Source organism: Zootoca vivipara, chromosome 6 (assembly GCF_963506605.1).
Source record: "Zootoca vivipara chromosome 6, rZooViv1.1, whole genome shotgun sequence".
Classification (NCBI taxonomy): domain Eukaryota; kingdom Metazoa; phylum Chordata; class Lepidosauria; order Squamata; family Lacertidae; genus Zootoca; species Zootoca vivipara.
The window spans coordinates 40,939,690-41,228,047 of NC_083281.1; the positions used below are offsets into that span (position 1 = coordinate 40,939,690).

The window sequence follows — 288,358 nt, forward strand, 5'->3', positions numbered from 1 at the left end:
GGCATTGCAGGGGATTGGACTAGTTACCCTGTGATGCCCCTTACAACTCTACAATTTCATGATTCTGTGACATTGTACAAAACATTTGGCTGGTGTAAGAGGGCTTGCAGAGAGCAGCCCACTCTGCTTACTTCCATCAGATGGGAGAGCAGCAGCAAGTCTGGGAGTTCAAATCAGGAACAGGAAGGGTTAAGACGGGTCCAGGGCTCTGCAGAGTCCTGGTGGCTCAGCTCCAGGTTGGTAGCAGGGAAGCAGGGGAGGAGCTAGCTTCAGCAGGGGCTGGAAAGGAGGGAGGAGAGAGAATGGCACCTCAGGAGCCTGGTTTGGGACCACGGAGGACCCATAGAGCAAGGAGGAGGGGCGTTTGGATGCCCAGTCTTAAAAGGGGGGTCAGAGCCCACGAGACGCCATTGTGGGCTTCTGCCCCATGCAGAGCAGACATGATTTGAGACATCTCACCACTGTATATAGCATGCACAATAAAACTATGAAAATCCAGAGGATGTGTGGAGTGCTTACTCGGGAGTAGCCAACACCCCATCTGTGACAGCAAGCCCACAATCTTTGATGGCTGCCCCGAGGAGAGAGAGCTGCAAACGTGGCAGCAGGCATGGAATTGGCAGCATCTGAAACGGAAAGGAGAGATGCCAAGGAAGGATTGGCATGCATGAGGGGAGGAGCAGAGAGCAAGCTGCAGCCAGCACCCTGCAACTATGGAACAGCTCAAAGACAAGGTAGGTGCCCAATCACAGGGGAAGCCAGGCTTAGTGAACCGAGCAGCTCTGAACACAGCCAGGCCAGAGGAGCGGAGGCTGGACAAGCAGAGAGGACACTCGGGAGGGCTGATGAGCAGGGTGCCATCACGGGCCAGCACTTTGAAGGGCGACCCCCAGCACGAGCTGGCTCTGAGGCTGAGAGACATGGTGCCATGAAAGCGCAGGAGGGAGTGCAAGGCGATTCCGGACAGGAGGGACAGACAGAGGGGAAAGGCGGCCACCCCAAGTCCCCACACAGTCCTGGTGAGGCAGCTGCAGCCCAGCACAGACCCCTCCCACCAGACGTGATGCAGAGGGATAAAGCCCACGCGCGGGTGCTTTCAAACGCTGACGCGGGAAAACAGAAAGAAGAGAAAGGCGGGGGATGGCTCCTTTGCAATGCGTCCAGCCACTGGGTGGAACACTGCCCCCAGAGGAAGGAATGGCGAGAGCAGGCAGGCACAAAGATGGAAGAGCTCAGCATGCAAACTGGAGCGTGGGGAAACGAGCCAGCCTGGCTGCCAGATCAGGAGGGGAGTGGCCAGGCGGAGGAAGAGCAACAGAGCCCTCCTGGAACACCCCACAGCACGGCAAAGTGATGGAAGTAAGTCTGCAGCTGCCAAGAGGCCAGACCCAGGAGACAGTCGGGCTTCTCTGCAGGGGCAGCAGCAATGATTTCCTATCGGTGGACTTTGCTAGGCAGAATCAGATTCCCCTTTTCCCAAGGAAGCTTCCCATGAGCGTCTCGGCCATAGACGGCAGGGAATTGCGGGAGGGTGAGGTCACGCAACAGACCCCCTCTCTGAAGAGGACAGTGAATAGGCACTCAGAAGTGCTAGATTTTGACTTAATTTACCATGACCCTGTGGGCAGCCAGTGCCAGGGAGATCTCACCTTCGGAGATGCAGATGGCAGGGAAGGAGGAGAACACCGGGAGCACTGCAGGAAAGAAGGAGAATCCTCAGGATCGCACCACATCAGCTCCCCAGGCGGATGGAACGACGCAGAGGCGGGGATGCAGGAAGAGAAACTGAGCCAACTCACCAAAGAGGACACTTTTACCCAGAACATACGGAGGGACTTGAGGGAGGGAGAGGGGGCAGGGGAAGGGCTTGCAGAGAAAGAGGGGTTACTCTTTAGCAATGATGCCCGGTATATGCCCCAGGACTCCCTCAGAGGGAAGATTCTCAGGCAATATCATGACAACCCCACGGAGGGGCATGCAGTACATGTCTTCACGAGGCTCACACCCAGTAAGGCCAGTCTTGGGCGAAACCCCAGAGCCTTCCCAGAGCAGGGGGAGGGGGAGATTGGGGGACCACCTATTGAGGCATGGGGTGAGAGGAGGGAGACAGTACACCAACAACTGGATGGAGACGTGGCAAGGGGCAATGAGGCTTACAAGGAGGGGGCAGACCATCACAGGGGACTGGAGAAGGTCTTCCACGGAGGGGACAGGGTCTGGCTGTGGTCAGAAGGCCTTCCCATGGGGGGAAGGGGGAAGAAGCTGGCACCCAGAAGGCTGGGGCCCTTCAAGGTTCTGACACAGATCAACCCTGTCACCTTCAGGGGGGAAGTACCTACAGCGAGAAAGGTCCATCCCGTGGGTCACAGGTCTTTGCTCTCACACTTTAGGGAAAGCCCAAGGTTCAGAGGACGTGACACACATCCAACACAAGACGCTGACAGGAGGGAGGGGGAGGAAATCACACAAAAGACACTAGACAGAAGGGTGGAGGGAGAAGGCAGCCAAGAGGTTCCAGAAAGAAAGGAAGAGGAGGAGGTCTACAGTGCCACAGCGAGCCCGGGCTCCCGGTGGGGGGAGGGGGGGTTAAAATGTCTGATGGCCAGGCAGGGCACTCCTGCTTCCCAAAACGCGGAGGCAACCACGCACACCATGCAAGGGGAGGACCGCACACTGGAACTGCACGCTCCTTTCTCCCACAGACCCAAACCACCACACGTCAGTAGCACAGGGAACACAGAGGGGGAGGGCGATCCCAGGTGGGGAGCAGGGGAGACGCAGACCCAAGGAGCCCTCCGGGAATCGGAAGCAATTTTCCAGAGGGAGGAGGAGGATGACAACGGAAGGAACTACACGGACCAGCCACCCAGCACCGACTGGGAACAGGATTTTACACACACTACAGAGGAGGAAGACCTGTCAGGCTTCCAGCCCTCTTTACAGACATCAGACCAGGCAAACCAGGCCTCAGAAAGGGGGGGGAGCCTGGAGGGGGGGTGGATGTAAGAGAGAGGGCTTGCAGAGAGCAGCCCACTCTGCTTACTTCCATCAGATGGGAGAGCAGCAGCAAGTCTGGGAGTTCAAATCAGGAACAGGAAGGGTTAAGACGGGTCCAGGGCTCTGCAGAGTCCTGGTGGCTCAGCTCCAGGTTGGTAGCAGGGAAGCAGGGGAGGAGCTAGCTTCAGCAGGGGCTGGAAAGGAGGGAGGAGAGAGAACGGCACCTCAGGAGCCTGGTTTGGGACCACGGAGGACCCATAGAGCAAGGAGGAGGGGCGTTTGGATGCCCAGTCTTAAAAGGGGGGTCAGAGCCCACGAGACGCCATTGTGGGCTTCTGCCCCATGCAGAGCAGACATGATTTGAGACATTTCACCACTGTATATAGCATGCACAATAAAACTATGAAAATCCAGAGGATGTGTGGAGTGCTTACTCGGGAGTAGCCAACACCCCATCTGTGACAGCTGGAGAACTGCATTGCAAAATTCAGACAAATGTGAATTGGAGAGGACAGCTGTGTTTCGGTTCATGTATTGTTCAGGCAAGTTCAAATTAGGAAGGTTCACCTTTAAATATGGATGGAATGGAATTTCTTCCCCATCTCTTCTCCAATCCCTTGAATAATTTCACCCTCCTTTTTAAACCTCTTAACGAGCTCCCTACTGCTTTCTGTATTGATTTCAGACTCCAAAGACCTAATGTTGTTACGGAGCTGGGTGATATTGTGACCCCAAGAAACTCTGCTAGATATTGAAATTCTGGTAGCGTTTCCTCAAAATCTTGCTCCAGAGTCACACTGAGATTTTGCCGTGGGCACAATCTGGCAATATCCTACGGCTGTGCAAAGTCTCCCTTGGAGTGTTGTTAATCTCATCAAAATTTATCCGCCCGTGGCATTCCTCAGCTGTTTTGCCTGAGGAGGGTGCCCAGCCCACACCCACAAAAAAACTCACGTTGAATTTGACATCAGGTGAAATGTTGGCATTAACTCCAATTAGGATGATTCAAGCTCTCAAATAAAACACCCCCAATCTAAAACAACAATAACAATGTAGTAAAGGAAAATTACGTTTAAGATGCTAGTGGGAAAAGAACAGAAATGAAAAGTGGGACACAACTAAGCATCTTGGACTGCTATTCCATTGGGCTTTCTGAAGTGCTTGTGGGATAATAATAATAATAATAATAATAATAATAATAATAATAATAATATTTTTATTTATACCCTGTCCATCTGGCTAGGTTTCCCCAGCCACTCTGGGCGGATTCCAATAGAAATATTTAAATACACTAATTTCTTAAAGATTAAAAGCTTCCCTAAACAGGGCTGCCTTCAGATGTCCTCTAAAAGTCTGGTAGTTATTTTTCTTTTTGACATCTGTTGGGAGGGAGTTCCACAGGGCGGGGGCCACTACCAAGAAGGCCCTCTGCCTGGTTCCCTGTAACTTGGCTTCTTGCAGCGAGGGAACTGCCAGAAGGCCTTCGGCACTGGACCTCAGTATCCGGGCAGAGCAATGGAGGTGGAGATGCTCCTTCAGGTTGCATACAATGTTAGTCATACTAAGAGTAGACCCACTGAAATTAATGGGGACAACTGACTTATGCCCATTGATTTGAATGGGTCTACTCTGGGCAAAGCTTAACTGGATACAACCCTGTGTCATGTTTCTTTGGAAATGAGTGCCAATGTATTCCATATGGCTTGCTGCCAGGTAAGTGCACAGAGCAGGCTTCCTCAACCTCAGCCCTCCAGATGTTTTTGGCCTACAACTCCCATGATCCCTAGCTGTTGTTGTTTAGTCGTTTAGTCGTGTCCGACTCTTCATGACCCCACGGACCATAGCACGCCAGGCACTCCTGTCTTGCACTGCCTCCCGCAGTTTGGTCAAACTCATGTTCGTAGCTTCGAGAACACTGTCCAACCATCTTGTCCTCTGTCGTCCCCTTCTCCTAGTGCCCTCACTCTTTCCCAACATCAGGGTCTTTCCCAAGGATTATTCTCTTCTCATGAGGTGGCCAAAGTATTGGAGCCTCAGCTTCACGATCCCTAGCTAGCAGGACCAGTTGTCAGGGATGATGGGAATTGTAGTCTCAAAACATCTGGAGGGCTGAGTTTGAGGAAGCCTGGCACAGAGGGTTCCTACCTTATTCATCCTCTTAAAAGCCCAATGTAAGAATATTCAGAGTCACTCATAGATCTTTCAGTAGTGTTATTGAACAAACAATCTTGAGGCACCTTAAGGACTAGCAGCATAGTTTTGTGGCTGGTGCTTTGGGGGACCCACTTCATGCACTTGCTAAAATTTTATACTATGATTGCCTTTAAGTGCCACAAGATTCTGTCTTACTTTTGGTGGAAAATACTAATATACAACTATCCTTCCTCTCCCCACTGCCACCCACATCTGTTAGGTTTTGGGCTTTTGTTTTGCTTCTGTAGAAATTCCACAGCAATTCCTTGAAATTCCTAGGCAAAATTTATGTGTGGAGTGTGGGCCTGACTGAGGCTACCATCATCAAAGAAGGCCCTATTCCATGTACACACCAACTTAAAAAATGCAGATTGGCATGGTAGTCAGAGCAGGGATTCATCAGCAAACAAACATACAAATACCTGTGTGTGTGTGTGTGTGTGTGTGTGTGTGTGTGTGTGTGTGTGTGAGAGAGAGAGAGAGAGAGAGAGAGAGAGAGAGAGAGAGAGAGAGAGAAATGGGGGGGTACAGAGGGAAATACAAAGACAGATGCACAAATGAATGACAAAGAACAATGGTGCAAGTGAAAGAGCTAGGAATATATGTAGCTCCATTTCCACACACCCCACTGCATTCTGCTACCTGTTTGGAGATGGGGTCCTAGGTAGAGATGGCTTGCCAGGAGCACTGAGGTGTAACAGGGAGGCTTTCAGATCAACAGCGGCTGCACCCCTGCAGAGTCCTCTTGTAATTAAAAAGCTCCCTTCGGCGATGTGGTGCTACTAAGGCGCTCATCAATCAAACCTATCCAAAACCCAGCTTAGCTGATGCTCCAGCCCAGCTGCACAGCTGGTTAACAGTGGGTCCAGCAACACGTAGAAATGGAATGGCAGCTCTCTGATTTACAGGTGGAGCCAACAATGGATCTGTTTTAACTTTTGGATTTGCAAAATACATACACAATGCAATCTTCAATCATTTTCTGTCTGGGGTTGTTTGAATTTTAATATTGAATTCTAGTATTTAGCATTTAGAGGAAAAACAACCTAGAGGTGATATGATAGAAGTTTATAAAATGATGCATCAGATGGAGAGTGTGGATAGAGAAAAGCTTTTCTCCTTCACCCAAACTACTAAAATTCCTTGACATCCAGTGAAGCTGAATGTTGGAAGATTCAGGACAGATAGAAGAAACTATGGAACTCGGTCCCACAGGAGGCGGTGATGGCCACCAACTTCAATGGTATTCAACAAGGACTGGATAAAGTCATTGTGGAGATCTGTGGCTACTATCCATGACAGCTATGTTCTACCTCCACAGCCAGAGGCAGTAATGCTTCTGAATCCCAGTTCCTGGAAACCTCAGGAAGACAGAGTGCCCTTGTGCTCAGATCCTATTGTGTGTTTCCCTTTAGGGCAGGCATCCCCAAACTTTGGCCCTCCAGATGTTTTGGACTACATTTCCCATCATCCCTGACCACTGGTCCTCTTAGCGAGGGATCATGGGAGTTGTAGGCCAAAGCATCTGGAGGGCCGCAGTTTGGGGATGCCTGCTTTAGGGCATCTGGGCAGCCATTGTGAAACTAAGATGGGTCATTGGCCTGATCCAGTAGGCTCTTCTTTTGTCCTTAGATGGGGCCAACCAATTCTAGTTTTGCCCCCATTGCTGTCTTATACAGGGGCAAAGCAGAGAGTGGGGAGGAGGAATTGCACAACCAGGGCCTTCCCATGAACTGCTGGTAATTGAGAAGCCAGGCAGGTAATTGAGAAGGGGAGGGCAGTGCACCAGTCCCCCAGTAGACCAGCCTCCCCTGATGGCATGCACAAGACCCCAGGGTCAATCTATGGCAACCAGAGGCCAATTAGTGCTAGGAAAGGCCCCGTTAGATATGCCGAAGAGTCGCTGCAAGCCAGCAAGGACCAAGAGTGGGCAGACATCAAGTTTGCATAGGCTCAGCCCAGAGATTTGTTCTTAGTGCCAGAGCTGAGCTCACAGACCTCTCAGAGAAAACTCCATCCGTGATTTTCTCATAAGCTTTAGTAGTTCAAGCAGTATATTTATCTCATCTCCTATCCCTGCCATTGCTTTGATGTACCAAGAGGGCAAGGGGCAAAATGGAAGTGAGGTCCATGCAGTGCAAATGTGCCATCTGACCCCTGCCAGTGCAATTGCACTGTTCTGACCAGGTGGTTTGGTAAGTAGCCCCACCAGCTGCTACTGGTTTTTGCAATTGTTAAACAATTGGGAAGTGGAAATCCTTGCAGATGAAATGCAAATCATCTGGAAACCTACCTGTAGATTCTTATCTACCTCTTGCCCACCTCTTTGTAGACAAGACTTAGCTAGATGGAGCCACAGGGTCTCTGGGTATAAGGTAGCTTCCTGGATCCCTATGCCATCTCAAAGTCCAATCTTTGCATTTGCAGAAGAATTCGGGAAGCATTTTCAAGATCACACATTGACAACCATTCCTGAATATACTGAATATACTCCTACTTTCCAAGTGTAATCTCCGAGTCAGGAAACGCTCACTTTACAGCTCATCCAGCAGCTTACTCATTGGCCTTAAGGAATCTCCTACCTCTCAGCCTCAGTGCCCCTATCTTCAATATGAGGATAACATAGGTATACCCCACAGGACTGCTATAGGGATTTTGGCTCAAATGCCTGTGAAGCATTTAGAATCCTTCAAATGCAGTTTCTAAATCATACATATTTAGATTGTAACCCTGTTACTTCTAATTACTGCTTTGCAGCCTCTAGTACCTGTAAGCCTCCCTTTAAAAAATAAACAAAACCAAAAATGTTGATTTATTTAGCACGTCCCCACTAACACACACTGTACAAAAGGGCAATGCAGAGGGCCCGGAAAACAAGCACTAATCCTTCCTAAGATTTACGTGCATGCATGATGAATGATGCAGTTCCCAAGTATTTGTATTTCAAAGTTTTGCCTGGTTAAGGTACAGATGATCTGGCAGAGCTGGAGGATGTGAACCTTTCTGCAAGCAATAAGGCTGCACTTTCCTCCAAATCAAATCCCCCTGTGGAAGGAACATGGAGCAGTGGGGGGTGGGTGCGGACGGGCAGACAGCATGCTTGGGAACTCTCCTACCCACAGAGAAAGCCCTGCTCACATATGCACAGGTAGGCGAATTCCCTCCGGATGGCCATACATTATTTAACTGGTTACATTCTAATTACGCAGGCCCTCCAAGTGAAAGCGTGAGCTGGGAAATAAACAGCATTTCTCACCCTCGTTAGCACCTCCTCCACTCCCTCAGCAGAGATGCACGTACACCAATATACAACTTATATATATATATAAAAATTCACTTTCGCTAAAATAAGCTATCCATTTATTCTTGTACTTGGCCTCCTTTGAGGTTCAGGGATTTCTTCCCCCGACTTCCTGAACTGCTGATGGTTGCAAACTAAATATTTCTGTTGCAAAGCGTTGGCAAAGAGAGCCATCAGGAAAGGCAAGGAAGGAAAAGATGGATGGCTTCGTCAGAAGAAATTAGCCAGGCAGCTGGGCCCATCAGGGGCCGCTCTAGACGTCCTCTTTATGGTGTATTTATAATGACTTGGGCCCATGATGTTTCCAGGGTGGTCATAGATGACCTCGGTCTCAGTACTCAATACAGAAGACATCTGAAGGCAGCCCTGTTTAGGGAAGTTTTTAATGACTGATGTTTTAATGTATTTTTAATATTTTGTTGGAAGCCGCTCAGAGTGGCTGGGGTATAAATAATAAATTTATTATTATTATTATTATTAATATTATTATTGCCTGCAAAACTTTCAGGGCAGACTTACTGCTTTACTTCCAACTAGTGCATGTCCTACCTATCATTTCCTGGAGAGAAGGGCTATTAGCCGTGAAGAAAACGCAGCAAGGGAGAACGCATTTGTGCTCAAATCCTGGTTGTGGGTTTCCCACAGGCATCTGGTTGGCCACTGTGAGAACAGGATGCTGGACTAGATGGGCCACTGGCCTGATCCAGCGGCAGGGCTCTTATTACGTTCCTGCTTAAATCCTGCCCCTCTAGATGGCAATCATGTAAATTGGGGAATAATCGCAGAACAACTAATAAAGCCAAAAGATGAGTAGACAGGTCAGTATAAACCCACCACTAATGCATTACTCTTATGTTGATGCTATGTTGTTGCTGCTGTTGCTGCTGCTGCTGCTGCAGTATTCTACAACAGCAACAGTCTGGAGAGGCCACTGACACAGCCGATCCACCATGCTCCTGGCATCTCCCTTCTGGCCAATTAGCTGGTATCTTCAGAGAAAGGCTGTAGCTCAGTGGTGGAGCATCTGCTCTGCACACAAAGGTCTCAGGTTCTATCCCCAGAAAGAGCTGGGAATACCCCTTGTCTGAAACCCTGAGTACCATTGCCACTTAGTGGCCACTATCCCATGTGCTGAGCCACTCAACTGCTGACAGTTGCCTTCTTCGGAAAGCAAGTCAGTCTGCCCATGCAGACTGACACTGGCTTTCTCTCAGCAGGCAAGCATATAACCTTTTGCAGCTGAGTCATGCATGAACAATAAGGTGTCCCGATCCCCTGGCCTACCTGACAGCAAGTCCATATATCACGTCCCCAGCCCCAATTCAGTCCAAAAACCAAACCAAAGCATAGTCCCACAAAGATCCTAGAACATCCAAGCTGAGATCCATCAACATGGGCAGTTGAGCAGACACAGATCTGCTGCCCTTCTATACTTGGCATGCTGATTGCAGCACCTGGGCTTGATGAGGCATGGGACCCTCACCTGTTCCTACTCTAGCTGAGGAATCAGAGCTAGTGAGCCCCACCTGGCCAGCTAAGGAGCTGGGCTGTGGGCCCTTGCCTGCCTCAGCCTCTTGGAGCACCCCTCCTCCTGCTGCTCATGCCTTAGAGCCAACCATGTCCACAGAGACAGGGGTCCCTTTGGCTCTGGTGATGGGTCCTGCTACTGTGGTTCCTGGGCACTGACGCCCATCCCTTCATCTTTCATCACCCTGTGAGTACTTACTTCCCCATCCCCTGCTTGCCCCGGTGTGTCCCAGCCCCACCCCTCACTGGGATCCTCTTCCTCCTACCCATTGTCCTGCCAGTTCATGGCATCAGGTCTCCCTAAGCTCTGGTTTGCTCCTGCGCCCTGGGTTGTTCTTTGGCCCTCCTTTTAAGGAAGGGGCATAGCTGCCTTGCATGCAGAAGACCCAAGCTTCAATCCCCAGTAGCATCTGCAGGTAGGGCTGCCTAAGTGCTGCTGCCACTCAGTAGAGACAATACTGAGGCAGATGAACCAAGGGTCTGCCTATAAGACTGTTCCCTTCCTTTGGGTATTCAGTGCTAATCCTACTCAGAGGAAGCCCATTGGCATCAATAGGCACAGCTAGTTTAGGTTTCAATGGGTCTAACTCTGAGTAGGACTGAATGCAACCCTGTATTCCTACACCCCTTGCTTTTTGGTCCTGACTCCTGGCTTGCTCTTGCCCTCTAGTCTGTTATCTAGTCATAAAAACTGTGGAACTGTGCAGTTGGAAGGGATCTCAAGGGTCATCTAGTTGAACCCCCTACAAAGCAGAATCACAGTTAAAGAATCCCTGGCAGATGGCTCTCCGACCTCTGTTTAGAAACCTCCACACCCTGGCTCATTGATTCCAACCACTGACTAGTCATGCCTGACTCCTGGCTCAAAACTCATGCCCCACAACCCAACTCTGAGGCCCAAGTCACCCCCCAGAAACTTCATTGTCACCCCCGCAGCACAACAGATACCCAGCAGGTAGGGCTGATTGGGCGGAGGGCTACTGAGAACAGCTAGAGACGTGAAGGACCAGCCGTGGCTTAAGGATGATGGATTGGGGAACTAAGCCCACCTGACAACTTAATTAATGCTGCTCAAACCACTACACAGCACTGTCTTGCTGTCATTGGGTTTAGAGGGATGATTTAGCAGGATGTTCTTACGAAAAGAATCATTCTCTATCAATCCTATTTCCTTGTGGAGTTAGCAATCTGCAGCCTTTCGGCCTCTGATCCATTAGTGTTTGTTTCTTGGGAGTTTATTTGAGGGATAAATCTTATAAGCAGGGGGTGGCAGCTCTTTGGCAGCGCTTCTTCCTGCCCCCACACTTGTACACACAGTTCACTATGTGTTGCTGTGAATGGTAACAATGCACCAGCTTCAGAGAGTCACCTCTCCAAAGACAGTGAGCGCCAACTGGCCCTGACCTCTGGATGGTCATTAAAGAAAGCCACAGCAACATTCATAAATGTTAAAAGGCAGCAGGCTCTGCAGCCTGGCCAAGCGCCAAAGAGGGTAATTGACTTCAGCAGCATCCCTAGATCTACCGGCAGCCTCAGCCGGAGACAGGATCCATAAAACTTCCCATGTTGTATGAGAAGCAGCAAGGCGTTGAGAGCCTTGAACTGTTTCTTAGCAAACCCCTGGGTATCGGCATCATACAAGTGGCAGACAATCTCTGTTTCTGACCTCCAGGCTCAGAGGCTCCACTGGGGACCACTAAGGTACTGTTGCACAGCATCAGGTGAAGAATTGCAGTGCAGCTCAGGGATCAGCCAGTAGCTTGGTTAGAGAGCTGGTGCCAGCTGTATTTAGATAGATTGGTTTCTGTAATCCAGTAAAGAGTAGTCATGCATTCTGCATGGGGCTGCCCTTGAAGACAGCGGAGCAGAATTCTGCTCGTGCATGCACAACAATTGGAGCATATGGCCCCTGTCAAAGGGGCCCAACTCAAAGTGTTGGCTTTGACTTTTAAATCAGGGGTGGGGAATCTTTGACACTTGAGATGTCCCCGTTGGGGGGAACCCCACTGCCCTGCCCTTTTACTGCAATATTTCTGTTCTTGTGTGGCAAAAAGAAGAGCACTGGCCTTTTGCCCTCCCCACTATCATGTCAGCCAGATGAAATAGGTGAACAACAATGCAGCAGCAGCAGCAGCAGGAGACATAATTTAGAGGGATTGGTTTTCCCCCAGAGCACCAGCTCCCTGGCCCAATGAGGGATGAGAGGAGCTGTAATGGGAAGGTAATGAACCTGCAGAAGATGAAGGGGCTTTTCATTCACAACACAAAGGCAACAGAGGGCAGGGTGATCTCTGCAATCCAACCCCCATCCACAAACCAGCACATTCTGCTTAGGGGATCATTTAGAGGGCTTCACAAAGCTCTGTCCCAGAACCTGTTGGGTCAGTCCCAGAATGCACTTGCAGGGCTTTTCGGTCACTTTCCGACAAATGCCGATCAAATTGATGCATAATAATAATAATAATAATAATAATAATAATAATAATAATGGCAAAGCTGGTAGCTCCAGGTACAAGGAGGCCAGTGGCAAATTGCCCTCCGTCGGCCCCTCACAGTACTGGCAGCCCCTCCTCAAGTTGCCTTGTAAGCAGATCCCATAATCTGTGAACCACCTACTGTTTTGATGTTCCCACAACCCTCTGGTGTAGCATCACTCCAGAATGTAGTTGGAAAGCAAAAATGTCAGCAGTTCCAACATCTGCTGCTTCCATTTGGCAAAATGGAGGAGGGAATGTGGGCAGGGTGAGAAGGGGCCCACACAGGACAGGCACTGTCATCGGTCATGGAAAACTCTTGGCAATGAATAGAGGCAATTAGTTATAACTAAAAGTAGGTGAGATCACCAAGACTGTCGGAATGTTAGGGATGTGGATTAGGATATATTATTAGATAGAGCCTATCCAAGCTTGTGTTGTCAAGCTTCCAATTTTAGCAGAGTGACATTCCCCTTTTGTGCGCAGCAAAGCGTGAGCGAGCGTTAGGTTTGTTAGAACCTCTATAACAATATTATACTTCCTGGCAAATCCCCTTTGTCCCTCCTAAAAGAAATACACAACACAGTGTTCATAAAATAAGATAGAGTTTACTTACAGGTTCATCCTGAGTTAACAGCATAATCTCAGAAAGGCAGGCTTACGTAGAAAAGTTACAAATATATACATCTGGAGCCTACTTAGTAGAGTAAGGCTCCATCTGATCTCTCTCTTGGCAGCAGGCCGAGAGGGAGAACCATCCTAACTGTAGATTCTCTGGAGATGTGTTCCCATTGAAGAAGAGATGGCTAAGAGAGAGAATGGCTGCTGGCTAGGGGCTTTTATCTGCCAGCTAATCCATCGCATGTCTGGAGGAACAGGAAACTGAACTTAGTCAGGTGTTCCTCCAGGTGAGTTCCTCTTAGTGGACACTCTAGGAACTGTTGTGACTTGTCTGCCCCAGTATTCCATCCCACAAAGACGATGATGACGACAACAACAACATCAACAACAACAGGGACAAGCTCATCATCCTGTGGCTCCTTTTATCTCCCTGTATGCTAATTCGTGACCATTGGCCCTGGCAGTGCACATGAAATCATTTAAAGTGAATTATATTTAGTTTAAGAGCACTGAACTTGTTGAAGGCCATTGCATAGTGATTTCCCCAGTTTTCCATAAGAAAAACTACTGCTTTGCATAGCATGAATCACAGAAACACTATGGTTAAAGAGGTGGGGATAGTGGAATGTTGTAGCAAGTAGAGCACATAGTGAGTCTGGCCTTGTTTTTTGTTTGTTTGCTCTTGAAGAAACCAGCTTGGCTGTAATACTTGAAGTATAACAGTAAAAATTGGCAATCTATACTGCCCAAAAGCTAAATTTGAGATGTATGTGAAGAATTATGCCCAGGCAAAACAACTCTAGGATTATTAGTTTTTTCAGGGTAGGAATGGAATTTCAATAAAATTGGCCGTGTGAGTTCCACACAGCTTGAGGTTGTGAAATTTGAGGTGCATTTAGATGGTCTAGTGCAGGCAAGAAATCCACGGGAATTATGTTAAGACTGTGGATGAGATAAGCAAAACTTTTTTAAGGGAGTTTTGAATATCTCTAGAATGCTGGTCTTCATCTAGTGGGTCGGGATCCACTGGTGGGTCATGACCTGATCCAAGGTGGATCACAACAGGAGCACTACCACCATGCAAACATGTGGTAAAAGATTACAAAATGGTTTGCCAAATGCATGTTTGGGTTAGAAGTGGGGCCTGGGTCTGAAAAGGTTGAAATTACCAGCTCTAGAAGATGTAAGACAATTGTCACCAAATAGTCTACTCTAGATGGAACTACAGTAGATAAATAGGTACCACTCTGGTGGGAAGGTAAATGGCGTTTCCGTGCACTACTCTGGTTCGCCAGAAGTGGCTTAGTCATGCTGGCAAAATGACTCCCTCAGGCAATAAAGTGAGATGAGCGCTTCAACCCCAGAGTCGTCCGTAACTGGACCTAATGGTCAGGGATCCCTTTACCTTTACCTTGCATTGGGGGTGGGGTGGGAAGAGAAAGAGACCCCCACAATTCTGTTCTCAGAAATGGCTCCAAAGGAGATTTGATCTGATTGTGGAGCTCCCCCCCCCCCTCCACGGTTCCCTTCTCCTGCATTCCAAACACATCTCTTTCTGCATCCGAGAGCAATTAGACCAGCATCTCTCTCCTTTAAAAGAATGAGTCCATTTGCAGTCGGGTGGTGTTTCCTGTTTTTTGCTTTTCAGTTCCCTAATGGGGCTGAAATGAATAAACTGGCACTGGAGGAGAATAACAGAGAAGACAGCAGAGGGAGAAAGAAGGAGGGAGCCTCCATAATGAGGAGGGAAGGCAAGTGGAAGAGGGGAGGCACCCCCGGTGTTCATAGTGTGCAGGACTGGTCCTGCCATGAGGCACAGTAAGGCAACCATATGCCAGGGAACAGGAAGGTGCTGGTGGTAGCCTCCCCTCGCCCACCTCCAGCCAGTCTTCCTGGGCTTGGACTACTGCAATGCACTCTAAGTGGGGCTACCTTTGAAGGTGACCCGGAAACTACAACTAATCCAGAATGTGACAGCTAGACTGGTGACTGGGAGTGGCTGCTGCTGAGACCACATAACACTGGTCTTGAAGGACCTACATTGGCTCCCAGTACGTTCCCGAGCACAATTCAAAGTGTTGGTGCTGACATTTAAAGCCCTAAATGGCCTCAGTCCTGTATACCTGAAGGAGCATCTCCACCCCCATCGTTCTGCCCAGACACTGAGGTCCAGCACCGAGGGCCTTCTGGCGATTCCCTCGTTGTGAGAAGCCAAGTTGCAGGGAACCAGGTAGAGGGCCTTCTCGGTAGTGGCGCCCGCCCTGTGGAACGCCGTCCCATTCAGATGTCAAAGAGAAAAACAACTACCAGATTTTTATAAGACATCTGAAGGCAGCGCTGTTCAGGGAGGCTTTTAATGTTTAATAGATTACTGTATTTTATTTTTCTGTTAGAAGCCGCCCAGAGTGGCTGGGGAAACCCAGCCAGATGGGCGGGGTATAAATAATAAATTATTATTATTATTATTAGTAGTAGTAGTAGTAGTAGTAGTACCCTAGTGATAGGGATGCTTCTTATTGGTCCATACTTACTTATTGCTTCTTACTGGTCTGGCTGGATATCTCACCTGGAATGGGAAATATTAGACTCAGGGGCCAAATGTAGCTATCCACTCCTGTCTACCTGGCCCTCAGGACTCTCCCCAAACACATCCAAAATGTTCTCTGAGTTGGGGAGCAGAGGGGGAGAATTATATGGTTAGTTTATATGGGTAGATGAAGGAAACACTGAGCTAAGAGAGGAGACTGGAATGAACAGGGGGATCAAGCAGCCCATTACTTTTTGTAAAAGAATAATATTAAAACTGGATCCATGATTATGTCCAAGAATCTTATTTAGGGATGCTGATATTGAGGAGTCATGTGTTTGTGTGGGTGTGGGTGTGGGAGTGTTTAAATTCTACAACAGTTCTGGGGGGGGGTGTTGTGTGCTGAAAAAATGAAATTTTGAGAGATCATCTCTTGTGCTATGACAATTCAATCCGTTTCCCATTTCTTCGCCGGTCCTCTCTTGACATATCTATCTTCGTTTAAAACTGTGACACTGCAGTGGACTTGTATTATTCTAGTTCAGGGTGGGGAGCCTGAGGCCGCGTACCCTCATCGGGAGCCTTCGGGGGGGGGGGCGCATGCCAGGGGTGGGTGTGACAAATGGCAAAGGAGGCAGAACAATGGATGAGATTTTTCTACAGTTGTGCCCCATTCCAGCCATGCAGCAGTGGGATATTTCTGCACACCTCTCAGCTTCCCTTCCCCCCAGAAAACCCTTTCAGTCCAGGCAAGGAAGACGTTGTACACAGATCAAGGACACATTCCAAGCAGGCAAAAGATGCCAGTGCACACAAACCTCCCCTAGTCGGCCCACTAGAAGGAGTGCCCATTTCCTTGCCCAGTCATGGAATTACAGCTGTTAAATGTCTGTGCCAACCCTCTCTTTCAGAGAAAGGTACAGGGGCCATGTCACTGGCTGGCTCATCATCTGAGCTTGTGCCTTTGACCCCACGTGCAATCACCCAGCCTTGCAACCTAGAATCATAGAATCATTGAGTTGGAAGAGACCACAAGGGCCATCCAGTCCAACCCCCTGCCAAGCAGGAAACACCATCAAAGCATTCTTGACATATGCCTGTCAAGCCTCTGCTTAAAGACCTCCAAAGAAGGAGACTCCACCACACTCCTTGGTAGCAAATTCCACTGCCGAACAGCTCTTACTGTCAGGAAGTTCTTCCTAATGTTTAGGTGGAATCTTCTTTCTTGTAGTTTGAATCCATTGCTCCGTGTCCTCTTCTCTGGAGCAGCAGAAAACAACCTTGCTCCCTCCTCTATATGGGACTTGCCTTATGTCCTATTCTAATCCGAAAATGGATGGGGTTTTGTTTTGTTTTGTTTTCCTTTCTTTTTGTTTGCAAAACTGCTGTCATGAGTTCCAGTTCATCAGATGGGGAGAGGCAGGATAGGTGGTCCTGTTCCAAAAAGACAGGTGTCCAAGGGGCAGGGAAGGGAGACCTTCTTATCTGTCTCTATATGCTTAGCAGCCAGAGTTGCACCAACCAAATAGCCAAGCCTCATTCAACAGTTAGGCTGGGCCGTTTGCCATTGGCTCTTCAGATCACCTGGTCTGGCTGGGCGGATAAGATGCAGTACCCCTCCGGGGATGCTGTAGTGGGCTATTCTCTCCTTCAGCCTACAGACTGCCCCAGTGGAGCAGGGAGTTAAATCACCTGCCCCCTGTTTCCAGGTTCTCTATTTCAAGCTCCCTGGTGCATTAAGCTAGAGCAGGGGTTCCCAACAAAATTTTCTCGAGGGCCCCTCATCGAGCCGCTATTGTGACAAGGACCCCCATTAATTCCTAATCCTAAAATTAAAAAGTGAGAGCCAAATTAAGAGTCTTTTTATATTTTATATTTATACGTTTTTTACAGTTACAACAGAGTACTCCATCAGTATACAGTTAGTTTTAATTTAGGTTCAATGGACACTGACAAGATCGGTTCGAGAGTCACTTACTTACTTGCTTGAACATCAAATGCATTATCTTCCTCTTCATCTGTAGGCCTATGTCGTTTTAACGAACCACTTTTCAACCAACGGTCCATTTTTAACTACGCGAACTGTAGCTTCCGCGAAAAACAACGCTTTGTTTACAAACACTACTGTTTTGCAAAGAGGCAGTGCGTGCCAGGGAGGAGGGAGGGGAATGGAGAAGACAGGGTACATGCGCAGTAGCGCACAAATGAAGCCAGCGCGCGCAAAGCATCTTGGGGAGGTGAGTGTTAGTAGAATGCGCGCGCTGCCTCTTTGCAAAACAGTAGTGTTTGTAAAGCGCCACCTAACGGCATACAGCAGAACTACTGCCTCTATCTAATTCTAGTTTTGCGCTAGACTCTGCTCATGCAGGAAGCGGCCAAAACAAAAAATCTGTTACCATACGAAATATATTTAATATATTTTTTATTCTAATAGCATCTTGCGGACCCCTCTGGCATAGCTCGCGGACCCCTGGGGGTCCCCGGACCACCTGTTGGGAACCACTGAGCTAGAGGATGGGTAGGGCATTAGGCAAGTTCTTTTCATCAGGTGCCCCCTCCCTGAGTAAGTTTGCCGCCTCTGCTTCACTGCTGTTACTGCTGCCTAGCTGGCCTCCTCTTTCTCTGAGCCCATCACCTACTCAAGGGAGAAGATGAGGTGTGAATGGCTGCTTCTTTTCATACTCCAGGAAGTGGGTCCCTCAGGACCAGAGGCCAATTACAGCCCTCTGGGTCTCTCCATCTAGCCTTTGAGACTCTCTGCAGGCTGCACCCCCTAATGGACTTACTTTGCAAATGCCTTGAGTGTGTTTGCCTGACTGGGAGGCGTCCTGGAACTCCGACCATGCTTCTTGCTTGCCTGGACGGAGGATATGTGAGTGCATGTCGAAACTAGCCCATTGTACCAAGAGAACAGTTACATCCATTGCTTAGATTGCAGATGCGTTTGTTTTTAGAAGCCTTTGGCCCACCAAGTTGAATGCATCCCATGTCTCCCATTTTGTGGCCTGCTGGGTACTCGGAAACCCCACATTTTAGGTTTATTCATTCCTTTCTGCAGACCCAGGCCAGCAGCAACCAGCAGTTTTATCTGAGCAGTTGTTCTAGCAGACCCAGGTGGGCTCATTGAGCCTCGGGTGGACCACTGTGCACAGCTGTTGTGCTGCATCCAGCCTGGTGGGCTGTTTGTTGTGGGGGACAGCTTCGTGTGCCCTGGGACTCTGGCAGAAGAGTGAGCATCGGGCAGCATCATGTTAAGCACCACAAACCCCCAACCATGAAGATGGAGTTCAAGGTACAAAGGTGGTTCCAACAGCACACAAACACACACATTCACTCCTGTCTTCATGTTCAAGGGCAGTCCTGTTATTCAAAAGAAATAAAAAGTCACGACTGACTGTGTGGGTGATTTGTTCCATTCTATTCCTGAGCCATCTGAAATATTAAAAAAATTGAATTGTAACTCAAGGCACAAAGCACACTTACGCGTGCCTGCATGTGCGTGCTCTCAATTAAGAGCCAAGACTGGTCTCTGGCCCTAGAGCCAAGCCATCCATTATGTGGCTGAGTGATGGGAGCCTCACACCCTCCTTTCCTCTCTCCCTTCTGAAAAAGGGGTCAGCTCCCTCCCTAGGTAATGGCCCGCCTTTTCGTTTTCCAGGAGGAAAATGAAAATGCATTTGCCCGAATCCGCGGGGGCAACTGCCTGACTCCCTGCCAAGTGAATGGAAGAACCGACATGCAACCTTTGTGCCATGCCAGCTCAATCTCTTGGTGCTTGTGACGAGAGGAGAAAGGCAGGAGGGAGGAAGTGGCAAGGCGAATGAACGCAAGAAGACATGGGAGAAAAGAGGGTTACTAAGAGGGTCACCCACTCCAGAGGAGTTGGGAGCCAGGAGCTCTTTCTCACATAAATATGCATTGCTTGGTGATTTGCTTAATCCGTTATACCCAGATCTTCCACCAAGGAATTGGTGAGTGTGTGATCCTTGCCTCTTCTCCTGCTCCAATTTATCCCAACAACAACCCGTCAGGGTAGGCTAGGCTAGGCTAAGAAACAGTGCTGAGTCCAGTGAACTTTGTGGCTGAGCAGAGATTTCAACCCAACTCTCCACCAGTCCAAATTCAGAGTCCCTTCCATGTTAGCTGCCTACCATCATAGTTGATTGTGTCAAAGGAAAGACGTTGCAAATAATTGCTTGTGAGGCAGTGCAATGATGTACAGGAGTTTGATCCTGAATCACCTATTCAAGGGCATCTGTCAGATGAAGACTCTGTTTGTAGGAATGTCTCAAACCTATCTAAGAAAAACTCACGAGTTGTATTGAAATGCTTTTTTTGGCTTCCCTCAGGGTGCATTAGATTAGCCTTCCACAACCTGTGTGTCCTCTGGATGTTTTGAACTACAATTCTGAATACTGGTGGATATTGTAGTCCATAGCATCTAGAGGGCACCAGGCTGGAGAAGACTGCTTTAGATTTGGGAATGTTCAAATTCACCTGGAAATTTCACATTGGACATACCTGGTGGCAACTTCTGCCCTTGGCCTTATCAACTTCAGTCCCTGGGTGGGGGTCTTTTTCTCCAGCCCCCGTCTCCCAAGGGTTTGATGGTCAGAGGCAGTGGTGCCACCAACTGCCTCCATCACCATTTGCCTCAATCTACATTCATGTCCTCTCTGCATCTTAGGCAGGGTTGTATGACAGCATGCCTGAGAAATTTCATTCTTATCAACATTCTTTTTGCCCCACTCAAAATTCCTTGCATGGTTTAACTGAGGAAATTCTGCTTTGGTCAAAATTTAGTGGCACCTCTACATGCCCATGGGTGAACCAATCTTAAATGGAGGCTGAAAACGAGGAGGCTTTCCTTTCAGCCTTGCAACTTGAGAGGCAATGATAACAATAGTAAACAAGAGCATTCCCCTAACACCCACCCAACCACCCACATCTCTCTCTCTCTCTCTCTCTCTCTCTCTCTCTCTCACACACACACACACAGAGAGAGAGAGAGAGAGAGAGAGAGAGAGAGAGAGAGAGAGAGAGAGAGAGAGAGAGAGAGATGCAGCTAGCTTCCGGGCTTTTCGCTGAAAGAGTGACAAATAACTATGGTAGAGCAGACCAGCAGACCAGTAGGTGGCCCACAGCAGTACAGAGGGGGAGCTTGAGACATACCTCTGCAACCAGTTGCCCTGACTGAGCACAGGAACCCTATGCACTTTAGAACAGGGGTGGGGAACCTCAGGCCTAGGGGTCAAATGTGGCCTTCTGACCTCCCTCTTTGGCCCTTGAGACTCTCCTTGGGCTACACCTCCTCCTCAACCACACCCCTCACAATGGCTCTGCTTCATTCCCTCCCGATATTTTGGTGTTTGGCTTCAAATGTGTCCTTGAACTCTGAATATGTTTCTTGCTTGCCTGGATGGGTGACAGAGACGGGTGTGTGTAAAAACAAAAGTCACATTTTCATCTTTTGCTCTGACCCATGGGTAGGCAAACTAAGGCCTGGGGCCCGGATCAGGCCCAATTGCCTTCTAAATCCGGCCCATGGATGATCTGGGAATCAGCTTGTTTTTATATGAGTAGAATGTGTCCTTTTATTTAAAATGCATCTCTGGGTTATTTGTGGGGCATAGGAATTCTCCCCCCCCTTCAAAATATAGTCCAGCCCTCCACAAGGTCTGAGGGACAGTGGACTGGCCCCCTGCTGAAAAAGTTTGCTGACCCCTGCTAACCATTTCCCCTTCTGGCCCTGACCACCCCTGGCATGTGTCCCCAGAAGGTTCCCCAGAAAGGAATGTGGCCCTTGGGCAGAAAAGCAACCCTCCCCCACTGCTTTATAGCAAGGCTTTTCTTGGATAGGCTTCTTCTTCTCTCTTTGCCTAGTCAACTGTGGGACATTGTTTCAGCCAAGCCAACAATTCATGTTTTGCCAGATAGGCACATGAAGGAGCTGAGGCTCACTGAGATTTCCTGAAAAATTTGCTAGAGAGAACTCTGTGAGATCACTTGCTTTGTCTGTCTTGACAGGGAGCTGTAACCCTATATACTTCCTGCTTGCCTGGGCATCTTTCTCTTTCTTTATCATCTTCTTCTTCCATGCTGTCCACTTGTACATGTCTGAGTTCCGCAGCTCAGACACCATTTTTAAACTTACATTTTGTACTTCTGTAACATAGTAGTTATAAACCTGCCTTCATTTTGCTACTGTAGCTGATGCTTCAAGACCTAGATTATGTAAGTAAATACTACTTTTATTTCTTCACAAAACAATATGTTTGTGGTTGATGTTTTTAAGGAGGCAAAATGGGGTAATACCTATTTGGGTTTTCCTTAAAAATAAAATAAAAAAATCAACCCTAGTAATACCAGAAAAATCCAAATTTCCTGAAAGCATCCTGGATTATTGTTTCTAGAAGGTTAAATCAACCTTGTTTTAGCTTCTAAATTTAAGCTGCAAAGAGTGGTACTCTACTAATCTCACTCACGTGAGCAAGGATAATAACTTTACAATATATCCTCTCCTTGTGCTTAAATCCATTCCTACATCAACAGCTGCCCCAATCACACCTGCCCTACAATCTCTCCATCTTCCATTCAGGTGAGCCAGAGGCATCACTACAGAACACATTTGAGGACACATTTCAGCCTGGCTCAGACACTCCAGGAGCCGGAGTCACTGAGAAGCCTGGCCTGGTCAGAGTCCTGAAGACTGCATTTATCCCCTGGCCTGAGCAGGAACTTCATAATGAAGGAACAGAGGGAGGGTAACAAGAATCCGAACACTCCCTTTGTATAAAGTTCTGGTATCTCTGCTTTTGGCAGTGTGGTCCCTTATTACTAACCTGTCTGCCCATTATAGACTTGGATTAAATCTTACTCCCACACATCAAACCTGCTTTTAAAAGTCTGCAGTTCTCAGGAATTGTCTGGGGGTCAGTCTCATTAGAAACCCAGCCAGATGCTTCAGTGCCACATGGACAACTATTACAGGAGGCAGCAAATAAGCAGTGTCCAAGGAAAGCCAAGAGGCACACAGTGGATTGGGGGATGCAGACAAAACTGGTGGGACTGGTGTTAATGGGTGAGTGTGCTGTGTTTAGGACTTTTTCTTGTCCGTGGCCTCATAGAGCAGGGAATCATCAACTCCAGAGCTCTGTTCCAGGACAGAATCCTCCAAACATAAACTTCCCACGGTCCTGGTTCCAGCAACTCAGAATTATTATTTTTCTTTGGCCCCTGCCCTTTTAAAATTCCATTCTTTTAATGGAAGGGCATGAAGAGGCAACCCTTTTGTGGAACTAGAGAATTACACCCTGCCTTTCTATGGCCTTTTAAACGCCTTTCTGTTTTAAACATGTGTTTGTGTGTGTGGTGGCCTTCACTGCTGGCAGCTTTCAAAACAAGGGAGCTGCCACTCCCACAATCTCTGATCACTAGACAATGGTGACTGGGGTGAATGGGAGTTGGGATCTCACAATGGGGCACCCTGTTGGGCAACTCATAATCTCCTGCACTGAATGAGCTGTCTTGGTTGCCAATCAGCAAACAAGCTAGGTTTAAGGTGTTAGTCTTGTTAGCTGAGAGACTGTTCTCTGGTCTGTGGTTGGGGTCCTCCTGGCCATACAATAACCTTCAGACACCCTTCTGGTAGGGGCACAGGGGAGGGGCTTCTCCATGGTAGCACTTACCATGAGGAATACTCTTCCTTATCAAGATCTGGTGAACACCAACCATGTCTCGCCAGAATAGTACATGGTCTGGTTATCTTCCGCTTGAACTACTGCAATGTGCTCTACATGGGGCTACCTTTGAAAGTGACTCAGAAACTACAACTAATCCAGAATGCGGCAGCTAGACTGGTGACTGGGAGCAGCTGCTGGGACCACATAACACCGGTCTTGAAAGATCTATGTTGTCTCGTGGTATGTTTCTGAGCACAATTCAAAGTGTTGGTGTTGACCTTTAAATCCCTAAATGGCTTTGGCCCTATGTACCTGAAGGAGCGCCTCCACCCTCATTGTTCAGCCTGGACACTGATGCCCAGTTCAGAGGGCCTTCTGGCAGTTTCCCCATTGCGAGAAGCGAAATTACAAGGAACCAAGCAGAGGGCCTTCTCAGTAGTGGTGCCCACCCTGTGGAACATCTTCACAGCAGATGTCAAAAAGTTAACAACTATATACCTGTAACTTTTCATAGACATCTGAAGGAAGCCCTCTTTAGGGAAGCTTTTAAGGCTTGGTAGTTATGTTGTTATGTTATGTTATGTTATGTTATGTTATGTTATGTTATGTTATGTTATGTTATGTTATCGTTATCCTTATCCTTATCCTTATCCTTATCCTTATCCTTATCCTTATCCTTTCCCTCTGCATTTTTGTTGAAAGCTGCCTAGAGTGGTTGGGGCAGCCCAGTCAGATGGGCGGGGTATAATAATTTTGTTGCTGTTGTTAAAGACATACCTGTTCACTTGGGCCGCAGGTAGCCAGCACATGCCCCTTCAGAACTCACATCAGCCCCAGTCATCATGGCCAGTGGGAGAGGAGGATGGGAGCTGCTATTCAGAACCCTGAGCCAGGCTTTCCCTGATCTGTAATATTGTTAATAACCACTTACCTTGGTTATTGTGTTAACTTTATTGATTATTTTTTTATTGGATAGTCTTACATTTTATTATTGTCTGAACTGCTTCAGAATTTCTTTTGTAAATGAAAACCAAGATATAAATCTTTTGATAAATTGCAAACACCTGAAGGTCGATAAAAAGAAATGGGGGGGGGAGCCACTACCACCAATAAGATCCCCCAAACCCAGACAAACCAGTTCAAAGGCAGCCCCCACCAAATAATAATGGGAAAAAACCTTCTAGATTCACCAGTTGCAATTGTGAGGCGTGTGAGTTGTTTCACTTCAGCCCCAGCCTGAAGGCCTTGGTGGAGGGCAGGGCGGTGGTGTGGACAGATGGGGCATGGGGCACATGTCACAGATGGTGTTTGGTGCCTCCCCTCATTTCAGAAAACATCATTTCCCAATCAAACCTGCAAACTCTGAACTGCAGCTGGGTTGGAAATCTCCAGCAGTCCTAGACTCCTCCTCCTCCTCTTTGTGGGCAAGGAAGGATCAATAATCGCCACTCTTCCCTTCTTCCTTTTGTGTTGCGCTGAAACAGCTGCCAAGCAGAGCCTGCACTTGGCAGCAGAGCCCTCCCAAGGAACCAGTCCAATGTGGCTGCTTCCCATCTGTTCTAACAAGGTGACTCAGGCTGAAGGTGTTCTCCAAACTCCCCGCTGGCTGTATTTATTGCCAAACAGTTTTTGCCTTCCCTGCTGGCTCTGCAAACATGCAGAGCCGCTGAAGATGCACAGTCATTTTGTCATTTTCCTTTCAGGGTACTCTGGAGCCCAGCAGAAATAAACAGCGCCAGCCCAGGGGTGTGCAAAGCCTCACTCAGATACATTGTCACTGTGATATATATGGCCTAAGCAGTGTGTAGCCAGAGTTACCCTGGGTTCAAGGAATCCTGGTTCTTTGACGTGCAAAAATCCTGAGACTTGCATCCACCGCAAGTTTGATCCCTCGCATCTCTAAATAGGGCTGGGAATGTCCCCTGTCTGAAACACTAGAGAGCCACAACCAACAGTGTATATCAGGCATCCCCAAACTGCAGCCCTCCAGATGTTTTGGCCTACAACTCCCATGATCCCTAGCTAACAGGACCAGTGGTCAGGGATGATGGGGATTGTAGTCCAAAACATCTGAAGGGCCAAAGTTTGGGGATACCTGGTGTATACAGATCACGGAAAGTAATTTCACCACTCTGTTCTGTCTTGGTCAGAGCATACCTGGAGTCCTGTGCCCAGTTCTGAGCACCACAATTTAAGAAATAATAATAATAATAATAATAATAATAATAATAATAATATATTATTTATACCCCACCCATCTGGCTGAGTCTCCCCAGCCACTCTGGGCGGCTCCCAATTGAATATTAAAACAATACAGCATTAAATATTAAAAGCTTCCCTAAACAGGGCTGCCTTCAGATGTCTTTTAAAATTTGGATAACTGCTTATTTCCTTGACATCTGATGGAAGGGCGTTCCACAGGGCGGGTGCTGCTACCGAGAAGGCCCTCTGTCTGGTTCCCTGTAAAGATATTGACAAGCTTCTGGAATGTGTGCAGAGGAGGGTGATCGAGATGGTCAAGGGCTGGAAACCAAGCTTTATGAGGACAGTTCGGGGTTGTGGGTTCAAGTCCCAAATTGGGCAAAAGATTCTTGTATTGCAAGGGGTTGGAACAGATGACCCTCAGTTAATGTTTTGGTTTTACTGTCTGGTCAGAAGCCTGCATTTCAAGCATCTGAAAGGACCTTAGCGCACGCTGGTGGGCTACATTTGGCTTAGCAGGTCACAAACTGGGGAAGTCAGATCAAAATTGCACACAATATTACCTTCCCCCTTTTAAGGGAGAACAAGCCTACCCAACCTGTGTTACCTTCCAGGCTGAAGACAGCCCAATAATATCCATTATGGAGGCTTGTTAGGGGTTCAGTAAGCGTTCAGATTTTGCTACTTTGCTGTCAATGCAAAAACAAGGACAGCGGCTCAAGCATGAGCCAGCTCTGCTCTCTTTGAAAAGAGTGCCTTCTCAAAGCTGGAGTTCACCTATTTGGTTGAGCATTGAATTGCCATTGCATAGTTCCATTTCGGGCACACCAGAAGAAGATTTATGAAACAGAGATTGATATTAAGTTATCTTGTTGCCAGAGTTCCATCGGAATCGCATCAGCAACAAATATAGAAATAGAGAGTTATTTTCTTGGACTGAGTGCTTTTTTTCTTTAAAAAAATGTTTAGGGGTACTCTCATTTTCCTACTCACATTGAAAGACTGCCCTTCAATGAGGCCAAACTTAGATTCACAAAATGTTTAGGGGTATGTGTCCCCCTGCGCTCCCCCCCCCCCAAAAAAGCACTGCAAGAATTATTGCAAGAATATTGGACTGCTTGGTTTTGAAATATTGAGTTGTGTATGTTATTTTGGCATTGTAATTACCATTTAAGACTCTTAAGTATTAGAAGGTGTTGGATTTGGTACATTACTGTTAATGAATTTTTGTAAGTCGTATACTGACTTGGTATAAGGCAGTGCATCCTGTGCTTGTTCTTACATCATCAGTCAAAGAGCAGTAAAACCAAGAACGAAACAGCAGCAAAAGTTCCACAGAGTGAATGTTTTATTTCCAACAAACATAGCGCCCGCCCGGCCTGGGATAGAGCAGGTGAGGATGGGGAAGGAAGACGTGGGGAGGGTGTTCCAGGTAGGGAGGGAGACTCAGATTCAACCTGGGGCAGAATGGGGCAGAGAAAGAGCCAGGTCTTCTCCCCCGCTGCCCAGGCAGGGAGATCTGGTGTTGGAGGGAGGACGGTGCAAGGAGCCGAGTCTCAAATGGGGAGACGCAGGGCAGTGGCGGTATCTATCCCAGATTGCTGGCCGTGCACACAGTGCATGGCGTGAGGAAAGGTCCAGATAGAAAAGAGTTAAGGTTGGTTCTCTTGCCCCCAAGTGGGGGAAAACCTGCCCCTGCCCCTCCAAGTCCTGAGGCCGGAACAGCCGCTGGCGTGATTGTGTGAGCGCTTTTGGATCCTGGCGGTGAATCACTGCACGGGAAAAAAGAGGGACTGGCAGAAGGTGTGTGTCTTTCTCTCTGTGTGTGAATGCCTCCCCGCCTCATGACCTCCAAGTGGAGCAAGTGCTTATGTGGGGTGTGTGCATGGCTGTGCCTTTGTGACACTTGGGGAGGGTGCAGCTCCTGCTATCCCGCCCCCTCTCCTCCTCCTCCTCTCCAGGACCATCTAAAGAGGTGGCCGCTGTTTCCAAAACTGCCCCCCTCCTCAGTAAAACCACCGGAAGGGGATGGAGCTGTCTTTTCCTTTTTGTCTTCTTTTTTCCAAAGTGTCAGTGTGAAAATATATATATATATATTTATATATATTTATAGATCGATAAATCCCAGAGTTCACGAGGCTCACACTTCTGTCTGGAAGTCCCCCTCGGATAGATCCAGGCTCATGCAATGCTTCTCCCAGTCAGCAGAGTGCAGCTCTAGTTTCTCCCGGTGCCTGGAGGGCAGGGAGCTCAGCGTCATGGCCTTGAAGGTGCTCCAAGACTTCTGCTTCTGCTGCCGGCTCTCTGGGCTGGTGACTTCCTGCTGGGGAAAGAAGAGAGAGCGAGGGGTGTGGGTGTGTGCTGTTAGGCTACAGAGTGAAAAATAAACTACACAAGATACACAGAGCAGCTTCCGCTGAAAATGGCTGGCCCAGAAATAACTGTAGCAGAGCACATACAAGGATGCCTGCCAAAGGTTCAATCTCTGGTATCTCTAGGTGGGACTGGAATCCTGTCCAAAACTCTTCATAGCATGACTGTGGTATTCTCTACATATAGCAGTTGCCTTTGCCAAGGCTCTCTGGTGTCCTGTGGACTCAGCAATAGCTTTAGAAGCTACAGATGCTCTTCTTGATGGCTCTGGCCTGTTTCCTACTTTGTATATTAGGTGACCAGCACCAGCAAATCCTCTCCCATAATGCACCTCTCTTCTTCCTTCCTCTCTCCCGTTATCAAAGGGTAACAAAAACTTACGCCAGGCATATTCTTTTCCCCACTCCCTGAAGAGACGCTCCACCGCTTTTCTCTCTGTGTGAGAACAAGAAGAAGAATTAAGCCCATAGATTATCCCTCCCCTCCCACTCTGTGATCCAACTCAACCTGGGACCAAACTGTGGTATTTCTTGGTGTGGAATTCAGCAGAGTTTACACTAAGGATGGGTGAATCGGAGAATTCCTAGTCTATGTCACTTTGTAGTGTGTTTTCTTCTTGTCTCCACATTTAATATGCATTTTAAACATCCCCAGTTGCAGGCACAGCTTAGCTATGCACATGTTGTAACAGGGGTGAAATTGTAAGCAGTGTGGATGGTTTGGGTTGGTCAGGTGGAAACAACAGAAAAAGTACATATAGTGACAATTCAGTTAGAGCCAGAATACATGTAAGATAAGCACAGTGACCCTTTTCCAATAGCAGTGATAAGTGACAATCAATTTGGCAATGCTGGGTTAATTATTTATTGTTTTATTTATTAAAATCCATTCAAGGACCCCAAAGTAGTTTACATAACAAAATTCATCACTCAAGTGTAAGGAGCATAAAATCTAAATAAAATCAACAGCAAACTCTAAACAATGATGGGCATATGTACACTATCTAAAATTGGCAAATAATGTAGTTGCAGAAAAGCCCAAGCAAACAAATGGGTTGGATGCAATGCTAGACCTGTTTGGAGTTAATGGACATGACTAACTTAAGTTCTTTAACTTCAGCAGGTCAACTCTGTGTAAAACCTAGTTGGATACAACCCAATGTCCTCTTAGCTGCTTTCAGAAACACCCTACTGTGGATGCCTCCTATATAGCAGGTGAGTATAGTATTGGGAGAGAAAACCATTGTTTCTATTCAGACCCAAAGAAATTCAATTCTGTTAATCAAGAAGTTGACTCTATTGGTCCATAATAAGATTCCTAGTTTTTAAGGTGTCATGAGACTCTTTTAAAAAAAATCTTTCATGTTTTAATGGAACTTTCTTTAAAAAACACATCAGTGGTCATCCTGTCCAAACAGACCCGAAATGTGAAATCTGTGTTGCACCAATTAAATTATTTCATCTGCCCTGACTTCTGCATATGCTCAGGAGCATTATGATGTCACATGTTCCAGAGACATTCAAAACAGGTGCTGAGTTTGAGCCACACACCCCACCCCCGCCAATCAGATTAATCCCTGCTCAATACTATTGCCAGATGCTCTCCGAGCCTTAATGAGGAAGGATTATGTTCCTTTGCTTTCCTCCCATTCTTACCTTTGCTGCGTTGGTAGCTGGAGCCCGATACCGGTCCAGTGTGTGGAACTTTTGATTCAGCTCGTGGTAAAGTTCTGAGTGGCGCTTTCTTGTATGCATGACTTTCTGCAGATTTTTAAATCAACGAGTCCCGAGCGGGGAGGGAGGGAAGAGCAGAGAAAGAGCAGAGAAGTCAGTGGGCACAGGAGCTCATCTCCCCAAAGCAACTCTGATGGTTCAAAGCACATGAAATGTGAGGAGCCCCTTTCCCATCCCAGCCTGAGCCTTGGACTCCCTTGGCAGCCTTAAGCCAGCACTTGCTTGTGCAGCAGCAGTGGAGAACCTCATGTGGACTTCTGCAGATTCCTCCTCTGTCCACATCCCTCCTGCACACCCTCCTCCCCAAGCACTTGGTCCTTCTAGCTCAGCATCCTCTGAACTGTGATAATGCCTTTTGGGTATGTGTGTGTAAGCTCTGACATTTGCATGGCTGGAATGTACCTTAATGCTAAAAAGAAGAAGAAGAAGAAGAAGAAGAAGAAGAAGAAGAAGAAGAAGAAGAAGAAGAAGAAGAAGAAGAAGAAGAAGAAGAAGAAGAGTCACCTCCATTACTCCACCCACTTTTTTGCCTTTCACCCTGGCAGGTTCCCCTCACCCCGAAAGGTTGTGCAGAAGGGAATGTGGCCCTCAGGCTGAAAAATGCCCCGCATCCTTGTTGCAGAAGATGAGAATAGTCAGTACTGGACAACATTGCAGGGCTGTTCTGAAGATTTTTGAATGTGAAGAGTTTTGTGCTCTTAAGGGAAAATCTCTTTATTTCGCCATATCAGCTGAGCTGGGATGACCAATAATACACTAATAATAAATATATTATCCTGATTAGTGTGGCACAAGGAGTAGCCACTTAGATAACAAGCATGAAGCAAACTCCATCATAGAACTGTAAAGTTGGAAGGGACCCAGGGGGTCATCTACTCTAACCAGTGTGGTGTAGTGGTTAAGAGTGGTAGACTCGTAATCTGGTGAACCGGATTTGCATCTCCGCTCCTCCACATGCAGCTGCTGGGTGACCTTGGGCTAGGCACACTTCTTTGAAGTCTCTCAGCCCCACTCACCGCACAGAGTGTTTGTTGTGGGGGAGGAAGGGAAAGGAGAATGTTGAGACTCCTTCGGGTAGTGATAAATTGGGATGTCAAATCCAAACTCCTTCTTCTAACCTTTTAGTTTTTGAAGGGGAAATTCAAAAACATTGTTGAATTTCCACTCACAAAGAACCGGGGCTGGCTGGAGGCAGGCAGTAGTTTTTAAGAGAGCTCTAGGCGGTCTGAAAGAGGCATTGTTCCCTGTGGTTTTCTCATTCCTTGTGTCCTGTTGTGGTCTCAGGCTGTTGCAGGTTCCTGAAGCACTACAAGCCCAGCAAATTCTGTTCACAGGATGAGGTGGGCGCAGCCTGGAAGATCCTTATCATACCCTGTGTCAATGCTCTGGAAAGCTATTGCCTCTCCCCTGCTGGATGTTAAGTGGCTGGCGGGATGGCCCAGAGTGTTGTTTTTCTTTTCCTCAGATCAACGACCAGAGAGTCTGTCAGGTCAACGTTTATGGGCAGAAATCAGTTGATGATGAGCCTTTAAGGCTGGCTGAAGCTGCACCCCACTATCAAACCTTTTGCAGTAAGTGGAAGGATATTACCTCTTCCCCCATAAACTCAGCTAAAATACTCGTCTCTGGCTCCAGCATTTTAATCAACTGCTAACACTCTTTATTGCCTGTTATAAAACTTGGGGGCCTATTTCATCAGATTATGCTTAAATCAGAACCAGGAAAAGAGGCTTGAGAGAGGAAATAAACAAAATGGGTATTGCGGTGCCTACTCCCTTTCTCATGCATGACATATGAGACTCTCCAGAAACTGACTGGGCTTCTGAGAAGAGAGAGCCTTAAGTAAAGGGGTGGGGTGGGGGTTCTCTCCCCAATCCTGTTTTGTCTCCTTACATACCCGCACACCAGCCAGCCAAAACCTTCTCTAACTTGTCACATGATGAATTGTGCTCATGATTGTATTGGGGTGAACACACATTCAATACTGTTTGCGAAGTTTAGGGATGGAGATACTGCTTTGTTTCCCATCAATGCGTGACCCAAAAATTCCTGCCAAAATCCTGTAACTTGCTATGACACACACATTCCATTTTGCTTGTTTTGCCCTGCTTTTCTGGCACTATAGTGCAAGAGATCCCCCTCCAGACTAGCAACAATGCAATAACATTAGGGAAGCATTGCAGAACAGCAAATAAAGTGGAATGACGTGTGGATGGTCCAGTATAAATCCACCACTAACAAACTGTTGCTTTATTAAAGACAGTTTGCAAAATATACCCAACAACAACAAGAGTCCGGAGGGGCACGCCATATATCCAGACTACAAACCTAATTGGTTTGAGACCAGCACAACCTTCCTCCAAAGAATCTTGGGAACCCTTGCTTGACATGAATAGCTAGAAATTCATAGGCCTCCTAGGCTCAGAACTACACTTCTGAGGTTCTGCGGGGCGAGTGTTGGAGAGGGAATTATTCTTAAACCAGTTTAAGTCTGTAACAAACTGAAACTGATAAGAGATCTGTATCATATATAGACGTCTGCTGTGCAGAGCACAAGAATAATCTTATTGGGGCAAAGGAGGTCTCTTTGCGACATCAGGAAGAAGAGAAGACTGGGCAGACACTTACCTCGAAATCCAGGTCAGAGTACCGCAGTCTTTTTCTCTGGGGAGGGATGTAGGCATACCACAAAGGAAACAGATGCAAAAGAAGAAGAAAAGGGAAGGGAGGGAAAGAAGCCTTTACTAATTTGTTCAGCATTTAGACATAGGCTTTGGGGGCCCGCCCTCCTCCCAATAGCACATACAGAAGAAAGTAGGCCCATCAACATGACTTGGAATGGGAAGATTTGAGTAGAAGTCTGTCAAAGTATTTTAGGAGGAAGAGGAGAAAGGAAGACCCAAGCCATTATGGAATCAGCACAAAGGCAATGAGAGGCAAGGGTCCCAACCCCAAATTCCTGAGGCAGTTTTACTGGCACTTCCTGTTTCCAGCTGACTAGAGAGATTTAGGTAGCAACCAAATGAGAATTGACCCATGCAATGGTTATAACACTTAGAACTTTTCGGTTTGGGGAAAAAAAAAGATGAGTAAGAAGAGGCATGATAGGGCAGTATAAAATTATGCTTGGTGTTGCTAAAGTGTCCCCCCCCCCATTTCACAATTGTAGAGTTTGGGCCCATCAAATGAAGTTCAATGCTGGAAGGCACCGGGGGGGGGTTGCCAATGCACCCAGGACCTGCTTTCAGCTTCACATAGCACCTGGTTGACCACTGTGAGATCAGTATATTGATAGATTAGATGGGCCATTGGCCTGATGCTGCAGCCAGGTTCTTCTTAGGTTCTTATTGGTAGCTGAGAAACTCTTCCGCTACCCCAGAAAGCCACATTTCTCTTCCCAACTCGGAAAAGCTGCTGCCTGTGGCTTTGCACAAAAACGGTGGGCGCACATGTGTGTGTTCATTAGCAACTGCTGGTGAGCTGAAGCCAGCTCTTAATTAACGGGAGGTTATTCCCACAATGAGCTTTGTCTGCAGTGACTTCTTTTCTTCTTTGAAAGGCCAGACTTGAGGGTGGAAACCCCCCAAAATATGCCTTTTCACAGCTGCAGGGAATCTATTTTGCAAACAAAGTGGGGGGTGGGAAAGGACACTGAGCAAATGCCACATTTGGTGAAGAGTGAAGAAAAAGAGATGAAACAAAACCCAGCTGGGGTCCTTTGGAGGATAGAAATGAGTGCCAAAGTGGGATGGGGAAAGACATCTTCCATGCTTATCATGAAACTCTGAATGGGTACTTCTGCCTACTGCAGTAGCTTTTGGCAACCCGATGCCCTCCAGATTTTTGGACTACAACTCCCATCAGCCACATTCCAAAGCATCTGTAGGGAACCAGGATGGCGAAGGCTGTAATACAGAAAGGACGCTCTCCCTCCACACAATTCTAACCCTTGCTGCTTGGTGCCGGCACCTCTACTTTCAATGGGTGTAGTGATGCTACAAACTTAAAAATAACATCACAATTGCTCACCTGCGGAACCCTGGGGACTGTAGCTGTGCAAGAACTAGGCTTGTGTATCAGCTGGGGAGCTATGACTCTAAACTGATATACTGTAATTCAGTATTGTTTGCTGCAGATTGGCCTTTACATCCTTTGGAACATTCCTCAGCCATTGTATTAATTCATGCACACTCCCCTCTTTTGTGCCACCCTGTATTCATGCTCAAGCCACCAACTTGTGCATCCTTCTATAGATTTACCTGCACAGACATAGATTTTGCACACATTCATACCCTCTCTTCTAGCAGGTGCATAATTTATTCTTTTTGTCTTTGAGGTTTTATTACAATCAAGCAGTATATACATCTTTTCAAATAAATAAATCAATAAAGCGGTGACCTGCAGATAAATACAGCTGTAGGCATGCAAACTCGATACCCATTCCCACTTTGAGAAAGCACCGTCTACACCACGGGTGTCAAACACAAGGCCCGCGGGCCAAATCCGGCCCGCCAGACCTTGTCATGTGGCCCGCCGAGCGCCCCAGCCAGCAGGACCCAGCAGCGGGACCTTGCTGCTGAAGCACCGCGCCGACAAAGCGCTGACAAACAGTTGGGGCCTGGGGGGGGGGTAGAAAGGCAGCCGGAGCAGCGCTGCGTCACAGGAGAAGGAGGAGGCAGCTTGCCGGGTCAGCCCCCAGCAGCGCCGCACGGAGAGTCCCGAGCCTCTGTGACGCAGCAGTGCTCTGTAGCACTTTGAATCCTCCTCCTCCTGCCACGGCTCGGCGCCTGGAAACGTCTGCTGCTGCTGCTGCTGAAGCACAGACAAAGCACCCAGCAGCGCCGCGTGGAGGAGGAGGATTCAAAGTGCTACAGAGCACTGCTGCGTCCCAGAGGCTCGGGATTCTCCGTACGGCGCTGCCGGGCACCGACCCGGCAAGCCGCCGCCTTCTCCTCTTGCCTCACCTCCTCCTCCTGCTCAGCCTCATGAACGTGAGCTCAGCAGCGGCTCAGCCTCACGAACGTGCAACTCTGAGGCTTTACGCACGTCTCCTAAAACTGACACCCGCTGCCTCACGCTGCACGGGAAATGCTTTTTGCCCCTGGGTCCCTTCGCGCTCTTTTCTGGCGCTGAATCAAGGCGACGACCCCCCCCCTTCCCTTTCTTCCTTCCTCTCTCTCGTTCTTATTCTTTCTTTCCCTCTCCTTCCTTCCTTCTTTATCTCTGTCTTCTCTCCCTCTTTCTTTTTCTTTCCTTCTTTATTCCCTTCCTTCTTTCCTACTCTTTTTTCTCTTCCCTCTTGCCTTCCTCTCTCCCTCCTGCTCCCTCTTTTCTTTCTTTCTTTCTTTCTTTCTTTCTTTCTTTCTTTCTTTCTTTCTTTCTTTCTTCCTTACTTCCTTCCTTTCTTCCTTCCGTCCTTCCCATCTTTCTTCATCTCCCTCTTTCTTTTTCTTTCCTTCTTTATACCCTTCCTTCTTTCCTACTCTTCTTTCTCTCCCCTCTTTCCTTCCTTCCTCTCTCCCTCCCACTCCCTCTTTTTTTCCTTCCTTCCTTCCTCTCCCCTCCCTCTCCCTCTCCTCAGAAACATAGGATGCTGCTTTATACTTCTGGCCCTTAAACCCTGGAACCAGGAGAGCAGCTCCAGTGAGTCAACCTCAGCCAGTCCCTTTGGTGAAGGGTGGTGGCTCACTGGCAGAACATCTGTCCTGCATGCAGAAGGACCCCAGCATCTCCAGGTACCAGTAGCTCTGCAAAGCTCCTGCATGAAACCCAAGCGAGCCTCCACCACCCAGTGCAGTTACCAAAAATCATTTTTCAATAAATTGTACAATAATTGTACATTTGAATATCTACTTGCCATTATTCTGACTATGTTAGTTATTACTTACATTATTACAAAAAACAGTAATAATTGAATGCAGTGACAATAATTTATGATAATAAAGAGTGGACACATAGTCCTATAGATACAACCGGCCCTTTGAGGGTGACCAAACTGCTGATGCGGCCCCCGATGAATTTGAGTTTGACACCCCTGGTCTACACCAACCTTGCTCCCGCCAGCTACAGACAGCACAGCACTGTATTGGCCAGAGGCGATGAAAGTTGCTGTCCAACATACTTGGTAGGTGATACATTGGGGAAGGCTGGCCTACATGCTGACTGCCTCCGCACGTCATCAAACAGGCTCCCGCCCCGCTCCCGCCCACTGCCGCTCTTACCTCCAGGGAGCCCACCTTCATGGCGGAGCCAGGCACAGTGCGTGGCATGGTGCGGCTGCGCTCCGACAACTCTGAGGCCAAGATCTGCCGTACAGTTGGGTGCTGCTTGAACTGGAGGCCGTAGGGGTGCTTGACCGTCCCGTACGGCTGGTTCAGGTTCACATTGATGTGGTCCATGGAGGCAAAGCTGGGGTAGGCTTCGGCTTCCATGGGGTGGCGGCCCTTGGCCAGGCCCGGCGCATCATCCAGTTTAATGTTGAGCTTGCCCTCCTCCCTGGTGAAGGGCTTAAGGCTCACTGTCCGCCGCGGCAGCACCATGTAGTTGCTCTCCAGGGTGGCCTCCTGCGGCCGCAGCCACCCGTAGTCCAACTGCCGCAGGCTGCTGTCACCACACAGGTACACCGCCCCCCGAGCTGGATCCAGGTTGACGTCCTTCTTGGCAGGAGGGTCGTTGAGCTCGTTGAGCCCTTTCACCACGTTGTGTGTCATTTTGGGCACCTGGACCAGGATGGAAGTGGGTGGGATATTCCCAGGAAGGGTGGAGAAGCCCAGGCTGCCCTCGGAGCTGGTGTTGAGCTTCGGATCCTCGTCCCCATCCAGGGAGATGCGCGACAAGGTGCTCGTGATGGTGGCTGGGTTGCACGTGTTAACCTCTTTGAAGAGGACTGGGAGGGAAGCGGACAGTCAAACAGAACATGCAGCAACAGTTTCTGGGAGAATTAAGGGGAGCACCTGCGCTTAGGGAATGCTTCAGTCTGCGGGTTTGGGGCCGGGTAGGAAGGAAGGAAGGCGGAAAAGGCCCTTTAGTGGGAACACATCTCAGTCTGAAGAGCACACCAGGGGAGGGTGTTAGCTGGTGCTGTTGACATAAATGGAGGTAACAAGAGCGTGTTTTTCCAGGAACCTGGAGATCCAGGTGTGCTTAAAGAACGGCAGGCCAGAAGAACCTGGAAGATGAGGTGGAACTGTCTCTGGGAACCTCTGGGCATGCAAAAGCTGCGAGCTGGCATTTGCTAGCCTGGTGCCCTCCAAATGTTTTGGTTTTCAGTTCTCATCTTCCCCAGACAACATAGCTATACAATGCTGGGGGAGATGACAGCATGGTCATGCTGGCTGGGGCTGATGGGAACTGGGTGTGCAAAATATCTGGAGGAGACCAGGTTGGCAAAGACCATGGAAATGAAATTGTGAGCTGGGTAGATGACATGGCACAGGGGAGTTCCTTGTGGCCAGTTGTGAATACTGGGTGTGGTGATTAATCGGAAGCCATCTGAGCCTTAAGCTGGAAACTCATGGGACTGGCAGCTAATCTATTTTGTGACCAGCTTGACCTACCCCTTCCTATTTCCTGCCTGCCTGTGGGATGTGCTGTTCCTGGGGGGCTCAGGGGCTGGTTGCCTAGCATAGGACCATCCTTGCCAAAAACTATGCTCCTGATCCCTCTTCCCTATGGAGACCCATGTTCTGCAATGTCCTCAGAAAGAACTTTAACTGGCCCCTTCCCTATTTGACGATAAGCTCTTCCCAAAGCTTCCCTGGCTGACCCATATGAGTGCCAGAGAGAAAGGAAGAGGGACTCACCTGTCTGACACGCCAGGTCAACATCCTTTTCAAAATCTGTCTATAAAAACACAGAAAGAGGGGGAGAAAGGGAGAGAACGAAAGAGAGACAAGAGAGGAAGCGAGAGGAAGAGATAGAGAGAAGGTGGGAGTGGAGAAATGAATGCATCGTGGGCAACAAAGGTGGCTCAGTGATGTTCATTGAAAGGCACCTTTGAGCCTTTCAAGAGGCATAAATATTACATTGGAGAAGGGAGACGGAGTGCTTTTTGAACATTTTTAGGGAGTTGCAGCCAACTACATTCTACTCAGAGCACTCAAGTAAATCAGTGGGCTAAATTAGTCAATGCCTCTACTCTGAGTAGGCCTAGGATTGACTAAAACACTTTCTCTTGGTGATGCCATATAAAACACACCCACCCAATCAAGCTCAAATGATTGTGCTGTATTTTCCTGTTCATACACAATATGGTGGTGTTAAAATCTGACAACTGATTGACTACACACACACACACACACACACACACACACACACACACACAATATCAAACAGAATCCAAAATGGCAGCAATATCATTTCCAAAATGGAAAGTTTTGCCACCTTAGATGTGTTGAAAGGCTAAACCATAGTGGCCAAGGGCTTGAGCTATGCAAGCCAGTGATTTAAGTCTCAGTAAACATAACCTCCCTAAATCAGTCTTCCCTAACCTGGTGCCCTCCAGATGTTTTGGACTAGGACACCCATCAGTCCCAGTCCCCCTTTGTTTCTCCTCTGTAATAATAATAAAAAAACATTGGCTTAGGCCACAGAGCACTTGTAAGAATCACTGGCAGCATATGTGAAAACACTTGTGGGAAGCATTATATAAGCACAGACTATTCCTTACTGTGTGTGCCCAGAAAGGTTCTAGCTCAGGCATCCCCAAACTGCGGCCCTCCAGATGTTTTGGCCTACAACTCCCATGATCCCTAGCTAAGAGGACCAGTGGTCAGGGATGATGGCAATTGTAGTCCAAAACATCTGGAGGGCCGAAGTTTGGGGATGCATGTTCTAGCTCATGTCAGCATCAGCAAATATCCCATCAAGGAGGACTCCGCCAAAACATGCTTGCAAAGGCATAGAAGGGGATGCGGGGGGGGCGGGAGTGCAACACCCTTTGTGCACAAGTGACCAGTCCTCCCTCCCCCACCCTACAACATGGGCCCCACACTCACTCACCATGATCTGGACTTGCCCATTCTTGCAGGAGTCAGGGGAGTTCTCATTCTCATCACTCTTGCACACTCCGATCTGGCACTTCACCACATCTTGTACCTGGGAGAGGTACAGACAGGCAATGTGGTCTCAAGTCTCTGGAGGGCTCAGACCTTCTCCCTCACTCTGGCTCCTGTTCTGTTGCCACTTCCTCCACCAACCAGAGTCAACACTGGCGGTAGAGGGGATCAACTTCCACCTCCGCCTGTTGGCTAGACCAGGAGTGGGAAACCTTTTCAAACTCCGAGGGCCACATTCCCTCGTAGGCAACCTTTCGGGAGCCCCATGCTAGTGACTGCGGGAGGGGGGAAGGGGAGAGATGCAGAAGTGGGTGGAGCAAGATGGAGGTGCTTGAGCTGTGGGCGGCATGTGCTTGGGGATTTGCATCAGTTTCTGCTTCTGATCGTGCAGCAACGAATTTCCTACTGCTGCCTATACACTGTTACCTTGGGAGTATTTGTGAGCTAGCATCAAGCCTCCCTTCACCCCCACCATGCTTTTTTTATTAGTCTGCATAAATTATGACTTGCTCAGCTTGCGTGCCTAAAGCATACCAGCCGTTTCGGGTGAGCTTCTTAGCACCCCGGGGCCAGCCTTAATGCCGCTGAGCGACCAAATCTGTGGCAAGGATGTGGCCGTTAAAGCTCCTCGCTCCTGACAGGAGAGTGAGGGATGTGGAAAGCAGCTGGCAGCCACGGGCGCTGAATGGGCCACCTCTGCAGGGCCTGTGTTTTATGTTTATGGAGCAGTCGCTCACCACCCATCGTGCGAAGATAAATGGGGGAGTGTAAAAAGTCAAGGGTAGGGAGAAAGACTCTGGTCTACAGAGTGTATATGGATGAAATACGAAGAAGGGTGACTCCACGTAGGCTTAGGGAAATGTAGCCAAATCTCCACCCGTGTCCCAGACAGCCATTAATTGGACTGACTGATTTAGAACCTGAGCAAATGAAAGTGGCTTGGGATGGCAAAGGCCATTTATTTATTTTTTGCTTCATAAAAATTATATACTGCTTGATAGTAGGAAAAAAACTTCAAAGCTTTGAACTGTGTGTGTGTGTGTGTGTGTGTGTGTGTGTGTGTGTGTGTGTGTGAAATAAATACATTGGGGGGGGATTCTCCTTCCCTGTGTCCCATCAAAAAGACTGCCCCCTCTGTGTAGGCCAGGGGTGGGGAATCTTAGGCCCAGGGTCCAAATATGGCCCTCCAGGCCTCTCCATCAGGTCCATGGACCTCCCAGGCCACACCCCTCTATAGCTCTGTTTGCCCGCCAGGTATGCAGGTGTAAACTTCTGGACTGTGCATGGCTTGCATGTAGGCTATGTTGCTGCTATTTCTCCCACTTTTTTTACCTCTGGCCACATCTACCACTAGTATGTGGCCCCTGGAAGGCTGCCCCTGAGGGAATGTGGCCTATGGCCTGCAAGAGGTTGTTCACCTCAGTGGAAAACAGTGATTCCCAAACACTAGACAGGAAAGGTCGACTTATTATCTAAATGAAAACTGGATAAACCTGTTGTTCTTAAAGGGTTACAGCTGGGCTGAAATTTTCCATCCCCAGGAAAAATGGGAGCACCAGCAGGGGCAGACTTAAGTGGTTTTTATTTGGAGGGGATGTCAAAAAGTTTTCTGTATATGAACTTATTGACAGAGAAGGAAAAGGGCTTGAGGGTTGGTTTTTTTAGATGTCTGTTAAACCAGCCTAATTTTGAGAGGCCAACTACAAATTGGAGAAATGCATTATTACATCCCACTTTTTTCTTTCAAGGTGGTGTGCATGGCTCCCCCCCTCATTTTACCATCACAAGAACCCTGTGAGGTATATTAGGTGGAGAGATGATGACTGGCCCTGGTCACCCAATGAGTTTCAAAACCCTGGTATGCCATGTCCTAGCCCAGCGTTCTAACCACTACACAACAACGGCTCTTGGAGAGGAGGCACCCATCAGTTGGTTAGAGTGTGGTGTTGATAATGCCAAGGCTGCAGGTTTGATCCCCATATGGTCTACCAGCACATCCTTGCATCTTGGTACTGCATCTAAAGGGTCCCTTACAATTCTATGATTCTGTGATCTCTCCTTCATGTGTTTTGCGTTTGTCCATTAAAATAATGACTCGGGAGAGAGAGAGAGCACAGCAGGAGGACACCCAATGAAAGTCCCAGCACATTGGCAGTGCATGTCGCCCACCTCTCTGCGCAGAAAGCAGTGGACCGTGATGATGACGAAGCCCTGGACCGAGTTGAAGACTGCAAAGAGGACCTGGAAGAGGATGGAGCGCCGGTCGGTCATGGCGAGCACAGCCGACATCCAGGTGAGCGCCAGCAGGGGAAGGACCACGCAGGAGCTCCATAGCGATGCCCTGGGAGGGGGGCGGGAGGGGAGAAGGTGTGAGAGAGAGGTGCAGGAGCCAATCACAAAGGAGAAAGGGAATGCACACAGGCCGGGTCACCCATGCCAACCGACAAGAGCCCCTTTGCATACGATTGGTAGGTGACCAAAGGAGTTTGGGAGGGGGCAAAAGGTGATGGCAGGAAGCAGTTTAGTGCTGGCAGATGAGCATACATGAAGCAACATGGCAGAGGGTGGAGGGTTCCAGGAACATACAGATCTGTTCAGTTATGCTTATATTTCTAGAGAGACACCATGGAAAATGTATGGGTTCCCTGCTTCCTTCAGTGAAGGAACTTGTCCCTTAAGGCTCTATGTTGGAGCATGGCCATTAGATACACCTTACCATGTCTAGTGGATTCTGGTGGCCTTTAATGATGAGGACCACGAGGAAGACCAAGGTACCCCTGCATGTAGCAGCTCGGTTATTTTCCTTTCCTTCATTTTTAACCACCTCAGCCTTGTCTTAGCCACATCTCAGCTTCTCACCTCAGTCCCCCAACCCATCCTAACTTATCTGCCACATAGCTTTGCCTGTCTGGGCAACAGCCACATGACCTCTGCACCTTTTCCTTGCAGTACATCAGGGGTTGCTAAACCCCAGTTCAAGGGGCCTGATCTGCCACACTGCCTGCCATTTTTCCTGCCCCACCCTCTGCAGCACCTACCAATTGTGGGGGTGGCGACAATAACAAAAATCAAATTTGGGGGGGAAAGCGGCTCCTCCATGCATATCAGTGCCCTGATGGGGACACAAACCTGGTCATCAGAGTGATCATTTGATGACAAGGGAGGGTGCAATAACCCATGTCCTCAGCTGATCTTCCTGGATTAGATGAGAAACGGGGGCTGTGTGTACCCTGTAAGAGTTAGGGATGTCCACACCAACTTCTGGCATGTGGCCCCTGGAGGGTGGGCCAAAGGTAAATGAGGCCCTCAGGCCACAAACTGTTAGCCACCCCTTTGGTAAGCAATAAATAAATGTAATTGCAGCCTTGGCAATATCAGGATCCCGGTATCAAAGAACTGGGGCGACACTGGGATTTGAATTTCTGTGAGGCCTATGCATTTGCTCCCATCTCTGTCTACACTGACTGGGCACCCTCCTGAGGGTTTATTTCTTCGGCGACACCATCGGGTCAAACTAGACAAGATGGTGAGAGATCCATAAGCAGCTTTTTCAATAGGATGTAGGCTTCACAGAGGCCCAGAAAGGGACTGGGAACTGGATAGGTCAGGAGGTTAAGGAATAACTGCAACCTTTGCCCTCACCATGCCCCACCCCACAATCCAATGAGTATGTTACCCAGTGCTCCCCCCCTTAAAAATGTTTAGGGGTACTTGCATTTTGACGCCAGAAAATCACCATTTTATAGTTCAAATTGGGTAAAAGGTGTACAGTAAATGGACAAAAGTACAAAGATTCACAAAATGTTTAGGGTGTATGCATCCCCTTGCGTCATCCCAGAAAAAAAAGCACTGGCTGTATCACATTTTCTCTAGAGGTATCCTAATTGTTAAGAAGGGGTTGTCGTGCAACGCGACTGCACTTTTCTTTTTCTAAGATGAGAACTGTCCATATCAAAACACCTCCTCCCCAAATTGCACATCTGGACACATTTGAGTGGGGTGAGGAGGAATGTAAAAATAAAATCCATTTTAGAGCTGCTGTTTAACTCCATGCACATTGCCCTCTTTGCCTTTCCAGATCAAAATGGAAACTTTTCCCAGATATGATGGATTCCCTTCATTTTCTCTCTGTCATGCAGAGAGAGAGAGAGAGAGAGAGAGAGAGAGAGAGAGAGAGAGAGAGAGAGAGAGAGAGATGAGAAAAGGAAGGCAGCCGCAGCTCATGCATGTGATTAATTAGACCTAACTATCTTTTAATTCTAACGTCTCCTCTTGTGCTTTGTTCGGCTGTTAAAAGGCTCATTATAGGAAATGCAAGGAAACAGGGAGAATATAATCGGGAGAAGACACTATGAAGGGGAAGTGGATGGATCCGAGTGGTGCCTATTGCCAGTTTCCCAAACATCACCTGAAGGTTTGTTTCCACCAGTGCATTTTGCCGTTTGCATAGTCCCTCGCTCCCCAATTTGTTGAGGGTCCTGATTTTGGTTTTGCAAGAAAGCGCAGCCCACCAGGCAAGGCTCCTGCACAAGCCTTGTCAAGGGCAGGACAGACAGAACTATAAGTAAGGATGCCAGAGAATCCAGTCGTAAATGGAAATGGGGACAGAAACTTCCGTAATTCACATGTTTTGTGCAAGGTCTAAAACAGAAACCATACAAGCCAATACAAGCAGAAGCTATTGTTTATTCTTTAGCCCGCAAATGTTACATAAAAAGTTATATTCTTTTCTGCACTGTTTGTGACATTTCCCTTCCGTGGAAATGCATCAGAATTAATTATGTCAGTTTTGGCTAATGCTGATAGTGAGAAACATAATGTAGGTTTTAGTGGAAGCCAAACTGTAGAGGAACGGAAATGGTGCTGATTGCGATTTGCTCAGAGAAGAGCAAATTCTGAAGCAGAGCTGCGTTTCAGTTTGCGTACCGTTTCAGGAAGTGCAAATGTGGTAGGTTCACATTAAAATGCAAACAGAATGGATTTCTGCCCCATCCCTGGTGGGTGCCAACCGGGCCTAATTCTAGAGGCTTATAAGAGTAATCAATTTGAAAGAGGAGATGGAGGAACTCCATGCTGCCCAACTCTCACCTCCCCCCAGGTAGGTTGGACAAGCCGGTACATGGTTTCTACCCTGCTGCCAAAATAATTTCCATCTGAAGCAATTCACACATAAGGGGATTTTTCAAAAAGTGCTTCTTCAGCAAGTTTTTTTTTTTGCTGCCTTTAAAAATTAAAAAACCCTTAAGCCACAGTCACTTCGCTTCCCTGCTCATCTCCCTGCAGCAAGCCCAGATGCCGCTGGCAACAGACCTAGGAGCAAAAGAGCAACTGATGGCAGCGGAGTCAGTGTGTGGAGGGGGGGGTGTAGTTTAGCCTCAGGGCCTTGCAGGTACCGAGGAAGAGCAGGTGGCTCACAGTCCTTCCTGGTGGAGAGAGCAAAAAGGAGCAGAGTGACATTCTATGGCTCTACTACTGCAGCTGTTCTATTGAAGAGCTTGGCCCAAACATAATGCAGCGTCTGGGAACGCCTTGTGGGCACCCTAAAAGGGCACTAAACAAACCGTTCTTCAATTCATTAGATTTTTTAAAAATAGTTTTTGAAAGTGTCTTTTAAAAAAAAAAAGACCTGAAGGAGTTTTGACAGTTCAGTGGAGAGAAGGCTCTGAGGTGATAAATTCAACTGCACAAGCATCCCTCTTGACTGCCATTGCCGTTTGGGTGAAGGCCAGACCTACTGGCTGCTTCTTGCAAATAGTTTTGGCAGTGCTGAAAAACATCTTCCATTTCAAAAAATAAAACAAAAAAAATGATGTTGGTTTTTCAGCACTACTGGCAAATGAAGTGTTTCCTCTGTTCTTTAAACTGCCCTCTCTTACGAACGTCCTCCATGACATCATGGAGCCAAATTCTGCATCATCAACATAATGACATCTCATTTGCTGCATGATCTAGGTCTGCAGCCTGGTGTCCTCTGGATGTTTTGTCCTACAACTCCCATCAGATGTGCTGGCTAGGGCTAATGGGAGTTGTGGTCCAAAAAATCCTGGGGGACGTTGATCTAGGTGACAGATTCAGGAAGGAGGAGGTAGGAGCATCCTAGGAAAGGCAGCACAGAGGTGAAAATAGCCACGTGAAGGGACTATGGCGCCGCCACACAGGGCATAGGGCATTTGTAGAGCCTCGGTGCTTTGGGGGATGAAGTTCAACCCCACTGAAATGGCAGCTTCCAGCCTGAAACCAAGAAGCCCTGGTTTGGCAAGGAAAGAAGAGGTTTCAGTGGTGGAAAAGTGTATGTGCTCTGCATGCAAAGGTCCAAAGTTCAATCTAAGACATCTCAAAGATTGAGAATCACAGGAATTCAGAAAACAGAGACCCTGGGAATTGGTCGCCAGCGCCAGAGTAGATAATAGTATGTGGTAGGGGTGGGGAATTGGATCTGGCCCATGAGCTGCAGGTACTTACCTCCCCCACCCCCCAGAGGGGCCAAGTTAAACAGTTGGATGGGGTCACCCCCTCCCTGCCATCTGACAGCAGATCCATTTCCCTTGGCCTAATCACAGCAGTGCTGTTGCTTGCAAAGGCACAGGGCTTTCTTTGTAGGTACCTGAGCAAGCCCTACTTTTGACGTGAGCCACATCTTTACCTGCCCCTTACCTGGCATCACATAGGAGCAGGTGGGTGTGGCTTGGCTGAAACAGCCTTGTGGGCTGTATGGGGAGGCCTGGTGGACCTAATGAGATCCAGAGGCTGGAGGTTCCCCCTCACTGCTCCATGGTATCCATCAACCAGCACTATAAAGAGGCTCTGCAGGATCAAAAGTAATTGCTAGCTAAGGAATTGTGCCTTAAGTAAACGTTAGCAGTTCCCGTGAGAGCAGCTGGCATTTCTAACAGTAAAATTACAGAGCCCAGCCGAGTGAAAGAAAAATTTAGCACCCATCAACATGCACTGTCAACAAAGGAGAGAGAGAGAGAGAGAGAGAGAGAAGGCAGCCAGCAGAGCAAGTTTGTGAGGTGGACAGAGAGAGAGACTAACATGGCGCTGTTGGCAGTGGCGGTGAGCAGGGCTGTGCTGGAGACCACACCACACTTGGTACATTTCAAGAGCAGGCTGCCACACGGGGGATCCTTGAAGCTGAGGGTGGTCCCAGTTCCATACCAACCAACATGCATTATGTTGCACCCACCAGCCCATCAAGGTGTGGAAGTGAAGAGGCACAGCAAGAAGAAAAAGTAGCCAGAAGGAAAAGGAGGCAACAAGGCAACAAGACCGACAGGAGGAGGAATGGGGAGAAAGCAATTGAGGAGGGGGAAAGAGAAGAGAGAGAGAAAGAAAGAGAGAGCTGGGTTAGTTGCAGGAAGCACGGCTTGTTAATGTCCAGCATGAAGCAAGGCAGGCAGAAATTCAAGGGCAGAATCTAGCCCCTTTGGCAGGTGCTGAAGAGGAGGGGAAAGGCTGCCTTTTTGGGAGAGAGGGTGGGACTTGGGATTATCCCTCTTCTATCTCAAGCTGTGCCATACACACTCAGCAATGTCTCTTGGCATTCCAAGCAACAGGCAGAAGCTGAGCCCTCCTCCCTGCCACTTCACCATCAACTGAAGCTCTGCTGCCCCAGAAGCTTGGAATGAGGTGTTCTTAAAATGAGGGTTTGAGCTTTTTGCCACTGTGTGTGTGAGAGAGGGGGGGGGGCTGTACGATCAGGGCAGGAACACTCTACACAGTGGGCCACTGGTGTCTGCACATGGCAAAAATGGCACTTTGAGGGTGAGACCTGGACAATTTGGGCACCCAACCCTCTAAGTTTGGCTTGCACAGCTGAGCCCTGCTGATGACAGGCATGCTGCTTGCCCCAATGTCTCGTCCCCAAAATAAATTTGGATTTTTGAATTTTCATTACTTAATAAGCTTTTCAAAGGCTTGATTTGCTCAAAAATCCCATTTAGGGGCTGCTCCCCATTTCCTTGAAGAGGAAGACAAGGCCTTATTTTGGAGAAGGACAAGCAGATAATGAGTTCCCATCAACATGCAGTCAATGCACAGTGTGCCTTTTCCCACGGGGGATTGTGGGGCTGTTGATCCTGAGCAGGAAATGCCATTCCCTAGGAGAGTTTCTGTTCAAGGGAGTCCTCCAATGCATGTTACCTTCCTCCCTTCTTCATGGTAGGGGGCTGGCAGGGAAATACAGTGCTGGGATATTAGTCAGTTCCACTCTGAGTCAGACTCTATTCAAAGAGGGGCCTTGAACAATTTATAATGGCCTGCCTCATTCAAGTTGGGGGGAGTGTTCTTTCAAACCTCCCCCATTTCTAAAAGTAATTTTATATACACACATTTATGCATGCATGCACACAGACTCACATACATGCACATTCCCATTCATTATTTTAATCTCTCTAGGACTCAGAATAGGAAGGGAAAGTGGAGTAGATGTTTTATTGCCATCATTAACTCTGAGCAAAGCCACCATGGGGTGAGTTTAGCAGTGCATTTTTTCAGGGCTTACTTTCTCAACCTAAACCCACTGTTCTCAGCTAAGCCAGCCAGTGTTTCCAGCAGCTATTGCAGCTGCTTGTGGAGAGCCCCCTCGTAACCCTTCCTCCCAGCATTGCTGCTGTGTTCCAGCTTGCTCACCCTCCCCCCAACAGAGCCTAGCTTCTTGGGTTTGAAGCTGCATCGGAGAACAAGTGGGCTCTCAGCAGGCAGTTGTAGCAGCTGTTGGAACAGCTAGCTGCTACAGGCACCTGGAGGCTTCACACCATGTGGCACTCTGTTTGCAAGTGCTTGTGTGAAATAGGGCTTGGAGGAGTAGATGCTCTTTTCCCTGAAGTAACAAAAAACTGGTAAGTAAGTGAAGTCTTTGCAACCACGCAGGCAGCATGCAAACCTCCCTTGGGAACTCAGAGTTACCTTGTCTTTCTGAGTTGGTAAAAGTGCATTTCTGATGCTTTCCTCAAAACGGAATCATCCAGATGCATTGGATTATAACACCCATCAGCTCCAACCAGCATGGCTATGCTGGATGGGACTTATGGGAGTTGTAGTCCAATACATCTGGAGGGTATCAGTTTGGGGAAGGCTGTATTACACCCAAAAAAGCTAAGGTCACATTGGATTCAGAAGTGGCAGTATGTGTATGCATGTGTCTGTGATATCAAGGGAAGTTAAAACACTTTCCAATACAACTAGCAAAGCAGACTGCATTGGGGGTTTTTTGTGCATCTGTAAGTTGCCACCAAATTTCCTTGGTGAACTTGGAGGTCTCTGCTTAGAAAACATAAACGCCCTTCCACATCAAAACAAAGGCCCATTTAGTCCTGCATTTCTGTACTCACAGCGGGAAGTCCGCAAGCAGGACTTGAGGGCAACAGCAATCTCTCCGCTCAAGCTCCCCAGTGAGTGATATTCACTGGGATACCGCCTCCAATACTGGAGGCAGTACACAGCCAAAAGCAGTTCACCAGATGGGATGGAGCCACTATGCTAGCTTCCCAGCAGGTGAGTCACTATTACTTACTGGGAGAGAGCCCCTTCTGCGTATAGCCAACATGGCTGGTAGCCAAATATCCATATTAAATATTTTCAGAATCTGCTGTAAGAATCAAATTGCTGGGATTTCTCCCTATGGAAGGGTAATGGGGTGGGCTCCCCCTCCAAAAATAAACCTTTATATTTTGCTCAGCAGGAGACAAGCACTCTTCCTTCCTACATCATTGCCCCACCACATATATAGCACCTTGTTCTCCTGCCAGGTACACTGGCTTCAGCATTTTGTCACAAAAAGAGTGTCTGGAACTGGTTTGTGCAGTGTGTGTTTGTGGGGGGTGGGCTTACCCAGCTCGCTGCTTTTTGGACTTATCTGAGATGCCATCCCGAGACATGAGCTTGTTGAAGACGATGATTCCGATCAGCATGTTGACCTGGCAGTGGGGAGAGAGAGAGAGAGAGAGAGAGAGAGAGAGAGAGAGAGAGAGAGAGAGAGAGAGATCCACAATCAGCAACATCCACAGGGCTATCTAATTTCTAGGCCCCTTAAAATTCACATTGCAACAGACAGCTGTTAAATGAAAAAAGATGCCTCAAAGCGACTTACAAGTCCATAAAATCAAAAAACAGCCCCTTTAAAAGCAAAAAAAACAACAACCCTACAACAATGAAAGCAAAGGGCATATCAACAAAATTTCTTAAAGTGCTCAACCCAAAAGGGAGAAAACAATGTGTCTCCTAAAGGCCTTTTGCTCACTGGCATGGAAAGCGATGAAATGGCAGCATAGTAAATGATCTGCAGAACAAGGTAACGGCCACCAACACCACTGGGCAGCATTTGAGCACCTACCAGAACAATCACAGCAGCAGGGCCAACAAAGGCGTAGAGCAGCCCTCCTTCAAGGGACAACCAGCAGCTGGAGAGAGAAGCCAAGAAAGAGGAGGAAGGGTCAAGAAATATCTCAGAGTTTAAGGCTCCTGGATTCCAAGTTTTTAAACAGGGGCAGAAGAAACACTCAATTTTAGTTTCTCGGTTTCTAACTTTTCCATTTTTAAGTTCAGTTCTCCATGTTTCATATTAGTTTGATTATATATATATATATATATATACCTCATGAAAATTCACCAGCATTTTAGTGCGAATTTCTCCTTACATAAACACATTTTTGATGGAAGCCACCCAGAGTGGGTGGGGCAACCCACTCAGATGGGCAGAATACTACTACTACTACTAACATTAAGCAACTTTGTCTAATGTGCACTTTTCCCCCCAAAGCTATTTTCCCTAATACACAGCATTTTTGCATGAAGTTTTAATGTATACATGCATTTAAATGCAAACATTACCCTAGCACGTGCATTTCCCCCGAGCATTATTTGGCTGGAGATCTGCATTACAATATTTGGAAAAATGTGAACTTTGAGGGTTGACTATGTTTCAGTTCACTTGTTGTTTTGGAAAGTGTGAATTAGGCTCACTGGCCTTTAAATGCAAACTGATTTAAATCCTTCCTCCCTATCTATATCTACGCAGCCTGCTCCCATCTCAGATGTGTTGGGGATTCTTAGGTTCTCCTTAGATGTTTCAATTCTCCTTCCCCCTCCCCATTTTATTTTAAGAAGATGAGACAACCTATGGAACCTACTAGCTAGATGTTCCGTATCCTTTGGTCCGAGTAAAGCCAACGGAGACAGCAACTACCAAGGCTGGCAACCCTAGATGGGAAATATAGAGATGAAAATGCAGGTAAAACCACAAAAGAATTCTGCATCTGAAGCACTTTGCGGAGATCCAGCTACCAGGGACGGGTGAACTGGGTCCAAGGGATGGGAAAAGGACCTCCCACACATTTTTTCCCTAAGCATTTGCATAATTAACTGCATTGCAAAATTCAGAGGGCTATGAGATTCTGACTGATAGCTGTGTTCTGCATGCTGTTCAGCAGTTCTGAACTTGGACTGTTGACTAGGTTGATTCACCTTAAAATGCAGCCTGAATAAAATCCCCATCCATTCCTACATCTGACCATCTCACAAACCATCTTGGTTTCTATGAGCAGTCCTTTGGCATAGTCCCAAAATCCCCAGGGGGGTTGAGAGCAAAGAATGCTCACAAAACCCAGCATGATATATTTTTAATGCATCCTTGGAATGGAGGGGGAGAGGTAACTGGCAGCAGGAGATATTTCTGCTTAATACCAGAAGTATGCAGGCCCTCTAAGCTCCTGACCTTGAAGTGACCCTTCTGACCATGCTCAGACCCACCATTTTCTGCTGGGACCAATTGGGCTGATCTGAGTAAACTGCAGGTCCCTTGAGCCCATAAGGAAATTATGTTTCTGAGCATGCTCACCCTGCTTGATAGTGATTATGCCGTGCTTCCAGCGTCAGTTACTTCCCCATTTTGCAATAGTAAGGGTTATTTTTCTTTTCTTCCAAAGCAATGGGGAACTGGCAGGGGAGGGCATTAATGACTTATTCTGAGGATTGACCCAAAAAGGTGTGTGGGTTTGCATGAATCAGGTTCCCCCACCACCACCACAAGCAGTGTTTTTATTCTTGCTGCTTTTGCATTTTGAGTTCCCCTGCCCACAAGTTCTTGCCCCATTCCTGGCACTTGATTCACACAAACCTCTGTAACAAAGTGGTTATAGGGCAGTGTTTCTCAACCTTTTTTGGGCCACGGCATGCTTGTTCCGTGAAAAAAATCACGAGGAACACCACCATTAAAAAATTAAAAAAAATAACTCTGTGCCGCCCTATATTATAATTATGACTGTAAGAAACACTTGCCAAATATTGCTTTCCGGCGGGTCAGCGCTGCCGAGTTCAAAAGATCCGGGTTTCTGATCCACCCCACCCGACCCCGCCGTCCCGTAAGCACCGCCCGCCCCGGCCTCTCGCCGCTTCCCCGCCTGCCCTCAGCTTAAAAAAGCAAAGCGGGGCAAAGTGTTGAGGGTAGCGCTGCATACCGGGTGGCGTCTCGGTCTGCCTCGCTGCTTTGAAACCGCGACTGCTCCTTCCCTGCGTTTTTCTCCTCTCTCTTTTTTCTCTTTTTCTTCCCCCCTCCTCCCCGCCTTCCTTCTTTCTTCCTCCCTTTTCCCTCCCTTCTCTTTCCCGCCGCTCCCGGCGGCCACGTCAGTGCCAGGGAACCTCGGAAAGCACGACGGGCTTTCACTCGCTCGCTCTGTGCCGTTAGAACGCCGGCTGGGTAAAGCGCGCGCGCCTCTTCAAAATGCCGTTGACGGCGCGTGGCAGTGGAGGTTGCCCGGCGACAGTGCGTGCGCACGCTTTCTCACGCAGAACGGCAGTTAGCCGCGTGCTCGAGAGAAGCCGGAGCGCACCCGGTGGACAAGGGGCGGAGCCTTGTTGGCCCATGGCCAGTTGCCCGGAGCTGCGGCAAAGGTGCAAAAGAGCCACATGCGGCTCCGGAGCCACGGGTTGCCGACCCCTGGTCTGTGGAAACTAGAAGTGGCGAAGAAATAGGACGCCCAGGGAGGTGGAGTTCGCAGCTGCAAAATCGCCCTTCTCGTCGCCGCACATCACGGCACACCAGCCAGCCTCTCGCGGCACACTAGCAAATGGAGGAATGTTTGACTTTCTACCAAGAATTCTTTTATTGTGTGGCCCAGTCTTACCTTTGTCTCCCTCCCTACCCACAAGGTTAAGTTTGGGGCTTCCGGTCTAGCGCCAGCGCCGTCCGGTGGGGTTTGCTTCGAGCTCCGAGGCAGCCCGTCTTTGCGAGGGGGGGGAAGCAGCGGGAGCGACGCTGCACCCCATAGAACCCAGTGTCGAGCGTCACTGGGGCAAATGCTCAGCGGAGCCCCAATTCCGACTCCCTAGCTCGCCGGTATCCTATATAATAATGTCCATGTTGTCCCTGCGTCCAGATGTCCCGTGTGTCCCTGGGTCACTGCGCATGTGCCCCAGGGATACAGGGATTGGACAGCAGAGACTGCGCGCGCGCACTCTCCCCCTACTCTGCCTCCTCCAACCGCCGCTCCCGCCGGGGTGGAGGCCGGCGAAGGCCTCCTCACAACCCTCCCTGGCCGTGAGGAGCGGCGGTTGGAGGAGGCGGGGGGGGAGAGTGCGCGCGTCCTTCCTGTCGGCGGCTGGGGGAGAGGAAGGAAGGAGGAGAAAGCGCCGCTTTCTCCTCCTCCGTTCCTGTCCCCCTGCCGCCGACAGCAAGGACGGGTCCCAGGGTTCGGAGAAGCGCTGCGCAAGCGCTTCTCCGAACCCTGGGATGTCTGCTTCCTGTCGGCGGCTGCGGGAGAGGAACGGAGAAGGAGAAAGCAGCGCTTTCTCCTCCTCCGTTCCTGTCCCCCTGCCGCCGACAGCAATGACAGGTCCCAGGGTTCGGAGAAGCGCTGCGCAAGCGCTTCTCCGAACCCTGGGATGTCTGCTTCCTGTCGGCGGCTGCGGGAGAGGAACGGAGAAGGAGAAAGCAGCGCTTTCTCCTCCTCCGTTCCTGTCCCCCTGCCGCCGACAGCAAGGACGGGTCCCAGGGTTCGGAGAAGCGCTGCGCAAGCGCTTCTCCGAACCCTGGGATGTCTGCTTCCTGTCGGCGGCTGCGGGAGAGGAACGGAGAAGGAGAAAGCAGCGCTTTCTCCTCCTCCGTTCCTGTCCCCCTGCCGCCGACAGCAAGGACGGGTCCCAGGGTTCGGAGAAGCGCTGCGCAAGCGCTTCTCCGAACCCTGGGATGTCTGCTTCCTGTCGGCGGCTGCGGGAGAGGAACGGAGAAGGAGAAAGCAGCGCTTTCTCCTCCTCCGTTCCTGTCCCCCTGCCGCCGACAGCAAGGACGGGTCCCAGGGTTCGGAGAAGCGCTGCGCAAGCGCTTCTCCGAACCCTGGGATATCTGCTTCCTGTCGGCGGCTGCGGGAGAGGAACGGAGAAGGAAAAAGCAGCGCTTTCTCCTCCTCCGTTCCTGTCCCCCTGCCGCCGACAGCAAGGACAGGTCCCAGGGTTCGGAGAAGCGCTGCGCAAGCGCTTCTCCGAACCCCAGGATTCTAGCGCCCGTTATTGAACGGGCTGAAAACCACTAGTGCCCTAATAAGAGCGCCGGTGCAGGAAAGGTTGTAGTCGTGGGGGCCATCTTGAGCATGATCGTTGCCCTCGCGGAGAGAAGCTCCGAACCGGAGGTGGAGAGCGCTGGATACTTTTTAAAGAAGGACTGAAAAGATTGGGAACTGTGAGTAAAAGGACCTAAAATTTTTTTAATTGACTTTTAATTTGGAACGGGGGTGAGACTTAAAAACGGAAGCCGATCTTCCCCCGCTGATGTAAAGAAGAAGCAGTAAAAGGAGAATTACCCGATGCCAGGGAAAGGAAGCTTGCTGCCTAAGCAATTCCAAGGATTAAAAAAAAAAAAATTCTCCCCCAGAGGCAGGGCAAAGGGGGAGAACTGTATTAAGGCTGGAAAACCCCTGCAAACAGTGGAATCTAAAGAGACAAGCCCCTCCCCCTCCATTCCGAAAGCGGCAACCCGGACATAACAGCAAGCGGACGGGGAGGACATAAAAGAAATAGTGGAATGGACTTTTAGAGGAATGGACTTAATGCATCCAGTTGGCAGAAATCGGTACAGTCACAATTGGTGACCACTTCCTGTTATTCAAGTTCTGCTCTGTCCTTGAAGAGTTGGTGAAAATGTCAACAATGGACTATGCACCTGGTTTCCAGAGAAAAGTCATGAGACTCTTGTGGGAAATAAAAATCAGCATGGATAAGACTCAACAGCAAATGGAAATAATAAATCAGGATGTACAGAAACAGGATATAAGTGAATCAACAGTAAAAGAGGAGGATAGGACACATGAATCGAACCATAATTCAATCAAAGAAGACGAGGATGGTGCAGATATGCAAGATGAGAAAGATCAAATTGGGATTTGGAATACCCCCCCTTTTGAAGGGGTGGAACAAGAGCTGTTTGAGGAGAAGAAAACGCACAAGGAAAACAATGTGCAAACAAGATGGGAACATTGGGGGGAGGCCAGAGACATTTGGGTTGTAAAATATGTTAAGAAAGGGGAGGGATGAAGGAGGATGGAATATATATTATTTACTAGGATGGATAAAAAGGGATTGAAAACTGGATTGCTGACTTTGGAACTTGTTGGAATGGAAGGGAATAGCCGTGATCGGGGGAGGAGGAGGGAAAATTGAGAATAATCGATAAATTAAAGATTGGGAAGGTAAAAAGGATTTAAAATATAAGGATGCCCTTGGAAGAAAATTGTGGCAAGGGAGGGAACAAAATTGTATGTTTGTTAGAATTAGGATGTAATAGTAATTGGTAGCATCAGAAAGATGGTTTAGGCAAGATGATTTGTAACGGTTGGGTGCTTTCCCCCACTTGTCGGTCGTCCCCGGGCTGGGGGCTCCTGGTGGCAGAGGGGGCTTCTGGGGTGGGGGGGACGGGGAGGGGGGAGGGATCCAATTGGAAAAAGAATCACTTCCTTGCCTCTTTCCGTCCTCTGGGACTCTTCGTGGCAGGAGGGGTTCTGGGGGACGGGAGAGGGAGGAGGTGAGAATTGGGAATAAAAGAGAAATTATTAAAGAATATGGATAGTATAGTAATATAAGATTGGAAAGATTAAAAATAGAATGAGGACTATGATAAGAAAACTGTAAAATATGATTCAAAAATGAAAATCAGATAGAGGGGAGATCGGGGAAGCCCACATAAAAACAATGTTTATGGAAAAATGATTAGTTAATAATATTTTTCTTTTATCTTTTTCTTTTTCTTATTTTTTCTTCTTCCTTTTTTTTCTTTCTTTTTTCTTTTTTTTTTTTTTTGAGTGTGTATTAAGATTGAATAGATGGTTGGATGGATACCCACTTGCGTCCCTCCTGCAAACCTGGAGCCTCTTTGTGGCAGGGGGGGTTTCCTGGGGTGGGAGGGAGGAGTGGGGAGAAATCCAATCATAAAATGAACCACTGCGAATGCCCGTTTTCCAGGGGATCCTCTTGTGGGAGGAGAGGGCTCTTGGAGGGTGGACAGAAGTAGGTGGAAAATATGTTATGTTTGTTTCTGTATTTTGAGTGTGTGTGTGTGTTTTACTATGCAAAAATCAATAAAATATCATTTAAACACAAGGTTAAGTTTGGGAAAGGGGAGGAGTGAAATGAATAGCAAGCAAAGTTGGCATAGAGGTGAGCTAACTACAGACTGATCTGCTGGATACAAAATGTGCCAAGCCAATCTGCAGAGAGGGCTTTGGCTCACCTTGCAATGGCTCACCTCATAAGTTGGCCTAAGTTTTCCAACCTGCAGGAGTTATTTTCTGAACATTCCCAATTCTGAACATCTGGGGTGCTTCCTGACTGCTGCTGTTTGCAGGTGGGATTTAGTCACCTAGCAGCAACTTCATGTCACACAATTAATGCTGACTGGGAGCTCTTGTGCTACAAAGTCGCTTCCCCAAAAGATATGAGTTATAGTGATAAGGAAAGTGACAAGGAAATGCACTGGAAAGTGTTGGGTAACAGCACTTGCTTTGACACAACAACGTCTAACCTACCCACAAAAGAATCAGAATGAACACTCATTAAACAGTCAATCTCCCTGCAAAAAGTAAGGACACTCAATAAACTGATCTGGAAGCCCCCTTGATGCCATGCCGAGTTCTGGTTTCGTTGCATGTTAGGTGAAGCTTTCATACTCCTTGCACTTCCCAGTTTGTGAAACTCCTCCTTCCAAAAGCAATTGGGTGCAAACAGTGTTTTGCTGAGATCAAAGACTGGCTTTCAATATGCATGCACATCCCTTGACTATCCTGCACCTTGCTGATTGCCTCCATTACCGAAGCATTGTGCTGGTGATGACAGCAGGTGCTGTGAGAATTCCATTTGCAGTGTTAGAAGCTGGCAGTGAGGAAATGCAGGAGGAAGCTCCGCCTCCAGAAGACTGAAAGAGCACATGGCAGCATCCTTTATACAACTGTGAGGGGTTTCACACAGAAGATGAGGAAGACTTGCTGCCTGCTGCCCTACAAGGCAGGACTAGATCTAATGGACTGAAGTGACAGGAGGGCAGATTTTGGTTGAACATTAGGAAAAGTTAACAGTAAGAGCAATTTGACAAAGGAGGCAATTGCCCAGAGGGGTGAAGGGCTCTCCCTTATGGGTGCTGAGAATATTCTAGTTCTGGATTCCTTGCACAGAGCAGGAGTTGATCAGCCTTCCCCAATCAAAAGCCCTTCAGATGCTTTGACTACAACTCCCATTCGCCTCGGCTAGCACAGGGCTGATGGAAGCTGTAGTCCAAAATACCTGGAGAGCACCAGGCTAGCAAAGGCTGGTCTAAGTGGCCTTAGAAGGCCCCCTCCAGCTCTAGGATTCTGCTGGTTAAGTCATTTGCACCTTCAAGCCACTTCTTGGATGCTATTGCTGCAGTCAGTAAGGTTTGTATCTGATGCACAGGTTCACCTTGAAGCTTTATTATTGTTTATAGCCAATGGCCACGACAATAAAACACACGTGTAAAGAAAGATAATCATCAAACCAATAAGACAGGGATGAACCCTCACAATACAATAAACAAGATTTAAAACATTCATTTGTTAAAAACTTTTCCCTTAACATTTAGCACTGATCCAATTTAGAAAGGCCTCTACAGCTAGTGAAAATATAGTCAACGGATTCTCTTAGATCAGCTAGCAGCCATCTTATTTTAAAAAATCAGCTGGTTGGGCTTGTAAGCAGGACTGAATGGGGAGATTAAACTTAACCTCCAATGAATTATATAAAGAACAATGTAAGATATAGTGCACCATATTCAATTTCACCTGTTCTACATACACAAAAACATTCCTTTTCTGCCCAATCAGAAAACCTAACAGGCAAATATTCAGTTTGGAATCTAAACTGGGTAAAAGCATGCCTCTCGGGCAAAAAAGGTTAACTCCCACAAATAGGTGGCCCTTTTATCGTCCAGTTTTATTATATGAAATGACAGGCCTACAATTCTTAATGTGCTCCAGACCCAATGTAGTGTGAAAGCCACCAAGCAGTACATTTGTTGCACTGGCAGAATGTTGCTGCACAAAATAAAACACAAGTACTTTACCCAAGATGGTTATGCAACAGGTTGCACCAGAAGAAATAGCTGTTGCATGACCTACTTCTGCTAGCACAACTCTTGTGTTGGATTTCTTTGTTGAGCAACCTTTAAACTCCTGTGGTAGTAGACTGAGAATGTTGGATATGGCCGCAAGCAATGAGTGTTCCTGCGCGAACCAGACCTATAAGACGATTTCCCCTTTCCCTGCGTTATGCCTCCCTGATCCTCCCCCCCCCCCCAGAAAAAAATCAGGGAGACAACACTCTGGCTCCAGAAGAGAAGATGCCCTCTTACCCCATCCAAGGCAGAGGAAGCGTTTACGAACTAGGCGTGTCCGGATCCTGCCAATCACAGCCAAGTAGGATTGCCAGGCCTCTGTCAGCACCCAGCAAAAGGAAGAGAGGAAGAAGAAGTGGAGGAATGCAGCAGTCATTGTGCACACACCCTGGAGATTGGGGAAGAGAAGAAAGAGAAGGGAGGGAATGAGAGTCATCAGAATGCAGGAGCCTCCTACATAAATGAGTTGGGTTGTATTCAAGAACAAATGGCATGCATGCACACCCCTTGCAATTGAACACCTTTCCTTGGAGATTCCACTTTCCAAATCTAACTAACAATGCTTTTTAGCATTTGCATATTTCAGGAATCAAAAGCAGGGGTGAGTGGAAGGCAGATTGGGATGCTGTGATGCATTATTGCACACTGACTATTCAGGCATTTCATATGAGCCTCTGCACTTGAACCCTCAGGGGGAATTTCCTCCCATACTGGCAGATTTCTGTGTAACTTGCAATAGATCAGAAAGGGTTTGTAACGTGCAACTATTTAACAAGAAGAAAATGACCTAAATTAGGCTGCTGAAATAAAGAGGCAGTGGAAGACAGGAGTGCCTGGCGTGCTCTGGTCCATGGGGTCACGAAGAGTTGGACACGGCTAAACGACTAAACAACAACAACAACCTCAGGAGTGGACTTTTTGTATGTGAAAGGACTGTGAGCTCAATTCAAACAAATTCACGGGCTCAGATGTGCCTCAGAGACACCCTGCTCTTTCTAACTGTATGTTTTTTGCACCTGGCTCTGGTTGACAGAGTGTGAAGTTCTACTAACAATCCAAGTTGATAAGGCAAACTGGGAAGTCTGGCCCAGAAATCCACGACCAAGCAAAGGCATTTCCCTTTCTCACTCTTAGCCAGTAGCTTACTGCGTGACTCTGCTTTTCCATGACATTGTCATCACTGATACATTGCTGTGATGTCATCGACCCAAATCACATGGGTCACCTTGACAATCAACTGGATTAAAACAACAGTGTGGACAAATGAGGGTGATGATTGCAAAGGGAAGGAGCAGGACAGGGGAAATCACATGAAGGAAAACAGTATAGGAACAAACTGAAGGTGTTGAAAATGGGGTGTGCTTTTTGACACTCCTGGAAAAGTCGTACTGTGAAGAAGGAGGCCTTTAAACCTCTGACCTTGCTGCAATGGGCATATTCTAAATGGTGAAGGCATCTGGTGCATGAATGCACACACATGTGCATACAGCTCCTGAAACGCAACACTGATCACACGGCCCCAGTAGTTTCTCTCGGTTCCTCATTTTTCCAGTTTTAAGCTCAGTTTTCCACATCAATTTGCAAATTCCTTTTTTAAAAAAAGCCCTCATGAAAATTCACCAGCATTTTAGGGCTAATTTCTCCTAAGAGGTACATATTTGCAGTGCTTTTTTTCTGGGGGGGGGACGCAGGGGTACACATACCCCTAAACATTTTGTGAATCTTTGCACTTCTGTCCATTTACTGTATTTATTTATTCCGATTTGAACTATAAACTGGTGATTTTCTTGAGTCTAAATGAGGGTACCCCTAAACATTTTTTAGGGGGAAAAAAGCACTGCATATTTGTATGCATTTTTGCATAATACACACATTTTAACACAGTGATTTCCCCTATCATGATGCATTTTAATGCTGTTTTCACTAATATATGCACTTTTATGTGCATTTTACCCTTGTTGTTGTTGTTTAGTCGTTTAGTCGTGTCCGACTCTTCGTGACCCCATGGACCATAGCACGCCAGGCACTCCTGTCTTCCACTGCCTCCCGCAGTTTGGTCAAACTCATGTTCGTAGCTTCGAGAACACTGTCCAACCATCTCGTCCTCTGTCATCCCCTTCTCCTAGTGCCCTCAATCTTTCCCAACATCAGGGTGTTTTCCAAGGATTCTTCTCTTCTCATGAGGTGGCCAAAGTATTGGAGCCTCAGCTTCACGATCTGTCCTTCCAGTGAGCACTCAGGGCTGATTTCCTTCAGAATGGATAGGTTTGATCTTCTTGCAGTCCATGGGACTCTCAAGAGTCTCCTCCAGCACCATAATTCAAAAGCATCAATTCTTCGGCGATCAGCCTTCTTTATGCATTTTACCCTAGCATATGAATTTTCAAACAGGTTACATGGCCAGGGAACTGTAGTGCTAGTTTTAAAGTATGGCTGTGTTTCAGAAAGCATGAATTAGGTAGGTTTGCTTTTAAATGTGAACTAAATCAAAGTTCTCCCCCACCCAGGGGTGGAGGAAGGGAGGCAGTGGGGACGGTCCACTCCAGGTGTCATCACTGAGGGGGGTGACATTCAGCGCGCCACCCGCCCGTGACTCCCAAGCCTACCCTGAGCTGTTGGGGGAAGGGGCGGAGCTGCACTGCCTTGCCAGCAGCCTTCCCCCCTTCCCTCTTCGTTTTGACAGCTCAGGGGAAGCTTGGGAGTCGCTGGGGGGCGCTGTTGCCCCCCGCTCCCCGGTTGCTTCCAGGGGGGAGCCTCCCCCGAGCTGTCAAAAAGAAGAGGGAAGGGAGGAAGGCTTCTGGCAAAGCGACACAGCTCCCTCCCCCCCCCCCGCCCATGAAGCAGCCCACCATGGGTGGCTCGCTCCACCCCCTGGGCATCTCACCCCCTGGGACGCTCGCCCCGTCCCCACGGCCCCACCCCTGGGTGCACAGCATGTGCGTCACTCTGGGTGCCGAAGCAGCTAGCTCTGCCTCTGCCCCAATCCCTGGGTTCATTTGCATATGGGAATTTATTCAAAATAAAATTGGCCCTGTACTCGAAATACACTGCAAGCCCTGCACTGTATCATTATGGGACTGGATTTCAAAGCCTAAGGCAAGCAACGCAACCCTCCCTTCCCTGATGCTGGATAAAAACTGGCAGAAGTGGCTGTTGTCCCCACCAGCCTCCACCTTCACGCTCCCACCGACTTTAATCAGTCAATGGCTGCATTAAGTTTACTGGCATTATAACAAAGAGACAAGTGCTAATAGGGCATGCCTGGCTCTGGTCCACAGGCTGGAGAAGGAGCTAAGCATGGAGAAAGGACCAGCAATGCACAAGCACAGTTTGGGTCATGAAACACGGGAGATTCCCAACGTTGCAACAAGCAACAAAGGGGTGGTCCATCAGCAACAACAGCTAAAGGGCTCTGCATTTAGCCTAAGCCAGGCCTGCACAATGTGGGACTAGGGACAGAGAAGAAATCCATTTTAAATGGATTTAAACATGGAATTCGAAACCACCCCCTTGCATCAAGTGCCTGCTTTTGTGCACGTCTCCCATGCATTGTTTTCTTAAGAGCCTGACTATGCATATAAACACATATAATAAGAGTCAAGTTCCACATTGTAATATATTCCTGCAGCATAATGCCATAAGTATATTCATACAGTATATACTAATATCAAGCAGGTACCTTCACTTTTCAGGGCCTGCTGAAAACATTCTTCTTTAGTCAAGCTTAGAAAATTTAGGTAATTTTACTCTGTTTCGTATTGTAACTTCTAAATCATGAGTTTTTCCACGATTTTACTGTTTTATCTTTTTGTAAACTGCTTTGGGGGTGTTTTTTTTTTCTTTTAAACAATCAAGCAGTGTATACATTTTATGATAAACACACAAGCACATACAACATTTTGTATGTATTTGCTTCTCTGCTGGTTAATTTAGGAAAGCTGCATATTTGTATATGTGATTAGCCTTAGATGTTTCAGCTTCTCATGGAGATTTGGCGATGGACAAATATGTCACTTCACCCAAAGTTTGTGAATTTCTGTATGCATTACTTGGTTGGAGAACTGCACTGCAAAAGTGTGAAACTGGAGGGATGGCTGTACTTTGGCTTGCATTTTGATTTGGAATTAGGTATGTTCAACTTTAAATGTGAACTGAATCAAACTTCTCCATCACCCCTATGAAGATTAAGGAGCAAGACAGGAATTAGGACAACTGATGTGGGTAAGGTAGACATCGAGAGCCTGCCTGTGACCCATGAAGCTGAACACAGCCCACCAGCTCTGTATTAAGGCCTTTCAGGGGCCTGGCTGCTCCCGTTTTTGGACCTAGCATGGCCCAAAGATTTAGAAGCAGAGTGGCAGATGGGACACCTGAAGGGGGGGGGGTGTTGATATTTGCAGACACATTTGTTCCCCTCTAGTAGCTCTTGTTGATCTTATGGTACTTTAATTTCTCTCTCAGAAACTTCAAATTATAAGCAGGGTCTAAACACTAGGAAGGAAGGAAGGAAGGAAGGAAGGAAGGAAGGAAGGAAGGAAGGAAGGAAGGAAGGAAGGAAGGAAGGAAGGAAGGAAGACTATCCTCCTGTGCCCCATTACAATCACATCTAGTATCTTTTTCTTTTTGGAATGGAAACCTAACTAGGCCAGTGTGCCAGAGGTTCCCTACCACTGACTCATAGGGTAGAGTGGCTGGGGAAACCCAGCCAGATGGGCAGGGTATAAATAATAAAGTTGTTGTTGTTGTTGTTGTTGTTGTTGTTGTTGTTGTTGTTGTTGTTGTTGTTGTTGTTATTTACACATGCTAAGCAGTGAGAAATTTACAAGATACTTTTCATTCCTAAAAGAGCATTGTTGATTACAAAGGATATATTTTTATTTTTAAAAAAATCTAAAGAATTTGGAAACTCTACAATCTGATAGTCTGCAGTGCTGAAAATTGATACGTTTCAACTTAATTTTCAATAGTTTTGTTTCTTTGTTTTGCAATTCATGCTGGCAATAGTTGCTCAATCACAATGCGATTCTCTCTTTTGAAAACCAAGCAACTCCTAATTGCCTGTCTCCAGCCGCAGTCCAGAAGCTGCAACTCCCCCGGCCATTTCATTAACAAGGGTTTTATCCAGCAAGGCCCAGACGTGCCAGCAGCTCCTCTGGCATACACGTTCCCCTCCTTGTACTACTCATGCCTGCAACATGCTTTCCGAGCTCCTCGATGTCTCTAGTACATCAAGAGGAAACGCTGCAGGGTGGTGATCTATTATGCACGAGGTCCCTTGCACAGCCCCCTGGGGGCTGAGAGGGAGGCTGCAGCTACCTTTGATCTCCCTGGGCTGAAATTCACATGTCAGTTCTGGAGGGTTTGCACTGGAGAAAGGATAGGTGCGGAGGGGAGAATGGATGAAGATATGCTGCTCCCCAGATTGTATCACAGCAAATGGAACCAGAGCCTGACAGAATTGTTTCCCCCCACAGAGTCAAATATGGCATGAAAAAACAACTGTTGTTTTAGATGGGCACATTCTTTTCCTCCCTATCCCTCTGGTTAAAGAGATGCTACAGATTTTGGAGTGCCCTGAAACCTGCAAAACCCACGTTACCAGGGATAACAGTTGGACACAAGAAATGAGTGTGTACACCATAACACTTTTGTGTATCAGGTTCTGACTAGTACAAACATTTTTGCAAGCCGACTCCTCTAAATAAATCAACTTTTGTATGTTATTTTCACTGTCATATGGATCCACACACATTTCCCCCCTAAAATATGCATCGGTGTGCATTTTGTGAAGTGCATCGCAACATTTGGAGAAGTGTGAAATTAGGCAGTTTCTCGGTAAAATGCAAAGTGAAGTCTCTCCCCCATCACTAGAGGTGGCTGCTCTGTCCACCAGAACTTTGGGTCCAAAGGGACCAGGCAGGCTGGGGCAGAGCAGGGGCCGCAAGAGTGAGATGACTTTACAGTCATATCTCAGTTTACGATCGCTGCGGTTTGCGATCAATCGGTTTGCGACCGCCGCGGACCCGGAAGTGCTTACATCCGGATTCCGTGGCGGGCGGGTGCACAGAAGTGATCTGCGCAGCCTGTGCATGCGCAGAAGCACTCTAACAGCGCTTCACACATGCGCAGAAGAGGCGCTCCATTTACAATCTTCTTGGGGAGTGACCGGCTCCCCGGAACCAATTGAGGTCGTAAACAGAGGTACCACTGTAATTGGCACTATGGGAAGGGGGGTGGTGGGAATGGTACAGTCCTCACCCCTTACATTTTAAGGGAGCTCACTGAGAGCATCTTATCCTGGACTCCTCTCCTCCCCTGTTAAAACTGCTCTCCCCACCTGCAATTGATGCCCACATTCTTTCAAGCCAACTTTTGCACAAGCCAACTAGAAACAGACATTTTCAGGCATTGAATTCTGTGCTCAAGCATTGCTTCTGTCTCTCTTAAATAAGAAACATTTTCCAGCACATTTTCCAGCTTCTTTACTCAGCTATGTAGCATTACCCCCTTTTCTTATTGGATGTGCAGGCTGCAGATAACCAAATATGTATTGCAATTTGCTTCATGCAGACAAGCACTAGGGCAGGCTCTCTCACTCAGTATGACTCATCTCCCAAACAGCTGCTGCCTCCTTCCTTACCTCTCAGTGGCAATGATGTAGCTAGAAAGAGTTGGGGTGATGGGGGGGGGAGTAGTAACTGGGAAAGCTCCTCGAACTCTTTTGAAGTGGAACATATAAAGAGTTCTGGATGGGGTGGGAGCTTCTCTAGGCCAGAGTTCTGTTCCCGGCTGCATTCAGCTTGCCTCTGGGAATCTGTGCCTTAAGGCACAGATAGACTCTATGTCTTCAAATATCAGGTTCCAGAGGCAAACGAAAGGAAGACACACGATCAGAAGCATAACCTTGTGAGAGGGGAGGCACACATTATGCGAAAAGCTGTAGAGAGGATCCCCTCAATAGGAATTTAGAAGTCAAAATTAAATATTCTTTATGAGCTCAACTGTGTTTAAATATTTAAAAACAAGGTATAAAATACTCCGTCTGCTGGGTCAATATTTAACATTATATTATTTCATGCACCCCGACTAGGTTAATAAAGTACTTTTTAAGGTGCTTACATGATACTATTAATATTATTTAGCACCCAATCTGTCCGACTTTAAACTTTTAAATCCCACTGTTCTCAGTGGAGATACTTAAGCTCATTTTTAAATTAAAGCTGGTCTGAAAGTTCTCCAACAGGATATTTCAGCCTAATGTTGGTAGCTTGTGGCAGGCACTGAAACCAGTGCCACCTTTTCACCCCTGTTGTCGCCACTGCTGCCATTTCACAGAGGCAGCAGCAAATGCCAGCAGTGCCTACTGTTTTCCCATATGACCCTTATCAGGACCATGTTACATCATGATACAGCCTTTGTTTTGTCCTCCAAGGCCACTGAGCTCCTCCTCCTGTCACTTTTGCAGTCTGGAAATGGTGCCAAGAAAGTGGTGGGAGAGCCCACTGGCTTAAACCTTCCCACTGAAATCAAAGAGAGGTTCACAATTGCTGAACTTTAAGATGCATCACTTCCCTAGTGTTCCATTCAAATCTCCATCTTAATCAAACTGTAAAATCAAGATATCACGCATTTCGAAAAGGTGGCCTTTTTCATTCAGATTTTGAATATCTGGCCCAAATTTTGAAAGCTTCCCTTTAGGTTTGTAGAGAAGATGCGTTTTAAAAAGGCCAGATAGAAATCTATGTTAGAAGTAGCATGGAGCCACGCTCTCAAAGGCTGAAACAAAGCGGCATGATCTGTAGATGTCTTGCAAAGGAGTAACTTTTTTCACCTTGCTGAGCATCTGGGACTGCCCCACCAGGATCAACACGTTGGAGGCCAAAATGGAGACACAGAAGTTCAGGAGGATGATGGAGCGTTCCGACTTGATAAACCTGCAAGAAAGAAGGTGATGGGGATGAGCAGCTTTGAGAGATACTTGGAGCACAGGGGCAAAGTTGAACCCAACATCGGGGGGGGGGGGGCTGACATCTTGCACATGACCTCACGTATGCAATTACCATAAAAGGGCATCAATGCAGTATTTACTATAGAACACAATTCAAAACGTCTTCGTGAAGTATTGCATGGGTCTTCCTGGATTCAGCAGCACCTTCTCTATGCGCCGAGGGCCTTCTGGCGGTTCTCTCACTGCAAGAAGTGAGGTAACAGGGAACCAGGCAGAGGGCCTTCTCAGTAGTGGTGTCCACCCTGTGGAACGCGCTCCCACCAGATGTCAAGGAAATAAACAACTATATGACCTTTAGAAGACATCTGAAGGCAACCCTGTTTGGAGACGTTTTTAATGTTTGATGTTTTATCATGTTTTTAATATTCTGTTGGAAGCCACACAGAGTGGCTGGGGAGGCCTGGCCAGATGGCCGGGGTATTATTATTATAATTATTATTATTCCCATTATCTTAGGTGCACAGTGATGTCCCTGTTTTATTATTCTCCACCCCCCCTTAGGATGCTGATTTTCCAGAGGGTTCCCCCTCCCTGATTTTATGACCACACCTGTTTTGTTGCAGGCTTTTAAATGGTGCCCTAGTCCAGTGGTTCCCAATTAGCTAAGTATGGCAGACCCCCTGTTTTTCAAAAGTCAAGCCATGGACATGCTACTTTTGAAAATTTTGGTAGTTTTTGTTATGTGATTGGTGCCACGGACCTCCCAGGTGGGTTACACGGACCATCAATTGGGAACCATTGTGCTGCTCTCATGGGATGGGCTCAAAGAAAATCACCTCCCGTGGTGTTAGCGAAATGCTTTAAGGGTTCCTCCCAAATTGCCATTTACCTGGCAATAATTGCTGCCTCCCCACTTATCTTCACAATCACTAATGTGGAACTGATTGGCAAATCCATACATATGCATGTACCAAAAGAGAGGGAAGAAAAATGCCACACTTTTTGCTAATCTGCGGCTTAAATATTTAATTTTCAAGCATATTCACACCAGAAGGTCACTTTTTTTCTAATGTGAGGCTGTTTTCTTTTTTACAATATCCTCTTTTATATATGTTGCTGAATTTAGGAGCTTTGAAAAATGTTTTTTTGGGGGGGTGGTGGTGGTGGTGGTGGTAATAAAGTAATTATCTTGACGATAGAATGTTGCTTTCAAATGAAGCAATAAAATGTCCCTTGCTTTAAAACAACCCTCTAAACCAAATCTTAAAAGGAGAAAGCAAAAGGAGCATCAAAGTCACACTTATCAATGCCCCAAATTTCTAATGTGTGCAAGATTTTATTTCAGCTCAAATTCAGAATGCCATTCCCACCTCCCACCCACCCACCACCACCACTCCATTCGGAGGACTCTGCCACATCTCTACCAGGATTTTGGTTAACCAGAGCTAGCTCAAAGAGCAGTTCTCGAGTTTACTTGTAGCCATGAATAGCTGAGCCAACCTACCTCCAAAAGGCAGCGTAGATCACCAGGAGGGTCAACAAAGCCATACAAGAAACAGCACAACCAATCATAAGTGGGACAGAGGGGGAGCTGCCAGAGTCCATGGCCTGCAAGAGTAGAAGCAGAAAATGAAGAGAGTGAGAGTGAGAGAGTCCCCACCCCTCACACAAGGTGAGCTAAGTCTGGCAGGACAGCTTACTCTATGGACTTAACCATTTGTTATATATATGATGCTGGTTATCCCACAGTGTCAGGCAAATGTTACCCACTCTTTCCAGTGCATTTCCCTATCACTTTCCTTATTGCAAAAAGTCTAATCTTTTAAGAAAGTAAGTTTGAGGCACAAGAGCTCCAGCTCAACCCTAATTGCGTAAATCTGAATTTGCCACGACACCTGAAAATAGCAACAATCTGGAAGCACCCTTGAATGTTTTCCTTTCAATATGCAGTTCCTCCACTAAGGACCTGCTTCCCAAGAGAAACTCAGCATGTAAGGAAGTCTGAGCTGGTTGCTCTGACCTCATGGCTCTCACAAGCTACTCTTGAGTTCCTGTACCAATAATTTAGGAAGTTTCACCACTGTAACTAAACCAAGTTTTACTGCCTGTGCAAGTTTTTTTTTATGAATGCTGAATGGAAAAGCACATGAATCTGAACTTAAAAGAGTTTGTAAACAAATCATTTTTAGCTTACCAAATGTGTGGTCTTTTTCTAGGCTGGGGAAAAGTAAATATTTGGAACCCACAAAGGCATATTTAAAAAATCTACCTGCCTACATTTCCACGCTTAATTTTCTTGCATATTTTGTGATTTTTAATCTCTGCTGGGGTTCTTTCACCAAAGAATACTTGCCCCAAACTTAGATCTTAGCACCTAGGAATTCTCCTTTACATCTATATTTATTTATTTTTCTTGCACCAACAAGCACAGCTTCATCTAACCATCCCACAAGCAAATAAAAATGAATGCTCAATCAGGGCCGTCTTAAGCACCTTTGGCGCCCTGGCGCCGTGGTGCGACGGATCCCTCTGCCGCCCCGTTTTCCAGCGCGGCGGGCGGGCAGGTGGCCGGGCTCAGCGCGCAGTGCGGTCGCCGAGGGTGCTGCTGTGCGGCGGGCGGGCGGGCTTGCTGCGCGGTGGAGCGGCGGGCCGGCCGGCTGGCACTGCGCCACCCAGCCTGGCCATAGAGCCGGCCCTGTGCTTAATAAATAACTGCTGTTGTCTAAGCCCCTGGAAACAAATCAGTATGACTGCTCAGCAGAAAGGTCACCTGGAAATGACCAGAGGTATAATAGGAAACTCTGATACCAATTTAACACCTTCCTTCCTCTTAGAAAGCAAAGAGTTGTCTGCCAACTGACTGGCAGGGGTAAAACTGGCTAGATTAAAGATCTGATGCCAAGATTCTTCTCACCACATTTGTTAATAACTTGGGACCAAAGTTCCATGCAGAAAGCATTATGTACATGCACACACACACACAAATGTGGGAATTGTAGCTTAGTGATATAGCACTGGGAATTCCTGTTCCACAAACTACAACTCTTACGGCCTTCCTATAGGAATCTGGTTGGCCCCTTTGAGAGCAAGTTGCTGGACTAGATGGGCCTTTGGCTTGACCTGACACCAATGCTGTTCCTATGTTCTTCCAGTTCCCAGGGTTGGGTTGGGGGGGGGGAGGGAGTAACACCAGAGAAGAATTCTTACAAAACCAGTTTGTACCTGGTCTTTGGTCCCTGTTGAGATGGGGGAGAAATGGGACAACTTGAGGGCCCCTTTGGCAGACATGTGGCTAAAGCCTGCTCCCTTCTCCAAAGCACAGCCCCTTCTCTGTCAAGCAGGAAGGTCTGCATCTCTGAATAACCCCGCCACCCTCTTCTGTTTTGCTTCCTGTGGCACATGGCTTGAGGTCTCGGGTGAGGGAGGGAAAGGGGAGAGAATCCGTTGCAGCTTCTCTGCATTCCTCAAGGGTGGCTCTCCATCTCCTTGCCAATAGGGCATGCTTCCGGAATACCAATGACCCCGCCTGGGTAGGGGAGCATGAAAGAGGCCTGTGACCAAAGGATGCAAGCAAAGCTCCTCTCTCTCTCCCCTGCCTTCAGTGGCGTCGCCAGCGTGGCAGAGGAGGATTCCCAAGCACGCCCCCAAGATGGTTGCCCATTTGCTTCTGGCACGGGCTCTCTATTCCTCCTCCCCATCGCTAAGCATATTAATGCTTTGAAGGCTTGCTAATAACTCTTATAAATTTCAACCACTCTAGCAGCGAGGGAGCGTGGGGGGTGAGAAACGCTGCAGAGAATAGATCCACATTATCTATGGCATTATCTACTTAAAGGCGTCTGGAAGTGGGAAGAGTTCAGAGAGAAAGTAGGAGGGTGGAAACAATGGGAAGGGTGAAGGGGGCTGCTGAAGAGGAGAGCAGAGGAGGTAGGCACAGAGAGGAGACAAAGGGAGCAGATGTTGGGTAGTGGGGGAGGTGAGGAGTGGGAGAGAACAGTCACTGCCATAGGGAAGAGTTGGCGATTCAAGTCTTTCTAGACATAAAACCTATGCTCTTGAAGCTCTTTCCCATCAATTGCAAATGTGTGTGGGAAGCTGGCTCTCCCCACTCACTATTCAGGGAAAAGGTAACCTGCACTTTGCACATGTCCTGAAGCACTTTTTCAAATGTTCCCCCCTTCTCGGTGGTGGCAGGAATTCTGATGATGGAATGCTCCCCCCCCCCGGAAGTAGCAGCCTTGGCATTTTGGTGCCATGTTAAACCATATCTGTTTGCCTGGGCATTTGCTGCTGTTATTTCTTTTATACCGCAAAAGAATTTAATTCTTATTCTTTTCCCTGCTTTTATTTGCTGGATTATTTTTGTTCTTTTAAAAACTATGGCAACCTGCCCTGGGATCGATCAACTGATGAACAGTGGGTTAGAAATGTCTGTGATATGGAGTGAATTTATTTTAGGTATTTATAATCCATCGTTTCACTCAGAAGTCCCAGGATGGCAAACAATAACATTAGCATCACAATTAACAGTAATTATTTGATTATCACTGTTTTTTTATATTTTCAAATATGAATCAACCAATTAAATAAATCTGAAGCCTGCATAATAGCACCAAACAGAGTTTTGTTTGAATGTCTGCCACCTCCTGCCCATTCCCTGTCAAGGCTTTGCCTGGAAGCAGACTCTTGCATTTTCCCCATCAGTCAAACCACTTTTTTCTCATAGCACTTGTCTGATTAGCCCTTGGTCCAGTCTTTGCCAACCCGGTTGCTTCCTATGTTTTATGCTACAAATTCCATCACTGGGTTGTAGTCCAAACCATAGGAAAGGAATCAGATTGGCAAAGGGTGATTTAGCCTGATGAAGAGTTCTGGAGAACTTGAAACCTTGTCACGTTTTGTTAAACCTTGTTAAACCTTGTCACATTTTGGTTGACCTATAAAGGAAATCCTCTATTATGGATTTTTCGTATTTTCAGATTTTCGGATTTTGGGGAGTAATGGCTACCTTTACTCCCCACCAACTTAAATATTATTTTGCGTCTACTTAGATCAATGAGAAGAGGGATACAAGACTCTGAGTGGGGTACAATGGCAGTGGGAAGGGATGGCAGATGTTACAAAGAAAAAATGGGGAGGGGAGCTTGTTGAAACTACCACCCCACCCTCCCCAACTGCAACTTGAGGCTGAGCTATCTCTGTTCTTTTGCGTACTGAATGTGGTTATGTGTGTGCAGATGTGTGTGTGTATCACTGTCCCTTAATGCAAGCCCATCACTGGCAGGGGCCTAATGGTTGCCGTGGAAACCATATAAGTTTAGCTCAGGCTGCAAATAGTTATTGTAAGGCCACCATGAAACAGCCTTCCAAAATTCTCCACTCTATTTATGGATGGCAAAATAGTGTGGGTGTAATTTTACCAAATATTTTTGGTTGCCGGGGGGGGGATTATTATTATCAATTATTATTTATTGGACTTATTAGTCACTAATTGACGGGGTGGAAGAAAGAAAAATCAGAAAATGGTCTTCTGTGAAATTTCACTTCCATTAACATTGAGCAAAACTGTATTGTTAGCTCACACTGATGACCAGAGGAAGCGATGGGCTATGAGAGAATGACCGGGACTCGTAGTAGTCCAGCTTGTTGCCTTTCTTCAATAATATTCAGTTTGTTTTCTGAGAAATTTCAGCCCACCTCTGGGTTTAGGCCTAGCTGGGAGGCTGTGTCTTCCCCTCAGGCATGAGCCACAGGCCTTGCTTTCACAGCATGCCCCATGAAAGCAAGGCATTCCCTTCCTCTCCACCCCTTCAGTACTGTTTTTTCTAACTTTGACTCGAACATGCCCTCAAAACGTTTTCAAAAGGTAGGGGTGGTAACATCACAGAGGTGACTGCTTATTTGCAAAATGAAAAGAAAATGAAGTGGTGTCAGAGTAAGACATCTGTGAAGTTTCTGAGATGCACGAGCACATGAAAGAAGGCACCCAGGGAGAATTTAGGGATGCTTCAGGGATATGATCTTTGTCAGTTCTGATAAAATCTGATATGATCCATATCTCTAGACTAGAGTGTGGATGGGATCTTGGTTATCCACTGGTTTTTGAACATCCCAAATGCCCCAATACAGCTCTCGTTTAAAAAAAAAGTATCAAAAACTCATTTTTAAATGTGTACTTTTGAGGGATGATGTTTAAAAATACATTCCTTGAGAGAAATTGTGTTAAAATATCTATCTAATGTGGAAATTATTGTATGGATTTTTAACAGAGACTATTGAGGGAACAGTTTGCAATGGAGTTATGAATGAAAACATAAAAAACTGAGACAGACTGATCCATCTATATCCCTAGGGGAAATGAGTACATCTGCTATTTTAACAATAATGGTAACACTAACAACAGCAACACACAATAACACTACTAATAAAAACTTGGTATTTATATCAGCACTTTGATGTGTGAAAAATCTTCCATATAATATAATACATAATAAACAGCATAACAACATAACAACATAATACATAATAAACAACATTTCATTATTCCCAAATTGCAGATTGCAAAATTGAGGTTGTGAGGCAGCGTATTGTGTATAGCTACCTCATGAATTCACAGTAGTGAAGATTTGAACCAGGGAACTTTGCACACTTTTAAACCTTAGCTCAGTAATCCTTACGGCAACACTTTAAGGCAGGTCAGAATTCTTGTCCCCCAAATTGCAGATTGGAAACTGAGGCTGACAGCTACCTGGTGAATTTACAGTGGGCGGAGGTAAGATTCAAACCAGGCGACATTCCCGCTCACACAGCCCACACTGTCAGACTTTGCAAAGAGCTCTCAGGGACAAAGGTAAAGGGAGAGAGAGGTGGTAGACAAGAACATGCAAGAGGAATCTGGGTAAGTGTTCAACAAAGTTGTGGGTGTGCACATGCAACCCCCTGCAGGGATGCAACCTTGCAAAGTCCCTTTGGGTCCAGATCAATAGTAGGCTTGTTGAAAATTTCTCATCCCTTAACAACAGTAGACTTCCATAGAGCACACAGTACCTCTTGAAAACTCACAACTTCTTCCCTTAGCACACATGCAAAGCTGAATGATGAGCTTGTGTCCTGTGGGCCAGAGTTGCCATTACTCGTGCTTGGCTCCTTACCCTGCCACCTTTAATTTGGCTATCAGGCCCTCCTGTCTCAGGGTTGGGCCACCTCCATTGGTGGGAGGCAGGAATGTAGCGCTGGCCGAGAGCCCAGCCTGCTCTCCCTCGTTCTGTCAAAACTTACCAGGTCTTTGGGCAGTTGGGCGATCACAGCGAAGGTGGAGAGCTGGCTGCAATGGCACTTGGTGTGAGCCGAGAGAGTTTCCACCGTCTGGCAGCTTTCGGTCTCCCAGTTCCCAGCGCCAACCTCCCTGATTGATGGAATGCAAAGGAGAAAGGAGAGAGAAGGAGAGATTTCAAATGATCAAACACTCACACAGCCCACATCCCTTCAGCGCATTGCCTGCATTAACCCTTAGTGATGCACTGGGTGAAGCAGTCTCTCTCTCTCTCTCTCTCTCTCTCTCTCTCTCTCTCTCTCTCTCTCTCTCTCTCTGTGTGTGTGTGTGTGTGTGTGTGTGTGTGTGTGTACGCGTGCGCAAGTCAGGCACCAGGGTTCTGTCTGAGTGGCTTGCTTTATCTCCTGACCCAGTTGTTGGGGTGTAATGTCTCCACTCCCTCCCCATCCTCCGGCAGAGATCTCAGCCCAATTTCCCCCCACCCCCACCCCTGCCAATCCACTCCCGGCATAGCCCTATGTTGCTACAGACTCATTTCCCTGGTGGGGAAGATTGGGGGACGTGGTTGTTTGTTGCTATTGCAGTAAGCATTGATTTAATTTGAAGGTTGATGCCGACAGGGATTTGGGAGAGGGAGAGACTGAGATGGGCATGGATTCTGGACTAAGGGGTGTGTGTGTGTCAGGCAGGGGTTCTCTGGGGTTTAGAGACAGTTAGTTTTCTGGCCTGCTCAGCAAACAGCCAAGGGTTGATACAGGCTGCTCTGGTGGTTTCATGTTTGCATGATAATGCAGCACGAGATGGAAGCCTCAAGCAAACTGAGGAATGGATGGAGAAGCAGGAAGCAAATGTACAAAAGAAGGGGAAAGGAGGGTATTAGAAGAGAATGAATTTCTGTATTTGAAACTCCCTGATGAAGGATCTCAGGTCTGAAATGCAATGGACATTAAACTTTGTCTGCCAACCCTTTGGGTGAGCATGATAGTAAAAGGAGGGGGGCAGGGGTACCATCCAAGAATTGAGAGGGGCCACAAAAGCTTCTGAGAACTAAATGGATACAGCTGATCATGATTGGTCCCTGTCTCAAACCTGACAGTTAGCAGTACATTCCTCAGTCTGCATCATGAGACAGTAGTGAAGATATTCATGTATGTTTATGTGCTAAAGGTTTATTCCCCTAAAACAATGCAATTTTTTTAATGAAACATACACTTGATCCATCACACAAAAGCCTCCAGTGTGCAGAGCTGATGCTTCAGCAGCACATCTGGATGTGTCCTTAATCCCATCCATATTGCAGTATTTATCTGGGCTGCATCTACAGACACTAATTGTTGCCTGTCACTAGAAGTGGATCAGGGCAATTATGGGGCGATGGTGGGCTGAAAGGGAGGGGAAGGAGGGAGGGAGCAGTGAAAACAGACTGAGGCAAAACCTCCCCTCCCCCATGAAAAGCCATTGACTTCCAGCAGAGGTGGTCAACCTGTGGCCTGTGTGTCCCCTGACGCCTCCTGAAGGTGCCCCATCCTTCCATCACAGTAGAGGTTCTTCCTTTTTGTTACAAGCATCCTCATTTTTTCCTGGTATGTAAGAGTGCCCCACCACCACACAGCTCTCTATGAAGTTTCAAAACAACTGGAAGGGGAAGTATTCAGGCACTCAGCTGTTTCAGAGCAAACTCGTAGACTCTACAGATATGTGTGCATGTAGCACACTAAAATCAGAATGGAATAATATTCAGTTGCTTTCCTTAACCCTCTTCACTAGCCATCCTGTCTCTTTCATGGAAGTGATCTCTCTGAGCAAGAATTTGGGGGATGCAAGGATGCTCAGGGAATGGTATACCTGCCTCTGACAATTACATCCACTGTTTGCTCACACCTGGGAGACAGGATGTTGGTTGGACAGGATGCTCGAGGGCCAACCCTCCTGCACACCCAGAATTCTCAGACACTCTAATATGCAGGCTCTGCATGGACCATGCAGGCCACCATAGCCTCAGCCTGTTCCTCCTCCCTCTGGAGATTCAGCTCTGCTTTGCCCTGTGCATGCTTTGTCTTCTACCTCTGCCTTGTACGCACGAGCAACACTCGAGACTGAAGCCCAGGAGCAAAGAGCAGGCCCACAGCACCCAGAAAGCCCAGAGCAAGCCTAGAGGGGCACCCAGCCCTTGGCATTATTAGGTGCCCAAAAATAGCCTCTCAAAAATGACTGACATTTGGTTTGGTACACCATCGGCTCAAATCTCTCTGACATTGTCATCTCCTATTCATGTTTCCATTTCAAACACCAAGCTTCACATACTGCAGCAGCCTTTGCCAAGGTGGTGCCCACCAGATGTTTTAAGATGCAGCCTCCATCAGCCCCAGTCAGTGCACCTGCCTAATAAAAAGGATAGTCTCTGTGGCCCTGATGTCACTCCAGCTGCCTGGGGGCAGTAAACTGTCTGGGGACAAGCATTGGGGAGGGTGATGGCTCAATGAAGAAGTGCATGTATTGCATGAATGGAAGCCCCGCCGTGTTCAGTACTCAGCACCTCTAGCCAAAAAGGGCTCTCAGGTAACAGGACTGACAATAGCCTCCTTCTACCCGAGGTCTTGGAGAACTGCTGCCAGCCAGAGCAGATAGTATAAAGCTACGAACATGGGAAGTGGCCTCATTCCAGAACAGGCTATTTGTCCAGTATTGCCTGTTATGGCTGGAAGTAGCTCTCCAGGATCCTAGGCAGAGAAGACTCTTTCACATCACCTCCTACCTCCGACTCTGGACAGACTGTACACAAATGTCAAGCAAGCCTATAAAGCTGAACCGCTGGCACACCTGGGTCAATCTGATCACGTGTCCCTGCTCCTGACTCCTGTATACATTCCACTGAGGAAACGGATTCCAACAACAAAGAGGAGTATTACAATATGGCCGGCTGAAGCATCTCAACAGCTACAGGACTGTTTTCATGACACAGACTGGGCGGTGTTTAACCAACAGGACATAGAGACTTTTACTGAGGAAGTGCTGGATTACATCAGGTTCTGCACTGACAATGTAACACAGAGGCGCCGGATAAAGATCTATCCAAATAGGAAGCCCTGGATGACAAGGGAGGTACAGGGGCTGCTAAAGGCAAGAAATACTGCTTTTAGAAGTGGAAACAGGATGCTGTACAGCTCAGCCAGAGCAGATTTAAAGAGAGGTATCCGGGTGGCCAAAGAGGCGTACAGACAGCGGCTGGGGGATCACCTACAGAGTAATAACACCAGGCAGGTGTGGCAAGGTGTACAGGAACTGACGGGGCAAAAATCCAAAGATTCCTTGGTGGACGAGGGAGGGGCATCCCTCGCAGAGGAGTTGAATGTCTTTTTTGCCCGCTTTGAAGCAACATCTGCAGCAACACCTGCGGAGGCTAGGCCACCATCACCACCGTCGCCACCATCGGTGCAAAGGAATGTGGTATTCAAAGTGGAGGAAGGAGAGATGAGGAAGGTGCTGAAGGGAATCAACTCAAGGAAGGCTACAGGGCCAGATGGAGTAGCTGGAAGAGTCTTAAGAGACTGCGCAGACCAACTAGCGGGAGTCTTCACTGGGATTTTAAATCGATCCCTAGCCCAGGCTACTGTCCCATCTTGCCTGAAGTCTTCTATTATTGTTCCAGTACCAAAAAAATCCAATCCGGAGAATCCGAATGACTTTCGTCCAGTAGCACTTACACCCATAATTATGAAGTGCTTTGAAAAGCTGGTACGAAATTATGTCATTGCCTGCCTACCAGAGGGATTGGACACATTCCAATTTGCCTACAAAACGAAAAGATCAACAGAGGATGCCGTGGTGATTGCCCTCCAAGCTGTTCTTGCACATTTGGAGCAGCGGGGGAGCTACGCCAGACTGCTTTTTGTAGATTTCAGCTCGGCATTCAATACCATTCTACCGCGACGTCTGATAACTAAATTGGGAAATCTGGGGCTCCCGCTATCACTCTGTGGGTGGATACTGGACTTTCTCTCAGATCGCTCCCAGAGGGTCCGGTTGGGCCCTTATATGTCTAACATGCTTAGGACTAACACAGGAACACCACAAGGATGCGTGCTTAGTCCGCTCCTTTATACTCTTTATACATATGATTGTGTCGCTGCCCACCCTAGAAATAGGGTTGTCAAATTTGCAGATGACACAACCGTGATCGGGCTCATCTCTGATAAGGAGGGTGAAACTGAGTATAGAGATGAGGTGGAGCGGCTGACAGAGTGGTGCAGAGTCAACAACTTGCTCATAAACACAAAGAAAACTAAGGAGCTTGTGGTGGACTTTAGGAGACAGAAGAACGAGGTCCAGCCACTCTTGCTTGACGGAATTTGTGTGGAGAGGGTAACAACGTTTAGATTTCTAGGTATTGAGTTACAGGAGGATCTGTCCTGGAGTGTTAATACAAGGGGGCTTGTGAAGAAGGCGCAGCAGAGACTGTATTTTTTGAGAATTTTAAGGAAAAACCATCTTCCACAAAAGCTGCTGCTTGCCTTCTATCACTGTGCCATACAGAGCGTGCTCACGTACGGTTTATGTGTGTGGTACGGAAGCTGTACTTCCCAGGACAGAGCAGGGCTGTGTAGAATTATTAAAACAGCAGAGAGCATTATTGGCTGCTCACTCACCACCTTAGAACAAATTTACACCACCAGGTGCCATAGAAAAGCACTAGATATATCAAGAGATCCAACGCACCCTGGTCACCATTTCTTTCAGCTCCTGCCATCGGGACGGAGATATAGAACAATGCAGGCAAGAACGAGCCGTCTCAGGAACAGTTTCTTCTCTAGAGCAATTTTGGCCTTAAATGGAAAGCCCGGACTTTGAAGTCATCTTATTTTACTTGTTATTTTGTAGTATATTTACTGTTTTTAATTAGCTTTTGTAATTTTGGATTATGCGGAATGCTTTATCTGAGTGGATGTAGCAACCGAGTAATTTCGTTGTTCCCGCAAGGGGACAATGACAATAAAGATGACAATACCTCTTCCTTCCAACTGGAGATGCCAGTGGTTGAATCTAGCATGCAATGCATGTGCTCTTTGGCAAGCAGTACATGTGCTCTACCACTAAGCTACATTCTCTCTCCCAAACTAGAAGCAGCAGTGGTCAGTATAAAAGAACTTAACGTGATCAGTGGAAAACAGAACCATTGACTCATTTCATTCACCATGGCAAGACTTTGATCTTGTTTACCTACTCCACACCTGGTGGGGAAGCAGTGGATATTGCTGGCTGAGTAGATTGTAAATTCTATGAAGGTTTCAGCATCCTCAATAACCACAGAATGCTGAGACTGGGACCTCCAATTTCTTTATTCGGCTAAAAGGGAAGCATTCTTTCTCTGAGCTGGAAGAAGCACTGCAGCAGAAATGCAATTTAGTTTACTTGTAAACTGCACTGAAAGGATTTGCATCCTGAGAGGCAGGATGTAATTAATTGTAATAAATAAATACATGGCTATGATGTACGGCAGAAATAGTGGCAACTGCTCTTTCTGATCTCAGATGTGCAGATACATCAGAAGAGTTTTGCTTCACCAGCACATTTAGCATCTGATGGCACAGAAAACTCCTCTCTCTGGTCACACATTTCTAAATGGTTAAGAATAACTGAGAAGAGAGCATTTTTTAAAAGGGTCAGGCACAGTAGGATGATGCTGTATCTATGCTGTATCCATCAATAAGCCTAAAAGATCAGCCAGGAGATATTCTGGATGGGCCAGAAGATGGAGCCAGGTCAAGAGGAGAAGAAGGGGTTAAAAATCAGACACGATGGGTTTTGTATGATTGCCAAACTTTAGAACTTCAGTTTGTGTTAAGATGAAGGCAGGAGATAAATCACAGAATGTAGCTGCACATGGTTTCAAGCTGTGGGACTCCTTGGACTTTTGCTAGAGTTTCTCAATGAGAAGATCAGCCATGTTGGCCAAGCTTCTCCAAAAAACAGTTTGCAGGTATGCAAGACAATTATTGGTACTTTCTGGGCCATACTGTTCTAGTTCATGTGAATAAACTATAAGACCCAACAGGCCCACCACATAAATCAGGGGTGGACCCTGGAACAATGTCCCAGATTCCTCTGCAATATACAGGTATGTGCCTATACTCTACATTTAACCAGGTATGGAGGGGTTGCTTGGCAGTCAAGTCAATATGTTTAGGCAGAATGACTCACAGCCCTGGAAGTAAAACAAGGAGCTGCTATTATCAAGATTCTGTTAGGTACAGCTGGTGCACTGTGTAGAATCTAGAAAGGATGTAGCCCATAAGAACATAGGGAGAGTCTTGCTGCTAGATCAGGCCAAGGACAGCATTCTGCTCTCACAGTGGTGAACCACATGCCTTATGCGGGAAACCCACATAAGGGTGAGTGCAGTAGTGCTCTTCCCACTTGAAATTCTCAACAACTGGTATTCAGGGGCACATTGCTTCTGACAGTGGAGGCACAGCATAGCCATCATGTGCCATACCCAGAACGCTTGTCATATGTACTAGACTAGGAAAAATGAGTACGGGAAAAGAGGTGATGGGTTTGCAAGCAGTAGCAGCAGGGATTCAGTGGGGAGTAGGAGAAGATGCTGTTGCAACACTTGCACCCATCCCTCAGCCAAAATGTTCAGCCAGCTGCTTCTCAGGATGAGTGAGAAGGTTAGAGGAACAGGAGGCAGGAGTGGCACTCAAGAGATGTGGTTCTGCTACGATGTTAGCATCCATCTGTCTTGGGAGACAATGGAGGGGTTCTCCTGGGGGGGGGGGTTGAGGTCAAACTGCTGGATGGTTGCAGCGCCTGCTGTGACTGTAGAGACTGATGTGGGAGAGACATGCTTTGTTGGAGCATGTCTCTTTGGGGCAGATGAAGGTGTCCAGTTCTGCTCCTGCAGATGCACCATGGCATTTCTCCTCTGCACTCCTCCCAGTGGTAATTCCTCCTTTAGTCATTGCTGGGGATACACAACTTGTCTGCCTGTTTCCAGGCATTGCAGTCATCTATGAGGGATTACCACATGGCAGGGTTGGTGTTGCCAGCCCCCATGTCACCTTTGCAGACATCTTTATAATGCAGAGTTGGAGGATGCCCACAGCACCCAGAGACAAAGAGCTGCTGAATGCCAACTACTGGGAGGTTACAGTGGGAGTGGGCTATTGCCTTCGAACCCTGCTTGGAGGCTTTCAGAAGCAGCTGATTGGCCATAGTTAAAAGTAGGGTGCTGGACTAGATAGACCTTTTGTCTAATCAGGCAGGCAACCCTAGATATGTCCTAGCACACCCATTGTATCTTTAAGGGAACTTCAAGCTCCATAATTATTCTATAGCTAAGCAATAGCACTGGCAGATAGATGGACAAGCCTCCAAAGAATGGGAACATAACACTTGAATTCCCAAGGTTTTACTGGAGTAATTTGTCAAATGCTATTAGCAAACAAAGCACAGAGGCTCACAAGCAAAAATGAGACAGTAACACTGAATTATAAAAGCTAACTTACGCTGCAGGATACTGTGTGTGTGTGAGAGAGAGAGAGACAGAGAGAGACAGAGAGAGAGAGAGACAGAGACAGAGACAGACAGACAGACAGACAGACAGACAGACAGACAGACAGACAGACAGACAGACATTGCTACCCCACTTTTCTTCCACTGTTTCCCTGGTGGGCACCCATTCAAGTGCTGACCCGAAGCAGATAGCTTCAACAAGGTGGTGGCTTCATGTGCCTTCAGACCATACCACTGGAAGAAGGCTGGACTCTCAAGTCTTCCTACAGATCAAGCTGCTGTAAGTTTTTCACAAAGCACTTCACACTTATGCCATGCCTAGAAAGCATGGATCTGAGCAGTGGTCTGCTTGACCCACACTTTCTAGGCACAGGTCAGAGTGGTTTCCCCCCTGCCCCACTCCTTTCCAAGGAAAACCCACTCTTTGGTGATAGATCAGAACAAATGGCACTCCAGAAAAGCCCCAGTTGCCATTTGCTCCGATTGAGCACTAAAGAGCAGTTTTCCTTCGTGGAATTGGGCAAGCAGTAGGACAAGAGGAAGTGTGGATAAGTCCCAAGTCTCTTGTTCCCTAGGCATCACTTGCAGGGAAGTGATATCAGTTGAAACACAAATACTAACACTTGTATGGAAAGGAAACAAAATGCCAAGAGGAGATGACTGTCTTATAGAGCCATGTGACTTCTACTCAATGGGGTCTCACAGCTTGGTATATAATAACTAATTTCCTACAAAGATGTTTAATGCATGTAAACATCTGTGCATCACCCAACACATTCCTTGCAGTTCAAATTCACATTAAAGCATGCAAACGAAGCAACACATACAGGCATCTGCTTCAACTGGATATGAGTTCCAGTGATTAGCAAGTCCGCAGGAGTTATCACCAAATTAACTCTCCATGTTCAATGTCCTTTCACTGTTCATGAACTAACCTCATGAGGTGTGGAAATCTCTCTTCTCACCTAAGTTCTTTGATGTGAAGGGAGACCCCACTTCAAAGGTAGGGAGCAATCTTAGTCACTTTGCATTGCAAGCATCATAGGTAGAGATCAAAGAGTTTTTAAAGGGTTATCTGCTGCAGGAACAAATCCATCATTTGTGGAGATAACTTTGGTGTCAGAAGAATGTCTAATGGATTTCTTTGAAACTTGCAATCAAACTGACAGATTTTTACTTAGAGAAATTAAGAAGGCTCAAATCCACAGGAGAAACAAATATGAGAGCTCTTTTGGCCAGAAGAAGAAAGAAACACAAAGCCCAATGAATAGCTTGGACCCAAACCTTATTACTGCATGGATAGCAGACAATGAGGAGCCCCACCTAAATTACTCTGACCTACTCTAGGAAGCGGGTGGCGTTGTGGGTTAAACCACAGAGCCTAGGGCTTGCCAATCAGAAGGTTGGCGGTTCAAATCCCCGCAACGGGGTGAGCTCTCGTTGCTCGATCTCTGCTCCTGCCAACCTAGCAGTTCGAAAGCATGTCAAAGTGCAAGTAGATAAATAGGTACCGCTCCAGGGGGAAGGTAAACGGTTTTTCCGTGCGCTGCTCTGGTTCACCAGAATCAGCATAGTCATGCTGGCCACATGACCTGGAAGCTGTACGCTGGCTCCCTCGGCCAGTAAAGCAAGATGAGCACCGCAACCCCAGAGTCGTCCGCGATTGGACCTAATGGTCAGGGGTCACCTTTATCTTTTACTCTAGGAAAAGCATGAGGCCATTATCCAAATAGATACAGACATGATTGCTTCCAACTAAATCATACTCAGAGTAGACCCACTGAACTCAATGAACTTATCACAAACTTCAGCCTACTTATTTCAGTGGGTCTACTCTTAATATGACTTGTTGTTGTTGTTGTTTAGTCATTTAGTCATGTCCGACTCTTCGTGACCCCATGGACCATAGCACGCCAGGCAAAAAAGATAAGTGATACGGGGTACAACATTGTTTGTCCTTTTCCATTGCTGCCAGTAAGCAAGGTAAGGCTCAGGATGGTGAGTAAAAGAGTTCAAATAAGAAAACATATCTCCTTAATAAAAGCTATAAACCCTATTTTTATTTATTTTTTGTTACACAGCTGCTCATTGACGAGGTTCCACAATTCATCTAAGGAGGAGGCAGGTAAAATGTAACAACATGGTTACATCTCACCCCAACTCCTCTCCTCTTGGGCTGGTTATGTCAGTTTGAAAGTACTAGTCCTGTGGAAAGAAGAGGTTCTTCTTGTGAGTCCCCATCCCCCCCCTCTTACTCAGATTAAAATATGATCCAAATGAGAATTTCCATCTCACCACCACCAGTATCCAGTTGCCCATTGGAAAACTATGATTCACAAAGCCTTCAATGCTGTATCCATTTACCTGGTAGTAAATTCCACTGGATTTTCTGGTGAGTAGGCAGCAAAAAATGCTATGTAAGAGTGCTGGAAGGGGGTGAGAGGGAAAAATCTCCCTCTTCTTATTTTGCAGTGGGAATGCTACCCTAGACTTGTACTTCTTAATGGAAGAGTGAGGAGGGAGTTTGGGGATGTGATTAGGTGGGATGTACAGAGTCAGAGCGGGTGGGAGAGCTAGCCAATTTGCATTGGCTCAGAAATGAACTGTGCTATTTCCCCCAATTACTATTGGGATAGCTGTGTTCAATTCCAAGCCCAGTCAAGCGAAGCTGGGGAGCTTCCCCATCACTAGGGAGAAGCTATCTCCTTATTTACTGTCCTATGCAGTTTCTCTTTACAGCTAAAGCCAGGAATTAAAGTTATAAAACAAATGGGGGAGGGAAGTGACTCAATGGACAAATGCTTGTTTTGCATGCAAAGGATCCTAGGTTAAATCCCTGTTACTTCCAGGTAGGGCTGAGGAAAATTCATTCGAAAAACCCTGGAGGAGCCACTCCCAGTTAGAGAAAGCAGTAATGAGCTATGTGGAATAACAGTTTGAGTTGGCAGAAAGCTGTTCCCTATGTTCCTATTAATCAGTCCTTGATGGAGATTAGGGGAATAACTTGGTTAGGAGTCATAAGGAGCCACAGGACAAGAAAACGGAGGAGGCGGCATCAGCAGCAAAAGGGGCTTAAATTCTCAGTGGGTGGGAATGGGCACACAATTCTAAATGCTTTGCCTGCACTAGCTGCCTCACACATAGCTCTTGCTACTGGTTATTCGTAAATGTCTCCGAGAATTACATTTGCCGCAGCCTACAATTCCAAGGTCTCCTCCAAATTCCATTGGCAACAGGCATGTCTAACATCTGGCCCAGGGGCAGGCTCAATCTCACCTCCCGCCCACCCAAATGTTTCTGTCGCCCCAATGTCGCATACAGAAGTGGTAAATACTTTTTTTTAAAAAAAATGACACAGACATAGCATTTAGTTCCTGCCTAGCTCAGTGACCCATTTGGAAGGCAAAGTTCTCCCTTTGCAGACATCAGATTTAGCATTAGTGGGAAGAGGGTGAGGAAACCCCCCCCCCCAATCTCAGCTGAATTGCTATGTGAATGCAAGAGTATGGGTGGCTGCACTCACTGCTGGTCACTGCTCATATTGGTCTAGAGTAACAGCTTCAACTACTGCATCAGCTTGTGGGTGTGCCTCTCTGTGGTTCTGAAGCCCAGCTGGAGGCTTAAGTGCAAACCAAGAGATGAGCACTGCAGCTACTCCTGTTACAACGTGTTTCAGAGGGGAATCTGTCCTATTTTATCCTCTGCCACTGTCCTCCCTCCCGGCCAGCTGATAATGAATTACATCTGGCAAGCAGGAGGCATCCATCTCTAAGCGCCTGCTAATCAATAGCTGTTATTAACAAAGTTAACCCACAGTGGGGAGTGCAGAGGGGGAGGGGCAGTTGGCCTCGTTAAGGGAGCCTGTCACTCTTGGCACAGGCGAGGAAGCGAGAAGAGATATTGTCAGGTTCCTTTTTGATGTATAATAATGAAATGTGCAACTACAATACTATGCTGCAAATGAGGGACATTTCAGCACTGAAGGACTGGATAGCTCTCCTTGCCAGCTCCAGGTAGCATTGAAGGAGAGAGAAAGGAGAGGGATGGGGCTCTCACAATCCCTGCTGCTTTGCTTAAGACCTACATTCTGCAGTCTTGGGGGAGAGAAGCTTTATCAAAAACCAGTATCTGGGCATTGTGTCTTTGGAGAAAGAATATGGAATAGCTGCATCCTTCAGAGCCAGTGTGGGATAGTGGCTGGAGTGCTGGACAAGGACCTGGAAGACCAGGGTTCAACTCCATCCTCAGCCATGAAGCACACCGGATGACCTTGGGTCAGTCACAGTTTCTTAGTCTAACCCTCCTTGCAGGATCATAGTGATGATAAAATGGGGAGGGGCAGTACTAAATATGCCACCTTGAGCTCATTGGAGGAAAGGAAGGATATACTGTAAATGTAAATCATCATCAAGTACAAGTGCAGAAAAACAGTGCTGAAAAAAGGGAAAGGAAAATCTTCTTTACAGTGAAAAGTTCTTGAAGTAGGTTTTCATAACTGAGAGAGGGAGAGAGGTTTTGCAATGTAAAAATAGCTATCTAGGTGGTCCTCCTGTGCTGAAGCTATCCAAGTATCTACAAGTCAGCTGTGAAACAAGAAACCTGCTTTATTAATTTATTAAGATATACAAACACTTAAATTTATTTTCTCTCCCTGAACAGGGTCATCATATAAACCAGATGCCACCCATTTCCTAAGTTTATTTCACCATAAACTTACTTGGTACAACTGGTATTTAGAGGTATGCTGTCTCGAATACTGGAGATGATGTAGCTATTGACTAGTAGCTATTGACAGCCTTGAGGCCATCACTAGGGACAGGCAAGAAGGTTGAACTAATCTTGAATTGGGCCTGGTCTGAAATGAGTTGAAGTAGTTTGAGATGAGTCCCAAGTAGGTTGAATCATTTTGAAGGGCTTTGTACTGATCCTGGACCTATTAGTAAGTAGAGTTTATCCCTTGCAGAAGGGCTGCCATGCCTCCAGCTTTTATGAACTCATGTGAATAAACATCAAGAATAAGAAAGTTATGGCCACTTTACTTTTAATTTTTTTTCATTTCATTTCTTGAACAAAGCAAATTTTAAAGTGGCCAGCACACAAAAACCTGGATCTTACTGTCTGAAAATTTTAAGGATTAATTCCCTCTTGAGGGAATACCATTACTCCATACACCTATGTAAAAACAAACAAACAAACCCAGACATATCATGGCCATTTTGGTTTTCCAGTGCAAGTTAATGGGAGGACTGAAAGCTTGCATTTCTGGATTTGGGGTTTGACTCAATTAAAACCAAATCGGGACCACAAATCAGGGTCTGAACTGAATTAGGAGGGGGTGCTGCTGCTTCTGCAGCCTTAGCCATCACTAACTCTTGTAGTAGCAAACTCCTGATGTTCTTTTTTGGGTCCATCATGGATCTTCCAACATTCAGCTTCACTGGCTCCTCCTAAGTTCTTGTAGAGAGGGAGAGGATCTCTCTATCTACTTTCTCCTCACCGTGCATAATTCTAAGTCCCTCTATACTTGCCTTTCCCCCCTAAACTAAAAAGCCTAAATGAAGGTCACCCTGTGAAAACCACATATGAGCAGAAAATTGAGTCTGGCCAATCTCAACATAACCTTCAAGCTGATGGACTCAGCTAGGGAGTCTATTAGGCAGCATGGTGGGTAGAATGCCGACAGAATCTCTAAAGTATTCCAGGCCTCAAATTCTAGGAGCACACCTTCCTTCGCAGGCAAGACAGACAGCCACTGGGTAATTTTGAAGAGCCAAGATACTTTTGCAGATTGCTGTCATTCCACATCCATGGGCAGAGACAATATTGATGGCCCTCCATCCTAAAGTGATAATATTGCAAAACATATCTGAGCAAACACAGATGCCACAGCCAACCAGGTCTCACTGAGGCACAAGGATCCCATCCTGTATGTATTAAGTAAGAGAGGAGAGAGACAAAGACAAAGGGTCTTGCTTGTTGCAGTCTCGAGTTCATAACAATATTCTCACTCCCACCCCCTCAATCCAAACAGGCTCCCCATACATCTGTCCTTCTTTCTCCAAGGTCCATCTACTGTAATCCCTCCAACACGTAACATAGGCAAAGAACGACTCAGACCCAACACCACTAAGATGGCTTTTAAAGATGTCAAACCTTGAGTACATGGTCACAGAAAAGCTACACTGGAAAGCGTCAGCTGCAGATCTTACCAGGATTCAGCTAGAATCCAGATCATGGGGCTACCCTAATGCAAAATCCGCAACTCAGAGGTGCAATTAGCCACTCGCCTATTCCCCTGGATTTGAGTAGCAATGTAGTGCCTAGCCAGGGGTGAGTGTTATCACAATGCTCTCCTGCCAGTTAGTATTCCTTCCTGCCACAGGGGGATAATCTAGTGTCCAGGAGAGTGGGAATGGCAAAACAGGAATGGAAGAAATAGGATAACATTAACAGTGGGTTAAAAAATGACTGTTTGCAAGGGATGACCCGTGTAGATGCATCTTGTAGCTGTCCCCACACAAGCTTCATTCCTATGCACTAGAGACTACCCCGCTACCCAAATCAGTCACCCTTCCCCTCTCTCAGTCATATGGGTGTGCCCACCATCTGCATATGTGCTCTTACACAAACCCACACTATAGCAGGATGAAGTGTACTCACACTTTGGTGTACTCCCAGGTCACACACTGTGGATGCAAGGTGCCCTGTGGACAATGCAGAGAAGGAGAGTGATCAGTTTGGTGTCAGGTGCCAGCATGGCTAAACTGGGTATTATGAATACAAAGAACATAATTTTCCGGTTTCAGTGGCTACTTATGAAGGGTTTGTTTTTGTCCTCAAAAGGGCAAAACTCTGCCCAGATGTGCAATGCATTTCAGAAGGCTGCATTTGCAATTGCAAGGTCTTATTGTCAGCTGCCCTAAGAGCAGTGCTTGAAGGGCAGGATAGAAACATCCTTAATAACGAAAGATCTTCATCATCTGATTCAAAGGAGAATTCTTACTCCTTAATAAATACTTTTTAAAAAGAAGAAGAAGCTTCCATGCTGAGAAAAAAATACATTGAGCCATGTAATATTTTTTTTCTTTTCTTTTTCCGAGATGTCTTATTAAAGAGGATTTTCCCTTGACAAAAATATTTTCAGATTTCACAGGGAATAAATACCAGACTGTGTTGCTGTTTCTTTTTGTGCTCATTTCTCTGTTTATTAATAATTCTTTTTGTTCCACAATTGTTGTTTTTCTCCCTGACCACCAACCCCCCCAAAGACAAATGGGGGGGCACGTCTCCCCCTACCTTGCCAGACATATATTGTTTTCATTAGGGAAATTCACTTTCCCTTGAAACCCAAGGCTGTTTTCTACTTGAAATTCTGTGATTATGGGTATTTTGTACCAACTATGTTTGAGGGGAACACAAGTCACCTCCATTATCCAGCTTTTGTTGTATGCTGAAGATACACCTCTTCATGCTGTCTCTTGAAAGACATATATTTTAGGACACACTCTACTTGTGACTTAAATTTGTTTTAAAGTGTTTTAATGTTGTATTTCACATTGATGTGATTTTCCCTTGGACCTCATAGTGAAGGGCAGGCAGTAATTGATATGGACACTACTACTGCAGGAGAACCTTATAGCACTTACATTGATGATATGGGACAACTCCACCATGATCAAGGGCTCTATGGCCTTGGTTGGGGGCTTCACCGTCACCGTGAGAACTTTGGACATGACAGCCAGGGGACTTCTGTGGGTGGAAGAGAAACAGGTTGTTCGCAAACAATCCTTTTGGCATTTGAGTGTGTGATGTCATGCCATGCCACCTCCACAGCCACTCACCTAGGAGGAGGCAGGATTAATCCCAATGTGCGATACAAGATGGCACCAATGACAAAATAAGATGATTCATCTGTTTCTGCAGAGAGATATGGAGGAGGGAGGAAAGAACAGTATTGATTTAGGTTGTGGTTAGAGACAACCTAACTACAGGGTTTCAGGCAGGGAACATTCCCAGTTTCACCCTGGAATATTTCCCACGCAAATCACATGCTCTAACAGTAAGCTACAGCCATCCCATTGTTAAGCTACAGCCATTCCATTGTTACAACAAGGTCAGTATTATTTACAAGGAAAGGTAGTGGCTCTCTGGGGTATAATCCTGGAGTCTTTTCCTGCCCCACCTGGAAAAATCATGTATCTGAGGCTTTTTGTGTGCCAAGCTTTGCCCCTTTCTTTCCACGAAGAATCCAGGCTCTGTTAGCTCTCTCTTCAAAGAATGTTTGAAATCCAGAGATACCAGTAGAACGAGAGATCTAAGAGGCTCCCGAATTCCAGGGTCACAGAACAGTACAGGGGTGTAGGAACACAGGAAGTTGCCTTATACCAAGTCAGACCATTGTTCCATCAAGCTCAGTATTGTCTACCCTGGCTGCTAGGCTTTTACACAACTCTCCAGTGTTTCAGACAGGAGTCTCTCTCTCAGCCCTACCTGGAGATACCAGGGGCTGAACCTGGGACCACTGAGCCGTAGCCCTTCCCCAACACACACGGACACAGACCACATACCAGATGAGGAGAGGCTGAGCACTTCCTTGGGGATGAAGATCTTATCCTCAGAGTGCCGGGCCCAGTCTTTCATTCCACGCCGGCCCTTCATGGGGAAGTTGATGTCACTGGAGACAGCAGAAACCGGCTCTCTCTGGATGCTGATTACTGCCAAGGGTGGGAGAAAGAAAGTGGGGAGGGGAGGGGGTCACTACTGGGTATTGTGGGGGGACTCATTTTGCCCCTCTCCCAACACAACAGACCTCTAGAACCTCAGTGGTGGAGGGACCAAGCCTAGTATGCTAATTGGGACAATGGGGACAGTGGACTGAGAGCCCCCTTGACCGCAAGTGAATGTGAGTGTTATTCCCTATCATTTTTTAAGTCTGTGGACATTACCTAAATAATTACATTGTTTCTGTAGTGCTTTTGACGTTCCCCTTCCATTGAAATGCCTGTAAATTAATGCTGTAATCAATTACATTAGTTTTGGCCATAGCAGATAGTAAGACAAGATGTGGGTTGTAGTAGAAGCTGAACTGTAGTGGAATGGAGGCAGAGCTGATTGCAACGAATGCAGGACTGGATGGAAGTTGCTGCCTTCTCGCCACCATACTCAAGAAGGCCTAGCAAGTGACCTCAAGGACCCTGGATTGGAGCAGGCACAACCTCCAAGACTGTGGACTTGGTGTACAAGCACCCTGCCCTGTTCCCTTCCCTACAACCAAGCAAGTAAGCCATCCCTCCATTCTCTTCCAGCCACTCACCCAAGTTGTCCGTGACGATGAGGGAACTCTGGAAGGCCTTGAGTGCATCTCCAACCAGGTGGATGAAATCCTCCACCACCTTCATCAGGAGCACAGAGCCAGGCATGACCTGTGAGGCAGAAGGAGGTGTTAAAACAGGCTGGGGGTCCCCACAGCCTAGCCCTGCACACAAGGCATGTCAGCTCACCTGCTGTGCATCTTCCCACTTCTCCCTGTTTTCCGCATCCACCATGTAACTGACGACTTGGAAGAACCGCTGTGGGAGGAGAGGAGAGGTTGAAGTGCAGGCGTTGGGAAGGCTCCAGCTGTCAACCTTCACCAACCTGGCACCCTGCAGATGCTTTGGACTACAGCTCCAATTAGCTCTAGCACATTGCTGGCGGGAGTTAATCAAAGATGTAGTCAAAAACATCTGGAGAGTATCAGGTTGGCGAAGGATGCTGTATTGAAAATTGATCTTGTGGGTAGGCAGGAACCCTCTTGAGAAATACTGCTAGTCATGAACACTGTTTTTCTTTTGTTTTCCTTTCTGCTAAAATGTTCATTTCAAATATTAGCTGATATCATCATGTCTGTATTAAATGATTCAGCTCAGCAGGAACATCCATAACCTCAACGTTTTGCAGTTGGTAAATTACATTAGGCAATTTCCCTCAAAATCCAGCTTCTGGCAGGGGAGAGGGAAGAAGCCTTAGTGCGCAGGGATGAGTGTGAAACTGTGCAGGCAGCACCTGGCAAAATCTCAAGGAAATGGCTAAGCAGAGTTTCTAGTGGTAAGAGGAGGAACATAACTGCCACAAGTCACTTAATGCAAAATAAGCAGATCTCTGCCAGCCTGTTTGGTCTGAAAAAAATATGCAAGTCACAAAATATTGCCTTTCTTGTGGAAGAATTTGGTTGTGTTTGAAAGACATCTGGAATCATGGCTTCTTGTGGCTACTACTGCCTATTAGGGACACTGGACTATTTTGCCTGGTCTGCATTTCAGTGGGTCACTGAATTTTCAGTGACTTGACCTAATTGGCATTTCCTAGACTAATATGCAAATTATAACACATTTACTCTTTTGGCCTGCAAAAAAATTGTGATGGAAATTTTGGCTCAAAATTTGCCTTGGGGGGTGGGGGGGATGCAGACAAAAATGCATTTTAGGAGAAAATATTTAAATGTGCATTTTTGTGTTTTTTTAAAAAAAATCATAGAGAGACAGAATGGACTCATGACTGAACATATGGAAAACTGACACTAACAGGAAATTGGCTGATTTGTCCATCCCTGACTCCCTGTCATATAGTGAGGCAAACAAGCCTCTTTTGTTACAAAGGCCCTGTGCAACAAGTGCCTTGAACCTACATCTTTCCCAGCCAGAATGGTACCTGAACATCGTCTGAGGAAGGGATGTAGGTGGCTCTCTTGTAAGTGTCTGTGACATTGCGCAGGATCTCCACTGAGAAGAGCAGGTCTCCACTATAGTACGTCTTCCGAGCTACAAGCTCCAGCAGGCCACGGACCACCTGAGACATTCCCTCACCTGCCAGCATGCGCTGCCCCTTGGCCAAATGCTCTCGGAGCTTTAATCAGATGAGGGAGTGTGGGAAGAGAGAGAGAGAGATGGAGAAAGATAAGGTTGGGGATGGAGTAGGATCTGTGTGCCATTAGACATTGAGAGACCCTGAGTGGACAAGGCCCATTGTAATTCAGTGGAAGAGCAGCACACCTGGTTTGCATGCCCAAGGCTCCTGTTTCAATCCCCAGGAATGCCAGTGAAAAAAGGATTTCATGTAACAGGTCTGCCAATGCAGATCAGCTTCCACCCTCCCAGTGCCCGCCAGGTGTTTTGGACTTTATAACTTCCATCAGTCCCAACAAGCATGGCCAGCTGGCTGGCTGGGGCTGATGGGATCTGTACCTCAAAACATCTCGAGGGCACAAAGCTGGTGAAAGCTGGTACAGATAATACGAAGATAAACGTGTCAACAGACTACATCAGTATACGGCAGATCCTGGGACTAAGGGCTTGTTTCTGAGCAGGCACACATAGGATTGCATGTTCCTGTGATAATTACTTAATTAAATACTTCCCCAACACATTTTGCACTACCTTTGCCAGGGGAGAATGCAAATCCATACACACATACTGGCCCACCAACAACCTCATCGCTGAAAATGCCAGCATCAGTCATCATTGATTTGATTGGTACCTTAACTGATTTTGCCTATTGCATTTTCTGTGCAGTTTGTGCACCCCTTTCCATGCTCAGCAGCACCTGTCCCACCCCTACATCAACCCCCTCCCCCATATATATATATATATATATATATATATATATATATATATATACACACACACACACACACACACACACACACGCACAAGATAGGGAAAGGGCTGAGACTGTAGCCAAAAGGAATAAAAAGGGAAGAGAGAAGGTCTGTTTGCCAGCCAGAGTCTGCACCTACTGAGAGATGTAAGTATCGGTACTCGTGCGAGATGCAGCGTGCGAAGCTGGGTGTGCCCCAGAAAGCCACGCCTTGGGAGTTGAGCAAGCACCGGCGGCTGGCAGACCCTAGGAAAGAAGGTAAACCAACAGGTAGCACTTGTGGCTGAAGGTGCCCCAAATGCACAGCCACCTCCAGCCCAGTCCCCAGGAAGAACCCCCAAACAAGGGGGTGTTTGTGACAGGAAATGGGCTGAACTTTGAAGGAGAAGGGCCTCTGGTGGTCCTTTTAGGCTCACAATCTGCCCAGTAAGGCATATTTATGCATGTACTTTTTGGGATCCCATCCTTTGCCATAAATCCATCACTAGGCAAGTCATCATAAGCATATTATGTAAAACCCGTCACATCCAGGTACATCACAATCAAACTAAAAAAGCAATCTACCTCTTCCTACCGTTGTCAGAATAACTATCTTAAAACAAACTGAACTTCAGCAGCTCTGGCAAAACAATTAAACACACAAAAACGAAATGTTTTTGCCTAATACTGAAAGCTCATCAGTTCAGTGACAACCTAAATTAGGGTTGCCATACAGATATATCTGGAATACTGCAGTCAGCAGCAGTGTCCGGGCGGAAATTGCAGAAATATCTGGGAAAATCCAGGTGTATGGTAGCCCATGTTGGCAGTGCCATTTTTGCCGTTTCCCCATAAAAATAGCTTCAAAACAGATTTTTTTAAAGCAATTTTGCCCAAAAAGCTCAACAACAAAGAGCTCAACAACTTTTCTGTCCGGATATTCACTTTTGAAATATGGCAACCCTAGCCTAAATCTCCTCAGGAAGTATGTTCCACTACTGGAGGAGGACTCTCCACTGAGAAGGCCCTATGATTCTGACTTTAGCCACAGAGGCTGCCCCCAACAGCTCTCAACCCATGAACAGGGGTGTGTGCTCCCAAACCATTTAGGGTTTTATAGACCAGCACTTTGAACTGAGCTTGGCAGCCGATGCGGTTACAGAAACAAGCAGGGCAGATCTGTCAAGACTGGTGGTACATGATCTCATGCAATCTCTGGGGCATCTTTAAGAGCAGCCCCACATAGAGCATATTACAATAATCAAGTCTGGAGATTATTAGGGGACTGATTATTATGGTCAAGCTATCAGAGTTTAGGAGCAGCCACAGCTGGCCAACTAGATGGCGTTGGAAACAGCCACACAACACTGCAGCCAACTGAGCCTCTAGCAACAAGGTAGACTCAAGGAATGCACTCAGACTACAAACTTGGCCTTTCAGAAGGAGTGCAACCACATCCAGAAGGGGCTGATCACCCAGTCCTTGGACCCCCAAACCACCAATCCATAGCACCTCCATCTTGTCAGGATTAGACTTCAGTTTATGGTCCTCATCCAGCCCAATATCACCCCAAAATGCAGATTTACCACCTGAAGAGCTTCATCTAATTTTGATGCTAAAGACAGAACTCCCACCTGCATCCCACTCATGGAACTCCCCTGGTGCCCACACTGTTTTTCAGGAGCCAGGAAAGGACCTTTTGATGTTCCCAGGCTTTGTAGTCCTGATCTATTTGAAAAGTTGTAAAGCCCTGTTGTAAAATGCAAATGTCTCAGTAATGCCAGCCTGGAGCTGACACACCTAAAAAAGGAGAAAAACACCTCACTGCCTTTTAACCCTAGCATGAGCAACAGGCATTGAATGCAGCTATTACTCTGCTCTGCTGCTCCCCAGACAAAGCTTAAGTTTTCTCCAGAAAGCTAGTTTATTTGGGTGAACATTTTGCAACTCCTTACATCCCTTGGCCCTGTCCTGCTCCTCACTATTCCTCTTGAAGACTGTTATCTTTAAACCCCCCTCCCCACCAAACCCCCCTCTCTTTCCAACTATGTTTGTAAATGTGCTTATTATGGGGCTTGAATAAAAACATTTAAAATATTGTACCTTTAATAGACATTCTCAGCAGACCATGGCACAGACATGGACTCCAGACCCAGAGAGTTCAGGCCTCTAGCACCATCTAATTATTTTATACAATGTGATGCTCCTGGCTTCCCCATGTGCAGCGCTGAGGACAAGCTTTGCACACTGCATTCTATTTCAGTGTGGGCTTCTTTCTCCCTTAGCAACTGAGCTATTCTTTCAAGCAGTACTGTTTATTTCTATTAAGAAACCCCAATAATGTAGAAATTGCATGCAGCCAGATCTGTGCCTTTTTCAACGCTGTTAAATGTGCAAGTGCCCACAAATCTGCAAGGGGAGCAGAGGGAATATTCAAAAAGACATATTCATTGGAGGCTTGCAAAATACATGGTTCTCTGAAAATTTTGCAACGGAAGCTGGAAAGAGGTTTTGGTTTTAATGAGGAGGTAAACATGTGTGCAATCTGATTTCTTTAGTATTAAGATAAACATGGGTGAGGAATGAAATGCAGGGCAATGCCCAAGAACTGGGGAGTTGCCAAGAGTTATTCATAGACACTTGTACCAAGATAGCCTTGCCAACTTGGTGCCGTCTGAATTGTACTACAACTCCCATCAGCCTCATCCAGTAGCTGGGGGGTAGGAGTTGTGGTCCAAAACATCTGGAGAGCACCAGGTTGGTGAAAGATTCAGTAAAGAATATCACAGGGGGGTTAGCAACTACCTTGGGACAGTTCTACTTTTGGGGCTGAAGAAGCCAATCATCTTGCTGCACAAACCAGAGCAGAACCATGTACAGTGGAACCTCAGGTTGCGAACATGATCTATGTGGGAGGCACGTTCGCAACGCGCAGTGTTCGCAACCCACAGCGTCGTGTCTGCACACACACGTGACGCAATTCGGCACTTCTGTGCATGCGCAAAGTGCAATTTTAGCGCTTCTGCGCATGAGTGAGTGCCGAAACCCAGAAGTAACCCATTCCGGTACTTCTGGGTTTGGAGCATCCGTAACCAGAAAGCGTGCAACCTGCAGTGATCGCAACCCGAGGTATGACTATAGCTGAAATCTGCTTAGCTAGTGCAGACATCCCTTATGAAGTGGCAGTGCCTTCAGTTCTCAGCAGGAAACTCATGCTGGCAGGTAGACCTTCAGGTCACCTCCTTTCATCTTGCTGTCTGTTACCCACAAGGCTTCATTCTGCTTAAAAAATGTGGATCCGCACCCATGCAGCTGCCTACCTGTAGCATTGGATGGGCATTTGTTGTAGACAATCTCACCAGCAGCAGCTTTCTTCCAAGTCATCAACATCACATACTCGTCTTTGCACATTTCATGGTAGGCTGTGGGAGGAACACAAGAGGAGCCTTGATGTTGTTGGGTCAGATCAAAGGCCTGTCTAGTGTAGCAACCAGATGCCCTCTGGGAAAGTTGAATTTTCCAACTTTCAAATTGCAAAAATGAGGGGTGCTAAAAAGCTGTAAAATGACTTGGGAATTCGAAAGATATTTTGGTTAAATTAATATAATTTAGTTTTGCTTGGGAAGTAAATGTGTGTACAATAGAAACCATTAAAAATGATTGCCAATTACTTGCAGTTGTTATCATAACCATCATCATCATCGTTGTTGTTGTTATTTATCATTATGTGACATTTTCAGAAGGCAAAATTAAAATTCTTTCGTTTTCCAAAAGCAGTTTATGTGTTTCTTAATCAAACGTAGACTTAAATGTTGTTTAATCACAAAAATAATAGCAGATTCCTCACACCTGAAAGCGTATTTTTTAATGATCCCCTTGCTGAAGAAATTTGCAAAAAATTAAGCTTAACCCCCTAAAATGACACACACTACTTTGGGAAGTCCACAAGAAGGAAATGAGTGCCTTGCATGAAACCTCTCCTGCTATTGTTCTCCCATGATGGGTATTTGGAATCATCGTGACTAATAGCCACTGAAAAGAGGGCATCAGCTGAACTGCTTAGGAGTATGAGATAAACTGTGAATTCAGGAACAGCATTTTCAGCAGCGGAACTAGTTTTGTTCTCTGTAGCAACCTAATTTAGGGTGGGAGGGGAGCGTTGCTGCTATTGTTAAACGACCAGGAGTTAGATAACCTCCTTTTTAATCAGCATTTTAGTGTTCATTTCTCCTCATATACACATTTTCCCATGCAATTATGCCTAACATAATGTTTCTTCACTTATATATGCATTTCTATGCACGATTCACCCCAGTATATGCATTTTTGTATACACAACTTGGGTGGTGAGCTACATTGCTAAATTCAAAGACCTGTGAATTTCAAACGGTCGTTGTGTTTCGGTTTGCATATTGTTTCAGAAAGCGGTATTAGGTAGGTTTGCCTTTCAATGGGAACTCAGCTGAATCCATACTTGATTAAATTTGAATAGGCTGATGGTTCGCTCAGCATAGCAGGTGTGTGCATGTATCAAGTGAGCAAAGCCACAATTTTTTTAAATTTTTTTTTGAGGAATGTATGCATGCATGCATTTTGATAGACTTTTTGGATAAGAGAGTTTGCTGTACTTAAGGGGGGGGGGAAACAACCAGATTGTCAGAAGCAGGAATGGAGAGCATACTTGAACCCTGGGCCTTCTGGGACTTGCTAATTTGACCAGATAGAAGCCAAAAACCATGATCCTAGAATTCATACCAGATCCTGCAAATCTAGGGCCTTCATGATGTCTGTCAATCACAAAACATGAATGCCTTGTCTCTTTATTACCTTCTCTTCCTTAGCAGCCTGGGCCCACACAGTCCTAGGTGGCTCACTAGAGGTTAATTCATCTCCCCAGAAACCCTAAAATAGAGCTGTGGGGAGGGAATGGGAGAAGGGAACTGAGAGATGGGGCAACACATACCAAATGGAGAGGTGATATGCAAAGATACAAAAATGCAGATAGGCAGCACACCCTGTTAGGGGTGGTGGGGAGGCAGAAAAAGTGAAGGACCAATGGAAGGATGGGCTGCTCACATGACACAATGAGAGTGAGTCCTTTTAGTATGAATGAATGAATGAATCCTTTTGTTAGAGGAAAGGCGAGGACCTCTTGTGACTTTCCAGAACAAACTGGGATGTCTGGTGGAGCAGTGCCTGGGAAGGACTCAGCCAGGTAGCAAGGCCAGTTACCTGGGCATTTCTTCTCGTTGCATGTCTTGACTTCCTCCCCACTGCCCTCGCATGGGTAGCCTTGCACGCCCGTCCCCTGGCACATGCGGAAGCGTCTCTGCCAGCCCGTATCGCACGTCTTGGAGCACAAACTCCAGTGGTTCCATGGGCCCCACTTGCTATCAGCTTCAGTTCAGGGGAGCAGAAAGGAAGAATTAGTAGACTTTTCTAAACCATCTCTCACTCTCTCTCACACCCTCCCAATTTAGAGTCATTTTGACAGAATGGCAAGGAGATACAAGAAGTCCTTCTTTATCATTGGGATGCAACTGTGCCGGCTGATAATTACTTTAATCAAATATTCCACAGATGATTAAACGCATTTATCAATAATTCAGATCTCATTTAAGCTAAAATGCCCCCTCTCCCCTTCCCAACCAGGCCATGACCGCAAGGGTGCCCTTTAACAAATGGGATTCATTTTCATTCCTCAGGAGGCAAGTTTCTTTCAAGGTTCTGAATCCTGCAGATTTCAACCAGCTTGAGTAGCAGAGTTTAATGTGCCTTGCTACCAAATGCAGTAAGAGACAACACCACGCCAAGAACTGACAAGCAGCCAGCTGGCCAGATCTGGATCCAGGTTTCCCACATTCAAAGCCAGCACAAAAGCCTCCATTTCCCCAAATTTCTGTTGATAGCAGAGGCACACTTTCCTTGAATTAAAACTGGAAGCACCCTTCATCATCTACCACCAAAAAGGCTGTGCAAGAATTGCCCATACTTGGAGGAGTGGAGCCACACCTTAGTTTCTGTGTGTTCTAGGCATGCATCCTCTGAGAGATCATTGCCTCTTGACTGAATGGTCCAGAATCTTCTGCCTCCACTGGAGACTGATTGCTCTGGCCTTGCCTTCTTCCAGTGACTCACACAGAGAAACAGTGGGAGGCCTCTTCCACAGGTGGGCAATTATATTGCTTCTCTGCATCAGGAATGATCCAATATTACCTAATATAGAGGTGCAGTAGATTGCTCACGTATGGCAGAGGCAGATTGGAAGAAAGCTAGGCTGACGCAGGAAACCCTTCAGAGACACAATGGGCAGTTTCATTTATGGGTATATACTTTGGGCATGGAGGAGCCTTTTCTCATTATTTCAGGGGTTGCCAGCCTTTTTGAGCCAGTGAGGGCATTTAAAATATCATGGGCTAGGAGTCACACAAAAGGTCTCATGGAGCGTGGCATTACACAAAATGACTGCCGTTTCCAAAGAGCAGAAAAGGAGACAGGACCAAAGTTTTTCCCCCCTAATGAGCAGCTAGACGCGTTTTGTGCAATGTCAAAAAAGGGTGCAGGGTGAAATAAGCTTTTGCACAGTTGGGTATATGGGATTTAACAAGGAGCTGGGTAGTTTCTAAAAAAGGTAGATGAGAAAAGATAAAAAGAAACAGAAAATGAAGATGTATGCTGGTTCCTTTCAAATCTTCATAACCTTGTCTTAATCGTGCATTATGGGACCAATTACTTGACTAGTCAAACACATTTATTGACCCATATTGAACTTTAATGAAACAATACCTGTATATATAGATATAAAATCATAATGTATCACCACAAAACAAACACAGAACAAAAGATCACACAGTTGTGCCATTGGGCCCCCTTTCCCATTATGCTGAGTATCTATGATTCTATGTTAAATTTTATTATGATTCAAGATGGCCAAATTGTCTGGGACTGGAGGATGTGAGTAGTTTTGCTCTGGAAAAAAACCCACACCCTTAAACATAGCTACAAAATTTGTGTTGGTAGCACTGGCAGAGGAAGGGGGTGACATCGCCCCCCCGCCCCCATGGGACACTTGCCGCAGGCGATGACCCCTGGAACGCTTGCCCTGCCCCCAGGTGCACAGCATGTGCACCCCTCCGGGGGCGAAAGCAGCTAGCTCCGCCTCTGATTGGTTGCTGGTGTGTGATGCACAGCTATTGTAGTGGGTGATGGTGGTGAATTGCTGGGTGCCACCACCAAGTCCTGCACGGGAGCTAGTTTTGCACCAACAGTCTTAGTTGTATATTTCTTCATTCTTATAGTGCTACCAGAACAGTCTTGGCAAAAGGAAGGAAGTTTTAGGTTGAAAACATATACGGAATATTAGCATCTGAGGTGGCTGAATTGAATGCATGCGTTGAAAGAAAGCGGTATAACCAATTTTCCTCCTTTGCCTCTATCTAAACATCCCTACTGACACAAACTATGTGTTTGTCTCAGCCAGCAAGAAACTATTTTCTAGGGGAAAGTGGTGCAATTCAGTGTTCAGCCAACTGTGGTCCCCAAACTGTCTCCAGCCGTTTCAGTTCTCCTCAGGCCTTGACGTGACTCCTTGCTGCTCAGCCTCTCAGCAGAACCTAAAACTGGTAGCGCAGCTATTTCTCTATATTTCAACAGGGAGCTTGGCAATTCCCGCCAGTCTCACATAATCAGACTTGTTTGGAATGGGCTCAAAGGGTCATTTAGTCCACCCTCCTTCAATACAGGAATCAGAGCTAAAGAATCTCCTTCCAGCTCTTTATGGAAGCTCCTTGTTCTTCTTTCTCCAACCCCTCCATTTTCTATTCTTGATCATAACAGCAGATGCAACAGAGGACAGGCCCTTTCCTATGGGTCATACAACAGTTCCTAAGATTCCTGGAGCTTTGTTCCTGTTTGACAGTATTTTGTTCTTCACCTGCCATGGAGAACTAATCATTGAAGATGACTCATCTCTAATATTAAAGACTTCTGGAAAGTTCAGTTTACTGAATGGCAACACCTTAGAGAATCTCAGACTGACACAAGAAGGCCTCTCTCCCTTGCGCAGTCAGGCGGAGTCCCCCCAGCCCCCCAGGGCAGCCCCGAGTGGAATAATGACACAGGACCACGTATTTATGGGATTAAAAATTGGCCACAACTTTATTAAAATTCAGATGTAGGAAGACCTTGGCGCAGGCATTGGGCGTATATCCCTCCCAGCCCCCAGCAGGGGGTGGGGTGATCTTCAGGGTTGTCCAGCATGAGTGGGGGTTGGGCTAACTCTGGAGAACATATGTTCAAGCAGATAGCCCGCCCCCCCGATCGCCGCCGCTGGAAGGGGGGGCAATAACCAGCCAAGTGGCATCGCCAAATGCCCCCCCCCTTGATGCCCGATTACGGGAACCCTGTTATCGCCGCCGCCATAGGGCGGGGGGTCACCGCCCCCACGCCCCTCCCCTTTATGTAAATGACTAAAGGATTCCGCCCAAGGCCTGCATCCGCCAAAGTTGTGACGAATTGCTACGGGAAAGGCGAAACCTGCCAATGCAGGGAAAGTCCTTTCCAGCCCTTTAACAGCGACCGGTCGTAGCAGCGCCTGCGTGCGTGTACGCCTGTGGAAGAAAAACCTGAAACGCAAGAGGCCTGTGGAAGAAAACCTGCAAAGCAAGAAGCCTGTGGAAGGAAATATTTTTATTTATTTATTTATTTAATTTTTTAATTATTTTTCACTTTATTTTTATTTATTTTTATTTATTTTTATTTATTTTTATTTATTTTATTTTCTATGGACCTGAAAAGCAAGCAAAAGGTTAGGGAGTGGAGGGTGGGAAAGCTCTGAATCCGTCGCTGCTTCCCAAGAATGGCTCCTCTTCTTTGTGTGCAGGTAAGCCTACCTGATCCTACCTGGCCAATCCCCCTGGCACTCCCCCTTCGGCCGGATTGGTCGGCTGATGGAGTGGGCGGTGCCTCCAGCCTCCAGCCTCAGGTAGGCAGTGCCAGCCTCCAAACTCATAGGTCTGCCCTAGGGTTCCCAAGGGGGCTGCACGCGACTGCGCAAAATGCGCCTCCCCTTTATGTTGGGGAAGCGGTCATTCCTCTGCCAGGCCCCACAGACTGCAAGGCTTTACAGGACGGAATAGGTAGGGCAAGAAGCACGAGGCAAACTGAAGCCCCAGACAGACTCAAGGACAGGCAGATACATTGATATTAATAGGTTTGTGTCCTGGGCCTTATTCCAGACAGTGTTGTAAATAATACATGGGTTAGAGGTAACAACTTTTCAGTCTTTGAGCAGCCATTTTGTGAAGGTGCTCCATTAACCCTCAGTACAGAATCTCCATCATATTTTACAAGGAAAACAGTCGTTTTGTAATAGGAGGCAAATTCTAGTCATTTGTGGTGAGGGCACAGCTTCAGTTATGCTTTGTGGGGAAAGGGAATCAATACAGGTTAAGGAAGGGAGATAATATCTTCCTCAAAATAACTGGAGGAGGGGATTCTTTTCAAGGCAACTCTGTTTTCTTGCTCCCTCACTATCTTTTTCATTTCCCCAAATTTCCTGTTTGTCCTCCGTTCACTGTTATTTATTCTTCTTGTCTCTTTCTCTGTAGATTCTTATGTTCTCTTCCCTCTTTCGTGTTATTTCTGTCAGTTACAGAAAGTTTGCGAGTGGGAAGTGTTCTGCCTGCTTGTGCAGTGGGGAAGGAGCTTAGAATAAACCCTGGAGAAAATCACAGGGTGGTATGCAAACATGCCCCTCTTTGGCCACCCCATTAATGGAGGGAGAAGCTCTTACATCGATGTTTGCTCGCAGAGAGAAGCTCTTTGCACCTCTGCTCAAAATGGAGGGATGGACATCCAGTGCAATGTGGACATGTTCAGTGCAGGAGAGGCTGCGCCAGTGCAAACAGGAACTGAGCAGGAAGAGCAAACGGTCTCTGGTGCTTTGTGAATTTTTGAGAGGGTATTTTCTGATACCTTTATGCAGGTAGCATAGGAGGCACCGGGGGGGGGCACACTGATGAGCCCTGCAGTTGTGTTTATCAGGGACACAATAGTAGCTCTCTTCTGGCACAGTTGGGGAACGATTGATCCAGCCTCCTCTACACAGCACCAGCTTGTCTTTGCTTCTGCCTTTAAATCCCATCTCCTCTGCCAGTGCTATTGCCCTTTTCCTAAGCATTTCAGGATTCAGGTGTGGGCCCCCTCCAATGGAGAAACAAACTCCTAGTGCACAGCCTGATAGCACATAATGTTCTATATGTTCAATGAGTTTTGTTTCATTTTTTAAAATGGAAGAACACTTGAACTTGGCAAGCCCACCCCACTCTCATGCCTGCAGTGGTCAGAATAAGGCTTTTACCTTATTTTACTTGTGGTCAAGCCCTGATTCTCTATATTTAAAACTATGTTTGAGCCTATCTGGGCTGGGCAAAAGTTTTGCTCCCACAGCCCACTGGCAAATCCTCCATGAGCCAACCAAATCCCACTGGCAAATCCTCCATGAGCCAACCAAACCACCCACCTCAAGTGGGTTCCTGTCTTTCTGCATACTGAGATCCTCTTTGGGGCCATCTTTACAGGTCAGCATGAGAAACCGTCCCCAATAGATACAGCCAGGGCTCAAGGTCACAAAGAAGCAACGTCAGGGCCAGCTCTAGGTAGACCCTCGGTGGCGTGGTGTGCCAGGGTGGCAGGCCGGTAGGCAAGGCGCCACGCGGCAAAGCCATGCGGAAACCATGCTGCGTCCTGCGAGTGCGGGGGTGCCGGAGCGATCTCCGCCCCTCAGCGCCAGGGCGGCCAACCTGCTCGAGACTGCCCTGAGCAACGTATAGATAGCAGCACCCACGATACTGTTTTACTCTTTTTGCTCTGCCTGTCCATCCGAGATGCTCTTATGCAGCATTTAAAGGTCAAGAGGCTTTTTGTACAGGGAAACCTTTTTTGCTTAAAGGCTGAGCCAGTATGAGCAGGAAAGGCAATGTTGAAATTCAAAGGCATAGCAGAACCATGATGCAGAGAGCTTTTCACAATTCTTCATTTCAAAGCCCACCTTTCCCCCAAGGAGGTCAAGGCAGTGTAAATGGTTCCATCCAGCCACCATTTTATTGTCACAACAACCAGCAAGTGTGCGCTAGCCAACCCATTTCTTGAACTGAAATGAAAATTGCAGTAGATTGGCCACAGGATCGATCTCATAGATAGCAAGCCAGATTTAGATCAGGGAGGTCAGAGTTCAAGTCTGGCTTCTGTCATATTTACTATGTGAACTATTGCAAACTATGAACATCCCAGAGTCTGAAGCAGGTTTGCAAATTTAAAAACCAGTGAATAAGAACAGATATTGCTTTGGTCACCTGCAAAAAGAAGAAGAAGAAGAAGCCCCAGTCCTGTTGGCTAGGGCTAGCGATGGAAGGATCAGTCAATATTGGTTGACTCAGTTTCTCATTTTTCTTATTTTAAATTGAATTCTTCTCATTTCAGCAGCAGTTTGCAAATTTTGTTTTAAATCCTCATGAAAATTCTTCAGTGTTTTTGTACGAATTTCTCCCAATAAGCGCATGTGGTATGCAGTTTTGACTAACGTACACACTTTTGCAAGCAATTTATAATAATATAATGTATTTTTGAATGTTATTTTCACTAATATATTTATTTTTAGGCACACTCCCCCCCCCCTAATATATGTCTTTTTTTGTAAACAGTGCTTGGTTGGAGAACTGCATCGCAAAATTAGGGAAGGTGTGAATTTGATGGACGATGGTGTTTTGGTTCTCATATTTTGTTTTGGAAAGAGTGAGTTTGATAGATTCACCTTTAAATGTGAGTTTTATAAAATTTCTCCTCCGCCACTAGTTGCGGCTGATGGCAGTTGTACTCCAAAACATCTGGAGGCACCAACTTGGCATAGGCTGGCTTCAGAGATTTCATGACCCTACAACCAATCCACTTGTTGATTTCAGGTCTCCATCACTGGCTGTCACTCCTCAATAAAAATTGACAAATGAAAATTGATGCCAGAGGGGGAAGAGGAGGCAGAAGCCAGGGGCCATCTGTCACTGCCGCTGGATGACTGGCGTCTCTGAACCCGCCGTATTAGGAGCAGCGGCTTTATGGAGAGCAGCTGTCGCTCCAGACAGATTGGCAGAGCACGGGGCTGACGTCAAAGGCCTGCCTTGCCAAGCTTGAGCTTGTGAAAGTCAGACGAGGAGCTGGGTGGGAGCAATCCCAAGGTCTGCATCACAGTAGCAAGACAGGACTTTAAAGTCTGAGAGCCGCACCTCTAGGGAAGGGCCCAGACCAAGAAGCACCCTCTTTTCTCTTCCAGTTTGTCCTTGGCCATCATCAGGGGCCTTTCACCGGGTGTCCCTGACTCCCCCAGCAAAGCTCATCTATGCCACCTCTGATGCCTTCCTTTATCTTGTTATCTTCGCTCCTGGCACAGCATGTAAATGTTAGCTCGGTTTTGCTGGATTGGCTGTGGTTCCCCTGCCCCCTGCTGTTTTAACCTGGTTGTTTTAACTATATTGCTGTTATTTTGTTTTTATAAATTGCTTCGTGATTGTTTTAAAGATTTTCATTTGATGGAAAGCCAACCTGAGAGCTAAGTTGATGTGCACACAATGATCACAGAGCAGTTTTCCATTTTTTAAAAAAATAAAGAATAAATATTCCCCTTTCCCCTGACTATGGGCAGCCGAACCCGAAATGAGACTCGGACAATTTGTGCTTCAGACTGAGGTCCCTGGAGGTCCGTGATGATCAGAGCTGGAGGCTTGGTCTTGAGTTATTTGGAGATAATTGTTCCTTATTTACTGCACTGATAAAACCACTAACTTTGTCAGGAGAAACTGTTCGCAGGGCGGTGAATTGTAATGAAAATGTTTGAGGCTAAAGCAGCTATAGCCTATGGTGCAGCAGGCAGGGGCTCTGCTGACCAGACAAAGGAGGAGACCACGCTCAGCCACTCTAGAGACTTACCAATTGCAGGTGCTGACTTTGCACACACAGATTCCTGTTCCTACCTGGAGGGGACGCCAAGGCCTTAGTGCACGCACTCTTAGGCTACATACAAGCACCAGAGGCCTCCATGTTTCTCACCCTGTGGCTTCCCAGGGAAATGACTTTCCAGAAGTTTTTGGAAGAGTTACCTGTAGTAGCTTGACCTGCCTACTCTCCTGGGAACTGGCTGCAAAAGACCCAAGCTGTGCCCACAAGCCATGGCCACACCCAAGCTAGCCATGTCCATCACTAGCATGCTGGGGATTCTCACTTAGATGTGGCGACTGGCTTTGCAGTCCCTCTGGAGCTACAACTGCAACCTTCCCCTGTCTGCTTGCCACCTGCGTATGGAGACTCGTAGCTTCCCTACCTGGACATTCGGGGTTGTAACACTCCCTGGCATCGGCATGAGCCCCCCGGCACTCTGCCCAGCCGTGAGCTGAGACGCTGCATTTGCGGGTGCGCTGCTGAGTCCCGTTGGAACACGACACCGAGCAGCGGCTCCAGGATCCCCAGTCCAGCCACTGGCCTTCCACTATTAGAGAAAAGCAGAGGGAAAAGCTCAATTAGTGCAGGATGAGGTTCCACAAGGAAATGCCCCATAAAGATGTCCCTCTGTCTCTTTTTTGGCACCCAACCAGCCCTTGTCAGCTTCTCATCCACCTCCTCTAAGGCAGGATCTTCCAACCCACATTTGCCCCATACATTAAACTCTCTTCTAGCTTAAGATTCAGTATTAGTGTAAGAATCTCCATCCCATGGCAGCTCACAGGGCCAACTCCAATTGATAACTGGCCAGTTCTCCTGCCTACCCACCATGCAGGTCAGCTCTGGCTGGGATCACTAGGATTTGGGAAACTAAATCAGCTAACAAACCCCACCCACCCAGTCTACCGTGGTGGAAGGGCTTCTGGAACAAGAGTAAAGAGGGAGCAGCAACTGGGGACTGGAAGCATAAGCAGATGGTGGGGTCGGTGGACACGACCTTGAGGGTCTGCGCCCAAGAGGAAAGAGCATAAGCTAAGAGCATAAGAAGATCCCTGATGGATCAAGTCAAAGGCCCATCTCACCCAGCATCCCACAGGGATCAACTAGATGCCTCTGGAAAGCCTGCAAGCTGGACTTGTGGTCCCCATAAACTGCTATTCAGAGGCTTGTTGCCTCTAACAGTGGAGGCAGAACAGAGACCTTGTGACTAATAGTCACTGATAGCCTCATCCTCTATGAGTTTGTGTTATCCTGCTCTGAAGGTTTAGCATGACTAAACTCTCCCCAGCATGAGCTGATGGCAGGATGGTTAGAAAGCGGAGAGATGCTTTTTGATGCTGGAGTTTCTTTGGATTTGTCTAGTCTAATCCTTTTTTGAAATTTCTGTAAATTTTATTGATTTAGCTTTTACTGAGCCTGTAATCTTTTGTGTGTTATCTTCTTGTGCATCCCTTTGGTAGCTTTCAGTTGTGAAGCTGCTTATAAATCTGCAAAGGAAATAAATATACAATACATAAAAGCCATCCAAGCTGATGACCATCATCACTACACCCGGTGGAAGCCCGTTTGCTAGAAGTCTCTTTCCACAAGGAACAGCTCAGCAACAACACTGAGATGGCTCCAATCAGTAAGCTCAGTCCCACACCACATGCAGGGCAGGGAAGAAATGAATGGTGAGTCAAAAGGCCGAATTATAAAAATATGGTGCTTGTGTATTTAGACTCAAAGGCTTGACATATACATGGGCCACATTTGCTTGTAATAATAAGTCAGGGTGCATTCCTGCTTTGCTCCTTCCTTAGTGCAAATGGGAGATTCACAACTGAGCTTGGCTTCCCATTGCATCCTAACCTAACCATCCTTTGAGGGAGGCAGGCAAAGACAACTTCAGAGTCTGTTCCAGTCTGACTGTCTCTCCCCCCCCCCTGCCCGTGCATAGGACCATTGGCCTTGTGGGAAGGAAGAAGAGAGCAAGGGAGGCAAGTAGGGAAAATAAAACCAGGACCTGCTTCAGTTGGTCACGACCACAGGGTCATCTTTTGGTTCAAAACTATGTAATTGTTTTAGCGAGTTTAAAATAAAATCACCTTAAGTACCTGAGCAGAAAGGCAGTATATAAATTTAAACAACCAATCACCAGGGATTGTGGTTTCTTGTTCCCTAACAAGCCATTATCTGTAACCAGCTTTAAGCCATGGTTTGTTGAGCCCTTACAGAGCACACGTTGTTAGGAAGCAACAAACCACAGTCCTTGGTTCAGGCAGGAAGGGAAGGGAAGGCTTCACCCTGCTTTGCTTATCCAGGGGAGGAACAAGGTGGGAACAACTGGGCAGTCAGTAGCAGGCTACTCATTTCTGGTAAACCATGATACTGAGAAACCCTCACTGAGAAACCCTCAGTGCCCCACCTGCTTCTCCATCCTTGCTGGCTCTGCTTCCCCCGCCCCCACCTGTCTGTGGTTCAGCATGGCTTGGAGGCTCAATACAAAGTGTCAAAGGAGGCTCTGTTGAGATGGTGACCTCATTGGCCATCTTAAGGCTCCAGCCAAAGCCAAGCATCAGCCAAGACAGAGATATGGCAGAGGCAGGGGGCAGTGACAACTCTGTTCAGCTTTGACTTCTCGGTCTGATGCTGGATGAGCCACTGGGTGTGTTATTGCCCTTGCTAAAGTGCTTTCCTTCCCACCTCCTTTGCCTGGCCCTTTCCACTGCAGACCACCCCTCCAGTTTTGGACTCCTCACTCCTTGGCCTCTAATCAGCTAGCTAAGTGCAGCTTTGGGCAATGGCCATAGTGTAGCATGCTAGAACACATGCTTTGTATGCATAAGGTCTCAGGTTCAATCCCTGTCATCTCCAGATAGGGCTAGGAATGGGAATGTTCCACCTGAAACCTTGGAGAGCTGCTGCCAGTAAGTGTAGGCAATGCTGAGCTAGATGGATCAGTGATATAAAGTACTGTCTAGGAGCCACAGCTCAGTGGCGGAGCATTTCTTCTGCAAGAAGGTCCTAGGTCCAATCCTTGGAATCTCCAAAGAGGGTTGGGAAAGGTCCCTGTCTGAAACCCAGGAGAGCCGCTGCCAGTCAGTGCAGACAATACTGAGCTAGATGCACCACAGGTCTGACACTGAATAAGGCAGCTTCCTATGTTCCTGAAAATTATCCACTGCTTCCAAGGCCTGGTCCTGCCAACAGCCAGAGACCCTGCAGTGTCTGACACATGGATATAATTGCAAAAATCCTCACTCAGCACAGAAGGTTGACAGAGGTCATGTACAAAATCAGTCATTAAGAAGGCCTATTTGCCCAATGAACCAATCAAACAAGGAAGGCTTTGTTTCCAACAGGGCTGCATGACACCAGACACTCTTCTCCTTCCCATTTTTGTGGCCCCAGGCACCAGGCAGCTCACAAAAATTGGATGATGAGCTGTGTATGGCCAGAGGGGCTCCCTATTGTACAAGCCTGGCCTACAGTCTTGCTCTGAAAAGCACACAACACCCGAAGGACAGGAGCAGTGTGGAGGGGGGGGGAACAAAAGCATGCGGGAGGCAGCCCTCTTGGTTTCTCAGAAGAGATTTATGGCAACCAGTGAGAGTCACAGCCTCCTCAGTGGAACTACAGACAGGCTGCAATCTGACACTGCTTTGTTCTGCTTAGAACACATTACGGCAAAACGCCTTCTTCTGCAATGCTAAAATAACCAACAAGCTAAATTTCAGAACAATCGGTACTGGAATGCAGAGCCCGATCTAATTCCATGCGGCTTTCACATTTAAAAATACAAAGACCCCCCTGCCAATTAATGCAAAGCATGGTTTATTTTAACCATAGTTTTTCAACAAACCACAGATCACCTCACAGATGAAAAAAGAAGGCATGGTTTGTTTCCTCTAAACTTGGGTTGTTTTCCAACTGTTCTTACCTTGTGATTTTGTAGCTTGATGAGAGTGTGGGGTGAACAAACCATGGCTGTTGGGTTTGGAAAGACTGCCAAACAATAGTTAAAACAGGCCACAATTTGTAAGCCAACAACAAACCATGGTTAGCCGGTTTGCTGCATTGTGTCCAGGCATTCAAACAAACCACAGTTAGGCTAAAGAAAACAATGGTTTTCCCAGTGCAATGTAGTGGCTAGAGTGTTGGACTAGGACTTGGGAGACCAAGGTTCAAATCCTCAGCCATGAAGCTCATTGAGAAATCTTGGACTAGTCATCATCTTTCAATCCAACCTACCTCACAGGGTTGTTGTTCTCCACTTTAGAGAACAGCTGGGATATAAAAGTAATAACAGAATAAATACATTAAAAAGGGATGAAAAGCAGATTTTGCCTTGGAGGGTGGATGAATCCAGGCTGGTGAGCAGGCTAAGGTAGTTTTCTTTTTTAAAAAAATTATTTATTTTTTGGTGTGTGTTATTTGTACTCCAAATGCTTTTAAACTGTTGATTAATTATTGGTCACTTTATATTTTAATGGGTCTTCATACACTTTTGTGTTTTTATTTCAAATATTTTGTTGTTGTTGCTTCAAAGCAGTAGTGAAGTCCGATTTCTGAGTGCAAAGGTCTTTGAACCAGCTTGGGGGGGGGGGAGTTTGTTTGTGTTCTGTGCTAGTGATGGAAGCTGCAGGCATCTAGTGAAAGCCTGAGCTTCCCTGGGGAGCTAACTCTTTATTCTTTTATTTCCACTACCTGGTAAAAGCAGCAGGAGGAAGCATTATAGCCAGGAGGGTCTTTAATTCACTTAGACATCCTACTTCCTGACACTGCCTACCACTAATAGTCCTAAGATTTCATAAAGTGTGTGTGTATGTGCTGGACAGAGATTGGGAAAAGGATAGCAAATCTAAGTTGATTCCATACATCAGAAGAGAGAGCCCAATTGTACTGGCTCCAGCTAGAGGGTGGAAAGAACAAGGTCTATTTTATCCCCTCTCCTTGACCTATCTTTTTCACTCAAGTGGCACTCCAGTGATTCTGTTCAAAGGCCCTCCTTGGTTTACTCTCTCAGGAATGAGACCTTTTTCTGTGGCCAAGACTAATTCAGGGCCTGCGTGTGAACATCAGTATGTGGCGAAACGTTTCCTGGATTATACCATGTGAGAGTTTCAAACCGTTGACTACTCTGTTGTGGGGGGTGGGCAGTGGAAAGAAACCTACTTCCTTCAAGGAGAAAGACAGCTCTTCAGGAGAAAGGACTTGCACTGCTTTTCTATGGGAACAAAGTAGTTACATTTTGACTTAATGCTAAGCTATGGTTTCTAATGAGTAACCACAGTTAGTTGGAAACAGAAGTAAAAGCTTCCAGTCTTCACACTGGAAGCTTTCAGTTTTGTTTGCCAACTAGCAGAAGCCATGGTTTTCACTATGGTTTAAGGAAACAAGCCACCTTCAAACTGCGGTTAGTGCTAGCCGTAGTTAAAGTAAGGCCAGTATGTGTGTGTTTCCGTGTGGTTGCAGCATTCAGCAATGCAGTTTCCCTCTCACCCAGGAGGAATTTTAGCCCCAGAGACCATTTCTGAGGAAAAGGCTACCACAAGCTGATTTTCCCTCTCACACTCCCCACTTCATGTTGAAAAATCACAAATTACCCAGGCCCTGAAAGGCTAAAAAACAACTTTCAACCCCCAGACCATGTTAGTGATTTCAGGAGACCATTTTATTATGCTTAGATATGATTGTGTGACTCTGTCTAGCCAAAGGAAAGAGGACTTGAAGCTCACCTGAGGTTGTAGGACTCCAACTCCCATAAGCCCTAGTTATTGTGGTGAATGGTCAGGGATGATAGGAGTTGTAGTTCAGCAATGTCTAATGAGCCAAAGGTTTGTGACCTCTGGTCTATTAGTAGAGACTAGAGACAAAAGAGAACTTATCTTTTGGGAAAGTAGGAAAACCGAGGCAGGGGTGAAGGAAGGGAGGGGGGAATCCAAGGAGCTAGTTACTAACCAGGGCAGAGAGCGATATTGCAGGATTTATTCTGCACCTCAGGCCCCTTGCAGGCCTTTCCGCCGTGCTGTGGAGCAACGCATTGCCGCATTCTGGTCCGCGACCCTTGCCCACAAGTCATCGTGCACAGACTCCAGGGGGACCAATCCTCCCATAGGCCGTGAACTGCAACACAGCACACAGCAATCATGGCTGGGCCTCCATCTCAGCCAGGGAGGGGAAAGGTGTGTGCTTGGGAGTAGCAGAGCAGGAAAGGCGTATTTGGGGTACAAAGAAGGTTTGCACAGGGTCAGTGGAGAAAGAATGAAACAGAGAAAAGGAGTAGTGCTTCGCCCTATCTTCTGAGGATAGAACGCATAGCAACTGGTCTGAGACGCGGGGGGCAGAGGTATAGGCACATCACTATGAGTAACTTTCTACTTATAAGGCTTAACATTATGAAGATCTTTCTGCTTATAAATCATTGCAAGAAAGACCTGGTGAATTAGACGCTGACAAATCCCATTCAATGCTGGGGTGTTTTGTTTGTTTGTTTGTTTGTTGCTTGTTGTTGTTGTTTGCTTTTTTGAACCCATCACAGTGAATACCCAAAATGTTGCCTGAGGGAATTCAGGAGCAGATTCAACCAGGAACCCCAAGTTCAATTCCCAACATCACCACATTGGGCTGGGAAAGACCCCTGACTGAAACCCTAGAACAGGCATCCCCAAACTTCGGCCCTCCAGATGTTTTGGACTACAATTCCCATCTTCCCCGACCACTGGTCCTGTTAGCTAGGGATCATGGGAGTTGTAGGCCAAAACATCTGGAGGGCCACAGTTTGGGGATGCCTGCCCTAGAATGTCAATACTTGGTTGTATAAACCAATGGTGTGACTGGGTAAAAAGGAAGTTTTTCCTTTTTCCTAGGGCAACAACCAAACTCTGGCCAAAGGAAGGACTGCAAAGAGACAACATACAGCAGCCAAGGAAGCCTCTCAACAACATTCAGCCAGAGTAGACCATGTGGCATTGCCTAACCTTATAAAAGCTTCCAGATCAAGCTGATTTATCAGCTTGGGCAAATAGAGTTCAAAGCTGCTCCAGTTTTCCTGTGTGAGACTCTCTTTCAGCCCTCTCCCTTCAGGAAAAGCTTCTGATCTCAAATGTATCCATGGGATATCCAAACTGTATGAAGTTTCAATGCTAGTCAGCCCTAGTTGACAAGGTCCAGTTGATCAGACTCCATATTTGCTAGTCTGTCTACTGAGTTTCTCCAGCAAGTCTATCCAGATGGGAGATGTGGCCAAGGTGACATCATTCTCTGTGGCAGCTCCTAAGTTGTGGAATTCCCCTCCCCACAGAGGTGTGCTTGACGCCTTCATTGCTTCATTGTGCAGCTTCTGTCACATACAGAAGACACACTTCTTTACCCTGGTTTTTGAAATTTGAGATCTTATGCGCCAGGTACAGGGGGCCCTGGGTGCTTCAACCCCCCCCCCAACATTCCCCATGAAGGGGTCAGGTACCCACATATTTTTTTGCATCGGGACCGTATGCATCCAACGTCAGCATGTATGATGTCAGCACATCCACTGATGTCTGCGTGTGACGTCAGCATGCTGTGGGGGCATGCTGATATCAGGTGCACACACTGGTGGGCTTGCTGACATTGGGCATGCATGTACGCCTATGGCATGCATGACCCTAGGCACCCACAGTCCCGGGTCCAAGCTGGCAGGCCTGCTTGAGATATATAGTGATCCACGCTAGCTGTGATTGAAATTTGTTTCAAACGTTTTAAAATCTTGTACAGTGGAACCTCGGGTTGTGGACGTAATCCGTGACGGAGGCACATCTACAACCCACAGCATTCGTATCCCACAGCGCTGCATCTGCGTACGCACGTGACGCGATTTGGCACTACTGCACATGCGGCAAAACCCGGAAGTAACCCTTTCCGGTACTTCCAGGTTTCCCGCGGTACACAACCTGAAAACGCGTAACCCAAAGCGTCTGTAACCCAAGGTACCACTGTATTTTACATTGCTCTGACGCACCCCGGGACCTTCTGGTGAAGAGCATGTAATAATAATTCTGATAAATAAGTAAGAGATACTTTGTCTCTATTGTGTGCTAGGAAACATCTTCCCCAAGGCATTTAGTTGCCTAGTGTCAGAAGGCAGAATGGTGAATTATCTGGACTTTCCACCTGCCCACAAAGACAGTTTTTATCTTCTGTTACATTCCCCCAAAGTCAAATCAGTGCTCCGTCATTTCAAGAGAGCAGCAGAATCCCCATTACTGAAAAATAGAATACATTTTGCTTCCCCACCTTCCCTGTTATGAAAGTACACAGCTACATAAACAGACATCGGAGGTTTATTACACCCTCCGTTCTGCTGTCTAGTCCAGCTTGGGTGGAAAGAGGAACAGACAGGCAGTCAAACTCTGTTCTAAAAATGGTCGGCATACATCACAAGCACATCCTCTTCTTGATTTAAGCTTTGCAGAGAGCTGGCTAAAAGTGTTCAGTTTTTTAAATGCAGCTGGAAATTATCTGCTTTAAAAGAAACTGCAATCTAAAGTGTTCTAACACTGCAAGATTGACAAAAATATAATTTGGCTTTTTTTTATAAAAAAAGCTGGCAAAATTAAATATTTTTTGAGCATAATTGGGTGAAGCATGACAACAAGAAATGTACCAGAAAATGAACCTCTCTACACTTCTGTAGCAGGCTAGATTGTTGTACAATTAAGCCAATTGTGCATGCAATGTGCAACAATTATCCAGATCTGCATAAATTTATACTACAGCCTGTGGTTTTGAATGGGGACAAGCATGATGTGGAATTAAGGCAGTTGCACATGCAATTCACGACAGATACTCCTGTCTGCATTCATTTATGCTCCAGTTGATACTTATGAATGGATGGGGAGGGTGATGCACAATGAAAATAAAGCACATCCTTTGCATGCAGAAGGCGTCAAGTTCAATCTTTGATGGCATCTCTGGGTAGGCCTGGGAAAGACTCCTGCACGAAACCCTAGAGAGCCATTGCCAGCCAGTGTAGAATAGCTTCCCAAGTTGGTGCCCTCCAGATGTTTTGCACTACCACTCTCATCAGCCCCAGCCAGCACTGCAATAGTCAGGGATGGTGGGGGTTGTAGGGGACATTTAGAGGATACCATGCTGGGGAAGGCTGGTGCAAATAATACTGAGCTACAAGGGCCAGTGTGACTTAAGGCAGCTTCCTATGCTCCTAACTGCATATGCAATGAGTGACAATGATTCATATATGTATTGCTGCTTTTGCTCCTGAATGGACAGCATAATGCCTGCAGTTGGCTGCCACCAGGGGATGGAGGGTTTCACCTGCCTTGCCCCACACTCTTCATAAGGCGATTGCTTTATGGATATTCTGGCTGAACCTCTTAATAAGTTGTACGCTTGCTTAAATGTTAATATATGTTAAATGAATGGTTAATTGTTGATTATTATTGCTGTGAGTTTTTTTTTGGGGGGGGGTTATGTTGTATGCCCGCATCCCATCTAATTCCTGAATCCAGCAAGGGTTAAAATCTAATGGCAGATTCAATTCTTGAAATAGCCAGCCAGCTTCTTGGTAATGGTCCTATGTATGAGTGGCAGGAGGCAAATGGGTCAGCCCACTCCTGATGGGCCCCCTCCCTCACCTGGCTAGAAGTGAGAAAGACAAAAGGTAGAGCTGAGCATGTGAGCTGGGCTAGAAGCAGGCTGTAGGCAGAACCATGAGAAGGAAAGCCATTCTGGATTTCTACTTGGATCCAAGGCTGTGATGATTGTAGGAGCAAAAGCTTCTGGGGTGTTGAGCCCCTCCATCATAGGCTCAGGTTGTATATACAGTGGTACCTTGGGTTACAAATGCTTCAGGTTATAAATGCTTCAGGTTACAAACTCCGCTAACCCAGAAATAGTACCTCATGTTAAGAACTTTGCTTCAGGATGAGAACAGAAATCGCGCGGCAGCAGGAAGCCCCATTAGCTAAAGTGGTGCTTCAGGTTAAGAACAGTTTCAGGTTAAGAACGGACCTCCGGAACGAATTAAGTTCTTAACCAGAGGTACCACTGTATTTGTAAATAAACCATCATAAAGGCACCACAGTCTCCGTTGTCCCTCATTCAAAGGAAACTGAACCCTTGGTAAGCACCTGGAACCCCTGGAATCTTGCACTGCTTGGAGATTGGGGTGGTGTACAACATGAATATTTTAGCAGTTATAAGTCTAATCATGCATTGTTTACTGCATTGCTGTATTTAGATTTAGTTTTTTTCTGCGAACCACATTGAACAGAGTTGTACTTTGGGGTAATGTGGTCTATCAATAACTGGAAATGACAACCTTGGCAATTGGCAATCACAATCTGGATCTGCTTTTCAAAATAAAAAATAAAAAAAATGGCACATCCACATTTACTGGTGACAAGCCTCTCAAATGTGTAATGCTTCTCATGTGGGAAAGAAGAAATACCTTCCAGGACAAAGGCACCGGTATCCCACCCCACCCCTGTTACATAATACCAACGTGTGATTAGAATTATAGAATTATAGAATGATTGAGTAGGAAAGGATCCCAAAGTCATCTAGTGCAACCCACTGCAATGAAGGGATCCTGCCCACAGCCATCCCTGGGTGGGTTTGAACTACCAATCTTCTGATCAACAGCCAGATGCATTGACCCATTGTGCCACTGGTTGGGGCTGGCCAAGAAAGAACGACTCAGCATCAGTGCCCTACAGTGGAGGGCTCATGCATGCACACTCTACATCAGGCATCCCCAAACTTCGGCCCTCCAGATGTTTTGGACTACAAGTCCCATCATCCATGACCACTGATCTTCTTAACTAGGGATCATGGGAGTTGTAGGCCAAAACATCTGGAGGGCCGCAGTTTGGGGATGCCTGCTCTACATGAACCATACTTCATGCCTGGATATAGAAATGTCTCTGGAGCAACAACATACTGCAATTGCCCACCTGACATTCTAAGAACATAAGAATGTCAACACAGTGGCCAACCAGATGCCTGGGGGAAGCCAACATTGCAAGCACGATCTGAGCACTCTCCCTTCCTTTGGTTCCAGCAACTGGTATTCAGAAGCATTGCTGCCTCCTAATATGGCAAGTAGCTTTTGATACCCCTCTCATCCATGAATTTGTCTAATCCTCTTTTAAAGCCATCCAGATTGGTAACCATCCCTGCTTCCTATAGGAGTGAGTTCCGTAGTTTAACTATACACTGCATGAAGAAGTACATTCTTTTATCTCTACTGAATCTTCGAACACTCAGCTTCATTGGATGTCCACGATTTTCATGTTATGAGAGAAGGTCCCCCCCCCTCCTCAACCCACTTTCTCCATGCCATGCATAATTTTATAAACTTATATCATGTCACCTCTTGCTCACCACTCTCTAAAAGATCATTCCAGCAACTGTTCCTGGTGGGATCAAGTGAGCTTTGGGCTACGGTGTAATTTTAAAACACATTCAAAGCACAGTCCTCTACCAAGAATTGTGAGCACTGCAGTTTATCCCTCACAGATTTACAATTCTCTGCAACCCTTAACAAACTGCCCAGAATTATTGGAGGGTGGAAAATGTGCTTTGAATGCATACCCAGCCAAAATTTGTGGTCATTTTGATCTATTTTTCCAGTCCCATTTCGGCCTCCTTGCACAAGCTTTCAAAATTGAGGAAAGTAAGTGTAAAGGTTAAACTGCCATCAGTTGCTACCAAACCCTTGTCTCTTGGATGTGAGATCACAGCAGCCATTACAAATAATATGAAAAAGGGAGAAATTACCCAAGATATTTTGGGTTTTGCCTTGACAGTGGATGCCAATACAAAGAAAACTGATTTCCATCATCCAGTTCCTCTCAAGCTGAGAACTCTTTCAAGAACACTTGAACAGCTTCCTGGTCAAACTTAATCAATGCTTCATTTATCATTAAATCCATTCACAATATCTTACATCCAGACTTGCAGGTGTTTTAATGATTGGAATTAGGAATGGAGTATGGTTCTTCATTTTCTCTTTGCACAAACCTGGGGAAACTTTCTTTGAAGTCTGCTGCATTTTCCAAAAATTAATATTCAGCTTTGCTAATGTAAGAACTAGCAGGTTTTCTTTTTAATTCTGATCTCTCTGCCTTACAAGGGACCCAGGAGTTGTGCTGATTAGCACTCAAGACAGATATTAATAATTACTGGCTTTTAATATTTTCAAAGGGAGAGAGGACATTGTTTGGTTATACCAGCATACTTTGGGGAAACCTGAGACCTTTTGTGATGTACAGAAGCCAGTGTAATGGGCTTTTACAAGTAGGGAGTGGTAATTGGGCTTGCTTCACATTTTAATTGTAAGCCTGTCTAATTCACACTTCCCATAATAATATGCAAACCAAAACACAACTACCTTTTGAAATTTGCACTTCTCTTAATTTTGCAGTGCTGTTTCTAACCCCAAAATGTATGTATAAGGGAAAGTATGCATAAAATGCATATATTAGTGAAAACAATATGCAAACATGCAGTTTAAAAAATGTGCGAGTTAGGCAAAATTGCATACCAAATGTTTTAGGAGAAATGTGCAGTAAAATGCTGGTGGATTTTCACAGGAACTTTTTTAAAAAGTTACCAAAAACATCTTTTTGTTCATACATCCCACTTTTTTCTTAGATTTGGTTAATTTCATGCCTGAGAAAACACAGCAGTTTCTGGACTACTTTCTAATTTCCAGCTAACCCAACGGCCATTCCTGTGTAAGTTGTTCCTTGCTCTCTCTCTCTCCCCCTCTTTTTTTTCTTTTCTAATATGCCTATTGGATGCCTTTTGCTCTTCTGTGTAATTTGCCCCATAATCTAAATATGCTTTCTGGGTTGTTTATCCATGGAAAGATTCATGAGGTGAAACCTAAAAACAAGATGAGGAATTATCTTTCACCTCCAACAGGCCAACGAGAAATTCAGGGATATCTAGCCTTTGATGAGTTGAGATTAAACAGAATGATGTGGAGGTAAAAACAACTTTTATATAGATATATAAATATTTCTACAATGACCTCCTGAGCTCTCCCAATTCAGCTTTGTTCAGTGTTTTCATGCTGGCATTAGATTTTTCAAGCAGATAGTGATCCATCATTGATTAGCTGTCATAGGCTCTGAATGCTAATTAATGCATTTCAACTCTTCAACCTCCTTTAAATCAAAGATACTAAAAGCACCACAGTTTTCCAGGGCATGCAAAAGCCAGCGTGACTTGAAAAGAAGAAGGAAGCCCAAGGACACTTTCAAAAGCGTGCCTAAAGTAAATATTCTTATTTTAAAAAATGAGCACGTCAATTAAGTATGTATGTAGCACCAGAGTTCTGAAACTTGCAACTGCAGCATGCCATGCTAGGGATGGCCACTGACTTTGATGGCTTTAAAAGACAATGAGGCAAAGTAACATAAGAAGAATCTTCTGGATCAGGACAATGGTCCATCTAATCCAGCATCCTGTTCTCACAGCAGGCAACCAGATACCAGTGTTAGAAACTGAGATATGAAAGTTACAGGTAGGTAGCCGTGTTGGTCTGAGTCAAAGCAAAAAAAATAAAAAATAAAAAATAAAAATTAATAAAAAAAAATTTAAAAAATTCCTTCAGTAGCACCTTAAAGACCAACTAAGTTTATATTTTGGTATGAGCTTTCGTGTGCACACGAAAGCTCATACCAAAATATAAACTTAGTTGGTCTTTAAGGTGCTACTGAAGGAATTTTTTTATTTTGTTGAGATATGAAAGCTAAGAGCTAAATGGCACCTCAAACCTAAGTTATGGGCACAACAACAGAATGTCTAGGCACACTTTTTTTAATAACAAGAATACAAAGATGAAAATAAATGAACTGCAGCTAAAATATTATGTTCGTTTTTTCACATGGTCTAGTCCTTCCCCTGCCCACCCCCCTAATATTCTTAAGAGGGTCTCTTCTCCGGTCTTCAGAGAGTAACTGGAAGTGGGGAGGCAGGAAAAGGTGCTCCTTTCCTTCCACTCTACAGTTTTAATCTGAAATTTCAGGTGCAGTGCTGCCCCAGAGCTCAGAAACTGCTCACACTAATGAAATTCCCTGTCACAAAATGCGCCTAGAACAATGGGAGTTTCGAACACTGCCAGATACTTGTGGGGAAACCACAAGCAGGACCTGAGCACAGGAACATTCTCCCCTCCAGCAGTTTTGAGCAACTGGTTTTCAGAAACCCTTCTGCCTCCATGGAGGGTGGGGTATCATGTCTAATAGCCATTGATAGCCTTCTCCTCCAGGAATCTGTACAATCCTCTTTAATAGCCACCCAAATTGCTGGCTATCACTGCCTCCTGGAGGAGCAAGTTCCATAACTCAATGATGCGCTGCATGAATCAACACTTTCTTTTAACTGTTCCAAATCTTCTCCCATTCAGCTTCATTGGATGTCTGTTAGAGGCAAAAGTGGGTACACCAGGAACTTATCAAGGGAAGAATTTGGATCTGAAGAATTGAAACCTTCTTAGTCCCCTGGCATGCCCACCAAAATGAGGGAGGTGGGGATATACCAGCCATGCAGCTGTAATAAGCATTTATACTGCCAGTGGAAGCAAGGAGAGGGAAACTGTAAAATCTCCACCAGCCAGGAAAAAAGCAGGAGGGAAAACAAAATGCAAGAGAAGACTCCCACCCTCCCTTCCTGTGCCTGGCAAGGCTTTTGATATCTCTGATATCCCCTTGGCTCTCTCCCAGCCTAGAGGCAGGATGGCTCCCAGCAGTGGGGCTGCTCCTATATTCCTGGGAATTACCTACATTGAACTCCATGGGAATTGCTTATGAGTAGGCATGCATGTGTAGGACTGCAGTTTTGGTAAAGTTTCAGGGGTATGCGATATGATGAAAGGCAGTTTCTAAGAATTTTCAGGTGGGGTAGTGATCCTTGTCTATAAGATGGCCAAGGGGGCTTCCTCTTCTTTTTGGATTACAACAACAGCCTTGGCCCCACACTTTCAAGTGTGGGTTGCCTTGGCTCTCCTCAGTTTGATGCCAGTTTGATGCCAAATCACCCATTATGAAGGGAAACCCATGATTTTATACTTATTCATTTATTTATAGCTGTATTTATTGCTGAATGAAACAAAAGCAGGCTGGGAGAAAGGAGCAGCAGTGCCGGGGTCAGATGTTTCACTCTTTCTCCTGACAACCCCACAATTTCAAACTCACCTCCAGCTGCTGCCTACCTTGCATTTTCCCTCAGCAGGGTAAAGGCAGGGGAGGGAGGGATAAGAGAGATTGAGAAAGAGGGGAGAGGGTTAAGCATCCCATCCTCAGCACCACTGCCCCAATTCAGTATCGTCCTGCCTGCTTTTAAGGCAGCCATCCTATGCATGTTGACTGGGAGTAAGCCCCGTTGAGCATCCTTCTGAGTAAACACGCACAGGATTGTGCTGGAAGTAAAATTCTGTATATCCGGGAAAGCCAACACTGTGCTCTTGTTTTGGACCACAATTCCCATTATACTTGACCATTGGCCATGCTTGCTGGGGCTGATGGGAACTGGAGTCCAAGAACATCTGCAGGCCACTGTGGTTGGCTACCCCTACTGAATCTGTTTGGGAGATGCAATCACCCAACTCTCAAAATAAGGGTCCATTTAAAGTAAGGTGGTTCAATGCACGGCCCTTTGAGCCCCTCACACTGCCTTCCCAAGTGCTGGGATCTGGGAAGGAGGTGTGAGGGCTCTGACAGGGTCCTAGAGTCCTCCAGGCTCCTTCCCAAAGCTTAGTTCAGGTTTCCTCAACCTTGGCCTTCCAGAGGTTTTGAGACTACAATTCCCATCATCCCTCACCACTGATCCTGCTAGCTAGAGATCACGGGAGTTGTAGGTCAAAAACATCTGGAGGGCTGAGGTTGAGGAAGCCTGGCTTAGTTATTGCTTTCCCAGCTTTGGGAAGGAGGTGGGAGAGCTCTAGGACCCTGGTGTGTTTGTGTCAAATTTTGGCCTCACTCCCCCACCCCCACCCTGCACGACAAACCCTGCAGGTTCAAAGTACTCTTGTGGCTCACTTGGTAAGAAAAGTTGGGCTTCCTTGAGGTAAAGGCTTCCTGATACACTCACTGGCTCAAGGGAGAACAGATTCAGTTTTTACACAATTTTGCACCATGTCCTTTTAACGGACTGGGGCATTGATCAGGCAGGAGAGATGTCTTGTTGCACGATGGATAAAATACTCTTTAATTAAACAGGGCACATTAAAAAACGTGTGGCAAATTTACGGCAAGCTGTTTTAGTCATTTTTATTTCATTAATACTTCACAGTACTTATGGGTTATGGCTGAATCGCCTTTATAACTAATTAGACCTATTAAGTGTCTCATCCTTGCGAACCAGAATTGAACCTGTCCTTTGGGGTGGGGTGGGGTGAGGTGGGGGTGGGGTGGGGTGCCAAATGGGTTACTAAATCTTCCTTGGGACTGAACTGGAAGTGACAGAGAGAAAGCTAAATCGAAAACATAACAGAACCAAATATTTCAGAGGATGATTATTCCTGCTTCTAAGAGTGCAGCCACATTAGCATATGAATGTTAATAATGCCAGTTGGAATGAACATTCTGGGAATACAAAACAAAGCACGATGACAGACAGGCAACTCTCACGAAAGCAACCTGACACAACAAAGGAAGACATAATAAAGGGATGGAAGGAAGGAGAAACAGCAGCAAGCCCCCTCCCCATTTGCCCCGTCTACCTGGGCAGGTGGCGGTATTATTGCATATCCGGGTCTCCCGCAACAACCCGCTACATAGTGTCCCGTAAGGCGATGAGACGCAGGAGCGAGTCCGCACCTGGGTGCCTTGGCCGCAGGTCAGTGAACAGACGCTCCACTGGGACCACTCCTCTGCTGCAGGGTCTCCTGTGGGAAAGAGGGAAACACGCACACAAGCATACAGACACAGAGAAAAACTGGTTCAGCCACCTCCAGAACTGACAGAAGACCTGGAAGTAGCTCTGATGCTGTGCCCACGCACCTAGGGCTGGACAAATCAGGCTATTTCTGGTGGGCATAACTTCTGCTGGTGTTTGACCATCATTCCATTCCGTTCTATTTCCACATTAATCTGTGTACGTGTGTGCATGTTTTCTTTTTTAAGGGCATCAAACATTTCATGCAAATGTATGTACAAATACTTATAAAATGTATTTTCTCTCAAGATGTCCATTCCCATTCTCTGTCAGACTTCTGGGGTGTGCACTGACCACAAAACGTGGCTCAGAGACCAATTCAGTGCCTGATTTAGAATCAGAGAACTGTAGAGCTGGAAGGAACCACAGGGTCATCTAGTCCAACTACCCGTAGTTGCCCTCACAGGAATGACAGCTAAAGAATCCCTGGTGCATCTAGGCCAGTATTTATTGGCAGCAATAATAGCTCTCTAGGTTTCAGAGGCCCTACCCAGAGGTACCGGGGATGGAACCTAGGAGCTTTGGCATGCAAGGCAGACGCTCTACCGCTCAGCTATGGCCAAGCAGCCATGTATGTGTAAGGTTCAGAGATAAAGTAGTGCACAAAGCATCAAGCAAGCAAGCAAGCAAGCACAGTATTTGGAAGAGGCTGCCACAGGCAAAATGTCTATCCTAACTGAAACAGCCAACTCAGAAGAGAGAAAACTAGCAAAGCACATAGAACAGACAAGATCAACATCCCTCCCGCAAAGCACTCTGGCCGGAGGGCATGGCAAATCCTTTTTGTGCGTGGATGAACTTGTTTTTTAAAATTGCTATATTTGTATTGCATTGCACTTTGTATTTATTGTTGCTGTTAAATCACTTCAATATTTTTTTTGTGGGAAACAATGCACAAAGCAACTAACAAACGAAGAAAGAATCCCTTCTGATTAGAAGTAAGATGTGTCAATCACAAAAACACACACACATACAGCCTCATCCTCTCCCCACCCTGGCAATTTCCATATATTGTATGGGGAACATGGGGAGAAAAATTGCAATTTTTGCAGATCATGTTATCCACAGCTCTGTTTGGTACCAAATTTTCTAATTGCTCACAAAGCTTTGGGGGCCCCCAGTTTTGGTTCAGAGGGATTTGAAGAGAGCTCAGCCTTGGATAACTCCAAAATAAGCCCAATTTCACATAATCCTAGAATTGTAGCGTTGGAAGGAGCCTCAAGGGTCATCTGGTCCAACCCCCTGCAATGCAGAAATTGCAAGTAAAAAATCCCTGGCACATGGCCATCCAACCTCTGCTTAAAAACCTCCAAGAACGAGACCCCACCAAGTTCTAAGGGAATCCATTTCACTTTTGAACAGCTCTTACCATCAGGAAGTTCTTCCTAATTTTTAGTCAGAACCTCCTGTCTTGTAATCTGAATCCATTGGTTCGGATCCTTCCCACTGGAGCAGCAGAAAACAAGCTTGCTCCATCTTCCACATGGCAACCCTTCAGATATTTGAAGGTCACTATCATATCACTTCCCAGTCTTCTTTTCTCTAGGATAAACATATCCAGCCCCCTCAGCTGTTCCTCATAATGCTTGGTTTCCAGAATATTCATCATCTTGGTTGCCCTCCCCTCCACGCATTCCAGCTTGTCAATATCCTTCTTAAATTGTGGTGCCTAGCACTGGACACAAAACTCCAAGTGTGGTCTGACCAAGGTTGAAGAGGTACAGTGCTTTTTCTCTGAGGAGACACAGGGGTATGCACAGGGGCAGAGGAAGGGGTGTGTGGTGGAGACGGCACACCCCAGGTGTCATCACTGAGGGGGGGACATTTGGCATGCCGCCCGCGACTCCCAAGCCGTCAGAGGAAGAGGTGGAACTGCACCACCTTGCGAGCGGCCTCCCCCCTTCCACCTTCATTTTGACAGCTCGGGGGAGGCTTGGGAGTCACGGGCAGGCAGCACGCCATTGCCCCTCCCGCTCCTGGGCTGCTTCGGGGGGGGGGCAAAGCCTCCCCCAAGCTGTCAAAAGGGAAAGGGAAATGAGGAAGGCTGCTGGCAAAGTGGCACAGCTCCCCCCACCCTGCCCAGGAAGCAGCCCACCATGGGCAGTTCACTCTACCCCCCCCCATGGTCGTCTCACCCCCTGGGACGCTTGCCCTGCCCTCCTGGGATGCTCACCCCACCCCTGGCCCTGCTCCTGGGTGCACTGCATGTGTGTCATTCCGGGTACTGGAGCAGCTAGCGCCGCCTCTGGATATGCATACCCCTAAACATTTTGTGAAACTTTGTACTTTTGTCCATTTACTGTATTCATTTTTCCCGATTTTAACTATAAAATGGTGGTTTTCTTGAGTGAAAATGAGAGTATCCTAAACATTTTTTAAGAAAAAAAGCACTGGGTACTATTAGTTGCCTTGGTCTGGATACTATACCTCTGGTTCAGGATTCATTTAAATCCAGTGCTCTACAAAGTACACTTTCAAAACTGAGAATTGCATAAGAAAGCTGGCACTAGGGGTTACAGTCAACTAACCTTTACTCAGAGTAGACCCATTGACATTAATGGCCCTTATTAACTTAGGTTTCATTTATTTTAGTGGGTCTACTCTGATTAAAAGACAGCTGACTATAGACCTAAGTTCCAATATCCATGTTTAAAAGGTGTGGATTTGTTTCCGAATCTGCACAGATCAAATTTCTCACTCATCCCTAACCTGCAATCTGCTGGGGGTGGGTGGCAGCTGGAGTAGTTAGGCATTTAGCTGTTTCCCACAGTGTATCAAACATCAAACAATAACCTGAACTGAGAAAGAACAGTCTAATCATCGCTGATAGTCCTTCCTTATCCTATGAATCACCTCAAATGCTCATATTTGCTTTACAAATTAAACATATTGAGGTGGTAGAATTCTGGGCTGCATCATTTCAGGTCTGACATCAGGGTGTGGGTGGGTTTTGATGTTACACACACAAAAAGCTCCTTGCTGCAGGGAGAAAACTTGCACACTAGGGAGAGGTTGCATCCAGAACCCATCTCCTTCATCTGTTTACTTTATTTTTGCACACCACCCCAATATTCAAGTAGTGCAAGATTTCAGAGGTTCCAAGAGCTTGCCCAGGGTTCAAGTTTCATTTTGGAAATGAGGCACTGTGGAGACTGTGGTGCCTTTATGGTTAATTTACACATATATACAACCTGAGCCTTTGATGGAGGGGTTCACAACATCAACACTCAAAAAGTATCCTCTCTCAAAGCCACAGCCTTGGTTTCCAGTAGAATTCAGCCAAGGCTGTCTCTCTCCTGTCTCTGCATTTCCAGCCTGCAGCTATTTGCACCTGGGTCACATCACACACACTTTCAACTCTAAACTCTGGCTTTTGTCCATTCCACTATCTGCATTCTCTCCTTTGCTTTCTCAATGGCCCCATCTTCTTTCCTTTGTTCTCTTAATGGCCCATCAATCAATCATCATCATCACCCCCCTGGTGATCACCTGAACATAGGAAACTAAGTTAATTTTAGCTAACTAAGCTAAGTTAATTAGCTGTTAACACATGCTGGGTCCAGGGTTTTCGTGTTTGGCACCCAGTTTAATACCCCAAGCCTTGATTAAATTCTAACACTTACTGGATCCAGGAATTTAGAGGGGTCTGGCACCTTTAAAAGTTTCTTTTTTTTATGGGAGGGGGAGCATACAGAGATAAAAGTAAGGGGTACTACAATCAAGAATTCTGCCACTTTGTTCTGCAGAAATCAGGTGAGTAATTGAGTGAGAAATTACTATGTGAATCAGCTCTATGGTTCAGTTAGGCAGCTGGGAACCCCAAAGTCAACTGAAGTATCCCCAAAGACATATTTGACAGTCTACCCTTTGACCTTCTGCCTTTTTTGGCAGAGATTTTGGCCAGTGGGAACTTAAAGGCAACCAGTGCAGGGTCAGGTTCCCTTAATGCACTGTGACATGCTTGTAAGATGAGGCTTCTTTAGAACTGTATAACTTAGAAAGGAATTAAGGCAGTGTAGTTCAGGGTGTCCAAGAGGTGCTTATACCCAACCCCATCAGCTTAGAACCCACCCAAAACAACTGCCTCTCATCATAGGATTTCAAAAAGTCAACCAATTGCTTCTCTAACAAATACCTTTTATCTGTGGCACAAGAATATTTCTACCATCTTGTAGCTGTGTAACTTCCAGAGAGATGACCACACATCCATTCACTGATCCAACCACACATCATATTATTATAATTATTGATTATTGATTATTATTATTCCATTGAGGTCCCTCCAACTCTACAATTTGATGATTCCATGTTGTGATTCCTGCATTGCAGGGGGTTGGACTAGATGACCCTTGGGGTCTCTGTCAACTCTACAGTTATTTGATTCTATTATATTTTAATCCAGCTTTCTTCTAGGGAGCTCAAGGTGGCACACCACCTTTTTCACATTTGGGAGCTTTGGGTAACCCTCTAATGTAGGAAGAGTAGGTTTCAGCACTGTTCTTCTGGACAGCTCCCTGGATGGCAAGGGCACTCTAATATAGGAGTTGGGGGGGAATTACCCATGGGCCTGCCCACGGTCCCTCAGACCTTGTGGAGGGTCGGAGAAGTGGCACGGGGGGGGGCTGGAAGAAGAGGTGAGGGGGGCAAGTAGTCCTCCTCCCCACCCCCAGCCCCAGCCCCAGCCCCAGCCGCTGCGTTTACCTTCCCAGGGGCTGCTGCCACCGCCGCTGCTGCTGCTTCTCATGGGTAGGCACAGTGAGCTCATCTGCTCCGCTCTGTGGCCCACAGGAGCACCAGAGTGGCAGCAGAAGAATGAAGATGAGCAGCGTGAAAGGGCTGGCTCCAGAGAGGGGCTGCTTAAAATGGCACTCAGCCAGCTCAGCCCAGCCCCCTTCCTCCTCTAGGCAGGGCAGGGAGAAGCCAGGAGGAGGAAGGGAGGAGGTGCCACCGCCGCGGTGTGTGTGTGGAATGGAATTGCGCAGGGGAAAAATGGTGCAGCCCGAATGAACAGAATCCCCACCACGATCCACGGACAGTCCTTGGGCTGGATCCTGAAGGCAACTGGGCTTGATCCAGCCCGTGGGCCTTAGTTTACCAATGCCTGCTCTAATACCTGACAGCTAAGATGAGTCTTTTTCCTCACTGGAGCTGCTACTGAATTTTCATAGGGACATAGCAATTTCCCTTCACCGAATCATAAAGATGGAAAGAACCCCAAGGGCCATCTAGTCCACTCCCTTGCAATGCAGGAATCAGAGTTAAATAATCCAACAGGTGGCCACCCAACCTTGCAAGACCCTGTGGTTCACCTAGGCTGCAGCTCTCCAAGGTTTCAGCCAGGAGAACATTCCCAGTCTTACTGTGAGATGCTAGGAATTGAACCTGGACCTTCTGCATGCAAAGCAGAAGCTCCATATACCACTGAGCTGAATCCCTTTCTTCCACTTTTGTGTCACCTAAAACAAAATTCAGATTGATTCTGGACACTTCGCCTTCGGTGAACACTTCTGAAGAATGGTGAGATATGCCTCTTTACCTCTACACCACCATCAAGGAAGAAACAGACAAACTTTAAGGGCCTCTAGTGAAATTTCTGAGAAGGATTCTGCACATTCCTAAGTTACCACCTGTATGCTCCTAAAATCAAAGTAAAAAGCATTCTAAAGTTTCCTGTTGAACAAAACTTCTGAGCGAAGCCGAAAATTTCTGTAAGGCCAAAGAGAGATTCCTCTGTGAGCTTTTTCACCCTGGCCTAAAAACTGATGTTTCTACTGTTCGACTCTTGCAAATCTTTTCTGTAAAAAAAATTGTGAGCATTGGTGCATCTGAAAAACAGCTGCCATGATTTGCCCTCTGCCCTTGAGGGCTCCCCACTTTTTCAGTCATGCGGATGCCCTTCAAAAACCATGGTTGGCCTGTGGAGAAAATATGTGGACCCGTCACTTGCTGAAATATGAGGCGGCCCACTCCTTGATGACCCCCAGTCAAGGCTGGTGGCTGAGGCGCAGACCTGGTTCAACCAGCCTGCCTCTCTTTCCTTCTGCCCTGAGCAGGCAAGGCGTTGACATTTACAACAATCTGGCTCTTTATTAGACTTGATGATCTATCTGAAGTTATTGGACGGGCTTGCCGTAGAGGACATCCATTTAAATTACGGAGGAACAGATGGAGGAAGAAGGAGGGAGGTGGGTTACATTTTTCCAAAGAGCAAGAGAGAGAAAGAAAGAGAACGCAAATATTAGCCGAAAGGGGCGTCCATGTGAGAAGTCATTCCTGCAGAACACTGACCTTCAAGTATGAGGGTAAAATGGATATTATTGTGTGTGAGAGGGGGGTGGATGCCTTCTGTTACCAGAATGCCTGGAGTAGACAAAATAAGACTCTGCTAGGAAATAAGAGGCCCAAGCCACAGTTGGTGAAATCCAGTATATTACCAAGGACATCAGGAAATGTCAGCCTGGGGAGTATGGTTGCCTATCACCACGCTGTGTTTATTTTGATATGGGGCCTTCTTTGCAAGCCAGGAACCAATGGTTACAGCAGGATATTGAGAATGACTGGCATTTTTTTATTTTATTTTACAAAGCATGTAGCTAGTCCGTACGTCAACCCTTTATCGGCCCATGGACACAACTGGGTTTTTATAATAATTTTTGTAATAACAAAATGGATTTCTTTGGCTATGTTTGAAAAAAGAGGAAGTAGGAAGTCCTCTGTGCAGAGAAGCTGGAGGAATGCTACTGGGTGACAGAGAAGGTGAAACTGCTCAACACCTTTTCACCTCTGTTTTCACTCAAAAGGAAAGCAGTGCTTAACCTGGGAATAACAGAATAAATGATGCAAAGAAGGGAGCTGCAGCCCGAGACAGGAAAAGTGGTGGAAAGGGAATGGCTAGCTACTTTAAATGAATTCAAATCTCCAGGGTCTGATGAGCTGCACCCTGACTCCGTTCATGACTAAGGGGACAGTGAGTGGGGAGGCTCAGAAGCTTCACAGGCTCCAGAGTGAGACCTCATGGGTGTCATGTAAGCTACAGGCACCACATTGGTGACCCATTCAGTAGCCATTGCACCAAACAAGCTTATTTATCAAGGTCAACAGACTTGCCACTATCTATATTTGCACAACTGGCTCAGCAGATCCCTCTAAATTCTCCTGGATTGAAGCACCAATTGTCTTCGCAGGCAGTGCACACAATGGCCCAGAGACTATAAATCAAAGGCAAGGAGAAAGGGAGAGGAGAGGGGAAGTGAATGGCGTTCACATTACCCAGACGAATTTGCTAAATAAATACGCAGGAGCTAAACAATTAATACATTTGTTTTCTTTATGGGTCTCCAAGGAAGGTGCTAAGAGAACGCATAAATGGAGCAAATTAAGCTCAGTTGCACCAGGGAGGGTGGTGGTGGTGGAAATAGGAAGAAGGGATAAGCTCACATCATCTCAATTCGCTGTCACCATGAAAATGATGGGGCTCGGGGGATCAGTGGGGATTGAAGATGAGATGCAGGTTTTTCAGTCATTGGAAGCTGCATCTTAATTAAAATGCATGTGACTATTGGAGCTGGAGGAGAAGCTGATGAGGAATAGCTGGTCCCAGCTTAGATGAGCTACCAGTTGTAACATCTGGCAGGCGTCTTCACCCCAAAATTGGTTGCCTTTGAGCAATGCAAGGCTGTTGTGAACATTGTAGGACAATAATAATGCCATACTGGCAAAACCACAGGCCAGCCTTTGCCAAACTGGTGCCTTCTAGACATTCAGGACTGCAACTGCCCAGCCCCAGACAACACAGACTGCGTCTGAATGCCAAGAATACTCTTGTGCTTGGATCCTGCTTCCCTTTGGATCTGCCTGACCACAGTGAGAACAGGATGCTGGTATTGATGTATCCAGAAGGGCTCTCCTTATGTTCCTATACCATCCTTCATCTAAAATTATTTCAGGATGCTTTGCAAACTGGGAGGGAGAGGATTTTATACCTGAAGGAGCATCTCCACCCACATCATTCTGCCCGGACACTGAGGTCCAGTACCGAGGGCCTTCTGGCGGTTCCCTCCCTGTGAGAAGCCAAGTTGCAGGGAACCAGGCAGAGGACCTTCTCGGTAGTGGCGCCCGCCCTGTGGAACGCCCTCCCACCAGATGAGAAAAACAACTACCAGATTTTTAGAAGACATCTGAAGGCAGCCCTGTTTAGGGAGGCTTTTAATGCTTAATAGATTATTTTATTTTATTTTTCTGTTGGAAGCTGCCAGAGTGCCCAGATGGGCGGGGTATAAATAATAAATTATTATTTATTATTATATGCTGAAATGTTATATATATATATATATATATATATATATATATATATATATACACTACACAGTATATATTTAAGTATTTTTGCCACAATCTCTTATTGGCAGTGGAGCTTTATCCATGGGGGCCAGCCGTCACTTTAGGGGCTTTCTGGTGTGAGATGGAGCAGGAGGAGTGATAGCATCTCTCCTCACAGAACTGAGTGCCTTCAGGCATGACCCCCTCGGGGGCCCACCAAGGCCACCTGCCACTGAGATTTTTTTGTTTTTGTTTTTGGCTTTTGGGAGGGATTTAGTTTTAGGGTGGAGTTCTGCTTATTTGTCTGTGTTTTATTTGTTTTGCCTGTTGCGGGGGGGGGGAGTGTAAGCACCACTAGTTTCCCTTTGTGAAATGGTATATTGGGGGGCCCCTTGGCAGTATTTTATTATTTTCAAATGTGGACCCAAAAGATGAGGACCCAAAAGATGAGGACCCCTGCTTTCAAAAGAGTTTTATAAAAAGAAACAAAAGTAAATCAGAGTCAAAGATATTGAACTGAACGACGGAAAGGCCAGACTTTCTGCTCATTCCTAGCAGGGAGGCACCTCCAATGAAATGCAGAAGCTATCTCAAAAAGTTGGTTGTCTCCTTAAAATTAGTGATGATTTCACGTCTAATCAATATTCAAAATCAGCGATGTTGCTAGACTAGTTGAGAAACTAACTATGCTTGTGATGCTAATGTTGTAATTTGCAATTCACAACACGGAAGGTGTCTGAAAGTTCCTGAGGCCTCAGCATCAGCTGAGGGTTTATGGGCTCCAATTCCCACTGGGCCCAACCACAATGGCCAATGGATAGGGATGATGGGAGCTGTACTACAACAACATTGCTTTGAAGCAATGATTCTTCAACATCAACTTCTTTGGACTGGTCATGTTGTACAGATGCCTGATAATCGTCTTCCAAAGCAACTACTCTATTCCAAACTTAAAAATGGAAAGCGTGATGGTGGTCATCAACAAAAGAGGTTTAAAGACTCTCTCAAGGCAAATCATAAAAAGTAGTATAAACACAGACAACCGGGAAACACTGGTCTGCAAGCACTCCAATTGGAGAACAGCCTTTACCAAAGGTGTCATGGGCTTTGAAGACACTTGAACTCAGGATGTAAGGGAGAAACATGCTAAGAGGAAGGCACACTTGGTGAACCCTCACCATGGTCAATTCCCACCTGGAAACCTATGCCCCCACTGTGGAAAGATGTGTGAATCCAGAATTGGCCTCCACAGTCATTTACGGACCCACTGTTAAAACTGTGTTTATGGAGGACAATCTTACTCAGCTATGAGTGATCGCCAAAGAAAGAAGACTAGAACAACATCTAGAGGGCCACAAATTCCCCATCCCTAAGGTACTTTAGTTGAAAAACATAAAAGGCCTTTGCAAAAGCTATAGGCTGGTCAGGTGGGGAGCGCCTTCATTCTTGGTCAGTGATTGTACATCTCTCCCTCGAGGCTCTGGAGGTTCTTACTTCAAAATCCTCTTATGGGGACTGTTGAGCTCTGTCTGGCCATTAGCACCTAAGACTTGGACGAGGAGCACCAATTATATTGGAAGATGAAACTCCAATGCAAAATAGCACAACTAGCACCACAAATTTAGGAAATCAGGGCAAGATGGCAGGGTGATAAGATTCCAAATGTGCCCTAGAGAAGCTGATCCAATTTCAAGTTAAATTGAGGGGAGTTCATACATTAAAACCCTTTCCTTTTAAATATTTTGTGCTGCTCATTCTGATGAAGAACCTTAACAATTTGCTTCAAATTTCAATTCAGGGGAATTCTGGTGAAAATTGAGAGAATATGTGGAACCTCCCCAACGCCCCCCTCTCCCACTTCTCAGCCACCTCCCATCTTCAGAAACACTGCAAGTCTCATCAAAACTATGCTGTATTCCCTCAAAATTCCTGGTGTGTTTCATCTCAGGAGGACGCCCCAAATGTCATTCAAAATGTGTTTGAGGTGAAAAGCTGATAGCAAAACTACCATTGAGTCCTGGTCTGAGACTGTGCCAATAGACTAAGTTGTGGCGTGGTTATGCGGACCACAACAACTTCTCCAGTTTGCAAATATGCCCATGGACCCAATCACACCCCCTGGCACGAACTGAGGAGAAGACTAAAGACTTAATAGCTGGTGTACGACCGTAATAAAGCTTGATTGATTGACTGAACCTGGCTGCAAGGAAGGATTCCCTGAGAATGCCCTGAGGACTTCTCTCATTTCCCCATGCTTTCCCCATCAAGGTCATTCATTACCTGTTTGTGCCATGTACACCCCTGGTTCATCTGCTGACCGCGGCCACTGTGTCTTCACCTTCTGATCTGCTTCCACCCCATCACCTGAAAGAGGGAAGAAACCATGAAATAGCTATCAGAGCTGGTGAGTGGAGAAAGTGGGGAGGAAGTATCTGCATGCTCTGAAGGGTTTTCTGTACTCTGCAAAAGACCATCATCATCATCACGTGCTATCAATGTGCACAGTATTTTACCAAGTAAAAGACAGGCTCCTGCCTCAAGGAGTTGCAATCCATTTGAACCTGGAAGGGCCACTGAAAAGATGGAAGGGTCAGTAAAACTGGGGAAGCAAATGGGTGGTCTTCAGCTAAGTTTAACTCAGAGTAGACCCACTGAAATCAATAAATGTAGCTCAGCCAGGCCCACACATTCCAATACTCTGGGTAAAACTTATGGTAGTTGAATACCTCCCTATATATTAGGGCTTCAGATACATCTGGTTAGTTTTCCCATAGGATGAGGCTGACGAACTGAGCCAAAGGCACTGTGGGAAAGGTGGGCTTTGAGAAAGGACTTGAAGGTAGTGAGAGAGAGATACTCTGAGGAAATTCTAGGTATAAGTATGTAAAGTCAGTACTCATGTATCTTAATAAGGGGGGGGGTAGGTTAGGCTGGGGTAGGTTGACAAAACAGAGATTTATTAAATGATGGAACGAGGAAAGAAGGTATCCTGTGAAACTAACATGCAGTAAGATGAGGAGAGACAAAGTGTTATTTATCTGAGTGTTTCATAAGCCACACTTTCTCCTGAAATAAGCGCACTCCAAGGGGCATGCAGGGGAAACTAATCTTAAATCACAAAATGAAAAGGAGTACTTCACACAAATGCACAGTCAACCTAAGGAAGCTGAATGGGTTCCAAAAACAGACAAGACTGGAGAAGGGCAGGCCTGGCAACAAGTGTTGGAGCAGAGCCGCTTGCCCATGAGCCACACAACTACTGATTTGGTGAAAGAAAATGAAGGGAAGCAAGAAAATGTAGGGAAAAAAATTATGCACAGTGAAAGCGAAAATGTGCAACGCCCTAACTGCATAATTCAGACAAATCACAGAATCCAAATTTTCTTGGCAGGGATCTTGCATCGCCTGCACAACATTTTATTTTAATCTTAAAATGCAGAGTACACATGATCTAGGACTTGGCTACACTGGCAAAGGGGGAAAAATCCCACTTTATATCCATTATTTATGCATTCTAACACTGTGACACCAGATGGCCCTGTGGAGTTCTGTTTTTGCTAAGCTGATTTCTCATACAAAGTTTGCAAAATGTTTAACTGAAACAGTTCTTTGATGTGTCTAGATCCAGCCCTGGTGGCGAGGGATAGCAAGCGTGTATGCTCAGGGCAAGAATGGTGGATGGCTCAAGCAGGGTTGCCATATTTCAAGAAGTAAAAACCAGGACAGCCCCCAAACTTTTTTTGTTTGTTTGTTTACTTGCCGAAGATCCTGGACAAACCCCGCCTTCTGGGAAATAATTTACTTCAATCCCCAATGCAATGGCATCTCCAGGAAATAATAATAATAATAATAATAATAATAATAATAATAATAATAATAATTACCCCGCCCATCTGGCTGGGTTCCCATCAGCCACTCTGGATGGCTTACAGCATCTCTAAAAACATAAAAGCATTAAAAACTTCCCAATACACAGGCTGGGAATGTCCTGGGGCTGAAACCCTGGAGTGTCACTGCCAGTCAGTGTGGGCAATACTGAGCTAGATGGACCAAGGATCTGACTCAGTATAAGGCAACTTCCTATGTTCTTAAGTTTGTCCACCACCACAATAGGGCGGCCCCCACTTTGAGTGGGCAATTTCTATCTTTCCGTTTCCTCTGCCTGCTTGTGGGGGTGGGGAGCATTCTGAATTCTCAAAGGTACTTCATCCTTCCAAAGGAAAACCAGGAAAGAGAAGCAGAGGGAAGTGATGGGTCAGGTTGGAACAGGGGATGGCAAACTAACCATGTCAAAGAAAATAGTTTTATTCTGAGCCCAGTTCAGACCCTGTCACATGGCAGGTGGCATGGCAGCACAAGGTTGGATTCCACCCCTCATTCTCCAGCCTCAATCCTGATTCCTCAGTGGCATGGAAGGAGATTTCTCAGAATACCTGTCAGTCATGGCACAATTACAATAATGGTTCAAGTGCCAGGGAGGGGGGAGATTAGGGCATACCGTACGAAGGGCCTGGCTGCTGGATCAGAGCAGAGACATATCCAGTCCAGGATCCTGTCATCACTGTGGCCAGTCAGATGATGGTGATAACATTTATTTTCCACCCTTCAGCAGCAAATACCAGGATAGGTTACAATTTGACAAGGCGACTCCTATTTGGGACATGACAACCCATTACTGCAAAGAGTGCTCTGAGGGAGGGAGCTTGGACTGAATTCCTAACCATGACCTATAACAAATTTGGACGCAGAAGGGAGACAGAGTAAATGAAGTGTGTGAGGGTGGTGGAGGAGGTGTCACTTAAACTACATTTCTCTTGGCCTCACCAGAAGAAGTATTTGGCACAAAATAGAAACACCAGGTTTAGGCAGAGTCTCCTGGTCAGTTTCCACTCCGACTCTACCACCTCTGGGAACCAGCATCTCCATCTCTCTCTCCCTCTCCCTCTCCATGTATGTAACAGGCACAGGCAGACCCACAGAGAAGCCCTTCTTCCTCCCCGCCACCCTCAAGATGCACTTAACAGATTGCTACAGTGAGATGTCACAAATTTATGGCTCAGCTCACGAAAAATAACAAGAGATCCATCAAGGGCACTTTGCGTGAAATTAACAGGAACGTATAAAAGCCTGACAAAGATGCATTGTCAGCTGTGAGTCAGGAACGGGAAGAGAGAGGAAAGGAGAAGGGGCTGTTTGATTCTTTCCCCCTTATCCTACTTTCCCCATCAAAGGTTTTTTTAAAAGCCACCCAGACAGCTCACACACCATAGATTTAAAGGACATCTCCTCTACCTCCCCCCCCCCCAAAAAAAATCCTGGGAAATGTGGCTTACCCATCACAGAACTATAATTCTCAGCACCCTTAACAAACTAGAGTGCCCATGATTCTTTGGGATTGGGGAGGGGGAAAATGTGTTTTAAATGTGTGGTGTATATGCAGCTCTAGTCTGGAGAAGGGGTCTTTCTCGAATACAAAACGAGAAGCAAAAATAATCATTCATGGCACTTATGCCATGCTGGACCAAATCAAGAGAATTTGTGCTCTCAAGGGGGTTGAATCGGAAGCCTTGCTTGTTAAGATGATTGGGCCTGGGTGTGCCAGAGCAGGAGGATGAGGCATCAGGCCCTGCAATGGCCAGGTCTGGTATATGTACCCAGAGCCCAACCTAGTATGGACAACACAGGTGGGCCTCTTTACCTTCAAGCTTTAGGTCAGGGGTACAGTCACATTCCTTCCTAGGCAAGCTTCTCAGGGATGGTGGGGGCCCATACAATTTATTTATTATTTATTTCATAACAGCTATATACTACTTGACTGTTGTTGTTTTTTTAAAAAAGGTCAAAGCATATAAATGTAAATAAATAATGATAATAAAGCAAAAAAAGACGATTGAAAGGCACAGTCTCAAATCCCTCTCTTTCCTCCATCCAGGCAAGCAAGAGACATTATCAGAATTCAAGGATGCCCCTCTGCCAGACAAAAATCCTCAAGGGCAGTGAGACGGAGGGCCAGCAAAGGGTGTGGCCTGGAGAGAGTTCCAAGGGCCAGGTGGAGAGAAGCAGAGGGCCACATGGAGATTCCTCTAGCTAACTCTGGCAGGTCACTTCTCCCTGGCTTGTGTCATGTGACGTTTTCCTTTTTATACTGCAGGTTTTTTATTTTTATCGGCATTTTAAATTGAGTTTTATTATTCTGTGTTTTTTTATTATTTGATTGTAAATAGCTTTGAATACTTTTAGGAGAAATGCCACTAACACATTTATATATACAGAGATAAAAGCTGCCCAGGATTTTCCCTGTTCAAGAAACAGAGCTTGGGGAGATGCGGTCCGGGAGGGCAGATCAGTTCAAACCAATCTTACAGAATTTAACCCTTTCTTCCCCATTTCGAGGGTTTATTCCACAGAGCACACAGGGTCTCTGGAGGGGGTCCTGATGCCCCTCCCCACATAGGATCCCCTTGCCGCAAAGTCTTACCCTCAGGGTAAACCGAGCAGGACTCTCGGCTGTAAACTGGACCAGCTGCCTTCTTTAATGACTCCATAAACTCTCCAGTGCAGGGAAGAGAAAAGCCAGGCATTGGCAGGCTTCCTCCAGCTGCTCCCTGCTGCGGAGAGGGTTTGAAGCAGGCTGGAGGTCCGCATTGCTCTGAACAAGGTGGGGTAGGCAGTTGCAAGATTTAAAGAGGGTGCGTCAGAAGGAAACTGAATGGATATTGATTGATACTTATTAGTAACTTCGTATTAATGTAACGTTTAAATGTGTGACTGCATATCTCTGCAACATTTTGTTTTAGCTGGCTGCTGCTGCTTCATTTGTGCACACCACTTGGAGATACGTATTTTTAATATATCGAGCGGTATAGAAATTAAATAATCAAAGGGGTATCCTGTTAAAAGTACCATCCGAGAAGCAAGTCCAACTGAGTTTAGTGGTGCTTGCTACATAATAATGTTAAATGAGCCTGTTGGGTCAGAGCTGCTCTCCCTGTGGCCGGCCAGCTGCTCATGCGCAGCCTGCAAGGAGCACATGAGCACAAGAGCACTCTCCTCTCTTGCAGTTTCCAGCAGCTGGTATTCATAAGCATTACTGCCTCCGACCATGAACATAGCCATCATGTCAACCAGCCACCCATAGTCTTATCATCTACTGATAGACTTAACTGCCCTGAATTCGTCTGAAAGCTATCCAAGTGGGTGGCCATCACACAAAAAAAGCTACAAGACCCCTGGACAGTTAAGTCAAGTCAAAGGCGACTATGAGGTTGCGGCACACATCTCGCTTTCAGGCTGAGGGAGCTGGCGTTTGTCCACAGACAGCTTTCCGGGTCATGTGGCCAGCATGACTAAACCACTTCTGGCATAATGGAACACCGTGACAGAAACCAGAGTGCACGAAAACACCGCTTACCTCCCCGTCACAGTGGTGCCTATTTATCTACTTGCACTGGTGTGCTTTCAAACTGCTAGGTTGGCAGGAGCTGGGACAGAGCAATGGGAGATCTCCCCATCGTGTGGATTCGAACTGCTGACCTTCTGATTGGCAAGCTGAAGAGGCACGCTGGTTTAGACCACAGTGTCACCTGCATCCCTATGTTGTCACTATGTTGTGTCCTACCTCTGGAGTGCTGGAGGAAGTATGCCTCTGATTGCAAGTTGCTGGGAATCACAAGAGGGCAGGGGGCTTTTGCACTGGGCTTCCCATGGGCACCTGCTTAGCCACTGCACCAGGTCCAGGAAAGTGAGTCTCCTGACTTCATCAGTGACTCTGGGGGAATGGCAGGAGAAAGCAGCAAATGGAGCTGCGCCAGCTCTCACCACGAGAATGCCTCACCCACAGGTAGGTCTTGGGGCACCCCCTCAGCTTGGCACCCTGTGCAGGGGAATCTAGCACTGATCATGCGCCCTGCCCTCAATAACAGCCAGAATGGCCCCCGCCACAGTTTAATGGCCTGAAAATGAAGCCAAAAAATGGGGGGGGCATTATTTTCACCAACACCCAGAACTACAAACCCATTTACAAAGTAGCTCAGTTATTTTCAAATACAGCCCCAAGGCACTCGCTTTGCACAAATCACATTCAATGTTCCCTAGAGTCAAAGCTCTTTAGTCAAAGAGGGGAACCAACTTTCACTGCCCAGCCTTGGTCCTGCCTCTGCTAAGCAAAGGCAATTCTGCCATCTCTCTACACCAAGCACTCCAGATACAATCTCAGTAGAACTGAGAAGAGGACCTCGAATTTGCTTTTTAAGTGCTGTGTTGGTGCATTTGGGTCCTCATTTGCTGTTCCCTTTTAGAGAGACTGTAATAGAATTACACTGCCCTGACTTTCTTGGGGTTTCCAGTAACAATAAATACAGGAAGGGCAACGTGATGCTCATCTGCTGCAGTAATGGGGGCCAGATTGTGTCATCTGTGATCGACAGAAGAAAAAATGGGCAGCAATGAAGGCGAAAGGAGCCAGGAATAGAGCGGAAAGGGGGTTATCAGGGAGGGTGAAAATTCTATTAGGCAGGAGAGTGAGACTCCCAAGGGAAGCAGCAAAGGACCGCAGGAGAGGGCTTATTTAAAATCGGACCATGCAATGACAGTGTGAGAGAATGTGCAGTGATTTAAAAAGAAACAGCAGGCTGGGCTTTTACTGCAACCTGAGACCTCTTCCCAAAACCACCAAGGCAGCTTATCAGAGGTGCAGGCAGGACCCTGGAAACCTCCCCCAGCAGAGGGATGGAGACAAAGAAAGAATTATGCATGGTTACAATCTGGGCTTTTTTCAGCTGGAACTCAGTTCAGATACCTCTCAGGTGGGTGCCATTGCCTTTATAAGAGAACAAATGAGGTGTTTATGGTGAGTTCAGGCACCTCTTTTTCTAGAAAAATAGCACTGGCTATAATAGGCAACAGTGTAGGGGCAGCCCCAAGCCTCAGCCAAAGTAAGCCCCCAAGACAACCAACACCCCACCCACCTTACCACACCACCTGATGGGGAGGTGCATGAGGCCCTCCCCCACACACATTGGAACTCCCCACAAAGGTGTGTCTGGCACCTTCATTATACAGCTTGGGGGGAGAGAGAGAGATTTATATACTGCCCTTCATCCGCAGATCTTAGGGCGGTTCACAAGATAAAAATACAAGTAAATAGTTAAAACAGAAACAACAAAACAATAATCCACAAACACTTTTAAAAGGCTGTAGAATATTAATCAGCCAAAGGCCTGGTTTAAGAAGAACATTTTTGCCTGGCATCTAAAAATATATTTGTGCAGTCCACAAATGGGGAGCCATTGCAGTAAAGGTCTGTTCTCATCTTGCACCCTCTGGAGCTCATGTGGAGGAGGCACATGAAGAAGCGCCTCAGATAATGAAAACAGAGTCCGGGTCGGTTTATATGGGGAGAAGCAGTTCTGAGCAAATGCTGGAGACTCAACCCTTGACACCTGAGAATTATATTGTTGGGATAGATTTTCCATTCCGTACACACCAAATGGGCAACAGGTTTGGCAAATGTAGTCTAATTGTATCTTATGTGCATTTAACTTAACGCAGTTTCAACCATAGGCGTTTGGCAGGTGGCTGGGCAAGATTTCGCAAGTTAAATGCAGGTAAGGCAGAGTGCTTAAAAGCTCTTTCCAGGCCAGGTTTTCCTGGAGCAGAAAGGGCTTTTAAGCTCTCTGCCTTGCTTGAGGGGCATGGCCCACTCAGCCTGCCAGCTCTGGAAGGCTAGGGCCACTCATGTGGGGGCAGTTCCATCAGAATTGTTGGGGTATACATGTTTTCATGTCTACATGGTACTCTTGGAACCGAACACCCTCGTAAGATGCAGCTGCACTGTAGCGCCCCCATTCTGCACTGGTGAAATGCCATCTCTTGGGTTTCCTGCTTGTCAGCCCCCCCCCTGGTCCTACCTGAAAAAGTCAAGATGCTTTTCTTTGCAGGAAAGAGAAGGAAATGTCGAGAGGGCTTCCGCACATAGCAACACCAGCAAGCTGCACCCGCAGGCTGCTGCACCAGCCCTAATTAACTCCCTTGCCCTTCAGATGTGACAAGAGGCTTTCCAAGCTCTCCCCTGCTTAGCCATCAGAAGCGGTGCCAGGTTTCCACCTCCCGTCTTCTCCCCCAATTCTCCTTTTTGTTATTATTAGGCACAAGTCAAGTATTGCTGATAACAATCTGTCAATTATACAAAGCAGGGCTATTTGCCACTCCTGATGATAGCCTCCCATCTGGTCGCAGTGGGCGAGGGCTGCCACAGACGGCCCACACAGGGCCTGTGCTCATGTCCAGGCAGGAGGGAGGGGGAGAGGGCTGGATGGAGGCTGCTTCCCCCGCCCTTGCAGACAGTCCCGTTATTGGCCCAGCAGATGCTTCGTGCCACAGGAAAACAAATGGCCAAGAATAAAAAGCAAACATGCTAATTGGCCTTAATACCACCAATAATCTCGCTGGACAGAAAAGAGGGAGTGTGGGGAGAGAGGAGCTGCCACCACAGCTCCTGCTGGAGTTCAGGCGCCCCCTGTGGAAATGCTCCCAGGGATCAGGCCCACCGATGGCATGGGCCTCCTTGCACCCACCTGGTCTTAAAGAAGCTGCACAGGGAATGCAACGCAAGACACTTGATGAACAGAGGTTTTGAGGCACATCTGCAGCCTGAATAAAAGAAGCTATTGTCATCTAATTTGACCTGGACTTTTTTACCTGCTCGCTTAAAGAAGAGAGTCCTGCTTATTGCAGACGCAGAGGAAAAAGATGATTTGCAAGCCTCTCTAGTGCTTGGCCAAAACCTCAGCAGGCCAAGCACATTATCTGAATGCAAAAGGTGACAGGGAGAGACCCCTGCCTGATGTTCAGGGGGGGGGGGTCACTGCCAATTAGTGTAGACAATACTGGACCAATGGTCTGATTAAGGGGAAAGGGTGTAGCTCAGTGGTAGAGCATCTGCTTTGCAGGTTCAATCTCTGGCATCTCCAGGGAGGGCCAAGAATGGCCACAGCCTAAATTCCTGGATAGCTGATGCCAATCTGTATCAGGCAGTTTCCTGTGTTTACCTGATGTGGTCCTGTTGGTAGGCCGTGGGGGAGGGGAGCATTTTAGCAATTTTCAGAACTTGCCATTGCTCCTATCAGAATATCCCTCATTAGCTTCTGTGAAAGTAGAGGATGATGGCTGCAACCTCCCCTACAGCATCCCATGGACATGAATGGCAGCCACAGACACCTGCACACAAAAATGAATCTCCCCTCCAATGGTACCTTGCAACATACCAGCGTCCTCGCCAGACTCACCCCCCCCTGACAGAATGATGGTCATCTTACTAGCCTGTTACAACCATGGCTGCCTCCAGGCCCTCACTATTCTGTGAGAGGGATCCAAGAGCACACCGCAACTTTAGGTTCATGCGGTTAAAGTGCGCTAAAGCATTCTGTTGCCTTAGCACACAAAAAATCGACGTAAAAACAAACAACAACTGAAGTTCGGCAAGTGACGAAGAAAGGCATTGAAAAATGCAGAATGGACGAATCAGTAGCCCAAAGAAGGGCAATCACTGTGCAAGTAAATCAGGATGGATGTTCATTGTCATAAACAAACCAGAATGAATGCTCAATAAAGGCTGGACATGGTCTAACCACCACGTAAGCTTTGTGCAAGCAAATCAGGATGAATGCTGAACAAACAGGTCATCTGGAAGGGCGACATGTCTGGAAGGCTTTTAGCAGCGTAATTGGGAGTCCATCATCCCCTCCTTTAGGACTTGGTCACTGGTGCGATTTATCAGCAATTCTCTCTTCCGTTCCCTCCCAAGCTATCAAAATCTGGGCATTAATTTCTCAGCACACAGGCATACCACCACCACTATCCCCGTTTGGGGCCTTTCTTGCTTTCCCTGCTTCTGCTTCTGCTGCACTGATCGCCTTGACACTTATTGGCTCCATAAAATGGGTCCAAATTTACTAACTTTCCCTGCACACTCTATAATCCGTGCCCTGCCGCCTTCATCGCTGAAAGCATTCATTCCACTGCATGCAAGCACCATTTTAAAAAATGAAATGAAAATTCCACCAAGGGGGAAAAAAACAATCCCCTACCAGCTACAGATGAAGAAATTTATTCCGCCTTAAAACGAAACCTGCTACTTTACTGCCACCATAGTCCTAGGAAACAGGATCCATGGTCTAAAACGTCGGCATTGTAATGATGTCCTCCACACACACACACACACACACACTGCACGCACACAATTATTAGCAATAGAACATAAGAAGAGCCTCCAAAGGCTGATTTAGTCTAGCATCCTGTTCTTGCAATGGCAAACCAGGTGCCCCGATGGGAAGCCCACAAGCAAGACCTAAACATTAGGAGGAACTTCCTGACAGTAAGAGCTGTTCGGCAGTGAAATTTGCTACCAAGGAGTGTGGTGGAGTCTCCTTCTTTGGAGGTCTTTAAGCAGAGGCTTGACAGGCATATGTCAAGAATGCTTTGATGTTGTTTCCTGCTTGGCAGGGGGTTGGACTGGATGGCCCTTGTGGTCTCTTCCAACTCTATGATTCTATTATTCTATTATTCTAAGACATGAGGCAAAACAGCCACACCCTCCAACTGGTATTTAGAGGCATACTGCCTCCCACAGTGGGGACAGAGCATAGCCAAGGGGTGGAACAAGCCAAGATAATGTACCAATGACAGGGCCACACTAACCACAGCATGTCCTCCAATCACATTGCAACGGGGAGTCACATGACCCCACACTGTTCCAGATGGCACAACCCCTTCAAACCAAGCAGATGCCACCAGGCAAAGGGATCATATAATCCATGCAGCATCTATACTCTAGTCATGTTGTAACCAAGCTACAGGAATCTGCACCAAGACCCAATGGGGAGTGGGTTGTGTGACTCCTTTACCTTGCTGCTTATGTGACCTTTATTGCATTGTTTGATTATTTAATATGTATATAGGCCACCTCTCTGCCCCAAGGCCCCCCAAGGCTGTTAACAGATAAAATTACAACCAGCAAATTACTATGAAAAAACCCAAAACATTCACAGTGAAAACATACCAGTAAAAAAACCAAAGAATTTACAGGTAACCACAAGCCCCAAAAGCAATACCCTCACCGAAAGCCCAGCAAAATGGTCCAGATCTTGATTGGGGGTGGAATCTGTCAATTTTGGTCCTCTCAGTTTCTATTTTTTCCTATTTTATAGCTAGTTTCCCACATTTCTGCATCAATCTGCAGATTTTGCTTTTAATCCTCATGAAAATTCATCAGCATTTTGGTGTGCAAAATTTTTCCCTAATAAACACATTTTTGCATGCTGTTTTGACTCATGTACGCATTCGTGCATGCAATTTATCCTAGTATAATGCATTTTGGTATGTTATTTTTACTAACACTTGCATTTTTAGGCACACATTTACCTAACTTTCGTAAACATTGGTTGCTTGGAGAACTGCACTGCAAAATTCATATATGTGCAAATTTCAAAGGATAGCTGTGTTTTGTTCTCACATTATTCTGGAGAGTGCAGATTTGATAAAACTCGCTTCATATGTGAACTGAATCAGATTTCTCCCCTGTCTCTAGCCTTGATGGTCCAATAGAAATCCTGAAGCACAGGGAGCCTTGACCAAACCTCCAGGGGGGACACAATTCCATTGCTTGGATACTGCTACCCTATGGAAGGCTGGTCCATTAGCGTGAATGGGGCACTGCCCCACAACCTCAGTCAGCCCCCACCTGCCTGCCTTCTAATTTACAACCAATCCAGAGAGTGGCAGTGACTGGGTGAGCTTAGTCTTACTGTTTACCTAAAAGAATACATCAGGCAAAGAAGATGAGGACTGAACTAGAATTAGCTGGCTCCACCTGTCATTGGCTTTGGCTCTGCCCATCATTCACTCTGGCTCCACCTACTAGGGCCTCCTTGCCTTCCACCATACCAGTCCAAATGGGCATCAGCCACCACAGCGCAGCACCAAAGGCCTGATCCCCTCTTGCCTGTCCTCGATAGAACCTGCCAACTATGTGAAGCCTGACGTTCCGCTTCTGATTGGCTGAATAGACTCGAACCCAGAACATCAAAGTGTTACTTTGTGGTGCACCTGTCTTCCAAAGAACAAACCACCCATTACAAACCCCAACCTACCAGCACTGCTCCTCTTTCTGTGAGCTATTGATTCCCCCACCCCACCCCATAAAACCAAGCTGAAGATCATACATATTTCTCTCCTCTCCCTAATCATCCTTGCATAAGGCAATTCCCTCTGGCATACCAGTTGCCATGGTGACCTGATGGTTTCCTACGATCTTCATTCTAACCTCCTCAGCAGAGCTGTCTCCAAGGCCGGTGTGGCACATGCCTGAATGGGGGGGGGGACCAGGGGCCTGTGAATTGATTCGTTTCCCAAAGAGCCAGCCAGCCAGCCAGCATGGAACAAGGGGAGGGGGTGCCTCCACAGGCCCATGTTTTAGTGCCACAGAAGGCATATTGGCCCTGCAGGGGTTTGGGGAAGATTCTCTCGCATAGTAAGAAAGGAGCTCTGCGTGCCAGCGAGCTGCACCCGGGCAGCGGAGAAATTGCATGACATCTGTGAGCCACAGTGACAAATGGGCCAGAAGAGATGCCAGCGAGATAGACACACACAGCCCGCAGAAAAGACAGCTGGGAACCATCAAAGCCCAGAACTGTGGAATTAAAGATGCGAGAGGTGCCAGCTCCGGCCATGGTGTGAGTCCAGCATGCCCACAGTCCTGACTCTGACAGCAGCCAGAACAGAGTGACTGAGTGGAGTTTTCCGTCCTCTGTCAATCACCCCCCCGATTCTCAAAGAACCACTATTCTGAGCACATTCTCATGCTATATATTTCACCCACATGCTCAGATGCACTCATGAGTCCTGGGGGGAACTGTCTAGAGGGCACAATCGGGACCAATTTATGCAACCGACAGAATTGGGGAGATTTGACAGAGGGTGGGGGAGAAGGGGAGTTAAAGCTTTTCCTGCTATTGTTTCAGGGTGAACTACTTTGGGGAGCTGTCACAATTTTGCCTAATATACAAATCTTTGCAAAGCATTTTCCCTATTATAATGCAGACTTTTGTGTTGTTTTCACTAACACTTGCATTTACATTGGACAATTCACCGCCATATACGTATTTTTTGTGCCCAATATTTGGCTGGAGGATTGCACTGCAAAATTCAGAGAAGTGTGAATTCTGAAGGAAGGCTGTTTTTTTTTTTCGTGTTCTCATATCTTTTTGGAAAGTGCCACTTAGGCAAGTTTGTCTTTAAATGAAAACCGAGTCAAATTTCTCCTCCTTCCCTACTGCTGTCACATTACTCATAAATAAGTCATGCTTTGGCTTACCATTACCTCTGAACTCATGAACCATAAGCATTAAGCCTAGGACAAGCCTTGGCTACAGCTCATGGTTTGTAGGGCTTGAGACAAACCATAAGCCTGAGTTTGGACATAATGCTGGTGCAGTAGAAGCAGGGCCAAAGAAAGAATAAAGCTGCCTCAATATTTACTGTTGGGACCTGCATCCTTGCATGTTCACATTTGGCCATGGTTTGGCTTAAGAGTTATGTCCAAACTGGGCTGAAGAGTCGGAACCTTAAGGAATAACCATTTTATTATGGCGAAACAAACTTCCACAAACTACAGTCCACTTTATCAGATACATGATGAATCAGGTTTTCTGCAACTCTGTTAGAGCTGAAAAACTGAATGCTTAAAATAACGAAGCTCTGTATTTATATAGCACTGTAGAGTGCTGAATGAGCTTGCCATAATTATGTCAGAGATCCTTACTGCAAAGTAATCAGTACAATAGGCAAGTCGACATTATGGTCTCCATATTTCATGTTGGAAAAGGCAAGGATATCATGGTGTTTTCAGGGAGTGTGGCACCCGGGAAGGCTGCAGAATGCATATCAGCTGTGAGATGATTTGTAGAATGAAAAAAGGACACCCACAAACAACCCCCCCCCACCTACTTGGAAGCTGCCAGTGAAAGGGGTGAGGCACTCCAAGTCTGATCGCTGTTTCCCTAGCAAACCATGAGACAATGAGACCTACAATCTAGGGCTCCATCCAGGATTCTTTCTTCTACTTTCCACTTTCCTTGAACCTACTCAAAACAAGTCCAGTTTTGCATAATCTCAAATTTCTGCAAGACTGATAGTTGTTGTTGTTTAGTTGTTTAGTCGTGTCTGACTCTTCGTGACCCCATGGACCAGAGCACGCCAGGCACTCCTGTCTTCCACAGCCTCCCGCAGTTTGGTCAGACTCATGTTCATAGCTTCGAGAACACTGATAGTATGGACAGGCAAATCTGTCAATTTTAGTTAATAATACTACCAAAACTAATGTTAATACTAATACTAATTTATTATTTGTACACCACCCATCTGACTGGGTTTTCCCAGCCACTCTGGGTGTCTTCCAGAATACAGCCATACCTCGACATCCGAACACTTCGACTTCCGAAGGTTTCGACTTCCAAAGTCGACAACCCTGGAAGTTTTTTCACTGTGCGCGCCCTGCACGCGCGATCTGCACATGCACAGAAGCACAAAATCGCGCTTCGTGCATGCGCACAAGCGGTGCTTCGACATCTGAAAACCTTGACTTATGAAGACGGCCGCGGAACAGATCGTCTTCGTAAGTCGAGGTACCACTGTATATAAAAGCATAGTAAAACATTAAACATTAACAAGATTTCCTATACAGGGCTGCCTTCAGATGTCTTCTAAAGGTTATATAGTCACTCATCTCCTTGACATTTGATGGGGGGGGGGGTGTTCCACAGGGTGAGCTCCACTACTGAGAAGGCCCTCTGCCTGATTTTCTTACTTTTCCATATCTGTTTGTGATGATGATGATGATGACTTTAAAAAAAAGTATTCATGAATATTCATCCATATTTTTCCCTAATACATACCATATTGCAAAAAAAAAAATCCTAATATTTTTCACAAATATGTGTGGTTTTTATGCACACTTTACCCTAGGATATGAATCTGTACACACATTATTTGGACAGAGAACTACACTGCAAAATCAAGAGACCTGTGAGTTCTGAAAGATGGCTGAGATTCAGGCTGTGCATTGTTTCAGAAAGAGAGTACTAGGCAGGTTTGCCTTTGAATCCATGCAGAATTGAATCTTTCCCCCATCCTTAGCCTAGACACCTTCCTTGAAACTCAGCTCTTACATGACGCCAGCCCCAGCCTGGCTCTTTTTCAGCCCCCTCTCTTCCCCACCACTCGCCACCACCCCATAACTGCAGTCGAGGACAAGTCCAATTCCCTCTGGCCCAGTGTCTGATGACTCTGCAAATAAAATAATGTATAAAAAAAACACATTACCCCCGCGACTTTCCAGCTACACTAACGTTTTACGTCCAGGTGCCTCGGGGTTTTAATTGAATGTCAAACATAATTTGAGGAAGGTAACGGAGAGTTCAAGCTACTGCCCTTCGAAAGCAATAGCGGCTCTGGCGATTGCAAATTTATCCACATGCTTGCCGCAGCAGAAGGCTGGGAGATTACTCTCCCCACACTCCACCCCACCCCGAAGATTTCTCCTCGCTGACTCTTGGCCCCAGCAGCTCAGCAGAGAAGGCAGAAGTCCAAGCTGAGCTTTGGGGTTGAGCAGCTGAGATGAGCAAAGTATGTCTCCCCCACCACAGAAACATGTCACTTGTGATGTGATGTGCTTTGAACACACAACAGCACAACATAAAGGCCTCAAATAATAATTGTTTTTCCCCAAGAAAATTCAAATCAGCTAACAACTATCAGTCAAAAGCATATTGAAAACTAAGAGAAGTGGCAAAACCACAGCCGCGCAGCTGCAACAAGTCACAGGCAGCCACCAGTTTATGCAATCAAAGAGTATGGATAAAAAGGAGGTGCTTATGGGGTCTGGCAAGCTTCCCTGGGGACGGCACTTTGTACCAGATACACCATCATGTAAAGGAAGGCATGTCAAAGAAGAGGAGGAGAAGAAGTCACTTTCTTCAAGGCAACAATGACTGTCAGATCAGTTATCTCTTCATTGGATTCTTCACTAAAAGGTCCCAGGGCACGTCACAGCAATTTAAAAATACAGTAATTAGAAGCAGTTTAGAAACAAATAATGCGCCCATCTCTCAAAACACAGGTTTCAAAATGTATTTTGGTATGTTTTGGAGTCAGGGACTGTGTTGAAGCATATAAAAGGTAAAGGGGACCCCTGACCATTAGGTCCAGTCGTGACCGACTCTGGGGTTGCGCGCTCATCTCGCATTATTGGCCGAGGGAGCCAGCATATAGCTTCCAGGTCATGTGGCCAGCATGACAAAGCCGCTTCTGGCAAACCAGAGCAGCACATGGAAATGCCGTTTACCTTCCCGCTGTAGCGGTTCCTATTTATCTACTTGCATTTTGACGTGCTTTCGAACTGCTAGGTTGGCAGGAGCTGGGACCAAGCAACGGGAGCTCACCCCGTCACAGGGATTCGAACCGCTGACCTTCTGATCAGCAAGCCCTAGGCTCAGTGGTTTAACCACAGCGCCACCTGGGTCCCGTTGAAGCATATAGGAAGAGCTAAAAACCAGTGGGCAGCTGGTCAGTTTAGTCTGGGAGATAAGGGTCATATTGGTTTGTATTAGAATCTGCAAAGATCAAATTCCCTCCCAGAAATGAAGGGAAGTCACTTGAGAGACCCCACCTTAAGGGGTCTGGCACACTGAGGCCAGTGCGCAAAGAGAGGGCTCCAGATCAGGCAGGTGGGGAGTGGAGCCGGAGGAACAACCTTTTCCCAAAGGAATCACTTCACAGGCGGTCATCCGCTGGACCAGAGAGAAAAGGTTTCATTCCACTTTCAGCTTGCGCTACCGTCTAACAAGCAAATGGGCTCATTCAGTCTGGTTAATAGTCTGCTCGGGCTGAATTGCAGCTTCTTTATATTCCAGCTTGGAATAACAGGCACCTGGGCCATCATAGTCAAGGGTAATTTGCCACGGGAAAGGGGGTCATTTTCCCTGTAGATTGTTTTCTATGTCTCTGCCAAGGCAGAGTGACAACAGGGCCTCCTCACACACTTCTGCCTTCTTTTCACCAGCTCAGGGAGTGGAAGGTCAGCGGGGGAGAAGCAGGAGCTGCTCAGCTGGGGCAAAAGACCCACTTAAGAAGCGGCACCTTCCAGTACGGAAGATATGTGTGCTAGAGAGAGGTGCTGCCCTCCTTCTCTCATAACATATTAAGTCAGGACCACAAAAGACATCCGTAACACACACAAATGAGATATTTCTTTCTGACACAGGACATGGTTAACTAATGGCACTGAAGCAGGGGTGGGGAAGTTTTTTCAGTCTGAGGGCCACACACTATTGAGAGAAACATTCTGGGGGCCACATGCTAGTGGTGGGTGCGGCCAGAGGTACCTACAGACCCAGCCTCCAACACTCACAGAGCTGTCAAGAGAACACCCTTCAGCTCCTTCAGAAGACGGATTCAAGCAGTATTTGCTTCTTTGGCACAGGAGCTCCCTGCTTGCCCTTCTTCTCCCATTCACACAACACAGACATACAGGATGTTTGCACAAGTAACAGGTCAAATGTTTAGGGTTTGCTGGGTGTGCCCTGGCACATCCTGTTTTAAAAACTGCGGGTTGTGGCAAGGAGAAGAGGGTACAGACCAGGGAAGAGCTGGCTAGTGAGAGAGGTAGGCAAAAGGCACGAGGGGGAGGGAAGCAGCCAGAGAGATGCAGGCAGAATGAAAAGGCTGGAATGGATCTGGAGTGGATCTGCAACTTCTGCCTGTGTCCATTTCTGGAAGAGGTGGTAGGGTGATTGGCTCCAGTGGCAGCAGCAGTAAGGGAAGAGGAGAGGCTGCTGCTTCTGGAGTCAATCACCCCACCATCACTTCCAGAGATGGACACAGGCAGAAGCTGCAGATCCATTCCAGTGTTTTTCTTCTGCCTGCATCTGTCTCATGGCTGTCTCCATCTGAGGTCCACTCATCACCTTTTGTGGAGAGAGATCCGTGGGGATGTGGAGCTGCTTTTGTGGTGCACAAGCAAGGAGGAGGAGGAGATACCACCCTGCACCTGGCGCTCCAGATCTGCCCTGCCTCTGGTCAGCTTGGCACTGGTCTTTTTCTCTGGAGGAAAAATCTCTTGTTTTGGCTTTTGACCACTTGTGTTGTGGTTGTTTTGTTAGCCTTTTGCCTTTTTACCTTTACCATTTTTTGTCTTGTCCTTTCTTGAAATAAATTTTTGAAAAATATTCCCTGGGTGTGCAACCTAACAAAATGTGTTGTGCATGCCTATCAGCCCTTCCATAGTCTCCATACTTCAGTGTCCACACTTCCTTTTACACAATCCATCACATGGCATGGTATAATTAAAAAAAAAAGACTTGCATGGTTGACTGGTCAAATTTTGTTATATCTTGCTCAAGTATTTTTAAAGAAAATATTTTTAAAGAAATAGCATTATCACCAAACCCTTTGCAAGGGGTAAATTGTTTTGCAAAATATGTCCCAATCCCATTTCAGCTCATCCCTGATGCCAGTCCTTAGTAGAACCAGTGAGCTATCCAAAATTATTTGAAGCACTCTGAACATACAAAGGGCAGAGACTTCCACAAGTGATCCATTCCGTGACATTTGCGACAGGACCCGTTTCCACAATGCCCAAACCCCATGCCGTGCATCCACACTCACCGTATTTAATCTCTGGAGAGTATACATCATTCGCATTCCCAGAATGCAATTCGGTCACGCAGCAGTCGCTGCTGCTGCTGCTGCTTGTGACAGGTGGTGTCAGAGCATTGGAGAGCGTCTGGTTGGATTGGGGAGGAGCTGGGAGGGTCTGGGGGGTCTGGCAGGTGCAGCCGGTTTGTGAGAGGCCACAGGATTGGCCGGTGCCCAGGCGAAGGCACTCTTCGAGCCAGCGGCACAAGATGCTGCAGGTGAACTGGCTGGAGTTGTTGTTGTTGATCAGGAGGACTTCCACAAAGCGGAACTCCACGGCCTCGGGGGGCAGGAGCCGGGGGGCCGCTTCGGGCTCCTCCGCCAGGCACAGCTGCACAAAGTTCTTGTCGAAGTGGAAAAAGGTGAAGGGGCCCCCTCCCTGGCACAGCTCCAACCTGACCTCCCCTCCGTCTTCCTCCTCTTCCTCCCGGGGTGAGGCTGTCACTTCTGGCTGGCTGCAGGTGTCGTTGGAGAGGTAATGATCCAGTGGTAGCACCATGGGCGAGTAGTGGGTGCAGACCTGCTCCTCCCGGTTGAACCTGAGGTACAAGGAGTACTTGGTGGGGTCGGGGTTCTCCAGGGTCCACGAGCAGCCAGTGGAAACGGTGGGGAAGAGGTCCTTCAGTGAGAAGGAGCCGTAGAGAACCCCGGAGGCCAAGGCGGAGCAGGCGCTGGGAGCTGGGTCAAAGCCCCGGGACAGCCACAGGAGACACGATATCACAGACAGTAAGAGTGGTCCAGCAGGTTTCATCCTATGACATTTGCCCTTAAAAGAAGAAAAAGGAGGACAGTTTAAATGGGGGAAGAGTCCTAACCCTGGAATCTATTTTCAAAGTTGCAAGTCTAGGGTTGTTCAAATCTGACAATTTTGGTTTCTTCCGCTTAGCAATTTTCTGGTTCGGTTCGCCACATTTTCATACCAGTTTGCAGATTGTCTTTTTTAATGTTCTTACGAAAATTTGGCAGCATTTTGCTGCCAATTTCTCCTAATATGCATGCCCTTCTATGTAGTTTGGCCTTGTATACACATTTTTGCAAATGAAATTCCACTTATATAATGCATTTTTGGTATGTTATTTTCACATGCATTTTAATACACACTTGCATATGCAATTTCAAACACATTAATAGGCTGGAGGACCACATTGCAAAATTCAAAAAAGCATGAATTTTGAAGGGTTGCTATGTTTTAGAGAATGTGAATTAGACAGGGTTGCCCATAAATGCGTAGTGAATTGAATTTCTCTCCCATCCCAAGGGCTGCAACCCAGCCCTGAAATACAGGAGGCTGAAGGTACAAAAGGGGGCGAGAGCTGAAAAATAATAGTCAGGGGTGGGCTGTGCTTTCTGCTAACCCTGGAGCCACAGCAACCAGCAGGCTGTCCTTAGAGGAAAAGGCTCCCAACTCTGGGGAAAGGCTGTGGCTTTGGGGCAAGCTGGAGCCTCGCTGCCTGAAATGTAACGATGGACAGATCTGTCAATTTTGGTTCTTCTTGGTTTGCCATTTTACCAAGCTTAGGTTCAGGTCGCCCAATATCTACACCTGTATGCAATTTTAATTTTTAAATTCTGCACAAAAATGTGGACATGCTTTGCATGCATTCCTTCCCGCATACATATTTTTGTAAACTACTTTTGCACAATACTTATAATTATTATTTATTGATTCCTAGGCCACTTAATGCCCAGATGGTTTCTAAGCAGTTTAACAAGACATAAATACCGATTGCACAACATTGTTAAAATACAGAAGAATTAAAAACACAGCATATTTAAAACAATAGAACATACCCATTCAGATATTAATATAAAACTGGTCATTATTAAAATGTGTGATAAAACAGCCCCATTAAAGCAACACATAGGGATGCTGTGTTTGTTGGCACTTTTTTCTGTTTGAGGGGTGTGCATTTTGAAGGGCAGTGGTGTTTTGCTTTGTGTTTTGGCTTGGGAAGTGCAAATAAGGCATGATTGCATTAAATGTGAACTAAATGAATTCTCCCCATCGCTCCAGGAATGCAAGGAGCAGGGAGAAAGACCAGAATGTACCAGCAAGAGCAGGGTCTTCCCCCCTCGCTGCCATATTCAGATATCCAACTCTGTCTCCCTCCAACAGCATCTTTAGTTCATCATTATTATTATTGATGAAAGAACCTCTAAGCATGTGCAAAGTGCATTTTGCTCACAGCTGAGCAACAGAAACCAAACATCTGCCTCCTTCAACCCCCATCCCCCAAACACACAAACAAATGGATATTGGAACCACATTTCATCACTCACACCCATGTATTTTTACACTGCAAAATGGTAAATGCACCCCACCCTCTGAGATGGCTGCCTGTCGTTTCTCTGTACAAGCCTCTTGTCTCAGCTTGCCTCTTTCTGGTCAGGAAATATGTAAATTCCGGACATAAGGCAACCCTAATATTATCACATAATGGTATATTATCTGGTACATCCCAAGTGAGAAACAGCATGACGGCATACTCTCCAAGGAAGGGGTGAGGCGCACTCAGAAATCTAGCATGGCAACAACAACATGAGGCTAGCTCCTTTCTCGCTGATTTCCTTTAAGGAATGTTTGAGGGGGGGGGATGAGACACATGAAATGATCCATATCCTACTCCATCTTCAAGAGGTACAATCCCAGAAGGGCTGTACCACATGATCTTTTCTTCTAGTTGTGGATCAACCTTAAAAACAATTAACCCAATTCCTTGCTAGAGTTTCCTTATTTGTGGTTAACGGAAGTATGACTTTGCTATCTGCCTAGATGAGTATCACTGCAGTTACCTCCTTCCTTGCCATTGCTCCAGCATCAAAACCAGGGCTGGCCCTATGGCCAGGCTGGGTGGCGCAGGGCACCATGGCGCCAGACCGCCAGGGGGGTGCCGCAAGCTGCGCCCGCCCACTGGCCGGCCGACCGGTCCGCCGGTCTGCCGCGCAGCTGCACCCACAGCAACCGCACTGTGCCTGCCCGCCCGCCGTGCAGCAGCGCCTGTGGCAGCCGCGCTGCGCCCGCCCACCGCACTGGGAAATGGGGCGGGGGGGCACTGGAGGGATCCAGCGCACCACGGCGCCAGGGGCGCTTAAGACGGCCCTGATCAAAACTGAAGCATGAAGAAGGTCTGGTGTGTTCTGAAAGCAAGCAGGCTTCTAAACACCAGTTAGCCAAACTGCAGAGACCATAATGGCAACATGGTTTCTCAGACTCCACTCCACCAAATGGGTTGGGGAGTGTCGTCTCTTCTGTACAGAGGAACATCCCATTTACACTCACCCTCTAGAATTCTCTTCTCTCCCCACCCCACCCCGCCCCACCCTCTTGCCGCATTTTCGTTTTAATCTACCAAGCTGTTAAGTGCGAACAAGCTGGCCACGGGTAAGTGCTGTTTATAGAGTCATAAAGAGCCAGACCTCGGCCTCATAAACCCTGCAGGATGTGGAGTCGGGAGGCTGAGAGGTTTTCCAATCCAGGGAGGGAATGGAAATCCAGCAGAATTCCCAACTGCAGCAAAGAGAGGAAATGGCTGCTGAAAGAAGCATTTCCAGTTCCAGGGCACCAGCATAAAATCATTTTTTCAGGAGGATGCACCAGAGTTGCCTTAAATGTCTGGGTACCCAGCTCCTCTGATTTTTCTGCCCTGGGAGTCAGTGAGCAAAGTCCATCAGCTAAAGAACAAAAGAATAGCCTGCTGAATCAGGCAAAACCACCTAGTCCAGCATCCAGTTCTCACAGTGGCCAACCAGACGACAATGGGAAGCCCACAAGCAGGACCCAAGCACAAGAGCACTCTCTCTTCCCATGGTTCCCAGCAAAAAGTTTCCAGAAGCATTCCTGTCTTCAGTCATGGATGCAGAAGATAGCAATCATGGCTAGTATCTGTTGGTAGCCTTCTTCTCCATGAATTTGTCTAAAGGTTGGTAGCCTTCACTGCCTCCTGTGGGAGAGAGTTCCATAGTTCAAGTATGCTCTGAATAAAAAAGATCTTTTTTTTATTTGTCCTGAAACTTTTCTTTCTCCAAGCCATGTACTTCTCCCATGTCACCTCTCAGAGGGCATGGGGCTCAAGTTAAGCAATTCCATCATCTAGGGCAGGCATCCCCAAACTGTGGCCCTCCAGATGTTTTGGACTACAACTCCCATGATCCCTAGCTAACAGAACCAGTGGTCGGGGAAGATGGGAATTGTAGTCCAAAACATCTGGAGGGCCGAAGTTTGGGGATGCCTGATCTAGGGCCACAACTCATGCTGTCCCCTGTGCAGACACAAAATGAGAGCCAGGCTAGAGTTGCCTCTTCACCCCAAGAAAGATAAAAGGTGAAATCTGCAGGGTCTGCAGGCTTGATGAGATACCCAGCAGCTGCAAATTGTGGGAACTGCAATTGTGGCAGAGAGGGGAAGGGGGAAAGAAAAAAAGAATTAATTCCAACGAGGAAGAGATGAATTAGATACATTTCCCCAAGACACAATACAGGCTTCTCACCTTTTAACTGTAATGGAAGATGCATGCATTCAAAAATTACCACTTGGAATTATGGAACTTGTGTGGTGTGATTCAGCCAGAGCATTGCGCATGGGGTGGCAGTGGTAGGGGCAGCAGAGTCTAGGGAGGCAGAGAAGGCCATCCCTATGCCCATAAGAAGCAGGCAGAGCTGCAAGGAGAGCCAGGCACCACACCGAGACACCAACACGCAACCCCTTTTAGCTCAGCCAGTATAGCGTGTGACTCTTAAACTGAGGATCGTGAGTCTGAGTCCAAGATAGGGCAAAAAGATTCCTGCATTGCAGGGGATGGACTAGATGACCCTCTTAGTCCCTTGTAGCTCCACAATTCTATGGTGTCTACATTTACATACATGCATACACATGCACATCTTTGGGCTTGCGATATCACACAGGTTAGGCCAGCCTCTGCCTCAGTTTGCCTTATAAGCCACTCCAGTAGGTCTGCTACAAATCGAATCCAGTGTTGTGTCCAGACCTGAAGGGTTTCAGCTCTGTATTTATTGTTCTATTGCCTTTATACCCCACCTTTCATCTGAAGAGCTCAAAGTGCACAGTTCTCTTTAACCCCATTTTATACTCACAACAACCCCATGAGAGCCAGACTAGGCTTGAGAGGCAGTGAATGGCCCAAGGTTACGCAGTGAACTTCATGGCTGAGCAGGGATTTGAACGCCCAAGAGATAGTCCAACATTGAAACCACTGCACCACACTACTTTCTTTCCTCACCACTCAACCCACCCAAACAAAATAATCCCCAAAGCAGGACTGAACCGGAGGCTCTGGCAGTCCACTGTTTCTGCGGAGCCCTCGGCTCCCCAACAAACTGTCACGCTCAGCTTGCACCTGCTATGCTGCTACTAGGCAGCAGTGAGAAGAAACAGCCCAGGGAGCATGAAAGAGGGTGTATCCTGCACACAGGAGCCCCACAGAAACAGAAGCACCTCTACTTCTAAATTTAGAGCCTGGAAGGTGGTTCCTGACATCGAGACAAATGAGCTGCTGTCAAGGAGGCAGCCATGTTGAAAAATGTGCATGCAAGCACGGGAAATAAGCAGTGTGGGAGCAGAGCAGACCTCCCTTGCCTAGCTTAGATGGCCATCAGGGGGACGGAGGGGAAATCAGAGCAGGGCTGGGGTACCTGAGACCCTTCTGGATGTTGTTGGATTCCAGTTCCCAGGACAGCCAGTGGACAGGGATGCTGGGAGTTGGAGCCCAGCAACATCCAGAGAGCCAGACTCCCCATCCTTGAATTAGGGAGAAAGAGAGTCAGGGAGCATAGGTCTATTAATGACTATCAGTCATGATGAGAACTTCCATGATCTGAGGCAGTCTACCTCAAAATACTGACTGCTAGGGAGAAAACAACAAGAAAGGGCTCTTTTCTTCATGGTCTTCTTGGGGCATCTCAAGTAAGTTGTCAGCAGCCAAAAGGGCTTTGTGGCCAGATCTAACAGGGCTTTTATTTTGTTCTAGTCCTAGGAAGATGGTCCCATCAACAGGACTTGAGCAGAATGTTATTAGCTCTCAGGCTCCCAACTTGGTTTTGAATGACTGATGGCAGCTTTTAAAACATTAAACAATAAGGGAAATGAAGTAATTGTGAAACACAGAGTGTCTCCAAGCACGTCCATGGAGCCTGTTCCCTTATGGATTAGAGGAACCATAGCCAGACCTTTTGGACTGGTGGGGAGATGAAATGGTGTGCATGGAAGTCCCAATTCACCATCCCTCAATGTGGTTCCAAAATTATCCCTCCCACCACATTCCTCTTTTATACCTCTGGGTTGGTCATTGTGGGACCTGGCAACACATCAAAGAAAGGTAGATTTGCCCGGGATCTGATTCCCTAAACTAAGCCCCTTAGGAAGAGACTGTGATGCTTGTGTTCTTGGAGGAAAACCCATCACACTGCTGGCAATGGAACAGATGTAAAATAGCAGCACAGGCTGCCATTGTGCAACCGTTCACATAGCAATCGTACATCTTACATTCCGAGCCTGCTGCAAACTTGCCCTGCCTTGCTCCACATCTTCAAGCACTGACTTTGAATTTTAGATATGTGTCAACAGGGAATTATAAATGTTAAGGATTGTGATAGAGATTTCCCCTGCTATGCCACCTGTTCCTGCTAAGCATGTACAGAGATATATTTTTCTTCTGTGGTCACATCCTGGTCCACCCCTCAACCTGATTTCTCTCTATAGACACAAATTAACGGCAGCATCTTGGTTCAAGGACAGGAGCAAGGGGATCACTTCTCCTTTATTGGTCAGGCAGTCTAATTAATCCTTGGAGGGCCTTTTAACGAACACCTTGACTTCAGCTCAGGGGTCAATGGAGCTGTGGCAGGCTTGTTACCCTGAGCTGTGTGCTTCCCCACAATTAATAAGACACAACAGCACAGACACAACAACTTGCTGTTGCAGGAGGCAGCAATGGCCATCAACCTGGGTGGCTTTAAAAGAGGAGAGGACAAATTCATCAATAGCTACTAGCCATGTTGGCTATGCTCTGTCTCCACAGTCAGAGGCAGTAAATACTTCTGAATACCAGCTGCAGGAAACCACAGAAGGGGAGTGGCAAGTGTCCTCAAATCCTGCTTACAGGTTTTCCACAGGCATCTGGTTGGCCACTGTGAGAACAGGATGCTGGACTAGGTGGGCCACTGGCCTGATCCAGGAAGTTCTCCTAATGAAATAAGAATCAATACATCTAGGACTGGGGTGAAGGGCCTCTGTCCTGACTGCAGCCCTATAGCCATCAGGGGTCTCCACATGCCATTGGGAAAAGGCCATAGCTTAGTGGCAGATCACATGCTTAGCATGCAGAAGGTCCCAGATTCAATTCTTGGTGCCTGAAAGTACTGATGGGAAAGATTCCTGCTTGAAACCCTGGTGAGCTTGATGGACCAATAGCCTGACTTAATGGAGGACAGCTTCTTGTGGTTCTATGCTCACTCGCCCAGGCTGTCACCCTCACTGGCCCTGCTCCAAGTCCTCTTTGAGCACTTTTGCCTTGTGAGGATTTGTCCTTGACCCTGTAATGACGCCTGCTTGGAAGAAGATGCTGAATGTGGGATGTGATCCATGAGAGGCAGTCAAGTACAACATTCCTTGTAATGCTAGAAAAGACATGCGAGGGAAAGTTTGGTCCAGCCAGTCGAAACTTCCTGTTCCTCCTGGCTGGAGCATCCTTCCTTTTGCATGTGATAGAAGGTGGGCGTGACCTAACCTGTCCAGGTAACAAAAGGACAAGTCATGCAGCACCTCCTCTTTCTTTTTGACTTTCTTCTTCATTTGAGCAGCTTTTAGCTAGGTAGGACTGCTCTGCTAGCTCTCAGCTAGCAGAAGCACTGGGATTATTCCCCCATATGGGGTAGATCCACATGTACATATTTGTAACTAAGTCTGCCTTCAGGGATCCAACTGTGAACTGATGTAAGTAAACTTCTTTTATTGACTTTGAATAAGATTGTGGCATCTTTATTCTTTTAAGAGGGATTCAAGGGAACTTACCAGGAACATACAATTCAATCTGAGACAGACTGAATTGTAGAATAGTGAGAGGCTCACACGAGCCTGCAACCAGCTATCTGCTGTGCATGTAAAAAGGGGATTGTAACTCTGGTAAGTAAATGAACTTGCTAGCGCAAGTTAGGAAGGATATTAATAAACAAAATATCCTCTCCTGCCACCCTGAACATCCCCACAGTGAATTGGACAGTGTGATAGGTATAGGGGCTTACCTGACTGTTTACCAGGAAAGGCATTGCAAGGCCGATGCAGTGCAAATGCACTGGTGCACCAACCAGGCACTTCTGCTGGTGTGTCGGTACTGCGCACACCTCCTCACTGACTCGCCCTTCTCCCTCCTGCTAATCAGGAGCAACTCAACTTCTGGGAGGTCAGGTAAGTATCTCCGCCCCACCATGCCATCAACTACTATGCAGTGGTACCTCAATTTACGAATGCCTCGACTCCCGAAGGTTTCGACTTATGAAGTCCACAAACCCGGACTTTTTTTGCCGTGCTCGTGTTCTGTGCATGCACAGAAGCGTCACACATGGTCTGCGCATGCGCAAAATGGACGCTTCGACTTACGAAGGATTCAACATCTGAAGAGCGCCATGGAACGGATCACCTTCGTAAGTCGAGGTACCACTGTATGTACCTGTGTCAAAAATACTGGTAATTGCATGACTTGGGTGTAGCCTACTCTAGAAAGGAAAGATCCTCATTTGTTGCTGTGATCACTTTTGCCTCTAGCACTGCCCACCACTGGCATGCGCCCCTCAAGAAAAGTGCATGTGGCCCTCAGGATAAAAAAAGGTTTCTCACCCCAGATCTTGAGCCAGAGGCCAAAATATGTGGTGGATATGGAATGTCTGTAGGTTGCAGAGGATTCTGGGAAGTGCTTGAGGTGGCACCCTCTGCCCACAGGGGGGATATTGGCCAATGCAGTGCCACTGTAGCGTGTGAGCAGGGAGTGTGCTGTGAATATTGCCAGAGATACTGTGCACTGCTATGGGAGATTGGCAGCAGCACATAAACCATCTTCCAGGGAAGTTCGTCCGCCATTACTGATCCTCTCCTTGAGGAACCCTTGATAAATTTCTGAGGAACCGTCAGGCTCCCTGGAGCCCCATCTGAAAAATCACCGCCTTCTGCCAAGAACTTTCAGTTGTCATTTTTCTACAAAGCACTTTATATCCTAGCAAATAGAGTAAGCTATTTCCCAAAGGCATTCAGAAGGAAGGTTTACGGACGTTCTTACTTCTGCCTTTTGAGCATGCTGTTACATGGAATGCGGCCCTGTTGTGACACAATGCTTCTTGTAATTGTATTTGAATTCATTCCAATTTCCATATGAATGCTCAGGTGTACTCCTAATGCAAAGCTGTTGTCAGGGAAATAAAACATACAGCAGCACTCCACATTTCCCTTGCTCTCCCAATATATGCACGGCTGGTTCCCAACTTTCCACCAGGCATCATGAATGGAAAAGAACCCAGAATATGGCTGTGCAGATGAAGAGGCGGAGCTTTGGTTGTTGCACAGAGTGTCAATCATAAATGACCAAGAGAGGGGGATCACCAGCGACTGGAAACTACTTTAATTTTGCCAGAAAAACCCTGGCATGTGACTGTGTCAGGCTCATTGGCATCTCTCGAGTATGGTGGCCCTGTCAAATATGAAATCTCTGAAGCCTTAAATTGTTACTACTAAAAATGATCACATGCCAACCATTGAATACCATCGACTCTTGAAAGCCACTGACTGCCAGCCCTTCAGTACTGTCAATTATTAAAGACTCCAATAAAATAAAAAGGGATCTAATATTTGGTGAATATTCGGACTAACACAGAAATAGTCAGAAAACACCTGATGAATACTAGGTTAGACATCAACATTTGGAGGGATTTTTTGGGAAGCAAATTCATTTCATCTCAAGTACCAGCCTGCTTCAGCTAAAGGTTATTTTTAAACACATTCAATGGATGAATCAGATGTTTTTAAAAGAGAGTTTTGACAGCCCCTGAATTAATCAGGGCCCCATTTCTCATCCCAACTCATTAGTTTCCAGTGGGCAGGAGGGTGTATTAAGTCAGCTGACACCTTAGACCAGGGTTAAGGAGCATGTGATCTTCAGATGTTGTTGGACTCTGACACCCATCAGCCCCCACCGGCATGACCAACAGGGATTATGGGAGTTGTAGTTCAGTAACACCTGGAAGGCCAAAGGATAGTCACCCCTGTCTTAGATTTTTTTAAAAAAAAAATCTGCAAAGGGTGCTGAATAACATGGGAAATGAAAACCTATGAACGCACCCTCCCCAGACCAGCACCTACACAAGTAAGAATGCTTCCAAGTCTCTTTTGTTTTTTAAAGCAAGGCTAAATGATCTTTTTTTGGAGGGGATACTTGATTTCTGGAAACCAATCCAACATGCAGAGCCTTTTAGCCTTCAAACAGCTTTTTGATAACTCATTAATAAAGTAATGAGGCTGGGGCTGCCTTCTTAAGTCAGGGCTCTGAATACATAATGGGTTTAAGGCCACCTTGGAGACACACAGTTGCAAAGAGACGTGTGGAGAAGGTAAAGTGGTGCCAAGGAGGGGGTCGAAGGTCTGCAGAGAGGTGGAGGGAAAGGGCTGGAGGGAGATCCAGAGATAAGAAAATCAATTCCCCTCCATTCATGCCTGCTCAGCCCTTGCACACCAGGGAAATTGGGACTGGCGATCCAATACAGCAGAAGGGACCATGGGGGCAATAGAGCAATTATTTGGAGATGCTCCAAGCTCAAGAAGGCAACCCCCAAAGACACAGAGGAGCAAAGAGGTATCTACCTGAAACTCTTAACAGTTAGAGAGATCCAACTATTATTACACTGCAGTTGAGCCCCTCTTGGCTGTGAGTGCTGGAAGACCTGCTCCCTGCCTTGCAGGCCTTTTCCCACCTGGCCTCAGAGGGCAGGGCTCTGACTGAATAGAGAAGCTGTGTCTGGTAATAATTTAATAGCAATACTTCCAACACATATAAAAACATAATACACTCTTCTGTTGGGGAATTGGGTATTGTTGCTGCTGCTGTTATTAATTTTGTGTATCTCTGTTTTTAGAAAGTGAGGAGAAATTAAAGAACCTTTTAATGAGGGTGAAAGTGGAGAGCGCAAAATATGGTCTGACGCTCAACATCAAAAAAACTAAGATCATGGCCACTGGTCCCATCACCTCCTGGCAAATAGAAGGGGAAGAAATGGAGGCAGTGGGAGATTTTACTTTCTTGGGTTCCATGATCACTGCAGATGGTGACAGCAGTCACGAAATTAAAAGACGCCTGCTTCTTGGGAGAAAAGCAATGACAAACCTAGACAGCATCTTAAAAAGCAGAGACATCACCTTGCCAACAAAGGTCCGTATAGTTAAAGCTATGGTTTTCCCAGTAGTGATGTATGGAAGTGAGAGCTGGACCATAAAGAAGGCTGATCGCCGAAGAATTGAGGCTTTTGAATTATGGTGTTGGAGGAGACTCTTGAGAGTCCCATGGACTGCAAGAAGATCAAACCTATCCATTCTTAAGGAAATCAGCCCTGAGTGCTCACTGGAAGGACAGATTGTGAAGCTGAGGCTCCAATACTTTGGCCACCTCATGAGAAGAGAAAACTCCCTGGAAAAGACCCTGGTGTTGGGAAAGATGAAGGGCACAAGGAGAAGGGGACGACAGAGGATGAGATGGTTGGACAGTGTTCTCAAAGCTACGAACATGAGTCTGACCAAACTGCGGGAGGCAGTGGATGTGAGGAGTGCCTGGCGTGCTCTGGTCCATGGGGTCACGAAGAGTCGGACACGACTAAACAACAACAACAACAACAACAACAAACAACAACAACAACTGTTTTTAGATCTTACTATTATTTATGTGGGAATCATTCATTTCGGTCACACACTTTTTGATGTGTTTTATTTATTTATGTCTGATTTTGTTATTTGTAATTATGTCCCCCCTCCCCCCATGTTATAAAGCTTCGTTGAGCATGGCTTTAACTATGGTAAAGTTGCATACAAATAAAATGGTGTCTATATGTATGTGTCTCATCTTTCCTCCAAGGTGGAGAGGGTGACATGCACTGGGTTTCTCCCATTTTATGCTTGGCCTGTTGGGTAGTTCAAGCTGAGAGATGGATGGCTCTTCCTGTTCTGGTTTTCTCAGTTTTCCCCATCTCAATTTCTTCCCCATCTCTAGTCTTGAGAGAATCTCCACTGAACTTCCAGACAATTAGCCCTGATGGAAGGCTGGAGATATATAACCATTAGGATTTTGTAAGCAAAGTTCACGTTTGCACCTATTGTGCTGACATGAAAGCTGATTTGCTGTTCCCAAAGTAAAGCGGAGAGCAGTTCTGAAAGACGAGGAAAACCAATAGTGTTTGCAATTCAGGGTGGATTGCCAAAGTAGAAAAAAGTGTGTGTGTGTATTTGCACATTTAAAACCTGGGTGCTGTTTGCCTAGGAGCGTAAAACAACAACCATCACAAATGGAGACAGTTTGGCAGGAAGCGGACTCAGACCACATGTCCATCTAGCTCAGTATTCTCTACACTGAGTGGCAACAACTCTCCAAGATTTAGGGCACCTGGGGATTGAACCTGGGCTTTTGTACATAATTCCATGGTAGACATGCAGGACTTTCTCAGCAAGGCAGCACAGGAAGCAAGGGTGCACACCATCAGCTCCTGAAATTGGCTGGCAGTGTCAAGCTTCTGGACTGGACTGGCCCAGCTGGGATCTTGGCTGGTGAACAGAGCAGGATCATTTGCTTGTGGATCTTTAGCCACAGATTGCAGGGGTCCTTGGCTAGGGAAGGCAGAGAAATTTGGTTCTGTTTAGATTTTATGCAAGCCTGCCCAATTTACACCTCCTGAATCTACCTATAAACTGAAATGCAGCCATCCTTTGAAATTTGCACATCTCCGAATTTTGCAGTGCAGTTCTCCAACCAAAAATGTGTACAAAAATACATCATAACAATTAATACTAGGAAAAGTGGGCATAAAGGCACATAAATCATTGAAAACAACATGCAAAAATGCATGGTATTAGTGGAAAATTACTTGCAAAAATGTGTACATTCAGTAAAAATGTATACAAACATGTGCATCTTACAATTTATTTATTTAAAAAAATGACCAAAAAAATGACAGATGGAAATGTGTCCAACGGAACGTAAGCTTGGAAAAATGAGAAGCCGAGAGGGTCTACAGCAAAGTGCTTTTGCCTGGTTTTACCTCTGACATCTCCAAGACAGAGGTTGAAAAAGGGCCTTCCTAAGACCCTGGAGAGCTGCTGCCAGTCAGTGTAGACAATACTGAGCTGAATAGACCGACTGACCCTGTATAAGGCAGCTTCCTACATTCCTAAATTGAAATTGACAGATATATCCATCGCTACAGTGCACTGGAAGCACCTGACCTGAGTCTAAATCTGGCCTGGATCCAACACACAGCTGGGGAACCCTCTCTCACCCCACTCCACCCACAATTTGTTTTAGGAAGACGGATGTCCTGCCATCTTTCTGCTCTGTCAAGCTGGCCTGCATGAAGTGGGGGAAGTGGCAGCAAAACGCTCCCCTAGGGCACTCTTCTCCCAACTTCTTGTCTCTTTGCTTTAATTAGTTCCAAAAGAGCAAGCCTCTGACAGTCATTCCTCCTGATGGCTCAGGATCGTTTCTGCCTGTTCTGATCCCTGCTCTGGCCCAGCGAGAGAAGGAGTTGCACAGTGGAAGGGGGGGGGAGAAAGAGGTCAAGGAAGAAGACGCTGTGGCCTGCCTATCATTGGTTAGCTGTAGGGAAGAGCCTGACAACTTCCCTGAGGCAGAGGAAAGCATTCACTGCTACATACGGTATCTTCAGTAGGCTGGGAAGCGGAGATGCCCACCAACCAACAAAGCCATGTTTTGTCAGGTAAGTAGAGTTGGAGCAAAGGTGCTTTGGGGCTTGGCAAAAAAACAACAGCACAGCCAGTGGTGGAGAATTTGCTGCCTTTTAATGGGATTCTGCAAATCTGGTATGCCTCAGCCTTGCAAATGGAAGAACTGGAAGAATAGCCCATTCATTCAAACTACAAGATAAAAGATTCCACCTAAACATTAGGAAGAACTTCCTGACAGTAAGAGCTGTTCGGCAGTGGAATTTGCTACCAAGGAGTGTGGTGGAGTCTCCTTCTTTGGAGGTCTTTAAGCAGAAGCTTGACAGGCATATGTCAAGAATGCTTTGATGGTGTTTCCTGCTTGGCAGGGGGTTGGACTGGATGGCCCTTGTGGTCTCTTCCAACTCTACAATTCTATGATTCTATTCCAGATTCTGCCCAGGCTCTGCCCCAACCCACCACATTTTATCAAGGCTAGGGGGGTTGGCAACTAGAATAAAATATTCAGGGGCCCAGATAAGCCCCATTCCACATAATCAATCAGATGACGCTGTGCAATTACAGCATTTCAATGGCAATGCCCATCAACTTTGGGGGACCCTGGCCCCCTCAATTATTTTATTGAGGTGGGGAAGAATCTCAGCCTCTAGGAGTTGACTCCTATGGTCCAGGCTCCACCTTCAACATGCCTTTGGGCTGCTTTGGCCAGGTGTGTATGTGGGGTGGTGGTGGAGATCCAAAGCATAGTAGCAGCTGGACCCCATAGGGCAGGGTTAGGTGAGCCTGTGGCCCTCCGCATGTTGATGGATGACCAGCTCACACCAGCCCCTGCAGTCAGCATGGGCAGTGGTCCAGAAATGATGGGAGTTGTAGACTAGCAATATGCAGGCTACCTTTGCTGTAGAGGAACTGTGTGACAAAGGGCAGCCAAGAGGGTCAACTAACACCATGGCAAAAGGAAGGTATCCAAGAGAGTCCCAGGACGCAGTCTGAAGACAGGTGAAGCAGCCCACCTGCTGACTCCCAAGCAGGGAGGTTCTGTATCTTTTTCAAACAGCATGCTTAACAAGCTGGTTTTATATGTTTCAAAATGCCTTTAATTGTTTAAAATGTGATAATTGTATAATTTTATCACTTCTGTGTTTGCTTCCCTGGGCTTCTTTGGGAGGCAGGTCAGGAAAGAAATTTCATAAATAAACAAACCAAGCCACTTTTATTTTGAAGGGAAAGCAGCAACACGGAGCCCGGCTGGGCTGCTGATCCAGAGTGGGGCCCTGTGTGGGTTTATTGCCTCCCAGCTGCTCTTTGTCTCCACGGGTGCAGTTGCAGAAAACAGTGCCCACCCATGCACCCAAAAAGATATCCCAGGGAGAATTATTTCGAAACCAGCACAGGGTCTAATCTGTATCATGCAGCACAGTACCAAACTGGGGTTCTGTGCACCTCCTTGAAAGGTTTGTGTCCACAGTGGCACGGGCAAGAGTGCTATGGGTGCAGCACATTCATGCCCTCTCCTGCACTGCCCCCATCTTCTCAGGAGGGTCCTCCAACTCTCTGGAGCTGACATTGAGGGCTTGCAGGGAGAAGAGGGGAAAGTTCCCTTCTGGGTGAAATGGGAGCATTGAATCCTCTGGGCTTGCCCACCACTGGCATGTGGTCCTGGAAAGTTGCCCCAAATGCCATGTGGACCCCCGTCAGACAAGGTTCCACATCGGATAATTCTATAGTCATGGGGAGAACAATATTACATAGAACGTCTTCCTAGGTGATCCTTAGAATCTTAGAATTGTAGAGTTGGAAGGAACTGTGCGGGTCATCGAGTCCAACCCTCTGTAATGCACGAATCTTTTGCCCAACATGGGGCTCGAACCCAGGACACTGAGATTAAGAGTTTCATGCTCTACCAGCTGAGCTATCCTTACTGATTTTATTTATTACATTTCTATCCCACTTTTCCAGCTCAAGGTGGCATACATGGTTCTCCTCCCGCCCCCCTCCATTTTGCCCTCACAACAACTGTGTATGGTAGGTTAGGTTGAGAGATGGTGGCTGGGCCAAGTCACCCAATGAGCTTCATGGCTGACTAGGGATTTGAACTCCGGCCTCCAAGATCTTAGCCCAATTCTCTAACCACTATGCCACACTAGCTCAGCCCAATCCTCATACCTCCATCTGCAATGTTTCTCTGTCTTTGCACGTTCCTCCATCCCAAATAGGCTTTTAAAATCCTTCTTCACTGCAACACACACACACACACCACACACACACACACACACACACACACACACACACACACACCACTGAACACTACATTCTGAATTGTACAATTCCTCCACACACACTCCCCACAAATTATGCAATGATGTAAATCATGAGAAGCAAATTTACGTCACTTGTTTTGAGCACAGAATTCAGGTCTTCTGGTTTCCCCTCTGCAGAATCCCAGGGTCTCACTGCCAACTAGAGGGAGGAGGATTTGACAGTCCTTCTGTAGCTGCAGAAGACAGTCAAGGCAGAGAGAGAGGGGGAGGGAGAGAGAGAGAGAGAGGCAGGTCAGCCTGCCCCAGGCGCATGCAGCTGCCTCATTTCACACTTTCCTCCCAATGACCCAGAATGCCAGAAGGATGCCCAGATCTCTCTCAGCAGCTCTCACCTGAGCGACAGACCCATTAGCAGTGCAGCTGCAGCAGGAGCCAGATATTAAGAGAGCTGTTGACCCCAGTGCAAAAACCTCAACTTGTGTCAGATAACAGGACTGTGTGAAGGAGTTGCAAGCCTTTATCCGAGGCTCAGGGAACATCTAGCATGGAACTCTTGGCACTACCTCTAGAATTAATTTATTTATTTTAATGGCAGGATTCCATCAGAGCACACGCATGGGACCATTAGGCAGCAACTGGTTGCACACACACACACAGCTCCCCCAGACAATCATGAGAACTGGAAGCGAGAGCAAGTAGGTCAGTGGGCTGATCTAGAGAAAGCCACAAGGGACCCAGTGCCTCCCCTTTACTCTCTTGCCATTATTTGCCTCCTCCTAACCAGCTGAGAGTAAAACCTACACCAGGGGTGGCTGACATGATGCTGTCCAGAGTTTGGGCAGCTGCCCAGGCTAGGTGGTGCTTAAGTATCTGAAATATCCGGTTACTGTACACTGTATTTTGAGACAACTTCAGATACTGTATCACCCCAGGGTTTCCAATTATTGAATTGTATTATTTTGATGAATTTGTTGCTGTTTGCTTTATTTATACGCATTTGCTATTATAGTGATTGTAATGTTTGTTGTTTTGTCTGCAACAAAGGCTAAAGCCAGAGTTCGTGCACTCTCTTGTTGAGTCCCATTTGTCCCTATTCCCTCAGGGGACCCAGGGGATCAAGGGGCGTTCAACAGGCCACTCCCCCAGGTTGGGCGCAAGGCACAATCTGGTCCGATGCCAAAATGCCACCTGTGCCTGAAATTGCAGCCATGGCATTCCTTGATCCCCTTTGCCTTTGATGTCTGGAGCAACGGAACTCTGGGGACTGCATGAGGCAAAAGGCATTTGACACAGCCTGGATCACAAGGAACAATCTCCTTATACCTGGCCAGGGAGGGATGCAATGCAAGGCTTAGAATACTGATAGATAGCAGAACACTGCACAGGAAAAGTTGCAGGAGGAAGGTGCCTTGAGCGAAGCAACACAGGCATCGCCAGGGAGGAAGGCTTAGTGGTTGGAGTAAGCATATTGACTGTAACATGGGCTATGAAGATCCCTTGTCACTACAATTAGGGCTGTGCATTCCAAAATTCTGTGCACAGAACGTGGTCCTGGATGCAAAATTCAGCTCCCTAAAGAACTCAGAACCCTTTTAAAAAACAGGGGAAATGAGTGGGAACGATACTGTGATTCCTGCATTGCAAAGGTTGAACTAGAAGGCCCTTTGGGTCCCTTCCAACTCTACAATTCTGTGATTCTTTGCCAGCTAATCTCTCAGGTGGAAGAGAGAAAGGCCAGCTGAGATTTCTGGTGGCCTGATGGGGCCCTGGCTTGTTCCCTGAAAATGATAATTATTGCTGCATCCCACCCCAATCTCCTCCAAATAGCTGCACAAGATCCCAAGGGTTCCAGGTGCTCACCTAGGGTTCTGTTTCTTTAGAAATATGGTTTTTTGTACACACATTTACACCTGGGTCTGCACTGGAGAGAGTTCAGAGCATTACATCTCAAGAGGGGCTTGTTCCCCATAGCAGTGCAAAATTGGAGTCCAAGACATCCTGCACAACTTCTCAATGCCTCTATCCCAACCTGCCAAGATGGTTCTGCCCTGCATGGCCTCTGCCTGGAGTTGTGGCTCCACCCTTCTCCTTCTCCTTGCCAGAAAAAAACTGAAGGCTTGTGTAAAATGACACCTTTATCCTGTAGGCACAGCCCCCATCACATTTGCAGCCTCCTCCCCTCACCCAATGGACCCTCCTACCCAGTTGATGGTTTTCATTGATGGGTTAATGACTTGCTTCCATTGATGACTTGTCATTCTTATCAACTTCTGTCTCAGACCAGCCCTGGCATCTTCCCACTGTATTATCTAAATTCTACCATGTATTAATTTCCAATATTCCCTGACTCTGGCAGTTATGGGTGCACCCCCAAACTCTGTTACCCTGGATCTGTGACAGTATTTTACCGACACCAGCTATCCATTCAGTATAATCAGATCCTGCTGTAAGGCCCTGAGAGGTTCGCAAAGCAGCTTACGAAAGAGAGTCTCACAACAAAGTCATGCTCAAATCTAAGAAGAGAAACATTGTTGGTTATATGGCTGTGTGTCACTCCGGGTACATTAAGTGGAAGAGCAGAATAATAAAGAGTAATCATTATTATATTGAAATGGCAGAAACCGGACATTATGCAAAATAAGAGACATCATGCTAAGCTGAACAGCAGTTTCGGAGTTCTACAGAATCTCAGTTCTCCCGGCACAGAAGCTCAATTACCTTGATGCAAAGCTCTCGATCTCCCTTCCCGTTTGCCCGACACACACACACACACACACACACACACACACACACACACACACACACACACACACACACACGGCAGGCCGCCAAATGGTGCAGTCGCTCCGAGACAGGCACGTAAGCCCTCTCTGCATGAACCCGCCAAGGGCTGAAGGCAAGCACCCCTACGCCTTGCTCCCCACAGCACCCCCCTCCTATTAATCCCCCATCAGCTCTCAAAGCCAGAGGCAAACAACTACTGCGAGGCGGAGAGAGATCCTAGCCCAGCGCAGCTTTCAGAAAAAAAGGCGACTGTTTTGTTGCGATAATGGAGAGCCGACTGACAAGAAAGAGCAGGAGGGGGTGCCAGGGACTAATTTCCTGTTGATATTTTTAAAGCCTCCATTAAAGACTCGGCTGCCCTCCGCAGGGGAAGCTTTCTCCATCACACCACCCCCTCCCCTGCACCCCCAACAGCTGTGAGCTGCACAGTAAAGCGGCGGGTCAGGTGGGGACATCCTATGAAAGGCCGCTCCCAGGCTTCAGAGGCGGTGGCGGAGCGGATAAGTTCTGAAGTGCAGACCCTCTTTGTGACAACAACACGCACCCCCCTCCCAGTCGCTTCTAAGAAACAGAAATTAGAGTTTGAACAGGGCAGATATGATGGCAGGAGTGTACTAAGCCAGCGTCTTGCTGGCTCTCACCTGCACATTTTGCTCAACATACAGCCTGAGAAAGACCCCTGGTGGACTCAAAAGCTTGCTCACACTTTTGTGATATTTTGGTAGGTCACAATGGTAGGAATTTCCTAAAATAAAATAGTGGCAGCTTAACCCTTAACCATGCATGCCTACAGCCTGGATAGCTCAGTTTGTTAGAGTGTGATGCTGGTAACCAGGGGCATAGGAAGATAGGGGCGGTGGGGGTGGGGTGCCCCGGCAGCGTGATCCCAGGAGCGCCATCGCGACTGCCCGCCCCACCCCCCAAGACGCATGCATGCCCCACCCCCAAGACGCACTTCCCACCCCTGCACGCGGCGTGCCCTGCCCCCAGAACGCGTGCCACGTCCCTGGGGGCAGCACGCCTGCTCTCTGCCCCCAGTGGCGGAGCATGAAGCTCCACCCCTGCTGGTAACACCAAGATGGTAGGTTCAATTCCTGTATGGGACAGCTGCATTTTCCTCCATTGCAGGGGATGGACTAGATCAGGGGTCAGCAACCTTTTTCAGTCATGGGCTGGTCCACCGTCCCTCAGACCATGTGGTAGGCTGGACTATATTTTGAAAAAAATTATGAATGAATTGCTATGTCCCACAAATAACCCAGAGATGCATTTTAAATAAATGGACACATTCTATTCATGTAAAAACACGCTGATTCCCAGCCCGTCCGTGGGCTGGATTCAGAAGGCAATTGGGCCGCATCCGGCCCACGGGCCTTAGGTTGCGTGCCCCTGGACTAGATGATCCTCAGGGTCCCTTTCAGCTCTACAATTCTATGATTCTATTATACTACGTCACCTATACCTTCCTCCGCTTAGATTATTTGGTGGGCTTCGGTCTAAAAAGGAAAAGCTTGCTTATTTAGCAGGCACCCTATGAAAGGACATTACTATTCTTATTATACCCACCTTTCTTTTGAGCAGAGCTCATAGCTGGCCCTTGTCCCAGCTGTGAAATAAAGGGGCGGTGCTTTCGCTAGGTCTACATTGCAGCCATTTCACAGTTAAGAGTCATCCAATCCCTTCAGAGTCACCATTACATGGAAAAAAATCAGCCCTGGGTAAAAACTGAGACTGCCTCCCCGGTGGATGGTCCACCCTTCAACGAGTGATGCCTTGCAAGTGTGAAATGTCATCAAAATGATAAATGCTACTATGAACAATTAGGGATGTCAAATAATTCCAACGCAAGTGAAAACAAGAGTGGATGGCCACTTATTTGTCCCATGTCCAGAATGGAAATTAATCCAGCAAGTATGATCAGTATATGCTGCTGTTGCTGCTTTTTGTTGGCAAATGAGGCATAATTAAAATAATAGAATTGTAGAGTTGGAAAGGACCCAAGGGTCATCTAGTCCAACCCCCTGCAATGCAGGAATCTCAACTAAAGCATCAATGGCAGACAGCCATCCAACCTCTGCTTCAAAACCTCCAAGGAAGTCCATCACCTTCAGATTGATGGTGTCTCCCCTCCATTTGCACTGCTTTTCCTTTGCTTTGAAATGAATGGCCATTAACTTGAAATGGTGTGGAATAACATACGGATAATGTAAATATGCAAATTCTGCCGTAGAAGACAGCAAGATGAAGCCAAATTGCAGCAGAACAGAAACAGCACTGCCCATGATGCAGATGGATGGAATGGAAATCAGTGCCTTCTTGCATCACCACAGCTGAAACTTTCCTATCTCCTCACATTGCCTTGAGGCATTGCAGTGGAGTTGCACTCCATTCACACATTCAGCCATGAGTGTTCACACATTCATCCATGAGTCATCAAGGGATGATAAATCCGGTGGTTGATATACCTCTGTGGGCCAAGCCTCCCTTCCAGGGAATGCCCATGCATTGTCTTAAAAAAATGGAAATCCATTCACACATTCAGCTGCCTGCCACTAAGGGCTGGTGATCGCATGCCAATGGCAACTTCAGCATCAAAGGCTGGTTTATGTGAATGGGCCAGCACAGATTATAATGCCACAGACAGCATTTATAGCTTGCCAATAGGATGAGTCCACACACTGGCTGTGAAGTCACCAAGTACGCCAATGAAGCAGAAAGGACACGAGAAGGTGCTTCATACAGAACCAGGCCTCCTGCTCCCCCCCCCCGCCATTTCCAGTGGCCTGCCAGCCCCCTACCACATTTCCTTTCAGTGCTAGAATAATAAAATCATCAAAAAGCACCATCTGTGCAGTAGCCAGTGGCTGCTGAAGTAACGGGGGGTGGAATCCCCTCCCCTCGCCTTCCCCAAGACCATCGGAGTGGAAGTCATTGGTGGCAGCGGCGAACTCCAAGTAGCAGCTGAGCTACTGTGCTCCAGTCTTCCCTGAGTGCTTGGTTATTGTCGTTGGTGCTCAGGAAACATCCGAGCAGATGGGGGTGCTGATGTGGAAGTAGGCGGCCAAGCGCTCTGCTTTCTCCTAAGCGTGCTCAGCAATCACCACTGTCGCTTGAGAATCACTGGAGCGCTCAACTGTGTGCTTTCCCCTGTGGAGGAGAGGCCTCCTCTCCTGGCTATCTCCTACCCCACAGCTGAAGAGAGAGCTGTGTGAGCAGGAGAGAGAGAGAGAGAGAGAGAGAGAGAGAGAGAGAGAGAGAGAGAGAGAGAGAGAGAGAGAGAGAAGGGTGACCACACCCACTGGCAAACAGTTAGGCAAGAGTGAACCCTCAATGAGAAATGGTCTGCCACCCTGATCTAGCTCAACGTAGTCAACACTGAACCCAGGGGTCATCTACGTGCAAAGCATGTCCCCTACAGCCCTTTCCCAAAGCAGATATTAAGATGGTATTTTGTTTTACTGCAGAGGAATTTCCCTTGTGCCAAGTCTGACTATTGTCTGCAACTCTGCACTGAACGCGAGTGGCTCTGCAGTCTTTCTTGGCCCTACCAAGTGATGGAACCTGAGACCTTCTGCATGCAGTTTGACCATTGAACTACAACCCTTCTCCACATGCCTGCTTCAAAAGAGTCCTAACAGGTAAAAACATCCATATCTGAATGGCTTTCTCCATGAGATTTCTGTCCAGATCATGGTCAGAATCGACAAGAGGAGATGCATCACACTTTCCCAATCCTGGTGCTTTCCATATGTTTTGGACTACAGTTCTCATGGTGGCTGGGGGAGATGGAAGTTGTAGTCCAAAGCATCTGGAAAGCACCAGGTTGGCATGCAAGAAGCTTCTAGCTAGCTCTAAAGCAGGTGACAGGAGCAAACTCATAACAAAAGCAACAAAACAAAAGCTGAAGGTGCAAACGCAATTGGGAAAGTTAACTGCTTTGAATACGGCAACGGTCCTGTGAATTCTTTAAATTCAAAAAGTCATAGAAAGCAGTCATTAATTGTTTCATCAAAGTCTGAAGCACAGCGCCCCCTTGTGTCACACTGTTGCAAGTGATGCTGCCTCACCTTACCAATTAGGTTTGTGTGTGTGTGTGTCTGCAGCGGCACCTGCCCTCACAAACTCTTGCAGTAAAATACTTATTCTTGGTACAAGTGGACCCACAGAAGTAGCTGACTCTCCATTGCGTTCTCAGGGTGGGCACTGCAAAACAGAGGTACTTTGCCCCTGTTTGAAAGGGTAGATACAACCCAAATGTTAGGGCTGCCCAGAAGCCTTCAGGTGAATTGTGTTTGACTTGTAAAAACTGTTTTACTCTTCCACTGAAATTCCTCAAATGTGACATCCAAGAAGGCAAGGCAAGTTTCTCCTAAACTGGCAAAATTCAGTGGGCAAGCAAGTGAGAGAAAGTCTGTTTGGTTCCCCTTTTAATGAAAGTTGGCCTAAAATGCAGCTACCCTCTGAAATTCACACTTCTCCAGATCTTGCAAAGAGAGAATAGTGCAAAAAGTGAATTTTAGGCAATATTGCATACAAAAATTAGAAGAAATGTGGTCTAAAGTGCCGACAGCTTGTTTGAAGATTGTGTGAGGAACTGAACCGAAGATTGGAAAAACAAGAAACTGAAGGAAAATGAAATTGACAGATCCACCCGTTCTTAATCCAGGCACGTACAAAAACACTGGAGAAACTGAGCTAGTCTCATCAAAACCTGTCTATGAACCTGGCTCTATGAAAAATTACAGAATTAGATGAGATTTACTTCCTTCAAAACCCATAAGTGGTTGAGAGAGCAGCAGGGGTGGGGGAGAGGGGATTCCTTTGCTAGCACTTCGTCATAAGCAGGGCAGGGACTTTAAAACTATGCTCAGTCATATATAGCTAAAAAATTATCTTGAACATCAGTGCTACAGATCTGCATAGCTCTGGTGATGCCTGAAGGTTCACTCCTTCCCAGTGCCCACTAGGACTCCTCCTCCCCAGGGTCTTTTCCACACAATCAAATTAGTAAGAGTGTGGAGAATGAAGGCCGTGGTTACCCACTGAGGTGGCATTCAGCCCCCACCTATGCCATGTATGAAAAAGCAACCACAGGAAAAAGCACCTTCAGGAGCCAAAACTAGAAGATGAGGGCCGGAAGCCATGGCCACCCATGGGTGGCTTTCAGCAACCGCCTTTCAAGTTTGCACCTCAAAGAAGATTCCTGGCCAGCCAGCATAAGCAGAATCTGCCCTTTGATCAGTGAGTCAAACATCAATCCTTCCCTTTGAGGGGCTTCAATATTTTTAGGCAGATGTTCCTTTTTTAAAACCCAGCAAAATGATATCCCTGCATCCTTGAAGGCAAAATGATATTCCTGCATCCTTCCGCCTCGCTCAAGAAAGCTCAAAAGCACGATGCTAGTAACTAGGTGAGGTGGGGAGGCCATAAAGTGTTCACCTGTCACCGTTTCCAAAACAGCCAGAAAAGCCTGTGCCATCATTGGGGGAGAAATTCAGCTTGGATCACATTTTAAAGCAAAACCGTCCGAAACATAACAAAACACAGCAAGCCTTTGAAATCTGCACTTCTCAGAATTTTTCAATTTTCAGGGCTGTGCTGCCTCTTCTCTGCCCCTCCCCTTCCTCCCAGGATGAGGATGGCCGCCTCTGAGAGACGTCTTGCCTGATGGAGGACACGGCCAAAGTACAAGCTCATAAACAGGCAGTACAAGCCATGCTTTTTACTGGTTTTATTTTTACGAGGAGACGCCGTGAACTGTAACGAGATAATATTCTGTTCTTGGTCACCCTGTTAAGAAATTATCATGGTCGTCCACTTGAGAAACTCGCCCCAGGCACCCACTGGGATGACCAGCATGAAAGCACAAGTCGGGCGGGGCGGGAGAGGGGAAGTAAAGGAGGAAGGGTTGCCTGAAATGTTTCCAAATGATTAAAAAGCCACTCTACAAAAGGAGCTTCTGCTGTGTGGAAGGTGGGGCAAGAGTAATTCCCATAAGCAGCTGCAGAAGAATTTGTTGCATCCCTAAGTTAGACCTGGAAAAAGCTGTGCCTTTCTGAGCACCTGAGTCAAATGCTCACTGATGCTCCAGGGACCTGCCTCCTTGGAGAGGGTAAGGAATCATGGAATCAAAGACATAGAAACATGGAAGGAATCACAAGGGTCAACTAGTCCAGCCCCCTGCAATGCAGGAATCTTGGGTAAAGAATCCCTGACAAATGGGCACCCAACTTCTGTTTTTTAAAAAGGTATTCAATTCCACTGTCAAAAAAACTCTTCCTATCAGAAAGTTATTCCTAATGTTTAACTGGAGACAAACAGCTGGGGCAAATGCTGAGAAGATCCCATATTGAGATTGCAAGACCCATCACCCTCAGCAGGGAAGCTTTAGCTCTCAAAGCCTGTTATTTGTTTCCTTCACCTCTCCAAGGTAACTGGGTCACCTCAAGTCTGCTCAGTCACAAGCATTCAACCATTTCTTCAAACACAAGTGTCTAGTCCTCAGGGTTGCAGGGAAGAGTTTGAAAACCTGCAACAGTGCTTTGGGGAAAATCCAAAAGCCAGTGCTTGTGCAGAAGCTCAACTGCTACTACAGTACTACTACTACTATTACTACTACTACTAATAATAATAATAATAATAATAACCAAATGAGTAAGAGGCTGAGGTTCCCTGAGATATAGAAATTTCCTACCCTACTACACCCTGCTGCTACTGGGCCCCCCTTGTATTCAGATGTTCCATATTTTGCCTGCGGATCAGGAAAAACTTTTAAAGAGAACACAAATATTGGTTGTACAGATGGATTCCATGTACTTTTAGTGTTTTAAATTTGGCTTTTGGTGTTTTTTTATTTTTGCTTTGGTGCACCACCCCAATATCTTTGCATGAAAAGAGAAGGAAGGAAAAGAAAAGAAAACACACCAGGGGAAAGATGCTATCCTACCTTATCCCTTGCTAAACTGTTCTTTTTCTACTAGTGGTGATTTAAAAGAAAACAGCTGGGGTGCATTTAAAAAGATGATTCCCCACCTGCAGTCTGAAGTGGTACCGTCCATTCTACCCACCACAGGCCTCTACCACCTCATCCCTTTGCATGCATGAACCCGGCCTAAGCTGCCAAGCAAAGTGTTTTACATGGGCTTTTAATCGCTTAACGGCTGGTTAAGACGCTGTAAGCCGTTTAATGTGCTCTGAGCTTCCCCCGTCGTGAAGTTACCCCAAAGGGAAGATGCAGCAAAGAGGGGATCAGAAACAGGAGGATTTGCTCATCTGCTTACTCCGCAAGAACCCAGGCAAGCAAAGAAGCGGATGTTCTGCATTGCCCGCCACCTTTGTAAAAAAGTTTACACCAGGAAGAACTGGAAAAGGTGGTGGGAACGGAAGCAGGCATCGGACCACCATGGGCTTCAAAAGCCTCAATTTCACTTAAAAGACTAAAAGATCCCAAATTTTCCAGGATTAGTGAGGAAACTAAAGTCATGTCACTTCAACAATGCAGCCCCTTGCACCCCAGAGCCTTGCTTATTAATCCAGATTTATGCATATCCACTCACTTACGTTCAATTGCTCTTGGTAGTGCAGATCAGCTTCTTTCCATTCTGTGTCAGTTTAGCACATGCTCAGACACAGATGAGGTCCATCTTGTTTCCAACAAACAACCCCCAATATCTAATTTTCCACATGCTACGTATTTCCCTAAAATATGCATTTTTGTAGACATATTCCCTAAAATATGCATTTTTTTGGACATATTCCCCAGAAATTACACATTGGTACATATGTTTGAATGGAGATTCCTGCGCTGCAGGGGGTTGGACTAGATGGCCCTCAGGATCCCTTCCAACTCTACAATTCTATACATGTTTTCCCACCAAACTTGCACCACATATTTTGGAGAAATATGTTCCAATCTGCATGTAAGCCAGCCAATAAGGTCAGAGTGCTTTAAGGCAAAGGCGGAGAACCGCTGTCACTCCAGATGTTGGGGAGCTGCTTTATGATGAATCAGACCATTGGTCCATCCAGCTCAGTATTGTCTACACAGACTGACAGCAGCTCTCCAAGGTTTCAGGGAGAAATCTTTAACTACCTGGAGCTGCCGCCTTCTGCATGCAAGGCAATTGCTCTACCACTGAGCTACGACCCTTCCACTTGGAACTCCAATTCCCATTAGCCCCAGTCAACATGGCCAATAATGGTTAGGGATGATGGGAGCTAAAGCCCAACACCGTCTGGGATGGGGCTGCTGGTTTCCCCCATCTGCTCTAAAATACAAATCAACAAAACTCTTCCTTGTTCCCTAGTAGCACCAGACAGTTGCATCACAAGCAGCAGGAGAACTGAGCACCGGGAGAGAGTGACGCCCTTCACTGCCTTTTCCGCAGCCCCAATCCAGTCATTTACCAGGCAGAGGGGAGCCTGTGAGGTATTCCTCCGCAGCCAAGAGAGGCCAGCGCAGTTATAAGACAATTAGCCTTTGTTTAGAATGTTCATTATCTCACTCAGCAGCAGCCGGCAAGGGGGTGTGTGAGAATAAGGGAGCGCTCTGCTGTGGAAAAGCTGGCCCACCCCAATCCACCATCTCATAACCCCAAAGACAAGCTGCACATGCCTCCCCAACTGGGTGGCAGGACCCAGGATTCCTCTTCACAGCCTCCAGGAAAGAACTATTGGCAGGACTATCCCACCGACCAGACCTTTTTTCATTGTGCCAAAAGACATGTTGTTCAATGAAATGTTAACTTAGATCAGGTCCTGCCATCCTGTTGCCCTCCAGGTGTGGGCTGTACTGGCTTGAGAGCACCAGGTTGGCAATGGGGAATATCATGGTTTAGTGAACTAGGCTGAAGCAGAGGAAAGGAACCTGCGATGCTCTGGGAATGGGGTTGGATTCTACCTCCCACCATCCATGATCATTGGCCAGGCTGGCTGAGGCTGATGGGTGATGAACTCCATCAACCTCTTAGAGCAGGCACGTCCAACAGGTAGATCACTGGACATCTGTGGTAGATCACTGGTAGATCACTGGCTCCCCTCAAAGAAGCTCAACAACTTTGACCTGAACTCCCCCCCCCCCAAAAAAAAACGGGGCTTCTCCTCCTAAGAAAGGCTCACCAACTTTGACTGAATAACCCAAAAGGGGGTAGATGCCAGTTTTTAACTCCATGAGCAGTCTCTTGGGAGTTGGCTACCCCTGACTTAGAGTATTGGACTCAGATCAGGAAAGCACAGCTCAGTTCTCCATACAGCTATAAAATTCATTAGGCGAGCCTGGGCCAGTCACCATCTGTCAGTCTAACCCACCTCACAAGGCGACTGTGGCAATAAAAAATAGTAGGAGGGAACCGTGTTTTCTGCCATGAGTTCCGAGGAGGAGGAGGATCAAAAATAATACAGCAATGTTAACAGATGCGGCTTTTAAAAGGAAGGCTCAGAGGAATTAATGAAGGATGAGAGAAGTCAAAGGCTTTTAACCATAGCAGCTGGATCGAGCCTCCACTTAGGGAGGCAGACTACAAAATGATTAAATGGTGGGGTAGCCACCACCTCTGTTTGTGAGCTTCCAAGGGACTCTTGCTGACCAGCTCTAGAAAGAATGTTTTGGCATTATCCAGTTGTTGATGTATTTAAGGTATTTTTTGAAGTTGTTTAATTGGGATGGATCAGCTATCTGGCAAGTTCTGCATTGGCTGGGGATGATGGGAGTTGTTGTCTAAAAAAACCTGGAAGCCACCAGGTTGGTGAAGGCTGCTTTAGGGTGTGTTGGGTGCTTAGCTGGGTTCTTCAACATGCTGTGCTGCTGTTGCCTCCTTCAGGGCAATGTGTTTTCATGATCCCCTGAGGAGTCTGTGGACCAGGTGTTGGTGTTTAGCAGCAGAGATGCCTCCTCAGGTGAAGCTCCTGTGGCCACAGACCTGCACAGGATGGACCAAGAAGTAGATCCAGCTTCTCCTTGGAGCTGCAGCTGCCAGAGGACTCTGGCTTCACGGAGTCCTAGTCTGGGGCCACAACACAACTGCAGTTGCTGGATTCCCCTCTGTGGGTGATGTTTTCAGGAATGGACTGTATGTTTTGCAGAGAAAAAAGGAGAGTCCCATGTTTTGGATTTGTGGAAAGGGACATCCCCACAATTTTTACCTTGAAAGCAGAATTTAAGCTCCGTAATGCCAGAGAACGGCTCCTCCTCTGCTCTTCCATCAGAAGACAGATTTCTTCAAAAGGGTATAGATGTTTTCCTGATAACATCATAGTAGCAACAGGAAGATAGGGCAATTCCTCAAAGACCTGATTAGAATTCAGAGAGACTTCACAGAATTTCAATTAAGGGCAGAAAAGAAAGAAAAGAGAAAAGAAAAGCCAGACAAAGCTTCTCGTTCCCCAAAGCTAGAAGCGACTGAATGACTTCTGTGAGGGTCTCTCACAGAAGAAAGGAAGGAGCAGCATCGGCTTGGAGGGCAGAGGACAAGAGAGGCAGGCAGAGATACTGCAGCACTACGTCAATCTCACCTACAAACATTGTGGGGTAAAATGCAAGACCCACATGAATTACAGTTTTGCGCCATCTTCTAAGAATGGCCATGGTAAAGACCAGCCTATCTCCATTTTGAGTAATCCATAGGGCCACACATCCCCAGGTTTGGTCATTTGTGGCCAGGGAATTGGGACAAAGCTTTCACAAAGCTTTTGATTCCTGGTCACCTGGAGACAAAATGTATTCATCATGGGAGACCAAGCAAGGAGCTATCTAGAAGCCTGGTCTGTCTATATCAGGCATGCGGAAGCTACATACCTGACCTCTGTGGGATCAGCAAGGAATTGTCGTACCTCCTGACCAGCAACAGGACCCATCAGCAACTAAGCCTGGTCACTGCTGTCAAATTCAGCTGGATCCAAACTATGGTCTACAATGTTCACCAGGAAGGTTTTTTTTGGGGGGGGGGGGGGCTGGACCTCTTGAATTTGGCAGCAGTCAAAAGTGCATAGCAAGAGACTCAAAATCCTCCTTTCATTCCCTGTGAAGATGCATTAAGTTTACAAGACACACTGGATCACACTGGAGGATCTTTTTGGCCAGCTGAAGCTGGTGCGCTAGCTGCACTCATCCATCCTGACCATAGGAACACAAGCCTCCACAGTTACATCCAGGGTGGGTGACTGAAACACATTCTCCATGGTCAAAAAGCTTCAGCTGGTCCAGAATGCAGATGCAAGGATGTTGGTGATCGCACATGTGTTGCACTAATCCTGCAACAGCTGCCTTGGTGGTTATCCATCTGTTTCAGTGCACAATTCAAAGTGGCTTAGATATACCTTAAGGAAAGGGCACTAAACCTGGAGTACATTTCCGAGCACAATTCAAAGTGTTGGTGCTGACCTTTAAAGCCCTAAATGGCCTCGGTCCAGTATACCTGAAGGAGCATCTCCACCCCCATCATTCTGCCCAGACACTGAGGTCCAGAGCAGAGGGCCTTCTGGCAGTTCCCTCGCTACAAGAAGCTAAGCTACAGGGAACCAGGCAGAGGGCCTTTTCGGTAGTGGCACCTGCCCTGTGGAACGCCCTCCCCCGAGATGTCAAAGAGATAAAAAACTACCAGACTTTTAGGAGGCATCTGAAGGCAGCCCTGTTTAGGGAAGCTTTTAATGTTTAATAGATTTGTTGTTTTGTTGTTGTTTAGTCGTTTAGTCGTGTCCGACTCTTCGTGACCCCATGGACCATAGCATGCCAGGCACTCCTGTCTTGCACTGCCACCCGCAGTTTGGTCAAACTCATGTTCGTAGCTTCGAGAACACTGTCCAACCATCTCGTCCTCTGTCGTCCTCTTCTCCTAGTGCCCTCAATCTTTCCCAACATCAGGGTCTTTTCCAAGGATTCTTCTCTTCTCATGAGGTGGCCAAAGTATTGGAGCCTCAGCTTCATGATCTGTCCTTCCAGGGAGCACTCAGGGCTGATTTCCTTAAGAATGGATAGGTTTGATCTTCTAGCAGTCCATGGGACTCTCAAGAGTCTCCTCCAGCACCATAATTCAAAAGCATCAGTTCTTCGGCGATCAGCCTTCTTTATGGTCCAGCTCTCACTTCCATACATCACTACTGTATTTTAATGTCGGTTGGAAGCCGCCCAGAGTGGCTGGGGAAACCCATCCAGATGGGTGGGGTATAAATAATAAATTATTATTATTATTATTATTATTATTATTATTATTATTATTATTTATTGAGCTTGGTGGCTCCACCATGACCCCACCAATTTCAGAATGACTGTTTGATGAACAGAGAAGGGACAGTATCTCCTTCTCCTCCTCCTCCTCCGATCTGCACCTCTTCCTAACATCTTTGGGTGTCCCTTTGGGGATGTTGCTGTCCCAAAGTGCAACTGCTCTAGATTCTGAAGCGTGTCTTCCCTCCAATGGAACCTGCAGAACTTAAAGCGCATTTGGAAGACACCTGTATGCCCTGGTGGTTAGCAGACTAGAACATGGGTAGGCAAACTAATCGCCTTCTAAATCCGACCTGCAGATGGTCCGGGAATCTGTGTTTTTACATGAGTAGAATGTGTGCTTTTATTTAAAATGCATCTCTGGGTTATTTGTGGGGCATAGGAATTCGTTCATATATATTTTTCAAATTATACTCCGCCCCCCCACAAGGTCTGAGGTACAGTGGACCGGCCCCCTGCTGAAAAAGTTTGCTGACCTCTGGACTAGAAGCAGGATGTGTTTCCTTTTTTTAAGATGATGTGGCCTTACATGTTCTTTCATTTTCAGGCTTTGGACTCATTTTTTCAGGCCATCCTTAATAGTTTTGTCTCTCTTCTTCCCACAGATGTGAAGAAGAGAGGTCTTCACCACCACATTCACTCTGTTTGTTTGGGAAATCTCCATTTTTGCTTTTCACGCTTCAGACTCTCTCTCAGTGATGCCAAAGCAGCCTAACCGGCAGTTAGAAGGGGCCCTTGGCCAACCTCTGTCTGCTCTCATTGGGGGTAATTGTTGTTAGCAAATGATCCTCCTTTGGGGTTTTACTAGACCTCTGGGACCATTTCTAGCCAAAGTATGCAAGAGCTATTGGAGGCAGGGGAGACATGAGCACAGCGAGATTTTGGTCTAATTTGGCAGTATGCCAATCCCCTGTTCGCTTGCAAAACTTGAACTTTAGCAGAACAGTATCTACCTTGAACACAGAGGTATGAGAATTGCAAATTCTGGGCAAAATTCTCCGTTTGAAGTTTGGAAGCCAGCTCAAGCCCCAAGAAAGGAGCCAAGAAAGTTGTAGAGCACACTAATACCTCCCTCAAGCAGTGAGACATCACACTGAAATTTGGAACTCATAATCCTGTTTTGCATTCAGACATCTTCTTGACACCTGCATCCCATTTCAAAGAAAAAAGACTGTTTCTCATGACACTGTAAGCCAAACTATGGCTCACTGAAACAGGTCAGGCTTCCAGAGAGGAGCTGCAGCTGCTCTGCTCCTCCTTGGTCCCTCCTACTCCCTGGCCACACTGAGCTAAGCCACACTTTGGCTTAGCATGTCATCTGAATCCAGGCTTATGGCTGAGCTCTTCCCTTCCTAAGAAGGTCTGGGGAGGAGCAAAGTGGCTGTGATCTCCTCTTTGAGAGCCGCAGTGCTGGCCTTGCACAGTCCTGGTAAACAGCAAGCCCCAGGCTGAAGAATGGTTTCACAGGAGGCTGAATTGCACAAGGGAGACAATCCCAGCAAACTGGCATTCATGTGGCATGCAATGAAAGCTGTCCGAGGTACAGCCTCGGAGGTTGGTGGGGGAAGGAGAGGGGTTTGCCCAGAAGTGCCTACAGAACATCCCACTGGGCTGCGAGCCAGGGGAAGGCTCCTTTTCTCCCTTCCTGGCCCGCTGCCACTCTCCATTCCAAGGAGCCTGAATGCATCTTTGGCACGATTCACCAAGCTGATGTCGTTAACAGCGATGCTTTTTGCCAATCGCTGGATCAGAGTCGCTATCACTGGCAGCCAGGCGGCCCTTTTTGGGAATTTATTTTACCTTAACTGTCATTAAAAAAAATTATAAAAAGGTCTTCCAAATGCGAGTTTGAGTTTAAAAGCTGCTCCAAGATTAAGGATTATTCCCTGCCAGAGAACACTCTGTGCCTACCTTATAGCCTTGAGTGATTTACAGGACTGCCCATGCCCGGTGTGTGGGGGGGGGGAGGGGAGAGAGAGAGAGAGAGAGATGAGATGAGATCAGGGAGAGGGGAGTCTGGATTTGTAAAGTTAGAGCCCTGGGACTAGAGTTGGGGGCAACAGCAGCAACAGAAACATTGATTATAAGAAGTGTTTCACATTACTATACTCCTATCCTTACAACCACCCTGCAAGGCAGGCAGGCACTGTTAGCCTCACAATGCAGGCAGACTTGGGACTGACCATTCTAAGACACCCCAGCAAGTTCCTGGAAGAGGCAAAATCTGAACATGGACCTCCCAATTCATGCATCAGTCTTTCCATCACTAAGCTAATCCAATGGAATGCTGTAACATCCTTTGCTTTGCACCAATATAAGAGCTTCTGTGACTTGCTTTGCCCCAAGGCACACCTAGCTCAACATTCAGCCTTCATTACTACTAATTCACATGCAGCCATCCTAATAAGGGAACACCTGGATTTAGGGCCTCCTTTTCCCTGTGACCCCAATTTGCAATTAGTTTACACCTCACCTTTCCTGCTATGAACTCAGTAGATGTAGACTCTTCTCCCCACCACCCCCATTTTATCTTCATAACAGTCCTGTGAGGTATGTTTAGGCTGAGAGACAGTGACTGGCCCATGTCTGAGTGAGGATTTGAACCCTGGTCTCCCAGGTCCTAGTCTGACACTCTAACTTCTATACCACACAGACAATTGCAAGGATGGCTTAAACAACACACAGCTACAAGAGCTGGCAGGGTGCAAACTGTGGGGGCAGGTGATCAAGTCTTATTTTGGGGCTTCCGATTGGGGCATTTGGTTGACCACTATGCGAACAGGAGGGTGGACAAGATGGACCACTGGACTGATCCAGCAGGCTATGTTTGTGTTCTTAGGAGTAGAACACAAGGGAGTAGAACAGGAGGGGGTTAAACATTTTCTGTTCCCTGCTGTTGGCCTGATCTGGAACAGAAACATACACACAGAGACAAACACAGAATTGCTATTTGCCCCGGAAAGAAACCTCCCAGCACACCAGTGGGAGCCTTATTTGTAGGTGCAGCAGGGCTGACCTGGATCAAGGCTGCAGCAGGAGGCAAATGGCCCTGGGATACCCAATAGAGAAGTGGACTCGCATATTAGCAGTAGAACCATGCCAAAAGGTTTTTAGGATCCGCTTACACTGGGTCGACCTTCCTTCCTCCTCTCCACTCCACATGAGCAGTTTTGCACCTGTGACAATCGCAGGCAACTCTGGCTCCCCACCTTTGCAGCTTTGAGAAGCAAATCACAACTCTGATTTCAGCTCAGAACAAAGTGGAAGTTTGAGAGATGCTAACATAGCATACTTTCCTTAGCTAGTCTGGGAGCTGGCATTGTAAAACAGGTAAAAACAAAAAGCAGAACCCAAGACCTTGGTTAAGAATGTAAGAGGAGCCCAGCAGTTGGATCAGGCCAATCAGGCCACCTAGGCCACTAACCTGTGCTCACAGTGGCCAACCAGGTACCCAAAGGCAGGACCCAAGCACAAGAGCCTTCTGCCCTCCTGTGGCTTCCAGCAACTGGTATTCAGAAGCATTACTGCCTCCAACCATGGAAGCAGAGCAGGGCTATCATGGCTAGTAGCCATTGGTATCCTTTTCCTCCATGAACAGCCTTCACCAACCTGGTGCCCTCCAGATGTTTATCTGGAGAGCAGCAGCTTGGTGGAAGCCACTATAAATCAATGACTACATGCAATGGCAAAATCCATGCCCTATTAGGATTGCATTTCCTGTTCTCTTCCTTCCTCTCTGCCACAGATCCCCTCTTCATATGTTTCTTATCTGCTGTATATTGTGTGAGGGGCAGTGGTGGCAGGGGGAGTCCTATGTGATCTGCAGTTGCTGCAGTCTGCCTCCAGACTGGGGGGGGGGGGGAATACTGCTCCACTAGCTGTCACGTCTGGCAGTCATGAAGAGGCCCAATACGAGAGCATTTCTCTAATTTGTTTTTAAAGGCAATTGAGGCAACGGCCACTCCCTGCATCCCATAGCAATTAATTTCACTGGCTATTTATATGGAGTTCCTTCTCTTCATTTTTTTTAAAGCTTGCTGCTGTGCTATTTGCACATATGGGCCCCCGTTTTGCTACATTGAGGGGATATAGAAGGGCCTTCACTGAACTGGTGCTCTCCAGGTGCATTCTTCTGGCTGGGGCTGCGGAGAGTTGTATTTCAATAGCATTAAAAGAGGATTGGACAAATATGGAGTTAGGTGGGCCAGTGGCCTGATTCAGTATAAGGCAGCTTCCTGTGTTTCTTGGGGCTGCAGTATCACTATGATGCCACTGTGAACAGGGGTGGCTTCCCAGGGATGGCTTCTTCCTGGGATCTGGAGTTTGTTCCGGATGCTGAGAGTTACTGTACAGTGGTACCTCGGTTTGCGAACGCAATCCGTTCTGCAGAGGCGTTCGCTCGCTGAGGCATTCGCTCACCGAAGGCACGCTTCTGTGCATGCGCAAAGTGCCAATAGAGCACTTCTGCACACACACACACACACACACACACTGCGCAGATTGCGCCTGCGCATCCGATGCCGCGGAACCCGGATGAAACACTTCTGGGTCCGCAGCATTCGTAAACGGAGGTGTTCATATACGGAGGTAGGCATAAACTGAGGTTCCACTGTATTAGGAGACCCCTGTTCACCTCTCAGAGTTACAGTTCTCAGAGTGGTTTAATAATAAATCCCTTTGCACAAGGAACTTTGGGGGTTGTAGCTCTGTGAGGGGGAAAAGCGGGGTCTACTGACAGCTCTCAGAACCCTTAACAAACTCCCGGGGGGGGGGGAGGCATGATGGTTTAAAGTGGTATCATAGGGTTTTAAATGTGAGGTGTGGATGTGACCAGGTCTTAGGTGGCAAGAGAGCCCCCTAGACTGCAGTTCCAGCCTGAAGAGAGTCAACTAACCATCCTGCTTGAATATAATCAGCTGACTCTGAAAGCCAATCAGGACGTACCAGGCCCTTGCGACCAACTCAGCTCATCCTTCTTAAGCACCCTGTTACCCACTCAGCAGCACCTGCTGTTTCCTGACTGTTGCATTCAATTGTGAGCCCTCCCTGCCTGCCTTTCAACTTCTGCCCCTCCAACCATCTATTTCTCCTTGGAAGTCAACCCCCGCCTTGCCTCTAGGGATGTAAGGAGACCTTGTTCTCTCTTTTGTTCTGCATTCATCACACAAAGCACTGTGTCCTTTCTGCTGCACTTTGCCTTCTGCCAAAAATGACATTGTTTGTTTCATTATGATGGCAGTGATGTCTACCAACTTGGATGGCTTTAAAAGAGGACTGAGCAGATTCAAGTTGAAGAAGGCTATCAGTGCCTACTAGCCACAATGGCTACACTCTGTGTCTAGAGCTGGAGGCAGAAATGCTTCTAAATTTCAGTTGCTGGGATCCATAGGAGAGGAATGTGCTTATGTGTTCAGGTCTCGCTTTCAGGCTTCCCACATGAGAATAGGAGGTTGGACTAGAGGGGCCATTGGCCTGATCCAATGAGCAGGCTGTTCTCATGCTCTTATTGCCCACTGTAGCAAATTTATGTAATTCATCACATCAGTTAAAGTAAATTACATTGCCATTACATCACCACACCCCATTCATTTCAATGCAAAGGAAACACTGTGCAAATTGGGGTGGGGTTGGGGGGGGTTTAGAGGACATCATCAATTACATAACATGTGCAGACTGAAAGCAACAACAGCAAATACCAATCCTTGAGGGCCGAGGACTGTTGCCTTCACACTCTTCTTGTGGGCCATAGCTGGAATATCCCTGGCCTAAACTGGACCATTGGTCTGATCTACTAAGGCAGTCCTTGGGCTCTTAAGACAATGAGTACTGTATTTTTATGTCTCTCTCTCTCTCTGCTACTTGTCTAATCACTAATCTCTCCTTGCCTTGCCTTTCCTTATCTTCTCAATCTTGACTTTTATTAGTCAAATCCCGCAAACCTCAAGAGAACAGACTGCTTTGCTCTGCAAGATCTACTTCTGAGATAGGAGCTGACAGGAGACCCAGATATTTGCTACAATCAAGAGATGCTGACTCTACTGGGCAGTGGACAGCACTTCCAAGAAAGGCTTCTCTAAGGATAGAAGGAGCTGCATCCTGCCAAGCCAGGCCAATGGCCTGCTCGTCTCATCCAGCAATGCTGACCCACATTGGCAATAGCCCTCAAACCCAGTCTTTCTGGCTGCTTCAGATCCCCGGCGCCTCATGGGGTGCAGCTTAATTGGATGGAGTGATGAGTGTAATGCAAACCTCCAGAAAAGGAACAAAGTCCCCTGTGGATGAAAAAGATTGGTCTCCAGGCAACCACACTGGAAAACCATGCCAAAGCTGTGTTTCCATTTCGGGGTAAAAAAAAGAGTTAAACCTATAACATTCTTTGCAGTAGGCTCTGCGTGTAATATATTGGCAGGTATTAAACCGTCTTCAATCACAAAATGGCCTGGTTAGCACATAACACAAAGACAGAGTTTGTCTAGGTAAACTGTGGCTTGCTTGAACATGAGCTAGAACAGGCATCCCCAAACTTCGGCCCTCCAGATGTTTTGGACTACAATTCCCATCTTCCCCGACCACTGGTCCTGTTAGCTAGGGATCATGGGAGTTGTAGGCCAAAACATCTGGAGGGCCACAGTTTGGGGGTGACTGAGCTAGAATCTAGATAGACCAACAGCCCCAATTAGTGTAAGGCAGCTCCCCATGTTCCTAGCAGGACTCTCTCGCAATCTCCCCGAAAGTGAAAAAGGACAACAGAGGTCTATGAGAAAGCAGGATACCTGCCCTAGTTGTAGCATTGGCCCATGGTCCTTCACTATGATAAACAGACTTGTCCTAACATTGGATAATACTCAACTAAGTTTTACTCAGGGCAGATATATTGAAATTAATGGACCTAACTCAGAAGGTGGCGAACTCTCCTTCTTTGGAGGTTTGAAAACAGAGGTTGGATGGACATCGGTCAGGGTTTCTTTAGCTGTGATTCCTGCATTGAATGGGGTTGGACTAGATGACCCTTGGGGTCCCTTACAACTCTGTGATTCTATGATTCTATGAACTCATAGCATGAAATTAGCATTCACTAATTTCAATGGACCTACTCTAACTTAACATGGCTTCTATCTCTGTTGACAACCAAAATTAAGAAAAGGACAGGTTCCTGCACAGCAGTCACAAAGTTCTCTTGTGTCACTCAACCTTCTAATAGTCCAAAGTCTTCCAGCCTGAGGTTCCCCAACCCAGGTGGAAGTGACCCATAGGTTCTCCGGGTCTCTCTATCTGGCCAACAGAACTCTCCCCAAGCCATGGTTCCCTTTCTGAGGTTATATCCCTCCCCAGGCCTACCCCTGCAAGTGCAGTTGCAGCTGGAAAATCTCTTTGCTTGCTTGAATGGGTGGAAAGATGGGATGGGGTGAAAACCTCTGACTTTTTGTGTGTGACTGTAATGCAGCTGACTACAAAAGGGGGAGCTGCCTACCCATTGCCCCACCCACTACTTCCTCTTGCCCTGCCTACCCCGGCACGTGACCCCCTGTCTGAAAAAGGTCCCCCAAGTGTATATTCAACCACAAGAGAGTTGCTTTACAAACATCTCTGCACAAGGGGCTTCTTTTACAAAAGGGGTTAAGAACAGATAGATCAGTCTATTTCTGATCTCTGTTCATTTTGCAGGTGCACATTTACAAGTCTATCATGCTCCCGCATTAATTTGTGATTTTTAAAAAAGCATTTTATCTCAATGAATGCATTTCTAAATGTATTTTATTTGAAACTATTTTTTTATTAATCATGACATGTTTTTTGAGCAGAGAACTCCACTGCAAAATTCACAAGTGCAAAATCCAAAGTATAAGTACGTTCCAATCTATGTATTAATCTGGGAGTTGCAAATTGGGCCAGTTTGCTTCAAAATTCACAGCTCCCTTGATGAAGCAAGAAAACGGGAGTCTTCCAAGGGGCAAGAGGAGAGGGAGGTGGGAGCTGTTTTAGGTGCAGCTTCTCTAACTATGCCATGCGATGTAATTCTGTCATGCAAAACACATGAAGGGACTTGGGAGGAGATGCATGGAAAAGAGCATTGCAGGATTGCACTGGATTTCAGAGCAATTTCTCCCTGTCCTCCTGGGCAGAAATTAGCTGGCTAGAGTGTCCTTATCAAATGTGACACGTTCCTCGTGCTCTCTCTTGCGCCGTGACAGCTGTCGCATCGGGAGGAATTACAGACTCTGGATGAAACAGAAGCTAAGCACTCTCACTGAATTACAACTGGATTTCCTGGGTTGATCTGTGAGGGAGGGGCAGCCACAAACGATTGGCCACGCTGGCTGGGGGCTGATGGGAGTTGATCTGGAGGGCACCAGGTTGGGGGCGGCTGCAGCAGGAGTTTAGAGACTGTTTCTTATCCTGTCCAGAGATCTCCTGTTCTCAGAATTCACAAAATAAACCCCTGGTCCCTTCCATTGGTCTATCTCTTGCTCTGCATGCAGATATTTCTGGGTTCAATCCCTGATGTGGTCTGAAGCGGAGAACTACAAAAGGCTTCCCTCTCCTTGAGACCCTGGAAAACCACTGCCAGCCAGAACAGACGGTAGCATAAGCAACTTCAGACATTAATCCGATATGAGGTTAAGAATTCTGCTGAAAGCCTGCAGCCAAAGAGTTGGCCATTGGTTGTATGTGAATGGCCCCTTTTATCCTCACCTCTCCACCTCCTGGCTGAGTGAACCTTGTTCCACTGGGTAAGTCTTCAAAGCTTCCTTCTTAGAACGCTCAGTTTCTTAGGCAGACTTCTTTCTATTTTTCCACTCTAGCATGCCCTGCCCCTTCTCCATCATCAGAGCAGCTCAGTCCAATGGCAGCCTGCTTTGTGCTCTTTTGTGATACTCCGGCATCTCAGCCAATCACTGGCAGCGATTTCTTGGCCACCACCAAACCATTTTGCGTATTCCAGCGAAAGTGATTCTTACTCTGAATGTCCAAATTCAGCTCCTTAAAATACAAATTGATGCTGTTGAATTATGGTGCTGGAGGAGACTCTTGAGAGTCCCATGGACTGCAAGAAGATCAAACCTATCCATTCTGAAGGAAATCAGCCCTGAGTGCTCACTGGAAGGACAGATCCTGAAGCTGAGGCTCCAATACTTTGGCCACCTCATGAGAAGAGAAAACTCCCCGGAAAAGACCCTGATGTTGGGAAAGATTGAGGGCACAAGGAGAAGGGGACGACAGAGGACGAGATGGTGGGACAGTGTTCTCGAAGCTACCAACATGAGTTTGACCAAACTGTGGGAGGCAGTGGAAGACAGGAGTGCCTGGCGTGCTGTGGTCCATGGGGTCACGAAGAGTCGGACACGACTAAACGACTAAACAACAAAATACAACCCTACCACCACCATTGGAACTTGTCACTTCACTGGGAATGCAGAAGCAACAGCTCACTTACTTAAACACTCCACATTTAGCATGATGGCTTTGTTTCATTCCATGCACACATTCCCAGGCACCCCAGTTCCCCACTCTGCCACAGAAGCTGCTCCATGCTCTACCCTTGGTTCCATTTCTCTCTTGCAGAAGGAAAGACCCTGTGATTGCAGACCTGCCTGGGGCCCAATCAGCACTGTCTCCGCTGCCATCTGGGGGTAGAGGTTCCATTCACAGCTGTATACTAGAGTTGCCCATTCCTCAGCTTCACAATTTCTCCCTTCTTGTGCCTGAATGAGATGCCAAATGGGGCCATCTCAAGAGCATGTTGCAGAGAGCAAAGCGTTAAGCAGTAGACTAGAAAGGCAAAAGGGGTCACTCAGTGAGACATATTTCTACAGCAGCAGAAGGGGCTGCCATCAGTGGCCCTTCCCTGTGAGTGAGGATGCTGCCAATCTCATGGCCAGCTGAGACCAGGACTAAATAAAACCCATCAGCCCACTCCAAGCTGGCTCTCTTGCTGTGGAGCATAAGCAACTTCAGACATTCATCAGATATGAGGTCAACTTGAGGCCCACTGCCTCCAATCTGCAAAGCTCTCCACAGAGCTGTACAGCAAGAGGGGTGCAAGGATTTCCTAGCTCTGCCTGTCCCCAAGCTGATGCGTTGGACTCCAGCTCTCATCAGCCCTAAGTAGTCATGCTGTGCTGTGGTTGATAGGTGCTGCAGTCCAAAACATCTGGAGGGCACCAGCTTGGGAAAGGCTGTCCCAGATGGATGGATGGATGGATGGATGGACGGACGGACGGACAGTCGGACACACACACACACACAAAATCTCTCCTGGATTGATTGACACAATCCAGATTCTAATGCATCTAAAGGAAGGAGAGCAAGGCAGGCAACTGTACAGAGCAGAGAAATCCTAACAGTGGTTCATTTCTAGAAAGAGAGAGGTTGATGGGGATGGGTTTGAGCTTGCATGTAAAATGTGTGATGCCTCCTGGAGACCCATGCTTCCCAAACCAAATTTGGGAAGTCTAGCTGCCGTTACTAGGCCATAGGCACTCTGCACATGCTCTGATTATTTGACAGCCTCCAGCTCTGAAGTTCAAACAAGCTTTGGAGCAGAGTCCCAGCTCAAAGCAGTTCAAGAAACTGAGGCAAGGTGCATGATCCTGGAGAAGGTAAAGAACAGCCCCAGAATCACTAACTAATCTGATGTGGCAGGAAAAAAGAAAATCCTTCCCAGCTGTAAATACATAGCATCGAACAATGAGCAGAGGGAAATAAGTAAACCTACTCACTGCAGATGACCAGATGAGTGACTATTTTAGAAGTCTGGCTTAAGAATCTCAGTAATGAGGCAAGTAAATGAACCAGCTCCATAAGGTCTTGTAGCATGCCATGCCAAAAAAACGTTTGATTATAATACACACAGAGATTTCTCCACAATCCAGAAATCACGTTTAGGCTGTAATTCAAAACACATTTACTAATGAACAAGCCCCATGAACAGCAAGGGGCATGCTTCTCACTAAACATATATTGATTTATGTAACAATACGATCATAAAACATCTTGCAAACACACACACACACACAACCAACTACCCAAAATCATAGCACTTAAGCCTGGGTTCAAATTCTTAGCACACTTACTAGAATGTGAGAGCTGTCAGACTCCATAGAACTTGCTTCTAGGAAAGCCTGCCTACGATTTAATTGTAATATTTTCAGAAAAAAATTTAGCATTCTCTACACTGAACAACACTTGAGAATATCTGTAGCACATTTGAGCATGCAAAATGCTCCATGTCTATCTGGGTAATCCTTCCAATGATGCTGTAAGGCAGGTCAGGATTAATATCACCCTCATATGGTTGAGAAGGAGCTGGAGCTGAGAGCATAGATCACACACACACACACAACCCTGCAACCTTCCTGGCAAGTGTATCTTCACTGAAGTGTGGGGAGGGGACCAGGAGGACCTCTTGGCTGCCTTACAACAAATGAGACCCTTGGTCCTTTTGGCTCTGGAAACTTCAACCAGCAGCAACTTTCCAGAGCTTCAGGCAGGGTTCTATCCCAGCCATACCTGGAGATGCTGCTGGGGACTGAACCTAAGACCAGGCATCCCCAAACTCGGCCCTACAGATGTTTTGGGACTACAACTCCCATCATCCCTAACTAACAGGACCAGTCATCAGGGATGATGACTGGGGGGCTGAGTTTGGGGATGCCTGCCTAAGACCTTCTGCATGCAAAGCATTTGCTCTGCTCCTGGAACACAGGAAGCTGCCTTATACCGAGTCAGACAATTGGTCTACCTAGCTCAGTATCACTCACTGGCAGGGGATCCCCACCAGGGCTTAGGCAGGAGTCTCCCCCAGCCCTGCCTGGAGTTCATTGGGGACTGAACCTGGAAAATCCTGCCTGCAGAGCAGGTGCTCTACCTCTGAGTTCCAGCTCTTCCCAACCCCTAGCAGCTTGTGCTCTCAACCAAACAGAAAAACTGGCCCACTGTTCCATATGCACCCTTTAAATAAATAGGGTTTGAAGGGATCACTAGTCTCTAAAGCTGGGGCGAGGAACCTGCAGCCCTACAGATGCCACTGGACTACAGCTCCCATCATCCTTGAAGATGCTCACTGGGGCTGATGGAAGCTGGGAGTCCGACATCGTTTAATGGACATGTTCAACACCCCTGTTCTATGGTCTGCGGGAGCTGAAGCCGCTCTTTGTGTCACAGAAGCTTTCCCAGAAATCGCAACAAAATATGTCCCTCTGAATGCAATGAGGCGAGTGCATAGAGGAACGGAGCAGAATGTTAACCAACAGTGCAAATGAGGGAAGGGAAGGGGGGGGGGGGGACAAGACAGATGCATAGAAGTGACTCATCTCACTACACCTCCCCACCAGCATCTAAATGCACATTTTCACTCCCTGTCATGTTACACACACATCCTCTTATTCATCGCTCCAAAAAGAATAATGTCAGACTACTATAGCAAAAGCTGCTGCAGGTATTTGAATGCATCCGCCACAAAATACTTTATGTATATTTAGACCAGCCTTCAACCTGGTGCTCCCCTCCAGATGTTTTGGCTGAGGCTGATGAGAATTGTAGTCCAAAACATCTAGCAATGACCAGGCTGGCAAAAGTTTATTTAGATCTATGAAGATATTTAGTTCACACATGAGAAGGGTTAGGGGCAAGTAACCCACACTTTTAATTAAAATATAGATGGTGTGTTCTCTCTCTAACCACAAATGCTGAAAGACGGTATACAAAGAGATAATAAAATAAAGCTCATATTCTGACTTTGGCGAATCTCCAGGGGAAATTCTGTGCTCCGGAGCTATTCAGAAGGCCTCACTGCCACACTCTTAAGACACTGCCTGAGCACACGGATGCCACAATTTACAAAGGTGCATAGGTCAGTGAGACATGGGTTGTAAGAATATATAATATGTAGGCATGTTGCATTTTACATCTTGAGAGTTTTGCACCAAGCGATAGCTGGCATGTTTACAAGCCAACCTCAAATCAGTGGTAACTCAATGCAGCACAAGTAAGCATGAATCTATCAGGAAATAAACTTCAACCCTGCTCCTAGCACCCATAGCACAATTTCATTTTAAGATACAACCAAGAGTCAAAACCCAGTGCCTATGGCATCAAGTGGAAATGGGGTTGTATACATGAGCTATCCAGCTGTCACCACCACTGATAGAACATGCCTGTATCCCAAAACACAAGCCTTTTTAATGGTGTTGGTTCACACATGCAGATGTCCGTCATGAGAAAGCAAGGGATTACATACATGTGAGAACCAACCATCATTACCAGGAAAAAAAGAGTGTGTGTTTTAGACAGAAGGGCACTCTGGCCACCGAGTGTCATTTCTTCCTTCTCCTTGAGTGGGCGCCATAAAACACTTCTAAACAGAATCACCCACCTTGTAAAAGAAAAAGGGGGGAAAGGCAGTGTTACTTTTTTAAAAAACAGGAGTTGGAAGTGAAGCTTCCCTAATGAATCCCGTTTCCTTCTTCACCTCGCCTTCTGCCATCCAACTTCTCTCTTCAAAGTAGAAGCCTTTCCGTATTCTAGATCTGTTCCTTTTGGGGAAGGGAGGCGGGTGGAGAGTCCTGCATCCTGTTGCCACCCCCCAAAGAAGAAACACTGCGGCTTGCAAGCCAAAGCAATTAAACTGCCGGAGCCGCCTAATCCAATTGCAATTTAGCCAGCTAACGAGACACTCCGTTGCCTTCCGCCGAGAGAAAGAGAATTTTTTCTCCTTCTTTCTTCTTCCTGGCATTAGGTAATGCAACACCAAAAGACCACCGGTTTTCTCTTCCTCTCCCCCCGCCCCCCGCCGATGCACAGCAACCTCTCCAAAATTTGCAGGCGATGATTCAGATCGCACCCATTTCAGATGCAAACGATGTCGGGAAGTTGCATGCACGAAAGAAAGGAATCCGCTGGGAAAATCTCCTTCCCTCCCACCCCCCGGCTCTTTTGCATCAATAAATCCACATACGCATTAAAAAACAAAACAAAAAACACCTAAAAGCCTCGAATTAGACGTAGCCGACTTACGCTTATTCGTTTTCATAGCTTTAAAAGCTAGCAGCAAAAAGCAGCGCGGGGGGGGGGGGACAGCTGAATTTGGCGGGGAGGAGGGGAGGGAAGAGAACCTTTCGCGTGAATGCAGCAGAAGGAGGAAGAAGAACCGGACACTTGTATCTTTCGCCTCCCCGGCCAAAGAGGAGAGCGAGAAACACACAAAAAGATATTTATTCTCTCGCCTCTGCCACCCCCACGCCGCCGCAAACTGCCACTATACTATAAATATCAATCTAAAAAACTTCCAAACCGACTCATCCGTGAGGGGGGGGGGGGGGAGTGTCTTTCTCATTTGCAATTATCATCACCATCACCATCATCATTTTTTTTTTTAAAAAAAAGCTACCTTTATATCATTTGTTTATTAAAATGTGCAAGCTCTAAAAAGCAGGACCAAACTTGCTACCTTAGGCGGGGGGGATAAAATTTTGCGTGGGGGAGGGCAGGTTGCGATTAGTTGTTGTGGCATTTTGTGAGCGGCGTTCACAAGCGGGGCAATTAGGAATAACAGTAAAATAAAGATACTAAAAATTAATTGGCATTCCATGCCATCTATTTGAAAGGAGGAGGAATCGGGATGGAATCCGGTGGCGGGAGAGAGATAAGAGAGGAGCAGGAAGGTGCTGGATGGAAAGCGGGAGTGAAAAAGAGAACTCATCCTGCAATCAATCGCAACCAACTTTACTCCGGAGCACGGTGGCGGCGGCGGCTTCTCCGCGGGCACTTGATGGGCAAGGCAGGTGGGAGCGATGGCGCGGCGGGGAGCGCCGTTTGCTGGCATTCCTACGAGCGGCTAACGCGGGGAGACCAAGCGCTCGCCTTTGCCAACCTCTCTCCGTTCCTTCCATCCTCGGACAAAGCCCTGTGCTCCTTACCTGATCTTTGTTCAGCAGGACTTTAAGATCTTCCACGATGAAGCAGCCAGAGAGCTGAAGTTTGCCATCCCTTGCCTTGGGGGTGATTCATTTATATTGTTATTTTTAATAAAAGAAAGAAAGAAAGAAAACGATGGGGCGCAAATGCAAGGAAGATTCATTTAAAAAGGCTCCTTTTAACTTGCACTGCGGATGAACCCCGTAGTTGATACAAAAATGAAAAAGTCTCCACCTTCTTCCAAAAAAAGAAGAAGAAAATTAAAGGAGGGGGGAATCTCCCCCCTCCCTACTCCCTCGGTGCGTCACTTGAACTATTGCACAAGCGTTTCCCAGATCTGGTGGCGGCGGCGGCGGCGGCAGCGGTTGGGCTGCTGCTGCTGCTGCAGACGACGAACCCTTGCGGAGCAAACGCAGCCAGCGGCTCGCATCCTTCCTCCCTCTGGCAGGCAGGCGGGCAGGCACGCGCGCCTGGGCCCGGGGCTGCCGGGAGCCGCCGCCGCCGCCGCCGATCCTCTTGCCTCGCCTCTCCTTGCAACAGCAGCAGCAGCAGCAGGGTTGGGCTCGCGCTGCTCCGGCTCCTGCAGGGCTCTCGCTGGAGTGTGTGTGATACCAATGGCAGCGGCGGCGGCGGCAGCAGGCATGGCGAAGAGTTTGCGCGGAAAGGAAGGAGGGAGGGGGGAACCCAAAGAGGAGGAGGTGGTGGTGGAGGAGGGGGGAAGAGAGGGAGAGAAAAGAGGGAAAGGACAGATCGAGGCTTGGAAATGCGGGCGACCCGCTTTCCGACAGTGCGGGTGGGGAAGTGGCTCATTCAGACGTCCCCGTAAAGCTGCAGTCCTAATGCGGGCTCGCCCGGGAGTAATGACCGGTTCACACGCGACGTAGAGGTAAAGCCGAGTTTAGCGCTGGATCGTTGTCTCATATGTCATCGAACTGTACAGTTGGAAGGGATCCTAAGGATCATCTGGTCCAACCAGCTAAAGCATCCCTGACAGATGCCCCCCCCCGAACCTCTGCTTAGAAACCTCCAAGGAAGAAGAGGTCACCACCTTGCAAGGGAGTTCATCCCAATGTCAGAAAGTTCTTCCTAATGTTTCCTTTCCGAATTTCCTTTCTTGTAACTTGAAGCCATTGGTTTAGATCCCACTCTCCAGAGCAGGAGAAAACAAGCTTGTTCCCTCTTCTAGGTGACAGTCCTTGAGATATTTCCTCCTTGCCTCCTCTCTTCCAGACTAAACATACTCATCTCCTCAACCATTCCTCATAAGGCTTGGTTTCTAGACCCTTGATCATCTTGGTCACCCTCCTCTGCATACATTCCAGCCTGTCAATAGCCTTCTTAAATTGTGCCCAGAACTGGATACAGAATTCCAGATGTGTCCTGAACAAGGCAGAATAGAGTGGTGTTATTACTTCCCCTGATCAGGAAACTATATTTCTGTTGATGTAGCCTAGAATACCATTAGCTTTTTCTTCTTCTGCTACTTCACACTGTTGACTCATTGTTGCTTTATTTATTTATTTATATTTATTTATTACATTTATATACTGCTTTTTCTTCCTCAAGGGTGGTGTATATGGCTCTACTCTCCACATTTTATCTGCACAGAAAACCTGTATGGCAGGTTAGGTTGGGAAACAATGACTGAGTGAGGATATGAACCCTGTTCTCCCAGGTCATAGCCCAACACTCTAACCATTAACCTCATGCTTTCCCTGAAGAAAACCCAAAGTGGTTGGCAGTGTGGGATTTAGAAGGATGAGGGTGGAAACCAATCAGTACCCCAGTGTTGGAATGACACCCAATATTCAATCTATTGGTAAGTAAATGTTTTTCCCAAAATTCATGCAGAATATGGAATACCTTGGAAGTACACAAAGACACAATGGGTTAAAAAGTGAGGCAGGAAGAAAAGCAAGTCCTCTGCCACACTGTCAGTGTGCCATATGGACTCCCTTAGGTCCTGCTTGTGAGCTGCCCACATACATCTAGTTAGCCGCTGTGAGGACCGAATGCAGGACGAGATAAGCCTTTGGCCCCATCCAGTGGATTTTATGTTCCTAGACAGGCCCCTGCTTCCTGAGATAAATTAAAATAAAAACAATTCAGAACATCTAAAAACATTTCTAAATCGTCAGATACCCTCCTCAGAGTTAATTATTACAAGATTGCCAAAAGCAGCCTCTTTCAACCATAAAATAATAAGGAAATGGGCAGGTGCATCCGTCCAGGGGATTCCACAGAGGAGCCACCACCAAGCAGTCCCCGTTGTGGTGGGGCATAACCAAGCAGGCAGCATCTAGCAGCAGCAGCACCAACATGGCCTCCCCTGTTGATTGCATGGCCCAAGCCAATTGATAATGGACTACTATTCAGGTCCCAGTCCATGTCAGGCTCTGTATGCTATCCCCAACACCTTGAATTGGACCCCGTAGCTCACTGGCAGCCAGCGCAGTAGAGATATTTATTCAGGTATTAAGGAAAGAGATATAATGCTATTGCTGGTAAGGGGCCCCAGGGCATGATCCAAGCCAGGGCTCAAGGGAAACAGGTGCTATTTTGCCATGGTGAGTTGGGTAGCCTGGAGAAGAGAAGACTGAGAAGTGATGTGACAGCCACCTTCAACTATCTCAAGGACTTTCACATGAAAGATGGAGCAAGCTTGGTTTTTTTTTGCTGCAGCAGAAGGTAAGACTCAAATTAATGGATTCAAATTGCCATAAAGGAGTTTCTGATTAAAGATTAGGAAGAACTTTCTGATAGGAAGAGCTGTTTGACAGTGGATTGGGCTACCTTAAAGGTGGTGGACTCCTTCATTGGAGGTTTTTTCAAACAGAGGTTGGGTGGCCACCTGTCAGGGATTATTTAACTCTGATTCCTGTATTGCAGTGGATTAGTCTAGATCAGGCATAGGCAACCTTTGGCCCCCCAGATGTTCTGGCCTACAACTCCCATGATCCCTAGCTAGCAAGACCAGTGGTCAGGGATGATGGGAATTGTAGTCCAAAACATCTGGAGGGCCGAAGGTTGCCTATGCCTGGTCTAGAAGACCCTCGAGATCCCTTCCAACTCTACAATTCTATGAAAAAGACTCTTTCACTGCAGAGTAGTGGCACTTTATAACCTTCAACATATTTTTTTTTTAAAAAAATACACACATACCTGAGCTTACTTTCATTTGAATTGACTCCTCTCCAGTGATATCCACTTCTGTTTTCTTCCATATTGCCACCCACCAAAGAAATGTTTATGTTAAATTATGTTGCAGTTTAAGTGATTTTTCCCTCTGCATTATCTCTTTTGTCAGTACTTAACTGAAAACCTCAATAAACAATTTATGAAAAAAGCAAAATGCATCAGACACTGGGGACGGGGGCTCACTTCTAAGAAAATTAATTGAACATTGGCTTTGTGCTGAGGAAAATGAAGGGGAAATGCACTATAATGTGTGGGATCCCAATAGCTTGATGTGATGCCATCTCACCTCCTCAAAGACACATCAGAATGAATGCCCAATGAATGACAGATGCTGTGGAACCTCATCACACACGTTGTGCAGACCAACCAGCCTGACCGCTTAAGAAACAGGTTGTCCTCTGCGAAGAAGATAAAACCCAGCTAAGGCACAAAAGCTAGGAGGACAATCACTTTCCCGCAGGCTAACCTCAGGCACTTTCAGAACACCTGCAGTTGGATCAGGCCAGTTGCTCATCAAGTCCAACATCCAGGGGCCAGCCAGATAGTTGCCTTTGGGACACCCACAACCAGGAGTTCCAGAGCAGCTTTAATTGAGCGATCTGAATTTACCTGCCTATGACTGAATCCTTCCTGAAAATAGCAACAGCCTGGAAGAAGCACCCATGTGTTGTTGTTGTTTAAAAATAATAATGGAAAATCAAAATTAGAAATGAAACAAAGGAGCACAATCAAAGTTACAAAACAGGAGCATTGCAGCAGTTGTATTTTGTCGAGTAAATAAAGAGGTGAAAATATAGAAAAATAAGAGCAGCAAAAGACATTATGAAAGCCAAATTTCACGATTTTCTGAGGGAAGAGAGTTTTTTGTATCAAATCTTGACGCATCAGAAATGAAATCCCACCCAACAGAGTAGAAATGTGCTGGGTCTTCGTAACCCTTAGAAATGCATCATTGGTGAGTTATTTTCTCTGATGCAACCAGAGCCCACATCTTCTGGAAGTACCCAGATGTGACAGGGCTATTGTTGGGTTGAAAGGCAGGAAGAGACGTGGGCACACAACTTATTGGGAGGAAGGGGAAGGCTATGAATGATGAGGAGGAGGGTTGGTGGGATGAACGATGGAGTCTCTTCCCTGGCTCCTGCGTGACATGTTGCCACTTTCCTGCCCAGCCCGTCAAGTTGTGGATGGCATGTCCAGCTGGTTGTCCTGCCCATGTAGAGCAGGTGGGGGAGCATTGCCTTCTGGACAACCTTCTGGGGGGCCACATGCCAGTGGTGGACAGGGCCATTGTTAAAAGAAGGCTGTGTGAATTTTACCTTTGTGCAGTAGGCTGGTTTCTACACACACCCTTGCACCCCTCTCTGTCATCCATCTAAGAAGGCAAGAGGCCTTATTGGAGTTCAGGGACACAATCCAGCCAAGCAGAAGCACTCAAGGGGTGTGAAAGAGAGCTGGCAAGGCATGTGACAGGAGGAGAACCTTGAAAGCCAGACTGAGAGGTCTGGGGGGGGGCACATTTGGATCCAAGGTCTATGGTTCCCCAGAGCCTCATCCATACATCAGTGTTCTGAGAAAAAGAGACACTAACTTCTGAATTATACAGAACTCTGTTTCAGACAATGATAAACACACATGTTTGTTCATTTAGGGTGCAGTTCCACATCCCCATGGTGGGTGACCCATAAGAAAAATATGGTCCCCAGTTATTGGAGACAGCTCTGGTGTCGGAAAGGGAGATCTGACATCAGAATCCCACTTCTTGATGCTACAGAGGCCCTGCCCTAGCCGATGTCTGAGCTCTAACGTCAGCAGGATTCAAAGGAGGCGTTTTACAGTAATTGGACAGCTAAATGAATCAAACTCTTATAACACATAAACATTAACAACACTAAAGGCAGCAAACTAGAGAGTGGCCAACAAGACCAAGTTTCAGAACACTGCAAATATTAAAACCCACATCTTAAAAGGCCTTCGGCGATCTGGTGGCCTCTGTGTGCTTCAGACTATAACTCCCATAAGCACAGCTGGGATCCCAGCATCATACAGCTGAGCTGGTTGAGATTAATGGGTCCAGAACATCTGGGGGGCATCATGTTGGCAAAGACTAAAAGAACAAAAACCTTTTTACCTGGTTCCTCAATGATGGCAAACTTGACACCATATAAACTTCCTTGGGAAAGAATCTGCTTGACATGACATCACAGCTGAGAACACCCCCTTTCTGGTGTTCAGATACTCTTGGCACCTGGAGGAAGTCCATAGCGACTGGACAAGTTGTCATGGGATACATGCTATAAGGAATCTCTCGTTCTCATTCACTGAGGAGGAAGGTGTATAGCTCAGTCGTAGAGCATCTCCTTTACATGCAAAAGATCCCAGACTCGATCCTGGGAGCATCTCCAGGTTCAGCTGGGAGAGAAGCCTGTCTGAAATCCTGCCAGTAGAAAAGTGCTGAGCTAGCTGGACCAATGGTCTGACTCAGTATAAGGTAGCTTCCTGTGTTCATGCTGATATCTGTTCCTCATGGATTAGGAAAGTTGTAGCCCAACAATGTCTGGAAGGCCACAACTGCCTTATCTGTGTCCACTGGCCATGCTGGCTATGGAGATGACATACCCTCCAAAAGTTCTTATCAGATCATGTTGGACTTCATAAGTATGTTTTTAGATTTGTTCAAAATGGCTGCTGCCTTTCACTAGCAGTGCCAATTTTTAACTGGTTGAGCTACTGTGATGTCATAGAATGTTGTCAAACATTCAGACTTCTGAGAGGGAAGGCCAAGGACTGGATGTTGACAACCAGGGCAAAAAGTCGCTCTGGATAGAGGAAAAACCTAAGGACAGGAATGGCATGTATGCAGTTGCTGGGAACGTTTCCAACATGTAATTGAGACAGGGAAATATGGAGGTAGTAGAGGAAGGCCTGTGTTGCATGTATTCCTTTGATATAACCAACTAAATTTGGGGGCAACAGCTGTCTATTAGTGCAGGGAACTGTGCATTATTCCCCACCACTTTGATAGCTAAATGGATCATCCAGATTCAGAGGCAGTACACCTCTGAATAACAGGTGTTGAGGACACCTTGCTTGTGAGCTTTGCAAAAGCATTCCGGTTGGCTGTTTCCAGTGGTTGCAACAGGATGCTGAACTAGACAGGCCTTTGGTCAAATCCAACGGGCCTTTTCTTGTATGCATTGCTGCCCTCTAGTGGGTGATTTTAGAGCTGCTTTCTAATATGCCACAGACCTTCTACTGCTTTAAAAGCCTTTGATGCATCAAATAATTACACAATAAACACTCTTCTCTTTGTTGATGAAGGGTGGGGCGGTGGGGTATAGGAATCATCATTAGTTGAGCTGCCACCCCCTGGTTAAATGTGTGCCACCAATAATGGCAAATTAGTGTCTATGTGGTAATAAAGAGGGAGAAAGAAACTGTAATTAAAAGCAATTAGCAGAGAAAGTCTAGGACACAATAATATAGCTATATCCTCATAAATGCAATTAATAAGTGTATAATGCAGGGACTACCCAGGGATTAATATATGCAGATGCTGATATGTTGTAGCTACATTAGAGAGAAATGCCCCGCAGTAACTCTATGCAGATAAGTGGCAACCAAATCTGGCTGTGGTCATCATTAAGACACAAGCATCTTTTCTCATCAGACAATGGATTTAAACTTGGAAAGATTTATAGGCAGAAGAAAATCCTGCCTTTACTTTCTAGACTGGACAAAGCATAGTGTGTGTGTGTGTGTGTTTGCAAGGGTCATGCAAAGTCCATGCAAAAGCACATCTGATTGTGAGTCCTACTTTCTCACCAGTGGTGTAGTGGTTAAGAGCAGTGGACTCATAAGTGAAACGGGTACTATTCCCTACTCCTCCACATGCAGCTGCTGGGTGACCTTGGGCTAGTCACACTTCTCTCTGAAGTCTCTCAGCCTCACTCACCCCACAGAGTGTTTGTTGTGGGGGAGGAGGGGAAAGGAGATTGTTAGCCGTTTTGAGACTCCTTAAAGGTAAATGGACCCCTGACCATTAGGTCCAGTCGTGACCGACTCTGGGGTTGCGGTGCTCATCTCGCGTTATTGGCCGAGGGAGCCGGCATACAGCTTCCAGGTCATGTGGCCAGCATGACAAAGCCACTTCTGGTGAACCAGAGCAGCACACAGAAACACTGTTTAACTTCCCGCTTGGAGTGGTACCTATTTATCTACTTGCACTTTGACGTGCTTTCGAACTGCTAGGTTGGCAGGAGCTGGGACCGAGCAACGGGAGCTCACCCCTTCGCGAGGATTCAAACCGCTGACCTTCTGATCAGCAAGCCCTAGGCCAGGCATCCCCAAACTTCGGCCCTCCAGATGTTTTGGACTACAATTCCCATCATTCCTGACTACTGGTCCTGTTAGCTAGGGATCATGGGAGTTGTAGGCCAAAACATCTGGAGGGCCGAAGTTTGGGGATGCCTGCCCTAGGCTCTGTGGCTTAACCCACAGCACCCCCTGCCACTCCTTAGGGGAGTGATAAAGTTGGACATCAAATCCAAACTCTTATTCTGAATGGTCTGCTCAAAGCAGCTGACATCAGAGAAAAAATAACAATGCATGTGTCTTGGGTGGGGAAACTTGGGTGCAGGTGCCAAATCCAGCCCCCTCCCCAACCTCTCCATCTGGTCCTTGGAATTCTCCCCCGGCCATGTCCCTCACTGGCCCCACTACACACCCTGAGTGTCTGTGCTGTTTGAGATGTGTCTTTTGCATGTCTTGATGGAAAACAGGGAGATGTGTGTAGAAACTAGCCAGCTGCACAAACGTAAATTTCCCATTGGCTGCTCTGCCCATATTGGCCTCTAGCCCCACCCAGCACTGGCAGGTGGACCCCAGAAGGTTACCCAAATGGGAATGTAGCCCTTCGAGTGAAAAGGGTTCCCCACACATGAAATACATGGTCAAAAATTAAGAGTAAAGCCAGTGGCTGAGGGTGTGTGTGGCCTGGGGAGAACCCATAGGCCTGGCAGAGATCACTGGTCACCCACATTTGTCTCACAGGCCTGAGGCTCCCCATGTCTGGCCTACACTGACTGGCAGTGTCTCTCCGGAGTCTCTGATGTAGAGTCTTTTCCAGCTCTGTCTGGAGATACCAGGGATTGAACCTGGAGCTTTTTGCCTGCTCTGGTCCCTGGTGCAGGGCAGGCAAATCTTGGCTGCTACCAATTTGGGATGCCTCTGCGTCTCATTCCACTCAAGAGTTTAAATGAAATTTCATGTAATCCCCAAAACCCAACTATTAAATAAGGTATTTGTAGCAATCTCAGTTGGCTTCAGTTTCTTAAAAGGTAACTAAGGTGGTGGTTCTAAGTGTCTTTCATTGAATGTCAGATTGCTGTGATGTCAGTGGGACTTTTAACTAGACTTCTGAGGGACAGAAATAGCATTAAAAACACTCACCCACCCCACTCACACACAAAACAAAGACCACCACAGCCAACCACAAAGGAACAAACATATCCTAGGCCAACCCCAACATCTCTCACCACCAAAGGAAAAACAAGTGAACAGCAGAGAACCTACACAAGAGACGCTGACAACCCCCCCCCATATTAAGCAAAATAGAAACATCGTCACCCCACCCCACCCACCCCCATCTACCTCTCTTCCCCTTTTCTTCCCAATGTCTCAACAAATGAAACTGATTTGTAAAAATGTTACGAGAGACATTGCACATATCTTTGTAAACCAAGAAAACCTTTAATAAATAAATAAATAAATAAATAAATAAATAAATAAATAAATAAATAAATAAAACAGACCAGGGGTTTGTTTTGTTTTTAAGTTTAGGACTTGCCCCCTAGTGGTCATTAGAAAAGCATCCATGTCCACTTAAAAACCAAGCCATCCTTTAGAGCACTTATTATCTGTAATGTGGGATTGGATTCACCCAAGTGACTGAAGCCTAACCTCTTCCATGTCCTCTTTCAAGTGATGTTTTCTGTCACCCATAAAGATATTAAAAGTTCCCAGCAGTGCATTATGAACCAATTAATGCAAATTTCCATGGCACTGCAGATCAAATTTAACCGTGGCTGCACACAGAGGTTGCAATTAGAATGGCAGACGCAATTGGGAAGGTTATAAGACCAGGGCATTGTGGGAAAGAGGGGAAATTAGGCCTGTCCTTTGGGGCAATAATAACTAGTAATATTTACATGTCTGTTTTGACAATCAGGCGTATCAGCCTTAATGTTGGTACAAAAAATCTTAGAGACGGGCTGAAAGGATACTGATTCTCAAGTGATTCAGTGAGACTATTCTTCATCTTTCTGGAAATGCCATTTGCTCGCCACCCCAGCCTTCCAGTTGTCATCAAACAAAGTTGGCATGAAGAAATAGTGCAGAAGTGGCTGACCTTTGGCCCTACAGATCTTGCTGATTTCACAAAATTGTAGCCGCCATTTCCTCACTGTTCAGTCCCTCCATAAAACTTCAAAAAGAAAGAAGGAAAGTAAAGGAAGTTTGGGATGGGTCAATATACGTAGCCATAAAAGGGAGGAAGTGATTTCCCTGAAGGATCTGTTTTAGTGGGAGATGTATGGAGCAAGCCCCCCCCCAATTTCTCCAGGGCATCCCAGTCAGAGTATTATTGTCCACAATATGATGCCCTACAGTTCAACTGAAATCCCAGTTCAGGGTGGGGAGCATGATGAGAAACTGATCCCATATGGTGCATTTTGTTACATAACTGCAACAACAAAAGTGAAGCTGTGCAGAGTACAATAAACAGCAGCCACTGAAAGTGCAAGGCCCTGCCAAAATGAATTTTTGCAATCTGAATTTCACCAGTGTGAGAGACAACACAAGGAAATAGGAAAGGGTGGAAGGCAAAGAAAGCGGGTGGACGTGAGCAAATTACAGTTTTGTGAACTTAGGATTCATCTCTGCTGGGGATGAAGTCGAAAGCATCGAATCCAACACTTCACGGAAGAGGTGGCTTTTGAGGAGGGATTTGGAGGTAGAGAGAGATAATATAAGGCTGAGTTTAACAGTTGCACTCATGTTAGCTAGAGGATCAGCAATATGAAATGTGTTCAGATGGAGGGCTTTGCTAAGGATCAATGAACCTGGGTGCCTTCTTATAATTTTCACCCACCAATGGGGTGGAAAGAGGAAATGGCCAAACAGGAATCTGAAGAAGGAGGCCATTCTAGCTGGGCTTACAGATTCAGCACCACAGACAGCTCCATAGTAGGCATTTGTGGGGAGATTACATAGTTTGGTTGGCATTTTAAGGAGAACCTGCCCTGATTCACACGTACCCCAAGCAAAAAATGTGAACTGAAGCACAAAATGTGAACTGAAGCAAAAAATGTGAACTGAAGCCCACACTTCTCCAAATTTTACCTTTCAGATCTTCAACCAGGAATGTGCATATTAAAGTGCACAAAGAAAATCCATAGGTAATATACCGGTAGCACATTTATGTATTATTTATTCATCTGTTACATTTCTATCCCACCTTTCCTCCAGGGAGCTCAAGGTGTATGTACATGGTCCCCCACACACTCGTTTTACCCTGTGAGGTAGGTTAGGCTGAGAGCCAGTGATTGGCCAAAGGTCTCCCAGTGAGCTTTCAGGATTGAGTGGGGATTTGAACCCTGGTCTTCCAGATCCTAGTCCAAGACTTTAACCACTGCAACATACAGGCTCTGTTTCCCTAATAAAATGCATTAAAGAAAATTGCTCACTAAAACGTTCTATCAGGTGACAACACCTATGAAGTTTATATATTCAGAAAAATGTGCACTAAATTAATGTGACTTTTTTATTAAAAAAAATCATAGATTTATGGAAATGGAGCAAATTGTGAAAATAGAGCAAATTGAACTCAAGGCTGGAAAGATGGAGAGAAACCAGAGACAAAACTTTCTCATTACAAATACACTGCACACACAACTTCCTAACAACCTTAATGGAAAGCATTCCCCCCAAATATTTCTGAACGAGTGGAGGCATGTGCAATTCATAGTTTGCTTAGGATGTGCATGTGCAGCAGCATCTCTACAGCCCTCTTCAGGACCTCTTACTCCCATACATGATCTTTATCGCCACCTCCTCTCCATGAGGTAAAGGCTGATTGTGTGAAGAAGGAAGGGAGCTTGCTGTTCTAGGTTCCCCATCTGTTCTTTGGTTTTTTTCAGGATCCTAAACAACCTTTGCTGGGAATGAATAGAAAGGGCTTCCTGGCATCAGACTGTTCCCTTAGACCTATGGAAGGTGATGGGGATGCAGAGGGCAGAGCTCATATGCTTATCCCCTCCCCCAGCTCTCCTGACATGTTGAATCTTCAGATTTTATTTATTTATTTATTTATTTATTTATTTATTTATTTATACATACCCCGCCCACTCTGGGCAGCTTCCAACAAAATTAAAATACAAACATTAAAAGCTTCCCTAAACAGAGCTGCCTTCAGATGTCTTCTAAAAGTCTGGTAGTCGTTTTTCTCTTTGACATCTGGTGGGAGGGCATTGCACAGGGTGGGTGCCACTACTGAGAAGTCCCTCTGCCTGGTTCCCTGTAACTTGGCTTCTCGCAGTGAGGGAACCGCCAGAAGGCCTTGGTGCTGGACCTCAGTGTCCCAGTAGAATGATAGGGGTGGAGACGCTCCTTCAGGTATACTGGACTGAGGCCGTTTAGGGCTTTAAAGGTCAGCACCAACACTTTGAATTGTGCTCGGAAACGTACTGGGAGCCAATGTAAGTCTTTCAAGATCGGTGTTATGTGGTCTCGGCGGCCACTCCCAGTCACCAGTCTAGCTGCCACATTCTGGATTAGTTGTAGTTTCCGGGTCACCTTCAAAGGTAGCCCCACATAGCAGTAGTCCAAGTGAGAGATAACCAGAGCATGCACCACTCTGGTGAGACAGTCCACGAGCAGATAGGGTCTCAGCCTGCATACCAGATGGAGATGAGAGACAGCTGCCCTGGACACAGATTTGACCTGTGCCTCCATGGACAGCTGCAAGTCCAAAATGACTCCCAGGCTGTGCACCTAGTCCTTCAGGGGCACAGTTGCCACATTCAGGACCAGGGAGTCCTCCACACCTGCTCACCTCCTGTCACAGTCCCCCAAAACAGTACTTCTGTCTTGTCAGGATTCAACCTCAATCCATCCTCCAACCGCCTCCAGACACTCACAGTTTACAACAGTGCTTGTGTAGGGCTAACAGTCTTGTACCATTTGATTGTCAGACTATTACTCAGGACCAAACTGCATATTATGATGGGGCTCTGTGACTGGCACATCTGAGTAGCATTTGCGAGTGTGGCTATTGGAAAGTGCCTTAAACCGAGTAAGACCACTGGTCCATCTAGTTCAGTATTGTCTGCACTATGGCTCTCCAGGATTTCAGACAGGGTTCTCTATCAAGGCTACATGGAGATGCTAGAGATTGATCCTGGAACCTTCCACATGCAAGGCAGATGCTTGAGCACTGAGCCATAGAAAGGCTAGCCTGGTTATTGTGTGTAAGGAAATAACCAGGCTTGATGACAGAGTGGCGTGAATGCATCTCCCCTTTAAAACTCTACCCCCAGATATTCATTGATTTATTACATTAATATAACTACCCATCAAAAAAAAAACACTGTAGAGTATTCCTGTAGAGCCCAATCCAGACAGGGAGCACAGTGCAAGGAGAGAGGAATTATTGGGGATGGGTTTCCACTGAGAAATTGGCTGGGATGAAGAGCCAAACGCCCTTCTGCACTATGGTTGCAACTGAGTTCATCCCATCCCTGCTGTTGCTATTTGAAAGACATTTAAAGAGATGGAGATTCATCTGCACAACTCCATTGTTATGACTAGCTTTGCCATGAAACACAATTGTCATATACACCTCACCTGCTGCCCTTCAGATGTTTTGGACTCTAACTCCCATCAGCCCCAACCAGTGGCTGATATAGATACCCGAAAGCACTATTCACATTTCACTGTTTCACACAAACACAGCCTAACAGTTGCCCCACAAACAGCATACAGCCCCCACCTGTCCCTGGGCCTGATATTCTGTCAGTTTTTGATAACACTTCTGAGAAGCTGGAATGTTTATACATGTTCCATACCACCTCAACACATGTGCCAATAACTGGGAAAAGTTCATTTTAGCTGTAGCCAGAATTCTCACAGCCAAAAACAACTTCAGAGACTGCCACCCGCATTTACCCCGGAGTGCCTTTTTGATTTTCCTTTGTTGAGTTTCTCCAGTTCGCAGGACCAGCTGACTAAGCCATCTTGCTCATTTAGATGTTCTGAGCTTTAATTTGGTATCTCATCTATCTCTCAACAGCTATCGTGATGTCCTAAAAGGTAGTCCAATACTTTAACAGATGTGTAGATTAAGCAATGTGGAGGATGGAGTATGTTGAAAATATTTAATATGTACGTGCGTACATATAAGTAACACTGTAACAGTCTGTGTACTCACTCTAGTGTTTGAATCAATGCAGAGATTCCATTTTTAAAACAAGTCTGGAATGCATCTCTCTGCAATTATAAGTTTAGCTTGGACAAGTTGTTCAGCCTGAATGAAAATATTGACAAGAACACAGATTTATCTAGGCTCTTAGCGGGTCGTTCGGTGCATTAAGTCAGGAGGTTGCCTCACCTTAAGGCTGGTTAGCGATTTTTTAAAAAAGCAACAACAACAACATTAAACAAAACAAAATGCTAATTTACAGAACAAGAACTGCTTACATAAAGCACATATTGTGCAGCAGAGATCTCAGAGTTTTTACGAAATAATACATAAATGTATGCAGGGTTATACCAAAAAGTGACAGGGAAGGGGCAGAGCAGGTGAGATAGTGTTGGTTAACAAATGGCAGGCTCTGGAGGATGGTGAAGGTTGGGCCAGTGGTGGAGCTGAGGGGGAGGCGGTGGGCGTACCATTTGGGGCAGCAAGGAGCCTGTGCGCACCCAAGCCACCATGTCTCTCCCAGGAGAGACGTGTGGCTTGGGCGTGCTGCAGGCCCCGCGGTGGGTGCCACCCGCCATTTTGTCACCCCCTCAGTGGTGACACCCGGGCGGACCGCCCCCCACCACACCCCCTTCCTCCACCCCTGGGGGGGGGGAAACTGTTGGGGTCCTGAGGCAGTGCATGGAAGATGTTTCAAAGGCACCTCATGCTCTGTGCTTCAAAAGTTTGGCTTCCAGTTAGTCCATCTAGTTGCATCCACTGTTAGGGCAACAAAATGTGGGGTGAACTGGAACTCTAAGCTCAATTTCTCGTGAATCAGAGGCAAGGCTGATATAGGAATTAGGGGTGAAGTGGGCACAGTGTGCCTGGATGGTATGAGAGGGAACAAAGTAGAGTTTTTTGGGGGGTGGGTTTACATTGCTAAAACCCTCCCCGGGATCTGCCTCCTCATCTGTAACCTCCTCCTGGGATGACTCCTCTGCCTCCCAGAGTCCTGACTCCTGACACAGTCTCTTCCAACCCGCTGGCCCCCTCCCCAGGGTCATCAACAGGCAGGTCCTTCCACCACGTATCTTGCTCCAACCAGCTTCTCCACGATGTTTCTTTTGGGCTCATGACACCAGCCTCCCTAATTTGCACTTTCAAAACAGAGATACAACTGTCCTTTGAAATTAGCACTTCTTTGATTTTTGCAAGGTGGCTCCGCAGCCAAGCAGTGTGTAAAACAAATGCATATACCAGGGGAAACTGTGCGTGGAAATGCATACATTTATGAAAGTAATGTTAAAAGGTATTATATTAGTGCAGGCACGTCCAACAGGTAGATCGCAATCTACCGGTAGATCACTGGATGTCTGTGGTAGATCACTGGTAGATCACTGGCTCCCCCCCCCCCAAAGAAGCTCAACAACTTTGACCTGAACCCCAAGAAACAGGGCTTTCCTTCCTAAAAAAAAAAAAGCTCAACAACCTTCACCTGTGCCCCCCCCCAAAATGAGGTAGATCACTGCCAGCTTATAACTCTGTGAGCAGATTGCAGTGTCTTGGGAGTTGGCCACCCCTGTATTAGTGGAACTTGCTTTGCAAAAAAAAAAAAAAGTACCGTAGACAAGATTGCAGAAGTGTGTATATTAGGTTTTTGTTGTTTTTTAAAAAATGAAAACGGACATGGAAATTTCAGATTGGAAAAGGGAGAAATTGATGGATATTGAAATGGACAAATGTGCCCCTGCCTAGTTCAACCTGGAAGAGGTAAAAGGTACATGGGGTAAAAGACTGGGGGGGGGGGGCTTTCGACTTGCTTGAATATTAGGAATAAGGCTATTGCTCAAGCCTGATATCTGTATTTCCAGCAGCCATATGCCTGCTGAAGTTATTGGCAAATCTCCCCCTGTTGACTTCTCGTGGGTGGATTTATCATTCTTCTCAAGCCCCCTGGTTACCGTAGCAACTGACACTTACACAACCTTTAACTAACATGGCGGGGCAAGTGGAAACAGGTACGTGTTAATGAAGGGCGGCCGTGGGATTGCTGAAAGATGTGCATATCCATTTGCAACATCTGGGGCCTTTGGACAAGGGATTAAATCTTGACAGCTCCAAGGAAAGGCTGCCCGGGGGGGGGGGGGAGTCAGCGAGGCACAAAGAGAGAGGAAGGCTCCTTGCTGCTATTCCAGAAAAGACAGCGTCATATCAGCTGATCCAGGCACCTGAGCTTCTAGGGCAGCCCTTTCCCAACCAGAGGCCAGCCAGAAGTGTGTATGTACAATCCCCATCAGTCCCAGTCAGTTGGGGCTAATAGGCATTATAGTCCAATATGTCTGGAAGGTGTGAGGTTGGGGGAAGGCTGTCCAAATGCCTGGTTCAGACATTCATGCCTAAAGCAATGGGAAATGACCTTGGGTCACTTCGGGAATACAAGTGTCAGTTGAGGAAAAATTACCACAGTCTGGCGTTGTGGTGGTTCCTTCTCCCTTCCCTGGCCCCCTTGGCTTGATTTGTAATTGGGCTCCATTTATACCATCAAAAAAGTCAGTTATTTCCAAGCCAAGTTGTAAGCCAGAGATCTGCATCCTATCTCCGTCCTTGTGACATAATCCGGCATGCAGCAGGTGGTTCCGTATGGCAGCAGGATGCCCTTTGGCAACGCTAAATCAGGGTTGGCAAATGAGACTCCAGCTCCCATCAGCTCCAGCCAGCATGGCCAAGAGCAGGCATCCCCAAACTTCGGCCCTCCAGATGTTTTGGACTACAATTCCCATCTTCCCCAACCACTGGTCCTGTTAGCTAGGGATCATGGGAGTTGTAGGCCAAAACAGCTGGAGGGCCGCAGTTTGGGGATGCCTGGCCAAGAGGGAGGGGTTGAAGGTCCAGCAATATGCCTATCCTAGAAACTAGAATTTCTAGCATTAATCCGACATGGTGCCAGCCTTGGTGTCAACATCTCCATGGATGACTGACAGTTTGCTACATCCATCAGGAAAGTCTGGGTGTAAAGAAGGTTCACAAGACCATCCAAACCAGGGTGGAAAATCGTGGTGTTTTTTTTTCTATTGAAGGTCACATTCCCTTGGTTGGTAATCTGTCCGGGGCCAGAGAGTCATAGATAGATGTGGGCCATCCCTTTCTCTCTTTCTTTCTGCACCCGTTCTCACCCCCCTCTCATGAGACCCCAGACCTGCTTCTGATCTAAACTTTAGATTCTAAAACCACACACCCTGGCATATAATGCCACTCTACTTTTGCTTTATGAACTAACATTGGAAATTAAAAGATTCTACAAGAGCAGGAAGTGCTCTGGAGCAAGAAAGTTGCCATAAATATTCATGGTAATTAATATACATGAGAGCTGCAAAAGACGCTGTCTGAGCTTTTCGTAGGAGTGTTATCTTTTTCTCTCTCTTTTTTTTCTTTTGCTCCTTTACCAACCTGCACCCTGTCGCGAGGCGTTTTATGGGGAAGAAAATACACCCAGCAGCTTTTTTTCAAAGCAGCTAACCAAAGTGGCTTCTTCTTCTAATGTGTGGGGAAATCAGCCTCCCAGTCCCTCACTGTGGAACACACAGCTTAACCGCCTGGCCCCATTTAGGCAGCGGGCAACGAACACCTTGAAGAAGTGAGCAATGAAGCCTTTTTCTTTTCCTCAAAAAGGGACCTTCCACAACTATTTCTCAGCGACACAAAAGCTTTAATTTCTATCCCGAGATGCCTCAGCTGTGACTGAATAACTGGTTCCAGAGGAGGCGTGACAGCAGGGCACAGAGTGATCCCCACATACCTCCAGCAGCCTCACCCCCAGCTACCCCCATAAGTGATTCCAGTCATTGTCCCTCAATGTGCCCTTTGCTGGCGGCTCCCTCCCAGAATTTCATGTGTGTGGAACCTCAAGCCTGGAGGCTGGATGTGGCCCTCTGGTCCTCTCTTTCTGGCCCTTGGAACTACCAGAAGCCCCCACATCATGAACCAGGGGTGGGAATGCTTCCTTGTGGCTGGACTGGGCTGCCTGCCTCATACACTGACCTTCTCCTAGCACATCACAGATAGTATGATTGGAAAAGGCTCCTCACTGAGAGAAAGAGCCAGCCCAGGCAATGCACCCCAGCAGGCATTACACATGCATTGGTCTACTAACATGAACCATGCTGGCCCCACTGCTACCTTGTGTCATGAAGCCTATAGCGTAGACAGGATAGGGACCAGTTTGGCAGGCTCTGGTGCAGGAAGAGGCAGAAGTGGGTGGGTGGGGAACCTGGAGGAACCTAGGTTGGAGGAGGTTAGATAGCCCCTTTCCACCCTGTCTTTAGTCACCTTGGAAGGGGGATGCTGGTTCTCCCCTTCGACTTTCCTATGGAACGGAGAACCTCATTAATGGCTGGAGAGCGCTTTGATCAGCTGGCAAGGGAGGCTGTGACTGAACAGGAGGATGCAGCCTTGTTGCTCAGAACCACCTTTGCCGCTTCCATCTGGTTCTGAACTTCTTGCCCTGCATCATGTCCACTGCCCAGCCTGTACTGTTACTTCCCTGAACAAAGGCGCCTTACTTACTTATCAGAGCCTGCCTGCATATTTGGGCAGGAGTTAGGACACCTTGTGCCATTCACTTGAACAGGCATCAGCTAAGGGCCAGGTGGAGTGGGGAGTGAGGGACAGCATAGGGTTGGTGTGCCATGCGGTCTACCCTGCACTTCCTAGGCCAGCTTGTTGCTCTCAAGTAGAGTGAAGGAAGCTGCCCCCATCAGCAGGGCCGAAGTTCATCTTCTGGTCAAGTTGGCTTTTATATGTAGAATGGAGACTTGGTATCATCTTGCCCTTTACTTCAGGCAGCAAATTGTCTTGGATCAGCCAGGGTGGACAGTGGGCATCTTGGGATGATGTGTGTATATCTGCCAACTAAGGATAATAACTTAGGAAGACCCTGGCTGTTGGATCAGGCCAAAGGGGGCCCATCTAGTCCAGTGCTGTCTTCTCATAGGGCCCTTTGGGAAGCCCAAAAGCAGAACCTGAGTGCAACAGCACTTCCTCCATTGATGATTCTCAGCAACTGGTGAAAGATAGCTCTTAATGCAGGAGTGGAAAATCTGTGGCCTTCCATATATTGGAATATCTCATCATCCCCAGACAGCATGGCCAATTGTCAGAGATGTGGGGAGTTCTAGTCAAACACTTGGGGGTGGAACTAACACTAACTGGCTTACAAAGGTTTCCACTGGAATAAATTTGGAAGCCCTTCAATGGCAGAAGACTCTTTCTTGTTCTTACTAATTCAGCCGAGCTCAGTGGAGGCTCAAATCAGTTCCTTGCCATTTTGAACAGAGAACAAAGCCGTGTTTCCAGTTGCCTCTGTCTGAACTGTGACAAATCTGAGTAGGAGAGTTGTTGTGGGGCAGAACATCTTGAAAGTCAAAGGAGGTTGGGGGGGAGAAGCTTTTGAAGCTGAAAAGGAATCTTCCTCAAATGGGGAAGATAAGGAGAAAGGGGCTGCCTCAGCTCTGTGAGTCAAGAGGCCTTGGAGGGTTCTGTCCCAGGAGAAATCGGCACTCAGAGCAGAGAGTGCTCCTGAATCATTAGGAAATAAAAGCATGCTTGGAGTGGATGGCGCTCAGCTGCAGAAATCTGAAGCTACCTGCACAGGCTTTGTAAAGGTGGTTTCTGGGATTCAGAAGGGAACCAGAGAAATCTGGGGTGCTGCTAGCAACAAATCCTAAACTGTTCAAAGGATTCTCTGCCTGGATTAAAACATAACCATAGAATCATAGAATTCTAGATTTGGAAGAGACATCAAGGGTCCTTTAGCTCAACCCCCTGCAATGCAGGAATTGCCAAAGAATAACTGGCAGATGGCAGCCTAATCTTTCTTAAAAACAAAAGAAAACCAAAAACCAGTGAAGGAGACCACCACCACCTTCCAAGGGAGTCCACTCCACTGTCAAACAGCTCTTCCCATTAGAAAGTGTGCTCCATTTTCCACATGTCAGCCCTTCAGAAATTCTGTGGGAAGCTTGGGAGGGGGCACTATCTTGTCTTTCACCTCAATAAGCAGAATGTATCTTGGGCTAGCCCTACTGGGCAGCCATTGGTATTTCCCCTGTGCTTGGTGAATCCTAGGGGAAGGGGGCTCTTAGTTCTGGGCTGTTTATGACCACACATTGCTGACAGTACTCTCAGTGTGCTCAGAGACACCATCTGCTTTAATATTAGTTCATTTACTTAGATTCCAGGCTGGGTACCACCTGTTCCTCACTGTCTACCTGTTATGCCAAGTTTTCCTCACTCCTTCATTGCCAGCTTTCAGGCTCCATCTCAAACAACCCTCTTCCAGAGAGCTTTTCAAGATTAATTATGGAGAGGACAACTGCTATTGCTTTCTTGCCCTGCTTCCAGGTGCCCCACAGGCATCTGATTGGCTACTGTGGACAAGCTCAACCTTTGCCAACCTGGTGCCCTTTAGATGTTTTGTACTACAATTCCCATAAGCCCCAGTGAACATGGCTGGCCAATGGTATTTGCAGTCCAAAATGGCTGTTTGGGCTGGGGCTGATGGGAGTTGTGGTCCAAAACACCCAGAAAGCTCCAGGTTGGATCTCTGAGCTGAACCTGCAGTGCTCTTCTTACATTTGTATGAAAACTGATGGCTGTTGACAGAATTTTAGCAATTGCCATTCCTTAATTCATTTTGGTTTTATATGGTATCAATCTGTCTGCAGCTAGCTGAGCTTCACTTTGTGAACCACTTGGACATTTTAAGTCAAAAGCCTGCTTGCGAAAACATTAACAATTAAAGAAACAAGCACATGTTCCCATGAGCCTTGCAATCCTTTACTTTGTTTTGGCCCTCACGCCAAGGACTGATTTCCCCTCCAGCAGTACAGTCCACTGTTTTGTCATGGAGCCTGTAGCTCTCCAGCTCCTGAGCTGTTGGCTAACATGGAAACAGCAGATTAATTTCAACTCGGAAGGCAGAAACCAGTAAGACATGCCAGGCAGGGGTCTATGTCAACAACACACCATATTCTTGCCTGTGGCTCTTTAAGCAGCATGGCTCACAGACAGTGAGGATATAGGAAGAGGGGGAGAGAGAGTAGCAGCGGAGCATTGGAGCTTGACTGTCACGCAGAATAGGTGTCCTGTAGGACCATGGCTGACAATGCCTCTTGAGCCTGCACAGAAGGCATCCATAAAAGCATCCGACCCTCCAAGCCAGCCTCTCCTGGAAAGAGAGGCACCTTAGTAGATCAGCTGGGAGAAAAGGAGCAGAGGAGTTAATGGCTACAAATTGCCATTGTGCAGCCACTGATATTTCACAGATGAAAATCAGGACATGCTTTTGTGCTCGTGGTGCCCCTCCTCCCGCACAGGGGCTCAGTGGACTGCACACATGCTATGGACCACCGGGGCAGGTTGCTCAAGGCTCTGTTGTACACCATTAGTTATTATGCAATCATTTCCCCAGTACATATTTGAAAAAAACAAGATGGGTGTGCTGCTTTTCATTTAGAAAATTTAGCGGGGACAGAAGATTGGGATGGATCTGGTTTCTCTTGGATTCTCTCTCTGGCATCTTAATTTCAGCTTGCCACATTTCCACATCACTTTGCTTTTTTTTGGGGGGGGGCAATTTTTGAAGATTCATCAGTGTACATTTCTCCTAATATACACATTATTGGCTAAATATTGACTCCTATACACCTTTTTGCAAGCAATTTCCCCCAAATAATGTATTTCATTTTCCAGAAGTGGCTCATTGGGAGGGGCAGAACCACTAAGATATCTTCCAGGCAGGTGGGTCACTTTGCTTACCAGGAAGAAGGGGGGGGTGGAGGGGAGGTTGGCACAATGCAAATGAAATGCACTGACCAATCTCGTCAGGCTGAGCCAATCCTGCTGGTGCCTTTGCACTCTGCCAACCTCCCAATCACCTCCCCAATCCTTCTCAGGAAGCAACAGCAACCCACCTGCTGGGAGACTGGCATAGTGGTTCTGCTGCCCGCCTCCTTGCCTGGCAAGCCACTGCTGTTATATTCATCAATCCATAAATCTTTATACACTTTTTCTCCTAATATTTACAAAAGTACAAAACACCCTAATTAAAATTAAAAGACATAGGAACAGTACAATGCTATCTAATTTTCCAAATAGGTAGAGAGAAGATGATGAAGAAAAATAAAAGCAAAAAGATCATGAAAGCTAAATTTCACAATTTGGTGGGAGGATGGAGAGTTTTGTATATCTGAATTTGATACATATGAAATGAAATCCCATCAAACATCATAGAAATGTTCCAGGTCTTCCTTATCATTGGAAATGTGTGATTTGTGAGTTATCTCTGCAGCAGCCAGAGCCCACATATCCTTGTACCACAATGGGAGGTTTAAGTTCTATAGTGTCTTCCATTTCTGGGCCAAATAAGTTCTCACTGCAGCCAGGAACCACCCAAGAAGCTCCTTAGATTCAGAATTGGCCTACAATGTCTCAACAACAGTTCAAAATGAGCCACAGCAGTTCCAGTGTGTGAACGGGCAGACTGAAAGGGTGAACAAGTCATGGTGCATCCTCCGCTTCTCCAAATGACACACCCCACAGTGTGACCCCCCAAAGAGGGAATGTGGAAAGTGTTAGGTGAAGCGGATTCTAGACCACCAAAGTGCATGCATGAAAATCTGAAGCTATGGGTTCAATGGCACCATGAGGCAATCCTGTTAGAAGCCAAAATTGCAGAAGAAAGTAAGATGGAAAAGGCAGCTAAAAGCCAAAGATCAAGAGGCAACATTCTAAAGTTCTTATAGAGGTTTATCTTATATTTATACCGGTAGTGTGAAAATAAACCATAATGAATATTAAGCCCCTGGTGTATACAATCAAATTCCTGTATTAGCACCATAATACGTTTGTTCATTTATTATTTCATTCATTCATTTATGTGATTCACAGCTCACTTTTTAATGAATAAGATGCTCCTCATAAGTTTGCTAGTCTTCAAGGTGCCACAGTATTCTTCCTTGTTTTTTCATCAGGGACAGAGAAAGAAAAATGTGGCTTGCTGTAGCAAATGGGGATTATTGGGAACATCTAATTTCCTAGTCCTGAAGCCTCTGCCATTGCTGAAAAGATCTGAAGAGATTAGGGCTTAATGCTAGGGGTAGGCAGCAAGAGAAAAAAAGCCAAGAACTACAAAAAGGTGAAAATTGGGCTTTGAGATTTTCACAAGGCACAAGAACCACTCATGTCTCATGTGTATCTCCATATTCATGAGAACCAGAAGCTTGCTGAGTTTACCAAGAGGCTACATTTTGTGTCCCATGCCAGACTTCATCCTTAAAGGGTACAATTGCCTATGTACAAAATGCACACACCCCTGGCTCAAAGTGGTGAACCTATCAAGCAAACTATAAGACCTTGTAAGTAGCAGGGAGATGAAGACATGCTCTTGCACTCTGTCATCACAGCCAGAGGCTGCTTTAACTTGATAAAGAGCTTCCTGGAAATCTGCAGCATCCTGTACAGAGCCCCTCACAACCACCAGGGGACTGGCCGTGATGGATTTCAGAAGGGTTGGGTTGGTGCTTCACACCTTGTGGGGCAGGGACCCTCCCAGCAGCTGTGTCACAACAACAAGGTTAATGCAAAAAGCACTTTAGGGCCCCGAGGCATGCTGGCGTCTTGCAACCCAGGTCATGCAACCAACATCAAATAATTCAGAGTCATTTCAGGTTGGATAGATGTTAGAACTTGGGGATTCCCTTTTCTAGGTCAGCACTCACTGCTGGTAACAAGCGTCAGCTCCCGAACATTTGAAGCAGCATCAGAGCCAAAGGCAGTGTATACTCAAAGTGGGGATGACGGGAAGCAGGGTGTTCTCCAGGCACCTTCTGGCGTTGGGCAGACCTGCCCATTTTTGGTTTCTCTCTGTCTCCCACTTTTCCAGCTTTAAGTTCATTTTGTGTCATGATGCCTGCAGGGCTCTTGGGTGCAGACTTGGACTAGCAGACCTAGATGGAGGAGGAGGAAACAGAGGGGAGCTGAGCTGTGGGAACCTGGGTTGAAGGAGGGAAGATCTCCCATTTCTGCCCTGACTTCAGCCACTTTGGAAGGGAAACCAGTGCAGACTGTGGCGGACTGTGATCAGCCCATGCAAGAGGCTGAACAGGAGGTGGCAGTGATTAAAAGGAGAGTGCAACCCTGTTGACCAGAACCAGGCATGGCCACCACAGAAGGGAGCAGACCCATTTGCCCCAATGCAGTGTATGTGTGCAAGGCAAGAGAAGTCCCATCTTATCTTTAAGAGTTTGGTGGGAGGGGGTCAGGAAACTTGTTGGGATATCTCCATTGCTTCCATCCAGTTCAGAGTTTCTTGTTTTCTACTGAATTCCTTAGCACAGTGTCCTCTGCCAAGCCTATACTCTTACTTGCCTGAACCTTTTTCTTTCTTACAATTGAGAGCCTCTGTCTGTGTGTTTTAGGTGGGAGCCAAGACAGTTTGTCACATTTTTGCATCAGTTTGCAAGTTAAAAGAAAAAAACAACAACACCTCTTGTAAAGCCATGAACATACAATCCTCAAATATAATCACCTGTATGCACTTTTGCCTAATATACACACTTTGGAAGTAACCCCCCCCCAAAAAAAATTTTTTTTAATGCATTTCTGTACATTTATATATTAATTTTTATGCACACTTTCCCCTAACATACAGATATTTGTGTACCTTGTTTGGTTGGAAAACTGCATCCCAAAATTTGGAGAAATGAAAATTCTAAAGGATCCTGTGCTTCTGCATATTGCTTTAGGAAGGATGAATTAGTTAGGACTGTGTTAAAATGTGAACCAAACTGAACTTCTCCCTAGTAGCCTATTTTCACCTCCTTGAATCAAGATTAGGGAGCATAGGAGCTCCCTAATAATAAAACTTGCTAGCTTTATCTGCAACTAAATCTGGCAGAATGGAATTTATTATTTAGATGTATACTCCACCCTTGCAAATACAGTATTAGGGCAGTTAACAATAAAGTATTGAAAATGCCATACATTTGCCAATATATGCAATTAGCCTTAAACAGCAATGGTATAATATCAGCATCCAAATAAAATAGATCACTGAATGCTGAGGAGCTAAAAAGTTTGGGGGGAAAATAAAAAACACATACTGAGAAACATCACAGAAGCTCCCCAAATTAGCAGGATTCAGACCCAGTCCCTAGACCAGGATCATTTCCTTTTTATGAGTGGTGACTGTACATTTACAACAAAAGAAGGAAAGAGGCACCAGTGAGGCAGGGGTTAAATCTGCTCCTCAGTGAACCTTGGCAATGTCTGCAAAAGCTCCATCCTGGGTTGGGTTCTATTTCTACCCATTCTAGAATGTGACAGAATGGTGGGAACTCATACACACACACACCCCTATTCGGAGGATCGTCTTCACAGGTGGCAGTAGCTTCAGGTTCTCAGAAGGAATCACCTTGGGAGTGAAACCTGCCTCCCTAGAGCCAATTCTGACCCTCCTGACTGGATCACGGAGCAATGGATTCAAACTTCAAGAAAGAAGATTCCACCTAAACATTAGGAAGAACTTCCTGACAGTAAGAGCTGTTCGGCAGTGGAATTTGCTACCAAGGAGTGTGGTGGAGTCTCCTTCTTTGGAGGTCTTTAAGCAGAGGCTTGACAGCCATATGTCAAGAATGCTTTGATGGTGTTTCCTGCTTGGCAGGGGGTTGGACTGGATGGCCCTTGTGGTCTCTTCCAACTCTATGATTCTATGATTATATGATCAAAGTGTGTCCCCAGCTCCCTTATATCCATTCAGATGTGGACTCACCAAAGATGACCCAAAGGTCCTATTTAAGCACAAGCATATTCATTCACTGCATGTACAGAGTTGCCAAGACGGTGCAGAAGTCAGCAGCAGTAGCATCTGGCAAGTGGATCATCGCGTGCATCTCAGAGTACATTGTTCAAAACACACACAAATAGACTTAATATGCAGATTTTTTTTTTCCAGATCACAACATTTGGGTTTCTAGGTCATTTAATTTAGAAGGTTTGGGGAGACAGGGGAAACAGAGGTTGAGAGGAGGGTATCTCACATACTGTGAGGAAAAGGGGTCCTGCTGCAGAGGCTGGAGGTTCAATTTCTCATTGTATAAAGAGAAATATTTCCCCTTCATCTCAGGAAGATGACATGGCAGCCCAGGCATTTTGTGCTCTGCTAAGAAACCCATAAATTAAAGGCTTCCAAACCTGAAAAGGACAAAGCCTTTCCCAGCTAATGATAACATTAAAAAAAACAACCACAAACCCACATGAATTGGATTGAAAATTTGCATGAAGCTTATTAGAACACCCTACAAATATGGGCAAACCTAATTCAAACACATTTGGGTGATAAAATGATATTGACTCCAAGTAATTAAAAATCATTTCCATATTCAAATGGGACTGATGGAGGAGAAATGGCTTCCCTTAATTGCTTGCAGGAAAATTATCGACTCTGGGAGTTTTTAGCGGCCGAGTAAACGAATCTTAATTCAGTGGCGTGTGTGTGCATGGCAGAGGAAGATGCAGGGTGAAAAGGCAGGTGGCATTTTTTGTGCCGGGAGGGAAGGGGAAAAGTAGATCATTAGCCGTGAAAATGGACTTGGGAGCAAGAAGGATGGAGATGGAGGTGAGAACAGCTAAACAAGTGACAATCTGCAGAGAATAAAATTGAATAAAGCAGGGACTCTGCTGGAAATCACAAAGTTGGGGAAAACAGAAATGGTATAATGCAGTAGAATTTTTGGCTTGTTAGTCGCTTTCAGGTCAGAGCAATCATCCTGCTTTTGGGGAAGAGCCATCACTCAGTGGTTCAATCCCTGAAGGCATCTGTAGGTGGGGCTGAGAGAGAGCGCATCTGCAACCATGGAGAGATGCTGCCAGCATAGATGGTCTTGAACTAGGTTCTCCGATTCTCTACAGTGCAGCTTCTTAGTGGTTTGAGTGTTGGACTAGAACTAGGAGACCATGGTTCAACTCTCCACTCAGCCAAGAAGCTCAATGGGGGACCTTGGGCCAGTCACTGTCTTGTAACCTAAGGGTAGTTCTGAAAATGAAATGGGGAGAGGGGGAGCCACATGGGCCACCTCGAGCTCTTTGGAGGGAAGGTGGTATATAAATCAAATAATAATTAAAAAAGAAACATTCTTTTCAGGGAAAGCCAATGTGCATTTTAGGCACATTTACATTTAAAAATGTATTAGGAGAAATGCACACAAAAATATACATATTTTTTTTATAAAAAAAAATAGTTAACTAATGAAGAAATTAAGTGAACTAAACTTAAGACTGGTGTGGGTGTGTGGGTGTGTGGGTGTTCAGAGCTGGGACCCGCTAGGAAAAGTCCTGCTGTGTTGACCTGTTAAGAACAGAAGTCCAGGTTCTTATGTTTATATCAGGACTGACCAGAGGCCATATATTGCCAGCTGATCATTTGTGCCTGCAGAGGACTTGAGGACATGAAACCTCAGGCCACAAGGTTCCACCTTCTTGCTGTGAGGTTTTTGATCTTGAGTGTCCCTGACACCTCCCCCCAAAAGTCTGGAGCTTTGGGATCAGCAAGTGACCAAGAACAAAACAGAATTGGAGCCATCTAATTTTAACAGGCAGCATATGGGCCATTAAACAAAAGCCATTTAAAATAGAACAGGTGAGAAACATATTGGGGTTTTATTTTAAGAGACAGAGATGAGAAAGAAAGAGAGAGAGAGAGAGAGAGAGAGAGAGAGAGAGAGAGAGAGAGAGAGAGAGAGAGATTATTTAGGTTTTAAAATCACGAGATAATGTGTGTACTTTGAACTAGTGCTGAGCTGAAAAGGAGATTCGACTAAACATTAGAAATTACTTTCTGATGGGATGAGCTGTTTGATAGTGGAATGGACAACAATGGAAGGTGATGAACTCTCCTTCATTGGAAGTTTTTAGGTAGAAGTTGGGTGTTGGATTCAATGGCCTCTAACTAAAGCCAACCCAGCTTTCTGCATTTGAATTAAAGCCCTGGGGAAGATGTCATGAGATAACTTCTCTCCTGGGCCTTTTCCAGCTCAAAAAGTGTGGCCAGCTAGGGAGACAGCTGAGCACTGGAGCCTTCTAAAGTAAAACACGTTTAATGGAAAGAAAAGCACACCCACCAGCCTCGGGCAACTTGCAACAATAAGGGAAGCCAAATGCTGCAGCCACTGAAAACCTAAAGAAATTCTAAAGCATCCTGAGAAGGAGGAAGAAAAATGTAAGCCTCCTTTGGTGGGGAAGAAAACTTTGGAGAAATGGTTTCAGCACAGCACTTTTTAAGCAAGTTTATAAAACAATCCAGATGCTTATTCTACTGGTGTACCTAAAATAACTCCTGCAAAACTGGCAGCAGAGCCATGGAGGTGGGCAGACTTCAAGCTTGTAGGACCTATTTAGTACCCCCTCTCACCGGGAAAACCACGTTTTCTGCAGCCAAGTGTAACATAGTGGAGGGGCTGTTGGAAGCCATGTGCTTAGAATAAAAGAACCAGGCATCTCATCTAAGTGCATCTCAGACCAGGAATTAGTTTTCGATACCAGAACTGAGCTCACAGTCCTTTCACACAAAAATCTATTCCTGCTCTCCTCCAACAAGTTTTCTTTCTCTGAACAGTCTAATTTAGGGAGAAGAGTTGTCACTATCATTAAACAAGTGGGAGGCAGAAATCCATGGTGATCTACCAGAGCTCCCATTGAAATCTGCTAGTAGATCTACCTTCTTCTCACCTTTAAAATACGGGGTTGCAAGCAGGAAGGGTCTACAGATGGGGGAAAATATTTTAACTCCAAAATCAGTGTTTAGGCACCTACACATAACAGATCTGGAAGAGGATAATCATAACAATACAGTATGATTGCATCTTACCTACATTTAACTTGAGTGATTTCAACCTTTCGCAGTTGAAGTCTGCCCAGTTGAAATGGTGCAAATTAAATGCCCACAGCATTTTCCTGGCATGAAAAGAGCTTCCAATAACCAAAGCAGCGGAGGCAGAAAGAGCTTTTAAGCTCTCTGCCTTGTTTAGTGGTCAAGGCCCGTTCAGTGCAATGGCTCCAGATGCTCACATGGGAGAGGTTTGAGTCTGTATATGCAGAAGCCTTGGAACCAAACTGCTGTGTAAGATGCGACCATACTGAGTGTAATATGCCATTCTGAAATTAGTGTCCTTTTTTAAAAATAGCATGGCAAATAAAAGCCTACAGGAGCTCAATGACAATCATTTCTTTCATTATTATTTTTCGTTTATTTCTCTTGGTTGTAATTATGCTTATGCAAAAGCACATATATGAACTGCAGGCTTGCAACAATGGGAGGCTAGTGGCTAGTTTCTGCAAGCAAGAGGGACAAAGCAGGTTTATACACATGCTCATAGATAAAATCTGTACTCAAATCCACCACTGGATGTGGTTGCCTGATTCTTATGTACTCCATTTCTGTGAATTGCTTTCCAAACAGACTGGAGGCATGGGCGTAGGCAGGGGGGCAGGAGGGGGCAATTGCCCCCCCTAGAAGCAAAGGCTGAGGGGCGCAGCAGTGTGGCAGCCCCAGGCTCCCGCTCCCGGCGCGAAGCTCCAGAGTCGCGCAGGGAACGCGAGCCTGTGGCTGCGTCCTCCGCGCCTCCCAGGTCTTCGGAGGAGGCGGCCCCAGGCTCCCGCTCCCAACGCGAGCCTGGGGCCGCCTCCTCCGAAGACCTGGGAGGCGCGGAGGAGGCAGCCACAGGCTCACGTTCCCGGCGTGACTCTGGAGCTTCGCGCCGGGAGCGGGTGCCTGGGGCCGCCTCCTCGGAAGACCTGGGAGGCGCAGGCCACGTGGCCCCGCCCACATTTCCGCTGTGGCCCCTCCCCTCCCGCCCCTTGCCCCCGCCCCTTGCCCCCCTAATTTTGATCCTGGCTACGCCTCTGACTGGAGGAGTGGTATTGGGAGGTCTGGGGTCTCCCATCTGGTCCCCATCAGGGGAGGGGAGGGACAGTATATCTAAAATAGCAAGTTGCAGGATGGCAGTAGTTCAGTGGCAAAACATCTGCTTTACATCGAGAAGGTCCCAGGTTCAATCCCAGGCATCTCCAGGTAAGAATGTCCCTGCCTGAAAATTTGGTGAGCCGCTGCCAGTCAGTGCAGACACTACTGAACTAGACAGACCCAGGATTTCAGGCTTCCTCTGTGTCTGGAATATCTTTTACACTTTGCTCTCAACCAGATCATGGTTGACTAGGTGAAGCTCAGGTTGCCTTGATCCTCTCAAACAAGTGGCAAAGCCTGATAGATTTAATTGATAGAGACTGAGAAGGGTCTCCTTCTCCATACACACATATCCTGCTCTTTCACTCTCACTCTCTCGCACCTCAGCATCCCCCGCACCATGCACACTATGACATATCTGCTCCTGGCAGTTCTGTGCGAATACAAACCCCACTGGAGCCCTCCGATTCCTCCCTCTCCATTTGTCATCTTTATTACCACTGTCATTTATGTCCCTTTCTTCTTCTTCCGCTCATCCTTTCCCCCCATGGATCACTTCAGAGACAACAGGTTGACTGCAAGGAGCCAGGAGCTACCAGGGGAGAGAGACAGGCGGTGACAGCAACAGTCCCAACAAAGCCCCACTCTCCATCTCTGCCAGGCACACACATGGCCTTGGGGGGCCTTGCAAGACTGGCTGTTCCTTCTCACCCCCACCTCCTTTGGTGCCCATCTTGGGCATCAAAAGGAACTGACAGCACAAAGGCAGCAGCCTCTTGCCACCTTCGGAGATTACCAATTTCAGCTTGTAATGGGGCCTCCTGATCTCCCCTTCAGTTCCATTCTGGCTCGCCTGGGATTTTTTCCTGAACTTGGCATCTCAGGACGAGGAGCCTGGGTGACCACAGAATATTGGATGATGGGTAAGGTGGCACTTGCATTAATGCAGGACAACTGCATGACAGGCCTGGGGTGCTGACTCTTGCTGGATGAGGGTCCAGCTCTTCTGTCCGCTCTGATTCTCTGGTGTGCCCATAGTGGAATCCAACTGGCTGCCCCACCAGGCCCTTTAATGGCAGAATTGGTGGCAGGGCAGGAAAAGAGGCAAGGATGCCCAAGGTATTCTCGTTCTCTGGGGCTCCTATTATGTACGCGACGGAGTCACCACCCCCAGTTTGTCGTCATGGCTAAAGCGACAGAACCCTTTTTTTGCAAGGGCAAAAACATTTCTCTCTTTGTGATGGAAAATCAGCCTGGCTGGAGCAAGCAGCTAATGTGTGTCGGGCAGCCACTAAAACTTCTAACAGGGATATATAGCACATCATTTAAGGTGGCTTTTTAAAAATGCTGAAATGGGAGAAAGCAGCTGCTATCTGTACAAACAAAATTAGGGCAAGGGAGGAAAGTCATTTTGTAAAGAGAAATCAGGTGATGCAGGCGGAGATGAATAGCTGGCACATGAATAAACGCAATCTACATAGAAACAGATAAAAATTCAATTTCTCAGCACACACATTTCCTGTCTGGCTCTCTCTCCCTCTCTCTGTCTCTGGGCCTCGTTGCATTTACACTCCACCTTGCTATGCTGCTTTCAAAGCTTCCAGCTGGAACGTGGGAGGCTGGAACAGAGATTCAATTCAGACCTGAACATGCTGCAAAATTAGCTTGGATAATGTCACCCCCTCCCCTCGCCCCCACCACTCACAACTCCTTGGAATTAGGTTTGCTGTATAATGTACTACAATATAGAACATGCTCTCTCACACATGCACACATTTGTCCAAATTGCAGGTGTCTGAAACATCCAATTATTGAAATCTGTACAGCCTCAGGCTGGCACCATCTAATGTAAATAAAACACTCCCTTTTACCAACTTGGGAGCACCCAGTTCGGAGCACTGCAGGGCCTCTCCTTCCACTCTGCTGAGAGACCACCGACTTCCCACTCCCTCCCAAATTACTTCCCTGCAGTTCACTACATGATCTCTGTAAATAAGGATTAGTGGCTAATCTTGCTTTTTTTCCTCCTCCCTTTTCCTTTTGTGCCATGCCTCTTTGATTGTGAGTCTGAGGGCAGGGAATGTCTTCTCACTGATATTTGGTATTTAGAGAGGGGCCATAGCTCAGTGATTTAGCGTCTGCTTTGCACACAGAAGGATAGGCTGCAAAAATTCATCTTAAAGGTGCCTGATGTTGCTTCTATGGCAGAAAATGCTATGGAGATAGAATTAAAGCACCAGAAAAAAATTGAATGGTGGTGAAAATTACAGAACTGCAGTTGAGATCAAGGACCAGGAGAATCGAGATTACCATCAGGATATTCGCCTAAGGATGGTGAAAGATGGTCTGGGGGGAGGGGTTATGCTCTCCTTTCTGGTGGCATGAATTAACAGCACTGCCCTGAGCCACAACATTCTGAGCTGGACATAGAGCAGGTCACAGGGTTAGGAATTGAGGCACCAGAGCTTCTAGAGATGTTGTTGTTGTTGATTTCATTGATGAAGCACTTCCTACAAAGCATCTCAAAGTGATGCCTTTGCTATACACTTTTCAATACCTGCTTAAAACATGCCCGTTTAGGCAAGCCTATCCAGGCATGTAGATGTTGATGTGCTTTCATCTTTTCTTGTTAACTTTAATCATATTTTAAATGCTATTCATTACTTGTTGTTTTCTATTGATGAGTTTTAATATTTCTTGTAAACCACCTAGAGGTTTTATTACAATCAAGCATCATAGAAATTTTGTTAAACGGATATGAAACTGACTTGAAATGAAAATAAAGCATTCAAGCATCCCAGCTGGTCTTCATCAAAAGACACAGCCAGCCACTTTAGCAGGTCCAGGATGGATGTCATGATGGTGATGGTGCTGAGACAATTATACCCATATTCATAGTGTGCAAAGAAGGCTGCTTATGTACAGTGGTACCTCAGGTTACAGACGCTTCAGGTTACAGACGCTTCAGGTTACAGACTCCGCTAACGCAGAAATAGTACCTCAGGTTAAGAACTTTGTTTCAGGATGGGAACAGAAATCGTGTGGCTGTGGCGCGGCGGCAGCAGGAGGCCCCCATTAGCTAAAGTGGTAACTCAGGTTAAGAACAGTTTCAGGTTAAGAACGGACCTCCAGAACGAATTAAGTTCTTAACCAGAGGTCCCACTGTATATGGTTTCCTGTTGCTGGTGCATTTAGGGTGGATTGGAGCAGGATGTTATACTTCATAACGCATTTTAGAAGTTAGAAAAGGAAGTTGGTTGTTCTGGGCCCCCACCCGCCCACTTACCACCAGAAATATGAGAAAGAAAGAACAAATGTTTGCTCATTCTGAAACATACCTGAACACTCCCCTTTCTAAAAATAATTCCTTTCCCCACCGGCTCACTGCACAAGAGAGACTAAGGATGAGATTAAGTTATGCAGCTAAGGTAGGTCAGACATCACCTCCCCTTTTGCATTTGCTGTTCAGTTATGTCATGCAAATCAAATAAATTAAATACAAATAGAAGTCTAATAACCAGTGTCAGAAAGAGAAAACCTTGTTCAAGACAAAACAGGCAATGCAGAAGTAACATGTTTGGATCAGGAATAGTGAACAGAAATGGCATGGTGGGTGATATGAGATTCTGGACCACAGCTCAAAAGGGAAAGCTCTTGGCACTAGCATGGCTGCTAAGAAGATTCAGGGGAGCCTACGCAAAGAAAAGAACCCCTTCCCCTGCACTGACCATGCAATGGCACTGATTAAATGTACTGGAAATTTTTGATCCTAATGGAGCCTGGGCACAGGAAACTGCCTCATACCGACTCTGAGCACTGGGCCATCTGGTGCAGTGTTGCCTGCACTGACTGGCAGCAGTCCTCCAGTGTTTCAGGCAGGAGGCATTCCCAGCCCTACGTAGATATAGACTCCAGAGACTGAACCCTGCCTTCTGGGTACAAGGCAGGTGCTCTGCCACTGTGATATGGCCTTGGTCACTGTTAAGGTCAACTTGAGATGCGCTCCACATACCATCGTTAGAATCCTGCCCATGCCCTCCAGCATTCTGTTTCTAGGAAGAGGGCATGAAAATGAACTTCTAGAATTCAGTTATATGCCAACTCTGAGCATGGATCTTTCATTTAGCTATCATATCAAAGAACTACTGGTGAATCAATCCTTTTCTAAATCACCTAACCTTGAAGAGTATAACTTAATGTTGCAGTGTGAGCAACCTTAGGGTGAAGGGCAGAAAAGAAAGAAACAAGCAAACTTTGTTGTTGTTGTTTTTAAAAAAACCTTCCTTTTGACTGCCCTAAATAAGCCACCAGGATCATAATTGGTATACCCCAAATTTCAGTATTATGAAAGTGGGGGCTGGAGTCCTCCTATGCAGTCTGAAATGAGATCGTCAATGACATGCTCACAAAATGTAAGCTGTGTGTATTTAAAACACACCCACCCCAAAAATCCTGGGAACTTTAGTTTTCTTAAGAGTGCTAGGAATTGCAGATCTGTGAGGGGTATACTACAATTCCCAGGATTCTTTGGGGGGAAGGAAATGGGCTTTTAATTGATGGTGTATAATGACAACTGAAAATCCAGGTTTTGCAGAATTTATCAACTGTTCCCATGAATGATCTAATATATTCTCCTTCCAAAGGAAAAATGGTGGGAATTCAGTGCTCTAAGTGTCAGAGTCCTGAATTGTCAGTTGTTTTCAGAATATTACATCTGAAGCAGTGAAAATAGAAAGCTGAGTTATACCAAGTCAGGCAATTGGTCCATCTCTTCTTCTTCTTCTTTGGCTATCACTCATAGCAGAGTAAGATTGTCTTCCATAAACACGGTTTTAACAATGAGTCTGTAAATGACTGTGGAGGCCAATTCTGGATCCACACGCCCATCTAGCTCTGTGTTGGCCACACTGACCGACTCTCCAGAATTTCAAACAGTGTTCTTTCCCACCCCTATCTGGAAATGCTGCTGGAGATTGAACTGGAGACCTTCAGCATGCAAAGCTGATAGTCTCTCACTGAGCCCTGGTTTAAAGGGAAAGAACACAGAAAAACCCCTTATACCCAGACTGCATTGGTCCATCTAGTTCAGCCTACAATGATAAATAACACAGAAGTGGAATTCAGATCCAGTGTATGCAACTCTCCAGTCTACTTTGGTAGGTGTGATTAAGTAATCCTGATCATGCGATGCAAGCATGCAAGAAGGTGGTTGAGAATCAAGGGACTGGGTTTGTGCATCTCCCTGCTTCAATAAATTCTGACCCAAAACTTCCTTCCCTTCTTCCACGGACAGCTCCCTTGTGCTGTGTCTTGGGGATGCAGGGATGCAAGTGATGTGTTTGCTGCTAAGTGCGCATTGCATTCACTATCATGCTAGAGGAAACAGCAGGTGTACCCTGTGATTGACTTCCCTTTCCAGGGTCTGTTATTAAAAATGTATAGAATTACTCACGCACACGCAAAACACCCCCACACAGCCTTACAAAGAATATTACAACTGAAGCAGTGTACAAAGCGCCTGCTTACACACAAGGTCTTTTGTGAACACATTTTTTTAAATCGCATCATTTGTCACTCACTTCCCAACTGTTAGTGATTCATTCTTGTTTACAGTCTTCTTCTTATTGGCATTTTTGCGCCTTGTTTCTAGGACACAAGCAAAACAGCTTTGTTATCCCACCCGTATTCCATCATGTCCTCAGATTTTCCTTGTCTCTCGTTGTCACTCCCCCCCCCCCGGCACAAAATTGTGTGTGTTGTGGGGGGAGAGATCTTCTCACAGATTGCCTTGACCCACTTTTCAACCCTTCAGAAATTGCCACCGAAATTCAACGTCATTTTGCAATCAGGCAGGCCCAAAGGTGTTACGAGGGGGTTCGGCGGAAATGCTTAACCATTCGGCTGGTCTTATTGAAAACTCTCTTTACTTCACTTCCAAATTCCTTTGCCATTTCTCTGAAGCAGGAGCTTTCTGGCTTCTCCAGCCCTGGAACCCCAAAGGGACATCCAGATTTGGTGGGAGACAGAAAGCTGCTTTATACCAGGATCCTTACCCATCAGAGGCCAGAGCTCCGAGATTGTGCCCATTTCCCACCTGGGATTTAGCCATTGATTTAATTAATGGAGTGAATGCTGTAGTCATTCACAAGACCACAGCAAGATCTCTCTCCCAAAGTTCAACAAGAGGTGGCTTTGGCCTGCAGCCACAGCGTGAAGAATTGTTTGTCTGAATCTGCTCTTGGTATCTAATAATCCCAGGTTACATGTGACCAGTGCTTCTTTTCTATAAAAATAGGTGTTGGTACTCACCATGAAGTTGTTATACCAAGTGCCACACATTTTAGCAACAAAAAAAAAGAGGTGTCGGTACTGCATACACTTGAGTACTCCCTGAAAAGAAAGTACTCCGATCACATGTTCCTGAGCTTGAAGTGTTCATGGAATGAATGCTAGGCAGCCCATGGACATCTGCAAGATGGATGAGTCCTTCCGAAATATTATTAGTAACAAAACATTTGTGGAAGTATAAACATGTTGGATTAATTGGGCTTGTTTGCTTATTTCTTCCTGGGACTAAGAGGGCTGATTCATGCATCGTGTTCCTTCCAGCTCCTGACAGAGAAACCATTTCAGCTCTTAATACATTGCCTCCTCTCCCCCACTACCCCCACCATGCTTTGCTGGAACAGGCGAGTGCTTTGCCAAGTCAACAAGATGAATGGCCGAGAGTGATCAAGCCTGATTGGGTCAACAGCTTCACATTCAAAAACATCGGTCACATTACTGAAATGCTGGAGCCCTGGAGCAAATCTTGCTCTCGTCGATGCTCTTTCCCCTTTGCAAAACTCTCACCTTGGCTTGGCAGTTCCGTTGCTATGCTCATGGTTCCCCTGCTTCTTTTTCCCAGATTTCTCTGGACAGAAATGTCACAGCTACAACCAAGGTTGTGCCACATAAAGTTTGCTTGGAATGACTCAATATATGAGGTTTGAGGAGGTCTAATATCTATTATGTGTTTACATGGCATGTTTATTCCCTCACCTACTGATTAAGTTCTTGAGGAGGCTTATTACAATGCATTTGAAAAAAATAAAATAATTAGACAAGAGTTACAAGGGCATGTTAAAACCACTCTGGAGGGACTCCCTTGCCTGCTAATTTTATCCACTTATGTGAGGATAAAAGGATATAGACATTTTTACATTTCCAGTTAGAATCAATGGGGGTAAGAAAGAGCTTCAGATTTAGCATTAGCATATCAGATTTAGACCACAATAATGAATCAGAACAACACAGAGCAGATCCAAAGCAGATCAGGCTACTTCAAGACACAACATATATATGAACACAGCACATATAATGTGCAAACTCCTAATATATAGCCATAATGATGCACAGCCATTGATATCCTTATCCTCCATGAATTTTTCTAACCCTCTTTTAAAGCCATCTCATCTGCTGACCACCATCACATCTTGTGACAGTGAATACCATAGGTTAACTATGCACTGTGTGAAGAATTCCTTCCTCTTGTCTGCCCTGTATCTTCAGGCTTTTGGATGAGCCCACTGAGTTCCAGCAGGATAAAAGAAGGAGAAAATCCATTTTCCACACAACCTGAATAATGTTATAAAACTCTGTCATGCACCCCTCTGTCAAGCGTAGCGCATGTCTCGAGGGTAACAGCAGCTGAACATTGGGTGTTTTCTTAGCTATTCTGGCTGTGATAAGACCTCCCCTCCATAAGCTTTCCTTAATCCACTATTGAAGCCCTCAGAGGAGGTGCCTTCATGCCATCCTGTGGCAGTGAATTCCATAGGCTGATTATGGAGTCATCTGCTGGTGAACATTACATATGGGTCATTTCCCTTTATGTGTAACAACAACCAAGTTCAAATCGGTTATCCACTAAAGACTTGTTTAAAATCAGCAGGAGCTCTTGATTTCTGACTGCTTTTCAGCAAGTCTGACCCCTTCCCCAGGCATAAAGAGGGTTCTTGGGAAAGGGCTTATGTCAATACTCTGAAAATTACACGTTCCACCACATTGCCCAGTAATTGCATCTCCAAAATAAAGTAATTATGGCTACCGTGTAACTTGCACACAGTGGGCTTTGGAAGACAATGCATTATTTATTTATTTATCCCTCTTCTAACGATGTACGGTAACTGGCCTGGAAGCTTCTCCCCCTGATGCTCGCTTCATGGGAATTAACCTGTGATTAAATGGGCAGACATGACCATGAAGGGAAATCTCTCCAGTGCGTGCCATTTCTCCCCATCCCTCCCTCCCTCTCTCCCTCCCATGAACACTGTGCCCCTCATTTTTTTTTCTTGAGATACAGTTTGGGATCCATTGATGCATGAATGAGAAGAAGCAGAGTTACAATTACACAAATGCTTTTTTAAAAGGAAAAGGAGGGGGGAAACCCTAGCAATGTATAGGAACATAGGAATTTGTCTTATACTGGGTGAGACCATTGTTCCATCTAGACGAGCCCTAATATATACGGAAACCCTTTCCCTTTATGCAAAATAATTTCTTTTATGCAAAATAAGTGACCATTTAGCAAATGTATGTGATTTATGCATGGAACGGAACTCACAACCACAAGCAATCAAAAAGTACAAACTGACCAGGGAAGTAGGGTAGCAAGGACTGCCCCATCTGCTTTTGTGTTGTTTTGTTTTTGCTGTGGCATCAGTTTCAGAAGAGTGGGGAGGGGATAAGCCTTTCACACACACACACACACACACACACACACACACACACACACACACACACACAGCTTCAAGCAGTTTTTAAAAAGCTGAACAGCAGTAGCTGTAGTTCAATGGATATGTGGGGTATTCAAAAAAACAGGCATGGACATAAATGTGTGTATGGGGAGTGGGATGAATGTCATCTCAGCTCCATGTCCCTCCAAGTTGATCAAAGGTCTGGAAGCCAAGCCTTATGAGGAATTGTTGAGAGAGTTGAGTATGTTTAGCCTGGAGAAGAGGAAACTGCAGGGTGATATGAGAACCATATTCAAATCTCTGAAGGGCTGTTTTCAGAACCCCCTGCTTCACCAGAAGAATGCTATTATAATCCCCCTTCTGACCTTCCTGTTCAGGCATGGAGGGGATATTAGGGCTGAGGTGGTGTTCTGGATGCCCACACATATTGTCTGAACATACATAGAGGGTTTTAAGTGATCAAATCTCCTTGTTGCTCAGCTTTCCCTCCCCAAACCCACCAATAACCCCTGGGCTCCAGGGTCAGACCTGTTCTCTCCTGAACAAGTGAGCTCTTCCATCATCAGCCATCAAGGTTCTAGAGTTTTTTATTTCAAGAGCTGGCGACCATCCCTGAGAACTGTGCCACAGACCTCTTTCTGTACCATGCCAGGTAGGGAGTGGGGGGGCCAGTAGCTCAGTGCTAGAGCATTTGTTTTGCATGCAGATGGTCCCAGGTTCAATCCCTGGAATCTGAAGGTAGGACAGGAAGAGACCCCTACCTAAAATCCTGGGGAGCTGCTGCCAGTCGGCGCAGACAATACTGAGCTAGAAAGACCAATGCTATGGCTCAGTATAAGGAAGCTTCCCCTGTTTCAACCCTAGATTGCCTACTGCCACACTGGTGCTACGTACGGCTTCTAGCGAGCTCTACAGTTGCCTCTACGGCCCTGCCTAGATGTTTCTTAAGCCAGAGCAGATACAATCCTGATCTCTCACTTCCATAGCCTGTTGCTGACCTAATTAGCCCCAAAGCCCCTCTGAGATGCTCCTCACTTCAAATATCTAAAGGGCTGTAACATGGAAGATGGAGCAAGCTTGTTTTGTCCTTCTCCAGAGGATAGTACCCAAACCAAAGGATTCAAACAACAAGAAACAAGATTCTGACTTTCTGGTGGCAATAGAAAGTCAGCAGTGCAATGGACTCCTTCAGAAGGTGGTGGACTCCTCTTCATAGGAGGATTTTAGGCAGAGGAGGGATGGTCACTGGTCAGGGATTCTTAGCTGCAATTCCTGCATGGCAGGAGATTAGACCAGAGAACCCTTGGGGTCTCTTCCAACTCTACAGTTCTGCCATAGTCCATGTCTGGCCACCTCTCTCTCTTCCTGCCTCCACAACCACTTGCTAGTGTCAAAAACTCAATCTGTACTGGCTGCTTACTGGAGCTGGCAAAACTATGCTTCAGAGCAACAGGGTCACCAAAATGAGACTGGATGGCCACTCTCTGCTGCAACGAGAAAAGGGAGACTCTTTCTGCAAGGAAAGGGTAATCTTGAATGCCACGTCATGCTTGCTTAGTTTCAATAAAGACCTCTTTAGCAGGGATAGTATAGATCCGCAGTGGGGATTCTGCTTGTTGCAGCAGAAAATGCCAGACAGATGTGTACATTTCACACATTAATGCATCAGACAAAATCAACCATTTAATCTTTCCCCCTATCAACTCCCCCACCTCCAACCAAACCAACATCACATCGACCTGAAATCATATAAGAACATATGAAGAGCCAGCTAGATTGCATATACAGTATGGCAAGTCCAAAGTTCAGCAGTCAGGAAACACGGTCTGGGGTCAATCCATATAAGCAAAGTCGAAAGCCCAGTGGTCAGGAAACCTGGCAAACTGGGAATATCCCCTCACTCACGCAGTTTAGGACACTCCATACCTTTCCTCAGCAGAGTTTCTTTTTCTTTGAGAAAAATAAGTGGCTCACGTAAGTTAAGCTTCAATGATAAAGAAAACGAACAAAATAACATAATGAGAGAAACTAAAGACAGTATTGGCCTGAATATAAGCCTCACTTTCCCCCCAAATTCCAACCATGAGAAGTTAAAGTGCGACTTATATCCGCTACCTTACGCTATGTAGCCAGGAGCGCGGGGCAAACAGTGGCAGGAGCACGGAGAAGCAGCGTTCGCCCCGTGCGTAGTCCCCCGTCCTCTCCCCCAAGGCTGGGAAGGGAGAGCGAGGAAGGGGAAAGGCCACCCGCAACGCAGCGGGGCTCCCCCCCACTGCCCAGAATGCAGCTAGGAGCAGCGAGGAATGGAGCACTTTATATCTGGGTATTCCCCCCCCCCAATCAATTTTAAAAGTGCGGCTTATATTCAGGTGCCGCTTATATTCGGGCCAATACGGTACAACAACATGAGGCAAATCTGAGGCAAGAAACAAGATGAGACAGTTGGTCCCTCTTAACTGAAACTTAACGGAACACCCTGAGGGGAGGGGCCGGTTCCGGAGCAGGAAACACAAGCCCCGCCCACCAGATACCAGACATTCTACTAATCAAATGAGGCCCCAGTGTTTTTCTTACAAGTCCCGCTGGCAAATACAGTATGTCAAGTCCAAAGTTCAACGGTCAGGAAACATGGTCCGGGGGGTCAATTCATATAAGCAAAGTCTGAAGTACAGCAGTCAGAAAGCACAATCCCGTAGTGGTCCTGGAGCATCCAAGTGGAGGTCCAGTAACATAGGCAGTTGAGCAGACACAGCGTATTTACTCAGCTTCTTTTTTTATACCAGTAACAACAACAACAACAACAACAATAATAATAATAAACCCCAGCCACTCTGGGCGGCTTCCAACAAATTAAAATACAACATGGCATCAAACATTAAAAACTTCCCTGAACAGGGCTGCCTTCAGATGAATGCTGATTGCAGCATCTGGGTTTGATGCTGCATGTGACCCTCACCTGTTCTGAGCCAACTCCAGCTGAGGAATCACACCCCTACGCCCCAAGCTAACAAAGCCTTGTAGCAGGGGCCCAAAGGGCCCCAATTAAGGTGATAATGTAGATCCCTATAAATCCTAGAATATGCTTATAATAGAAGTTATGGGAACTTGTTGCTTAAAGAAACTGATGATTTAGCAAGATGCCGTTCTTTTACTAGAGCAGAAGGTCAGCTAACATGCAAATCACAAAGATATAATTCATAAGCTAGAACACAAATTGTTACATGGTACACGTAACACAGGTTCCCAACACGCATATTATCTCACAGTGTAACATATTATTGAGAATCAAAGGCCTAGTTAGCAGTGCTTAATGCGCATGCGTATTAGATTAGGTAATGGCATACGTATTAAATATGAAATGAGAATGATGAATATTAAATATTAAATGATGTCATGGTTTATGTGATTGGTTAAATCAAAATCCTTTGTCTGAAATGTTATAAATTCCTCTGCCCAACGTTGGACGGGGTTGCAGTTTTGTGAAAAGATTCGACTGTAACCTTATTGCTTTGCAATAAACATAATGGACTCCTAACTCCTCTTGTCTCTGAGTTTTATTGGCCTAACTCAGAAGATAAGCCATTTTTGGCTTACAACAGCCTCACCTGGGCTGTGAGCCCTTCCTGCCTCAGCCTCCCAGAGTGCACCTCCCACTGCTCCCTATACCTCAGAGCCTGCCTTGTTTGTGGAGACGGGAGCCTCTCTGGCTCTGAGGAGGGGTCCTGCTCTTCTGGTCCCTGCACACTGACCCCCATCTCCTATCATCCCATGTGTACTTTCCGCAACCCCAACCTCTTCTTTCCCATCCCCATCGTTCCCTGGTGGGGCCCAGTTGTGACTGCACCGTTCGCTAGGATCCTCTTCCAATGGCCCCTCTAGTCCAGCTTCCCGTTCTCACGGTGGCCAACCAGATGCCCCAGTGGGAAGCCTGTAAGCAGGACCTGAGCACAGCAGCAACTATTACCCCTTGTGATTACCAGCAGCTGGTATTCAGAAGCATTACTGCCTCCAACTGTGGAAGCAGAGCAGAGCCCCCATGGTTAGTAGCCACTGGTAGATTTCTCTTCTATGAATTTGTCCAATCTTCTTTTAAAGCCACGCAAGTTGGTGGCCATCACTCCCTCCTGTGGGAGTGAGTTCCATAGTTTAACTATGTGCTGCATGAAGAATTCCTTTCTTCTGAATCTTCCAACATTCAGCTTCATTGGAGTTCTAGTGTTATGAGCGAGGGAGAAGAACTTTTCTCTGTTCACTTTCTCCAGTTATTTGTTTGCTCCCTCACCAATATTCCCAAAAAACTTCAACATTTAATCAGTTAATCAGTAAGATAATTTTATTAAAACACTTTTAACCAACTAACCCACACCCTCAATTAATCAGGCAGCAGATTCTTTTAAAAATGGCTTTAAATAAGACTGCAGGTGGCATGCCCCGTCATAAAAGGCTGTCCTTTTCTCTCTTATGAAAGGTTGTGACACAGACATGCATCATCTAAAAGTACAAAAGGGGACGCCTCTTGCTTCAGTAGGCCTACAACTGTTTTTACCCATATGCATATTTATGCCAATTTAAATAGTTGATTAATTGGCAAGCCAGATCTCTTTTAATTAGGTGGCAGAACTACAAAAAAAGAGGATTACTGGGTGAGGTGGGGTGGTGAGTAACAAGTAGTGGGAAATTCACAAGGTAAGCCTTTTATAGATTATGGAAGAAGTACAGGAGAGGTGCAGCATGAGAGCTGAGCCAAGTTCTACTCAAAGGGGGCAGGATCCATGTCAAAATGGAGCCAGACACTTTGAGTAGGAGTATTACTTCTCTCCATTGCCCAATTGAAGTCCCTAAACAGCAAATGGAGAGAGGCCTTTAAGGAGCCAGGTCCTTCTGAAATGAATCCACATCATCCAACACTTCATTGACAGAATCAAATAGGAGTGGTTTTGTGTGTGTGCACTTTGAAGATCACAGGAAGCACCACTGTCCTCCTGAGCACAAGGACACACCACCCTCCATTATTTGATTCATTTTGCAGCTCCATGTGAGCCTCCCTACTCTGTACCCCACAAAATAAACAGAAAATGACATGCAGGTAATCGCTGAAAATATTTGCACATCTCCCAGTTTTGAGATGCAGGTGTCCAACTCAAAACAATGTGCCTATCCCTAGGAACAGCTCAAGCTGCAATTCTGACCATGCCTACTCAGAAATAAGTCCCACTGAATTCAGGAAAGTGGGATTAGAATTGCAGCCTTTCCTGAAGAAATACTTGCATTTTCTCCTCTTCCTCATTACCTCCTAATACTACACTTCACCTTCAAAGCAGAAGTCCAGAGGAAATGAAATCAATAAAAAGGATTTAGCCAGAGCGCAGAGAACATTTCTGAAAAATAGTCAAGAGGACGCAGTACTGGCAGGAAAAGAGGAATGAGATTGCAATGGAGGGAGGGGGGGTTTCTTTTTTCACGTTCAATCGTTACTGTTTGGGACACAGAATCCATAAATTGAGCCAGTCTAAACAGGCACATCACTGTGCACCTAAGATATCAGGAATAATAATAATAATAATAATAATAATAATAATAATAATAATAATAATTTATTATTTATACCCTGCCCATCTGGCTGGGTTTCCCCAGCCACCATGGGCGGCTTCCAACAGAATATTAAAATACAATAATCTATTAAACATCAAAAGCTTCCCTAAACAGGGCTGCCTTCAGATGTCTTCTAAAAGTCTGATAGTTGTTTTTCTCTTTGACATCTGATGGGAGGGCGTTCCACAGGGTGGGTGCCACTACCGAGAAGGCCCTCTGCCTGGTTCCCTGTAACTTGGCTTCTTGCAATGAGGTAACTGCCAGAAGGCCCTCGGTGCTGGACCTCAGTGTCCGGGCAGAACGATGGGGGTGGAGACGTTCCTTCAGGTATACTGGACCAAGGCCGCTTAGGGCTTTAAAGGTCAGCACCAACACTTTGAATTGTTCTCGGAAACGTACTGAGAAGAGCTCATCAGAATCAGGCCCAAAGCTTGCCCACTTAAGCATCCAGATTTCAAGTGCAACCAGCCAGAGGCTTCAAGGAAACCCAAAAAGGTTACTGAGACAACCCCACTCCCTTGTTGTGTGACCTCCAGCATATATCCTTCCTTTTAGGATACAAATCCTCCTTCTGACCCATTTTAAGTCCCCCCCCCCTACAAAATCAACATGGTGGAATAGTACAATTGGGAGGATGAAGAATAGCATAATAATTACATAAGGAAAATCGTATAATAAGTGCATCAAACTGCATAAATAGTTTACAAGTTACTTTGAGAATAAATCCAGAGGGGGGGGGGAGTGGTTCAACCTTAAGTTGAACAAATCCTTGTAAGGCAGCTTATAAGTCACGTAGAGACACATGAATAAAAGAGACATGAGTAAAATCACAATAATGATATTAAACTTCAACAAATCACAGGGCAGTTGCTGTTGTGTGTCTGGAGTCTAGCTAGAGCCAGCTCTGAACACAAGCTTTGCATCTGGAGGTCATCCTACACACAGTTCGTGCTCTGAGCTCTTTGGGCTACAAATGCAAATGTTCGATTTCCACTAGCAGGATGTTTTAACCAAAGAAGCCTAAAAGCAATCCTCACCCCCCCCTCCTTCCCCCATATACTAAGCAAACTTCTTCACTTAGTAAATGCTTCTGTTTTTCTGGGGGAAGTTTAGAGTGAAAGACAGGAGTCTGTTGCTAAGGATTCTGGGTCCAGAACATCTACACAGCTCTATTAATGTTGTCTAACCAAGTACGTTACACCTGAGTAGCCCTGTCATTTCCCAATAATACAGACAGAGACAAGCCAATAAATCATCCAGATTCTCCAATCAGGAGCCGCCCCATTCTAACAAAAGATAAGGACTAAACAACAGCTGACATTTTAAAAGGTTGATATATTAATGTGGGCAGAATTGCAGGGGCTCGTCTTTCAGAAGAGGACACGGAGGTTCTGCTGGTGGCTGTGGCACCAACTCCCTGCGTGACCTTCCTTACTCCTTTTTCATTCCACCAAAGCTTGAGTGGGCCCCCATCTGCATTACACATTTAAAGCAGTAGCTTAGAATCATAGAGTTGGAAGGGACGCTGAGGAATATGCAGCTGTCCCATATGCAGATTGAACCTGCAACGCTGGTGTTATCAACACCACGCTCTCACCAACTGAGCTATCCAGGCTGCCTGCCACTTCCAACTAGCCTGGTTCCACCCCCACCCCACTACCCAAAGTCTAAGAACTGTAGCACGTTAAGGGTTCTAAGAGCTGTTAGCCTATTCTCCTTCCAGAGCAAAAATGATCATTAAACCACTCTGAGAACTCTGGGAAGGGGATAACAATACAGGGTGCCACTGAAATTTGAGAGCCCAACGTTTGCCACTGTTCCTGGGACTCTTGGGGGGCAGCCATGCCTGCTTAAAATGGTATGATGCTGCTTTAAATGTGTAGTGCAGATGAGGCCTTAGTTGCTGGCTGATTTACCAACTGGAGTTGTGCTGAATGGTCTCCAATTTGACTTCAGGCTGAAACTAATGATATTGAATGGGGTGGAAGTTTCTACTCTCAAAAAATGTCAACATTTCCCCCAGGTTCTCTTTGCTACCACCTGGCTAACCAATCTGCTTATCCTTGACCCTTCTGTGGCTTGTTCACATGAGAGATTTCTCCATGGTATGGAATTTACTACCACTTCACACAAATGGGAAAGGCTCTTACATATTTAAACACTGCCTGCCCTCCCCTGCCCCCGATAAAACTCTATGTATTAGTAAACTGGCGCGCCAGACTTCTCACCTTCTCTCTGACATACTAGTTTTCTGTGTGCAGGGGTGCTGTTTGACCATAGAAAGGGACCAAATGTGCAGAACATCAACCACTAGTTGAGTTAAAAGGGGGGGGGAGACCACTGTTGGATTCCGTTGGTTGCATAAAGTGGATGGATGGATAGATGCTTTATAACAATATCCAAGATCCTGGGAACTGAGGCAGAATGCTATCCATCCATATGTGCTATATAACAAAGTATGAGTACCAGTTGGCCTTCTGAATTTGGACCAATGACCTTCTGGATACAGACACAACATAGCTTTGCAATGAAACCACAGGGCCACACTTTCCTGTCTGTTGTAGAATTATCCCCAGAGAGAGTCCAGATGGGTGGCCAATGTGAGATGGGTCTCAGGAGTTGGATTTTTCATGCCCGGTCTCCTGGAAACCCAGGATCCCATGCAGAGTATTTCTTTTTCTTTTCTTTTTTTTAAAGGCCCTGCAGTTTTAAAATCAAGATTTCAAATGAGGAGCAAAGCCAATCCGCTGAGCCAGGGCAGAGAAGCTCTCACTGTAGTTGCATTGGGATGGAGTCTCCTTATCAATCAAGCAGGAGAGTCAAAAGACATGTTTGCACATCACCAGCAGAGTCATTATCATTGTTAGAGGTCATAGGAAGGGGAGGTGCAGCGGTGAGTGGCTGAGAGCTTAATAAACTTGGGGAACAAGGAGAGAAGAAGCCCTTGTTTATCAGGATGCAAGAGGGAAGGATGTTTCTAGAGGAAGGGAGGGCACCCATCAATTGTCTTGAGCAGAACATCTCTCTCTCTCTCTCTCTCTCTCTCTCTCTCTCTCTCTGTGTGTGTGTGTGTGTGTGTGTGTGTGTATGTATGTGTGTGTGTGTGTGTGTGTGTGTGTGATGTGTGCTTCTGCTTCTAGTTTCTGCTTCTAGTTTCTGTTGATTAATCTGACTGGCTCTTTGCTCAGGGAGCCTCAGCCCTACATAACATTCCCTTCAATTTTGAGAAAGTGGAAAATTTCCACTTAGCTCTAAAGAAGAAGGGGCTGAGTACTCCTTTAGAGGGAACTTAAACTTTTATTCATTAATTTTTTTAACTCTTTGCTGGTGTGCTGTTTCATATGTGCTGCACATGTGTAGGTGTGGGGTGGACAGAATTCAGCCATATCTGTCAAGTATTTAATCTGACCCCAAGTGGGAGAAGGAGGGTCAGGTTCACATGGTGAAGTAAACTGCCATGGCATTCACACATGTGTGTATCTACTCTGAGATGGGTAGCATTGGATTCAACCCATTGTCTGTAGTTTGGGGGTCCTCCTGGATCCAACCAGCTGCGTCTTTATCTGCCCCATTCCTAAATTCATGTATTATAATAGATGTAGGTAGGGATGGGGGATTTGGTTCAGTTCTCATTTACTGGCAAACTTATCTAAGTCACACTTTCTGAAGCAACACGTGACCCGAAATGCAGCCATCCTTCGAAATTCACACTTATCAGAATTTTGCTAGGGACGTCCCCAACTAACTAATGTGTATGAAAACAAATATGCATGGGGAAAGTGTGCATAAAAATGCATATATTAGTGAAAATAAGATACAGAATCATATTATAATAGGGTAAATTGATTGCTCATACCAACGACAAACTTAGTTGATCTCTAAGGTGCTACTGGAAGGAATTTTTTATTTTGTCTAAATGTGTAAGCAAAACTGAATACAGTGGTACCCCTGGTTACGAACTTAATTCGTTTCGGAGGTCCATTCTTAACCTGAAACCGTTCTTAACCTGAGGTACCATTTTAGCTAATGGGGCCTCCCACTGCCGCTGCCACACAATTTCTGTTCTCATCCTGAGGTAAAGTTCTTAACCCGAGATACTACTTCTGGGTTAGCGGAATCTGTAACCTGAAGTGTTTGTAACCTGAGGTGTTTGTAACCCAAGGTACCACTGTACCAAAAAGAAAAAGTGTTGGGGAGAAATTCACACTATAATACTGATGAATTTTCATGACGACTTTAACAAATTATATTGCAGACTGATGTGGAAATGTAGAGATTGGGAAAAGGAGAAATTGAGGGGGAGAGAGAGAGAGCATTTAAGCCCTTCTCTTCAGTCAAAAATGCTTACAATCTAAAAAAAACACAACACACAAGGAGAAAGGGACCAGGAGGAAAGAGGAAAACCAAAACTCAGGCACCAATTTCTACACCGTTGTTCTTATAATGACCAGCTAGCAAAGTTCAGGGGCATGAGGTACCTCTTCCCCATTGCTGGAATGGCTGCTCCAGATGACAGTGGAGGGATCTGGTCTGATTGATTCTCCAGTCCTTGGGTATAGGGTGGGTTGGCGCAGTGGAGGTAGCTTGGCCAAAACATGTGAGGACGCCTGTCTGAACCCTCCCCTCCCTCCCGTCACCCCATTCTAAGGTGATGTCTACTGCAACCAGTGCAGGATTTATGTATAAGCTAAACAAGCTATAGCTTAGGGCCCCACTATGTTGGGCGCCCCCAAAAAAATTAAAGGGGAAAAACTGGATGTACATTTCCAAAATATAAGAAAAAAAACAAATAAAATAAAACCTACATATAGCAACAGTGTTTTGTGTTGTGTAGGTCCATAAATTGCCATATAGCATATATTCAACACAAAAACAGCGACCATGTGTTGTTGACAAAGGACAGCTGGACATATAAAGGGCCCCATTACCTTCAGTAGCTTAGGGCCCCATCAAAGCTAAATCTGGCCCTGACTGCAATGCAGGCACATGCAGCAAAGGACATGTACTTCTTAGGTCATAAGACTTTTTCTTTTACTCCTCTGCAAATTTATGCAAATTTAATCACTTATGTAAGGACTCAAACTCTTCTGATTAATCAGGTAAAGTTCCTTTGACTGAGTGATATCTCTAGTTGAGAAGCATCTGACAAATGACAAAGGGAGCAGGTGGGTGGGAAGAGGCTTGATGCAACCAGGACTTGATGCTCCCCAGGACCCCCCAGGCATTCCTAGTCCTAGACCTTTCTCCTCCTAGAAATCCAGCTCTTGGCATGAGCTCCTGGTCTGCCTTCCCTCCCTCCTCCCCACCCCCCTTCTTGGAGCTCTTTGATCTGCTTTTAGTTGCTGCCGATTCTGCTGCCACATTTGCTTTAGCCTTCAGAATAAATGTCCAATTTGGGGCTTCCGCAGGGCTCATAAATCTCTGGGCTCTCGTTAATTTCAGCCGACGTCTCAGCCATCCGGGTACTTTGGCGACAGGCCTGCCAGAGCTCTCCACTCCCACAGTGACTTCCTCCCCAATTCCCAGCTCATTTTAAGGCCATTTTTAAAAGCTGTACTTTCTCTCTCTATAGCCATGACAGATGTGGGCATGTCTCTTTTGACAACCCTGAAAAGCCCCAACTCATAATTTCTCACTCTCTCAATCGGTTTGAGGTCATTTGTCAGATCTAGGCTGAAAGCAAAAAAAGAACAAGAAAAGAATTGAGATGTTGAGAAACTGGAAGCTGGAAATCTCTGGGAGCCATTGTGGGCCAATTAGGGAAAGGATCCCAGCCCTCAGGTGTGGCAAAGCTGGGATTGGGAACCCAGGAATTGTTGGACTCCAACTCCCATCAGCCTTAACCTGCTTGGCCAGTGGTCAGGGTTGATGGGAGTTGAAGCCATCACCTTGCTAAAGCAAAGCAGGACTCAGTCTGATGAGTTCCTGGGTGGGTATTAGCCTGGGTACTACACATAAGTCACCTTAGGTTCCATGACGAAATAAAGGCAGAATATACATTTAAGGAAATAAACATGGACATGCACCCATTCTTTGTTGGCTTTTATTGAGCATTCTTGCTGATACATTGGCACAAAACTTGCACAGAGCTTCTACAGCATCAGCTGTTTATTGAGCAGTCATCCTGAAATGTTTGCACAGAGATTATAGGACATTGCCAGGTAGTGGTCATTTATCCCACTCTTTCAGCGTAATTTTCCATCACTTTTCCTTATCAGACTTTCTGCAGCCAGAAAAGGGACAAGATAATTGCACTAGAAAGGGCAACCAAATTTTGTGCAAACAAACAGACCACCAAGAAGCTTCCTTGGCAGAGTCCTGAAAGCCCTTTTTTTGTTGTTGCTGTTGCTCCAGTATGTTTTGGGTTGATCTTATGGTGTGGTATTTTAATCATCTTTTTTTTCTATTGTTTTAGCTTTACTAAATATTTGCTGTTTTATTGTTTTTGTTAGCTCATAAGTTTATTCTTTTGTTCTTTTTCTGACTGCTTTGTAAGCCACCTTAGGAGGGTTAGACAATTTTGTGGAGGAAAGGTCTATCAATGGCTGCTAGCCAAAGTGGCTGTGCTCTGTTCTCCCTACTTTCTCTTATCTAGCAACAGCTGCCCCATCAGACTTTAGCAGAGGAAGAGGGAGGACTACAGCATTCTAGGGTTGCCATATGTCCTCTTTTTCCATCCTCTTTTTAATGGGTATGTAAAATGAGAGTTGTCATAACGATCCATAGTTTAAAGTAGAAGTTGGCAAATGTGTCCTCTCTTTTTTTCTTCTTCAAAATATGGCAACCCTAGCATTGGCTAAGCTGTGAGAGACCAGCCACTTTGGTCTACCCCATGCCCAAAATTATTTCTATCCAAGTGGCTCATTCCAAAAACTCTCTAACTATGATCTGGTGCCTGAGTTTGCCTTTTCCCCTCCTCCCTCCTGGTCCCTTTTCCTTTAGTGTTGTATCATTTAGCCTGAAGGCAGGCAGCCTTTTGCATTGAAAAAGCAGAGTAAAAATAAAGGAACAAGCAAAACAGTACCAAGAGGTCCTTCATAGCAGTGGTGCCCTTTTGTTCAAAGAAAGAATTTTTGGTGGCAGTGGGGAAGATGATGCCAGCCCCGAGGAACAGCACCAAGGTTTTCAGGAAGGTCTCCTTTCTTCTCCTCTGACTCCCTCTCTGCAAAATGACTGAAATCTCCCTCCACTGTCAATTTTACTACCTGTAAACAAGGCATGGGGTCACGAAGAGTCGGACACGACTAAACAACAACAAACAAGGCAGTGAAAGGTGGGCATTTTGGCACAACCTTACAAAAAAAACCCCACACAATAATAATGTATTTTCAAAAGAGACTCTGCTGTCCCAGAGAAATTGAAAAGAAATGTCTATATTTCACTTGAGCTGAAGCACCCTTCTTTCTTGCAGCTTGAAAGGAATGTGCTCCACTTCCCCATCAGGCAGGAACTGGTGTCAGAAAAAGGAGGGGAGCGTATTTTCCTTTGGGGTGACTATTGGGGAAAAGGTTACAGAAAATGAAGGAAAGCCAAGTGGGGGAGGGGGAGTTCAGGATCTTTCCTGCTTTTCAGCATCTGTCCAGAAATAATAATCATTTATAATTCTTGCTGTTGAACATGAGAGGTGCAGCCAGTCTAGAGCAGGGATGGGAGAGCCATTTTTTTTAAAAAAAAATATTTTTATTAAAGATTTATTGAATTACTGAGGTGTGTGCAGTGTCTCTCATATTTCAACATGTATCATTTTTGCAAATCAGTTTCATTTGTTAAGACACTAAGAAGAAAGAGGGAAAACGAGGTAGATAGGGGGTGGGAGGGTGGATGGGGGTGAGAGTAGGTGACGATGTTTCTGTTTTCCTTAATATATGTAGGGCTTGATGTCAGCTTTGTTTGTGTTGGTACTCCTTTATTTGCTTGTGTTCTTCTGATGGTGAGAGAGATTGGGGTTGGCCAAGGGCATGGTTGTTCGTTTGTGATTGGATATGATGATCTTTGTTTTCATGTGTGAGTGGGGTGGGTGGGTATTTTGGGATCAGGTTAGCCATACTGATTTGGGAGAGGCATTTGATGCAGTTCCCATTTAAAAGCAAATCTATCCAATTCACACTTTCCAGAGCAATATGTGAACCAAAATATATCCATCCATTGAAATTTGCACATCTCTGAAGTTTGCAAGGTAGCTCTCAAAGTAATGTGCACACAAATGCATATACGAAGGTAAACTGTGCGCAATAATGCCTATGCTAGTGAAAATAACACAAAAAATGCATTATATGGAGGGAGGTTTATTTGCACAAATGTGTATATTAGGAAAAACTGTGTGCAAAAATGGATAAATTTGCAATAAAATATTGATGAATTTTCATCAGAACATTAAAAAACAAACTGATGTGGAAATGTGGAGAACCAAACTTAAGATTGGAAAAATGAGAAATAGAGAGAAATCATAGCTCAGTTGATAAAGCATGAGACTCTTAATGTCATGGTTGTGGATTTAAGCCCCACACTGGGCAAAAGAGATTCCTGTATTGTGGGGGGTTGGACTAGATGACCCTTGTGGTCCCTTCCAACCCTACAATTCTATGAACCAAAACTGACATATTCACCCATCTGTAGTCCAGAGAGGGTATCCTGAGGTAGCAGCACAGAGAGAAGCAGCCGCATGCGGCATAGCCTGGTCCACAGACTCCAGCTTCCTAAGGACTGCACCCTCAGGTAGCCTTGTGCAGCCAGTGGGGGAGATGGGCACCTCCATCCCTTACAGCCAAGGATGGCTGAACGTTTTCAGGCCAAGAGCTGCATTGCCTTCAACCATCTGAGGGTCACATGTCAAAACAGGCATGGTGTGTGTAGGCAGGTGTATGTGACCAGAAAATGCAGTTCTCGGTCAAGATTGCCTTCCAAAAGACTTCCCCATCAGCTTTTTGACCCGGTTTCAAAATAATGTTTTACTATTCATCATTCATGATTAAATTCACCCCTCTCACCCATCCAGTTCTCCAAAACCCAAGCTCCAAAATGACATAGAAAGGCTCTAGCGTTTGCAGCCAGAGGCTGTGGGCAATTGCAAGGCTCCATAAACTTTGGCTGCAAATGACAGCTTTCTGCAGCCAGGAGGTGGCTGTTCCTGGCCGCTGGAACCCTCTCATTTGCAGAGGTTTAAAGGTAAGTGGCTTGTGAGGATGTGTGCAGGTGGGTATCATTCAAATTGGCTCTGAAAGGAGCCAAGCTGTCGAACAGGTCAGTTTATTTCTGAGTCAATCCAAAACACAAATTGCCTGCCCATCTTTACTCTGTGCTGTTCTTGGGCTCAGGAGTCACTTCTTTTGGCCTGAGCTTCCCTCATATACACAGGACAGAACTGGCCAGTTCCAAGTGCATTCAAGAGAAGAAGACACATTGGAAGTGGGACAGTCAAAAGGTTCAGCTGTGGCAAAGCACTGCATCCTGTCCCCATTATTTGCAGTCTTTCACCAAGGTAGGGGGAACCTTTGTTGTCCAATCCTATGGTGGATGAGGTCAGAAGCAAAAGTAGGCGGAAAGTTTGTGTGACTCTTACCTGTGTACACAAGGTACACAGGTACCTTTTGTGCATTCCAGCTGCACAAAATGGGAGGCTTTTGCTTTGTTTTTGTTTTGTTTTGTTGGAAGGGTTGCAAAACTTTCTGCTCCTACCTACACAATGCCCATTGTTGTTGTTTAGTCATTTAGTTGTGTCCAACTCTTCATGACCCCATGGACCATAGCACGCCAGGCACTCCTCTCTTCCACTGCCTCCCGCAGTTTGGTCAAACTCAAGAGCCAATTTGAATGATACCCACCTTCATGGATCAATGCCTTGTCGTGGCGAAGGGGCTTGAATAACTCAAAGAAGCTATGAGCTATGCCATGCAGGGCCACCTAAGATGGACAGGTCATAGTGGAGAGTTTTGACTAAACGTGATCCACCTGGAGAAGGAACTGGCAAGCCACTCCAGTATCCCTGCCAAGAAAACTCCATGGACAAAGGCACAATGCTCATAATACACTGTAAAAAAGCATGAAAAGCTCAGTTTAAGATTCTGTTCAATTATATGATTCATAGAATTATAGAGTTGGAAGGGATCCCAAGAGTCCTCTAGCCCAACCCCCTGCCATGCAAGAATCTCAGTTAAAGCATCCATGATATTCAAAGGAACACAGAAACCTGCCTTATAAAAAGACAGACCACTGGTCTATGTAGCTCAGCTTTGTCAATGCTAACTGGCAGTTGCTCTCCATGGTTCCAGCCAGGGGTTTCTCACAGTTCTGTCTGGAAATGCTGGGGACTGAACCTGAGACCTTCTGCATGCAACACATGTGCTCCATCACTGAGCCACACAGCCCTTCCCCAAAGAAGGGGATAAAAGAATGAATAGGATAAGGATTGATAAGATAATGAACAAAGAGAAAAGGACTTATAGAACGAATTGTGTTGGGATGCTGGGAATGTGGTACTTTGGATGAAGGCTTATTTCAGGTGTTGTGGAGTTGCCCCAACACCCAAAGCTATTCAACACACTAGATTTCTCACATAATTAACTAGATAACAAGGATTAGACTAGACTTTCAGTGCTTTGACTTTACTCTCAAAGTACATACAGAATGTATCAAACAATGGAAGTGAAAATGTGATTGTCAATCTTTTAATTGGGGCAAGGATTGTCCATGCAAGACACTGGGAAAATCCAACTATTGCATCTTTAAAGAATGGCTACTGAAAGCATTAGGAACTGCATGCATGGTTAACCTAAAAGAAGAAATGGACAAATTATATAAACCAATTCCCCTGGCTGCTCTGCCACATGGCATTCTTTTGTCTTACATTGGAACATTCATTTTGAGTCTAGGGAGATTAAATATGTCTGTATGTAGGGATTCTTGAACTGGGTATGTAAATATTATTATTATTATTATTATTATTATTATTATTATTATTATTATTTAAAAAGCATGAAAAGGGACCAACCCATGCCCCATCATAGTCAAATGACTTGCTCTTTTAACCAATTGTCTTGTTCTGTCTCTCTCCCCTCCCTCTCTTTCTGTTGTTGTTAGTGCTCTAAACACATGTAAATTATTATTATTATTATTGCTCTGGCTCAGTGGTAGAGCAACTGCATTGCATGCAGAAGGCATCTCCAGGTATTATTATTGCTGTTATCATTATTATTACTGATTTATTAATTGCCTTCTAAACAGGGCCAGCCCATCCATGAGGCAAGGTGAGGCAACCGCCTCAGCTGGCAGGATTCACCGGAGCAGCAGATTCCAATGTTGATCTTTCTTCCCATCCCCCACCCCTTGTTCCTGATGTAAAACTTTCCTCGCCCCTTCTTCCGTGGCAGAGAGAGGGGTCCATTTAATCATGTACACCCCCCTGGAGCTTCTTGGAGAAAAAAAGGGGGATAAAAATGCAATAAATAGATAAACAAATATAATCAACAGTAGGAAAGATGAGAAACTGAGAGAAGCTGAAACTGACAGATTTGTCTATTACTAATCTCCCCATTGTTTCCATGCACCTACCTTCCCACTCCTGCCCCTCCCCATTTCATTTCAAGAAGTACCCCCCCCCCCGAACTCAATTGCTGCTCCCATTTGGTAGATATAAACATACCAACAACAGCCATCCGCTTGTGAGCCAAGGAAAGCTGCTGTGTCGGAAACCCTTCAATTTTCTCCCTCCCCTCTTATCTCTCTCTGGGCAGAAGAGAGGCCTCCGACAATGGAAGAGAGCACTTCTACTCTTCAACAAAACATTTGAGAAAGGGATTGAGGATGGCATGGCGAGGGGGGGGGGCGAGGAAAGAGAGAAGCTTTCCTTCACAAAAATAAATGTATTGACCTGGAGATAGACAAGTGGAGCTCGGCTCCTTCCCCGCTACTGTCTCCGTTTCCCGGACTTGGCAGAGGATGTCTGATGAATCAGACATTCAAGCATCAAATAAACAGAATTTGCCTCTTTGGGTGATTATGACAACTCTGTGAAGCGATAACACTTTGTCAAAGCACACACACACACACACACACACACACACACACACACACACACACCCTGAATCAGAATCACAGAGCACCGGCCCTTGGTTTTCTCGTCCCAGCAGCCTGAGACGGAATCAAGGGATTTAAAACAAAATATGGAATAAATGACCTTTCCTCACCCACCCCCTCCGCCACCTCACCAGTTTAGCTTTTGCCTTTTTAAATTCCCTGGGCCATATCCTCAGCTGGCGTCAGCCAACATTGCTCTGCTGCCTCTTACGGAAGAGTGGCATGGAGTAAAGGTTTGGCCAACAGAATCAATATGCAGTAAGGGGGCTTATCTCCTTCCCACATCCCTATCTCTCATTTTCAGCAGGTGCAGAGGGCATTCACGCATTGCAGTCCCAGGGAACACTCTGCACTGCTCCCTCAAAGCCCTTTTCTGCCTGCTGCTCAAATCTCTGTGGACTATTGTTCCTACCCGCCCCTTCGCTTTTAATTGACTTTGTATTGGTTTTACCATAAAAATAATATAACCTTATTACTGAGTGAGACAGGCCATAGAAAGCATTCTCGGGAACATCTATTGCTTCTTTTTTACTGCCGTGTCACCTCAGAGAGGGGTGGCCTAATGAGAAAGCTGCACAGCCAGAGCCAGCCCTACGGTTAGGCAAAGGGAGGCAGTGGCCTCAGGCAGCAGATGCTGGGGAACAGGTGGGGAGACACAGGAAGACACAGCTGTATGTGCCACATATGGGTTGCCCTGTGTCCCCTAAGGTAGACTGCTGTTCTTGGGTGTGGGGGACGGTTCTGCTGAGATTCAACTGCCACTCTGGCAGGCATTTGTATGTGGCACCCTTTACCTCAGGCAAACTGACCCTGTGCGCAGCCATGACCCAGCAATCCAGAAATATGGGTAATGTGAGGGTTGGGTGGGCATGAGAGGCTGTGTGTGTGGTCCACCTGACAGAGTGATGCTGTTGGGTTTGGAACCAGGAGATGGCTCACCTCTTATTTCATCCTTGGAGTCACATTCTCTCTCTTTCAATACCCCAATTATAAACAGGGAATAGTTTGGGTTACAGAAACCCAACCTCTACAGAATGTTGCTAGCCAGTGTGGTATAGTGGTTAAGAGCAGTAGACTCGTAATCTGGGGAACCGGGTTCGTGTCTCCACTCCTCCACATGCAGCTGCTGGGTGACCTTGGGCTAGTCACACTTCTCTGAAGTCTCTCAGTCCCACCCACCTCACAGGGTGTCTGTTGTGGGGGAGGAGGGGAAAGGAGATTGTTAGCCGCTTTGAGACTCCTTCGGGTAGTGATAAAGCGGGATATCAAATCCAAACTCTTCTTCTTCTAGTCTTGTTTGTGAAAGCTCTTTCAGGTGCCTTCAGATAGTTTGCTTGGCCAGGAACCCCCAAACTTAGATAAAATGCAGTGGCTAGATAAGCATTCTGTTGTGCTGTAATTCTTTAAGTTCCTCCCAAAATTCATAGCCCAGGCAGGAATTGGCTATGTTGAAATTATCTGAGCATGCTGATGGGAGTTGTAGTCCAAAACCCATGGACGACACTCTACAAAGTTTTCTACATCTGATTTCCCTGCTGGTCTCAGCAATGAGGCGGCCACTGCTGCTCTTGCTGTTTCTTTGACTCCCTTGGCTGCACCCGATCCAATCTGGGTCCCATTCCCAGCAAATTTGGGAAGAGGGAGGGCAGGCAATTAGTAAATGAATCATTGAGCTTTAGCAGCGCAGAACTGTCAAATGGAGATGGTGATAGGCAGCATTATCATTGCTCTGTGGGGCACCTGGGACCAAAAAGCTTGAGGAGAGACAGAGGAAGAAAGAGAGGGGATAAATATATAAAAGTGAGGGAGATAGCAGTGAACAAGATAAGTGTTTTTTGTTTCTCAATGGGAGGCTGGCACAGAGACAGAATCTAAACCATAAAGACAACAATGAGGTGTGCTATAGAGCAGCTTGGAATGCTCTCTTTTAATTAGCTGACAGTACAAAGAAAACCACTTTCATCCTCAAAAGGAATACTTTTGTATGGATATCATATAGCTGCTCCATCAGTAATAATCAGCAGCAAGTGTTTATGAATCTACTCTGTGGCCAGGAAACTTTAGGTTCCCCCAGCAAGGACTAGAATGCTGTGCCACCAATGTCACAATTCACTCCAGAGTAAAGGACCCATTAAATTTGCCGGCTGCAATCAGCAACATCCACATTGCAAAGCCCAAGCCTTGCATCCCAGCAAGTCCTGCAGCACTGCAAAGGATCCTGGGTAGCCTCTTCCTCAATTAGGCTCCGCAGCCAATTCAGCTTGAGAGCTGCATTCCATTCAGGGATAAATGTTTTTGAATAGATGCAGCTAAGTAAGTAATCCTCTCTCGTCTGATCTCCCCAATATGGCCAAATTCTCTGAGGGCTGGAGGGGATTCGTGAGACAGCACTAATCTCTCCTGGCAAATCAACCTCCGCTCTTGCTCTCAGAAATCTAGGGGCATTGTCAATATTCTCTATCCAGGAAGGGCCCATCGTCTTGACTGGGCTGCTGGTAGCAAATAAAGGCAAAAAAGATCCCATTGTGAAGAGAGAAAGTTCAAGAATCTGCGGCCCAAATTTATTCTTACTTTCCTCTTCCCAGGAAGCCCCTTCAGCAAGGTTGGGACCTGTGAGGTCATTTCAGGTGAGCCATGCCTACCTGTGTGACACCTGACACCACACTTGTTACCAGGTGCAGGGCAGGTAAAGATGGGGCTTGGCTGAAAGGGGTTTGCATGCACAGGTGACCAGCTGCTCAGTGTTGCTGCAAAGGCCTGCTCAAAGGGCTTTGTAAGGCTCGACCAGCAGCAAGAATCTCTCCTGGGGATTCAGCCTGGGACCTTCTACATGCTCTCCCACTAAGCTATGGCCCTCCCCCAAAGCACATATATTTATTCATACACATAGGTAAAGGTAAAGGGACCCCCGACCATTAGGTCCAGTCGTGACCGACTCTGGGGTTGCGCGCTCATCTTGCGTTATTGGCCAAGGGAGCCGGCGTACAGCTTCCAGGTCATGCGGCCAGCATGACTAAGCCGCTTCTGGTGAACCAGAGCAGCGCAAGAAAACGCCGTTTACCTTCCCGCTGGAGTGGTACCTATTTATCTACTACTTGCACTTTGACGTGCTTTCAAACTGCTGGGTTTGCAGGAGCTGGGACCAAGCAACGGGAGCTCACCCTGTCGCGGGGATTCAAACCGCCGACCTTCTGCTCAGCAAGCCCTAGGCTCTGTGGTTTAACCCACAGCGCCACACGTGTCCCATTCATACACATAACCTAAGAGTAATTCTTAGGTGACTTACAACTGAATAATCAAGCAGGCCCATGACAGTGAAAACCCCATTTAAACCAGTTCAGTTTATTGAGCAACATCATTTCCAAAGTGTTTGGTTCTAAGTTCTAAGTTCATGGTTCTGAGTTAGCTATGTCCATGAATTTCAGTGGGTCTACTCTGAGTATGACTAACATTGGATACCACCTTTTCTTTTTAAAGAGACTTTGGAGTCATCCTAAATATTTTGGCTGCTGTGGCATCTGGTACTGTTTTTTTTACATCATTGTATTTTATTCCATGGTTGTAGGTTGTTGGGTTGTTGTTGTTTTTACTGGATTTATTGTACATTGCTCTGATCTCCTGAGGAATGAAGATATAAACGATTTTAAATAAATACATTTTCCAAGACTGCTAGTGTCTGGTGTTACAACTGGAGCAGGGCAGCTGAGCCTGAGCAGCAGCTTGGGTCTCATAAGAAGGCTCTTCTGGGGCTAGGAGCCTAATATTTATTGTAGGCTTGGCCAATCCAGGGGCTGGATACTGCCAGCCAATCACAAATGACGATACTGCTCTTTCTTCTTTATTTTTTTAATAAGAATTTTAATTGATTTTCCAGAAGACTGAAATATACAAAAAACAAAACAAAAACAAAACAACAGCGCAAATACAAAAATACAAAAAAGATTTAAAAAAAGAAAAAAAGAAAAACATCTTATTTGTAATCTTTACAATATCATCTTGGACTTCCCCGACTCCCCCCACTCTGGGTCCCTTATAATAACCATGTAGGCAATGTTCTCTAACTCTGCTATTTTCCTTTACACATTACAATCTTATCCTTTTTATTACTCCACTATCCATATCCAATCTTACCAATTTTCCTTTATCTTAAATTTCTTCCCATCGCTTAATACTTTACCAGAAATGCAATTATTGTTCAAATCTTAAAATTCTATTCTCCTTTCTTAATTATTCATATTTAGAGCCATCCCCCCCTTTTGCCGGTACCAAATTTCCCAGACATCCCAGCGAATTCCTAATATCAAGCCAGTTTCAGACCATTTAAATCCACCCAATCCAATATCTCTTTATAAATCACCCCATTCCCACCCTTTCCCACCAAACCCCTCGAATTTGTTTCCAGATCTTCAGCCGTCTCTTCCATGCTACACCTGTTGCCCAGTCCCCTTCCACTGTCTTTACATTATTTTTTGATTCTGTGGAAAGAAACCAGTCCTTTACAATGTCCAATTCCCGAACAACTTCAAATTCTCCCCTTTTTTTATCCAGTTCCCAGTGCAGACTTTGGACTCCATCTCTCACTAGGAGTCCAGCAGTATACACTGTTTCTTTTTTGAGGCCTCCTTGTATCAAACCAAAGTCCTGTTCCACATCTCTCACTTGTGAAACAATGTATCCTTCGTCTTTTCCCTCTTCTTCCGGTATTTGTGTTTGGGCATCTTGTAGATCCTCTTTATTCATTAAGTTCATATCTTTTTCAGATCCATTTTTTGCATCACAGCAGTCATTTCTTTCTCTCCACACTTTGGTAGTCTCTCTCAATTGCTCGTTATCCTCATCCAGTTTTTGTTTAATCTCCAACAGTAACACAGAGATCCTTTGCCAAGCCAGGTCCTGTGATGATGTTGTTATGGCTACAGCCATCTTTGACATCTCAAATTTCATATGAGTCCAGCAGAATGTGCGGCCGGAAATGGCAGGGATCAAATTTCATCTTCTCTAACGCCATTTTTAAGTCCAAACTGCATATATTCTTCCTTAAACACCATTTTCCAGATAATTTCTAAAAGTCTTACTCAATCCTTTTAATATTTTTTAAACATTCTTTGTTATTGCCATAATCTAAGCACCATTCACTGACACATCCGGAAACCCGGGACCAGCTTCCAGAAGGGCTTTCTTTTAATAAATCGTCATTTTGCAGGATTTCCCACTTAATCAGTCCTCTCCCCTGTACCTGCAACAGAGGAGGGTTTTTATGTCCACTTTCCGATAAATTCAATGTCTCCCACTTTATCAGCTAGGGATTATTTCATTGCTTTGCAGTCTCTCAAAGGGGGGGGGGTAATCGACTTCCTTTTTAAATCACCCCCTGCAGCCAATTCTTGATTTTTTTCAATAATTTTTTCCAAATGCAGCTTTTTGCTAGCAGGTTTGAATATAAAATCATTACTTGAAAAAAAAAGGGAAGAAATCCACCGCTCTCCGCTGCCGACACGTAGCTTCTCTTCACGAGGGTGACGGTTACGCTCAATATGGCCCCCGCGACTCCACTCCGACTCTCTCCGGGGCTCTAAGGCTTACCGGGGAGTTGAGGGATCGTGTTTTCAGGACTCCGCTGAGCTTGTTCGTCCCCAGGAAGCTCGACCTGAGGCTCTTTTGGGGAGGTGAGGCGCTATCTCACCTTCCCCTCCCCCTCGCGAAGCCGGGTTGCCTCGGAGCTCGAGGCAAACCCCGCCGGCTTCAGCGCTTGCGGTGGCCGGAAGTCTGCTCTTTCTTCTTTAACCCAAAGACCTGTTTCTTCACAAACCCCCTTTCTCAAGATTATTTGAGAGAAGCCATAATTTCACTCCAAATTTCAAGACTCTAGTCTTAAAGCAAGTCTGCTTGGTCTATTTCAGCTGGGACAGCAATTCCCAATGACACATTTGCATTGGCTAATGAATGCAACTGAAAGAGGGGCTAATGCAAATCATCAGCATTAATGATAATAAGAATAGTTGTTATTATTACTATTATAAAAGTACTTGGTGTTGCTGTCAGTGCCTTTTCAGAAGAGGATTTTAGAGTCTTGTAAACATTAATTAATTAGGCAACAAAAGGAAGCTAATGAGGGAGCTTGTTCAGATCAGTTCTTGACTGTTCAGTGTTGTTCCAGTAAGCACCAGGGGGAATTTAACTCAGTTTGCTCCATCCTTGATGACTGGCAACTGAATGTGTGAACCACCTTCACTGAAAAGCATAGGGAATTTCTGTCTGTTGCGTTTGACATGTGTTGGCTTTTTCACACATACAAGTGATCACTTAATGCAGCCCTCAAATGTTAAGCATGCGTGAGTGATGGGTCAACCAAGTATTTGCTTGTGTGCAGGAAACAAGGTTGTTTTTCAGCATGTATGAAACTTAACCCTAAATATCTCTGTGCACATGGCATACTGTAGGAAGCATCCAGTGTCCTGTTGAAGGGCTGTGTGGCTCAGTGATAGAGAATCTGCTTTGCATGCCCTCCATGGTTCAGTCCCAACATCTCCAGGGAGAATCCAGGTGAAAACTTGATCAGGTAGGTGGATCATGAATGCTACCCTAGACTACAGAGGATAGAACAGGCTTCCTCAACCTCGGCCCTCCAGATGTTTTTGGCCTACAACTCCCATGATCCCTAGCTAGCAGGACCAGTGGTCAGGGATGATGGGAATTGTAGTCTCAAAACATCTGGAGGGCCAAGGTTGAGAAAGCCTGGGGTAGAACTATGGCAGCCAATAGGGCGGAGGCAAATTTTCTCTTCTAAAAGTTCCTATTTTGGCACAGCAGAAATACTGCAGATCTTAGCCTGTGTAATACCATTGTTTTTATCGTATGGGAGATATATTTGATTCAGTCCACATTTAAAGGTAAACTTACTTAGAATCATAGAATCATAGAGTTGGAAGAGACCACAAGGGCCATCCAGTCCAACCCCCTGCCAAGCAGGAAACACCATCAAAGCATTCTTGACATATGCCTGTCAGGCCTCTGCTTAAAGACCTCCAAAGAAGGAGACTCCACCACACTCCTTAGTAGCAAATTCCACTGCCGAACAGCTCTTACTGTCAGGAAGTTCTTCCTAATGTTTAGGTGGAATCTTCTTTCTTATAGTTTGAATCTATTGCTCCGTGTCCGCTTCTCTGGAGCAGCAGAAAACAATCTTTCTCCCTCCTCTATATGACATCCTTTAATATATTTGAACATGGCTATCATATCACCCCTTAACCTTCTCTTCTCCAGGCTAAACATACCCAGCTCCCTAAGCTGTTCCTCATAAGGCATTGTTTCCAGGCCCTTGACCATTTTGGTTGCCCTCTTCTGGACACGTTCCAGCTTGTCAGTATCCTTCTTGAACTGTGGTGCCCAGAACTGGACACAGTACTCCAGGTGAGGTCTGACCAGAGCAGAATACAGTGGTACTATTACTTCCCTAGATCTAGATGCTATACTCCTATTGATGCAGTCCAGAATTGCATTGGCTTTTTTAGCTGCTGCATCACACTGCTGACTCATGTCAAGTTTGTGATCTACCAAGACTCCTAGATCCTTTTCACATGTACTGCTCTCAAGCCAGGTGTCACCCATCCTGTATTTGTGCCTTTCATTTTTTTTGCCCAAGTGTAGTACCTTACATTTCTCCTTGTTAAAATTAATCTTGTTTGCTTTGGCCCAGTTGTCTAATCTGTTAAAGTCATTTTGAAGTGTGATCCTGTCCTCTGGGGTATTAGCCACCACTCCCAATTTGGTGTCATCTGCAAACTTGCTCAGGATGCCCTCAAGCCCATCATCCAAGTCATTGATAAAGATGTTGACTAAGACTGGGCCCAAGACAGAACCCTGTGGCACCCCACTAGTCACTACTCTCCAGGATGAGGAGGAGCCATACTTAATTCACACTTCCTGAAACAATGCGAAATTCCTTTGAAATTCTCACTTCTTTGAATTTTGCAATGCTATTCTCAAGTAAGGTCCCCCGTCCCCATCCCCCACTGCACATACTGGGGCAAACTGTACATGAAAATGGAAACATTTGAGAAAATAACATACATAACATGCACTGTGTTAGGGGAAATAGTTGGGCAAAAATGTGTGTATTAGCATCAATTCACACCCAAATGCTGATGAATTTTTACGAGACTGCTTCAGCTTTTCCAGGAACATTTGTGTAAAGCAGTGAGTCCATTTGATTCAGCTTAGATAGGTTTTTGAATGCTCAGAACCGCTCTGTGCCACTCTGTCCTGCTCCTAGCACAGTGCTGAAACTAAATACCCATGGTAGCACTAGTATATCTGTGTGGAGGTCTGTATTGGAACTGACAAGCCAGTTGGAGCAAAGAGCACTGATAAGCCAATGTCAGCATGATCCCATTATCTGAGACTGGTATTAGTGGGAGAGACCAAAGACGTGGCATAAATTGCCAGCCTTTACCAGCTTTGTTAATTGCACGAGAGCTGAGCCTGGCACATAAACACCCCGCCAACCATTCATCAGCATTCCCTCCTTGCCACCCCCTAAAGCTCAGAGGCAGATGATAAAGTCTTTCCATTTCGATGCCGGAGAGCTCTGAGAATCCCCGAAGAAACAGTAAATCCCCCTTTAGCTTGGAACTGATTACACACCTCACTTTTGTAAGAGCGTGATAAAGGCTTCGGTGGAAACCCAGTCGGCAGTATACCTCCCCCTCCCCTCCAAACCAAGCGTTGCAGATCTTGCCAACAGATCCAGAGACCTTAATTCACAACAAACACCCTGGCCCTCGTGAGGGCTCCAAGTTACCCGTCCCTGCTCTTTATGTTTTCTTTGTCTACACTCTCCAAGCCCCTGACCATTATAGTTCCCACCCCTGGTCCTTCCCAGGCTCATTACTTCTATTACTGAGAAGCAGAGTTGGGTCTGTCCCAAGGGGGCACTTGGGAGGGATCTCCAGTGAATGGAAGCTCCTTGACAGGGGCGCTTATATGTTGCATCTGTTTGCAAACCAACATTTGTTTTATGCACATTAACAATTTTAAGTGCATACATAAGGAATCAGTGTGAAGAAAGAAAGAAAGAAAGAAAGAAAGAAAGAAAGAAAGAAAGGAAGAAAGAAAGAAAGAAAGAAAGAAAGAAAGAAAGAAAGAAAGAAAGAAAGAAAGAAAGACCCATGAGGAAAGAAAACCCAAGAAAGTATATTGCATTTGCAGGTCATCTGCAGGTAAACACTTTGACTTGATTACAAACATACTTCAATATGCCACACCACTGAAATACAAGTCACATCTTAGCTAGGAGTCTTGCATATAGCCAGAGAAAGTTGAAGTTTGAGTTTCTGGAGCTGATGAGGAAGAAGTAGAAACTTGATAGGGCTGCCTGCGCACTTGCCCCTGCTCAGTGTAAAGATTTGTAATGGAAAGGATATTACAAAAAAAAAAAAAGCTTTCATTATACCTCCTCACAAAGAAGCTGATTCTGTAAAAGTCCCAGCCACTGAAACTTCCTATCACAAGGAGATGCTACTATATCTTCATACTTCTCTAGTGATCAGCAGGTACTGGGATATGTGTGTACCAGTTTTCACCTTCTTGAAAAACTGGAAGTACTTTAAGCATTTGGGAATATAACTCATGCCCCCTGTTCCTAGGGAGAGATTTACAAATGGCAAATCCTCATTTCATGCTTTGTTAGCAATTAGTGTGTCTTCAGCTATACACATAATAAATACAAGCTTTATAGGGTGCCTATAAATATAGTACTATTATTATTTACAAATTTCTTAACCACGGTTCATCATAAGGTCCCAGGGTGGGTTATAGCAATTTAAAACTCAATATAAAAAAAAAATTATTGTCACAGACGGATTATGTATGTTTTGTTAAACATTTTCAAGTAGTAAAAATGTCCCATATTCATAGGAAAATAATTGCTAATGTGTCTCTTTCAGATTAGGGTCATATGTGTACAAAATTCAACAGCCCCCCCCCTCTCTCACACACACACAGGGACTTAAAACTATTTGTGATATAATTTGAGTTTCCCCACTTTGAGAGAATTGTGTATAAATGTCCATTTTCCATTGCTGTGAGTAATCCAGGTATCTCTTGCATGTGCCATGTAGAACCAGCTGCTCAGGCCCCTAGCACCCGGCTCAGTATCCTGGGAATTTCAGTTCCCCACTTCCCCAATGAGTGAGTGGGGCCCAGGTGCCTCCACCTATGCACAGGGGGCAGATGATTCTCTTTTGTTTCCATGATCTACAGCAGTTCCTTTCCCTTCTCTCTTGTGACCTTTATTTTAAAGCAAAGAAAACAACCTGGATAGTTGCAATCTGGAGTACATGGATTCTAACGAGGCAGGTAACAGTTGGGATCCATTAAATTTAGATTTGTAAAAGAAAAAAGAACGAAAAGAATTGTGGCTCGGCACACTATACATTTTCCTTCCTTCCTTCCAGGAGAAAAAGAAAGACTATTTCAAAATTGCTGTCATACTCCCTGGCTGATCCAGAGATGGAAAGAAAGAGGCAGAATTAAGTGCTTTGGAAAGCTGGCAAGGATTCCTCTGGGGGCTTTTTCTAAAATCTCTATTTTCCACCCCACCCTCCCATCAAATATTAAAAATGAGATTATTGTCAATCTGCTGACAATTTAGTCTCCCCCCCCCCACCAGGTGTTCCTGCCTTCGTAACATGAATCACTGGCCCCAGGCTTGGGGGGGGGGGCATCCTTCTTGGTCAAATGAGGAGCATTCGAGGCTTCATGTCCTGCTTTTAGCCAACTTTGGACCTCTAGTCTGGGTGGAAGCAACAGTAGATCTCCCTGGCAGTGCAACACATGGGGCGGGGGCTTTTGATCTGATTCTTTTATGGGAAGAAGATGTTGATGAGCTAAAAATAATTGCTAGGCCACATTGTGTCAGCAGGTTGCATTGTCTCGTTGCACACAGAGGCATCTGCTGGCGCGCATGCATGCAGGCAGGAAGATTTGCAAGTACACTCTGCAAACAATGGCACTAGCTCCCACATCGGCTCCCGTTGCTTAGATACTTAACACACCTTACACATCTGAACTCTAGTGCTTGCTTTGTCTTCCTCTCCAGAGCCAGCTTCGTCAAGAGAGGGGGCTGGGAAAGAGGCCATCGCTACTCCACCCCCTTCATCAGTGGTGGGCAGGGAGCAGCTAAACCGAGTGTGTGTGCCAAAGCTGACATGAGATGACTCATCTAAGCAAGCCAAGCCACATGTAGGGATGAGATGTTCGATTTGAATTTTAATGAGAATCTACCAAAGCCATGCTTCCCGAAGAAACACAGGAACTGAGACGTGGATATATTTCAAGATTCACACTCCTCTGGACTTGGCAATACAGTTGTCCGATCAAACACCCCATGCCAAAATGCATATACTACAGAGACACTGTGCTAAAAAATTGCATATGCTAGATAAAATAGCATAAAGCATCAGCTTCGGAAATATCACTTGTAAAAATGCATGTAAGGCCAAATGACATTCAAAAATACATATCTCAGACCTTCTGGAGGCTGACACCAATCAGTTACTGCTGTTGGGCCAGAGCTGTTGCCCAACTCTGCAGCCGCTGTCTCCTGTGCTCTGAGGGATAACAAAGTCTGAGGAATCTTGCAAAGCAACATCTTCTACCTAATAAAGTCTAGTAACAGGAAACAATGCCTGCACACCATCAATGTCTTCCTTTGAGCTTGGGTAAGGGAGCTGAGGAGAATATGAAACCTTCAGTCTGCTTATCAGACTCTCATCATTCTTCTTCATTAAGCAGATTCCTGTCCCTTCAGGTCATGACCTGAACCTCTCAGATCTCTGAGTGTGGGCCCATTTATTCTACTCATCGGGATATAGGACCCTCCCTATCTCAGAAAGTTATGGGAGTTGTAGTTCAACAACATCTGGAGGGCCACAGCCCCTACCATCTCTGGTATAATCAAAATTCTTTTCAACTTCCTCAAAGTGCCCCAAATATTTTGTCTGACCAGAGGTGGGGTGCTCTAGAGGTCTAGGTATGTCCCATGGGCCATGAATTAGCTACCCCTGCACTCGAGACATTTCACAAATCCTACTGAAGCCAGCTTTGCTATCCTAGAAAAGCCCCAAGTGTTTCTCTCAAGTAAGAGCCCCAGGGTCCAATTTGGATTTTAATTTAGGACATAGTTTAGGCATTCCCAGCTTCGGCATTCCACAGGACCTGAAATCCTCCCTTCTCCCCGCTCTCTGCCCTTTATCAGCTTCCCTTCAGCTTGGCAAGCTGCCACCCCAGTGAGCAAAAGAAATCTGCACTTAAGCATGGATATTTAAAGCAAATGTTGGGGTGAGAATTCAGTCTCTAAGTGGGAGGGCAATATGCTGGTTTATATATTAGCAGCAGCCAGGATGATATCAGCAGGCTCGGCAAAATGCAGAGGATCTCAAGAGTTGCAGTCGGGGGCGAAAGGGGACCGGCAGCGAGGTGACAAATAATGACGCCTTTCCTCCTTCGTGTCTAAGCAAGGGCTCCAGATGCATTTCTGGAAAACAACCTGCCTCTCTCTTCTACTCATCCCCCAATTAGTCCCTCCCGGAGCTCCAGGAAGCTCTGAGCCGCTGGTTGCAAGAAGGCGTCTCTCCAACAGAGAAGTTGATGCTATAAATTCCTTTCCTCCCTCCTGCTTATAATAATTATTATTATTACTTGAGGAGTAAAATGAGCAAGTTGCAGCTTTTGGGTGATTATATACTATATATATATCTAATATCAAAGGGGGGCCGCAATATATCTCAGATTTCACTACATAATGGAATTCTCCCTTATATATATATATATATATATATATATATATATATATATATATATATATATATATGAATTCTTGGCATAATGGGCAGCCCTGCTTAACCTTGGGTGCAATTGCATTTGCTCGCAAGCCTCTCTTGGGCGCCAGGTCTTGAAAGAGCTATGCTGGACAGATTGGAATTCACCAGCCAGCCTGTGCCCATCTGTAGCCACAAAGCCCAACTCATTTCATGAACACATGAAGAAGAAGAAAAGGAAAACAAAATCCCATTGATTTCGACAATGGAAAATCTGGACTCTTTGTTGGGAACTGATGGGAGCCAGCCACAAGCCAAGATTACAACCTCTTCTGGGAACTAGCAAATCATGGATGTCCCGACCAGCCAGCTGAGCCTGGTAGCTAATAAATCACCAAGCCATAGTGTTGCCCTATCCCTTGCTCTCTACTTTGTTGGCAGAGATCTACACCAGTTGCCTTTCTGAAGGCAATATATCCTTCACAGGACAAAACTATAAGGAGAGGGAACCCTGGAGGCTGTATGGTCAGCTGAGGCTCACATTAAGGCATCCAGCTTGTTGGCTGTATTTTCAAGCTCCCCTCTGGCTCCATTTTTACAACAGCAACATCTGTATGGTGGAGGTTTTGCTGGAAAATGTGAAGACACAGCTAAGGTTTTGCAACAAAGTCTGATATTCATACTGTGAGGCAGCAGGATATTGATCTATTTCACTATTTGTTCTTACAGCCTACTCTTCACCAAATGGCCCCTTGGAGAGTTACAAAAAGATCATATTTAAAATATGTGGAAATTATCGTTAAGTTATAAAATAAAGCCACAAAACTAACCAGTGACAAAGTCAACCAAACAACAGGACAGAAGGAGGGAAGACCTCCGCTCTACTAAATGCAGGGGTAAAGAGATGCATCCTGACAAATGCACATATTGTGACATTGTATGCCTCAGAGGGGAAGACATTCCACGACCTGGGAGCCACCACAGAGATGACCCTCTCTCACACCACTGCCCTTTGAGCCACAGAGGGCTATAGCTATTATGATGCAAGTCCTCACCATTTAAAGGAGAAGCAGTTGCAAGCTCTGATGTCACTGAAATGTGCCTCTTAAGCGGAAGGGGCCTAGCCCACTCTAGAGCAGCAGGGCACTGGAACCATGAGGATCATCTGACAGACTTACTTCTGGAGCCTCAATCTTATCTCTTGAAGAAGGGGAATCAGGTTCCATTTCATGGCCCTGGCATTGCCAAGAGGGCCTCCTCAGCTTTCCTTAACACCAGGGCAGGTCAATGTAGGAGGATCTGCTCCTTCAGCTAGTGAAAGGGGACGCCACATGCCACCTATTTGGCGTCTGCTTGGAAGAAAGAGGATGGTTCAGATTTAATGTCTTAGCATAGAGATTTAATGCGTCTCTATCTTCTTATGGGTGCTAAGAGACTCTAGGGGATTTCTCAAGGTTCTGCTTCATTCCTTAAGGAAGTCAGACATGCCTGTTTCTTCCACTCCCAAGCTCCTATCACCCAAGCTGCCATATTGGCCCTGGAGCAGGTGAGCATCTCTGCTAGAGAAGCGCTCTCTCTCTCTCTCTCTCTCCATCCCCCCCCCCAACACCTTGCCTCCTTCCCGTGAGCCAGGTCTTTTGCCCTGCTTTGTCACACATCAGGCGGCACCACCAAATAGCCAGATATGCACCAGTGACAAATGCTAAAGCAACCAAGCACCTGTGGTGTAGTGGGTAGAGTGTCAGGCTAGGACAGTGACGATGAACCTTTTAGAGACCGAGTGCCCAAACTGCAACCCCAAACCCACTTATTTATCGCAAAGTGCCAACATGGCAATTTAACCTGAATACTGAGGTTTTAGTTTAGGGGGGAAAAACGACTCATACATTAACATCTTTTGTCTTAAAAGAAAAACACAATAACAGAGCTTTCAATGCTGCAAACAACTTTTATTGAAAGGTAAAAGTTCGCATTATCATTGTTTGGGAAATCATGAAAAAGAGAATTACTCCCAGACAACATGGCCGTTTGATAATTTCCCTTCAAGAAACTCTTCTTTGGGAGATTTCAAAGCAGAAGCTGAATGGCCACCTGCCATGGATGCTGTAGCTTTGATCCCTGCATCGCAGTGGGGTTGGACTTAGATGAACCTCGGGTTCCCTTCCAACTCCCCACAATCCTATGAAAAAAAAACAGTCTCCTTTGCCCCCCCCCCTGTGTATCCCCTAGCAGGGAGGATCTTGCACTTACCCATGGCGATGGGAGAGAGTTCAGCTCGAAAGTTTGCCTCGGTGCAGAACTGCCAGTAAGCCTGGCCGGGTTTTGCTCCTTCCTGCCCGAACGGGCTTTAGAAGTGCAGCCTGGAGGGCTAGCCATCAAATCATAGTATTGTGGGGAGTTGGAAGGGGTGACGGCATGCGTGACCACAGAGAGGGCACGTGCCATAGGTTCGCCACCACTGGGCTAGGACCTGGAAGACCGGTATTCAAATCCCCGCTCAAACTTGAAGCTCACTGGAGGAACTTGGGGCAGTCTAACCTACCTCACAGGGCTGTTGTGGGGATTAAATTGGGGGGGGGGAGAACCTTGAGCTCTTTGGGGAAAAGGTGGGATATAAATATAAATGCTGTGTGTGTGTCCCTAATGCCTAATCTATTGGAGGGTGGGGGTGATTCCCAGCTGCTGGCCAGCTTCCTAAAAGGTGGTTGTCAGTAGCTTGCACCAGAGAGCAAAGGAAATGGATGGTAGCCTGTGGCTTTGGGGCTGTGAATTTAATTTTCCACTCTTGGCATGGTATTAATTCATTCAGAGGGTGAGAGTATATTGTTTTGGCCACTCTGTTTTATCTTCTTCATAATCTGATTTAGAAGAAGGAATGGAGGAACTCAATGAAAAGAGACACAGTTAATAAGCTTGAGGGTCACAGGCTTGTTACTCATGTAGGTGGATGAAGCCGTGGTAGAAAATCACAGAAGATCAGCTGCTGGGGCAAGATGTATTTATAGCCGGCCAATCACATTTTCCCTGTTCCCTGCTTGTTTCTGTCACTTCTTGAAACCACCCTTGACAATATAGGGCCACCCCAGCCATTGTGGGTGGGAAATGAGGTGGCCACCTCAGGCAGCTGTTCTGGGTGTTATGAAAAGGCAGAAAATTGTATGTTTTAACAGTGTGGTGTAGTGGTCAGTGAAGCTGGACATGGGAGGCCAGGGTTCAAATCTCCACTTGGCCATGAGGTTCACTGGGGGACCTTGGGGCAGTAACTTCCTCTCAGACCTCACAGGGTAATTTGGGGAATTAAATGTATACCACTAACTTGAGCTCCTTGGAGAAAAAGGTAAGATATACGGTAAATGTAATAATGCAGTGTGTTAAGATTTTGGCCTTATTTCACTTGTGGCTCCCTGCATGGCCGTCTTAAGCATATCTGGCACCCTGGCGCCATGGTGCGATGATCCCTGCGGTGCCTCCCCGCTGCGGTTCCCAGCGTGGCTGTCTGGCAGGCGCAGTGTGCAGCGCAGCTGCTGCAGGCTCAGCAGTGCGGCGCCACCCAGCCTTGCCGTAGGGCCGGCCCTGGCTCCCTGGCCCTAAAGACAGAGCTGACTAACATTTGGGGGCCCACAGGAACTGTGATCATTTTGGGGAAGGGCAGCAGTTCTATGCACTCTTAGGCTGAAAGCAGACATTGCAGAAATCAAGTGGCTCCTGCTAGGAGACCATGCCCTGGGGACCAAAGGCAAGGCTGGACTCAGACTGACTTCTAAAGAAGAGCAACATTCTGATGTTGCTTCAGCATCAGTCAAGCATCAACTGAGCCTTATATAGGAGTAGCAGTCTTCTTCTTGTTTTCTTTTTAAACATATTTCTTGGTTTACAAAAGTATGTGCAATGTCTCTTTTTTCAAGTTACGTTTTCTACATATCAGTTTCATTTGTTGAGGCATTAGTGTTGCATTAGGAAGAAAAGGGGGAAAGAGGCATAGGGGGCCATGGTGAGTGGGGGTGGAGTCGGGTGGCAATGTTTCTATTCTACTTGATGTATGTGTGGGGTTTTGTGTCAGTGTCGCTTGTGCGGGTTCTCTTTACTATTCGCTTGTGTTCCTTTGGTGGTGAGAGACGTTGGGGTTGGCCGAGGGTTGTGGTTGTTTGTTTCTGATTGGCTGTGGTGAACTTTGTTTTCATGTGTGAGTGGGGCGGGTGGGTGTTTTTGAATCAAGTTAGCCATATTGATTCATATGCTGTTGGTGGATTCTTGTTGGGCTGTGTATGTGATAAAGGGGAGCCATACTGGGGTGAAGATGTCTTCTTCCATTTGTCCCCGTGTCAGTTTCAGTTTATTGGTCTGTTTTTCTAATAAGGCTGTTTCCCATATTAATTGGTACCATTGGTCCATGATTACTCCTGACAGGTCTCCCCAGGGTCTGCCTATGATGCTTCTGGCTGCTGAGAATAGGTGGCTTATGAGCTCTTTATGATGTGAATGGGCATTATTATCTTGGAAGATGTTTCAGCAGTCTTCTACCAATTGCAAGCTGCACCATTACTGAAAGGGTGCCTCTGCAGTTGAAGGGACCCAGCAAACTCCCAGGAGTCTTTTACTCTTATGGCATAGGAAATACTTTGTAGTGAGTCCTCTGAGTCAGAGGGCAGCAATGCAACATCCGAAGAGGAGGAGGAGGAGGAGGAGGAGGAGGAGGAGGAGGAGGAGGAGGAGGAGGAGGAGGAGGAGTTTGGATTTGATATCCCGCTTTATCACTACCCGAAGGAGTCTCAAAGTGGCTAACATTCTCCTTTCCCTTCCTCCCCCACAACAAACACTCTGTGAGGTGAGTGGGGCTGAGAGACTTCAGAGAAGCATGACTAGCCCAAGGTCACCCAGCAGCTGCATGTGGAGGAGCAGAGACGCGAACCTGGTTCACCAGATTACGAGTCTACCGCTCTTAACCACTACACCAGACTGGCTCTCTCTCAGAGAAAGACACGGGTACCAAGGGCTCATCTTGCAGATGTGCTTCTGGGACTGGCCCTGCATGCAATGCCCTCTCTGACTCAGAGTTCTTGATCTCTGAGGGAAATCTGATCCTGGGGTTATGGCACCCCACTTCTTCTGTCCCTCATAATGTCTAGTAAAGGTGATGTGTCATCTCTAGTCTCCTCACCCTACTTTATTTCATTGCCTGCTGTAAGGCTGTGGCAGCTTGAAAGCAGAGGCAACACGCTCGTCCAAACTTGACTGCATAACAGTGCCACCACTACAGCTGGCCAGAAAGTGTACTGCCGTTTTCATCCCAGCAGAGGGCAAGTTGCCTGAGAAGTCAGCAAGCCTCGCTCAGTTCAGGCTGAGATGCTTGCAGGCTACTTGGAATGCTACTGAACCACAAGGTTACCTCAGACTGACAGCTTCACAGTATAAGGTCATCACATCACACATTTTAGATTAGTAGACATTACCAGGGAAGAGAGGGGTGGAGATGCAGGGCTGCTGTTTGGGTCATTGGGTCCATGATCTCCACAACATTTGTGTTTAGCCTTATCTAGAACTCAGTCCTCTTGATCCCAGGGAGACTGAGTAAACATGCATTGGATTGGACGGCTCAACCATCACTTCTTGAGTTTTGGAGGTTGCCCAGTTGATATTATATGAAGATCAAGAAAAAGAATCGGGGGCAAGAAACCAAGGAGATACAAGGAAGGGGAGAAAGATAGGAAGAAAGCATCGTAAAACATCCAAAGCCCCGTGTTTATGCCAGAAAACATCCCAGGAGTACAAATAACAGATGTCACAGGAAGATGTACAGATTCTTGTAAGAAAGATGAGAAACTGGCATGCTGCACCAAGCAGATGCAGAAAGATGGAAGGATGCACAGGAGAGTTCCTCACCCCTTGCCCTGTATGTGCTCAGAGAGCTGAGGATGCTGGTCCCACTGACATCCCACTCCCCGCCATCCTGAAGACCTTGCATTTCTGCAGCATAGTGGGAGATGATTTTTCTTTTAAGGAAGCGATAGTGTGTGTAATCTAAGTCAGCCAGTGCGTAGACTACAAATTTTCATGCCTCGGCAGTGCTTGCTTGGGCCAGAGGCCTGGGTTATTGCTCTTGCTGGCTGGACTGATACTCTAGCTGCCGGGCACTGGCTGCCTTCGCTTGAGAAGAGAAAAAGAGAATCTGGGCACCAGACCTCAGCTGCCAGTAAGCTTGGGGAAGGGCTGTAACTCAGCAACTGAGCATCTGCTTTGCACACAGAAGGCCTCAGGTAGGGATGTTGGAGAATTCCAATGGAAGCAGAAATGGGAGCAGAAATAGCTGATGTTTGCTTATTCGTCCCATGTCCGGAGCGGAAATCAATCCAGCAAATACAACCAGTATTCGCCGTTACTGTTTTCAGTCCAAAAACAATGCATAATTGATGGCATTTCCCCCATCCCCATTTGCATTGTGTTTCCTTTGCAGTGAAATTAATTGATTAATTATGTAAAACTCCACCCCAGCAGACAGCAAGACAAATAAAGTGGCTTTTGTAAGAAGCCAAAGTGCAGAAGAATGGGTTGAAACAGAAATGGATGCCTTGCACCCCCAGCTTCCAGGTTCAATCTACGAAGGGTGGGGCTGGAAAAAAGACCCTGGAGGAGAGGGATGGACAGACAAATCCACCCATTTTGGTTTCTCCTTGCATCCCTTTTTTCTAATCTTTAATTCAGTTTACACAATTTCCACATCATCAGTCTCTGTGTGTTCCGAAGAAGAAGAAGAAGAAGAAGAAGAAGAAGAAGAAGAAGAAGAAGAAGAAGAAGAAGAAGAAACTTTCATGCACATTTCTTTCAATATTGTGAGGGACAGGGAATACCGAGAAGTCCCTCCCATCTTAAGGTCCAGCCCATCCCCAAGCGCGGGGGAGAGCTCTGCCTCCAGCGGAGAATCAGGAAGTGGTGTCCGAGGCTCAGGCAAGGTTGTGGAGCCACTGACCCAGGTGGGACAGGAAAGGGGAAGCCCGGGGGGGAGGCCAAAAAACGTCGGGGGAAGAGGCTGGGTCTTCCCAAGCTTCTTTGTTGGAAGAAAACGCGCCAAACTCCATTCGGAGGTTCTGACACCTGACCAAAAGCATGTATATAGATTGCTCTGAGCACTGTAAATAATCAGCACTTAATAAAAGTCTGAAAGGACTATGCTGCGAGGAGTCGTTACTCTAGAGTAGCCGCATCAGCGCCTCTGACAGCAACCTCTGAATCTTTCTGGCTACTTTGGAGTTGCCGCGATGAGCGCGCAAGAGGCTGAGCGTTGGAGGCTGGAGGCCGAAGCAGCGAAACAGGACTTACGGAACCTGACAGCTCAGGCCCAGCAGCAATTGCATGCCGCTCAGGAGGAAGCGCGCGGAACGCGGGAGGAGCTGAACAAGCTGGTGGAGCAGGTGAGGACGAAAGATGAGACTGAGAAGCAGCTAAGGGTGATGGTGTTGGAGCTACAGAAAAAGCTGGATGAGGAAAGAGCCGCAAAAGGTGGGGGGGCGCCCCAACAACAGCTAGTCCAAGTGAGAAGGGGACAGACCCTAGTCACCAAGTTTAGCGGCGACCCTAGAGAGTACCTGGGATTTGAGACGGAGATAAACTATGCACTGGAATTGCATGAGGCGGAATTCCCAGATGACGCACACAGAGTCTCCTTTATTATAGAGCATTTGACTGGGGCTGCCCGCGAATGGGTCAGACCGCTAATCGTGCAAAAGAATGAGTGCATGAAGAACGTAAAATTATTTTTAGAAGCTTTAAAAATAATGTACGCTAGTGACAGTGAAATGGAAGCCACAAAAGAGGAACTTCATCACTTGACACAAGGGAAATTGACAGTTAGAGAATACTGGGCAAGATTCACCATGCTGGTGCACAAACTGGGGTGGGACCTGCACAGTGATCCAGTGAAATCAGCTTTCTATCTGGGCTTGCACCCAGACGTTAAGGATGAGCTCGCGAGAGGTCCGAAACCGCGGACTATGGATGAGTTGAGTAAAGCAGCGCTAGCGGTGGGGGTGAGACAGGAATCCAGATGGAACGACAAACAAACGACGCGCGCAGCAAAACCTTGGTTCCCACGCTCCCAGGACAGACCTCATCACCAAACCCCACCCCAAGGCCCACCCCAAGCCCCGCCCAGACCGGCCCCAGAGCCGGAACCGATGGAGATCGGAGGAGCGCGTGCGCGGGCTTTTCAAACCCCGGCGCCACAGAAACGCAAGGAGGGGAGGGGAGGGAACTGTTTTTTGTGCAACTCCCCCAGCCACCTCGTCAAGAATTGCCCTCATCGCAGGGAATGGCAGGGAAGGGCGGGAACTGTTATGCCCACCCCCACAGACTCAACGCAACAGCAGGGAAACGAGACAGCCTGGCTGCAGGAGACAGGGGGCAGCAGCCAGGCGCAATCGACGGAAACCAGCCCCCTCCCTCCCACCCTTCCACAGAGGGGCAGCGCCAGCCCACACCCCCCAGAGCAGGGGTGGTTCTAGAAGTGACGCTAACGCTCCCTAATGGGTATCCCCTGACGGTCTTAGCCTTAATCGACTCGGGGGCGTCGGCCAACTTCTTCTCGAGAAACTTTGCAGAAGAGCACCAGATCCAACTTCTGCAGCTGGACTTTCCCCTGCACGTCTCCACCATTGACGGCAGGGAGTTGCTGGGAGGGGCTATCACCCACCAGACCCCCCCCCATGAGAATGACAGTGGCACTCAGAGACACTGGCATTCAACGTCACCACCATCTCAGATCCCCCCATCGTGCTGGGAATGAGCTGGCTAGCACGTCATGACCCGTCCATAAGTTGGCACCAGAGATGCATTACGTTTGGGTCTGACTTTTGTCTGGAACATTGCATGCAGCGCCAACCAGGGGAGGGGCCACCGATAGCCACGGTGGCCACCATGCACATTAAGGGGGGAGAGGCGATTCCCAAACAGTATTGGGACCTACAGGAGGTCTTCAGCGAAGCAGAGTCCGACCACCTGCCCCCGCACAGGTCCTTTGATTGTCAGATCAACCTGGTACCAGGGGCAACGCTACCCCCAGCCAAGCTGTACTCCATGTCAGATCAGGAACTGGAGGATCTGAGGGCGTTCATCGACAAGAACCTCAAGCGGGGGTTCATCAGAGAAAGCAAGGCAGCAGGGGGCAGCCCGGTCTTCTGGGTGGACAAGAAAGACATGCAACAGCGCCGTCTGGTGGTGGATTTTAGGCGCCTGAACAGCATGACGGAACCAGTGGTGTTTCCAATGCCCAGAGTGGACGATCTGCTGACAGCAGCGCGCAGGGGCAAGATCTTCACCAAGCTCGATCTACGGGGAGCGTACAACTTAATCAGGATCAGGGAAGGCGATGAGTGGAAGACCATGATGTTCACGCCGCTGGGCTCTTTTGAATACCTGGTGATGCCCTTTGGTTTGCAAGGGGGCTCTGCATGCTTCCAGGCCTTCATGCATCACGTACTGGGGTCCCTCCTCTTCAAGAACTGCTTGGTTTTCCTAGATGACATCCTTATTTACTCCACTGACCCAGTACAACACGTGAAGAATGTCAGGGAAGTGTTGCAACGCCTGAAGGAGCACCACCTGTATGTGAAGCTGGAGAAGTGCAAGTTTCAAGCCAAGGAGGTGGACTTCCTGGGCTACAAGTTGTCAGACAAGGGGCTAGCAATGGACAAGGACAAGGTGCAGGCCATCCTGGACTGGCACAGCCCCAGGACGCACAAAGATGCCCAATGCCTACTAGGCTTCGCCAACTTCTACAGGAAGTTCATCAAGAACTTCTCGCGTGTTACGGCTCCCATCACTGACTGCCTGAGAGGCAAGCAGAAGTTTAGGTGGACACCGGAGGCGCAAGCAGCGTTCGAGGACCTCAAGAGGGTGTTCGCCTCAGACCAGAACCTGTTCCACGTGGTACAACACGCGCCCCTACGCGTCGAGACTGATGCTTCCGACCGAGAGGTGGGCGCCATTTTACTGCAACTGGATGCCAACAGAGAGTGGAGACCCTGTGCCTTTTTCTCCAGAAAGCTGACCCAGCCGGAGTGCAACTACACGGTGTTTGATAAGGAACTTTTGGCGATCCATTCCGCGTTTAAACACTGGAGACACTTCCTGGTGGGCGCCAAGCACCCCATTCAGGTGTGCACGGACCACAAGAACCTGGAGTTCTGGAGAACGGCCAGGGTGCTCAACCAGCGGCAGATAAGGTGGGCAGAGTTCTTCTCGCACTTCAACTTCTCCATCCACTACATACTAGGGGAGCAGAATGTCAGGGCGGATGCCCTCTCCCGCAAACCAGAGTACATGGAGGAGGAGTTGCCACCAGCACCCCGACACGTGTTTCCCCCGTCGGCATGGTCCTGCGGAGCAGCAGTGGTGAGCGAGGCAGAACTCACAGCACTGACGGCAGCAGATGAGTTTGCCACCCGCATCTTCAGAGATCTGCGAGGGGGGAGGGAGCACGCAAAAGACTTTGCAGAACGAAGGGGGTTGCTTTTTTACAGGGGAGCCTTGTACCTGCCCACCACACAGCTCAGAGGTAAGGTCCTCAAGCAGATGCATGACAACCCAACGGTGGGTCATTTTGGAAGGGACAAAACCACTCACTTAGTCATGAGACACTTCTGGTGGCCAGGGGTGCGGGAGGATGTACGGGACTTTGTAAGGGGCTGTGACACCTGCCAGCGAGCAAAGGTAGCCAGAGCAGCACCAGCAGGGTTGCTGGAGCCATTAGCCACACCGCACAGGCCGTGGGAAGTAGTGTCCATGGACTTCATCACAGACCTGCCTTCTTCCAGGGGCAAAACAGCAGTGTTGGTGGTGGTGGACCTCATGTCCAAAATGTGCCATTTTATACCGTGTGCCAGGGCGGTCTCTGCAGAAGAGACGGCCAAACTGTTCGTTGACCACGTATTCAGACTGCATGGGTTACCCTTAAGGGTTATTTCGGACCGCGGCCGACAATTTGTTTCCAGGTTCTGGCGGAGACTCATGAACCTCCTGCAGGTGGAGGTCAGCTTGTCGACGGCGCGGCACCCGCAGACAAATGGACAGGCGGAGAGGGTCAACGCCATTCTGCAACAGTACCTGAGATGCTACGTCAGCCAGAGGCAAACGGACTGGGTGGATCGCCTGCCACTGGCAGAATTTGCCTACAACAATGCAGTGCACGTCTCCACAGGGGTGTCGCCCTTTAAGGCCAACTACGGGCGCGACCTCAGATCTTTCCCAGAGAGGGAGGGGGAGGACGAGGAGGAAGGCCCACAGGCAGAGGATTGGGCGGAGGAACTGGAGACGGTGCACTAGCAGCTCAGGGAGCACTTGGAGAAAGCCAAGGAAGCGTACAAGAAGGGGGCAGATCGCCACAGACGACCTGGGGAGGTCATCAGGGTGGGGGACAAGGTTTGGTTGTCCTCGGAGGGCCTCCCCACCAGAGGGCAGTGCAAAAAGTTAGCGCCCAGAAGGTTGGGCCCCTTCACGGTCACGCAACAGGTCAATCCGGTAGCCTTCAGGTTGGAGCTACCGGAAGACATGAGGGTGCACCCAGTGTTTCACAGATCGCTGCTGTCACCGTACAGGGAAAGCACCAGGTGCAGAGACAGCGATCAGCCCCCCGAGGGAGGGGGGGAGAGGGGAGACACCCAGCAACTCAACGTGGCCACTGAGATTCTGGATTCAAGGAGAGGTGTGAGAGGGCTGGAGTATCTCATGGCATGGGAAGACACTCCGCCGTCCCACAATGAGTGGATACCAGCCACGGAAGTACAAGAGGAATTCTTAGTGGAAGAATTCCACGCCCTTTTCCCCCACAAGCCAAAGCCCTGGCACATGGAAAGGGAGGGAGAGGGGGAGGGGCCGGAGGAAGGGGTCACGGAAAGCAGCTCGCCATGGAGGTGGGAAGCGGAATTTGAGGATCCTGAAGAAGAGGTGTGGGTTTCTCCGAGGTCGTCCACGTCAGAGGCAGGAGAGGACTGGCAGCACATTTTTACTCCTACCAGCTCTGACGCCACGGACTTTTTGGGCTTCGCGTCTTCTCAGGGGGAAGGGGAACGATCGCTAGATTGGGGGGAGATTTTTACACCCACGGACTCTGACAACACGGACTTTTTAGGTTTTCAGTCATCCCCGGCACCCTTGGAGCCCCTAGGGAGGGGAGAAGGGGGGCCTGGGAGGGGGGTGGATGTGAGGGACAGGGAATACCGAGAAGTCCCTCCCATCTTAAGGTCCAGCCCATCCCCAAGCACGGGGGAGAGCTCTGCCTCCAGCGGAGAATCAGGAAGTGGTGTCCGAGGCTCAGGCAAGGTTGTGGAGCCACTGACCCAGGTGGGACAGGAAAGGGGAAGCCCGGGGGGGAGGCCAATCCCCCCGACTCCGGAATTGCGCAAAAAACGTCGGGGGAAGAGGCTGGGTCTTCCCAAGCTTCTTTGTTGGAAGAAAACGCGCCAAACTCCATTCGGAGGTTCTGACACCTGACCAAAAGCATGTATATAGATTGCTCTGAGCACTGTAAATAATCAGCACTTAATAAAAGTCTGAAAGGACTATGCTGCGAGGAGTCGTTACTCTAGAGTAGCCACATCAGCGCCTCTGACAAATATAAATATTTTTACACAATTTTGCTGAAGATGCAAATATATTGCAGACTATCTTCCCTATTATAGCACCTCTTTGTACATTATTTACATGTGTGTGTGCATCTATCTATAATTTCTGCCCTTTCTCCTCATATAGACTTGTTGTTGTTGGAGTTCTGCATCACAAAATTTAGAGAGCCCCTGGCAGTCTGTGAGCAGACAAGTCTGAGCCACACTGGCCAATGGAAAGGCAGAGCCTTCATCCTTTCCCATTCATGGTGGCTTCTTGCCTAAAATACTGGTGTGCAATTGGTCCTCCCTCTGGATTTGATCATCCTGTAGATCTGCTAGAGAAAATTCTGGTGCCAATCCTGCCAGGACTCACAAAGCGCCTGCCTGCTCAGCTGCCAATGGCCTGCCAGCAATAGCAACTTCCCAGGTAAGTGGCTTGCCCATCTTGCCCATGGTTCTGTTGTTCAGATGTAACCTGAGATGGTAAACTTTAATTCTCCAAAAGCATGTCAAATATAGGATTGGTTGCAGCCCAGATGACAGAATCGGAGGACTGTTTACCCAGCCTTCTCATGACCACATAATTATTTGGGTGTTGTTTTTAAGAGCTGCTGGGCCACTGCTCTGTGCTAGGCATGGAAAGTTGCCCCGACAGAGAAAGGAGGGGAAGAAGAGGCTTTAATGGCTGAGCTGTGTTTTTGGCTGGCTGATTTAAAGTCTCTCTAAACTATTGTTGTTTGAACCGTTGCTAATGAGATTAAACTGGGTGTGAAAGGCATCTCACACAATAGATTTATCTGAGTGCTTTTTAACAGGCAGGGAAAGTTGCCCGCTGCTGCCGCCTCCCCCCTCCCCCCACAACAGACATCTGCTCTTCCTTTTGTTTCAAGTTGCCTTCTTTGATGTCATTGTCAATGACTGTGCAAGAGTCTCAGGGTAGTCTGGCTTGAGGTCGCTGCGGTGGGGGCCACTGAAGGCATGCAGAGCATTTTTTAAAAAACAGGAGGGGGTCATTTCTGCAAATCCATGCAAGCTGGAGACGTCAATGTGGTATTTACAAAGAAAAGCAATCGATTCTGGGCTCACTCAGAACGGACAGAAACAATCCACAGTGGCTATTATTAATTACTAACTTAATTTAGCATTATTAATAATAATTGCTTTGGGCAAGCAACAAAGACATGCACTGCCAGCCCCTGCGGAACTGGGTGAATGAAAGGCTTGGCTGGGGTTCAAGAGGACCATGGCAGGGGCATCACGGTGACACTGCAGCCACCCTGAGGAACTGGGGACTGAAATTTGCTCTACTGTCAGGAATTTGAGGAGATGACCTTCTTTTCCTGCAAACCTTCAGTAAGGAAACAAGGAGGGATTGTTAAGTTATTCTCTAGCAGGGCCTCATCTCTGCCGCCAGTTGCCTGTCTACTATGTGCCTGGGTGAAGGGAGAGTTGAAGCAATTAAACGTGTATTGGGCATAGCTGCCAAGTTTTCCCTTTTCTCGCGAGGAAGCCTATTCAGCATAATGGAAAATCCCTTTAAAAAAGGGATAACTTGGCAGCTATGGTATTGGGAAGGCCGAAAGTCATGGCTTCCCATGAACATTGTTGTCCCAACTCCTCTCCTCTTTGAGCCACAATAGCACAACTTAGCACTGCACATGAAGCAGCCCCATCTCTTCCTCTCCTGAAGCTGGATGGAATATGGGCTGCAGAGAGATGGTTTGAGGGTGGTCCTGTTGGAGCTGGACTTTCAGCAGAGCCAAAGGAAAGGCCTCCATTTCTTCCTCTCCTGCAGCCTGATGGAATATGGGCTGTGGAGAGATGGCATGAGGGAAGGGCCCATTAGAGCTGGGCTTTTAGCATGTGAATTCTGCTTGAAAACAGCAGCAGCAAATGAAAGATCTGTACCAAGAGATCCCTGATTGAACCCAAAGCCATAGTGACCTGCCCAAACCATGTGAATGTGTGGCGCACAATGTTTTCACAGGACGTGGCAAGGAGATGTGTCTGCTGAGCACTGAAGTTCCACCATCCCCAACACCAGGCACCTTCAGCCGGCCACTGTTCTGATTTATGAGATGCCTACTCTGGACCACAACTGCTAATCTACATTTTATGATCTCAAATTTCATTCTAAAATGCCGTAATCAGAAAGCCCACACTCCTATGACAGGAAAATGTTAAGCACATTTCCATATTCTCTTGTTCACATTTGCAAGCAGGCGACATTTAGATAACAAATTCCTCAGACAGGCAAAAACACACAAGGAGGGTGCAAAGCTGAGCTGGTGGGGGGGGGGCGGCCTAGAAAATATCCAAGCGGGCTTCCGGTTGACCACGCCATCTTGCTCAGACGGGGGTCCGCACAGCGGAGCGGACCTCGGCGCTTCAGAGGTGGAGGGAATCGTTCCAGCGAAGCGAAACCTCCTTAAAAGCCCCAAATCGAGCTTTTTGGGGACAGATTTTGCCTGGCGGCGCCAAAAGCGGGCTCTCTCCTCCCCGGATTGGCTTTGTTTAAGCCCCTGAGAGCGAGGAGGTGAACCGCGGCGGACAGGCTGACATTGCTGCTCTGAGAGTGCGAAGCTGCGAGTCTGGGAAGTGGAGGTGGCCAATTCTTCAAAGAACATTCAGCAAATGAATAGACTGTGAGTAATTTGGATTCTTTGGAATGTAAATTAAGGCAACAATTTGGACCTGGGAGAGAGGGGAAAAGAGGAAGCCACCCCCCCCCCTACGGTAACATAAGAGACAGTAAACAGAAACCCGAAGCCGTAAACAGAAGATTTCAACTTAAAAGGATTCCTCAAAGGCATCAAAGAGAATCTCCCCTAAATGCAGGGTAAAAGGGGAGAGAGACTGTGGTTGTGATTGCCCTGCAGAAAGAAGTTAAGACTAAGAAAGACCTTTCTGTTCCTCGGGAGCCGGCAGCCCAGACAATCCAGTGAGTTGATCAGGATTTATAGTTAAATTCTATCTCTATCTTTATCTCTGGACTTTTTGGAAATTCTTTTTTGGTTTATATACTTTTGAAATGTGGGTTCGAACTTTATTTTTAAGAATGCAGCCAGCTTGTTAAAATGGAGTCGAGAAAATAGACTGCGATTATATTCCACCCCATGTGACAAGTTTTGACCTTGACAGGACTGAACTATGTCAACAAAAAGGTACCCGCCTGAGTTTCAGCGGACTGTTTTGACCTTAATGTGGGAAGCAAGAATAGAACTATGTCAAGAGGAGACACAACGGCAAGTGTTACAGCAACAATTCCAGATGATGATGGCAGAATATGATTTCTTAGAAGATGAAGCTTTTGAAACTGAAGAAGACGAATGTGAGAATGACAATGATGAGGACTGTGATGACTTAACACAAAATGAAGCCCATCACGAAAAAAATGATGATTTTACTCTACAAAAAGTTGGATGGAGTGCCTCCCCTTCGAGGGGGGCACGATTGGACTTACTGGAACTCCAGAATGACCACAGGGAAGAAGGAAAAATTAAGCAGAGAAGAGAAGAAGCTCAGGGGTCTGATATGGAGGCCTGGATGGCAAAAGACTGTAAACAGGGGGTGGGGTGAAGGGAAAGTGAAGTTGTGATTGTAAGGATGGGTTAATAGGACTATAACTGGACTGCTGACTATGGAACTTGCTGGATTGGTGGGGTGGAGCCAGTACTCGGGGGGGTGTAAGGTTAGTTTGGGAATAATTATAGGTTTAAAAAGTGAATTGATTCTGGAAAAAGGTGAATATATGGAGGCCTATAGAGGGGTAAAAATTAGGCACGGGAAGAAAAAATGGGAGTTTGATTTCTCAGTGATTGGACAATAGGCGAAAATGATAATAGTTAGTTTAAAAGTGGTACAAGATATAAAGGTGTATGTTATAAAATATGAACTATGAAACTGTTGAAGATGATAAATAAGGGAGGAAAACCGGGGAAGGGGGGAGGGTGGAGAAGCCCACAAAATATGGTTTAACAATTATGAATTTAACAATTATGATGAATTTTTTTTTGTCTTTTTTCCTTTTTGTCTTTTTTTTTCTTCTCTTTTTTCTCTTTTTCTCTTTTTGTATTTTCTTTTTTTTTTGGTATGACAATAGATGGTTGGATGGATGAACTCCTGCGTACTGCCCTGGTTCACTGGAGCTCCCTGGTGGCAGGGGGGGGCTTCGGGGGCAGGGGAGGGGGAGGAGGACAGAAACCCAATCATAAAATGGACCACTTCTGACTGTTCACCTGCGTGGGATACTTCTGTGGCAGGGGAGGACCCATGGAGGGGGGTGGGAAGAAGGTGGAAAAGGTGTATATGTATGTACCATCTTTTGTAATTTGTAAAATCAATAAAAATTATGTTTATAAAAAAAAAGAAAATATCCAAGCGTCAGAGAAAGGGGGTTGGAAGAAACAAAGTTCCCTGGACCTTTTTTTAAAATAAACACATACAGACAGATAAAGGTGTGCTGATCCTTCTTCTTGGCTCCATTTTGAACAGATGGAATTGGTGATCCAACTGGGGAGATTTGGGGCATAGCAGTCCAAGATCAATTGTGAATCTGCGAGCACCACCACCAAAGGATCTGCCCCACTATTTCCTTGAATGTCAGCTTTATTTGGATATTAGAGGGAACACAATGTAGAATTAAAAGGCAACCAGGTAATAGAAAGTGAAAGGAAAATTAAGTCCTGTATTACAAGGAACCAATCAATATAGGACTTTATAGGGCTTTTTCCATAAAGTCTTCTAGTCTCAGAAAAAGAAGTTTTGAGACTATTCCAGTCAATGGATGTTGCTGTTCCAAGTTTTGAAGATATAAATTCATTCTGAGGTTTATATCTCCTATTAGTTTCCAGTTTTGTTTTTTTGTTTTTTAAAAAACAAATATCAAATTTTCTCTTAGGAAAGTTTTTTATGTGGAATTTAAAATGTATTTTCTTTAGTCTAAAGGGGTTTTAATTTTGACCTCATTCTCAGAACAATTGATAAGTTCTTTCTAACTTTGGATGGTTGATCTTAATTTATCATTGTGAGATGCCCAAGAATGGGATGTGTGCCTGTTTTAATTCCCAATAAACATTTCTCCAGTGCTGCGCAGCCTCCCTGGCTACCCGCACTTCCTGATCTGAAAAAGCCCCATGGGAGAAATTACCTCATGATGTCTTCCTCTAGGTTTTTTGATTGAAGTGTGGCCCTCTGGGAAGGCTGCTGAGTTCAGATCACTAGTGAGATGGTTTGTAGAATGAAGGAAAAGACACCCACAAGCAACCCTTGGCCCCCGCAAAAGTAAAGCAAGCAAAAATCCTGTACCCCACCACAAGAATTTCAATGACATTTCCTCTCCCCTTTGGTACCATTGGAATAACAACATAAAATCACCAGAGGAGCTTGCTAGATCAGGCCAGTGGCCCATCTAGTCCAGCCTCCTGTTCTCACAGTGGCCAAGCAGCAAACAGGAAGCAGGACCTGAGCACAAGAGCCCTCTCCCCTCCTGTGACTTCCAGAGACGGGAATGTCTTTTCGACTTGTTTTCTAGATGGGGAACCACAGGAGAAAATTCAAGCACAAGTCAATCTATTCTATTCCGGTCCTGATAAAGGCCAATTGGAGGGGTGTGTGTGTGTGTGTGTGTGTGTGTGTGTGTGTGTGTGTTCACACATCTTAGCCACAGTAACAAGCAGAGGATTTTGTCAATCATGCGAGGCTTATATGCTCCCTGTCTGCCGCTGCAACTGTGTTTGCTAATTAATGGTGCTTCCCCCAACCGCTGGGGTGCTTTGCTACTGATGCCTGCTTGTGTACAGACAAGGCCCAAGAGGTTGCACAGACAAGACACACCAAGGCTTGGAGGACAAATGTTTCCCCGCTAATAGGCAAGGTAGCCGACTCCCAGCATTCTCCCAACATCCTTTTCCCTCTGGGCAGCTTAAATTCTCTTGCTGCTGTGGAGATCTAAAGGGAGAGAGGTTTGCAGAGCAGGGAAGTGAGTGAGCAGAGCCATCTTGCAGAGGAGGCTGTTATGAGGCTGCCACGTGGAGTTGCCAGACCTCCAGGTTTGCCTGGCCCTCTCCAGGTGGGTGAGACTGCATAAATAGCCACATACACTATGCATCCACCTTGCAAGTTTCAAACTGGCAGGAGCTGGCTGCAAATTAATGCATATACTCTCAGGGTGGGGGTCTGACCTCCCTAGCTCCCTCCTCTGACTCTAGGGCTCAGTGGTGAGAGGAAATATCCCTGGGGAAGCGCTTAGGTCTCAGGTTTGGGCAGGGCCGTCTTGAGCAGATCGCGCGCCCTGGTGCTGAGGGGCGGAGATCACTCCGCCGCCCGCCCCGCCCTCGCAGGGCGCAATTGGTTTCCGCCCTCCTTGCCCAGCTTGCCAGCCCCCCGCCGTGGTACACTGCGCCACCGGGGGTCTATGTAGAGCCGGCCCTGGGTTTGGGGCCTGGCATTTCAGGGTTTGGGATGATCCTGACCAGGCAACTTTATTGCCCTGTTCTGTGTACTGCCTTGCCGCTCCTCTGGTGATTAGGTGGGGAAATAGAATAAATTACAGCTGGGAGAAAGCTGCAGATTGATCTACTAGTCAAGTCAGAGGACATTATGCACAGATCTCCTTGCTACAGAACCCAACTTTATCCTCTCTATTTATTTGTGGCACTTGTAGCTGAGACCAGGATTCTAAATGGACTCCACCCTCCCCATTTCACCCTCACAAGAACCATAACTTTGTGAAGTATGTCGGGTGAGAGAGTGGCTGCCTGAGAGTTGTCCTGGGAGCCTTGTGCCCGAGTGGGGAATTTGAGCTCGTTTAGAGGCCAAACTGCACAAATCCCTCCCCGTCTCTAGATGGGACCTCAACTCCAGTCTCCCAGCTGCAAGAAGAACTTGCTGTTGACTTCACCACAGACAGGCAACTTAAGACTCTAGGTGTCCTTGGCTAGTGAACCCAGGGCAGATTACTTCATTAAAGGGGGGTGGGGCTTGAGGCATCAGCCCAAGAAAAATATATCTTTAAGAACAGGCTGATCCACAAAGCAGACTGCAGGCACTCTGTCTTAATAGAAGCCCCTTGCTTTTGCTTCTGCTTTTTTAAAAATGTTAATACCGCAGGCCCTGCATTTCCGCATAATAGAAATAATCATTATTCATTACCTAGCTCACTTTAAGCATGGGAACTGCCTATTGCTAATAGCCAGGCAGGTGGCCTGTTAGTGACTAATTAATTTCTCTAGTACACTTTGCTGCACACATAGAAAACAGCTTTTGAAGTCATAAAATTTCATGCTGTGGCCTGGGAGGTTCTGGAAAGAGGGGCCTGAAGATGGAGGGGGTTTGAAGAGGGCTTTGAAGGAGGGAAAGAAGGAAGATGCTTTGTGGACAGGGAGGGTTGCCCCAGTGTCAGGGAGGAGCAGGACTAAAGGGGCTGACAGTAAGGACAGTAAAGGCATGGAGGTGTTGTAAAAAAGGGTACAAAAGAGAGGCAAGGCAGAATGATAGATAGCTTTAAATGGCAGGGCTGGGAAAGTTTTGTGTTTGGCGCTTAGCATTAGGGATTAAAGAAAATCTATCTAATTAAAATTGCATTTAAAGGCAAATCTACCTAATTTGCACTTCCCTAAAACAATATGTGAACCAAAACACAGCCATCCATCAAATTTCACACTATTTTGCAATGCGGTTCTCCAGCCAGGTAAAGAGAACAAAAATGCACACACCAGGGCAAGGTTCCCCAAACTTGGGTCTCCAGCTGTTTCCATCCCTGACCACTGGTCCTGCTAGCTAGGAATGATGGGAGCTGTAGTCCAAAAACATCTGGAGCTACTCATGTGCAGGTCCTTGACGTGCTGATGGAGGAGTGGGGCTCTGCCTTTAGCTATGTGGCCACATTTCCACTCCAGGCTGCAGAGAAATACCCCCACACAAGTATCTGCTCATGAGTAGGAGCTCCACACAGTTGGGACACCCAGTTCCTCAGCTGTGCTGATCATGGGATAGGGGTGGAGCTACATCCCTGGCTTGGGCTGGTAGCGGCTCAGGCTGTCTCCTTTTTTGCTCATCAAGATATGGCAACCCTACATGCATTTCATGACAGGCAACTGCAAACAGCACACGGTTGTTGCAGAATGGAGTTGTGGCGTCCATCCAAAGCAAGGCTAAAAGGGTAGTCTCCCTCCTCCAGCAAGACAACTAGGCCCTACAGCATATGAACAGCATTTCAGTGGCATGCGAATTTGATCCCAGAGTAACAGCAGGATCTGACATCAGAGCCCTGCTGCCTAGCTAAAGGAAGCCTCTAGCCTTGTTGGGCTGGTGTAGCACTGGGTTCCTCTGTTCTTAGTCCTTAGATAGACTGGGGTTCTTAGCTAGGAAGCGGAAGCAGAGGCCTCCATCTATAGTAACAGTTGTCCACCATGCCGATGGGCTTACTGCCATCAAGTCGCTGCCATGATACACAGCTCCACTCCCTGCCTTTGGTGCCATGGCAACCACAGGCAACCTGTTTAATTACAAAGATGGAGCTTATCCACTATAAGCATTTCTTCATCTCCCAGGAATTTTTCAGCAGGGAGGAAGTGCAGGAGGGAGGCCTCATGATCTCTGTAGCAAAAAAAAATTGGATCAACAGGGAGTCAGGAACCAGGAATCCACCCACCCCTCCTACAACAGGACTGAGAACTTGTCCTCATAAGCATAAAGTTTAATAGCAAGTAGAGGGAGAAAAGGTGTTTGAGGAAGCAAAGAATGGATCCTAAAAACCAAAATGTAAACATTTCAAAATCGGAGAATGAAATTTTAAAATTTAGCAGAAAGCTTTGAATTTGTGCAACATTTCACATTGGCTAATGGTGTTCTTGTTTGAATTTTTATTATGTACTTTGTGTTTTTATATTGTGGTTTTATCTGGCAGTGGCAGCAGCAACAGGCAATGCCATAGGCGCTGACTCCCCGGGGCCCTGGGGGCCCGAGTACCCACCACATTGCCCATGAAGGGACTAGGCACCCACAAATTGTGCAACATCAGCACACACCGTAGCAGGCACGTGGGACACCAGCAGCATGTTATCTAATCAAATAAATAACAACGGAAACACAAACATTGTCACATGTCAAAATATTGGTGTTGAACATAAAATGACTGCCAAATGCTGAACTATTGAGAGGATATTTTAGCATCAAAATAGAGTAGAATTTTGCTACGCAAATGCAAAGAAAAATGACATGTACAGTTCTTATCGCCTGCATTACAATTTTCATTAGTTGGGAAATTACCAGCCTCTTAGAAAAAGGCAACCAACAGGTTTCACCCGAGTAGTCCCCCGAGGACAATGAGCATTACGAGTTAATGGGGATCCCATCGTCTATGCACAGCCAAGGTCTCTTGCCAAAATCAATGGTTACTTCCAGATTTACAACTTGGGCAGAGCCTGTCAGGGCACATTGGAGGAAATTTTAATGTGTTTTAACATTGCCAGCTGTTAATCCTGTCAATTGCTGTATTTCTGCTCAATTATTATAGGGCATATTTAAAGAACAAGAAATTGTTTCAAGGGTCACATGCCCAGGACATGCACCTTAATCCAGTTGTGCTAAACATCTTTCCATCACAGAAAGATGTTTCCAAAGAAACCCAGAGGGGACCCTCAAGTTATCCTTTTCCCCAAACTCCAGTTTTTGCTCATACCTGCACCCCTGTTACCTTCCAATGGATGGCAGGTAATGCCGAGGCGGGGGGGAAGAGACCTCAGCTAGAGATTGTGATTCTACAGCATCCAAGAATTCCTGCAATAAGCACTTCTGTTCAGTACCTGAAGAGAAGATCTCGCTCACCTGCCTTGCCTTTCTTCCCTTTTCCCTCTTATCTCCACCCATCCGCTATTCCCAACTGTTTCATTACGGATAGCATTCCAAAGACAGGAGCCAGACATTGTCCATGGAGGCTTCTGTGCCTCATCATTTAAGCACTTGCTCTTTCTTGCAGGACACCTACTGTTGTAGCATGCTTCCAAGCACGCTTGGCAGTGGCAGTAAAGCTGCTTCCAATGTTGTAGCTGCTGGCTGACAGCTCATGACCACACATCCCATGGGAAGTTGCCTAAAACAAATGAAACCAATGGTCCATCTAACTCAGTA

General features: G+C 46.5%; 1 protein-coding gene across 1 annotated transcript; it reads right to left on the reverse strand.

Moving 5' to 3' along the window:
* Positions 1–27,640: 27,640 nt before the first annotated feature.
* Positions 27,641–196,828, reverse strand: ADGRB2 (adhesion G protein-coupled receptor B2). Its single transcript, XM_035118985.2, has 35 exons — positions 196,745–196,828; positions 150,596–151,391; positions 132,158–132,241; positions 121,344–121,508; positions 110,573–110,737; positions 105,012–105,176; positions 104,927–104,929; positions 96,875–97,039; positions 94,963–95,064; positions 91,803–91,909; positions 90,719–90,913; positions 89,530–89,598; positions 89,343–89,451; positions 88,533–88,743; positions 87,871–87,969; positions 87,676–87,778; positions 86,690–86,733; positions 72,520–72,646; positions 66,746–66,849; positions 65,125–65,227; positions 57,531–57,681; positions 49,816–49,885; positions 49,020–49,086; positions 48,518–48,603; positions 45,722–45,820; positions 40,856–41,027; positions 38,631–38,726; positions 37,433–37,472; positions 36,350–36,516; positions 35,852–36,307; positions 32,259–32,294; positions 29,553–29,657; positions 28,275–28,332; positions 28,142–28,179; positions 27,641–27,826 (listed from the first exon to the last, which is right to left on the reverse strand). The coding sequence occupies exons 2-35, from the start codon at positions 151,374–151,376 to the stop codon at positions 27,665–27,667; spliced, it is 4,704 nt and encodes a 1,567-aa protein (XP_034974876.2). The 5' UTR covers positions 151,377–151,391; positions 196,745–196,828; the 3' UTR covers positions 27,641–27,664.
* Between the last annotated feature and the right edge of the window lie 91,530 nt (positions 196,829–288,358).

Coding starts and splice junctions, on each gene's coding strand:
- ADGRB2 (XM_035118985.2), bottom strand. CDS start 151,376: ATGAAACCTGCTGGACCACTCTTACTGTCTGTGATATCGTGTCTCCTG. Junction 57,682..65,124: donor AGTCCCAGATGCTCAGCAAG/GTGAAAAAAGTT, acceptor CCCAATCTCCAG/GGTGTGTGCACAATGACTGC. Junction 29,658..32,258: donor ACTCTGACCTGGATTTCGAG/GTAAGTGTCTGC, acceptor AAAAATCTGCAG/AAAGTCATGCATACAAGAAA.